General features: G+C 41.8%; 3 protein-coding genes across 24 annotated transcripts; all 3 read right to left on the bottom strand.

Annotated features, from left to right (window-relative positions):
- Positions 1-1,986: 1,986 nt before the first annotated feature.
- VPS33A (VPS33A core subunit of CORVET and HOPS complexes) lies at positions 1,987-33,072 on the bottom strand. Its single transcript, XM_055550875.1, has 13 exons — positions 32,898-33,072; positions 29,339-29,404; positions 28,601-28,728; positions 26,970-27,156; positions 21,136-21,252; positions 19,905-20,079; positions 16,225-16,418; positions 14,545-14,671; positions 13,270-13,337; positions 12,244-12,381; positions 9,263-9,400; positions 5,153-5,321; positions 1,987-4,637 (listed from the first exon to the last, which is right to left on the bottom strand). The coding sequence occupies exons 1-13, from the start codon at positions 32,997-32,999 to the stop codon at positions 4,456-4,458; spliced, it is 1,791 nt and encodes a 596-aa protein (XP_055406850.1). The 5' UTR covers positions 33,000-33,072; the 3' UTR covers positions 1,987-4,455.
- A 4,838-nt stretch (positions 33,073-37,910) lies between these two features.
- CLIP1 (CAP-Gly domain containing linker protein 1) lies at positions 37,911-154,438 on the bottom strand. Of its 15 annotated transcripts, none has more exons than XM_055549507.1 (29): positions 154,298-154,429; positions 149,954-150,010; positions 121,897-122,091; positions 117,082-117,653; positions 105,799-105,923; positions 104,361-104,580; positions 100,453-100,650; positions 99,499-99,602; positions 97,504-97,564; positions 96,064-96,096; positions 92,389-92,493; positions 87,712-88,656; positions 85,601-85,717; positions 83,373-83,430; positions 82,081-82,164; positions 80,998-81,154; positions 78,946-79,111; positions 78,623-78,838; positions 73,864-76,131; positions 72,667-72,783; positions 70,476-70,582; positions 68,630-68,725; positions 65,167-65,287; positions 50,098-50,150; positions 43,612-43,729; positions 43,382-43,532; positions 42,825-42,874; positions 40,394-40,518; positions 37,911-39,584 (listed from the first exon to the last, which is right to left on the bottom strand). In XM_055549507.1, the coding sequence occupies exons 3-29, from the start codon at positions 121,979-121,981 to the stop codon at positions 39,359-39,361; spliced, it is 6,678 nt and encodes a 2,225-aa protein (XP_055405482.1). In that variant the 5' UTR covers positions 121,982-122,091; positions 149,954-150,010; positions 154,298-154,429; the 3' UTR covers positions 37,911-39,358. The 15 variants fall into 15 exon arrangements, with proteins under 15 accessions (XP_055405482.1, XP_055405479.1, XP_055405483.1 ...); XM_055549504.1 differs by having other exon boundaries at positions 149,958-150,010; XM_055549508.1 differs by lacking the exon at positions 149,954-150,010 and adding an exon at positions 153,215-153,234 and having other exon boundaries at positions 154,298-154,313.
- A 30,727-nt stretch (positions 154,439-185,165) lies between these two features.
- Positions 185,166-207,411, bottom strand: ZCCHC8 (zinc finger CCHC-type containing 8). Of its 8 annotated transcripts, XM_055549519.1 has the most exons (14): positions 206,983-207,411; positions 205,713-205,755; positions 202,049-202,123; positions 199,998-200,103; positions 198,779-198,853; positions 196,476-196,579; positions 196,294-196,359; positions 195,666-195,726; positions 195,056-195,198; positions 194,007-194,149; positions 191,185-191,306; positions 189,399-189,485; positions 189,030-189,147; positions 185,166-187,222 (listed from the first exon to the last, which is right to left on the bottom strand). In XM_055549519.1, exons 1-14 carry the CDS (start codon positions 207,179-207,181, stop codon positions 186,441-186,443), a joined length of 2,124 nt encoding a protein of 707 aa, XP_055405494.1. In that variant the 5' UTR covers positions 207,182-207,411; the 3' UTR covers positions 185,166-186,440. The 8 variants fall into 8 exon arrangements, with proteins under 8 accessions (XP_055405494.1, XP_055405495.1, XP_055405496.1 ...); XM_055549520.1 differs by lacking the exons at positions 205,713-205,755; positions 206,983-207,411 and adding an exon at positions 206,771-206,938; XM_055549521.1 differs by lacking the exons at positions 205,713-205,755; positions 206,983-207,411 and adding an exon at positions 205,903-206,718.
- Positions 207,412-213,900: the final 6,489 nt, after the last annotated feature.

The raw sequence follows: 213,900 nt of genomic DNA, 5'->3' as shown, positions 1-213,900 counted from the left end.
CAACACCCCTCAGTGCCAGCCACTGACTTCCCTGTCTCCCCATTTCACTCACTCAGCAAAGTTTCCACAAATCCTCCACTGTGGCAGCTCCGCGGTCCCTCTCCAGTCTGCTGTCCAAAGGTAGGCTTGTGTGCACTCCAGCGATGTCGGCAAGGCTGAGGGACTTTCAGGCAGCAGCTGCACTCACCAACTAGGTGTGGTCTAGAGACCAATCACAATCTCCACGTGGTCCCTGAGCTCTCACGGAGCTGCGCACAGACAAGTCCAGACCAGGCGGGGCGCTGGCAGGCTTGCCCACCCTCTGCCTGTCACCATCACAGCCCACACGGCTCTGAGGTTGCCTGCAAAAGCTCCTGTCTTAGAGGCGCTGAGCAAGTGGTACACAGGGGGGATTTCATGGCCCTTCTGCCTGGCTTTTCTAAACACTGTGGATGGGATACAGTCCAGATTCTTTTCTAACAAACTTCCACAAAGAGCAGTCCCATCCTTGAGTCTCAGACAAGAAGAACCACTGTATATACAACATTCACTTATGATTGCCCAACTAAAGCAAAAACTTTAGCTTTTTTATTTTTGTCTTAAAACATGCAATTGCAAGCATTTGTGTGAGAACTAGCTCAGAAAACCAAGAGCTCTCAAGTGCTCGATTCTAATTCAGAGTTGCAGTTTAGAGACTCATTATATAGACACCTTCACAATGTGCCCACTTCCAGTTTCAACTCCGCCAAATGTTAAGGTTAAAAGAACCAGTCAGGATTTTAGTCAATAAAAAATAGACCCTTTCTCAGATATAACAATGAAGGGAAAAGAAAGCACAAACTTTATGCTGCTCCCCATTCCTGTTTTTTGTAGTAGTTTGTAGTTAAGACTGTTTTGACCTTAACAGGCAGTGTGGACATCAACCCTTTTATCAACATCATCATCCAGAAGCCAAATGGCTCTCTAATTTGATCAGGATCTCTTATTATCAAATCATTGCCCCGCTGCAGCCGGGTTGAAAACAGGAGCGGAACATTATCAAGCTGCGTGCAGGAAGCCAGTGAGTAATTACCCCCCACAGAGACCTGGTCATCTGGAGGGCTGTGTCCTGCCGAGCCACAGGCAAGTATGGCTGAGATTTATATTCTAACCCCACACCAAAGTAACATGCAAAAGGCTACTAAAATAGACCTGATTCTGTTACCCTTTAATTCTCACATCCTTCATATGGATATCTTAAGGCAGTTTTGTGTTTCAGCCTTTGTAGACTCTAATCACCACCCAATTTGGGGTATTTTATACCAACGGAGTGGCCTTCTCAGGTGGCTCAGCGGTACAGAATCCACTTGCCACTGCAGAAGTTGTGGGTTTGATCTCTGGGTTGGGAAGAACCCCTGGAGAAGGAAATGACCACCCACTTCAGTATTCTTGCCTGGGAAAAGCCCATGGATAGAAGAGCTTAGTGGGCTACAGTCCATGGGGTCATAAAGAGTCAGACCTGACTTAGCAACTAAATAATGTCACAGTGGAGTAACTGAAGCTGAGACACATTATGTAGCTTGAAGTTCACATGCATCCATTTAGAAATAAAAGAGTCTGAGAAACTTGACAGTACTTTCTTTGATTGCTGGATGACAAAAAACATCCTCTATTTTCTACAGTATGTCATTGTTAAACCATAGGACTGAAATATATACAAGGTTCTCAAGTATAATTCATTCTGTTTATCATTCATAGTCTATGCGGTGTTTGTATTTCTCCGCCTTGCCATCTTTAGCACAGCCCCTCTTACTGGCTGCTTTAGGCACTCAGTTTGTTCTGGTATTTTTTTTTTTAAAGAAGTATTTCTTTTTTTTGAGTTCAGCTCTGCTGAATATAAACAGTACAACTGAAAAGAAGAGACAGACTACATGTCAGATTAATTATAATCCACTTGTCGTGAGGACAGAGCTACAGTGGCTGAACACATGGAAATCTCCCTTCCCAGTTCTCTTCAAGAATTAAATGTGCTGTTACCTGGATTTGGGGAGAATGGATACATGTATGGCTGAGTCCCTTTGCTGTCCACCTGAAGCTATCACAACGTTGTTAATCAGCTGTACTCCAATATACAAGAAAAACTTTACAGTGCGCTGTTTTAAACCTCCTTTAACCATTAGTCTCTTGTTCCACAGTTAAACTACAGTTCAAATACTTATTTCTCAATTGGCTACAATTCAAAAGTATACAGAAGGACACAAAATAGCGCCTATGTAGGCTTCTTTATCTACGGAGACTTCTTTTTGTAGGACTGCTGGTGTTGCAGAACCGTCTACCCAACTAGACAAAAAGTCCAGACATGATGTAAACAATCCACCCTTTCCAAGAATAAATGTACCATTCACGTACCCGTTTTCTCAGTAAGGGCACACTTCTTTGGGACAAAGACTGCTTCAAGTATTAAGTGAACTTACACAAAGGCGTATAATATATAATTATCCCCCACTTTCTATTTGCATACAAATGAAGCAATTGAGGTTTTGAAGTCTTATGCTGAATGCATTTTTAGGAGCTGACCTAACTATGCTCAGAGCAAGAGAGTGGAGAGTCATGAGTGAATGCAGACACATGAGACACAACTGAGCATCTGTTCACAGGACAAAACCCCAGCCAAGGGGACTTGACTGGACTTGAATTGAATCCCAGGAGCCAAAGCAGTGATGGACAAGGTGCATTTTATTCTCTACAGCAGCTGAGACTGAGAGCCACTGGGGCTGGAAAGTATAAACTAATCCCCCTGGGCTAACAAGGAGTTGAGAAAGGATTCCTAAAACAGGAATTGCTTTCTTTAAGACCTTTCCAAATACTGAATGTTAAAGCCAAGTTAAATTCACAAGAAGCTTATCTTTTAAATATTCCCTCTTCTACCCCTCATTTTTACATTAAAGAGATTTTTTTTTTAATGCAGGATTTCTCCTTCACTCATAACATGGCATGTGCTAACAGACTTTCACTAGAGACGAAAACATGTACAGGTACTAATTAACAACAGAAATGACACCTCGGGGGACTTCCCTGGTGATCCGCTGGCTAAGACTCTGTGCTCTCAATGCAGGGGGCCTGGATTTGATCCCTTGTCAGGGAACTAGATCCCACATGCTGCAGCAAAGAAGATCCCAAGTGCTGCAACTGAGACCCAGTGGAGCCAAATAAATAATTTTTTTAAAAAAAGAAAAGAAATGACACCTGGGGAGGGACACTGACTTTGGACCCCAGCAAAGAAGGGGGAGGGGTCAACTAATTTTGCTGGAGACTTGGGCAAGGGCTGTAAAACCATTAATTTAGTCCCCTTCTTGGCCTTAACTCTTTCAGATGCTGGGACAGTGCAGGAGGGAGATTTCCAACTTCTCTGCCAGCACTTTCCCTCTTCCTTTCCACAGCCTAGCAGTCTCCCCCAGGAAAGGTAGCAGCTGGATGCCTGGATCACCAACAAGCTGTACCAGAGGGGGATGACATCACCAGACCAGGGAGCTGGGTGTTTCCTAGCATAACAAACACCAGAGGCCGTGTAAGGAGTGGCTGCAGACTGCTGGGGCAGCAGGTGTGGCACTTACCTGGGAGGGGGAGCTGCCACATGCCGAAGCAAAGCTGTCACTGCTCACGGGGGGGAACCAGCTGGATGGTGGGCTCACGATGAGCAGGGAAGAAAACTGAAGGCATCTACCACTGAAATTTCTTAATAAAATGCACTAAGAACGCATCTTCAAATACATTCTCAGAAAGCTGAGTCTTCCTCAATGTAAAAAGCTCTTGATAAGTTGGGGACCCACACCAATTCAGCTGATCACAGAGAGCATAAAATCTGTTCTGGGGCAAGAAGCTCTTCCAAACCTTTTGCTCTTTTAGAAGCAGTGGAATCAAAAACAGAAGGGGCCAAAACTTGCCCTGACGACCGGGTAACATAGAGACTGGTGACACTGGATGTATGGTGCCATGTTCGACAGGAAAAAACAATCTCAAACTCAGGTATTTGAGATACCAGCCCCAGGCCCCTAACACTTGGCCACTGCCCTAGGCATGATGCACCTCCAAGAAATTCAGCACTGTTTATTAGGGGTTGGACTTCCACTTTTATTTTCACTTTTACCTGGTTGGTCCCTGCGTTCTTAAGAACTGGCCCCATTTATGGCTGAATAGATTATCCATCCCCACCATGCTTCATATATTTCCAGAGGTCTCTAATGGAGATCCTGGGCTCAGAACATGAAAAACTGGGATTTCTTTTACACAGGCTGAGTCTCTTCCATTCTTCTTTAAAAAATTTAAGAACACAAAAGAGAAACTGAATGGAGAAAACAGCCTAATTTAAGAAGCTGACCCCAAAGTAAATTCTGCGTTCCTGTTGTTATTTCTCCATGGAACTGCACTGCCGTTCCCGTAACTTCTTCAAAGGAGCAGTTTTTTCTGTAGTTCATTGGTAAGTCTACTTGGAACGCCCTAGAAAGGTTTTTCCATTAGTGACTCTAACCAGCTGGCCCCGTTGATTAGTTTAGTGGTGGCGATGACATATTCTGTACCTCCATCTTCCAGCTGGGAGAGAAATCGCAGGGCAGCAATTTCAGCAAAGGTTACACCCCCAAGGAAAAAGATCAGAGTGACTCGGTTTTCTCCTGGTTGACCTAAAATTTGAACATTTCAGAATGAAGAATCATTACCATTATTTTTGAAAATTATGTATTTATTTTTGGCTGTGCAGCATGTGGGATCAGTTTCCTGACCAGGGATCAAACCCTCACCCCCAGCATTGGAATGCACAGTCTTAACCCCTAGACTGCCAGGGAAGAACTATTTATTATTGATGCTTCTTTTCCCACCTCTTAAAAAAACTGCATCATTCCTAAGAAAAGTCGTATATGTCTTGGTACAGACAGTTCACTTGAAACTCAGGAACCATGATTTTGATCTCAATGTTTTTTCTAACTTAGGAGATCCTCAACTCAGAGGTTGAAATCTGCTACTCCTAAGGGAGTAATGAGTTCCAGTGCTTACAATGTAATTCACAGCTAACAGCAGCAGTATGTTGGACTCTGACTCCTAAGTCCTTTACAAATGTATTTTACAAAGCAAGTGCATTAATATGTGAAAACCACAGAAACAGTGCATGAGTATCTGTAGATACGGGCCCTGGACTTACGTTTCTTTTGCAGTCCTGTGGGCAACGGCTGCCGTTCCTCAAAGTGGGGCCCTGGGAGGATGCGCAGAACTTCCTCAATACTCCGCCAGCCAGGCCGGGAAAGCAGCTGGGCCAGTCGCACACTGAGCGGAGCGTAACCACTGTATACGTACGATATGTCTGTGGGATTCTGTTAAATAATTGAAGAGAAAAAAGCTTGTACAGCAAGAGACAGAGAAGTGGAGCCACCTAACTGCGGCTTTTGGGGTAATGCAAAATTACTTGATTTGGCTTTGAAGGTAGAAACACAAAGCCCCAAAATAGCTTGCTCCAATGCTGAAATATCTGGCAGCAATATTGAAATATCTTTCTCTAATATCAAAATATTCTCCAGTCTACTCATGCTTGGCTCTGTTCTTAGCAGCCAAGGGGTCACCTTCTTCTTTTTTGTAATTTACTTTTAATTGGAGGATAATTACTTTACAATATTGTGTTTCTGCCATACATCAACACGAATCAGCCATGTGTGCATGTGTGCAGTCGAGTCTGACTCTCTGCGACCCCATGGACTGGAGCCCACCAGGCTCCTCTGTCCATGGAATTTTCCAGACAAAAATACTGGAGTCCGTTACCATTTCCTCCTCCAGGGGATCTTCCCAACCTAGGGATCAAACACAAGTCTCCTGCATCTGCAGGCGGGTTCTTTACCACTAGCACCACCTGGAGAGGTATACATACATCCCCTCCCTCTTGAGCCTCCCTCCTACCCCATCCCACCCCTCTAGTTTGTCACAGAGCATTGGATTTGAGCTCCGTGCGTCACACAGCAAATTCCCACTGCCTATGTATTTAACATATGGTAATGTACATGTTTCCATACTATTCCATCCAAAGGTTCACTTTCAACTCAAACCTTCAAAAGCCACTCAAAGCATCTCTAGGAAATGAAGATGGAAAGTTGTTACTTGGTTTGGCAAGAAACTTCTTGGCAAGTAAAGTGGAACTCTCTAGCCGAGAAACAGAACCCTTGGACCCGTCAATTCAATTTTCAGGCATTTATCCCACAAAGGGGCTTGTGCTCCAGAGGAGAAAAGATCAAAGCACAAACATATTAATGCAACACTGAATGAACTAGTGAAAGACTGCAAATGACTTGAATTTCTAATAAGTCATAAAACAAGATATAACTGAAAACCACTATGGAGCAATTAAAAAGAAATTAAAAGAATGAAGGAGGGGGGACTTCTCTGGTGGTCCAGTGGTTAGGAATCCACCTCCAAATGCAGTGGATGCAGGTTCGATTTCCTAGCTGGGGAACTAAGATCTCACACGCTGCAGGGCAACTAAACCCACACATCATAGTAAAAGATCCCACACGCAGCAACTAAGACCCAATGCAGTCAAATACGTATATAAACGAATGAAGGAGGGGACCTCCCTGGTGATCCATTGATTAAGACTCTGTACTTGCACTGCAGGAAGCACAGGTTCCATCCCTTCTCGGGGAAGTAAGAACCTGAGTGCTGAGAGGGTAAGAGGTGGGTGGGTGAGGTAGGTACAGGCTGGTCAGGGCAGTGAAGAGCCAAACTAATACATCATTTACACTGTACAACACAGGAATTACGGCTGTCATTCCAATCCCAAAGAAAGGTAATGCCAAAGAATGTTCAAACTACTGCACAATTGCACTCATCTCACACGCTAGTAAAGCTCACAATTCTCCAAGCCAGGCTTCAGCAATATGTGAACCGTGAACTTCCAGATGTTCAAGCTGGTTTTAGGAAAGGCAGAGGAACCAGAGATCAAATTGCCAACATCTGCTGGATCATGGAAAAAGCAAGAGAGTTCCAGAAAAACATCTATTTCTGCTTTTTTGACTATGCCAAAGCCTTTGACTGTGTGGATCACAATAAATTGTGGAAAATTCTGAAAGAGATGGGAATACCAGACCACCTGACCTGCCTCTTGAGAAACCTATATACAGGTCCAGAAGCAACAGTTAGAACTGGCCATGGAACAACAGACTGGTTCCAAATAGGGAAAGGAGTACGTCAAGGCTGTGTATTGTCACCCTGCTTATTTAACTTATATGCAGAGTACATCATGAGAAACGCTGGGCTGGAGGAAGCACAAGCTAGAATCAAGATTGCTGGGAGAAATATCAATAACTTCAGATATGCAAATGACACCACCCTTATGGCAGAAAGTGAAGAAGAACTAAAGAGCCTCTTGATGAAAGTGAAAGAGAAGAGTGAAAAAGTTGGCTTAAAGCTCAACATTCAGAAAGCTAAGATCATGGCATCTGGTCCCATCACTTCATGGGAAATAGATGGGGAAACAGTGTCAGACTTTATTTTTCTGGGCTCCAAAATCACTACAGATGGTGACTGCAGCCATGAAATTAAAAGACGCTTACTCCTTGGAAGGAAAGTTATGACCAACCTAGATAGCATATTCAAAAGCAGAGACGTTACTTTGCCAACAAAGGTTCGTCTAGTCAAGGCTATGGTTTTTCCTGTGGTCATGTATGGATGTGAGAGTTGGACTGTGAAGAAGGCTGAGCGCTGAAGAATTGATGCTTTGGAACTGTGGTGTTGGAGAAGACTCTTGAGAGTCCCTTGGACTGCAAGGAGATCCAACCAGTCCATCCTAAAGGAGATAGGTCCTGGGTTCATTGGAGGGACTGATATTGAAGCTGAAACTCCAATACTTTGGCCACCTGATGCGGAGAGCTGACTCATTTGAAAAGACCCTGATGCTGGCAAAGATTGAGGGCAGGAGGAGAAGGGGACGACAGAGGATGAGATGGTTGGATGGCATCACCGACACAATGGACATGGGTTTGGGTGGACTCTGGGAGTTAGTTATGGACAGGGAGGCCTGGCATGCTGCAGTTCATGGGGTCGCAACGAGTTGGACACGACTGAGCGACTGAACTGAACTGAACTGATAATCCCACCGGGGAGAAACAATCCAATTTTAGTACTGAGAGAAGAGATTGTTTAATTGTTAGCTTTTGTGCCAAGAGGCAGCCTAATAAAGCCCCTTATGAAAAACCAAAAAAAGAATATAAGAAAAATGAAATTTAGAAAGATGGGAATAAATAACAAATATAAAGCAAAGTGCACCCTACTTTGAAGATCCAAGGTATAGAATATGCACCATTTATGTAAAAATGTTTGTCTAGGATTGCCTGGTGGTCCAGTGGGTAATACTCTGTACTCCCAATGCAGAGGGCCCGGGTTCAATCTCTGTTCAGGGAACTAGATCCCACATGCCACAATTAAGACCCCAGAGTGGCCAAATCAATAAATAAATATTTTAAAAAATGTTTGTCTATATACAGAATCTTTCTGGGAAGATGCATAACAAACTGGTTATAGTGATCAATTCTGAGTGTCTGTGGGAGGAACCTTGCTTCTCACCATCTGCTTTCCTTTTGTACTGGATCCTTGGCTGACCCTCCCCACCTTCTACCTGGTGCTGTATGCCCAGGAGGCAGCCCCGTGGGCTCCACACCAGCTGGAAAATGGAGAGGACAGGACTGTGCGGTCACGTTTTGTTGCCCGAATCCCTCTCTGTAATGCTGCCAGAAGCTGGTTGAGTCCCTTGGCTTGTCACCACACAGCTCTGCTCTCCTGGTTCTGGAACCCCTGCCCTCAGACCTCAGATGGGAGGGGGTAAGTGGTTCTCTACTGCGCTGCCTGTCCCACCCCATCTTTATAAAACTCCATCAAACTACTCAGTACAAGAGCACTGCTTTCTGCCAGGATCCACACATTTAAAAAAAAAAAAATTAGAAAACTGTCTTTAGAAAGCAAAGCAGGTGAATAGATCAAGTAGCATATGTCATGGCAATACACCAGCAATGGGACCTCAAATGAGCTGAAGTATGCACAGGGGTGTCTGACTCTGCGACCCCGTGGACTGTAGCCCACCAGGCTCCTTTGGCCATAGGATTTTTCAGGCAAGAATACTGGAGTGAGTTGCCATTTCCTCCTCCGGGGGATCCTCCCAACCCAGGGATAGAACCCGAGTCTCCTATTATTATTATCTTCTGCATTGCCAGGCGGTCTCTTTACCACTGAGCCACCTGGGAAGCTCTCAGTGAGTTGAAGAGGAGCATCTTACTTGCTCATTTACATCATCCATCCAAAGGCGTAACGTTTTCCGGATAGTGGGGTAATTGTTTCTGCCCCCCGTCTGCGGCTTCAGCAGACCAGCCTTCTCGAGGTTGTGCAAGGTCAGGATGTGCTCATAGCCGTAGGTCTGCAAGAGAAATCAAATCAGGAAAACGGTTTCTGTGACTTTCAAAAAGGAGCACTTCCAACAAATTCACTGGTGAACATTCTGGGGCACGTTACCAAAATCCAGGCGATGACTGTCCAAGGGCGCAGGCAGGGCAGGACGGAAGCCTGTCCTAAAGCTGCTTGCCCATGACAACAAATCCAGCTCACTGGATTACTCAAAGGATTTAAACTTTTCACTTTAAAGTTCTGAGAATTTATGGGCCCAACTTAAGTGAGCATCAAATAAATTATAGTATTCTGGACTTCCCTGGCAGTCCAGTGGTTAAGATCCCATGTTTCCACTGCAGGAGGTGGGGATCTTATCCCTGGTCAGGCAACTGAGATTCCCCACAGCATGGCCAAAAAAAAATTATAGTATATTTTCATATGGAATATAACTAGCTGTTAAAAGCAGAATGAGGCAGACCTATACATCCTGATTAAGAACAAGTTTCTGGATTTATTCTTAAGGACAAAAAAATAGAATATAGTAAGTCCTCTAGATACGAAAAAGTTCTGTTCTGAGAGTGTGTTTTTAAGTCCAGCAAAGTTAGCCTGAGTACCCAACTAACACAATTGGAGGGCAAGCTGCAGTTTCTCTTAAGTCTCACATTGATGGAATGCACATTCACATCTTTGAAAGTTTGTAACTTTTGAAGGTTTGTGTGTAGGGGACTTACTGTACTTCACATAATAGGATTTTATTTCTATTAAAAGAGATCTAATGAGTAATAAAAGCTGATGCTTATATGATACTTTTCATGTTTTAAGTGCTTTATATATGTTAACTTAATCATTCTTACTATAACCCCATGAGGTAGATACTATTATCTTCATTTTACAGAGAACTTTAAATAACTTGCCCAAGGTCACACAGCTAATGAGTAACAGAGCTGGGACTCAGATTCAGTTGGTCTCGCCCCATGGTCTGTGTATGTAAACATTCTTTGTACACACATGCAAAGAAAGGGATCTGGAAGCACTCAAACCAAACTGCTCATGTAAGTCCCCTCCGGGGAGGGGAATGGTGGGGAGGGGAGGCGAGGCGGGGCGTTACAGTTTGTACCGTGTGTGTGTGTGTGTGTGTGTGTGTGTGTGTGTGTGTGTGTTAGATGCTCAGTTGTGTCCGACTCTTTGCAACTCCATTGATTGTAGCCTGCCAGGCTCCTCTGTCCATGAAATTCTCCAGGCAATAATAATACTGGAATGGGTTGCCATTCCCTTCTCCAGGGGATTTCCCAGACCTAGGGACTGAACTCGGGTCTCCTGCATTGCAGGCAGATTCTTTACCTTCTGAGCTACCTGGGAAGCCCTTGCACCACATACTTCTGCTCCATTTGAATGTTATATGATGAGAATGCACATGTAATTTTTTAAAGGCGAAGCACACAAAAAACCCAAACTGAGTATTTAGTTTTGACAATAATGTACTTAACTGTAAATAGTAACAGCAAGTACATACAGCTGAAACATTTTTAAACAGAGAGGAGAATTTTAAAAACAATGGTGGGCTTTTCCTTACTATAAAGTAACAGACTTGATTTAAGTAAGTCGGCTAAGGAATCGTCATCAGAAAGTTCCCTTCCTCTGTGGAATTGTCTGGTTAAAGAGCAGGAGCACTAGTCCCTGGCTGTCTGGGGTTAGTCCTGGCTCCGGTATATACTATCCATGGGATTCTCTGGGAAAGAACACAACAACCGCAGATATGCAGATGATACCACTCTTATAGCAGAAAGTGAAGACGAACTGAAGACTCTCTTGATGAGGGTGAAAGAGGAGAGTGGAAGAACTGACTTAAAACTAAGTATTAAGAAAACTAAGTTCATGGCATCTGGCCCCATTACTTCATGGCAGATAGGAGCAAGTGGAAGCAGTGACAGACGTTGCTTTCTTGGGCTCCAGAATCACTGTGGACAGTGAGTGCAGCTGTGACACCAAAAGACGCTTGTTCCTTGAAGAAAAGCCACGCCAAACGTAGACATCGTATTAACCTGCAGAGACATCACTTTACCAACAAGGTCCACGCAGTCAGAGCTATGGTTTTTCCAGTATCACGTGCGGATGTGAGAGTTGGATCATAAAGGCGGAGCACCAAAGAATTGATGCTTTTGAACTGTGGTGCTGGGAAGACTCTTGAGAGTCCCTTAGACTGCAAGGAGATCAAGCCACTCAATTTTAAATGAAATCAACCTGAATATTCATTGGAAGGACTGATGGTGAAGCCAAAGCTTCAATACCCTGGCCAGCTGATGCGAACAGCCAACTCATTAGAAAAGATCCTCATGCTGGGAAAGATTGAAGGCAAAACGATAAGGGGATGACAGAGGATGAGATAGTTAGATGGCATCACAAACTCAACGGACATGAATTTAAGCAAACTCCAGGAGATAGTGGAGGACAGAGGAGCCTGGAGCGCTGCAGTCCATGGCATCTCAAAGAGACACAACTTAGGGAATGTAAAACAACAACCGGCACACACTAGCTGCTGACCCTGGGCAAGTTACAGCACTCCTCTGTGCCTTGGTTTTCTCATCCATAAAATGGGGATAAGACTATCTCGCTCATCACCTTTGTAAGGATTAAACAAATGAATACACATAACACTCTTCTAACTAAGCCTGGCATGTAGTAAAAGCTCAATAAACATTAACTATTGTTATTATTATGCAAACACAGCAGATAAATACCAAGGACAATCCCTCCAGGTATTAAAACATTTAAAAGATAATGGAAACCCTACACCCAAATAGCAGCTTTGGGAAGTATTTTTTTTAGAAAGACGCTTTCACCCCTGGCAAATCAGTCATTTAAAAATATACTGACCTGTAGAATTTCTCTTTTGTAATAATCCAGAACTTTCTGTTTGAGTCCACTATTGCACACAGACTGGAGGCAAACTAGTCTTAACACCTTGATCAAGGGATGTTTTTGGGCAATACAATCCTCAATGTAGCTGTTGACCTGAAAACAAAGTGTAGATGGGCACTAGCATCTGGTCTGGGGACTGACAGAACTGGATATTTACTATTATTTTTCAAAGTCAAATAAAGGAGATGAGTGGGAGAAGGGCTCATTCTTTTTGCACTTTCCCTCAGCTCCCTCCAGAGTAGCTCCTTTGGCCCTTGCTACACAACCCCCCCCACCCCCCCCACCACGCAGACACGCCAGCGATCAGGAGCACAGGCTGGCGAGGGCAGACTCGAGGGACCCAGCAGCCTGTCTGGACTCATCTGTCTCCATGGATGGACAACCTCCAGAGGCTGCTGCATGTCCCGGGTGTGTGATCCTGGCTATCCCAGCAGCAATTTATCAGCATAAAGTAACAAGAATCTTTCTAGAAGATGGGAATTTTCACAAATTCGATCATTTCAAATTCAGTAATAGAGGTGGATATGTAAAGGAACTATCAGACCAATTTGCTGGGACCTCCCTGGTGGTCTAGTGGCTAAGACTCAGCAATCCCAATGCAGGGGGCCTGGGATCGATCCCTAGTCAGGGAACTGGATCCCACATGCCACAGCGAAAAGATCCCACATGCCTCAACTAAGACCCGGTACAGCCAAATTAATTAATTAATTAAAAAAAAAAATCAATTCACTTAGGAAGTAAATCTATTCATTTAGAGATCTTTGATTTTAGGAGTGGGGCCTCACCTCTCTGTGCACTGAAGAAAGTGCCTTCAATACAATAATCTTAAATACTTGATTAAGATCTCTGTTTTCACATTTTGCACCTGCTCTTCAAAATATTTAGATAAGGCATGGGAATCAAAGCAATTGCTTTTCTAGCTGTAATCTTAGTTTTTATAAGGTATCAATTATTTGTTAGAACAGTTTCATTTTCACATACTTTATCAGTGTCTATTCCAGACATAAACTCCTGCTCCACTGTCAATTTATCAAAGAAGTCTTCAGAAGCTAAAATGGAAACAGCAAATTTGTAAGTAAGAAATTCAATAAATGTTAATGCTTTTATACACAGAGCATGATTAGGAAATATGACATGCAAAAAAGAAAGCAAACAAAAATTCAAACTGCCACCTGAAGAGAATCGAAGAAACATGGAAAACTATAACTCTGACCTCCTAAGTTACATCCAGGAATAGTCAACCACTGTACCCTTTCGCTATTCTTAGGACTCTCATGAAATCTCAAGATCCTTAGGATTCTAATAAGATCTTAGGAATTTTTCTTCAGTATCTGCTGCTACTGCTAAGTCACTTCAGTTGTGTCCGACTCTGTGCGACCCCATAGATGGCAGCCCATCAGGCTCTGCCGTCCCTGGGATTCTCCAGGCAAGAACACTGGAGTAGGCTGCCATTTCCTTCTCCAGTGCATGAAAGCGAAAAGTAAAAGTGAAGTCGCTCAATCATGTCTGACTCCTCGCGACCCCATGGACTGAAGCCTACCAGGCTCCTCCGTCCATGGGATTTTCCAGGCAAGAGTACTGGAATGGGTTGCCATTGCCTTCTCCTTTTCTTCAGTATCAATGAAAGCTAATTTGCCAAGAGCCTTTTACTTGCATCATCAGATCTAACCCAGTTTCACCTGATCTCCACTTCCATCAATCTGAAAACAAAGGACTGATTTTCTAACACTTTTATGTAAGATTCAAAGCATACTTTATAAAACAGGGCATTGAACAATCTCTAACTCAGCTTTTATAGCCTGTGTTTTAACAAGTAAATTCATCTTTGGTGTAACAGACATTTCCCAAGCTCTTTCAAAATACTGAACATATACTCTCTACCTAGGGAGTCTTCAAGGGAAAAACAAAAACAGAAACTGGATTCTGCTCTAAGTAATCGTTAATGACAGGATAAAAACCAGATTGAAACAATTAACTGCCTCATGTTAGGGGAAGAATTTTTTTCTCTTTTTGACATTCCAAATATTGTATCACATGATTACATTATCTTATTAATGAAAGAAAACTGAGTTAACCACAAAGGGAACATTTTTGACTATAAACATGGGAACATTTAATTAACACTGAGGATAACATACGGTATTAAAACAGAGCTAACCCTCCAAGGGAGCATGGCGGTGCCAATGGCCATGGTGTCAGTCATGGTGTGTGCTAGTCAGCCCCAGGCGAGCTCCATCACTTCCCAAGGATACTCACTAGTTACATCTTTGATCAGCTCTGCAATCGAGGTGTGATTTGCGAGGGAGCCTCGCGCTGCCTGCATGTGGGGCAGCTGTGAAACGAACTGCTTGATCTCCCCAACCGTCTTGGCGTTGTGCCTTTCCTGAAATGCATAAAACAGCAGGAGCGGGAAGTGGGGAAGATATTTTAAGCGCTCTGTTCTTTGTATTGCTTAGCGGACATTCAATTTATACTAATGCAAAAGAAAGAAGGGAATACAAATAAATCAGGCCAGACCCATCTTCAACATGACACAGAAAAACAGAAAAGATAGGCTCGCTGCTCCTGTTCACTACATTAGTACTTTTTTAGGGAGCAAATGCCTAAGGTTTTTCCCTTCCCAGGGACCAGATAATATTGTGACTAGTATTTGTGGGGGACGATATTAGGTTATCCACAAACATTTCTGAGTAAAAAATTAAAATCAAGACATTATATTAAGAGGGGAACATAAATAGCAAAAAGTTTCCTCTGTAACAGAAAAAAAATCCATTCTTACTGCTGAACCTCAATCTCGAATACTGTCCATGGATAAAAAGAACCTTACTTCGTGATGAGAAATTTTTCTTTTTTTTTGCAAAGTTTAGTAATTGTAAAGCAAGTAACTCAGAAAATTGAAGAAAATCAATTAACGAATCCTAACAAAGATGAACCTAGGGACCTCCCAGGTATGTCCAGTGTTTTAAGACTTCACCTTCCCATGCAAGGGGTGTGGGTTTGATCCCTGGTCGAATCACACATGCCTCATGGCCAAAAAACCAGAACATAAACAACAGAAGCAAAAATTGTAATAAGTTCAATAAAGATTTTTAAAATGGTCCACATTAAAAAAAAAAACACTAAAAAAAATAAAGATGAAACCTGGAAATACACACTCAGTGAAAAAAATCAGTCTTCAAAGTTCTCCTAATACATGTTTCCAAAGACTAAACATGCAGAGTTCAGCATCTTACTGAATTCCCGTTTCAAAAATGAGCTTAACCAAGAATAAACCAGTGGCTGGGCAAGAGGAGGCAGGAAGGTGATAATGAAGCCGTCCATTTAAAAGCTCTGGGCTCCTGGGATTTCGCTCTTATTATCACCTCCTGCATCTGCAGAGTTCCCTTGCCATTGGCATGTTGGCTAAACTGGGAGCTTTTGGCCCAAATTGCAAGTTCTATTATAGAGGATCTTTTATTTAGAGTACAGCTGGCTTCCTCTTAAGAGAGATGGGAAATAATTAAAAAGAAGGTAAAACAAATATTTATGGTGAACGCTTGTAAACTCAAAATACTACCCCTTTCTCTCCCTAAAAGAGAAAAACACCTTTTCTCATAGGTCTGGGGAGAAGTTTAAAAAGAAAACCTTGGGGGGGATTTCCCTGGTGGTCCAGAGGTTAGAACTCCTTGCTTCCAATGCAGGGGCAGGGGCTCCAGCCCTGATTGGGGAACTAAGATCCTGCATGCTACGAAGTGCAGAATGAATGAATGAAGGTGCATATATTTAAAAAAAAAAAAAGAAAGAAAATCTTGGGTTCTCCAGTAGCTGAGCCCACAGTTGCTCAGGAGAACTGCAGCCCTGCTCAGTGGCTGCACTTTGGCAGTCCTTGCTCGCTAGGAGGGGTGGGCACTCTAGCCTGTGACCTACAGAAGCTGGGTAACAACCAAACCATCTCACCTCAAATGCTGCGGAGATCACCTTTGCTTTCTTGCTAAGCACAGAGCCCACAGCATTGAAGTTTTTATCTCTGATCTCAGCGTACAGCTCCTCTGCAGAATTCAGCTGAAGCTTCTTTGCTTCCGTGGGAAGGTCCTTACCACCATCACCCTGTTTTTTAGGTGCAAATTTCTCCGGAGGTAATTTCACATAACCTGAACAACAGCAGAAGGGAACAAGGCCCTGCGTGCGTTTAATGGAAGAACCAGTTTAGCTCAGGCACTAAACAGAATTTTCCAACTCAGAAGAGGGTGGAAGCCGGCTTTAGAAAAAATGGTGCATGGCACTGAGGCTCTGATTTTTCCACAATCACAGTACAGAATGCAGTCACTCTTCAATATTAATATCATGGTTCCACTTTTCTTTGGAGTCACCTATCTAAATCACTGCAGCAATGTTTAGTTACTTCCTAAACTTATTCAGGGATGGGTTACGTTTTCACTTAAAAAAATTTTACAAGGATCTCTCCCATTATCTTATGGTGTTTTTCAAACTGTAGGTCATGTCCCATTAGTGGATCATGAAATAAGTTGGTGGGTTGCAATGAGCATTATAAACAAACATACAAAACATTAAATACATGAAGTATTCATCACATGAAGTAGGGGAATGGTTTTTTTTTAATAAAATTTTGCTTCAGTTTCATATACACATATGTGTGTATATAATAGGTCATAATATAATACATATTTTGTTGTTGTCCAAAATAGTTTGAAAGCTATCACCCGAAAGTCAATTTCAGCTCACTTCCTGTTTTTATAAAGTTTTATTGGCACAAAGCCATGCCCATTTGTTTTCTCTTATCTGGGGCTGCTTTCACATTACAATGAAGAACTGAGACTCCACAGAGGCACTGTATAACCTAAAATATCTGCTGTCTGGCTTTTACAGAAGCTATCCACTCCAATCCAGGAGAAGCTCCCAAATTACTCGGTACAGCATCCAGTTCCTCCACTATGTAGCCTTAACCCACTTCTCCCACCTGTGTTCCCTCCAAACCAACTTAGTCGCCATTTCCGGAAATACCCTACATGCTCTTACAAGTTGCCTTAGCACATAAACTGGTTTAACTCTAAGAAGCTTGGCAGTATGAATCAAGGACCTTATAATATTAATACTTCTGACCCCTAAATCCCGCATCAGAGAATGCAGAGGAAGAAATATAGTATATGAAAAAAAATTATGTACACAGATGCCTTTATAACCATTAAAAAAAAAGAAACCCAAACATAAATTGCCCAACATTAGGGGAACGGTTGTACAAACCATGGTATAATATATATTATGGATCTTAATTAAGCTATTAAAATTATACATATGCTGAGAAAATGCTCATCTTATACCAAGTCAAAAACAAGGTTCAGGGAATCCCCGTACCTAGTCCAGTGGTTAGGACTCAGCGCTTTCTCTGTGAAGACCTGGGCTCAATCCAGGTTCAATCAAAATCTGGTCAAGGAACTAAGATACCCCACAAGCTGCGTGGGCTCCCACAACCCCCCTCCCCAAATTTTTCAGAATAATTTGTACAAGCTGATTCTACTTTTTGTTAACTGAAAACAAACTCTTAATAGAAAAAATGACTATGAGGAAATACATATTGGTTGTCCCAAAGTTTGGCAGCAGGATTTCAGGGATCATGGAAGATGTATGTTTTCCTTCTTTATTTTTTCAATTTTCCCTTAATCAATGCTTGACTTATATTATGGAAAAAGAAAAAAAAAAACCTTGCTGCCAAGATACTGAATTTACACATAGTCCTTCTCTTCTTGGAGAATCCCTTCCTACCTCTCACCTATCTTACATGGCCTCCCCTCACTCCCCAGGCCACCTCCCTGCCCTAAACCCTAGCTCCTTCTAAAGGTCTCTTAGGTGTTTGCTCTCTGCAACCATGAGAGGAGGAGCTCCCTCATTTCTTTGATTTCTACCTACTATCTAGCATAGAACTCCTCTGTCCATGAAATGGAGTTTTTAGAAGTATTCAAGATGACATCTTTTGGTGACTTCCCCGGGTGGTCCAGTGGTTAGGAATCTGCCTTCCAATGCAGGGATCTTGGGTTTGATTCCTGGTCAGGGAACTGGGATCCCACATGCTGCAGGGCAACTAACCCCATGTACTGCAACTACTGAGCCCCTGCACCACAAAAAAGACTCAACACAGCCAAAAAAAAAAAAAAGCCAAATTTTGGAACAAATAATTTAAAAATAAGACTTTTTACAGCCTTATCATTAAAGACTCTGCTTTGTGGAAATTCCTCTTCATGGCTGTGTCTTCATCTACTCCCTTGGCCATCCATCTATCCATCTGCTCTCCATGCATTCTTATGGTAGAATTCACCTAACATAAAACCATTTTAACCATTTTACAAAAGCATTTATTATATACACAACTGTCTACAACCACAGCTGGTCTCTAGTTCCAGAACTTTTTTTATCCCAAAAGAAAACCCTGGGACTTCCCTGGCAGTCCAATGGTTAAGACTCCATGCTTCCACTTCAGGGGGTGCAGGTTCAATTCCTACTTGCTGAACTAAGATACCGCATGCCTTGTGGTGCAACCAAAAAATTAAAGAACAAAAAACCCAAAGGAAATCCCGTACCCAACAGGAGTTGACTCCCCACCCTTTTCCTGAGCTCTGGCCACCACCAGCTGGCTTTCTGCCTCCATGCTTTCCTCCAAGGCTCTTCCTTGGCTCCCTGTGATATAACTCAGGATGCCAAAAGAGACTGGGGCTCATGTAAATGAGGGAAGGAGGCCTGGATGGGACAGGAGTGGTGGAGTCTGCGGTATTCTACAGAGAAGGGCCTGTCTAAAGAAGGGATCTTCACTGGGCACCAGCTGCCACATACGAATGTGGTCATGGGGTTGCCAGAGCCTCATAGGTTTTTAAAGACATGGAATACATCAAGATCATTATTAGAGTCTTCTCCAATTTTAAACAGTGACAGAAACAGGCACAAATCATGCGGTCAAAACCAAATAAAACATATTTGTGATCTCTGACCCCAACTGTCTGTTAAACCTAACTCTAGTAGGCCTTCAAGTCTATCATCAAGTGTCTCCAACCTCCTGTTATCACTTTTCTTCCAGAATGTATCCCGCTGTGCCCCCTGCCTCAGCAAGCTACTTGCCCCATGGTTCCCCACAGGTGTTATGCTGACTGCCCCTCACCAGCAACGCCCCCCTAAATTCTACCCATCTTTCCAAACCCAATACAAAAGCTACCTCGTCCACAAGCTTTCCTGAATGACTGCCTACCTTGGAATCTATGTTCTCCAACTGCAGGGCCACCTGCATTCAGCCCTGGGCCTCTGCTCACAGGGGGCACACACAGTCCTGTGCAGTAAACACTCACCAGCCTATGTGTGACCAACAAGGACAGTTTGCTCAGATGTCACTGAATCCTAGTGTCTAAAATCAGCATTTTAATTTTTCCAAATACTGAGTTATTTAGAAAAGAAGCGTCTTCTGAAAAAAAAAAAATGGTCTTTTGAATTACTATTTCAGCATATTTTTTCTTCTCTGTCCACTATAATAAATACTGCTTAGAATATGGGTTTTTCTTTGAAAAAATTTTTTAACTGGTCTTTTGGATATTCCTATCAGATTACCTATTGGTAAAAGGCAGGGTTACTTTACTCACTGTTCTGAATGCCATAAATTTCATCAATGAGTCCTTCGTACGTAAGCTGAGTGGCGAGAGGCGATAACAAATCCACGTTCCGATCAAGCAACAAGAGATTATCAAACACGGGGAATATTGAATTCTGGCTTCCTGTAAACTCTCTCTTCATCCTGATCATCATATTGGCCACTTGCTGGAAACAAAACATGGGATCAGGTGGGACTCTCATGACTATAAGCAGATTTAAAAATCTTGCTAGGACTAAAAAAAAAAATTGGCTAGAACTTCTCTAGTGATCCAGTAGTTAAGATTCTGCGCTTCCACTGCAAGGGGCCCAGGTTTGATCCCCGGTCAGAGAACTAATATCCCATGTGCCACACGGCACAGCCAAAAAAAGAAAAAAATCAGCTAAAAATGGAAAGTATCAAAAAAGTAAAAAATGGACAAAAATGGTGGAAGAGTGAGATGGACAAGAAATAAACGGCGACAGAAAACCACTCCATGTTGGATGCCCATTCCAACACTTACACTTTTGCCAGCTATTTCTCAACGAGGCATAAAATCAGAGTCTATTATTCACGGAAGTTCTATTCTAGAAAGTCACCGTGAATGCTGAATCAGTGAATACTGAACCACTGCTCTGCAGGGCCATTAGGGTGAGGGCTTCTTGAGTCTCTGGTTACAACAGTTTCATCATCTGATCAATATATAACCTTGTTTTATGTGTGTCCTATTTAAAGACATTAAATATATGCTGTTGATTCGCCAACACTATCATTTATACTAAATGAAGCTCATCTAATATGAGTTTTCTCCCTAAAGGACCATCATAGCCTTCCTACATTCTGAAAACTGGATAGCACTTCCGCACCACCCCTGGGGGCCATTTTAACAGTGAAATCACCAACCGAAAAAAAAAAAAGCACAAAAATGCACACACACACAAAAAAGTGGCAATGAGTACTGCATGGCACTATAGTGGCAAAAATCACACTTGTTCATGGTATGAGTTGAAGGCAGAGGGTTGCTTGCTGTGATCTCAGCTGAGAACATGCACAACTTCAATTACTGGATGATACAAATTACTGCCTCCCTGAGCATATCTGCAAAACACTGTGCCAATTTGGGAGCTATAAAGAAATTTTTAGCAAGTATGCGAATTTTCAAATCAAAACAGATTCTCACTCCTCCCCCTCCCAGGGACCAGGGGGCCCTTGCTCCACCATCAGAAGCATCTCCCGTTTCTTACCCGGGCGCACTCTCCTTTCCCAAAGATCTGGGGGATGGTCCCGTACAGAGCTTGCAGGGTCATCAGCCCCTTGGCTGCATGGTACAGGCTGGTCTGGTCACTTTCCAGATAGCACTCCTGTGGAGAGGAAGGGCTAGTTACAGTCACGGTTACCTGGGTGCCTTGTGGTGCCTGCCTCTGTCTGGTGTTGGGACCTGGCAGCCACTGGGTAAGATGGTTTCCACTTCCCCACTTTGCCAGGAAGCTGCAAACTGGGGTCCAGTTTACAAAGCTGCTGTTTGGCAGCCCAGGCCAGGAGCCCAAGAGCTCTGCCATCAGGGGACAGTGTGGAAGCCATTCTCCCAGGGCAGAGCTTTCTGGAAGGCACTCCTCCCAGTTTACCAGCTCTTGAATAAGCTACTGATTAGAAAAGATTTTACGGGCTTTCCATATGGCTCAGTGGTAAAGAATCTGCCTGGCCAGCAGGATCGGGAAGATCCCCTGGAGGAGGAAATGGCAACCCACTCCAGTGTTCTTGCCTGGAGAATCCCATGGACGAGGAGCCTGGCGGGCTACAGTCCAAGGGGTAACAAAGAGTTGGACATGACTTATTGACTAGACCACTACTACCAAGAAAGACTGAGAAGGGAACCAGGCTCCCTCACTCACAGTGGCGAGTGCAGAGGCTAGGAGGGCACTGCGGGAGCCACATGGCGATGCCCACAAGTGCACGTATTCCCTGAGCCCCAGAATCCCAGGTGACCTCACAACGGGCTACGCGGCAGTCTTTACAAACATGACACAGATTTTCACACACTGACGCCGAATGAAGGCCATAACATCTTGAGAAATGCAAAAGGGGCAGCTGAGCATCTTTAGAGTGATCCCATTTTCAGAAAATATATTTTGCCTTATGAAGTATACAGGGTAAATTTTGTAACGTAGGCAAAATTATGCTTCTTTGGCATAGAAAAAGGGACACAAAAATACACACCAAACCAGCTGGGGGAGGTGGGAGGGAGGTTCCAGAGGGAGGGGACATACGTATCCTTATGGCTGATTCACGTTGCTGTATGGCAGAAACCAACACAACATTGTAAAGCAATTATTCTCTAATTGAAAATAAAACTAGAAATAAAAATAAACATAATATATAAAAGTGGCACAAAAGTGACAACTCGAGAAGAAAATCTAACAAGTCAATAAATTATGAAAATTATAATAAAAATGAAAAAACACATTGTTAATTGGCTATATTCCAATATAAAATAAAAAGTTAAAAATAAAAAAAACAGCTAGGAAGTGACAGGAGAGACTCCAGAAGTTTTGACACTGGTAGGAGCACAGGTTCCTGACTCTGGTTGTCTTGTTCCGAACCTCAGCTGTGTCACTTCCCAGCTGGTGCCCTGGGGCAATTAGATAATTTCTCTATGCCTTATTGTCTGCAGAAGGAGTATATTCAACATAGTATATGGATTAAATGAGGAAAACACACGTAAAACATTTCATCCCAGGACCTGAAACATACAAGTGCTTATGTTAGCTTTTGTCATTATTTACAATATTAATATTTAACATTATTAATATTAAAATATAAACAAAATTATTAGCTTTTCTAGTTATATTCATATATAGCTCTTATTAATAATAATTTTATTATTTTATTATATAACAATTATAAATCATTTGGATTTTTCCTTTTCATAATCCTCATCCACTCATAAGTCAGAATGGAACACTGGACCAGACACCCCTCACTGACCCTCCTGACATGTCTGTAGCCTCCAAAGCCAGGAGGGAGGGGACGCTGGAGGGATTCAGGATGAGAGGGTAGAATTCATCTGTTCTGCCCCAGGGAGGAAGGGGGGCTGTGCCGGAAGGAGCCTGTGAGGATGCTTGGTCTTCACTGAAAGTAATGCCTGGTGGCTCTTCCAAGCCTGGCAATGCTAACATTTCACTGCGTACGACACAGCCAAATCAAGAATGTCCAGAGACATACTTTATGGAAAATTACTTAAAACTCCCTATCGGAGCAGAGCCAAGACAAAAATTAAAAAAAAAAAAAATTAGAGAACATCTCTCAAAATAGTATTAATTGTTTAAGTTTAGAAAGCTGCATTACTATAAAGATATTCCTTTTATAATTCTATCTCTTAAAAAAGATTTAAAAGTTGAGGATACATATTTATCTTGAATTTTTTGCTGTCATATGACTGGTGGTGGGTGATTATTTGTCCTAATATCCCTCTATTCTGTGCTTGTGGAATTTCACCTGGTATTTCAGCCATGAGGACATTTTTGGAGGGGACAAATGCTAATACCCATTAACATTTAAATATACATGTTTTTTTGACCCCAAAGTCCCACATGCCTATACAGTAGAGTATCTTGCAATGTTTAAAAAGGAGGTAGGCAGATTTTCTATGTATTCATTCCTACATGTACAAGTGAAGGCCAAAACAGTTTAAGCCCTGTGACTAAGCATTCAACTGAACTGAACTCTAATTCCCACATTCTGTACAGTACAACGTTCAAGACAATCAAAATCATATCCCCAAAGCACAGAAAGGTCCACGTATGTCTCCTGATGCCAAAAAAAAAAAAAGAAACCAAAAACCTAATTATGCTCATTGTTTAAAATCCAATAAATAAGTATAATTACTTCACCTCTATTAGAAATCGGACTTGAATTTAACATTCAAGTAGAATTCTTAGCTTTATTATCCAGGCAAAATCCTTGATTTCTAAAATAGAATCTTCAGTGAACATATAATATACAGCCAAGGGCTTGAAATTCTTGGCAGAAAAGAATTCTGTCCTTTCTTGCAAACCAGCGGTTAAATAAACAGGAAATCTCTCCTCTGGGCAGGTTTTGTCATGCTGGGGCAAGTTTTCCTCAGCTGCTACCGAGTCACATTAATTACACAGATGTGAATTGATTATACCAGGGTACATCATTAAGGTACATGATTTAAAGTTAATACAGCAAAATGTTAATTCCAGAATCTAGGTGATGAGTATACAGGTGTTCACTGTACCATTCCTTCAAGCTTCAACTTTTCTGTATGTTTCATATAAAACATTAGGTTGGGGGCGGGGCAGGGGGCAGGTGGAGAAATCTGTACTACCATTGGAAGAGGTCTGTTGTAAGCAAAACAATGGGGAACATGACTTTAAAAAAAAGAGCCAAGAAACTCTCTTGGTTATAAAATTCATCAGGGGTGCCACTGAGTTCTTCCTCAGGTTAACTCTTTGAAGATGGTGATCACAGTAACAACATAATACAGAAGAAAAAGTTTCAAATAATTTTGGGCACAACACCAGTGCTTCTCAAAAGTTCTAGTCTCCAGACTAGCAGGATCACTGTCACATACGCAAAATTCAAAGAAGGAAACACAGATAAACATGATTACATTAAGAAGACACAATAGGGTGGGGAGTCACTAGAAGTGGCAAAAGGAGGCATTCTGGAATACTGGTAGCATTTTTGTTGTTTTTTTTTTAAGCAGAGTCCCAGGTGTTTTCACTTTGTGAAAATCCATCAAACTTTATACTTATGATTTGTGCACTCATCTGAGTACAGAATATACTTAAAAAGAAAGACATACACATAGCAAAAACTATCACAAACTAAGTCAAGAGACAACTAGAGAGTAGCCCCTGCTTGCGGCAACTAGCCCCCTAGCGCAGCAACAAAGACCCACTGCAGCCAAAAATATAAATCAACCAAGAAAATTTGTTTAAAAAGTGCCATGTTTACTTAAATATAAGACGTGATACCATAAAACTCCTAGAAGAGAATATAGGCAAAACATTCTGACATAAATCATACCAATGTTTTCTTAGGTCAGTCTCCCAAAGCAATAGAAATAAAAGCAAAGATAAACAAATTGGACCTAATCAAATTTATAAGCTTTTGCAAAGCAAGGGAAACTATAAACAAAATGAAGACAACATACGAACTGGGAGAAATTATTTTCAAACAAGGCGATGGACAAGGGCTTAATTTCCAAAATATACAAACAGCTCATACAACTTAACGAAAAAATAAACACTCCAATAAAAAAAATAAGCATACGGTATAAACGGACACTTCTACAAAAAAGATATACTGATGGCCAGTGTTCTTGCCTGGAGAATCCCAGGGATGGGGAAGCCTGGTGGGCTGCCGTCTATGGGGTTGCACAGAGTCGGACATGACTAAAGCGACTTAGCAGCAGCAGCAGCAGCAGCAGTAGGTACATGAAAAGATGCTCAATGTCACTAATTATTAGAAAAATGCAAATCAAAACTATACTGAGGTACCACCTTACACCAGTGAAAATGGCCATCATTAAAAAGTCTACAAATAATAAATGGCTGGAGGGAGTATGGAGCCAAGGGAAAAGGGAACCCTCCCACGCTCCTGGTGGGAATATAAATTGGTGCAGCCACTATGGAAAGCAGCATGAAGGTTCCTTAAAAAACTAGAATTGCCATGTGAAATAGCAATACTACTCCCGGATATATATCTGGAAAAAATAAAAACACTAATTGAAAAGATACTGTATGTACCCCAACTCATGAGAGTTCTAATTACAACAGACATGGAAGCGACCCAAGTGCTCATTAACAGATGAATGGATGATGAACATATGGGGTGTGTGTGGGTGTATATATAAAAAAATGTATGTGTCTGTATACACACACACACACACACACAATGGAATATTGGGCTTTCCAGGTGGTACTAGTGGTAAAGAGCCCACCAGCCAATGCAGGAGACATGGGTTCAATCCCTGGGTTGGGAAGATGCCTTGGAGGAGGACATGGCAACCCACTCTAATATTCTCATCTGGAGAATCCCATGGACAGAGGAGCCTGGAGAGCTACAGTCCAAAGGGTCACGCAGAGTTGGATATAACTGAAGCAACTTAGCAAGTGTACAATGGAATATTACTCATGCATTAAAAAAGAATGAAACAGTGCCATTTGTAGCAACATGGATGGACCTAGAGAATATTATGCTTAGCGAAATAAGACAAAAAGACAAACACTATGTGATACCACTCATCTATGAAATCTAAAAAGATAATACCATGAATGTATATACAAAACAGAAACAGACTTACAGACATAGAAAACCAACTAGAGGTGGCAGAGCCCCCTCACCTGCCGGCCTGCACCTCTTACTAGTGTCCTATGTTAATAACTCTGCTTCTCGCCTATCCCTTTGCCTCTCACTGAATCCCTTCTGTGCTGAGACACAAAGAACCTGAGCCTTAGTAAGCCCAGACACCAGCTACTGACACCCCCACCAGGTGGCAGAAGTTAACTGTATGCTGCTCATTAAGCATGCAGACTCCAGACCCACTGGAATCAGAAGGTTGATGATGCTGACCTCCACTCACCTCACCACTGACCAATCAGAAGCGTGTCCACAAGCTGATCACGCCCTCTTTGGACCATTGCTATAGAACTCCTCACTACTCCCTCCAGGAGGGGACACACAGTTTTGAGGGCATTAGCCCACTGTGGCCCCCTTTGCCTGGCAAACCAATAAAGCTATTCTTTTCTACTTCATCGCCCCCCCATCCAAAAAAAGACAAGACAAGGAACCAGTGGGGCACGGAAGAGGGGAGGGACAAATTAGGGGTTATGGGAGTAACAGATACCAACCAGTACAAAAAAAAATAAGCTACAAGAATATACTGTACAGCACATGAAACTATACCTAATATAATAACCCAAAATAGAATATAATCTGCAAAAATACTGAAGCATTCTGCTGTACATCTGAGATGAAAATGACCATCAAGCTCATAAATTGGGCAAAAATCACAGCCTGACATTAAAACAGAAAATGCCAAACTTACTTTGAATGCACCCTCCGATTCCATGGATAGGAGATCCCCATCAAAAGGAATAAGATCTAGGCTATACTCCTCCCTATGAATAAAGGATCCCAAAACACCCAGATCCTTCAACCTCTGTTCGCACAATAAGCTACGTCGTGGCACGAACAAAATGTGGAAATCTCTTGCTGGGCCACGTCTGTCTTCACTGCAAAAGAAGGAACATTTGTTAGCTTATGAGTTCCCTAGAGTCTTCGACTATTTCACTTACTCTATCCCCACTGCCACGCACACAGAAAGCACTAAATAAATGCTGGTGAGATAAACATACGACATTGACTTTCAGACCCAAACAGTTACAGTCACTTTCTTGCTCTCTTTTTTTTCCCCCGACAGGAAACCAGCATTGATGCATAGCCAATATGTGCATTTTCTAGCTTTCTCTTTAACTATTTTCAGGGACATTAAAGCTCTGAGGTTTACTGAAATGGTGTATCTGTGTCTTATTGAAAACAAATGGTTCTCTAACCAAACCAATGCAGCCACAGAGACTCCTTTTCAAATGAAAGCTCAGTATTGACTCTTCTTTCTCCTCTCCTTGGCAGCGAACGTCTCAAAATAGCCCATATGGCTTTTAAGATTTTAGGGGCCACATCAATCGATTGTATCACAGAGTGCAAATGGAGCTGGGAGAATTTCCTCTCTAGACTGGATGCTATATTAAATTTTAATCAGCTCTTACTTTGCTTATGAAATTCAAGCACTTTGTAATCAGTATAACCATTAGAGGTAGGCTTTTTTATTGTTGTTGTTCATTTTTAAAACCAGGGTCCTTTCTACTGATACATATCCAAACTTTTAGCTGTCCTAAAAGAATGCAGTTTTATAATAACTGCCCTCTCAGACTGTTTGAACAATGCCACAAGTTTCCTATTTCCATTCTTGTATTTTTCCATGTTTGTCCTAGTTTTTCTAAAAGACCACTTTCTGGGATGTCTTTGGTGATCCAGGGTCAAGACTCTGTTCTCCCAATGCAGGGGGCTCGGGTTCGATCCCTGGTCAGGAATCTAGATCCCAACAAAGGGTTTGCATGGGTTTCCCTGATGGTCCAGTGGTTAAGGAACTGCCTGGCAATGCAGGTAACACTGGCTCAATTCCTGGTCTGGGAATATCCCACGTGCCATGGAGCAACTAAGCCCGTGCACCACAGCTACAGAGCCTGCGCTCTGGAGCCCATGAGCGGCAGCACCTGAGGCCCACATGCCCTTGAGTCCATGCTCCACAAGAGCAGCCACTGCAAAGAGAAGCCCACACATCACAACTAGAGAGTAGAACTCACTCTCTGAAACTAGAAAAAGCCCATGTGCAGCAACAGAGACCCAGCACAGCCAATAAATAAATATTAAAAAAAAAAAAAAAAAGCTTGCATGCTGCAACTGAAGACCCCACATGCCACAACGAAGATCGAAGGTCCCGAGTGCTGCAACTAAGACATAGCACGGCCAGATAAATAAATAAGAACAAACAAACAAGAAGCAAAAGACCACTATCTGAGGCACTGGCAAGAGAAGGGGTTTACAATGAAAAGCTCAGGACATTAAAAACATTAGAAGGATTAACTCCTACTGGCACAAACATAAGTTCTGAGATACCTGAGCACATTTTCAGCAATGATATCCATCAATTCTAGCCTAGGTCTGACAAAAAAAATTATATTCTTGACATCGGCTGCTGGCAAACGACTTCCTTTAAGCGTAAACATTTTTTCCACTTCATGTTCCTAAGAAAACACATACACAAAAGGTTAACAAAATCACTCAACTTTAAGTATCATAGTCAGACTCGGACATCAGAAACACTTGCAGTCAATGCACATCAATGCTTTGTTCTCAAAATTTAGATTTCCCAAAGCCAGCTGTATTAACAATAAGGTATCAGGATGAAGTCACTGTGACAGTCTTTGAGTGTAAATGACTCTAACTATCAAAGATACCAGGTCACAGTCATATATTTCGTGGTGGCTCAGCAGTAAAGAGTATGCCTCCCGATGCAGGAGATGCAGGTTTGATCCCTGGATCAGGAAGATCCCCTGAAGAAGGACATGGCAACCCATTCCAGTATTCTGGCCAGGGAAATCTCATGGACAGAGGAGCCTGGTAGGCTACAGTCTAAAGGGTCACAGAAAAGTCAGACATGACTTAGCGACTAAATGACAACAATGAGAGCAATTAGGATCAATATTGAATCATTAACCAAAGGATCACTGTATACAAAATGTTAGCCATACATTAGCAGCTGTTTTATAAAGACCAAACAGCCCTGCAAGCCATTTACTATTGCTGAAGTACAGAGTTATTAATTCCTGAACAAAACCTGAACAATTCACTTACCTTCAACAGTGAATACTGTGCAATCAGGCCAAAGGGTCCAGTGAGATACTCATCCCAAACTATTGCCTACAAGAGGGGAGAAATGAACATTACAGTTAAAATCAAGAATTTCAACAATATCAACAGAAAATGGCAGTCATACATAGTAGAACTACTGCACTCAAAGTCTGAATAAACAGACTGTAACTGGCTCTGGTCACATTTATATCGTGTGGATCTTAAAAAACAAACAAACAAACAAACAAAAAACCCAGCATCAAGGCAAATAATGTTACTGGCAGTCCTAGGAAACTTAAGATTTAATCACTGTCCTTCAAAGCCAAGTGGGCATTAGGAAGCATCACTAGGAACAAAGCTAGTGGACGTGATGGAATTCCAGCTAAGCTATTTCAAATCCTAAAAGAGGATGCTGTTAAAGTGCTGCACTCAATATGCCAGCAAATATGGGAAACTCAGCAGTGGCCACAGGACTGGGAAAGGTCAGTTTTCATTTCAATCCCAAAGAAAGGCAATGCCAAAGAATGCTCAAACTACTGCACAATTGCACTCATTTGACATGCTAGCAAAGTAATGCTCAAAATTCTCCAAGGGAGGCTTCAACAATATGTGAACCAAGAACTTCCAGACATTCAAGCTGGATTTAGAAAAGGCAGAGGAACCAGAGATCACATTGCCAACTTCTGCTGGATCATAAAAAAAGTGAGAATTCCAGAAAAACATCTACTTCTCCTTTATTGACCATGCTAAAGCCTTTGTGTGGATCATAACAAACTGGAAAATTCTTCAAGAGATGGGAATGCCAGACCACCTGACTTGCCTACTGAGAAAGCTGTGTACAGGTCAAGAAGCAACAGTTAGAACCAGACATGGAACAACAGACTGGTTCAAAATTGGGAAAGGAGTATGTCAAGGTTGTATATTGTCACCCTGCTTATTTAACTTATATGCAGAGTACATCATGTGAAATGCCAGACTAGATGTAGCACAAGCTGGAATCAAGATTGCTGGGAGAAATATCAATAACCTCAAATATGCAGATGACACCACCCTTATGGCAGAAAGTAAAGAGGAACTAAAGAGCCTTTTGATGAAGGTGAAAGAGAGTGAAAAAGCTGGCTTAAAACTCAACATTCAAAAGACAAAGATCATGGCATCTAGTTCCATCACTTCATGGATAATACATGGGGAAACAATGAAAACAGTGACAGACTTTATTTTCTTGGGCTCCAATATCACTGCAGGCAAGAAATTAAAGGACACTTGCTCCTTGGAAGAAAAGCTATGACCTAACTAGATAGCGTATTAAAAAGGCAGAGACACTACTTTGTCAACAAAGGTCAGTCTAGTCAAAGCTATGGTTTTTCCCATAGTCATGTATAGATGCAAGAATTGGACTATAAAGAAGGCTGAACACTGAAGAACTGAGGCTTTTGAACTGTGGTGCTGAAGAAGACTCTTGAGTCCCTTGGATTGCAAGGAGATCAAACCAGTCAGTCCTAAAGGAAATAAACCCTGAATATTCATTGGAAGGACTGATGCTGAAGCTGAAGCTCCAAGACTTTGGCCATCTGATGTGAAGAGCTGAAAAGACCCTGATGCTGGGAAAGATTGAAGGCAGGAGGAAAAGGGGACGACAGAGGACGAGATGGTTGAATGGCAACATTGACTCAATGGACATGAGTTTGAGCAAGCCCCAGAAGATGGTGAAGGACAGGGAAGCCTGGAGTGCTAAAGTCCATGGGGTTGCAAAGAGTTGGACACGACTGAGCGACTGAACAATTAGAGGAAACAAGGAACTGTAGTTTGCTGTGTATCTGTGTCACGGTATTATTATTAGACTGAACCACATGGAAACTGTCAAATGCAACAGTTCAACCTACTATTTTATAAGTAGCATACAATTCAATTATAAAAACTAAAACCTCTGATATAGGTATTACAAAGTTTATTTTGAGAAAAATTTTAAAGGCTCAGAAAGTTTAAGTAACATGTCCAGGACTCCCTGGTGGCACAGTGGATGGAAGTCCACTTGCCATGCACAGGACATGGGTTTGATCTCTGGTCTGGGAAGATTCTATATGCTTCAGAACAGCTAAGCCCATGCACCACAACCACTGAGCTCAAGTACTGCAACTACTGAAGTCTGCATGCTCAAGGGCCCTTGAACCACAACTAATGAGCCCCCGTGCTGCTACTGAAGCTCACGTGCCTTAGAGCCAGCAAGCCACAACTACCGAGCCTGCATGCTGCAACTAAAGAGCCTGTGCACCGAGGGCCCGTGCTCCACAAGGAGAAGCCACGGCAAGAAGCCCGGACACCAAAACTAGAGAGTAGCCCCAAACTCTGCAACTAGAGAAAGCTCACAGGCACAACAAAGACCCAACGCAAGCAAAAATAAAAATAAATAGACTAATTAATTCTTAAAAAACGTCCAAGGCCATATTAGGACCTTGAATATAAACAGCATAAAGAAGTCAAGTCTCCAGCCTGGGACTGAACGACCTCACAGAGCACTGCTCTGGGATCCTCTGAGCATTTCTACTGCTAAACTCCAATGTCGGTTCCTTTTCTTTCTTTTTTAAATTGAATTTTTATTGAGACATCTGTAGAATTATAAATATTCAGTTGAAGAAACAATACAGGGAGCCTCCCCAATATGCTTTGTCCAGTTTCCCCCAATGCAAACATTTCACAAAACTATAGACAATTACAATACAATAGACTTTACAACCAGGGTATTGACACTGATACAATCCATGATCTCATTCAGATTTCAGAGTTATTTAATGAGCTGGAACTGGGCGCCTAGGACTTAGCCTGCTTTTGTTTTCTATCCATAGCTGCTAGCAGTCACCCCACCTCTTGGGGTCCTATTTTTTCTAATACTGACTGCTGAATTTCCCCAATTTTCCTCTTCTCTTCAGAGTTATATTGCCAGTTACTTAGAAGACTGATAAATCCTAAAGGGAGAGGAGGGAGGTAATACCACTTAAAAGAAGTCCTATGAAGTTCCTGATCTACGGTTTCTGATTCCATTGTGAATTGGGTGCTAATAAACATCTAACAAGAAAAACAATACTATTTAAGTAAGCTGACATTAAAAATCTCAGATAGTTACGACTTCTCACGATTCAAGTGAGCAGCAGATTGCAAGGTGTTGGTAGTTCATGTTAATTCTTTTGAGAATATGATCTATAACGACACGTATGATCTTTGTAATGAATGGACACTGGTACAGCTACGTTCCTGGGCGTGGCCGCCTCCCCAGTTCCAATATCTCGGGTGGGAACTGGGCAGGGAGCACCGGATCCGCCTCTCTGGGCCGGAGGGGCACCTGACACAAGCTGGTTCACGAAGGACTGAGACAATACGGTGGCTTATTCTGCAGCCACGAAACAACAGCGATGCCACGCGTACTTGGCGATGGAAGCCCCACCAAAAGGCCCCTCTCCCCGACTTATGGTTCCCGCCGGCTCTCCTCCCTGGAAGGAGAGCCCAGGCAGTTAGGGACCGGATGAGGCCAGGCCGGACGGCGGTGTCGCCGCGCACTGTCCCTCACCTTGCTTCCCGCGCACTTGTCCAGGAACTCGCGCAGCTCGCGACGCACTGCCTCGCGCAGTACATTGAGGTTCACTCGCCCGTAGGACAAGTGTGCCGCCATCTTGCCCCACCGCCCCCTTAACCCCCTACTCGAACCAGATCCGCATTCCCCTACGTGTGGCCCACCGACGCTATCACGTGACGACAGGTTCACGTGACCAGGGCCGCTGACAGCACGCCAAACCCGGAAAACCGGAATGGGAGGGCATCTGCCACTCTCCCTCCGGGTCCTAGTGCCCGCCTCTTTCCTCGACCGCGTGGGTTCCGAGGCATCCCAAGACCCCATCCAGACTACTCCACAGTCCAGGGCACCTGAGCTGGGTGCTGATTGAGTTTAAGAACAGAGACTAGATCCTGCACGTCCGGTTTAAAAATTGAGGGTTTCTTAGCAGCAAGTATACTCTCTGTAAAATGATAATGAATGGAAATCTTTTCAGTGAGTCAGTTCAGTCGCTCAGTCGTGTCCAACTCTGCAAACCCATGGACTGCAGCACGCCAGGCCTCCCTGTCCATCACCAACTCCCAGAGTTTACTCAAACTCATGTCCATTGAGTCGTTGAAGACATCCAACCATCTCATCCTGTGTCGTCCCCTTCTCCAGCCTTCATTCTTTCCCAGCATCAGGCGCTTTTTAAATGGGTCAATTCTTCGCATCAAGTGGCCAGAGTACTGGAGTTTCAGCTTCAGCATCGGTCCTTCCAGTGAATATTCAGGACTGATATCCTTTAGGATGGACTAGTTGGATCTCCTTGCTGTCCAAGGGACTCTCAAGAGTCTTCTCCGACACCACAGTTCAAAAGCATCAATTCTTAGGCGCTCGGGCTTGCTTTATAGTCCAACTCTCACATCCATGTATGACTACTGGAAAAACCATAGCTTTGACTAGACGAACCTTTGTTGGCAAAGTAATGTCTCTGCTTTTTAATATGCTGTCTAGGTTGTTCATAACTTTTCTTCCAATTTTTAAGTTATAGCAATGTCTTAAATCTTTTAATAAATCTTTTAAACTATAGCAATCTAAAGGTCCTGTGCTTTGCTCTTTTGAGTTTGTAGGCTAAATTTCCAAAAATGGCTAAGGGCTGAGGGAACCTTGAGTGACTTTTCTGTTTAGCTCTTCCAGTAGACATTTATACCACATGGTATTTCACATAACTAGTATCCGAAGTAAAATCCAGGTAAAATTCGCATGTTACCTGGTGAGTTGCAAAGATGAAACAGGATGTAATCTACATCGTGTAATCTATGTAAAAGGCTTAGCAGGGTGCCCATAATTTAATAATTACTCAATAAATAGCTTAGTAGAAAGATATATGCTTTTCAATACTTTGAGTGTTAACTGGCTATTTGGGATCTGGTGAAAGAGGCTTATTGCCAAATTCAGACAAATTGAAGAAAGTAGGGGAAACCACTAGACCATTCAGGTATGACCAAAATCAAATCCCTTACGATTATACAGTGGAAGTGAGAAATAGATTCAAGGGATTAGATTTGATAGAGTGCCTGAAGAACTGTTGGTGGAGGCTCATGACCTTGTACAGGAGGCAGGGATCAAGACCATCCCCAAGAAAAGGAAATGCAAAAAGGCAAAATGGTTGTCTGAGGAGGCCTTACAAATAGCTGTGAAAAGAAGAGAAGTGAAAGGCAAAGGAGAAAAGGAAAGATATACCCATCTGAATGCAGAGTTTCAAAGAATAGCAAGGAGAGATAAGAAAGCCTTCCTCAGTGATCAGTGCAAAGAAACAGAGGAAAACAATAGAATGGGAAAGACCAGAGATCTCTTCAAGAAAATTAGATATACCAAGGGAACATTTCAAACAAAGATGGGACATACAATACATACAATAAAGGACAGAAATGGTATGGATCTAACAAAAGTAGAATATATTAAGAAGAGGTGGCAAGAATACACAGAACTATACAAAAAAGATCTTCATGACCCAGATGATCATGATGGTATGATCACTCACCTAGAGCCAGACATTCTGGAGTGAGAAGTCAAGTGGGCCTTAGGAACATTACTACGAACAAAGCTAGTGGAGGTGATGGAATTCCAGTTGAGCTATTTCAAATCTTAAAATATGATGCTGTGAAAGTGCTGCACTCAATATGCCAGCAAATTTGGAAAACTCATCAGTGGCCACAGGACTGGAAAAGGTCAGTTTTCATTCCAATCCCAAAGAAAAGCAATGCCAAAGAATGTTCAAACTACTGCACAATTGCACTCATCTCATATGCTACTAATGTTCAAAACTCTCCAAGCCAGGCTTCAACAGTATGTGAACCAGGAACTTCCAGATGTTCAAGAATTTAGAAAAGGCAGAGGAATCAGAGATCAAATTGCCAACATCCACTGGATCATCGAAACAGCAAGAGAGTTCCAGAAAACATCTGCTTTATTGACTACACCAAATCCTTTGACTGTGTGGATCACAACAAACTGGAAAATTCTCCAAGAGATGGGAATATCCAGACCACCTGACCTGCCTCTTGAGAAACCTGTATGCAGGTCAGGAAGCAACAGTTAGAACTGGACATGGAACAACAGACTGGTTTCAAATTGGGAAAGGAGTATATCAAGGTTGTATATTGTCACCCTGCTTATTTAACTTATATGCAGAGTACATCATGAGAAATGCTGGGCTGGATGAAGCACAAGCTGGAATCAAGATTGCCAGGAGAAATACCAATAACCTCAGATATGCAGATGACACCACCCTTATGGCGGAAACCGAAGAAGAACTAGAGCCTCTTGATGAAAGTGAAAGAGGAGAATGAAAAAGTTGGCTTAAAATTCAACATTCAGAAAACTAAGATCATGGCATCTGGTCCCATCACTTCGTGGCAAATAGATGGGAAAACAGTGGAAACAGGGACGGACTTTATTTTGGGGGGCTCTAAAACCCATCACTTCATGGGAAACAGTGGAAACAGTGTCAGACTTTATTTTTCTGGGCTCCAAAATCACTACAGATGGTGACTGCAGCCATGAAATTAAAAGACGCTTACTCCTTGGAAGTAAAGTTATGGCCAACCTAGATAGCATATTCAAAAGCAGAGACATTACTTTGCCAACAAAGGTTCGTCTAGTCAAGGCTATGGTTTTTCCTGTGGTCATGTATGGATGTGAGAGTTGGACTGTGAAGAAGGCTGAGCGCCGAAAAATTGATGCTTTTGAACTGTGGTGTTGGAGAAGACTCTTGAGAGTCCCTTGGACTGCAAGGAAATCCAGCCAATCCATTCTAAAGGAAATCAGTCCTGAATATATTCATTGGAAGGACTGGTGCTGAAGCTGAAACTCCAATATTTTGGCCACCTGATGTGAAGAATTGACTCATTTGAAAAGACCCTGATGCTGGGAAAGATTGAAGGCTGGAGGAGAAGGGGACAACAGAGGATGAGATGGTTGGATGTCATCAGTGACTCAATAGACATGAGTTTGAGTAAACTCTGGGAGTTGGTTATGGACAGGGAGGCTTGGTGTGCTGTAGTCCATGGGGTCGCAGAGTCGGACACAAGTGAGCGACTAAACTGAATGAGGCTTGAAGTTTTGGTCTTGCCTGGTTCCCTTCAATCCTCTATACACTGTTATGAAGAAAGGATGCACTAAGCAATTACCTTGGTGGTGCTAATGCTCAAGCATCCACTTGCTAATGCAGGAGACTTAAGAGAGGAGGTTTCAATCCCTGGGTGGGGAAGATCCCCTGGAGAAGGGAATAGCAGCTATATACCCAGTCCATCCTAAAGGAAGTCAGTCCTGAATATTCACTGGAAGGACTGGAAGGATGCTGAAACTTAAACTCCAAATACTTTGGCCACCTGATGCAAAGAACTGACTCATTTGAAAAGACCTGATGCTGGGAATGATTGAAGGTGGGAGGAAAAGGGGACGACAGAGGATGAGATGGTTGGATGGCATCACCAACTCAATGGACATGAGTTTGAGTAAGCTTCGGGAGTTGGTGATGGACAGGGAAGCCTGGTGTACTGCTGTCCATGGGGTCACAAAGAGTTGGACACGACTGAGCGACTGATCTGCAATATGCTTGCCTAGAGAATCCCATGGACAGAGGCACCTGGTGGGCTACATTCCAGGGGTCACAAAGCGTCAACCACCACTGAGCGACTAACACTTTCACTTTCTTTTTTCACATATGAATAAGCAGAGTGGAATTTGGAGGTAATAATCAGTTCCACATATTTATATACTTCCACTCTCAACTTGACTCTATCAAAAATTTTCAGACTCAAAATGCATCATCAGGATCCAACCAGGGATGGAATCTGTGCCACCTGAATTGAAAGCACTGGGCCTTAACCACTGGGCAACCAGTGAAGTCCCAAACATATTTAATTTTAAAATAATTTGTTCAGTGTTAGAAACTTTTCTTTTTAAAATGTATTTTTATTGAGATATAATTGACATTTAACATTCATTTTAGGTGTACAACATGATTTGTTGTGTGTGTGTAATATATGTATATATAGAGAGAGAGAAATGATCTCAATAAGTGTAGATTAATAATTTGAGTCTTTTCATTAGTTCTGTCAATGCTAAGTCAAGGACTACTGTCAGGATACTTTTTTGGTCGTGTTCAACTGGTACCTCTGCTTTGGAAATATCTACCTGTGGGGGGATCAGAGCTCATAAAAGCAGACTGCTTGGTTCAGTCATCATTTTGGTAAATATCACAGCAGCTTTCACAGAGTTTCTTTCCAAACCTCATTCTTTAGTAGGTAGTTGGTACTGCACAGTGCCACTTACATTTCTGTGAGTAATATAGTGAGACAATGCAATGGATAACCACCTTGGGTATTTATTTTATGCTGAGTGGGTCACAGAATGCTTTGAGATCATTTCTTAAAAGCAGTTTCTCAACAGACTGCAGTAGAAATTGCTATTTGGACCTCTGGTGCTTACTCATTTAAAGAAAAACCATTAGGACAAATAAACCTGAGAATAATACCAGTCTACTACACTGGCAAAAAAGAATAACCATTTATTAAAGTAGTTACAGAACACTTGTTTGCTTGGATTTTAATACTGCTTTACATTTTGTGTTTGTGAAACAGTTCCTATTATGATGTTTGTTTATAATCCCAAATTTCAACTGATTACATATTTATTTTTCACTTGTCAAACACATAGTTGATAATCTGGAGGGGAAAATACATCAAAGGCATATGTACAATTATAGAAGTTTTTATTATACATGTCTCCTGGAAGATACATTTATTTATTATTTTTTACATATTCTAAAAGACATTCAAATAAAGATAAATAGATTCAAACTGGTTACTAAACTTGTGGTTGAGGTCCTTCATTTTATTTTTTGTGATAAGAAAATCCAAAACTATTAATGTTGAATTTCTCATAGTATATTCATCTAAAAACACAGTAAAAAAAAAAAGTTGTAAAGATTGTAGACTGGTTCATTTAGGTGTTTTAGAGTGGCTTATTATCTAATTAACCGACTGCTGGGGATATTTGTTGGAGAAGAAAAACAAAACCTGGAGAAAATTCTCCCATTTATTCCTGATAAAGAAAGAAAATGAAAACAGAGAACACACAGCTGCGAAGCCACGTGATGCTGATCCTGGCCTAGTGCATCACGTCCTGATGAACATTTTAAGTGTTTCCTTTTTCATAAAGATAAAAATCTGAAAAGAAAGACATACTGTATAGGTTTTTTCCCCAAAATATAGATTTTACAAAAATATATACATATAATATATAGAAGCTGAAATTATGCAAAATGGATAAACAAAACACCACAGTAGAGTAAAGTGGGTGCAGCATCGAGATTATAATAAAACGTCCCCACAGCAGTTTGGGGGCTTCCCCCTCCCTTTACCTGTTTCATGATTTTATAATCACACCTAAAAGTATCATCAAGCCTGAAATAAAGGCACTACTGACATTGGGTAGTGCAAAGAACTCAGCTATTTCTTTGACTAAAAATAAACGAGTAGATGAAAATGCAAAGTGGCATACATTTTTTTCAACTCATTCCAGTGTCAAAGCTTAACCCAAACATCTAAATATACAAATGCAGCCTGGAAATATTTTAGTGCAAATATGAAGAGGAACGGCATAATTTAAAGTTAACTTAAATAAGGTACTGAAAGGCTAGGAGTCGTTCTGTGAGGTCTCCCTCATAGGGACGGTTAGTGTAATGGCATCTGGTGCAATGGAATACTTTTTAAAAATCAAGAAGACAAAAATCAGAGGTGAAAACCCCCCTTTATTTATTATTCTAACTAAAAGGGCGATTTTGTGGAAGATCGAAATATTTTCTTAGATTTGTTGATGGGGGTCAAAAATAACGTGAGTTCTCCTGAAGTCTGCACGCATAATGCTGGTGGTCAGTTGCCTACACGCCAGTGCATCTGAGAGAGCCCAGTTCTGGGTGGAAGGCTTCATCAGAAGGTCTCATCGTCATTGCAGTTGGTAGCCCAGTGCCCAAACATCTCACAGATGTCACAGTAGGGGCGTTCCTCGCTCCGACTGCCGTGGTGTGTGGAGTGGGGTGGGTCCTCGGACATCTGGGCCTGGGTGGGACAATCCTCTGTGTCGTGGAGATCAAAGCAGTCACATATGTCACAGAAGAGGCGGGGTTTCTTCTTGGACTGTTTCTCCTGGTCATCGCTGCAAATGTTAACAATGTGTATGATCAGAAACTCATCTCCCTCAGAAGAAATTCAAGAGACAGTACCATTTGTAAGGAATAAAACACAAGCAAGAATTCTGGCGCAGTCTGCGAAGCCTCAAGTACAAGTACTAGGGTACGCATTTAAAATCTTCAGATCAAACCATTTCTACTCTTGCCAGATTTGTGGAAGTCAGTTTATGGCCAAATAATCACAAAGCAATTGTTTCTCCAATCCACTGGAGAATCTAACTTTTAAAAAAAATATTGAAGTACAGTTGATTTATAATGTTTCATTAATTTTCTACTGCATAGCAAAGTGACTCAGTTATATGTATATTTTCCTTTTTTTAGTTTTGATTGGATTATATTTGATTTACAGTGTTGTGAAACCTTCTGCTGTACAGCAAAGTGAACCAGCCATACACATACATATAGCCCCCTTTTTATAGATTCTTTTCCCATATAGTTCACCACAGAGTACTGAGTAGAGTTCCCTGTGCTATAACAGTAGATCATTATTAGTTATCTATTTTATATATAGTAGTGTGTATATGGCAATCCCAGTCTCCCAATTTATCCCTCCTCCCCTTACTCCTTGGTGACCTTAAGTCAAGACTGTTTTCTACATCTGTGACTCTATTTCTGTTTTGCAAGTAAGTTCATTTGTATCACTTTTTTTTTTTTTTTTTTAGATTCCACATAGAAGCCATATTTGTCCTTTTCTGTCTGGAGAACCTAACTTTAAAAACACACACGTATTTAGATGGAACTAAGGTTCCACTCAGCATCGCTGAACTTGAAATACCTGTCGTAGTTGTTCAGGTCGTCCCCATTCCCATTCAGGGCTGCTTCTGACATCATCTCCACCTTCATCTTGAGGTCCTGATTCTTCCTCTGAAGGTCCACTATTACTGAATTGAGGAAGTCAATCTAATTTGTTTGGGGGAAAAAATGTGTAAAATGCCTGAAATATGTACCCTGGAGCATCAAGAAGTCAGCAATTATACTCAGGCTGTGGATGCAGTGTGCTGAAGTCACAGGGGCCAGCAATGGCCGTGACTCAACCCTTTTTAAACATGTTTATACACACACACACACACAATTGTACAAAAAGCACAACTAGTTACTTGTTCAGCTAAACTGTAGGACCAATCCAGGACTTTCACATTCTGTAGATTTGAATAAGCTTATGTAAATTCTCCTCAGACCACAATTTAACATTCACTTATTATGGTGGGATGGTAAGTGGGTCTTCAGAGAAAAAGGAAGGAGCTTTTTTGGAGTTTTTCTGTTTGGGGCCACACCCCATGGCATGTGGGATCTTAGTTCCCTGACCAGGGATTGAACTCATGCCTCCTGCAATGGAAGAGAGGAGTCTTAACCACTGGACTGCCAGGGAAGTCCCAAAAGAAGGATTTTTAAGAGAAGACCTAAGTGCCCTTTCAACTGATGCAGGCACACACTGAGAGGGCAGCGTTCAGGGGACTGGGGCCCAGACTCGGAGCAGCGGGGTAAGGAGGTGACTGACCACCAGGAGGAAACACTCCTGTCCGACGTTTCAAAGCAAGGGCACTTTAATTTAAAAACGGTTTCTCCTCTCTTCTACAAATAATGAAAAGGTCTCATTTCTCTAAATGTCCATCAGGAAAAAAAATCCTACTTTACAATTTAAAAAAATATTGTGTGTGTGTGTGTGTGTGTGTGTGTGTGTACACTCATATATACATATTGGGTTGGCCAAAAAGTTCATTTGGGGCTTTGTTCAGATGAAAAATCTGAACAAACTTTTTGGCCCATCCAGTATTTATTTTTCAAAGAAATATTTGGCCTTTTTCTCCCACTGGGGCAGTTACAAAACAAAGCTAGAAATCACTGGCTTTGTTATTCTCTGCAGAATATCCCTTCTGACATTGAAGGCAGACCCACTGACTCTTATCTCACTTCTCAAACTGTATTTTATAAGACTATATCCTGTGGGGAGCTACGTATCATATCAGGAAGGGGGAAAAAAGCCATAAAATGGGAAGTACAGTGGGAAGCCACACATATACACACACTCACATACATGCTCACAAATTAGGAAACATAAAACAAACCATTTGCTGATGGGAAGAAAAGTGTTGGCAGTGGCAGATGAAACAAACGGAAGCAGAAAGGAAGAGGGGGGAGAGAAAACATTGTTAATTTTGTGCTCATTAGACATATAAACTAAGCAGAGACAATGCTAGCCAGGGTTAAAGTTAGGCTGTTGGTTGAATTCTTACATGCCTTTCAAAGGAGATGTCATAACAAACAAATCACCAACTCACTGAGTTTCTCTTTTATTTAAAAGTGAAATATTGCTTTTCTACCTTTGAATTTTGAATGGGATAAATATGTTCAAAATATTAATTAAAACTGAAAATACATGTTTATTACTTCTGGGCTCTCAGTTCAGATCAGTCGCTCAGTAGTGTCCAACTCTTTGCGACCCATGGACTGCAGTACGCCAGGCCTCCCTGTCCATCACCAACTCCCGGAGTTTACTCAAACTCATGTCCATTGAGTCGGTGATGCCGCCCATTTCCAAAAATAGAATAGTTTACCTCCATGTAATCCCACTTTTACAACTAAAGCTATTTTGATAATTTTGGCTTTAGGAGACAGTTTTCAAGAACTGTCTTTTTAAGGTAAAGATGAGGAAAGAACCTTTAACAGAGTAATTCTACTTCTAGGAATTAATCCTAAAGAAATATTAGTATAGCTGTAATATGATAGATGTGCAAGACAGTACACTATAGCATTGTTTATAATGCACCTAAAAGATCAGAAATGTCCCACAAGTCATGTCAACCAATAAGGACTGATTAAATTATGGTGTGTGTATATATATATCTCTCTCCATATAATGGAATACTATACATGTGTAAAAAATAAGAGATCAGTTTCTATGCCATTTGTGTAACAAAAGAGGGGAAAGACTGTGTTAGTCTTGGTTTGTATATACATTTTTTAAAAATCTCCGAAAAAATTTAAAAAGACAGTAATAACCCTGATTATCTGTTTAGGGGGTTGGAAACTGAGCAGGAGAGGGATGGTGTTAGGAGGGAGAGTTTTTTTTTAAACAGTGTATATATTTTTAATACTGTTCAATGTTCAGACCATATGAATATATTATCTAGTCAAAACATTAAATGATTAAAAAAAAAAAAAAAAGAAAGAAAACAAGTAAGCAAAGCAAAAGGAAGGCATATTACCTGACTCTCCTGGGCTCTTTCATCCTCTTCTACCTGAGTATCAGTATTACCTTATGTTTAAAAAAAAAAAAGTGGAGGGGGGATATTTTAAAAAATTGCCATCCCATCCTGTTTCCTTGTTCTTAACAACGAAAGGGCCAGTGGGAGAAACTCATTCTGGTGTGGAATCCCCACAGGCGCCTCTGAGCACACGTCTGGAGTTCCGGTCCCGTATCTGGCCCCCTAAGGCACGGCGGCGCTCCCTTGGGCTGGCCCACTGCTGGTGGGTGGCCTATCATGTTCTCCTCCCGGCAGTGCACTTTCAGAACCCACGGTCGCCCCCTACATGGCAGCGGTCACCTGCTGCCTTATATAAATTTCTGCAGCTCAGGACCGCGGGAAGGTCCGGAAGTGCGGAGAGGCAGCCACGCCCCCTTTGAGTGGGGTCTCCCTAGATGAAAGCGCGGAAGAGCGCAGGCCAGGGGGGCGGCCCTCGGAGGGCGGCGCAGGTGCCTCCTTCCAAGGGCAGCTCTACCCCGGGAAGAGCTCCTCTCCGGAGGCGGCGGTGGTCACGTTACCTGAGGAGCTGCTGAGCTGCCTCTTGTTTTCTTTGAGTTGAAGCTCCAAGTTCTTTACCTTGAGCTCAAGCTTCACCTTATCAGACTCTAGAGACTGAACAACTGAATGCAAGGACTTGGCGGACGCGTTCTCTCCCCTGAGCGCCGTGACCTGAAATACATGGGCTGGCTTAGGCTCGGGTTCCGGGCACAGACAGGCGCGGGAAGGCTCCCTGAGGAGGGGACCCTACCTCATTTCTCAGTTTTTCCAGCTCGGCATCCTTTTCTGTGAGTAAGGCACTAGTGATACTGATGGATTTCTGCAAGGAAGCTTTTTCTTCATCTGCGTCTTTTATTAACTTGGATTCTCTAAAAGACCAAAGAGTTCAAAAAAAATTCCAGAATCAACTGAGAGGGTGGTCAGTGTACAAGGATGGGAGAAAAACACTCAATTAACTTTAGCTTAATGTAAGGGGAGAAAGTATCACAGGGAAGTTTTACAGGGGGTTTAAGGCTATTATGCTGGCGAAATTTTACTTGAAGTTTTACTTACTGTGAGGGGAGAAAAAGTTTACCTATGCAGAGATATACCAGAATCTGCATATCATTGTATCCGTTTGAATTTAAAGAAACAAGTTAATAACTTCGGAAGACGAATTAAAAAAACAAGACTGTTGCACCCCGCAAAGAATTATTAAAAACAAAAAAAATCTAACCCCCCTCCCAGATGAATTGTTATTTCTTGATTACCAGGCAATAACAACAATTAAAATACACACATGCAAAGCGATTATACAGACATCATGCAGAGCAGTTTTATGCTGGAAGTATCGATTGGTTCTCACTAATTTCAGTAACTTTGAGCAAGTTCCCAGAGTGTGTTTTGGAGATCTTATGGGCCAAAACAGTAGTAGAGATTATGACCACTATTCAAACTGAAGGATCATTACTTTTCATCCATAAAGACTCTGAAGACGACTTTTGCTTGCTCATAGAAATGAAAGGTAAATTACAAAAAAAGGCTAGGACAGAAACGTGAAGATGGATTTTCAGCCGTAGAATGGAAGCTGGGAGGACACCTGGAGGGAGCAGGTCAGTGCTCTGGGAGTCTGTTCTCAGGCCGACCCAGCATCTGGTTATCAGCACAGGGAGGGGCACCAGGCTTTCCAGGAGAGGAAGATGTTTCTTGGAGTCAGGGGAGTGGGAAAAGAAAGGGAGAGATGAAAGGAAGACAGGGAAGGAGGGACACAAAAGAGACGACCCCAAAGGGCAGGAAGCTACTGTGTGTTTATAAACGTGTGCGCTTTTATTTACATTTTTGTGGTGAAAATTCAAAAGTGCCAGTGTCACGAAAGCCAAGGAAAGACTGAGGGGGTGTCACAGGTTGGAGGAGACTAAGGAGATGTGACAACTAAAGGTGATGGGGTCTCCTAGATGGGTCCTGGGAGAGGAAAAAGGATGTGGTGTGGAAAAACTGGGGAAATCTTAACAACGTCTAGAGTTTGGCTAAGAGGTCTGGACCAATGTTACTCTCTCGGTTTGGATCCAAGGACCAGGGGTGCTAAGATGGGCATGTGAGGGGAAGATGAGTTGCGGCTCCTGGAAAACTCAAATTTTGAAATAAGTTTTTTTTTTTTTTTTTTTAATTACATGCGGTGTGAAACAGAGGAAAAAAGACCTCGTATCACAAAAATATTGGAGGAAAAACATTACTGGGGGAAAATTTCCTAGCTAGCCCTCGGGTCTTACAACCTAAGGCACTGCCTTCACGTGGATAATCATCATTGAGAGTTCACGGGGCAAAGAGAAAAATCGCTCCCGGTTCTGTTGGGAGGAGCTGGGTGAACATGGAGCACGTAGTGGTTTGGTCTGTCTTAGAACTGACAGGAGGGATCAGAAACTGAGGCCCAGGTTAGAAATGGCAGAATGTATGTCTGGTTAGTGAGACCCAAGATATCCGGCACACGAATTACAGAATTCTCATGGTTTATGGTAAATTGAAGTTCTACACAAAGATGGAAAATATAAGTGTTGTATTTATCTCAGTGTGTGGCTTACACTTATACCCCAGAATAAGTAGTAAGAAAAGAATCTGAGACTTACAGAAAATGTCTTGAATTCAACACCCAAGTGTTATACGAACACTTGGTGATGTTAAATTACTAACTGCATGACACCTCACTAGGAAAGAGGATCGTGCTTGCGTGAAACAAAAAACAAAAGAACCCCAAAGATTTAAATGAAAGAAATCTATAGGCATCTTTTTCTATCTGGAAAGTAAGTATCTATTTTTATCTGAAGATTCAATAAATCTTCTGCTCCTTATGTTTCTATTAAAGGATATTTGGTAGTTCATGTTCATTCTATTGCAAAATCTATTTCAATTTCTTGCTATATACAGCACATTAGGTAAAGTTAATAAGGCTATTAAAAGTAAGAGCTTGTATTTCCATGATTTGGCCATTTTTACTTTCTGCTTGTTTGTAAAATAATAAAGGAATTATTTCAAAGCAAACAATTTCAAGAGATTCACTTGTAAATTCAACTCAAATTTGAACAATGTGATTTTAAATATTTTTACTGAGAAATACCAGGGTTGGGTTATTAGCAGATTTAGATTCTTCTAAATCTTTGTGTTAGGGAGGATAAGGACGCCATCAGCTGGCAGAAGAAAAAGGCACAGGTGTCTTTGCTTATCCCCACATACATATGGCCTCTAAGTGAGGCTGCCTTCTAAGAAGATAGCAAACCGTTATTTCTTGGACAAAACTCATCAAAAGGTGGGTGGTTAAGAAAGGGATCTGACTTGTGATTTGTATACCAAATTCTGAAGGGACAAATAGACCTTGGCAGCTCCTCTTGGTGACAGGTCTTCAATGTCAGCATCTTAGGCAATTCCTGAGCCCAAACCCCACTATGCAAACCAAGATGGTCTAAACTAAACTAGTTCTGCCAATATTACTGACACCTGAGTCACACATCACATTGACAAGAGGGCCTGTGTTACTTTAAGGCCACTCTGGCTTGAGTGACTTGGCCTTACTAAAAATATCAAGGAGGGAAGATAAACAACATGAAAGAAGGGCTTCAGGGGCCAGAAATCTTTCCCCCAAGAGAACGTATAACCCAGATTCTTTCCTTACTACTTACATAAGAAATAAATTCCGGTAATGAAGGAAATACCTTAAAGTGTTACGGGGCAAGCTTTAAAAACGCAAGATAACAAGAACCAAATATTAGGAACAAGAAGAGAACTGCAAATACAGCAAGGAGAACTAAATTTGCACTGAAGTTCTGTGCTGTATATAGAGAGATAAAAAAGATATGTGCGTGTGTGTGTATGTGTGTGTGTTTACTGCTGAGGATATTTTTTCAAAACAAAAGCAAGACACAGAGGGACAAAGGCAGCCAAAAAATATATACGACAACTTGGTTTACTAAAAAATATATGAAATTTATTTATTATAACGTGGATAGACTTTCTTTAGTCTTACCATTAAAGACACACAGATAGAGCAAAGGAAGCAAGTGTAGGAAAGGGAAAAGAGAGGGGGTGAGATGAGCATTGGTAAGTAGCGCAAGCTCGAGACAGTCAGACACTTAGCAACCCACAGTGAGCTGAGCGAGCTGGAGGGGCAGTGACCTCTACAGAACTGGCAGGCGGGCCGCCCACCAGTCTTCCTTCCTGACGGGAATCTTGCAGGGGTCGCCCGCAGAATTAATCCCGACTCTACAGTCCGCATCTAAGATTTTGGCTCTGGGCTCCCTTCTCTGACATCAAAAAGCCTACAGAAGGGAGGGAAGCCAAACTGGTTCCCGAATCTGCCACAGGCTTTCTGGCCAGAGGAACATGTTTCTCTCCTTCTGTTAGGTAGAGCAAGTCAAGGTTAGCTCTGCTTCATCTACTGGAGGCCTTGGAAACTGCTTTGAAAGAGGTCTGCCTAACTCGGAGTCTGGTTTTCCAAAGAAATGATTACATTTTCAGGCTAAGAGAAAAAATTTCACTGCATGTTGCCTGCGATTCAGCGTTAGAGAGCAAAAAACCCATAGTTTTTTGGGTTAATAAGTCTTAACTTATTAAGTATGTCTTAATAAGTATTTTGTTTCACCCCATGTCAGGAGTAAGTACTGCACTTCAAAATAATGAACAATATAGTCTGAATGAAGCAATTATATTCTTTCTTGGCTATGTATGTTGACTAAGATCTCAGTTCTTGCTTGAACAACCACATTTCAAATATCTTTTGTGATTTTTAGGTACTTCCCAGATTTTTTTTTTCAGTTTTTTTTTTTTTTTGATGTGGACCATATTTAAAGTCTTTATTGAGCTTTCTACAATATTGCTTTTTTTTTTTTTTTTAATGTTTTGGTTTTTTGACCACAAGGCCTATGAGTGGGATTTTAGCTCTCCAACAAGGGACAGAACCCCCACCCACTACACTGGAAGATGAAGATCTAACCACAGGACTGCCAAAGAAGTCACTCCAGACTTTTAAATTAAGGAAGTATCCAAATTTTTTTTAGTACTCTATGCTACATGTACTTAACTGTTACACACCTAGATCTACATACAAATCCTTTACAAAACTGACTTTCAGAATGCATTCATGGTCCCCCCAAATTAGCGAAAATATATTTGCATCCAGACTTCTCAAATAGACCTAATTTTCCATAAGGGTTAATTAACAATTTGAACCCCTCCCCCACCAAAGCTCTAAATATAAGAAACCATGTTTAAAATTATTTCACTCCCAGAAAAAATTATCTTTATCTGCATTTTTCAATTAAAAGAATAATTTTCAAGAGAGATTCTCTTAAACATACCCAGGACCTAACACGGGAGCAGAATGAAATAAGGAGAGAGGGACAGACAAGTATCCAAATTTGTTCTATCTTCTAAAGCCGGGAAAAAAAGTCCCATGTCTAATCACACTTGGAGAGGCATGTGATTTAGTCAAAGTCACAAGGAAAGGAGTAACAAAGCCTCTCATCTTTCTTTTTAAAAAATATTAAAAAGTAAAAATAAACAAACATTAAATGTACAGCAAGAAAAGACCCCGTGTAAAAAGATCTGAAGCCCTGGGTCTTGTGCCTGCATCTGAGTTCTTAGCCAAGTTGCCCAAGTTTGGGGGTTTGGATTTCATCATTTTTAAGTGCAAGCCCCAATATACATTTCAATGGTTTGTTTAGATATGAGAAATCTGTGAATTACAAGTGCTACATAAATGCAAAGGGATTAATTACATCAGTACTCCCATCTGCTGATTTTTATACATTCCCTTACCAGAATGCCTCAGGAGTAAGTGCCATTATGTTTTCACATACCCTTGATAACTGCATATACAGGGTTCTTTTTAAAGAAACAAAGCCTTTTTCATGTAAAATTAAATATCCCAAGGCCCCCATGGGCAGAGCCGTGCTTGTACCCAGGCCCCAGGGTAAGTCATAGCAGGCCAGTCACCACAGCTCACGAGGGGCATTGGTGGACACCTGGCTGGACCGGGGTGTGGCGGTCGTGGAACACATATGCAGTCTGATGTGAAACTTTCAAGAAGAAAGAGTTTAAGGATGTCTTAAAAAAAAAGAGGAAGGCACCCCTGGACTGAGGCCTAATTTCCTTTGGAATGTAGCTTATGGAGCCCAAGTGTCTCTGTGGGCTACGTAAGGGCCTAGGTCCTGCAGCAACTGCCAGGCTGGCACCGTCAGTGCAAACGCCTGTGTCAGCCGTCGGTAAGGGAAGCTTCCTCTGCCCTGACAATCGAGAATAAGGTGCTCTGCAAGACTGGGAAGGAATTTTTCTTCCCTATTTTATTTTCTTATGTTTTTTAAGTTGAGGTATACAGGAATTCTTTTCAAAAAACTTATTTATTTATTTTTGGCCGTGCTGCACAAGCGCCACGTGGAATTCGAACTCATGCCCTCTGCAGTGGAAGCGAGGAGTCGTAATCACTGGACTGTCAGGGAAGCCCCAGGAATTCTTGATTGTACTATTTCTAAAGGTTTATTTTTCTTTTCACATTTAATAAGACAGAAAAGCACATCACTCTGTGATGTACTCTACAGCAAACCGCTATACAGGCTGTGGGTCTTAGCAACAATGCACGCTAAACCTGCTTGGCATGCAGAGTAAAGCAGAGAGTTTCTCTAAACACAAACTGCACATTTTAAAAGAGCAGACAGAGACCATCAGAAAGCATAAGCATCAGGCTGATTATTCCTGGGGGCCCATTTATCCTTACTCAAAAGTCCTGGAAACTTCCATTTGAATAGCATTTGATTATCATCAAAGAATAACAAATAACAAAGCTCTTGTTCAGAAAATAAATAGAAATGTTTAAAATGGTGCTTCCCATTATTGTGAAAAAATTAAACTTTTTATATAGCTGAAATCAGTACTTATATGCAGATCAATTACTCTAGGTAAAATGGCAGTATTTTTAGTTACTGAAACTAGGAGGTACAGCAGTATGTAATATGAGACAATCTGACTTTAGGATACTTCTGAATAAATGCAACTGAACATGACTTAAAATCAAAAATCTTCTGTTAGTAATTCATACTGAAACTTTCCAAATTTTTCAATTATAAGTACCAAACTAACACGATGCAGTTTTCTGAGTATAAGAAGGTCATACGTTTTCTACAAGTCACTTCACACAGCATGTTCCAACATTTTCCTTATTAAACACGCGCGCACACACACACACAAAATAATATACACAAAAAGAAAAGCCTACCTCTTTTTCATTTCTAACAACTGATTATTGAGCACTGATCTCTCTTCTTCCAGCTGGAAAAAAACACACACAGAAAAAAAAGTTCAGTTCATAACAAGCCCTCAGAGAGGCTGATTTCTCATCCTGCAGGTCACATTCCCACGCTCCAGTGAAGCTAAAGCAACTGGCTTTCCTGAGAGGCAGTGAGAAAAGACCAAGTGTACATCACCATATGGATTGAACCCGTCCCCCTTGCATTCGAAGGGTGGAGTCTCAACCACTGGACCACCAGGGAAGTCCCAGAGTTACTAATTTACAAATCACTTATGACCCGAATGACTCCTCTTCCTCAGGCACCTGAGAGTTGAAGTATTAAACAACACTGTGTACATGCCATATCTTAAACATTCAATAAATGTTTCCTTCACTTGTTAGATGCATGAGGGGAAGCTTCACTATTAGCATTCTGGTTCCTTTCCTGAAATAATAGAAGGCAAATGTCACCAACTTGGGTAGGGCTAAGAACCGGTAATTTATTCTACAAGGGCCTCATCTTAGGCCTATTATATTCCACTCATTTCTTTCTCACCTATAAAATAAAGTTACAAAAGAATTTCCAGTGGCCCATTAGTTCTAATGTTTTGTTCTTCTATGAAGGTTGAAAAAACAAAAGATTCAGCTAGTCAATCTTGTGAGGGAAGACACACCTCTACTCCCAAACTATACCACAGAGTTTAGCCAAATACAGTCACACTGTTAATAACACAAAAAGGTGAACAAACTCTTACAGTTAAAAAAATTATTTCTTTTTGGCTGTACTGGGTCTTGTGGCCATGGGCTTACTTGCCCCGCAGCATGTGGAATCTTCCCAGATCAGGGATTAAACCCAGGTCCCCTGCATTGCAGGGCAGATTCTTTACCACTGGGTCACCAGGGAAGTCCTTTTTTGTTTGTTTGTTTTTTAATCAAAGGATAACGGCAAAGACTCTGTAATGGTTTTCATTTATTTAAGAATTTATGGATTCTAGAATTTAAGATTCTAGGTTCCTAGAATTTAAGCTGCTACTCACAGTAAGTAGTTGTGGTCTTATTTCTGATTACGTGTCAGTTATGTATGTGCTTTGCTATAAAGGTTTTTATACTTTAAAAATTCTTCAATAGAAACATGTATGTTTTGAACATGAGTCTATCAAGAAATCTACAGAGGTTAACATACAGGTTTTTTTTCCCACTATAGACATTCCTTTCCTAGTCCATTAAGATAAATCCTTCTGCTGCATGAGTAATTCACTTCACGGAAATATTTAGAAATTTTTAAAGAGTAAAAGGAAGAAAAAGAGTGGGAGGCAAACTTTAAAAAATGAAATGAGAGAGGGAGAAGAACATCTGGAGAGTGGGATATGGAGATAAGAGGGGCTCTCATTCTCTCTGCATCCTTGTATGTGGTTTGTATTTATTTTTAAAACAAGGAAGACTGTTTTATAGTTATAAAAACTGAAACACAAGAAAAAAATTAACAAATTAACAAAGCTGCACCAATCAGCTTGCAGGATTTTAGTTCCCCAGCCAGGGACTGAACAAAAAAAATTAGCAAATACATAAGTGACATGGCAGGTAATTCACAGCAGAGAAAATACAAGCAATCAATAAACACTTGGAAAATCATTCAATACTGCAAAGAACAGCATGCAGAGATTCTCCCTGTTTCTTGGAGGATGAAGTTCTTGTGCCTGAATTTCCATGGAACAGAAATTTAGGGTACTTATTGTACTGACTCTTATTTATTTTTTGGCTGCGCTGGGTCATCGTTGCCGTGTGGGCTTTCTCTAGTTGTGGCAGGTTGGCTGGCATTACTAACTCAATGGCCATGAATTTGAGCAAACTCCAGGAGATAGTGAAGGGCAGTGCTGGAGAAGACTCTTGAGAGTCCCTTGGACAGCAAGGAGATTAAACCAGTCAATCCTAAAGAAAATCGCAACGATTCCTATCGCAATTCTTTGTCGCGGTATGTGGGTTTCTCACTTCAGTGGCTTCTCTAGGTTCAGAAGACGGGCTCTAGGGCTCGTGGGCTCAGTAGTTGTGGTGTACAGGCTTAGTTGCTCCTCGGCATGTGAGATCGTCCCAGACCAGGGATCAAACCCCTGTTCCCTGCATTGGAGGGGGGGATTCTTAACCACTGGACCATCAGGGAAGTTCTGTACCAATTCTTCATCGGAAATAGTGGGTTTTTTTTTTTTCCTTCTTCTGGTCCCGGATCGAATCCAGGATAACAAGTTTCATTTAGTAATCATATTCCTTTAGTCCAGCTGGTTCCTCATTCTTTCCTTGTCTTTTGTGACCCTGACTTTTGTTTTTTGGCTGCATCAATCAGCTTGCAGGATTTTAGTTCCCCAACCAGGGACTGAACCGGGTTGACAACACAAATGAACTTCTTGGCCAACCCAAAAGAGAGGCAAAACTATAGCACCATAGAAGAGAGAAATGGTGTTTAGGAATTGGGAAGTGACTGACTATAAAAAGAGTATGAGAGAACTTCTTGGGGAGAAGAAAATCTTGATTGTAAGGGTATATTATATGACTGTATATATATGTCAAAACTCACCGAACCATATATCTATGAAAGGTGAATTTTATGTATATTTTACCTTAATAAATATAACTTTGGGTGGGGGGAGGCAAACCTAGACAGTACATTAAAAATCAGAGACATCACTTTGCCAACAAAGGTCCATATAGTCAAAGCTATGGTTTTTTCAGCAGTCATGTATGGATGTGAGAGTTGGACCATAAAGAAGGCTGAGCCTGAAGAATTGATGCTTTCGAACTGTGGTGCTGGAGAAGACTCTTGAGAGTCCCTTGGACTGCAAGATCAAACCAGTCAATCCTAAAGGAAATCAACCCTGAATATTCATCAGTGGGAATGATGCTGAAGCTCCAATACTTTGGCCACCTGATGCAAAAGAGCCGACTCACTGGAAAAGACCCTGATGCTGGGAAAGATTGAGGGCAGGAGGAGAAGTGGGCAACAGAGGATGAGATGATTGGATGGCATCACTGACTCAATGGCCATGAATTTGGGCAAACTCCAGGAGATAAAGGACAGGGAAGCCTGGTGTGCCATGGGGTCACAAAGAGGACACAACTTAGTGACTGAACAACAGGCAAATTTGAGTAATATACACAATATAGGTTTTGTAAAAAACAAAAACTATTATTATATATAGAGAGACTGTTACACAAATGAAGAGCACTATGGAAAGAAACACTCAACCATTTATAATGTTGCCTCAATGAAACAACAATAGGAGGAATGGTAACTTTGAAATGGTATGTATTTGTATTGTTTCATGTTACAAACAGTTCAGTTCAGTAGCTCAGTCCTGTCTGACTCTTTTCGACCCCATGGACTGTAGCACGCCAGGTCTCCCTGTCCATCACCAACTCCTGGAGCTTGCTCAAACTCATGTCCAATTATTTCTAATTGTAAAATAACATTACAATTTAAAAGAAATGAATAATTTTATTTTTTAGAGGTATTAAGTTGTTCACAGATAAAATGATAGTATGTCTAGGATTTACTTCAAATTAATCCATGAAAGAGTAGAAGGTCAATGAGAGTAAAATTGAAACAAGAGTGACCAACAGGGACTTTCCTGGTGGTTCATTGGTTAAGACTTCACCTTCCAATGTAGGGGGCATCGGTTCTATCCCTGGTCAGGGAATTAAGATCCCACATGCCTCAAGACCAAAAAACCAAAACATAAAACAGATGCCAATATTGTAACGAAGATTCAATAAAGATTTTTAAAATTTCTTTAAATTTAAAAATCATAAAAAAAACTTTACCAAAAAAAGAATGACCAAGAGCTGATTGCCTTTGGAGTTGGATATCCGGGAGTATCGCTGAACTTGTTTGTAATAAAAGGTTAAATAAAAGGAAGGGTTATTTTACAGAAAACTATTAAGAATACAATGTTGCAGGGAAAATAGTATACAAATGATCATGATTGAAGGGAACACTGGACCAGAAAACCTCAAAGAGTTCATCTGTCCACAAAACTGTTCTATAATGTGATAAACATGGTGAGTAATTTGTTTTAAATGTTATCATTTAAGAAAATACTAGCTTGTGTGACGTGAAGGATGTGCTGAAGTTCAGAATCAAGACACACACTTCTGCTTCTGCAGGTCCAGTCGAACTACTTTGTAATTTGCCTTATATGTAATTATTCTTTTCTTTTGAATTTCATTTCAAAATGTGTATTTTCTGATTAGTATCACGAGCTCTAAAACAAAGGATTAATATCTGAAATTCTCCCAAATAATAAATTTTCAGGATTCAACAAACAAACAAACAAAAAAACCCAAAAAGCTACTTGAATAAAAATTTTCCTGGAGGGACTTCCCTGGTAGTCCAGTAGCTAAAACTCCGGGATCCCAATACAGGGGTCAGGGTTCAATTCATGGTCAGGGAACTAGATCTCACATGCTGCAACTAAGAGTTTGCATTCCTTAACTAAAGATTCTGCGTGCTGCAACTAAGACCCAGTGTAGCCAAATAAATAAACAAATGTTTTTTAAAAACCTTCACATCAGATCAGATCAGATCAGTCACTCAGTTGTGTCCAACTGACTTTATGCGACCCCATGAATCGCAGCACGCCAGGCCTCCCTGTCCATCACCAACTCCCGGAGTTCACTCAGACTCACGTCCATCGAATCAGTGATGCCATCCAGCCATCTCATCCTCTGTCGTCCCCTTCTCATCTTTCCCCCAATCCCTCCCAGCATCAGAGTCTTTTCCAATGAGTCAACTCTTCGCATGAGGTGGCCAAAGTACTGGAGTTTCAGCTTTAACATCATTCCTTCCAAAGAAATCCCAGGGCTGATCTCCTTCAGAATGGACTGGTTGGATCTCCTTGCAGTCCAAGGGGCTCTCAAGAGTCTTCTCCAACACCACAGTTCAAAAGCATCAATTCTTCGGCGCTCAGCCTTCTTCACAGTCCAACTCTCACATCCATACGTGACCACAGGAAAAACCATAGCCTCAAGGAGGAGAAGCAATGTTCTGTTTTGTTACTGGCAGGCATACAGTAGGCATTCAATAACTTCCCAGGTGGCGCAGTTGCTAAAGAATCCATCTCCCAGTCCAGGAGAGGTGGGTTAGATCCCTGGATTGGGAAGATTCCTCAGAGAAGCCAAGGGCAACCCACACCAGTACTCCTGCCTGAAGAAGTCCATGGACAGAGGAGCCTGGCGGGCTGCAGTCCATGGGGTGACAAAAGTCGGACACGACCGAGCACACACGCACGGGCACACGGCAGGCACTTGATAACTATGTGGCACGTGAACAACTGTGTCAGATAGTCAGTGAGCTGGCGCTGTGCTCGGGTGTGAGTGGCAGTGGCACTGGGGAGCCCGGGTCCCCCCAGAGGAACTCTGTGCTCAGCTAGTCCAAGGGAGCCAGGGCTCAGTAGCTGTGATTATCACTGACTTCCCCAGGGAAGTGGTTCACGCGTGGGCGACTTCAGCCTCTTCTCTAAGCTAGTGTTCTGAGGTCTAAAATAGTGGCTCTACCTTGACAGCACAAGTCAGGGCCCCAGCCCCAGCATCTGACGAGTTCTAGTCTGGCCTCCCACACAGACAGACTCCTGCTCTCAGAAGTGGAGGAGGTAAGGTGGGGGGGAGGGGGGGGGTGTAGCGCGGAAAGGAAGAGGAGGATTTGGCAATTTCTGGGAACAGCCCTTTCAGAGAAGAAACGATTAATATTAGCTGTCTTGCCACACACACACATTTCTCTTTGTATACAGAACAAGAAGGACAGAAAGGAGAGAAAAAAGCAAATTTAACTTTATATGAATTTAACAGAAGAAATAAAAAAGCAAGTAAATATAAAAAATGACTGAGGGCAGAAAAAATGTCCTTTTTAAAAAAAAAAAAATGTTTTGGCTGCGACACATGGCATGTGGGGATCCTAGTTCCCAGACCAGGGATTGAACCCCATCCTCTGCACTGGGAGCTTGGAGTCTTTTAACCGCTGGACCACCGTGGAAGTTCTAGAAAAATGTTCTTTACCACAAAGACATATTCTTTTCTAAGAACTCCTACTAGGTTTATACTATACATTTATTTTGTAAAATTTTAAAGTAGAATATATATATTTTTTAAAAACCTAAGATGTTAATATCATTTTCTTACATATAAGCAAATTTTAATTTAAAATAATATCAAACATCATCCTGATGTAAAAGATGAGGAAGTTTGCATACTTCCACTTGCTTTCAAGTCTATCACCTCAAATTTGGTTAGTCATATTCTCTGTATGTTTTTCTTATTTCTCCTTTGTCTTTGATCTTTTTTTCTTTTTGTCTTGCAAATATTTTGACGTTACCTCCACTAAATGATCAAAACTGACATCACCAATAATGGGATAAAGCAATAATGGGTATCACTTATGCTATTTTTCTGCTAAAAATGAGTGATCCAAATATCATCATGAGGAAACACTTGAGAAAACCAAAATGAAAAATTTTATATGTACAGGCCTGTTTTTATTTAGTCATAAAAGACAAAGGCAGAGAATCATTCCAGATAAAGATGACTGAAGAGACCTGAGTCAACTGGATCCTGAATCAGGTAAAGAAAAAACCCACAAAAACTATAAAGGACACCACCACCAACTGCCAAAGCAGGAGTAGGGCCTGTACCTTAGATAATAGTGTTCCATTTCCTGAATTTGACAATCGCACTGTGGTTAGGTATTCTGTGTTTTATTTTCACAACTTTCCACAAAGCATGAAATGATTTCCAAATAAAAAGTTGGAATCACAACTCTATTCCCTCATCTGTAGTCCCCTAAACTGTCAGCTTAGCTGTCTATTTACCTGGATTTAGTACTCACGTCCAGTCCCTTTGCCCAGCTTCCCTCGATCTAGTAAGTCTTTGGTTGTTTTTTTTTTCCCCTTTAATGTTTTGGCTGCATGACATGTGGGATCTTAGGTCCCAAACCAGGGATCGAATCCGCATCCCCTGCATTGGAAAGTAGGTTAACCAGTGGACCACCTGGGAAGTCCCAAGTCCTGTATTTTGAATCATGTCTTGCTTGGCTAAATTTTATCAGCAAGTAGCTACTTTGCAGGACTCACAGATGCTGCGGCTTCCAAGTTCTTTCATGTTCAGAAACATCTGTCTTCCTACCTGAATAATAACTGCCTGGATATGAGGCTCGTGATCATATTTTCTGTCCATTAGAACTTGGGAAACAATGTACTACGTTGTTTTTCCTTTTTTCTGGCATTGAATGCAGCTGCAGTCGGCTGTTTTTTCTTTTTCAAGGAATCTGCTTTTTCTGTCTGGGGACCTGAAGAATTCTCTGTATATTTTCAGAAACATCTGTTAGGTCCCTGTCTATTTCTACATATTTAGCAGTTCTGATACTGTATGGCTTTGGTCCTCAGTTTGTTTCCTTAATTCTTCCTTATCTCCACTCAGCTTGTATTATTTCATCTTTGTCTCTTTAAACAGTTGTTTTATTTACATCACTAAAGTTTTTTTTAATATGTATTTATTTGGCTGCACCAGATCTTAGTTGAAGCATGCAGGGTCTTTAGTGGTGGCATGCGAACACTTAGTTGTTGCATGTGGGAATCTAGTTCCCTGACCAGGGATCAAACCCTGGCCCCCTGCATGGGGAGTGCCCAGTCTTAGCCACTGGACCATCAGGGAAGTCCCTACATCATTTAAATTTTTATATAACACACAGCAATATTTTACTCTGGGTAATGCTTTCTCATGGCCTGAATTCCTCATCACTCTTTGGATTCCTAGGTTACTTTCTTTACTTTTTTCCTCTTTTGGTACAGCATGTTTTCAGTTGCTCAAACTACCATGGGCAGCTCTGCTTAGACCTTCTATTTGCTCACATGTAATGTCAATGAATTGTCCTTTATGTCCTTCCTACTTTATCTGAACCCCTTCATCTTCATGTTCAAGGTACAACTGAAAATTGGGTGCTGTGGGCTATACTTTCTGTAGTCAGAGTGCCCGGGGCAAGGATGGGGAGACTGCAATTCAGGTGATGAATAGAGTCTGCTATAGGTCTCTCTCTGAGCTTTCTCCTCTAGATCCTGCATCTCACCCAGTGTGTCGGGACAGAGGTAACTCTATTACCTGGCAGGTATTACAAGTTGGAAGGACTGATGCTGAAGCTGAAGCTCCAATACTTTGGCCACCTGATGTGAAGAGCCGCCTCACTGGAAAAGACCCTGATGCTGGGAAAGACTGAGGGCAGGAGGAAAAGGGGGCAATAGAGGATGAGATGGTTGGGTGGCATCACTGACTCAATGGACATGAGTTTGAGCAAGCTCTGGGAGAGGACAGGGAAGCCTGGTGGGCTACAGTCCAAGGGGTTGCAGAGTCAGGCACAACTGAGCAACTGAGCAGCATCATAAGTTGGCTCTTTCAACATCTACTCTCATTTCCTCTGTGTTTCCTTCCCTTTCTGCAGGAATCCAGACTCATCTCTGCAACTGGTGACACTATTACAGAGATCTGGAGGGTCCTCTCCAAATGAAGAGATAAATGCCGTGAAGAGGAGCCCTCTGCTTGGCCTTCCCCCTGCTTCCTTCCAGAAAGTTCTGCAAGGTCTGCATGTTTAAGTCATTGAAAAAAAAAAAAAAAGACTCATTGAGATTGAGAGGTTGAAACCTACATGCTTAAGGACAGCAGCAGAGCCAAGAGAGAGGGTAGGCTTCCCTGAGGAAGTTCTGGAGTGGCTGGACCCACTGGGACTACCTACCTGTGCATTTATCATCATTTAAAGTGGGGGTGGGGGGGAAACCCACCCATTCCCACCCAACCCTCATTTACTTAAGCCATTCTGTTGGCTGGACTAGCTGTGGAAAATGACAGCTAGCACTTTCTTCCAGGTCTGGTAGAATCCTGAGTGGTAGCAGAGGGCTCCTTAGCCTCAAAGCTCTTTCCTTGGCTGCCTACTCACTCCCTTTAGTCTAGTTTTCTCCAAACTGGGGGTGAGGGGAGTTAGAGTGAAATTCTGGGAATTTTGCTATCTGTTTCCTTTCCCTTACCACTATGAACACAGAGTCAGGCCACAGTCAATTTCAGTGTTTACAGCAGGAAACTGGTTGGCTTTGCTGGATTTTCCTGGAGCTCTTGTTATTTATTTATTCTTTATCATTTAAAAAAATTATTTAATTTGTTTGTTTACTTATGGCTGAGCTGGGTCTTTGCTGCTGCGAGTGGGCTTTCTCTGGTTGTGGAGCATGGGCTCTAGGCACTCGCGGGCTTAGTCAGCCTGTCGCATGAGGGATCTTCCCAGACCAGGGATCAAACCCGTGTCCCTTGTATTGGCAAGTGGCTTCTTAACCAGGGAAGCCCCTGGAGCCCCTTTTAATAGCTGAAAAAGTATGTGTCTTTCATTAGGTATTGAGGGAGAGAGATTCTGTGATCAATCTTCACTCACCCCTACTTGCCCATGAGCACCCCCACTTCAGCCCAGATTAAAATTTGATGGCTGATGATCACTACTTTTCCAAAATGAAACATGACAAGCTAAAAATAGTGCTTCCTTTCTAAACATTCAGGTCTGGGAATGCAGGCTTATGTAAAAGGCAGGTGATTATTCATGGATCAATTGAGATGATAACCCCTAGTCTTTTGTTTACTGCATCTGTCATATCCTCTGGGAGGAGGAACTGTTGATGAAACACCGTGACTGAGTCATCTAATATCTGTCTCGTTTCCATAAGCCAACTGTGACCTCATTTTGCAAATAACCAGGGGGAAAAAATCAGCACTGTTCCCATAGTGACAGTTCAGTGTCTCTGCAGCCCTCCCAGGGAAGAAAACACGTGCAGTTTGGGAATGATAAATCAGACATTCCGAAAGTGACTCCCTAAGGTGACTGCCTCTATAGAAGAACTCACATCACTCGGATTATTTTTAGTGTTTTCTCTATGAAAAGAATAATGCGCTGCATGGATTCCTTAATCCTGAAACCACGTGACCCTGCCTGAATCCACTGTACGAATCTACCATCCACACGGGGCGCATGGCCTGCTTATGTTGAGGTTGGATTTTGGCAATCACGACCTCTCTGCAACAAAGTCAGGAGACTGGAAGTGAGTGGACTCATGTGAGAGAAGTGGAAGGGGCAAGTCTCACCGTCTCTGCATCATATTCTGCAAAATAGGACTGAAGGGCCCTGGCTGAAAATGAGGAACTTATTTCATCACCCGTTCACTCCTTCATTCATTCAACCTGCATGTCTTGCTCTAGGAGTCCTACTGTCTCAGCGCCAGGTGGGGAGACAGCCTGAGTTCCGAGTGTCACACACAGAGAGCCAAGAAGGAGATTGTGACCCAAACCAGGGAAGGCAGCGGCCACCTGGAGAGGAAAGATGACGACCAGCAGAGAGGCCAAGTGCACCGAGTGGGGGACGAGGAAGAAGACCTGGAAAAGCAGACACACAAATAGCAAGTGATGCGGTGTGGTGGGAGAGGCAAGAGAAACATGAGCAAACGGTGTGGAGGAAGCTGAAGGAGGAGACTCAGAACATCCACAGAGGGCGGAAGGAGCCATCCGAGTGTGCAGACACCACAGGGAAGCCATCCTTCATGCCAGAGTGCACTGGGAACGGCAGGAAGCAGACTGGAGAGGGCAGGGAAGCAGAGGGGGAGGTGAGAAACAGGGCACAAAGCAGGGCACTTCCAAGTTTGGAAGTAAAGATGAGGAGAAGATAGGGCTGCGAGTGTCAACAGTGTGGCTAGGCTGAGCACTGCTTTTAGGAAAACGAGGAGGCTTTCCCAACCCGCAGAAGACCCGAAGGGGCGATGAGAGGTAGCAGCTCCTGTCATGGATGGAGGCTTCAGGAGAGATGCGAGGCAGTCTGAACAGAGGAGGAGCCTAAGACACCTGAAGCAGACAAACAAAATGCGGTCTATCCCTTCGGTAAAATACAACTCGGCCACGGAAAGAAATGAAGTCCTGACACAGGCTAGCATGGATGCGCCTCAATATGCTATGAAAAGCCAGATGCAAATGGACACGTACTGTCTATTGCCACTTATGTGAAATGTCCAGAATAAGCAAATATGCAGGGATTAAAAATGGATTAGTGGTTGGCAGGGCTGGGAGGATGGAGGAATGGGGAGTGGCTGCTTACTGGAGTTTTCTTTGTGGGGCGGCTGGTGATGATGTCCTAGATAGAGGTGATGGTCACACAGTGCTGTAAATGACCTAAGTGCAACTGAGTTGCACGCTGTAAATTGGTTAAAACAGTACATTTATGCAGTGTGTATTTGAACACGTGCACACACCCAAAACCTGAAGCAGCACGAAACCAGTTGGCCATCAGGCGGGAAACAATGTGAGCGCAAACCATCCACAGGAATTATAATGACAATCCTCAAAACCGTCCGTCGTGAGAAAGGGTAAATTACGTTATCTAGTTGGTTGAGTCATATGAAATTGCAAAACAATAGCAATTCCATATGTCCAATCTAACACAGCCTCTTTGAAAAGAGGAGGCACTCTGTAACATTTTGTAAGGATTTCTGTTACAGGTGATGCCAGCTAACACCAACACTTCCGCCTCTCACAACCCTAACTGATCTTGGTTATCACTCCCCTCCCCTCTTAAAATGAAAATCCTGCTTGAGAAAGTGGGCTTAAAAGACCCATTTTTCACTGGAAGGGACAATATCTGATGGAGCAGACCACAAAGAATGCGCACGTGTGGGTTCTGCTTCTGGCTTGGTCAGCTGGGTTCTCGAGGGCTACGAGCCAGAGCAGGTGAGCCTGCCAACTGTTCCAACACTTCTTCCGGGGGGAACATGGCACCCACGTGTCAATCAAGGCAGATGTGGGTTCTAATGAAGCACAGAGTGGATCATCTCTCTACCTTCCATCAGCCAGTCCTGCTCTCTGTTAGCCCTCGTTATTTCAGAGCTTCCTACATCAGCTTTTAAGATAAAAAGAGAGGACATTCTACAAAACCAGTCACAGGGACACAGGGATTCCTTTATTGCAACAAATCATCTCACTTCCAAATAATACACAGGAAATGAAATAGTTCTCTTCACAAAAGGCTTCTTGAGGAAATCAAAACCCTTGGCCAATATTCCCAGCGAGAGCCTTAAGATGCAGAACGGATTCTGGGATCCCTTGGGTTTTCTAAGCAAAAGAAGTATTTGAGGCAGAAAAAAAAAGTAATGGTAGGATTGAAAGTGCATTTTTATAGTACTATTTGACCCCACATACTCCATTCCTGGTTCAGAGGGTTTTTCTTTTTTTCTTTTAATCTTATCACTTAATGATGAAGTACAAAGAAATAAGTTTTATTCTCAGCAAAAGATAGTAGCAGGCCAACAGACTTACGAGTCAGACATGAGATCTGATCTTGGCTCCTCCACTGCCTGGCTGTGTGTCCTTGGTGAATTGCTTCATGTTTGAGCCTCAGCTTCCTTCCTATAATGTACCTCACTATTGCAGGTATGATGATTCTATGAAACAACAGCAGAACAATCTGCTCAGCGATTGAAACACGGTGAGCGAATTGTGGCGCCACTGAGCAAAGGGAACAGGAAGGAACTCAGGTCCAGGTCAGTGTTTATCTGTCCCACATTCAGTCTTTACTGTCTTCATTTTAGCATGAAACACTGGATATTTCTACAGCACTACAATTAAAATTCTTTTTTTTTTTTTTAATTAATTTGGCCGCGCTAGGTCTCAGTTGCCGCATGCAGGATCTAGTTCCCTGACCAGGGATTGAACCCAGGCCCCCTGCATTGGGAGCATGGAATCTTAACCACTGACCACCAGAGAAGTCCCTCCTCCGTTTCAGCTCTTTTTCTGAAATAGGGTTTCTGCCCAACCCTGTAGTATATTTCTGAACAAAGCTGATGGATAGTTTGGCTCAACCATAGCAAGCAACAAAGTGGAAATTCGTGATTTTACACAAGTAAGCGGCTTATGTAGACTGCTTAGAGTCTAGATCTCTGGACTCTTGGAAATTATGTAGTACGAGTAATAAGAGCCGATGAATGAATCAATCTTCTTTAGCCTAAGGTTGCTTCTAAGTTACTTTCAATGGGGAGACTCTCTCCACTCTTTTGAGACGTACGCATGTCAAGTGAAGCGTTATCTGCAGTCTTCCTCAGTGCTCACCATGGACATTCTCTCGAGTCACAGCCTATCGTGGTTTGGTTCCCAGCCACCTACTTCTCTCTCCAGAGTAAAACTCAAAGGACAAAACCACCCCCTGTTTAAACGGAAGTCACTGCCCCAGCTGCTGCTTGCAGGTGCTATTTCCTAACACTCTTCAAAGTCCCCGCGTTTCAAATTTCTAGTCACAAAACCTTTTCAAAAGGAAGGTAAATGTGAATCCCAAGGCAAAAGAGGAAGAGCTGGCAGATGGAGAGGAGCCCTGAAAACCCCTGCCTGAGGAACCGTGAGGCGTCACTCCTAAGTCTTGCCGGTTCTGAGTGACAGACAAGAGAAATGTAATCAACGGTCCAGTCAAGGTCACAACATAAGACGAGAAGCTGACCTCTGTGTGTTCCTCCCGCTGGTGGGATCCACGCTGTCCGCCAAAGATGTTCCGTGAGATGAGATAAAAGGAGACAGACAGACTCAGCACTTGGCTGAGATCCTTCCCTTGCGAGTCCTTACAGACACGCTGATGTCAGAGGTGCCCAGTGTTTCACACACTGGTTTGAGCCAGGAAGAAAAGAACCTTGTCTGGTCCAAGGGCTTCTGTTTTTCATGAACCCCACTCTCTCACATACTGACCAAAGCAGAGTGCAGTGACCCCGTTTAAGTCAACCCACTCTGATTCTTTCCCTGACCCCAATCAGAATCTGACACGCGTCTCCCACACTACCAGCTGAATGAGGCTGAGCACGTGACTACCTTCTGGTGCTTCCGCTTCCTCTGTAACACATGGAGTGATGACAGGGCCGGCTCATGGGAAGACGGCTGTCAGGTATTTGTGCCTGTCTCACAGTAAGGTAAGAGCCACTGAGCGTGAGTTATAGTCACCAAGAGCGTCGCTTGTCATCCTGGGGTCTGGGGAGATGGGCCATTTCTCCCACGAAGGAGGGTCATTGTGGAGAGCTCTAATGAAGACTTACAAGTCTGAAATCAATTCTCCAAAGAGTGCTTTTACCACAAACGACGCCACATCAATGGACAGCCAGTACAAATTACTCCAGAATACTCCATCCAAATGAGAATTAATGTTTGTAAAATATGCTTGGGGAAAAAAAATTTCCCCGTGACATGCAAAGCAAAGAATAATGACCACGTGGTAAAATTCTCTTTAAAGTGTCTTTTTTTTTGAGTTTCTGCTCTGAGGCCAGATGTGGCTAACAGTCTAGCATTTTGATTCAAGAATTAAAAAAAAAAAGAATAGGGCATTCTTTAAAATCAGTTTTCCTTCACTGTTTAATGAACTTATCAGAAACCTTTATAATTTAAATAGGGAAACAAGTGGGTTGTGGTTAGCTTCTAGTTCATTGCAGGTATAACACACATTTCATAAACCAATGCATCAGTGCACAGGTATACACAGTTCCCTTAGGAGCTGTTTAAACATTGTTTTTTACTTAAAAGAAAAGCAGAGTTCTATTTATAAACAGCTTCCAACCTTCACACCAAATCTGTATTCTTGGAACCTTCTTCTTAAAATCAATTTTGATGAAAGAAAAAAAAACATCTTAGAGAAAAAAACAAAACTGAAACCAAGGCAGGAGGCAAAACATACTGTGCCTTTCCATTTATGCACTGCCATAAGATCATCTGATAAAAAATCTTATTTTCTCCTTGCTTGCAAGTTCCCGGTGGTTTTTTTTTTTTTTTTTAAAGGACCTGTCAGCTCACTCCTACCCAAGTGCTATAGCAGCATGCTTGAAAATGAGGGGACATAAAACACAGGTGACTTGAGATCCCACTGGAATGACCCAACCACATCAAGCACAGTCTCCGAGGAGCCTCCGCGAGCCCTGCCCAAGGCAGCAGCAGATGCTGGCCTGGCAGGGCCAGGGGTGCCCACCCCGACAGACGCCCACTGACCTTTTGGTGACTGGTGACTTCGTCCCTGCTCCTCCCCAGCTCCTCGTTAAGTTTCACGATCTCTTCTTGCAGTGCTGAGAGCTGCTGGGACTTCTGAGCTGCTGCCTGCTTTAGGGTTTCTCTGCAAGGACAGCGAGTGTGGGGTTACCATAGAAACAAGACAGGCAAGGAAACTGTGGGAGACGACCAACTCCACTGCACTGGGGAAAATATATCTGGGTCACGTGCCTGATAGGATCTGTAATAACAGGAGGCAGTATTGTCTACCTGCAGGAGGGGCCAAACGGCTTTAACCTCTCAGGGGGAGGACTGCTGCCTGCAATTATTACTTTTTTTTTTTTTCCCCAAACCTAATCAACACTACATCTACTCTCTCACCACCCACACTTACCCCACTTCTAAATACTCCCCACACAAAAAAGCAATGTTACTCTCTAAAATAAATGACAAATGAAATGGCCGGTATTCCCTTTGTTTCCATTAGAAAATTAAATACACTACGTTGATAGTGATTTCCATCGTTGCCACAGTATTCTGCTCTAACTGTACAAATCTGTAATCTTTTTTTTCTTAGGAAGAAAGGTAAAGCTGATAGTTCCATTTGCTAGCATTTGTCAGAATCAAGTGTTGCCGTGAATCTGGGTATATTTTCAGGACAACTAAAGGTGAAATGCCCAAAGGAAATGCAGTTTTCTAATTACAGAACAAGTGTTTAATTTTGATTGTATTCTTTCCATACTGTTGACTTGTAATTAAAAGAAGCAAATAAAAATACAGCTTGCTGACCATACATATCATGAATATCAGCATATAAAATGTGAGCAGGGTAAACACATGTATTAAACATCTTCCTGTTATTAAGCTTGACTAAAAATATACATCCCAAATTATCCTTTACATGTGGATATTCAAAATAGTTTATTGGATTGGTGGATTCTAGTTTTAAACCATAGAAGGTGGTCTTGATGCAATTATGAATTTTAAGTCTGGGCTGGCCACGCTCCATTCAGCGAGCTGTCATACGTGGCTGAATTCTGAATCAAGTCATCCGGGTATGATTCCATCTGCTGATGCGTGAACACGTCTATTTTTAACCTCAGTTGTCTAATGGGTGGCAGTATTTGGTACCTGCAGTTTTCTTGATTTTTAACTCTCCATGTACCTATGACATACCTATAGGGCTGACCTTGTGAAGATATAGGGGAATATGTCAACACGAAAATTCTGTTAGCATATTAAATTTGGCATTTGATAGAGATGTTTATTTAGCAAGCGAAGAAAAACTAAGAAGGAATTTTAGACTCAAAAGCTGGGAGGCTTGATTTCAATTATGGATCAACACACACACACATACACATATACACACTACAAGTAAAATTTATCTTCTGGCTAAAGTCTATCAATTCTTGATAAATTAGAGGATTTTACTTATGATGAAATCATCATAAGCCAAACCTTTTATTCCCAAGTGGTCACAACCTTCATTAGGAGCTATTTGGACTCAGCATTTGTGTGGCCTGTCAGTGGTACGTTCTTGATCCTGTTCTTTCTCTCTTACACATTTTCATCCTTAAAAAAATTTTAAAACCTTGGTTTCCATTAAGAGCCCCCAGTAAGGAAAATTAAAACAAGGAGTCAGGAAATATCAAGATGCCCTAAGATTTATACAAATGATATATGCTCAGTGTTTTAAAATCTACAGTATGATTTCATGTATATTTTCTCATTTAATCCCCAAAGCCCAAGGAGGCTCATGTTATTATTTATATTTTAAAGATGACAAAATTCAAGCTCAGGGAAGTGAAAAGATCTGCCCCAAGTAAGTTGTAGAATCAAGAGAGCTAGAGGTAGAACTGGCAGACAGACCTCAGTTGTGATCTGAACATAGAAACACCTTTCAACTTTTCTTTAGACCAGAGGAGAGATATGTACATTTCATAGAGGACGCTCCAACAGCCCAACTCCTGGACGTACTCTAAGGAATAATTCTGAAAATACCTACAAATATATTTCTCACAATTTTATAAGTTGCTTTTTCTTCCCTATATATATAACGACATCTTGCAAAACAAAAGAAGACTCATGATTTTAAAACTGAGATGCAAAATAAACACTGCTGATATTGACTTGCAAACATTCTACTGAGGAATCTACCATAAATTTAATAATTACCATGCTAAACATATTCTACTTTTAAAAAATATTTATTTATTTGGTTATACCAGGTCTTAGTTGTGGCATGTGGGATTTAGTTCCTTGACTAGGAATTGAACCTGGACCCCATGCATTGAGGGCCTAGTCTTAGCCACTGGACCACCAGGGAAGTCCTAGTATATTCTAGTTTTATGACTGAGCCAGGTGAGTAATTAAAGGCAAAAATTAGATTGCTTATATCATTTTCCTTCAGAGTCAAAAATTACACACCAGAGATACACAATTTTGTTCTCTTTCCAACTAAAAATAGGACCTGGCTAGCCAAAATCAAGAGTTTTCCTAAAACCAGTTTAGGAAATGGCATAGAGGAAAAGAAACGTTTAGTTGCCAGGGCTGGTTGAGTTTCCAGGGCCAAGGGCAAGATTCCTAAGGCTGGTTCCCATTAGAACTCCTGAGTTTGCAGAGGTGTCCCTTTTCCTCCAGGAACGCCAGTCCTGGCAGGCAATGAGAAACACCTGAAAAGCTCCAGCGCCCATGAAGATCCCAGGTATGTGGTAAACCACAAAACTCAAAGAGCTGCTCCTCCTCTAGCTCAGAGCACAGTAAAATGACTGCGGGTCTCTTTTTGAGCAGCACTGTTCTCATGACACAGTACATTTATATCAGCTGGTCCCTGAAATGTGGCCAAGGCTCAGGCAGGGAACAATGAGTCACTGGGGGTGTATTTGGGGGGGGCGCTTTCAACCCACTCCTCACACCTCCCTCCCGCGGCTTCTCACGAACGTCACCGCTGTGTCTCCCGCTGCCCTTGTGTCCTGCTCTGAGTCCCGGCCATGATGTGCCAAGCTACTGACACGGGGCAAGGTTCTCGTAGCCCTGGGGAGCCAGGAAAAATGGCAGACTAGCAGTAGCAGCTCCTCCTTGCATGAACTACTCCCTTCGGGGAAGGGAGATGGGGGAACCCAGCCCTGCGAGGAAGGCAGGCCCAGGTGAGGTGGGAGGCAGTACGGCTTGTGGGTTTTTGCTCCTGTGGGCCTACAGGCGCGGGCTCAGCTTTTGCTATTCAACGGGGTCTTTCAAACAAGGGCACACAGAGTGAGCTTCTCTCTTGACAGAAGTGAGACCACCCCATGCTGACTAGGGGTGGAGACAGAACAGAAAGACTTGAGTGAGGACGGGGACACATAAATCTAGACCAGTGTGACGACCCTTACAGGAGGCTCCTGCAGGGTGCTACAGGACAGGGGATTTTATCTGACTCCCCGGGGCTCTCTGTGATACGTCCGCTCTGGCCCTGCCCCTCCATTACCTAGTACGGCCCAGGGAGCTCAGAGGTGGGATTATGGCACAGGGAGGTTGGTGAGGGAATCTTCTCTTGATGCTCAGATCCTCCCTCACCAGATGCCTGTGTGACACAAATGAACTGAAGTCAATGTAGTGCTCCAGACCCTCAGGCCAGCAGAGCTACTGTGTCACGAGGTGGGGGGAGATCCTTAACTGTAGCTGAACCTCCCCTCTCTGAACAGCTTTGAATTTTTTTCCCCATCATAGAAAAAGCAATGGCTGTTTCTATTTATGCTGTTTAGCCTTGGCAGACCAGGAGAGTCAAGCCTCTCCCGGTGGCCACCACCACAACTCTACACATATACACAGGTGTAAATGGAACTGTTGGGAGCTGTTTAAATACCGTCTAGAGCAATATCACTAAAACGAAGACTGACGAAAGGATCCATCGTCAGCATTGTGAGCTGTCCATCCCAGGTAAGTAGTCCAGAGAAGACCTCTTCTAGGAGGATTTTAGGAACTCACAGAAGAACTAGAGATAATATACTAATTTAACCCAAGCTTGATCAACAAGCAGTATTGAGGATGGCAACTTGGGAAGAGGAGTTTGGAACTGATGCTTTTGTTTCTGTTTGAATCTCATCTATTTGTTTGAGCAGAACTGGAAATAAATACAAACCCCTGAAGGGCAGAGTCCACATACAATTCATTTTTGGATCCTTCCTAGCTCAACTGTACCTAGCCGAAGGGACTTCCTCAAACGTTCACCAGATTAACTGGCTTTAAATGTTCGGTTCACACAGTTGATACCGAGTAGTTCTCAGAACAGATAAGCAAAATGAAATCTACTCTGTAACTACCACTTACAGCGCCAGATAAATAACCATCTGCAGCGGTTATAAGAACCAAACTCGAAAGGCGGTATTGACAAAGGAAACACGGGCAGCCTGTTTGCCTAAAATATAGGCAGCAGACTGATGAGTAAACTCGGATTAGAAAGAGGCTTTCAAAGTTCTGCTCATTTAATGTCCACACCAGAAGATTAGATTAATCTTAAAATCAAGACTATTTGATACTCTTCAAAGTGCATGCTTTCCCCCACCCCCTATTGAAAGTATTTTAAGGGATTAATTAATAGTAGGTCTGATGTTTCCTAATGTTGAGATTAGCTACCACATAAGCATACTATTTTTTTTAAGGTTATTATTGGGGTATAGTTGCTTTATAATGTTCTATTAGTTTCTGCTGTACAACAACGTGAATCATATATATGATTTATACATATATTCCTTCCTTTTGAACTTCCCTCCCGCCCCACCCCCATCCCACTCCTCTAGGCCATCACAGAGCACCAAGCTGAGCTCCCTGTGCTACACAGCAGCTTCCCACCAGCTATCTGTTTTACACATGGTAGTGTATAAATAAGTCAGTCCCAATCTCCCAATTTGTCCCACCTTCCCCTTCCTTCTGTGTCCATGTGTCCGTTCTGTCTCTATTCCTGCCCTTGCAAGTAGGTTCATCTACCATTTTTCTAGATTCCACATATATATAAACATACTACCTGAAAAAGTTCTAATTCTCCTTGTATTTGCAAAAGGTTTTATCAAGTCACATTTGAATTCCAAGTGTTATAACTCACCAGCTAGCACATATTTCATTTTGACCCTGTAACTGAGCTATAGTTCCAACTTCACAGTGGTTATAGGGGTGAATTCTCAAGGTTTGCAATGGCATTTAGCAGGGGCAGGACAGAGACTATTACTTTGACTTTATATACACTTGTCAAGTACTTGAAAAAAGTAACTAGCACTGTTTCTACTTTTGCAATTTTAAATAAGTTCCATAATTTCTTTCATAACAGGTAAACTTACATTTCTTTCTTGAATTCTTCTATTTTTTGGTTCTCTACTGTCAGAAGCTCTTTTGATTTGTTCAGCTCTTCCACGTTTTTCAAGTTGTTTTCTTTAAGTGTATCCAACTTAAAGACCAAGAGAAAAAAACTTAATGAAATTATTTCATTTTCCAGTCACATGAGTGGATAGACAAATCATTCATGAAAATGTGCATTAGACAGGTGAAATTAAAATCCTTTGCAAAAAAAAAAAATTAAAAGATCATCTGGGTGAAGAGATTACAAATGATCAAGTCTGTTATAAACTGCAGCCTCCCCCATAGGTTAAGTCAGATATTCCCTATACACCTGGTCAAAAGGTCAAACTAAATTGCAACATAAAGCAAAAGGTCTCTTTCACTTTTATACAATTCCTAAAATTTATCACTGAGCTTGCTATTCATGTACAATGCATCTTAAAACATGCCTTAGAAAATAAAAACATTAGAAATAAATTGCAAAGGCATGACATCAAGGACTAATTTTTTGTAATGAAAACACATTCCTTTCTTCCCGCAAGACTAGTAATTTAGGATATGATATTTTTCAATGTCAGTGCCAAATTTCAATTTATATAATCCTCATTATAAAAATTCCTGGAGTATTTGTAGATGGGAAAGATTTAATTATTCACCTGAACTTCAGTCTGAAAAGGGAAAGACCACATAGCGAGACTGAAAAGCACTCACTCACATTCAGTCCCATCACCTGCCCACGTGGGATGTGGCCAGCCTACAGCCTGGCCTCTGGTGGGAAAAGCAGACACATTACTGGAATCAGCAGGGACATGACCAACCTCAGGCTCTGGCAGGTGGCTGGAGTTCTAGGTACGCAGCCCTGAAGGACGGGGAGCTTGTCATGGGTGACCCATCATACAGTGTGCGCTCCTGGTGCCATGCTGGCTTTCTAGGACTTGTATCGTTATGTCCTTCAGCCGGAGGTCGTTCTGTCCTACCACATGCTACCAGTCAGGAGCCCTGGAAGTCAGGAGCCCTGGAAAGTGTTCTGCAAATTTTAACACCACCATCTTCCTTTTAATGCTCCCTAACATTCCAGATTCACGGAATGTTCAGTGGGACCAGAAAATGATTCATCCAGTCTGAATTCTGGCTGTGGCGAGACACCAAGGGGTAAGTTATGGAAACACGGGATTCTCCCTGAATCTACCTTCAAAGGTTAGGGACATTCCTTAAAATCTTATTTACTTTAGTTTCCAATCGATTACCATCTAAAATTTTTAATGCTTTTATGTTTTCAGCTTAAGTCTTGTTCTCTTAGGACCGTCAATTCAATCACAAATGTACTCTTTTCTACGTCAAGCTTTATTTCCCGTCTAATTATTTCAAAATGTTTATGCCGTTATGGATTTCATTCCTTGCTCTGCTTCCCATGAGGAGGCCTGATCTTTACGACAGCTATTCAGTGTGCCTGTCTGGATCTTCCCTGGCTTTAACTTCTTAACATCTCACCTGACTGTCACTTTAAAAAGCATCTGAAGTTCTATAGAACTTCACATAACTATTTCGGCGAAGCAATCTGCTTTCGATTTACGTAACAGCTTTCCAAAGAAAGAAAGGGCTGGTATGGGGTGTGGGGAGGAGGGCGGGCAGGAATCAAAAGAGAGGTGCAAGGATGAGAGATGCTACTTTTGGACAGAATCAAAATTACCCTGACGCCACAAATCTGTCTGAGACCCAGAAGTGACTGATTCAAAATGAGATATAAGGGGAGGCAGTACTGAAACAGGCCAAGAAAAAGGCCTATGTCAAACTCAGGGCTGAGGGATGGAATCCGGTGGCTCAAAGTTGGGAGGCAGTTGGGAGAAAAAAAAATGCATGTGATTTAAGATAAAAAACACAAAAGCTAGAGAATGCCATTGGTACCTCCTCTCAGTAGTTGTATCAGTAAACAACTATCGCAGAAACCCACACTACCAGGGTTTTCCCCTCCTTTTTTAAAGGTTGATCTTACTAAATAGGTAATGAAGTAATACACTTTATTTCATAGGATCATCATCCTGGTGTACACGTGACTCCACTAACATAGATCAAGCCTGTGTAAGGCCACACTTCAAAAAAAATTAGTAAATAAACCATCCTGAGTTAGTCGTCAAGAATTCCATGAAGTCGATAGGCTGTCCTTTGTACAAAAAGCCATTTAAATCTGATTACTTCATTCTGCAGTTTTTCATTTGTTTGCTTGGAATCTTCCAAGGAGGCCAGTGTTTCGGTCTTCTCTTTGGTCATCTGTTCCATTATCTGCATGGCATCTTCAGCGGTTTGAGCGGCCTAAGTGTGAGAAAGCAGTGTGAGAAATGAGGGCACCCCTTATCAACCTGGGAGGGGGTGACTAACGCTCAGGCCACGAGGCTCAGGATCTGTGTGGTGAAGGGAATCACACAGAGATGGTGAGCCGGTAACCAACCCCATGCCAAGACAGACAGACCAAGACGAACAAGCAGAACAAAGTTATAGACACTTTCTGTGCCATTTTTCAACAAGCCAAACTGAAATATGCAATTTATGTATTTTCAGATCCCTATAAACCTACGCCTTCTAAGTTCTGAATTCCACTGACAATGGGGCTCATCACTCTGACTTATGTTTGAGAGAAATGTTCACTGATAAGAAAGCCTTACATCCTTCTGTGGCCAAATTTTTTCTCTTAATCATATTTGAGAGATTGAAATATGGAATCTCAGTTGGGAACTTTTCAAACAAAAATGGAAATTATTTGGGCGGTTACAGTGTTTAAGGCTCAAGTGTTTAATGAGAAGCACTGAATGACCACGTCTATGAGAAGCTGTAGGCAATGAATACAAGCATGGCTGTGAATAAAAAAGATAATATACACATGGAAACAAATCCTTAGTTGATACAGTATTGAAAATAAAATCACAGAAGTGAATTAAAATCTTTTAAGGCATTAGATCACAATTTCATGTGATCTTAATCCAGCTTCTGAGAATTCTGCCTCTACACCTTCCCAGTAGCTGGAGGGAAGATTTATGAAACAATTAAAGCCACATAGAAGATGCTAAGTTTTAACATGTGACCATTTTATCATTGTTCTTTTAAGCCTTTAAGAACTATGGTTGCCTTTCTCAGAAAAAATCTCCCTAAATTAAAAAACATTTATCCTTTTTATTCACAGTTTGCAATCTTTTCTAATAGAGAGAGATGACAGCAATTAGACATTTGGTAAACACTTGCCCTTTCAGGTGGTAACAAACAGCTTGAGATACCTGACCAAGTGATTAAATGGGGTGCATTTCCTTCTTTGGAAATGAAGGCACGTTCCCTCAGCCACTACAGGGTTAGTGAACAGGATTAAGGCCAGGGGCCCAATCCCTGAACCTCCCACTTTACCGTAAAGGAGTGCAGGGTCTCGAGCTCTCTGATTTTTAGAGCGAGCTTGCTCTTGTCTTTCCTCAAAATACGGTTTTCGTTTTGAGACTCCAGGAGGTTGGCTGAGATGTGGCTGTTGGTTTTGGCCAGCTGGCTGATCTCTTTCTGGAGGAGGAAGTAGCTTTCGGCCAGCTTCTCCTTCTCCTTCAGGAGCTCGTCGTTTTTCAGCATCATCTCTCTTTTCTCGGCCAGGAGTTTCCTGTTGTCCTGCGTCACCTTGGCCTGCTTGGCCAGGGTCACCTCGTGCTTCAGCTGCAGGTCGTCCAGCATCTTGGTGAGGTAGCCATGCAGTTCCTGCAGTTCCAACTTGGACTTGGACAAGGCAGCAAAGTCACTCTTCAGAGTCTCTATGTAGGTGGCCAAACGCACCGTCTCTGCTCTCAGGAGTTCCTTCTCCTTGATGATGTCAGCCACTTTCTGCTCCGAGTTGGTCTTACCTTGGACAAGCGTGTAGTTTTCAGACTGGAGCTCCTGGGTGCAGGTTCTCAGCTTCTCCACCTCCTGTTCCAGGAGCGCCACCTTCCCATGGAGTTTGTTGCTCTCGTACAAGGACGACTCTTTGTCCTGCGTCCTGGCTTCTTTCTCCAGCACAAGGGACTGTTGCATTGTGTGAATCTTCTCGTTTAACTTCTGACACTCTTCTTGCAGATTCAACCCGTCCCTTAACAAGATGTTCTTTTCAGAACAGCAGGCCTTGAGTTCAGCATTTAAACTCTCCTTGGCTTGCAATACGTCAGTGTGTTCTTTTTCTAGCATCTTTTTGGCGTTTTGGGCCTCTTTTAGCATCAGAGAGAGATCACACTTGGTGGCTGTGAGCTCTTGGTTTTCCTTTTCTCTCTCTTGAAGCTCTTTCTTCAGAGCATCGAGATTGCTGAGCAGTTTCATCTTCTCGTGCACAACGATTCTTCTGTTGGCTGACTCTTGATCATATTTCTTTTTAAGGTCTTCCATGGCCTTCATGGAGTTCTCTCTTTCTACCAGTAAATCCCCATTCCGCATCTCCAGTACCGATTTTTCTTTCAAGAGGTTATCCTGCTGCTTTTTGAGCTTAGTGATTTTCTGACAAACCAGCTCCTTCTCAGAAGTGAGGTACGTGATCTTCTCATTCAGGTTCATCTCGATGCGGGCGGACTCTTCTGAGGATTTGCTGAGTTTTTCGGTGATGAGCCTATTTTCATTTAGCAGTTCTTCTTTCTCAGCCAAGAGCCTTCTCTCGGAAGAGGTTAAGGTCTCTTTTTCGTGCAGAAGCTGGATGCACTCAGAGTCTGTGATCTCCCGGCTGGTCTTAATTTCTTCCAGCAGGTTTGTGAGGCTTGTGTTCGTGGCCTGCAGTTGCAGAATCTCCAGCTCAGCTTTCCTCAGTGCCTTGCCAGCCTCCTCCAGCTGTGCGCGGAGCTCGCCGGCTTCTGTGCTGAGCAGATTTTTGACCTGGAGGGCAGTCTCCAGACTGGTGTTCAGCTTTTCCTGATCTTGAAGCAGCATGTCCTTCTTGAACTGCAGGTCTTTGCTGCTCTGAAGAAGACGATCTCTTTCGACCTTTAGGGCTATACACATGTTGTCAAGACCTGATTGTTTCTCCAAAGTTGACTTTTTCTCTATTGTAAGATCCTCGATCTCCTGCACCAAGCTCTTCTGATCTTTGACCAGCTCCTCATAGGAGCTCTGAAGCTTCTGAATAATTTCATCTTTATCTTTAGCCAATGCAAGGTTTTCAGTGACCAGCTTCTTGATACGATTCTCCAGGTGATCTTTTTCTTCCCGATACTTCTGAGACTCGGCCATTAGAATATCTTTGCTGAACTGCAGTTCCTCTGCGAGTGCCTGCAAGCTTGCTTCGGAAGCCTGCAAAGACTCGTTTTCCGTATTTATCTTCAACAGTTCCTCCTGTGCGATATTGATCTCTTTCAGTAATTTCTCTCTCTCCACAGCCAAAGCTGCTCTATCGAGTTGTTCCTGCTGATAAAGCTTTTCAGCGTCTTGCTTTTCTTCCCAGATTTTCTCCTTTTCTAAATTAAGAGTTTCATTTACTGACCAGAGCTTCTGTTGGTCCTCCTGAAGTAAAGTTATTTTGGCCTCCAACTCTACAAGTTTGGACAGAAGTGAACCTTTTTCTAACTTTAAAGCATTCCCCTCCTGGGCAAGAAGCTGCTTCTCTGATTTCAGACCCCTCAGCTCTTCTGACATTAGTTCAATTTCTCTTTTGGCTGATGTTAATAAGTAAGTTAGCGACTACAGAGACAAAAGATGGAAAGAATGGAAACAAAATGAAATCAAGCAGACAAATGCAAGCCCGAGTAACTTAACATAACCTAAGTCATAGAAGTTAAAAAAAAAAGTTTACGATAAATGTCATAGAAACTATCTGGATAACAGGGGAAAGAAACTAGATGAACAGAGCCCATAAAAGGATAATGCAAAGCAACTGTAGCTTTGCAAAACCCTGATAACTCCATTGGTTCATCTTTGAAACAACCTCTGAAGTACTCCTGACAGTTAACTAGAAGATACAAACAGTAGTTTGACATCAGGGCATGGGATTCTTTTGCCGTTCCCAATTATCCAGTAATTTCTATCATAGGAGGGATTCATAGAAGAATTTTTAAAAACACAATCCAAAGAACTACAAAAAGTAAGTATCTTTTAACCAAAAAAAGGAAGAGGGAGGAGGTGTTATAAACTGTTGCCTTTCAAACTAACAGACCCTTACTTACTAAAGAACCTGGCCTGAGACCGATTTAGTCCCAATGATACATGTAACTTACAAAAAATGCAGACTAATTTGCTAGGCTTTGATGACCAAAATAAATGGGCTTTTAAAAAAATGTACTAGTTTATAAAATAAATTGACCACAGTGTCTCTACCAGCACTGTCCAGAACTTTCTGCCATGATGTAAAAGGATTTGATCTGCACTGTCCATTGTGGTAGCCACTAGCCACACGAGTGGCACGTGCGACTGAGAAGGGGAATTTATAACTTGAACTAGTTAAAATTTAAATGGCCACATGCATCCAGTGCCTACTGTACTGGATGGCATGGCATAGTTTGGCTATTAAATTAGGGAACACAGGAGCATCGTGGGCTCCATGAACTTCCTGAGATTTCACCCAAAACGGGTTGAGTGTGTATATCAATTTTCCTGGGGAAAACATCTGAAGGTTTCATCAGCTATCAATCGCTGAGCCCTTGCTGCTGACAAACACTGAGGTTCACAGAAATCGGATATTCAGACTACTTTGGAAGGGAAACAATTCTGGCATTTTAACCAAATGATCCTGACAAAAACAACAACAAACAAAATTAATGGGGCTTTACACAAACCTCTAGAATGCTGTGGTTTGGTCAGGCTACAGCATTTTAAGGGAAACATTAGAAAACTGGTGTCTACCAAGATAAAGGGAGCCTCAAAGTCCAAAATTCTGGAAATTATATACAGTGTTAAATGTTTCATAAAACTGGAGATATTTCACAGGGAAAAGAGAAAGCCTTGATGGGTAGCATGTAGCTTCCCTGGTAGCTCAGCCGGTAAAGAATCTGCCTGCAATGCAGGAGACCTGGGTTCAATCTCCGGGTTAGGAAGATCCCCTGGAGAAGGGAAAGGCTACCCACTCTAGTATTCTGGCCTGGAGAATTCCATGGACTGTATAGTCCATGGGGTTGGAAAGAATCGGACATGAATGAGCATCTTTCACTTTCACACATGACGTATATTATGATGTGTTCCATTTAATTTAAAAGGGATCTGTTTTGCTGTTGTTCAGTCGCTGAGTCATGTCTGACTCTTGGAGACCCCATGAACTGTAGCACGCCAGGCTTCCCTGTCCTTCACTATCTCCTGGAGCTTGCTCAAACTCATGCCCATTGAGTTGGTGATGCCATCCAATCATCTCATCCTCTGTCACCCCCTTCTCCTTCTGCCCCCAGTCATTCCTAGTATCAGGGATCTGTTTTAAGTCCTACATATATTCTTCTGTATTTTATTCTACTCAACTCCTACATGTATATAAACATTTCTCTGATACATTAAAGACAATAATTTACTTTTCTTTGAGCAATTTAAATAGCAGTAAGAGGGTCAGAAAACATATTGGGACACTGACACGATCCTGACACCATAGAATAACATTCAATGTATCAAGTTCTACTCTACTCAGTAGTAGGATATTTTCTCACAGCCCTTCAGTCCAACCTCCTTGTTAATAAGCTTTCAGTGCTTTCCTGGGGACCTACGAAAGCCGTCTCCAGAGGTCTCCCTTCTGATTTTTTCCTCTGTTCTTCCGACCGGGCTCCATTCCCTGCCCACCTGCCTCATGCATGGCCTCTGTCTCTTGCTTTTCTGCACGATGTCTCTCCTAACCCTGGTGCAAGGTGGCAGCAAGACAGCTAAGACTAGAGGGACATGCTTTTCTGCGACAGAGAGTCTATTACAAGCAGACGGACAGAGCTCAGGCAACAGAAGGCTCTTTGTGAAGCAGCGTAGGGGTGATGGCTACACAGTGCATTCAGGGTGGAAAGCCCTGTGGCCACCACCAACCCTGAGAAGGAAGAGCGCCTGGTACAAAACACTTGAAGCCACAGGAGACGTCATTCACCCTCCCGCCATGCGCTCTGAAGGCCACTGAACCCATTCCATGCACTGCTGCTTTCTAAGCACCCTTACAACCTTGACGCGGGATGCAGAGCTCACTATACTGGGGCACACAGTCCTCCCCACCACATACTCTGGCTCTGTCGGCTTGCTTCCCCAGCTCCTCCAGCTTCTGCAGCAGCTCGTGGTTCTCCTCCTGTGCGGCCTTCAGCCGCTCCTCTGTGTCCCGTAGCAGCTTGTGGAAGTTCTGCAGGACTTCTTCGTGCTTGGCTTTGCTCTCGGAACTGGCTTCCTCGTACCTGGCTTTCAGATCTTGACATTCGTTCCGGCTCATTTCCATCTTCTTTTCCTGCAGACACCCCACGTCAGGAGGAAGTCACCTGGCCACAGCTGTCCTGCTAGCCACCCCCTCTGCCCCTGCTGGCCACCAGTCCCACTGACTCTCTCTCTCCTTACCAGGTCTGACAGTTTTCTCAGCAGTTCTTTCTTTTCTTCCTCATGCTTTTTAGCTGCTTCTTTCTGACTCTGTTCAGCTTTGAGAGTTACTTCCCCAATACTTTTCTGCAGAAGGCTTGCATTTTCATTAGCCTTGGTTAGTTTCAGCTGTAATTCTTCTACATTTCTAGAAGGAATTTCAAAACGAAGCGTCAGATTTTTCCAAAGAGTACTTTAAATCCTGAGTTATACTTTAAAAGATAATATTGATAATAATTGGCTTAATGATGATAAATGTTATGAGCAATAACATCTAGAATTAGGAAAAAAAAAAAAACCCTTGACTTGTCCTGAAGCATACTTTTTAACGACTGTGATGGTTATAAATACCTTAGAGTAACAACTACTCTTAGTGTGAACGTTTATTATTTTATGTCCGGCTCAGACGGTAACGGATCTGCCTCTAATGGAGGAGACCTGGGTTTGATCCCTGGGTCGAGAAGATCCTCTGGAGGAGGGCATGGCAACCCACTCCAGTATTCTTGTCTAGAGAAGCCCATGGACAGAGGCGCCTGGCGGGCTACAGTCCATAGGGTCGCAAAGAGTCAAACACGACTGAGCACAGCACAGCACACAGATCAATGCAGAGAGAGGAGCGAAAAGGAAACGTATTAAGTACTTAGAGGTTTCCAAATTTTAGCAGACTAGAATATTCAAGACTCATTTGGGTGCCGCTTCAGAATGCAGATATGAAAATAACAATAAATAATTTGAAGTTCTAGCTTAAAGATAACCTTGTGGTCCAATGAAGATGTATGAGGGCCATCAGCCTAGAGAGCAGGCTGTCTCATACATCAGAGGAGGGAAACTTGGATGGAAAGCCTGGATAAAACACCGACAGAAACGGAACTTCTCCAAGGCTCTCGCCACCACCACCTGGCAGCTGTGACCGCCTCACGGCAAGTCTGACCAGAGCCAGGCGACCAAGGTCCAGAGCCCATCACCCACCACCGCTGAACCGGGTGGGAGCGCTTGGCCGAATGCTTTTGTTGTTATTTTTTGGCCACACCTCACGCCATGTGGGATCTTAGGTCCCGGACCAGAGATCAAGCCTGTGCCCCCTGCGATGGAAGCGCATTAACGGAACAGTCTTAACCACTGGACCACCAGGGAAGCCCCCGCATGGCTGGATGTAAATGTAACTGCCAGGTGTTACCACTTTCAGAATCAGAAGTCTAATGGTGCTAACATGTCTTCTAAAAAATGTGCCTTGTAAAATAAACATTTGATTTTTATACAGCAGCCATTAACACAAATCAAAGCAACAAGAGCCTCAGAATAAAGACAAGAACAGAGAGTTAGATGAAAGAAGCTTTAGCCCTGAAGAAGTACGGTGTAGTGATCAAGGGCAGCAAGGACGCTGGGACCAGAACTTGCCTAGACTTGAAACCTCAGGGAAGTTGCCTAACCTCATTATGCCTCGATTTCTTTTTCTTTAATATGGGAACAATAATACACTCAGCTCGTGGGATTATCAGAAAAATATACTCTATACAAAGCGGTCAGCATACCATGTGGCATACGGTCAGCCCTTCACAATCGTTATCTATTGTTACACTGCAATAAGTTGAAAATATTTTAAACTGCCTGTAAAAGATGTTACTGCCTGGGACTTCCCTGGTGGTCCAGTTAAGGACCACTTCCCTGGTGGTCCTGGTGTGAGCTAAGACTCCATGCTCACAATGCAGGGGGTCTGGGTTCGATCCCTGGTCAGGGAACTAGATCCCACAAGCTACAACTAAGAGTCCACATGTCGCAATTAAGACCCAGCACAGCCAAATTAATAAATTAAAAAAAAAAATTTTTTTTTAAAGACGTTACTGCCATTGGTAAACTACTACCTTCTCCTTAGAAGGTTAAATAATTGATTCAAGGATACACTGAGACAATAAAGGATGAGAGACAGGCAACTTTTAAAACATAACTATCCTGAAGAGTTTGGCTCTCCTCCCATCTAGACCTTCCTTGAGAGCCTAACCTAAAGCAGGCGCTCTTATTAATACTCATACATACCTTTCTTTCAGACGTAGTTCGTCATTCATTTTTGTCAGCTGAGAAGAATTGTCTCCAGACATTTTCATTATTGCTGCAATGTCATTTTCCAGTTTTTCTTTCGCCTTTATCAGCTGCTCTTCCCTTTCATCTCTCTCTCTAAATTTTGCCTCCATGTCTGAATATATATATATAGAAAAAAAAAATAGAGCTGTTGTGTTATAATCAACAACAATGTATTAACTACATTCTGTATGCCAAAACTTGCTCTGGGAATATCTGTACATAGCAATCCCTGCCCTCATGAAAATTATATTCTAGCAAAGAAGAGAGACAATGAACAAGAAAGAGAACAAATCATATATTAGAGAGTGGTAAGTGCTAAGAGGGGGAAAAGAATACAAGCAGAGACAGGAGCCAGGAAGGAAGCTGGGGAGTGTGAAATCTTAGAAAGAGCCTCTCTGAGATAGTGACATTTAAGTAAAACCCTAGGGGAAATGAGGGAAGAGGAATGCAGGCAGAAGAAAAGCAGGTGCAAAGGCCCTGAGGCAGGAACATGCTTCACAATCGAGTATCACCAAGGAGGCAGATACGGCTGCAGTGGAAGGAACCTGGGAAAGAACAGCATGGGAGGAAATCAGAAAGGCAACAGGACCTGATGGGAGCTGAGGACCACAGCCTTTACTCTGAGCGAGATGGGTGCCACTGGGCCACCTTGAGCAGAGATGTGACATGAGCTGACTTAAAGTTGAAAGCATCTCTTTGGCTGCTATGCTAAGAGAAGACTGAAGGGGGCAAGAGCAGAAGTGGGCAGCCCAGGTGGCCAGCTGTTACTACAGCTCGGATTAAAGATGCTGGCTAGCTGGGATGAAGGGCAGCACTGGGAGTGGTGAGGTGTGGTGGATTCTGACTTGTTTGAAAGCAAGGCAGAGAGGATTTGCTGCGGTTTACAGACCTCCAACAAGATTTCATCACAAGAGAACACAATGAGCAAAGACTTTATGCTTGAACAGTAGATACATTGTAACCACACACTAAAACAATCTCAAATCCTAGGAAGCCTACTATATTTAACGTTTATAATAACCAGAGACGTGTTCTTACCTGTTAAATTTTCTCTCAACTTCTCCAGTTCGGAAGACAGTGCGTTAAACTGTTCCTCTTTTTGATGTAATTTATTTACAGTTTCTATTTGGGATTAAGTTAAAAGTTTAATACATCTCAGAGTTAATAGGCCACCTAAAGCTTGACTGTCTTATAATCAAATCAAATCAAAAGTTTGAGATTTGGGGTCATGGGAATACTTAAGAATCCCATTAGAAACCAAACCACTATATAATGAACCTAAAGAAGCAAGCAAGCAAGCAATTTTCTGTCTCCCCAGATCTGAAGATTAGGTAGGCACTGAACATCCATTTTCCAGGGATCTCTTGCCTCCTTCCACTTAAAACTCAATAGAGCTGCCAATGACTGAAGCTTAAGTAAGATGATACTTTACCCAAGTACATCTACATTTTTTAACATGCCTCAAGCTTTAGGTCAAAAAGAAGAAAGAATTAATGGGAGTCAACCTGACCACCCAGAGTTCATTACTAGAAATATCGTGGACATGATCCATTCAAACATCTGTGTTGGGGGTTAGTGCTGAATACATGTGCATATAGTTCTGTATAAGCTTCCCTGGTGGTGCTAGTCATAAAGAATCTACCTGCCAAGGGGATGTATTTAATGAAAGTTCAACCCCTGAGTCAGGAAGATGCCCTGGAGTAGGAAATGGCACCCATAGGTTTGTATAAATGGAACCATGGAGTATATACTATTTTGTAACCTCCTGTTCTTATTCAATGTGTCTTGGGTATATTTGACAGGGGTGAGTTTTTTAATACAACTGGACTGTATATTTCTAGAAGGCAGGATAGATTCCGGGTGAAATGATTAGGCTGCAGAGGTGACAGCAGTTTGGGAAGATAAGCTGTGTCTGGATGGTGATGTTGGCTCTCTCCAGTACTAAGAACATGTTGGGACTTCAGGATGGTGAGGAAAGGAGGCTGAAGGCATGGACTGAAGGCTGACACAGCTCGGTTGACTTGGTGATAGTATAAGAGAAGTGATGATGCCTTTCAATTTTTTTTTTTTATGTGGAAATATTTTAATGTGTTAGACATATTGGCATCTAATAGTAGGTATAATGTAGAAGGGGATAAACTGAAAATAAACCCGTATACATTTCATACTGCTCACAAAAAAATAAAACGAATTAATTGGAATTTGAGGCTTTAAGAAGCCAAGGGAATGTAGTGTTACTATGCACTGCAGGAACTTTATTTGAGCTGAAGACTGGCTCCCGCTTGAGGACATGACCTTCTCTAAAGTGCTCTTATGTTAGTGAGACGTACCTTGCATACTTCTCTGAAAAGAGACTGCCTCCTCTGAAGCATCAGCAAACTTTTCTTTCTAAAGAAAAACAATCGGACATTCAGAATAGACAGATCTCAAATTATAAAAAGTTTCAATAACTGTAACATTATTTTTTGTTGCTAGTTTTGTTTCATTAAAGCTAACTTATGCTTAAAACATGTAGGTGTCAATTACTACCATATGCGTACCATGCATGTGTGCACACAAGTGAACGAGGTTTGTGTCTGTGTGCCTGCCTGGGCATGCACATATGTCTGTATATGTGTATGGATATGCACACTTAATGTCAGTACATGCACGTGTGGGTATATACATGTGGTGCCACGTGTATACTTTTTCTGCATGTTGCTACCCTCAAGTAGCAGAACTTCTCCAGAAATCTGCCTGAGACAGCAAACAGGGTTCAGAACTGTTTTTTAATTTTTTTTTTTTTTGGAAGTTTAGTTGATTTATAATGCTATGTTAGTTTCAGGTGTACAGCAAAGTTATTTTGTTATACACACACAACTATCTATTCTTTTTCAAACTCTTTTATAGGTTATTACAAAACATTGAGTATAGCTCCCTGTGCCATACTAGGTCCTTGTTGGTTATCTATTTTTTATATAGTCATGTGTATACGACAATGATAAGCTCCTAACTTATCCCTTTCTCCCACCTTTCCACTTTGGTAACCATAAGTCTGTTTTCTACGTCTGGGGATCTGAGTTCTGGCATGTTTTACATCTAAGAATAATTAGAACCTAGTATCTGGAAACTAGATCTGTGTCAACTACTTTACATTAAAAAGTCCATCGCTCAATCACTATCTTTTCTAAACATGACAGGAGGGCAGGATAAAACCCCTCTCCTGATTTTCCTGAGATGAATTCTGAGCTAGAGACACCAAGTGAATTTTTAAATGAATATGTGATTTAAAAAATGGGCTCACAAACCACAAGCCCATCAAAGCCCACAGGTTGTCCACCTGCGTTATTCCCAAGGCCAGACTTCAGGAGGCATGTTTTCTCTTCAGAGGACACAGAGAAATACTCTAACTTGAAAAACAAACAGTAAGGCATCCTGAAAGTTTGGGGAGGAGGGCAGAGAAATGGCACGACACCCCAAATGCATTTTCTTAAAGGACACTATATTAAAAAATGGTAATCTCCAGGCCAACTTTTCTCAAAATGTACCTGAAATACTATGCATCAAAACTGGGGGTTCGTCAGAACTCTCTACAATGATAGTGTTGGTCAGTTGGCAGCCACTGGCCACGTGTAGTTATCAAGCCCTTAAAATGTGACTAGCGCAATGGAGGAACTGAATTTTCTGTATTTTTAAAAATATTTATTTATTTGGCTGCACCAGGTCTTAGTCGCAGCATGCAAACTCTTAGTTCGAACACATGGGATCTAGTTCCCTGATGAGGGATCAAACCTGGGCCCTCTGCATTAGGAATGTGGAGTCTTAGCCACTGGACCATGAGGAAAGTCTCGAATTTTATATTTTATTAAATTTTAATTAATTCAAATTTATAGAGCCAAGTGGATGGTAGCTATCATAATGAATAGTGCAGTTAACTACGTATTAACATTTTAAAAAAAGTAGAAATATGTAATATTGGCATTTAAATCAAAAAAATATCAAAACACCTTTATCCCACCACTGGTACTGGCACAGAGGTATAAAAAGTGGAGAGCAAGAAGGCACATGGAAGACCTCCCATTCCAGCATTCTTGCCTGGAGCATGCCATGGACAGAGGAGCCTGGTGGGCTACGGTCCATGGGGTCACAGAGTCGGACACGACCGAGCACAGACAAACATCACCGCCTTGCTAATGGAGGGTGCCTGTGGCCCAGGGAGCTTGCCGGCTTTGCTGTCTCAGGGCAGGGAGGACAAGGCACAGGGCAAGAGCTACACATGAAACCTGACATAACTTGGAAGGCCCCCATGTTCAGTGAAACTAAGTGGTCAGCAACATGTCAAAACGTCAATGCGTTACCAGAGGCAAAGGACAGATTTTAAAAAAAGCAATACTTACCTTTATTGCTAGTTTGGGTTTGATCCAATTCCCCTGATTATCAGCCAATCAATACTTTGCAAGAGAAAGGAAATAGATGCCATACTTCTTTCTTTATAGAAATTTTCGTGTTTTTTTTTTAAAACAGGAATGATTCAAATTGGCCAGAAACCCTGAGATTCAGATTCCTGACAGGTACTTACCAAAGTCTGCAGTTCTTTTTCCAAAGCCTCTTTCACTCGACTGACTTCACTCAAGTTTTCCTGAAGGTTATTAAGCATTAGCTCTTTTCCCTGCAGCTCTTTGGTGATGCTACTAGCCTACCAGACAGAGTTACATGGTACAGAAGCCAATGGACCAAAGGAAACAAAAAGGAATGACAAAGAAAACATAAGACAAATATGAAAACAATGTATGAGAAACAAACACAACCAAACAAAACTGAAAGGAATAAAGGCATGGGTAAAAGGTCATTTTAGTGTTGTTGCTTTTAGTTCTAAGAAGCCAGTGACTCGTCACACAATCAGTTCTAGATAAGACTGTCCATGGCTATTTTTAAATAATCAAAATACAGTATTTCTCTATACCTAAATTTGGACTATCAGCACGATCTAAAACAGAAAATATAGATGTTTACTGTATTTTTTTTTTTTCTTTTTTGTGGCACACAGGCCTAGCTGCCCCGGAACATTTCAGATTCGAGTACCCAGATCAGGGATCAAACCCGTGTCCCCTGCATTGGGAGATAGATTCTTAACCACTGGACCACCCGGGAAGTCCCATCAGCTTACTTTCTAAATGAGACGGTTGAGCAGTTTTACTTTCTGGATTTTTAAAGACCGTAAGATAGGAATGGTAGTAGACTCATGTGACTGTATTTCATTTTCTGTATTTTGTACATGCTTGAAGTTTTTCAACATGTAAAATAAAACTTTAAACATGTACTAGACAACAGCCATCAGAAAAATTGGCTTTCACTGAATCTTCACGTAAAAAAGTAGACCAGCCATTAGCTACATATTCTTTATTAATTTAATTTCTGTGTTTGGATTGGTAGTTTGAAACCAAAAGAGGAGACTGGAGAAAAATTTTCTGGGCTTGTCATCCTCGGCTAAGATTACTTAGCAATCTTTGCCATTCGTCTGTCCTCACCTCTCCCCATTTAACCATCACAACCTTTCCTTCCTTGCCAATAGAGCAGCTTCTCCCACAGAAAGCTCAGAACATTCAGCATCAGTGCCAGCACCTGAGCTAGTGGCAGGAGGACTGGGAAAGAGGATTCCTTCCTTGAACAACAGTTAAAAATGATTATGACATTTAACAAGGCTAGTTAGTAAGAAATGTAGCTGGCAAAGGTTTCTTATCATTTCCTATGCCTTGGTCAAAAGCACACTTGTCCAATGTATCCTCCCAAGAGCAAGGAATAGACCATGCTCTCACTGTGACGTAGGAAAAAACCCCAATGAGAATAAGTAGCAATGTGGAGGGATCTGGGCTCTTAACCTTCATTTTGCTGTGACTCTTATTGATCATAGCATGTTAATTTATAAGAGTCAAGTGCACTCAGAGTTCACATTCTGTTTTACCTGTGACTCTTGTTATTTAGTCACTAAGTCATGTCTGACTCTTTTGCGACCCCATGGACTATAGCCCACCAGGCTCCTCTTTCCATGGGATTTTCCAGGCAAGAATAAGGGAGTGGGTTGCCATTTCCTTCCACAGGGGATCTTCCTGACCCAAGGATCGAACCCATGTCTCCTGTGTTGGGAGACGCATTCTTTACCACTGAGCCACCTGGGAAGCCTACATATGACTCAACAGACAGGCAATGGGAAAGGATGAGATTATCTTTTAAGCTTCTTATACATTCAATTTATTTACCTCAACACCATCATTTTGGGGAGTTCTCTATTTTCAAAAGAGTTTACAGACTGGAATCAAGCTGAAACAAGAGATCACAGCAAGTCCAGAGATAAAGTATCAGGTTGGTCAAAAAGTTAGTTCAAGTTTTTCCGTAAGATGTTAATGGAAAGACAAGAATGAACTGTTTGGCCAACCCAATAATAAAGTATTCTGATACGAGGAAACCAGAATCTATCCACACCCCTGAGTCATTATTTTCTCTAATCTCCTCAGATGAAACCACACTCAAGATGCTCAGAAGATACTCCACTCATATGGGAAATTAGGTCAGCACCAGTTTTAAATAAGTCAGGAGTTTGAAGGATGAATGACCTCAACTGAAAAATAAGGTACAACGCAAGATAAGAAATGGAGGGGAAAAAAAAAAAAGACAGAGGATGTTGCTACAAACCTTGCTGCTTTCAGCATCCTTTTCAATCTCTAAGTTTTTAATCTGTTTCTCAGCTGCCTCAAGCTGCTGTCTGAGGTTCTCGATTTCCAATTTACCTTCGGAGCTGGCTTTCTGAAGCGCGTCAAGGTCTGAGAGCTTTTCTTCGGCAGCCTTGAGCTGTGATGTAAAATGATCAATAACCTTGGTTTGCTCATTGCATTTGGTTTGTAGCACCTCTAGCTCCTTTACCTTTAGCTCGGCTTCCTGCAGTTTGTTTAAGGTGTCCTCCATTTCCACTAGGTGCTGCTCTTCCGCTTTGTCCAACTTCGACTGGATGGCTTCCAGACTGTTCTCTTTCTCTTTAATGACTTGCATCAGCTTAGCCCTTAGGGCTTCAAGCTCTTTCGTGTGAGCAGATCTTTCTGAGTCTTGCTTGTTCTGCAGATTTTCTATTTCCTGCTGGTAGTCCAGTCTCATTTTCTCTATCTGCGTTTTTAACTCGGCGAATTCGGCTGTCTCGGTGCCGACCCCCTTGCTGAAGGACACCTTCAGCTCCTCCATGGCCTGCTGGTGGGACGCGATGGCTGTCTCCAGCTTAGACTTCCACAGGGCGATCACGTCTGAATTCTCCTTGTTGGCATGGTCGAGCTTGCTTTTCAGGGACTCATTCTCTTTGGAAAGCTTCTCTGTGGCAGCCTGCAGAGCCTTTAACTCCTTCTGGTGCGTTTCTTCCCGGGCTCCAAAATGCTCCTTCAGAGAAGCGACTTCTTTCTGGTGGTCACTATGGGTGGCTTCTAACTTCTCCTGCAAAGCGCTGATCTCTTGCAAGAGGGACAGTGACATGTCCACATCCCCAGCTGGCTTATTGGACTCCAGCCGCCTCCGCAGCTCAGCTACCTCCTGCACTCGCAATGCGAGGTCTTTCTCGAGTTCCATGATGCGGGACTTTTCTGACACTGTGGCCACCTAGTTAGCAGCAGTCAAGGAGAAAGAAGAGACCATTTAAAGGATGAATCACTGATGATTTTCTCTAACCTTGGAGATCTTTAGGGACTACCCCATCTCAGGCACCAGTCAAGCCACCAAGAATGTCTATGTGTCAATCCAGGCCTGACTGTGGCTTAAGCCTGGTTCTGGACACTCCAATTCAAAATATAGTCCAATTACAGCCTTTGGCAAACTTTTCACCATTTTGAGATGCTAAAGGAAAATAAAACTGAATTTTATTGAGCTTAACTCACTCCTCAAATAACTCTTTTCCCTCTAAAGAACCTTAAATCAAGAAGAGTACCCATTAACTTTTTGATCTGTGGACATTTGATCTGTGGAATTTGGGACTCATTGATGTCTTGAAATCATTCAAGATCCCCTTCTGTTTCCCAGGTTAGCCCAATAATTAATTTTTATGCCCGAAGCTACCATTTCCCAAAGTTCTTATATATTTGCCTTCTGGAAGAAGAATCTTTGTTTTGCCTACTCTACCCAAGGGGTATACACGCTTATCTATCTGTTGGCAGTGACTTTACGGAAGTGTGCTGTCCGGTTAGCAGCCATGAGCCACATACAGCTACTCAGCACTTGAAACGAGGCTGTGAAAGTCACATATACATCAAATAACGACGACTTGGGGAAAAACAGAACATATCTTGTTAACAATTTCTTACGCTGATTATATGATGAAATGATAATAGTTTGGATATATTGGTTTAAATAAAATGTTATTAATTTCACTTGTTCCTTTTAACCTACGCATGTTAATGTGGGTACCAGAAATTTTTAAATTATAAAACATCTGTGGCTCATGTCATAATTCTATTGGGTAGCACTGGCATAAAAATACCTAGGAAATGTTTCAGTGAATACCACGACAACTGGAGGAAAAAAGCCTCAAGTGGATAAAGAAGAACAAATTGACTTTTTTTTAAGAAAGGACAAGGAAAAAATGGTTACTTACCTGCAATGACACGTAAGAGTCTTACACAGAATCCCTCCCCCTTTTAGAGTTTGTAATCGTTCACCGTCTTGCGTACATGTGTCGCTGCCCTAACCCAGTGGTTCTCCGACCTTAGTGTGCGTGTGAGTCACCAGGGATGTGCGTTCGCAGGCCCACACACGCTGATTCTACCTGAGCTTGGGGACAGAACCTGGGAATCTACTGTTATTTAAACTCATACCCCAGGATGAGGAAAACCATTTTCCTAACCTGCGTCCTTTTATTCTTAGGAAGCTATTTCCCTCTGTTGTCTGATAGGCAATCAGTTCGGTGCACAAAAAATGTGGGAAATGGTAGCTTCGGGCATAAAAATTAATTATTGGGCTAACCTGGGAAACAGAAGGGGATCTTGAATGATTTCAAGACATCAATGAGTCCCAAATTCCACAGATCAAATGTCCTGCAGGGTGAAGGCTTGTTCCCTCACTGCCTTTAACAGGACAGGAGGCAATGGATGTAAGCTTCCTTCAGCCCCTTGGCCCAAACACAGGCTGTGAGGTGGATAAAGACTCAAGGGTTGACCATGAACAAGAAAATAAAGCACTTGGGACTCCCAAGACTGCATGATCAAGTCACTGGACATTTCAGAGCTGGCTGTAATTGTGTTTCAGGACTGTAGGTATTTGAAAGATGGTAATTCATTGACTTAGCTTTTTCTGGGGTGGAGGTGGGAAGGTGAGGACTTGGAGAGCTTGTTACCACAAAATAAGGTACATTATTAAACTCCATTGCTACCACATCTATACTACAAATAAATTGAACCCAACAGGGCACTAATTCTTAATCAGTCACAACAAAACAGTCAAACTAAGGAAATGCCAAGTAAAAAATGAGGGAAAATAATAGTTTGATTATGGAGCATTTTCACAGCACTTCTATTTTTTATTTCCCCAAATCTGCCCTGGGGCGAAACTATCTGTGTCTGCCTTTCCCAACATAAAAGTCAGGTTACTGTTTCTTATTCTGGCTAATGTCTCTACAGCACCAAGCACACTGTTTATAAACTGGGCTTACTGGCTTAGAGGAATTTTACAGCACTTCCCAAAAAGGAACGTGGGTGATGGGAAATTTATATGGGTCAGTAGTTAGTTCCATACTTGGCAGACCGAGAGTGAGGATCAACAGGACTGTTACAGAAAGGCAACAGTTTGAATCTGAAATACTTGAATAAACTGTGCTGTGAATGGATGCTTTCTTATCCACAGAAAATTAAAAAAAAAAAAATTTGTTTGCTGACAAAGCTGTACAGGAAAGCGCTTCAGAAGTTAAAAAAAAAAAAAAAAAAACCCTTGCTTCAGTAGCCAGCCACACCACAGGGGCTCAGTCTCCCTATCAGTCCCTTGTATTTCCCAGATCAAGTCTGACTCTCAGGTAACAAATGCCTGGCACCAAATTACCAGGATTTTTTTCCTTACCAAATACACAGAAGACATCTTTAGTTTTGAGGCCAACTGAGAACATTTTCTTTCTTCTTAAAAAATAAAATACTTACGACTTAGAGAAGAAAAATGACTTGATTTTCTAGATTTTTTTAGATTAATGATTTCTTGAGAAAAGAATTTTTTACAAACACTAATAATTCAAAAGAAAAAAAATCAGGATACCAAATTTGATTAGAGACAGAATAATTTTTGAAATTTTAAAATTAAGGATCTTGGTGATTTAGCTACTGACAGTCAAATCCAGGATTTAAAAGGTATACATACATACATGTTTTCTTATATGTGAGTCAGATTAGTTCTTAAATCTTTTAGCACAAAATGACTTCTGTAATAGACAGACTCCATCCTGTAGTGGTTAAGAGCACAGACTTTGGGGTCAAATGGCCCAAATGCAAATCCTGGCCCCACTATCTCTATTAGCTGTGTGAGCTGGGACATATTAGTTAACCTCTTAGTGCCTCAGTGTCACTCATCTGTAAAATGGGGACAATGCTACTACCTCCCTCGTGGGACTGTGGTGAGACTAAGTTAACATTTGTAAAGTGCCGGGAATAGTGTATATATAAATAAATTTCACTTTTTTCATTTTTCAAGTGAACACATGACTAATGCACTGCCTCCTAGGGTGAAACACTGTGAGCTGGGGGTTGGCAGAAGTCATTCTGTTCCCAACACACTTTTCCCTCCTGACCGCTGAGAATTTAACCTACTGGGTAACAGAAATACAAAGAGATCAGGTGCCAAGGGAAAAAAAAAAAAATGGGGTGAAAATCTTTAACTCTCTTTAAAAGGAGCCAGTGTTTTCCATTCTCTTCACCCAAGAGGTCAGGGAAGAAGGCAGAAAAAGAGAGCTAAAGTAAAACAATAACAAAAAAATTACTTAGGAAACCCCTAGGAATATGAGAACAAGAGGACAATTGACTGCTGGTGGCAAACAGGAGAAAGGTTATTTCCTGGTATTCATACAAAGACCCACAAATGCAGCTGCGGCTGTCCATGCAGTCTGTATAGCTGCAGACTTTACGTGATGATTTTGGCCAAATTAACCAAAGGAATGAATCTTCACCTTGGACAAAAGGTTCAACGTAAAGCACCTGGGCCCACCCATCAGCCTACACCCATGAGGACCTGGGCGGTACCAGGACCAGCAGACTCAAGTCGAACCACTGGGTCAGGGCTGTAGGCCAACTGCAGGGCCCGTCACCCGCGGGGTCCATCGTTCACAAACATGGATCGGCTTCGTTAAATAGTGAAAACCATTACCCTAGTGTCTTCTAACTCCCTCTGGAGTTTGTCAGCTTTGGTCTTTTCAAAGAGCAGGCTCTGTTCAAGCTCCTTAATGCGGGCATGCTCCAGTTTGGTCTGCGTCTGTTAGTAAAAAGGAAGAGGAAGAAACACAACGGTGCCACCGTGACATGCCAGCACAAGAGGAGAAGGGCGCGGCATGCAGGCTGAGCCACCAGTACCTTCCGCCAAAGGGTGAACAGAAAGGGTGATGGAGAAGGGTGAGGGTGGACTGAGATGAAGAGGTGGGGGGTGACGATGAACACTATGGACGAGAGGATGAGGTGGGCAGGGGACATGAGCTAGTCTACTGAGAAAGAAAAAATGGAAAACACGTGAGGCAAGATGAAAAGTGTCAGATGCATGCAGCCAAATATAAGTTATATTGATAAGTGAAGTTTATCAGCACAAATTAGAATAGTTAATATTCCTCTAATCTATCATTTCCCCTCCTCCCCGCAACAGCTACTTGACATTAATGTGTATGTAACTGACTCAGTGACTTTAAAAAGTAGATTGGCCCTCAAACTGGACATCCATCACCCAAATATGGACAAGATTAATGTCATGACTCTACATCTGGTTGGTAAGTTCCTAGCACAGATCTCTGTACTTCTGCATACAATTTGATGTGAGCAAGGGTCAAGTATTAAACCTAACGAAGGAAGTCTAGGAGCTGGAGCTAAGGAAACCACGCCAGTGGTGCTGGCTGAGATGAATGAGAAGGATCTGGGATTCTTAGCAACATTCCCATACATGACAGGTGAGGAGCCATTAAAATGGGCTTTCCAAAGAGTGTCACCAGGAAAAAAAGAGGAAGGGGATTAGATTTAAAAGAGAAAATTCAGTGACAGTTATACTTGAGAGCCTCCATCCCTGGAGCTCAAAGCAGGAGAAAAGTTTAGCTGGAACTGGGAAGGGGCTCATACTCTTAATCCTAAAACAATCATTTTGCCTCAGCTCAGACGTAAGAAACATGGTGACTCAATAGAAAGGCAAGAGTTTCAACTCCATGCAAAAAGAGCCAGTAAGATCCTCACATGTTTTAAAACCTCAGATTTTGATGGAACCTGATGCAGAACCCAGAGGGCCATCTCTTTCTAACAGTCTTAAGTGTGGCAGAATCTTAATCAACTTGAAATCATCTAGATCAGTCTGAATGGACCTCTTTCCCCACTCACCTCTCCAACCGAAGAGGTTAGCAACGTAATCAACTGATAAAACCTGTCGACAGACCTTCCCCCGGCAGTTTCTGGTTATTCTGTGGTTTTAACTAGTTGGATAGCTCTGTCAGGACAATATAAGGGAAAAGACAACAAACCCTAAAGTGACAGAAAGCAGGGCAAAGCTTAAGCAGAAAGTAGAATCTTTTATGCTATAAATATCTTTACTCACTCCAGGGGTACTCTAGGGATTTCAATGCATTCAAGGGGTCAGTTTGCTTATGAACCAGGTATAAAAAACCATCATAGAATATTTTAAAAGTAAACAAAAAAATTTCTGTAAAAATTCTTCACTTCTTTCAGTCTATACACTCAACAAAATAATGAAATAAAAATAAGAAACTTAATTGTTTGGAGAGTCCCCTTCATCTATATGTGCCTTGTGTGTGTATGCTCAGTTGCTGAGTCATGTTCCAATGTTTGTGACCCTATGGATGTGTAGCCCACCAGGCTCCTCTGTCCATGGGATTTCCCAGGCAAGAATACTGGAGTGGGTTGCCACTGCCTCCTCCAGAGGATCTCCCCGACCCAGGGATCGAACCCACATCTCGTGCATTGGCAGGTGGATTCTTTACCACTGTGCCACCTGCGAAGCCCTAGATGTGCCTTAGACAGAGGTTGTTCAATTTACCTGCTTTCACAAAAAAAGAATCTCATCCAGATCTACATTTTAATAATTGGGGTCAGAGTCGCAAGAACAGAAGTGCAAAATTAACAGGAAGAAGCAAAGGCAACAGTACCTTTCTTCTCTTGACGCAGAGTTCAGTGTCCTCTGGGTAAAAGGTCACTTCCCACCAGGGAAGCCCCAAGAACACTAGAGTGGGTACACGTTCCCTTCTCCAGGGGATCGTCCCGACTCAGGGATCGAACCCAGGTCTCCCACATTGCAGGCAGGTTCTTTACTGTCTGAGCCACCAGGGAAGCCCAAAAAGTTGCTACTACTTCCAGATAAAAAGCAAATACCCACTGAACGTGATCTTCTCCCCATTCCGAGATCCTCTGGGTGTCTCCCGACTGGTGAGAGAGTGCCCACGGACGATCTGGGCTCTGCACTGCACTTGGCCAGCCATCAGCAAAAGGAACTAGCAAGCTGCCTCCCTGTCCTTCCCTGTATGTCATAGAAATGCTTGGCTGGATAGGACCACCCTGCTTTTAGGATTATTACTTTCTCAGACCAGGATAGAGTATCCCAAGAGGAGCGTCCTGGGGCCATGTAGGGTGGGGGAGTTGAGAGGGAAAGCCAAGGCTCTGCGAGAAGCGCACAGGAGAGGCAGGAGGGCGGCCTCATGCAGACTGACTCTGGATGCAGCAGAAGGAGCCTGCTTTGGGAGCAGAGAAGAGACCCAGATCACTGAAGTAGCTGCACAAAAAGGAACCCTTTGGAACGGAGGCTTTAAAAAAAAATTCAGTCTTGAGTTGTCTATTTCAGCTGCTGGGAAGAAAAATCCTTTGTTTTAATCTCTTTCTCTTGTGGTGGTCAATCAGAAGAGGAAGAAGCTTTCAGGTTTTTTTCAATTGGCATCTTGGCCGGCAGGGTGCGCCATGAAGCCATGCTTTTAAGTACTCTGGTAAGATCGCTTCTGAGCCACTCTGGTAAGACCTGAATTGGGTGTTTGATACTAAACAGAGGGAGGAAGAAAAAACAAAACAAAACAAAACATCTCCATACCTTGTGGCACTGCTACTAGAAAAAAATCTCACTTCAAGAATAAACTTAGAGGGATGGGATATATGTACACTTACAGCTGATTCACCTTGTTGTACAGCAGAAACCAGCACAACATTGTGAAGCAATTATCCTCCAATTACACATTTAAGAATAATAAATTTAAAACACAGTGTCTTCACTGAAGAGTGCTTGCCTCCAGCTTCACCAACTAGGGGAAACACTGACCCAACAAACTGGAAGTCTGAATTTCTTGTCGGCTGCACTGGCAGCCACTGGCCAGCAGCAGGCGCTCACACAAAAGGCAATCAGTCTGGGACTCCGTGTTCCTTTATTCTAATGGGAATAAATGAAACTTGGGGAAATTTTACCCCAGAATTTCTGTAACAACTTCATCTAATATGTTTTATGTTTTGGTCAGCTATCATATATTTTGGAAGAATTCTATTAAAACTAGAAGGCCTTATGAATTAAATGAAGTAGGTTGGGCCCCCAGACATAATTCTTGTCTTTTTGCCAAAATTCTTTATAGAACAAACATGTGCCTGTGTGTTAGACAAATGGGTTTACAGAACTTAGTCATTACATACAATTTCTTCAGGATTCAAATGTAACAGCTTTGAAAGCCACATGCACAGAAATATTAAGAACAATGTCTCAAGGTCAGATTATGCAGTTAGTATTTGAGTGTATCAATAAGCATTTTAATCTGTAATCAATCTGTGTTAACAAGGAAAGTATCCATACAGTTAAGTGCCCTCTTACATTCTCAGGATCTTCAGAAATCTGGCTCTTTTGCTATCAGTAAAAAAATAAAAAAATTAACAACAAAAGAGACATTCAACTAGAGTTTCAATATGTGTTAGGGTTTCAGCATAACTTTGATTAATTACATGTTTACCGGACATACTAGCCTATCTAGTGCTGATGTCAATATTTTAACTTGCTCCTCCTCAAAACATTGTAGGCTGTATTTGACATGAATTAGATGATGATATGAAACTTCTAATGAGATTTTGGGGTGTTTTTAAAATGGATGAGAACAACACAGAAGTCAACTAAAGGAGTGTGACTCTATATGAAATGAGTGAGGAAGATAGCTGTCAAAATTACTCATAATCCATTACATTCTGGGCCTTATAACAGCGGACCTCAGAAAATGTTTCCCTTACTCTTTGTTGATTGTAAAGATACATATATTTCAAAAGAAATCAGCCTTCTTATTTGGAAGGGCTTTGAAATTCAAGCATGGGGTGGGCATTCAGTAGACTCTAAAATCGCAATGATAGCAAAAATGTGTATTCTGAGAACTGCACAGACAAGAAACGTCTATTAAGATATTACAGATTAAAGTACCAAAAATCTGCTAAATTTGAAATTTTTTAAATTTGCATTTGTCATACATCTAGCAGTGGTTTGAAAAGCATCAAAGCCATTTAATTCTGGGGTCTTATTAAAAAACTCATATGAATCACTGTCATTGTTTAGTCACTAAGTCATGTTTGACCCTTCGAGACCCCACGGACTGCAGCCCACCAGGCTCCTCTGTCCACGGGATTTCCCAGGCAAGGACACTGGAGTGGGTTCCCATGTCCTTCTCCAGGGGATCTTCCCGACTCAGGGATCGAACCCAGGTCTCCTGCACTGGCAGGTGTGTTCCTTACTACTGGGCCTCCTGGGAAGACCTGAATAAGGAAAATCTCTGAATTTAAAGTATGCCATGAGATAAAAATTGCTTTTTCTTTTCTGGTAATTACTAATACTTTAAAAAATCAGTTACCATAACATATATTTATTTTCTATAGGGTTATAAAGGATTTATCCTGCTCAATAGAAAAGGAAAGCTGAGAGTGTTCTGAACCATCATGATAAAATAAAAAATGCTCTTTAAAATGCCATTCTGATCAAGGGAAAAATAAGTAGAGTCTCACTTAGGACACACTGCCAGATTTATGACTTGATTGACTCCAATGCAAGGTTTTAAATTTGGAAGCATGAGAAAAGGGTAGTGAAAATTTTACCCAGCTACCAGAGTTGAGATGCATAGTGACAGGCTGGAGGGCAGGCAGCCCCTCAGCCATAGCCCACAGCCCAGAGGTGGGGATTCCTGCCACCCCCTCTGCTGCCTGTTCTGGCCACAGTGGTTTTATCCAAATTTCTGAATACCGCACCCGCAGAAGCTTTAGATGGCCGGTGGGGTTTTACCTCAAGATCGCCCTTAGTAATCGATTCTTCTTCAACCCGGAACTGAAGGTCCTCAACCTTCCTGTGGAATAAAATCAAAACGAAATACTTAAGAAAGTAACTAAGGAACACCTCTGCCTTATTCCCCAAATTATATATATAAAATCAATGTCCTGATGAATTTAGCAGATGACGATGGAAAGAAATGCCTTAGAGATGTAGAAAATGAAGAAATGCATTTTAAAGCCTCTGGTTTACAAATCCACAAAGTGGAGGAGAACTCTTCTCCATTTAGGAAATGCCAAAGTTTTAACCAGGTATGGATCCCAGAAAGGGAAGAGTTGAGAAAATCAACTGGTTCGCCAGGTCACAACCACCAGAAATGGATCTAATCAAGACAAGATTAACCTGGAAGGAAGAGGTCTGATCACCATAGAGACACGTATGAGAAGGGAAGTCTATAATTTCTGCTTTCCAGTAACAGAACGTAGGGGGGAAAGTAGCACAAAAAACAAGTCTGTCTTTATACCACCCACATCAGATATTCCAGGGTGAGGTCAGCAGGCTCCCCATGCAGAGATTCCCAGGACAACATGAATACCTGTTCCAAGGCTGGGAGAAAAAGGCTGGGAATAATTTGGGAGAGAGGCGATCAAGGATTCTATTTCTTGCTTCTAAAAATGCAAGCTTTTTCCCCCCAACCATATCATAAAAATCTCTGATGAGGGCTGTGGGTTTTGATTAATGCCATCACAAAGTCAATGAAATATGATATTAGGAAGATTTACAAGACCTGGGTAACACCCACACTATGAATCTTTACAAAATTGGGTATACGAGAAGGAAGAAAAGGAGGACAAAGTCCATCATCACGCTAAGTCGCTTCAGTCATGTCCAACTCTTTGCAACCCTATGGATTGTGAAAAGAAGGACAAAGTCCATAAGCTACGTGCAAAAAATAAATAAAATTCACTAGCATTTCTAACAAAGTATAGAATAAAAAAATTCTACTCAGTAGAATTTTGAGGTTGATGCCCTCAAGTTTACTGAAGAGCTGGGGGAACATTTCTACTGTCCAGAAGTCAGCTCAGCAAGAGCTGGTTTAAAAACCCAAGCAAGTGGTACAGGGGCCTTGGCCTTCAGAGGGGCCTGGAAGGGTCTGTCAGTGTCCTGTTCACTTGTAGCCGTTTTTATGAATGAGATTCAAGGAGAACTTCCTCCCCAGTGGCTAGTCATCTCCTCAGTGAAGCACTGAATGTATGACCCCCCCCATCTCGTACCTCCCACCACAGCCAGTGCTTGTGATCTTCCTGAGCACCTGGTCATCCTAGAGACCGCTAAGTTACATCACTGTGATCAGAAATGACAGCATATGGCATTAAGTGCAACTGAGGACAAATGTCTCATAACCCAGAGACAGTCAACCGATTTCATGCAGACACCTTTTCCGGAGAGCTTGTTTGCTCACGGCCTCAAAAGTCCTATGAAAAGCAAGCTTGCTTTCTCTGTCTCACACAGTTTAGCACTGGATTTCATCCTGCCCTGGATAGTTCTCTAACTGAGAATTCTGTTTTCCTCTAAAGGCAGTGAGTTTCTCGAGGTCAAGACCCCTCTGTCACTACCCCACTCCCCAACACACATAATTTCATCAGATACGTGGACAATGTTTCATAAATACCAGGTAACTGGGTCCAGAAAAAAAAAAAATCCCCTCTCGAGGAATGGCTGAGGTGGGCCCCGGGCTTGAATGGACTGGCTCGGGCCATCCCCTAGAGGACGTCTGGTGCACAGCTGGTGCTCAATACAGCTGCTCAGTTCATCAGAGCACATCTATCTGGTTCCAAACTTCTCAAGAAAGCCAAGTCAAAGCAAACCCTCCTCACACAGCATGGGGAATCCCATCTCCACTGAACACACAGTCAGTCCTCTGGTTCCAAGGGTTTGACCCCAACAAGGCTGTGGATGGGAAAGCACTCCCTAAGGTGGTTTAAAAAGGAGAGCAGGTTTTGGGATCACCTTTTCTCCTCTTCAAGTTGGTTGAGAAGTTCCACCTTCTCCCTGTCGGCAGCTTCCACCATCGTTCGCAGCTGGTCCATCTTGGCCTCCAATTCCAGGACGTGCTGGGAAAGGCAAGGGTGTCAGTGAGTGGCCTCCTCCTGACCCAGATGCTGGCCCAGACATGCCTCCAAAGAGCTACAGCTAAGTGGTACAACTGTGGGTTGGCATTAGTCAAAAACCTTGTCACATTAAAGTGCTTTCTACGATCTCTTATAACAGGTTATTCTTGGCAGCACTTCTGGGAGCCGGATGATGAAAAACCACACCATTAAAGCAAAAGGGGGCAATGCTAAAACAACTCTCATCTCTTTTTAAAAGATTTTTTAAGGTGGACCATTTTTAAAGTCTTTATTGAATTTGTTAAAATACTGGTGTTATTGGTTTCATGCTTTGGTGTTTTTTGGTTGTGTTTTTTTTTTTTTTTTGGTCACAAGTAGGATCTTAGCTCCCTAACAAAAGATTGAACCTGTACCCCCAGCATTGGAAGGCAAGGTCTTAACCACTGGGCCACCAGGGAAGTCTCCACTCTCATCTTTTTTGAAGCTGAAACTCATACAAAGCATAATCTACAAAACAGGAGTTGTAACCACTACTAAGGTCCTGGTGTATAAGCTCATCTGACAACAGACAGGCCAAGAGACCTGGATGTAAAGACCAAAGAGCGCAGCAGACTCAAGAAGAACAGAACTTCATCTTTATGATGATGGAAACTGGGACCCAGGGCACAGCTTTCAAACAAGCCCAGCAAAGACGTCTGCTCATTTCAGCACACTCGAGATCAGCTCCCCGGCTCCGAGCACCAGGTATGCTGCCCAGCCTCCTCCCTCAATTTAGAAACCGTCACCGACTCTGCGACAAGATCAGCCTAGAACCCGTCACCATCTCTGCCACAAGGTCAGGGCCAGACTTCACCTGGTCGTGTCCGTCCCGGGCCAGGGCGAGCTCCTGCTCTATCTCCCCCACGTGGCTCGTGGCCTTGGCCACCTCCGCCCTCTCTAGATCCCGTTCGGCCAGCAGCTGCTCAATGTGCTGCTGCTTCTCCTTCAGGGCCTCCTGGAGGGCGGTGGTGCCGGAGATCTTCCTGGCGTAACGGGAGGAGGTTTCGGTCAACTGCAAAGGAAAGTTAAAGACGTGAAGGGCAACGATGCTGTGAGGGATGCAGGGAGGGGGCGGTGCATGCAGGGTGGGCGTCTCCTCGGCAGAGTAAAAGCGCTGCCCCTGGCTCGCAGGCTTGCCCGGGCTTAGGAAAGGTTTTCCATCGTGGAAACAAGACGGCGCATGCCTCGGGTCTGTCAATGTCACAAAGAACCCACCGATGTAAAGAGGCCACAGAAAAACCAGGAAGATGTTCGTGGCTCAAAATCAAAGGTGCCCTGAGCTGGGCTGAGGGGGCCGGATGGAAAAATCCCGCAGGACCCAGGTCACAAGCTTCTCAAGACTCCATTTCCACCTGGACTTCACGAATAGTTATCTTCTCATGAAGACAGTGTGGCCAATCTTCTGTTCCGTAGACTTCAGGATGAGACTTTTTTCAACTTCTTGAGCTTCTACACACCATTAAGTGACCATGATGTCACCCACGGAATCACAAACCTTCCTTCAACTGATTACATAGTTTACACACTTGGAACTTTGTCAGATTTTCTTCACCTTTCTTCTAGAATGAAAGGCAGAGGTGATTTCACCCAGGGATCCAGCTGTGAGGACCTGATTTCCAGTCCCCAGAAAGATTTGCAAGGATAAGATGAAAAGGAAACTCATGTTGTGCTTTCAAAGCATGTGTGAATGGGTGAGTGTGCAAGTACACACATAAGAGAAAGGAAGAAAAAGGGCATGGGGGTGGGGGGAGAAGAGAGGGAAAGGAGAAGTTCGTGGAGAAAGAGAAGTAGGGGGAGGAAGGAGAGAGAAAAAGAGTGGATGAGAGGGGGAACAGGGAGGAGAGCAGGAGTTGAGGGAGAGACAGCGGTGGGGGGAGGCGTGGAGAAAACCTGTTTCTGCTCTCATCTCTGCTGTTTCACACAGCAGACACCTCAAGGTGCCTGTCATGTGAAAACACAGAGAACAGAACCTTCTGTTAAAGAGTTCAGAGGTCATTTGGACAAGCTGAATAACAATCTTGCAGGCTGGACCCTGGGGGCTGGGAGGGGCTCCAGAAGAAGCTGCAAACCTTTGGCCAGCATGATCACTGGCATGAGGAGAATGCCACTGTTTCTACTGAGAGAAATTTCTTAAATTACTTAAACATATGAGGGGGAGGGGGATTTCCTGTTCTCTCTTTTAACCACCTGACCTTGACTTTCCAGTTTCACTATGTGGTTATACTTTCTCGTACTAATATTTCCTCCCTTTAAAAAAAAAGATTTATTTATTTGGCCGTGTCAGGTCTACATTGCGGCATGCAGGATCTTCATTTGTTTCAGCACGTGGAATCTTTAGCGTGGCATTTCAACCCTTAGTTGTGGCATATGGGATCTAGTTCCCCAACCAGGGATAGAACCCCGGGCCCCTTGCATTGGGAGCATGGAGTCTTAGCCAACATTTCTTCCTGAATACGCAAAATCTGAGCTTCTCAAACCCTGCAGGATGACACACACACACCTGGGGTGTGTGTCTAACCTGTGCTGCAGCTAACTCGCAGGGAAAGAGTGACACCTGTTGGACATTATGCAAACTACTAGCTTGGAGGCAATTCAGCTTCAACCTTGGATTGTATTTACATTGACACTACATTCCTTTCAGTCACATCTCTCCAAAGCTGGGTTTTGGCCACTGCCAGGACAAAAAGCCCAAATCAATGCAGCACAGAAAATGAGGGTGGCAGTGTTCACTACGAGTCCAGGGCCTGATAGGATGTGCAATGCCCATGAGGAGCAACCTAACAGTAACTCACTGTGGTTATTTAAGAATGAATTACAAATGCTATTTTTGCTTTCAGCTAATGAGTGTCATTTTTTTTTTTGAACAGTTACTAAACCGTGAGGACATAAATATTAAGTTGTTTGGACTGAAATACTTAATAAACAGAAGTGTTAGCTATTTTTTTTGGCCTACGGGCACTGGGAAAAAATAACAGAGACTCTAACGGTTCTGTGGAACCGTGATAAATACTGTCAGAAGATCATTTTGCATTCAAGAATCTTTCAGCTTTTTTTACATATGTACAAATGGATCATATTGCTGAGCTATATTTTTAGGAAATCATGCATTTGATTATTCTATGTTTTCCACATATTCATTTATGGTGATTTCTGGTTTAGAAACTATAACCACTCAATATAAAGAGATATAAAAATAAGCTGCTTTAAAAGGCAATGAGACTCATTTCTCTTTTGCTAGTTTTCTTCAAAGAGGAATCAGAACTGGTCTAAAAAGTAAGAGGAGAGGTTGGGGGGACAGAAAGTGCTTGGGGAATCTCCAAAGAAATGGACACAATTGTAACATAATAAAAATGTCTCATAAAAAAAAAAAAAAAACCACTCAAGAAAGAATTTTGAATCCAGAGTAGACATGTCCACAGAATTGCTCCTGGATTAGTCCTGAAAATGTAAACTCATGTCCTGAAACATAAACTCGATGTCCACATTAGAGCTGGCTGGCTGACTCTCAACAAGGCTTCATCCAAATAGAGGGTTTTCTTCACCTTCATTTCTCTCAGACATTCTAAGAGTTCTTGTCAAGCTTTTCTTATCAAGTTCACTTGTAATTTTCACGTTCAAGATGCAGGCTTTTATATGCAAAATGACATAGTCCAAGCAGGTACCTGTATCACCTGACCGTAAGGGGAAGAAGTCCAATGGCCGAAGAGGAGGGTAGCCCCTGCTATAAAGAAAGATGCCCCCGAAGGTCCCGTCCCTGCTCAGTGTCAACAGAAAGAAAGCCAAGCGAGATTAGGGGCCAGCAGCCTTACTCCCCAGTCGCGCCACTTCACATTCTAATTCCTGTCTGCAGTTCATTGTCATGAACCAGAGATCCAGAATCCAGTCTGGAGTGTAATCTCACACAGTCATGTCAAATTTGAACAGTATCTACCTCACTTCAAGCGAATAAACTAAAGGACAGGGGGTGGGGGTGGGGAAGCCAAGCCAAAAAGTCATTGCTTTGGCCCTAAGAAAGCATGACATTAACAAACAGAACAAGATGCTGCCTATTTTGATTCTGATGATTTTATCTTACTGATCAAAGCAGGAAAAGGGGAGAAAAGGAGAGAGAGTGGGAAGGGGAGATGGAGAGAGGAGGCAACACAAAACAGGGCCTTTCAGGCATCTTTTCCAGTTGTCTAAGTTCTTCTCTGCATCCTTGGGCCTGAGGCAGGAACACTCCACACCCATTCAACTGCTTTCAGTGGGTGAGATTGCATGAACACAACATGAAAATTCTAAGAACATGCCTTTTCTCAAAATACTTTTAGTTCCTAGTCTGACAACAAAGAGAAAGAGACCCAGGTCCTTGGGGAAAGGGATCCCTCCAATTTTCCTGTCTTCCTGATGCAAAAATAATATCAGAATGATCAACCATCCCATATGTTAGACTAGGGAGTCGTTACTATGGATTCACCAAGCACTGTGGTATCTCCCAGTCTTAGAAGTCTGAAAGGAGGTGTTAAAAATTCTTTATTTCAAACTTGTACTGGTGCTAGAGGTTTGGGTTCTCTTTTGTCACGAAATGTGTAAGGACGTTCACAAGCCACAGTGAAGGAACAATTCATACAAGGGCGAGGGGAGGTGTAACCTTTCCTAAAGCAAAGCAGGCGTGCTGATGGGGGTGGGGAGCATCTGATGTGCCTGGAATGCAGAGACACACAGATGGGAAGGGAGGCTCACCAGTCCTGTCCGGCTGGGCTTGCTGCTCACGGAGGCCACGGAGCTCATGGAGCTGAGAGAGGAGGCGGACGGGCTGCGCTTCATGCTGGCGGGCGTGGTCGCCATCACTCGCCTCACCGCGGCGGCCTTGGCTTTGGCTGGCGTGGTGGAGGGGAAGCCAATCTTGGTGACTTTGTGGACCGGAGCAAACAGGCCATATTTGGGTTGACACTGAAAATACCTTGAGGGGACAACAATTAAGGACAGTAACAAAAAGCGGCTTAATGAAAAGAAAGAAAAACTTACAACCAAAAGGCTCTCCTGACTCTTGTGACTGGCTTGCTGTGAATTCTACCAACTGGCTGGGGTGGTACACCCAGCCTGCAGCATTCACTGGCTGTGCAGGCTGATAAATAACTTCAGTAATGTTCAAAGACACACGAGGAAACAACAGTGTGATACGCAGAGACGGTATCACTTGTCTGTTGCTAAGATTCTATGTAAAGAGGAAGTCATTTCTACTATCTGATAAACACACAGCAGAAGAGTTCAGCAACCCAGTGATCCCACCTAATAAAACCTTGCTAAACAAATGGAAAAAGAAATCAAACAAGCACCTAGTTGGCAAAGTCACTCAAGTAAAGGTGGAGAAGTATCAGGTGGTTAGTCAGTTATCAGACTGACACTTGGAGATGTTATGACTCTAGCAAATTTTAACATCTTAATATCAAGAATATGAATGCTATAACTTCATAATCATCGCAGCACTAAGAGATTTTTGAAAATCTCAAGGCATTATTACTGTATTTGGCGCATAGCACCTATATACTTATAATCATCAGCTGTAATAAATACATCCCTCCAGATACTGACAATGGGGGGAGGCCTGTGCACGAGGTGGGGCAGGAGGTCGAGAAGGGCTATCTGCATCTTCCTCTCAATTCTTCTGTGAACTGAAAACTGCTCTAAAACAAAAATAAAATCTTAAAAATAAATAGATACATAAACCCAATGCTTGCTCGGAATCGACTCAGATGCACTGCACATATCACTAAACGAGAGTCAGGGGACTTCCCCAGTGGTCCAACGGTTAAGACTCTGCCTTCCAATAGAGGGAGTGTGGATTTGATCCCTGGTCGAGGAATTAAGATCCCACATGCTACAGATCCCATGTGCTGCAGGGTGCGGCCAAAAATTTAAGAAATAAGTAGTTTTCTTAAAAACCTAACACACACACACAAAATTTTTAAAAATAGAACAAGGGGGAAAAAAAAGACAGAGAGACCATCTAAGAGAGAACAACTAATCCTAGTGAAAGGGAAAATCAGTAGATGAGTCTTAGGAAATACAAGTGCAGCTCTTCAAAATGCTCATGTGCATTTTATTACACACACTGGGTGGGGCTGGCTTGAGCATCTTTACATGTAGGAGGGAGACGAAATTCCAACAGCAGACGCACCTTGTTCCAGCAACAGCCCCATCGTTCTTCCCAAGAGGCTCATCCAACTCCACGCCACACCACTCCCCCTTGGCGAAGTCTGTCTCCCCAAGAAACCGGACTACACCGGCCTTCGTGCCACCAACCTGGAAGCAGAGAATAGTAAAAGGAAGACGTGAACAAAATTCCACAGCTTAATCGTTTGCAGTTAGAGCCAATCATTAATACTTTGTTCCATCATTTCTGTAGGCAGCTCTTCTCTTAACCCCCTCTCCAACTGTTTAAAGAGTTCTCTTCAAAGGTCAGCAAAGGTCACCTGGGTTCTGTTGCTAGAGTGATCTGATACCTGCTGCTGCTGCTAAGTGTCCAACTCTGTGTAACCCCATAGATGGCTGATACCTGGTATAGTCCAATAATGAATTCTTTAGAAAAAGGGAATAATTACTATTATTACTATTACTTCATGCCAATAGTAATAATTACTGTTACTCCAGAGGGAGTTTCCTGCTTCAAAATAAATATCAGCTAAAAAAAATACAACCCCTACATTACTAAAAGAAAAACAAAATTTGTGTATAATCCACTGTAACAATGGCTGTATTCATTTTCTCAAACTTCCTTTACATCATTACCCATGTAAAGCAATAACATATACATATTAAGGACAAATATTCATACATCCACATATATGAAATATTAATTCTTCAAAATATTTAAAATATTGATATTTTCTACTGTGAGGCTCTTCATTGCTTCACAACTATTAAAATGACAGTTTTTCACATTTTATTTCACATGAACTGGTCAAAGCTTTGAATCTTTTTAAATGTCTCTTTGTCCCAGCTGCTGGCGATGTAACATGCAAACAAAAGTATACCATCACCATTTACTAATCCTTCCTTTGCCACTATTTTTGTTTCAGATACTCATTTTTATCATATTCTCTCTCATGTGCACAGAAAGAGAACAGATCTGAGTCTTTTTACAGTTTCAGAAATTCAGTATCTGTGCTACTGCCATTACATTTTAATTACTGCTACTTTGCAACCTGTATCATATTTGCTAAGTGCTGGTTTTCCTTTCTACTCTTCTTCAGAATACTGATCTTTCTTACTTTTAATTAAGCTTCTTTTCTTCTTTCTAAATTTTTTGGCTGAGCCTCGTGGCTTGCAGGATCTTAATTCCCCAACTGGGGATGGAACCTGGGCACCTTTTTCTCAATTAAAAAAAAAATTCCCCAATTATAAAGGTGGTAAGTCACTGTAGGCCACTGAGAACATCACAAACAAAAAATACATGTTATTTGTGTATTCTCAACAGCCAGGGACAGTTGCTGTTGACATTTTGACATTTCACTTTCCCTGCTATATTATGGTAGCTGTTTAGTATCCATAATACAGATGTATCACAATATGGACTTCACTCAGTTTTTGTTTGGGATGTTCCCTTTTTTCTTATTGATTAAAAAAGTAACTCTTTATAATAAATTAATTCTTGAATAGACGATGCATTCTCATGGTTCAAAAGCTTTCAAATGTTAGGTATACATCAGGACTTCCCTGGAGCTCCAGTGGTTAAGACTGCCTTCCAATGCAGGGGGTGCAGGTTCAATCCCTGGTCAGGGAAATACGGTCCCACATGTTGGGGGTGCAACCAAAAATAATTTTTTAAAAAGCATGTATCTAGAGAAGAGCCTCTCTTCCTAGACTTCTGTCCCTACCTGCCCCCTCTCCCCACCACAGATAACCTCTGCTATTGATGTACAATATTTCTTCATGCCAGCATTTCTGCAAGCATTTCTTCATGATCTAAAGGCAAAAGTTAATTCGCATTTTTACTCCTCCCTTTCATTCTCACACTAAGGCCAGTGCACTACACGTGCTGTCCCGCACCTGCTTTATTCCACATCAAGACACAGAACGTCCTGCTTGTGTTTACATTCGCGTGTTGTTCCACTGCATGGATTCACTCCAGTTTATTAAATCAGCCCTTACTGGGAGACATTTAGGTTATGTAGGTTTATTTATTCAATAAATTTAAGTCATTTTAGTTAATTAAAAAAGAGTCCAGTGGGACTGTGTTAAATGTAGATTACCTTGGGAAGATAACTTCTTTAATCAACCTTCACAAGGAACTGGCTTTTCAGTTTTTCCTTTTTGTTTTTAATGTTCTCTATTTTATTTAATTCATTCTTTATCTCACTACTTCCTTTTTCTTACTTCCTTGGGGTTTATTACTCTCCCCTTCCTAATGTCTTAAGATCAATAGTAATTTGCTTTTTTTTAAAAAAATAAATTTTCTTTGGCTGTACTCCATGACTTGTGGGATCTCAGTTCCCCGACCAGGAGGATCAAACCCTTGGCAGTGAAAGTACAGTGTCCTAACCACTGGACCACCAGAGAATTCCCTAATTTGCTTTTTAATACCAAAGTTATTTGTTTCCAGTTTTTCTCCAAACACAGCTTCCTGAGAGTTTGGGATGACATGCGTTTTTTTTCCAGCTCTATTTAACCTTTGTTGAGGACAGAAAATATTAAAGCCTCAAAGCTACTGTGTATACTTTTTCTCTGAAAAAGAAATTCTTTGTGAGTCTGATTTGAGGACCCAAAGCAGTTATGGTTGAAGATACGCAGGCAGGCAGGGAGTGTGAGGGTGACAGCGTGCAGACGGCCGCTCAGAAACGCCCTGGGGTCGTGACAGGCGCCCCGAGGAAAGACGGAATTGGAGGCTGGAGAAGACTCCCCGCAGGAGCCGCTGTGTCCAGCGCTGCCACCCACGGCACGCAGCAGAGCGGAGGAGCACTTGGCAAACGCCTGCTGAGGAGATGAAAGCAGACTTCTCCGTAGGGAACTTCACAGCAAAGGCCACTTCCCCGCGTAAACCCACGAAAGGAAAAAGGTATGCAGTGGCTTGACACTGAATTTGATGGCTCAGAAGCGAGCAGAGGATGAGCTATGCTAACACAGGTTAAGTAAGCATGGGCTCCGAGTTGGACAGATTCACATGCCGGCTCTGTAGGGCTTCCCTGGTGGCTCAGAGATTAAAGCATCTGCCTGCAATGCGGGAGACCTGCATTCAATCCCTGGGTCGGAAGATCCCCTGCAGAAGGAAATGGCAACCCACTCCAGTATTCTTGCCTGGAGAATCCCATGGACGGAGGAGCTTGATGGGCTACGGCCCACAGGGTAGCGAAGAGTCAGACATGACTGAGCGACTTCACTTTCACTTTCTGTCTATGGATGAGACAAGTCGCTTAATTTCTAAATCTTAAATTTCCTCATACGTAAAATGGGAATAATTACAGGGCTGTTGTGAGGATTAAATAAAATAACCCACATAAAATTGCTTCGTGCAATGTCTGACATATATTAGCAGCAAGCACGTCCATGCCTAAGAGAGTACTAGTTCCAGATCTGGCAAACCGGACTTTTTAACACACTTCTTGGTAACCATGGAACGTATGAATAGCAACCTGCATAGAACTGGCCTCTGTTTCATCCGTCCTCTGATTCCACACCTTCCTAAGCAGCAGACTAACCAACATCACATGAGCAGAACATAGCACATTAGTCAAAGATGAGGCAATCTCTCCAGATAATCTGCTGGATTCTTTGGGGGTGAGTCTAAGTTACTGTCATGACCACTGTTTTTCCGAGAGGCGTCGGATAGGCTGTGGGCTTGTTAAACAAACCAGCAAACTCTCCAGACAAACCATGGCTTCACTCAGTTCAGAAGCTTTATAGCAAATTACCACAAACAATAGATCAGCAATGTTTCCTCTAAATGCAGGTAACAGACTATATGTCTACCCTGAATGCCACAAAGTTTGTTTCAAATGGATGATTACTGGTTCCTGCTGCTGCTAAGTTGCTTCAGTCGTGTCTGACTCTGTGCGACCCCATAGAATGCAGCCCACTAGGCTCCTCCGTCCCTGGGATTCTCCAGGCAAGAATACTGGAGTGGGTTGCCATTTCCTTCTCCAATGCAGGAAAGTGAAAAGTGAAAGTCAAGTCGCTCAGTGTCCGACTCTTAGCGACCCCATGGACTGCAGCCTACCAGGCTCCTACGTCCATGGGATTTGCCAGGCAAGAGTACTGGAGTGGGGTGCCATTGCCTTCTCCTAGAATGAACAGTTTTCATATCCTTTTCCCTCTCCCCTAACCTGGAATTCTTGACTCATAACAGATGAAATGCTTTCCTTTCCCCTATAAAAGATCCTCCGTGATTATTCAAAATATCCTCAACAGAGACAGATAGTCACATGAAGTCCTAAATCACTTACTCTTCTACTTAATCATTTTACAATGTCTTTTCTAAGCATCTAAATATGATTTTATAAAGCTAAGTTTTATTTCTCATGTATTGAAGAGAACTCAGAGCATTACAGTATGTGCATTTACATTAAGTATAAGCCACAATTTTCAAATCTATGTTTCAGGGGTAGATAACAAGATTATTAAAAAAAATTTTTTTTAGAACATTGAAACGAAAAAATAGGCAAACACAAATAACTACCATTCATTCTCTTTACTTTTGGAATATATATATATGTGTGTGTGTCAGGAGTCATATATATATATATATATATACACACACACACACAGACACATGTTAAGAGTCATATATATTGCATGTACACACATATATGACTCCTAACACTGTGGTCAACCTAAATCAAAATTGGAGGTCACCACTGGAGACCTCTAATTAGTTCAAACCATACCTCTTAACTCAAACTAGAAACTTGGCTAAAGGAAAAGCTACCTGTGCTCATGCTTTAGCAAATGTCAGATTTTTAAATTCTCATTCATTCATTCAACATGTATTCCTTGCATGCCTGGGCCCTTGGATACAAAATAAACCAAAAGAAGTGTTGACCCTAACAGAAAGAAATCCAAACAAACAATTCCAGCAAAAAGCGATAAGCACTTGAAGTTTCTAAAAAATGCTGTGGGACCAGAGACAGACAACCTCTTTGTAAACTCTTAGGAAAAATAAGAACTCTGATAAATTCTGCAGGGCTAATGAATGGGTCCAATAACAGGAAATGGGAAACCTTTAATCCTCTCTCAACCCTCCCATCTACTCATCATCAAGTCCCAAACAAGCCATTTAACCTCACTGTGCCTCAGTTTATAAAGCTATAAAATGTCCAATGAGTGGCCACGAAGGACTGTTCCACAGGGCTCTCTGAGCAACAGAATTCTGTGAGGTGGCTGCTTAGCTGCCATGTGGTTAAGTTAAGCGGCTTAATTTAAAAAGGTAAACATGGCTAACTGGTATTTACCAATACAAATTTAGCCCTGACTTAACACTTAATCACCTGTGAGACGGCCTGTCAGTAGTTTATGCCACCTCAACTAGAGAACAATCCAGCTCTGGGCAGCTCTACTGTGACAAACTCCTGCCAGAAAGGTAAGGTCCGCCTGGCCCAGTGTTCATCCTCGGGTCCTAACTGCATCTCCCATGATACTTACAGTGTTACTCCTGCCCTTTAAGGGTGTCATGTGACAACAGTATTTAAAACACTCTTTTTTTCTTTTCTATTTTTTGGCCACATATGGGATCTTAGTTCCCCGGATCTAAGGATCAAACCCAGGGATCAAACCCATACCCCTAGCAGTGGGAGTATGGAGTCCTAAGCACTGGACTGCCAGGGAAGTCCCAACCCTCTGATTCTTTTGACAACATTTTATGAGTACCTACTGCGTGCGAGGCATTGTTCTAAGTGCTGAGCAAAAAGCAGTGAATGAGACAGAGAGTTTCCAGACTTTCACGAAGCCTAAATCCTGGTCTGGGGAACTAGACAATGAACAAATAAATTAAATGAGGTCATTTTCAGTACATAGAGGGCTGTGAAAAGCACACAGCCAGGTGAGGTGATAGTGCTCTGAAGGGTCTTTAGTTGGGGTGACAGGGAAAGGCTCCTTAAGGAGGTGACATCTGAGTCAAGGCTCAAGGACTTTGAGACACCGATCATGCAAAGACCTGGGGGCAGAACATCCCAAGCAGAAGAAAGGGCAAATCCTAAGGAGAGAATGAATCTGGGTGCTGAAGTGACTGCAAGGAGGCCAGTGTAGCTGGAGTGCAGTGAAAAAGGAGCCGAGCAGAGACAGCTGAGCTTGGAAGTGTGGGCAGGGTCCACAGCATCAGACTCTGCGGGTCCCTGGAAGGAACGGAGATGTTTATTTTAATGCAGTGGGACATCCATTAGGGAACACTGGGCTGGTTTTGGTCACTGCCAAGTCTCCAGCACATAGAACACTGCCTGGCACACACACAGCAGACACTCGGTGTGATCACTGGATGAACTGCAGGGTGGTAAACACACTGTTGAGCCACCTTTTCTCTAGACCAAATAAACAGACCCTTTCTTTCACTATTCCCTTTTCATCATTTTGAGTCTCCCTATCTACAAAATTTGACGGTAAGTAAGTTCTCTTAAAAAACTAAAAGAGCAGATGACGGACATTCTCTTATACTTTAATTCTCCCTAGAACAAACAGGTAAACAAAATGACATAATGAGGAAGACGCCACTTAGAAGTTAAGTGACTTCACTTCTATCTCTAGAAACTAATCTTTCCTTCTGAAAAACATATTAACTCCTTCGGGATTCAGGACCCCAAAAATATCAAGAAACAGGAAAAAAAAAAAGTTCAGGGGAAGAAGATTAACTTGTTACCATGGAGAGTGAGCATAAAACTGCTTTACAATATAAGATTATAAGCACCAAAAACGTGACATTTTAAACCATAAGCAAGAATGCGTTTAAGGGTATAGACAGATCTATTTGCGGGGCAGAAATAGATTCACAAACACAGAAAAAAGACTTGTGGACACAAAGGGGTTAGGGGAGGCAAGGGTGAACTGGGAGATTAGGACTGACACATACACACTAACATGCGTAAAAGAGACAGCTCAGGAAATGGCAACCCAGTGTTCTTGCCTGGAGAATCCCAGGGATGGGGGAGCCTGGTGGGCTGCCGCCTACAGGGTTGCACAGAGTCGGACACGACTGAAGTGACTTAGCAGCAGCAGTGGGAAGCTGCTGTATAGCACAGGGAGCTCAGCTGGGTGATGTGATGACCTAGAGGGGAGGGACAGGGGATGGGAGGGAGACTCAAGAGGGAGGGGATGTATGTATACACATGGCTGAGTCACGCTGTTGTACAGCAGGAACTAACATTACACTGGAAAGCAATTATACTCCAATAAAATTTTTTAATTAATTAAAACTAAATAACTAGGTGAGGAGATAAATAAGACGTGGCATAACCCTAAAATGGAGTATCATCAGTCATAAAAAGCAATGAACTACATGATGAACCGCAAACACTCTGCTGAGTAAAAGGAACCAGACATTACAAAACTACGGAAGATTTGGGGGCGTTTATAGGAAATATAGGCTTCTCTGGTAGCTCAGCTGGTAAAGAATCCACCTATAATCCAAGAGACCCTGGTTGGATGGGAAGATCCATTGGAGAAGGGATAGGTTACCCACTCCAGTATTCTTGGGCTTTTCTGGTGGCTTAGCTGGTAAAGAATCTGCCTGCAATGTGGGAGACCTGGGTTCAAACCCTGGGTTCGGAAGATCCCATGGAGAAGGGAATAGCTACCCACTTCAGTATTTTTGGCCTGGAGAATTCCATGGACTGTATAGTGCCAAAGAATTGATGCTTCTGAACTGTGGTGTTGAAGAAGACACTTGAGAGTCCCTTGGACTGCAAGATCAAACCAGTCAATCCTGAAAGAAATCAATCCTGAATATTCATTAGAAGGACTGATGCTGAAGCTCCAATACTTTGGTCACCTGATGCCAAGAGCCAACTCATTAGAAAAGACCCTAATGCTGGGAAAGATAGAAGGCAGAAGGAAAAGGGGATGACAGGGGATGAGATGGTTGGATGGCATCACCGACTCAATGGACACTGAGTTTGAGCAAGCTCCAGGAGATGGTGAAGGACAGGGAAGCCTGGCATGCTGCAGTCTGTGGGGGTTGCAAAGAGTCGGACACAACTGACGGACTGAACACCAAAAATAGGAAATATCCGTGAAAGGCCAATGTGCAGAGACAGAAAATGGATCATTGATTGTGCCTGGGGCTGGAGGTGCTGGTGGAGAATGACTTGCAGACTGGCAGGAGGAACTTTCCAGGGGATGCAAATATTCTAAAACTGGATTATAGTGACTGCGTAACTGTGTACATTTATTAAAAATCATTGAATGTTTGGATGCATAAATTACACCTTCATACAGCTGCTTAAGGAACAAAACAGATACAAGTTAAATAAAAGGGAGGATTAGCTTAAAATTAAGATGGAGGTGATGGATACATGTTAGAGCAGCGAGAATGGGAGGGACTTCCTGAGGGGCTGACAAGGCAGAAAACTGAAACACGATCTGGGTGTCCCATAGCATTTACTTATTTACTTTTTAAAACAAAAGACAGGGACTTCCCTGATGGTCCAGTGACTAGGACTCCACATTCCCAATCCAGGGGGCCCAGGTTTGGTCCCTGGCCAGGGAACTAGATGCCACGTGCCACAATTAAGACTTGGTGCGTTGGTGCAGCTAAATGAATAAATGCTTTTTTAAACAAAAATAAAATCTATTTGTAACTGTCTAAACATTTAATAGGAACTGGAAAAAAAAAGAAGAAGAAGAACCTGAGACTGATAAAAGTACAGAATATTTAATTGTAAGAGTCACACTCTTATAGAGCACTAAGATCAAAAAAGTTTAGCAAAGACTCTGGTCTTGGGAGCAGACTCATCTTACTCATGACCATTTCTGAGACAGACTCCTTGACCAACTGCCCCAACTCTCATTTGCCCATGGGCTCAGCACATAACTGAAATTAAAAACATACAGATCATGGCGCTCCACTCTTTTGAGCAGGGGAATTTGGGAAACTCGGAGCCAAATCCTCTTTTGCTAACAGCAGAGGGAGAACCCAGGGCTCCCCTGGTGGCTCAGATGGTAAAGAGTTCGCCTGCAATGCAGAAGACCTGGGTTTGATCCCTGAGTTGGGAAGATCCCCGGGAGAAGGAAACCACAACCCACTCCAATATTCTTGCCTGGAAAAGTTTCATGGACAGAGGAGCCTGGTGAGCTACAGTTCATGGGGTCGCAGAGAGTTGGATACACTGATCAACTAAACACAAAAGCATCAAAAAACCTCCAGTGCAACAAAACTGCAGCTGGGACAGATTCAAAGCTGGTACAGAAGTGAACTGTGATTGTACTAGTCACTCAGTTGTGTCTCATTGTTTGTGGCCCCATCCAGGCTCCTCTGTCCACAGGATTCTCCAGGCAAGAATACTGGAGTGGGTTATCATGCCCTCCTCCAGGGGATCTTACAGACCCAGGGATGGAATCTGGGCCTCCTGCATTGCAGGCAGATTCTTTACCATCTGAGCCATCAGGGAGGCCCCCAAGAAGTGAGTACATGCCAAACAAACAAGTTACAGATTGAGCCTTGGTAAGCACTGATGTGCTGAAACGATGCTCTAAATTCTGAAACATCAACTGCTAAAACTCATGACTTTTATAACTGGAAGAAGGAACCACTAACCTTGAAACTAACAGATCCAGAAGGAACTCCTTGAAGGTAACAGGTATAAAGGGCCGCCACAAGTATGAGGGGACGCGTGAATTCACAGGCTGCTACTCGTGGATGCTACAGGACCGGGAAGCAGAGTCCTGAATTCTAAATCTAAAACCTGCCTTCAACACACTGTATGTCCTTGTCTGTAGGACAATATAATCACAAAAACTGCCTATTTCAAAATTACGCTACTGGTCATCAACTCTACATAACAGGTTCTAGGGTAAAAACACCTAAACTTGAATTGCAGAAACATCACTCTTAAGGTTGTACAAACTTGGGCAAATGACTATACTTCTTAAAGCCTATTTTCTCGTCAGTTCTGTGGTGCTACTCCATTCACTGCTGATACAGAGTTCCCTGGTGGTCCAGTGGTTACAACTCCTCACCTGCTGAGGGTCCAGGTTCGATCCCTGGTCAGGGAACTAAGATCCCACAGGTTGTGCAGCCCAGCCAAAAATGAAAATTTTTAATTAAAAATAAATAAATAAAGGATCCACTGCTAAAACATTAAATGAAATGCATAGGATACTCCAAAGACTAACAGCCATATTTCTTTTCCTTTTTTTTTTTTTTTTTAAAGCAGTTGTACAGATATAAAGGATATTGAAAGAGCCCAGGGTCAAAGACTTCAGACAAACGTTATGCCTTGAACTTAACAAAAGTGTTGAAAAAGTAAAAGAGTAAAGCTTTAAATTTTCAGTGAGAAAAAGAGCTACCATTTATTGAGTGTTGACTGCTAAGAATTATATATGCATCATCCAATGATGAGATGTTTGGACAGCATCTCTGACTCAATGGACATGAACTTGGGCAAACACTGGGAGATAATCCGGGACTGGGAGGCCTGGCGTGCTGCAGTCCATGGGGTCACAAAGAATCAGACATGATTTAGCAACTGAACAACACCAACAACATCTAATTTAACCCTCAAAACAATGCTAGAGGTTAGCATTATTACTCAACCTTGTTTTCACAGACAAGAAAACTAAGAAGTTAAATAACTTGCTCAGGCCATAACGGCAGAGTTAGACTCACCTTATGTTTTTAGCACTGCTATACTGCCTCTTATGTAAAACAAACAAAAAAAGAATAAACCAATCATCATGTCAAATTCGGGGATTCGTGAATGTACAACATATAGACCTTAAACACTGTGTTTCCTGCCTTTTTAGCACAACAGAACCTAGTGTACATTTCCTTCCTTTTCCTAGACCTAAAGCTGATAGTTTAAAAGGCACAGAAGTTCTGAAATAACATCCTGTGATGTCTGAGTTTTCCAAGACACTCAAGGAGACAGGATCTCATATTTATCCACATACTATCCGAAAGCAAAAATTAAAAACCAGAGAGGGAAAAAAAAAACCCTTTGTTAAAAACCATCTCAGTCTATCTCTCAGCTTGTTTTGTCAAATAAAGCTATCTTAATATTTACAAGCTAAAAATTCAATATTCTTTTAGCTAAACTGGAAGACAAAACTAGGTTGATCACTGCAAACCTATGCTTAAACTATGTACAAACTACATAGCCAGTTTCTAATCTGTTGGATATTCACACAAACCAGAAAACCTGATTAATTTCTCTAGAAATGAGTGAACAGAACAGATTCTGAGCCCACACGTGTGTATTTCATCCCCTCGCCAGTGATTATCTCTCAAATCAACACGACGACCTCAGAAGGTTTCTGCACTCACCAGTACTCGGTCTCCGATTTTGAGTTCTCTCTCTCCTTTCTTGATTGAGCCGGCCTCTGAAAGGTTGGAGATAGATTCGCTGGCGGTTTTCGTAAGGTTGCTGATCTGAGACGTAGCTGAAGGTTCCTTTGCGGTTGGTTGGGATGATTTGTGGGGAATATTTGAGGGGGTGGCTGGGGACGAGGACGCCATGCTGATTCCTGAAGTGGACAGAGACGAAGTCGCCCGGGAAGCGTGAGGTGTCTGCGGGCCATCAGCTTCATCCTCTGCCTGCACCTTCCTCGTCAACTTTGAAGGTCGGGTAAATATCCCCTTTAGAGGCTCACACTGGAAGTACCGAACTCCTGCTACTGAGCCATCGTTCTTGCCTATGGGCTCATCCAAAACGATCCCGGCCCACTGGCCTGGTGCAAACTGGGTTTCTCCCAGGAACTGGATAAATCCAGGCTTATTACCATTCACCCAAACTCGCTCCCCAACTCGAAAGTCATCCACAAACTCCTCTTGTGTCTCAGAGGACAGAGTGCTTGATGCTCTTTCACTGGATATTGTTTTTTCTATTGGAGCAGCAACTGCAAACAGAAGAAAGGATCAGAAAAGATTCAGTTTCATATTTAAGCAGACAACTCCTAAGTTAAGGAAAATAAACCAGAGAAGAAGAGTCAAAAGCAACAGAAGTAGCCACAATACTTCAAGAGATACTCTGTTTATCTTTCTTCTTTTTTTTTAAGCAAGGAGGTAAAAAGACTCTTGAGAGTCCCTTGGATTGCAAGGAGATCCAACCAGTCCATTCTAAAGGAGATCAGCCCTGGGTGTTCTTTGGAAGAAATGATGCTAAAGCTGAAACGCCAGTACTTTGGCCACCTCATGCAAAGAGTTGACTCATTGGAAAAGACTCTGATGCTGGGAGGGACTGGGGGCAGGAGGAGAAGGGGATGACAGAGGATGAGATGGCTGGATGGCATCACCAACTCGATGGACGTGAGTCTGAGTGAACTCCGGGAGTTGGTGATGGACAGGGAGGCCTGGCGTGCTGCCATTCATGGGGTCGCAAAGAGTCGGACATGACTGAGCAACTGAACTGAACTGAACTGAAAAAGTATTAATACTTGATCCATTACTACTGTTTTCAATGCTATCAAAACTCAGTGAGCTGATAAGACTTAATCTTTATTTGAAATTTAGATTGCTGCTAAGTCACTTCAGTCGTGTCCGACTCTGTGCGACCCCATAGACGGCAGCCCACCAGGCTCCCCCGTCCCTGGGATTCTCCAGGCAAGAACACTGGAGTGGGTTGCCATTTCCTTCTCCAATGCATGAAAGTGAAAAGTGAAAGTGAAGTTGCTCAGTTGTATCCGACTCTTAGCGACCCCATGGACTGCAGCCTACCAGGCTCCTCCATCCATGGGATTTTCCAGACAAGAGTACTGGAGAGGGGTGCCATTGCCTTCTCCTGAAATTTAGATTGGAAGAAGTCAAAAACAAGGGGGAAAAATGTAGTCCTTTTCCCAGAATTTATAACATAGGTCTGATTTCATTGTTTTCCCGTATCCTGCACAACATGAGTGAACTCAGACCCATTGAAATGGACTCTATTCCCCCATTTGAGAGGTCACCTAAAATTGACAGGACTAAGCCAATAGTCACAACAGAGATTCTCAATTAACTTGACACAGGAGGAGATTTAGTGCTGGAGTCCCCACCGTCACTGTTTCAAGACCATTCTTTTGCTAGCAGAGGTGGAAGTCCCAGGAAGGAAGAAAAGAGAGCCAGACTCCCTGTGAAAGCAAGATGAGTTTGCAAACTCTGCTGCTGCTAAGTCGCTTCAGTCATGTCCGACTCTGTGCAACCCCACAGATGGCAGCCCACCAGGCTCCCCTGTCCCTGGGATTCTCCAGGCAAGAACACTGGAGTGGGTTGCCATTTCCTTGCAAACTCTGCCCAGTGGTAAAGACAGAGTTAAAATTTTGCCAGAAATGTGGTATTTCCACTAGGAATACATTCATGCATCCACCCAGCAACCACTGATTAAATATTTAGCGTGAACTGGCAAGCAGAGCCTGAATTCTTAATGTCTGCCATTTACCGGGCATATCCTGATCTTAGGACGTTAGATGACCCGAGTTTTTTTTAATCTGTAAAGGGGGAAAGTAGTGATATCTATCTTGATGGTTTTTTTTTTTTTAACCCAAAATGAGAATTAAATGAAATAATGTATTTATCCATGTTATACATCTTTTTTTAGTTCCAACCACTCTAGAACTAGTCCCAGGCACTGTTCTTCACTGGGAGACAAAGCAAGACAGTATAGTCCGTGCTTTCGTAGAGCTCAGAGTCTAGAGGTAGAGAAGCAGACAGTTACGAGACACACCAAGCCATTTCAGGTGGTCTAAGTGCTGTGGAGGAAATAACGCCTTTGGGTAGAACAGTCAGGGAAGGCCTCCTGGAGGAGGTGACATCTAGTCTGAGGTCTGATCAGCTGGAGTGAATCACACAAAGCCTGGGGAGCAGAGTGGCCTGGCTGGCTGAGAGTGGGTACTGAGCATCTGAGCATCTCTTTACCTTACATAGAAAGGGAGACTGGAGTTTCCGTTTGTGGAGGGTTTTTATTGTTGTTTTTTTTAGAAGACAGTGGGTGCTCTCAGATAGAACAGATAATAATCTGCCAAAGACAGGGGCTAGTTTATTTTTTTTTTTTAAGAGTTAGTGCTAGCTTTGTACATCAATGTGTCCATGGAGCCTGGTATGCTAGAGTCCATGGGGTCGCAAAGTGTCGGACACAACTGAGCGACTTCACTTCGACTTCCACTTTGTACATCAACAATCATTCTTCAGAGTGTGGCAAGCATGAATTTCTGAAAAACCATCTTCATAAACGTGTCTTGAATTCCTTGGCAATGACTTCCTTTCAAGCATATAAGTTTTAGTCTTAATAAGCTACTTTAATCTCATGTGTGCCAAGGAAGGCTGGGGAAACCAAGTTGAATTACATATGATCTGTGGACTCAAGGACTCTATATGCTAAAAGGTGTGCACAAAAAATATTAAAAGTGAAAAAGACAATTCTAACAGGGGTTAAGTATAACAGTGGATGGCTTCATAGAAGGTTTGGCATTTGAAGGGGTCTTAAAAGAGGAAAGATTTTGGGGAGAAGAAGGGGATGCCAAAATTAGAACTGATTTCCACAAGGCTAAATAGCCCTGAAATAAGTCCATTTCTTCATAATCCTTTGCCTTATTAGTAAAGCTTTCTTTTTATGGCCTCTCTGAAAAGAACCAGGTTTTATCCTGATACATACAATGTAAAGAACTCACCATCTCTAATCAGTCAATACTTACTGAGCTCCTGTTACATGCCAGGAAATCTTCTAGGTGTGTAAATGGAATATAGCAGTGGGGGGAAAAAAAAAAAAAAACACAAAGATTCCTTTCCTCAAGGAAGCACAATGAATGTCTTTATGAAAGAATTTGAAAAAACAATGTTGGACTTAATAGATTATGGTGGGCACCTGTCTAGAATGGCTGAAAACCTAAGATTTAGATTTAATAGTACATAAATCACATAAAAAGATGACAAAAGCAAGCATCAGATGTCCTCTCCTCCTGCCTCTCTGATCGTTATGGGATGTAAGTGGAAACGGTAGAGGAGAAGATGGAGAACAGATGAGAAACAGGTTTCTGCTGCTGCTGTGTCACTTCAGTCGTGTCCGACCCTGTGCGACCCCATAGACGGCAGCCCACCAGGCTCCCTCGTCCCTGGGATTCTCCAGGCAAGAACACTGGAGTAGGTTGCCATTTCCTTCTCCAATGCATGGAGTGAAAAGTGAAAGTGAAGTCGCTCAGTCGTGTCTGACTCCTAGCGACCCCATGGACTGCAGCCTACCAGGCTCCTCCGTCCATGGGATTTGCCAGGCAAGAGTACTGGAGTGGGGTGCCATTGCCTTCCCAGGTTGCTAAAGATAATCAAAGGCGCAGGTTCATCTATAAACTGGCACAGGCCTCGCTCGTGAGCCAGACCTGAGCCACTGTAGTACCTGCTCCCTGATGACAATGGCCAATTTCGGGTCAATGACTGTCATCGTATCTTTTAAGTCTGACTAGTCTTTGCTTTCTCTACATATCCCTAAACCCCAAGGAGAAAGGTCCTGATGGGCTCAGGAAGATACATGGGGAAGAAAACTGAAGAAATACTTTAACACTGTCAGGATCAAATACTGAAGTTAGCTTGACAATTATTTCAGCACCGGTGTACCAGGGGTCCCTAACCTCTGGGCCACAAACGAGTGCCTCCTGTCAGATCAGCAGCAGCGTTAGATTAGGAATAAAGTGCACAATAAACATAATGCACTTGAATCATCCCCAAACCCACCCCCTCCACAAGTGTGTGAAAAAACTGTCTTCCTTGAAATCAGTCCCTGGTGCCAAAAAGGTTGGGACCACTGCCTTACACTGAAGAAATGAAATTAAGATAGACTCTTCATTGAATAAGACTTCTAGAGAGAAGACTTGGAACTTCCCTGGTGGTCCAGTGGTTAAGACTCCATGCTCCCAATGCAGAGGGCCAGGATTCAATTCCTGGTCAGGGAACTAGATTCCACATGCCACAACTAAAACCCAGTACAACTAAACAATATTTTTTTTAAAAGACTAGATATAAAATTCTATGTCTTTTAATTGAAACTTTTTCAAGTATTTTCAAGAATATGAAGTTCTATAAGGACTGTCTTCTTACAATTTTAAAATCAAGACTTTCAAATAGAAGTCTTCATATCGGATTAAAATGTACTTGCTGTTAAAGAGAAACATAAAGCATTACCAGCAGCAGGCGTCTTCAAGGCTGTGCTTCCAGGCTTCAGAATCTTGGTGGGGGCCTTAAGCCCGCTTGGTTTTAGCATACTCATTGTCTTCTGTGTGTCAGAGCTGTTTCTCCTCTGCCTGTTGCCACTATCTTTCCCCAGTCATGGATGCATCTGTGGGTGATTCTATAGTGAAGTCAGTCTCTGGGTTAAATCTGCAAAGGGATAAACAGAAAGAGAGTTTAGAATCTAGAGAAAGAAAATAGAAACAATTATGGAACGCAGCTTTCACAACCTAAACTCTCCCTTATGTCTCCACAATGAACGTAAGAACCGAGAAAACTCCAGATATCAAAAAGATTGAAGATTCCTGGTGGTCCAGTGGCTGAGACTCCATGCCCTCAATGCAGGGGTTGGCGTGGGTTCAATCCTTGGTCAGGGAACTAGATCCCACATGTTGAAACTAGGAGTTCACAATCTACAACTAAAGATCCCTAAGCAAACAAAAATAAATATTTTTTAAAAGTCTTTTAGAAAAATGAAGATGCTGTTGAAATAGGTTTAAAAGCAATTTACTATCCTAAAGACAGGAAGCTAAGGCTAGCAATATGCTCACTTTTCTTTATAGCATCTAATAATACCAGTTCAGTACACTGCCCAAAAACCACATAACCCATAAAGAGGTTCAGAAAAATGCCCACCAGACTCAACAGAGTTAGCTTTCAGTTTTCACTTCATTCATTTCTATGTAGCTTAAGATTCATGAGCACAAGCCTATATTAACTATATATATAGATTAATCCACAGAAATATATAATAACTCAATATAAAACCACATATATGTTAAATGAGAGAGAGGGTTCAACGGCAAACTCTGTAAGAAGAAAGCCGTATCTAGAAAGTACTAAAGGAAAATTATCTTTATTCTGTTTATAGAAACACAATCATCTGATTTAGTCAAGACCAAGTACGAATCTACAACTTTTGGGCTCATGCAAAACTGTAATTTGCTCTTTAAGAATGAAGGAAGACCTTTGGATTTTGGAATAGGGAAAAATATTTCTAGACATAATACCTAAGAAAACAGAATTCAAAGAGAAAAATGCTATTTACTAACACTCTCTCAAATGTTTGCATTCTGTGCTTTTTTATTTTTTTTCCTGCTAGTCGAGTTTGGGTGACGAAGCACAGACCTCACTCTCTCTTTTAAAAGCAATTCGGAGCATCAGTAAACAACATGGCCAGGGCTGACGGAGGTGCTGCTGTGGCCCCTTCGTCCCTGTGGTGGGTTGAATGGCAGCCTCCCCAAAAGATATATCCATCTGGGAATTCCCTGGTGGTTCAGTGGGACCAGCCTATATTAACTATAGGCTAACATTAACTATATTAGCCTATATTAATGGTGGGACTCCATGCTCTCACTGCCGAGGGCCCGGGTTTGATCCCTGGTTGGGGAACTAAGATCCCACAAGCCATGAGGCTAAAAAAAAGGAAAGGAAAATCTGTTGCTCAAAAGAGATATCCATCTGGAATCTGTGAAGGGACCTTGAGGTGAGCGCCTCCTGGATGACCTGCATGTCCTAAACCTGATGTGTCCTAATAATGAAGAGAAGAGCACAGAGGAGACAGCCAGGTGAAGATGGAGGCAGGGATTACAGCCGAGTGTCTACAAGCCAAGGGTGGCCAGCAGCCACAGAAAGCTAAGAGAAAAGCCTGAGATGGATTCCCTGAGATGGATTCTCCCTCAGAGCTCCAGAAGGAATCTACCCTGGCGACACCATGGTTTCATACATTTGGCTCCAGAGCTGTGACAGAAGAGATTTAAGCCACCAGGTTGGCAGTTGCTTGCTATGGCAGACGGAAACTAATACAGCCATGTATGTTTTTCTGTTCAAAGCTAATCAGACTGAATGGAAATCAAGCCAAGACAGCAGCTTCATCAGGTTCACTCTGCAGATTCCCCATGGTTCTCAAGAGGGTTCAAAATGTCACAAAAGTGGCTTTTTTTTTTTTAAGTCAAAGGTAAATTGTGTGGTTTGGGAGAAGATTGTGATTAACAGATACAGAACTGCTGTGAATCTGAAGACAGTGATTGCCTATTCTGACTATTAATACAAAATTCCCAGGTTCCTTACTATCACCACCACCACCAGCGCTGCCAGGACCGTGGCAGTGGGCTGGGAGTCTCTGCACCAGGTCGGGTGGTTCTGACTCAGATTTGAAACCATGTGCTTTACTGCTAGATCCTCACCACCCACAGTCGGTCAGATGCAAGCAGAGGTACCTGCTCTTGCTACTGCCTTAGACAGATGGAAGGGTTTGGCTGAGTCTCCTCTAGACCAGAGGTCTCCAACCCACCAGGACACAGACTGGTTCCTTTAGGAACCAGGCTGCACAGGAGGTGAGCAGCGGGTGAGCAAGTGAAGCTTCATCTGTATTAACAGCCGCTCCCCGTTGCTCATATTACCTCCTGAGCTTAGGAAAACAAGCTCAGGGTTCCCAATGATTCTGCATTATGGTGAGCTAATTATTCAATTATATATCACAATGTCATAATAATAAAGTGCACAATAAATGGAATGCACTCGAATCATCCTGAAACTATCTCTCACCCCAACCTGCTCCCTGGAAAAATTCTTCCATGAAACTGGTCCCTGGTGCCAAAAAGCTTGTTTGCGTGTGCAAAAATGTTTGAGGAGGATGGGGATAAGCTAAGTGCAGAGAGTACCAAGGGGTCTGTGTCTTGCCAACTCTTCACCCTGGTCCAACATCATAAAGTGATGACGATCAGGTAGGGAAGGACAGAACAGATGGAGGAGGCACAAATGTCCTGGAAAAGCTATTATAGTGTTAAGAAGAGAGGATGAAGTACTCCTTAAAATATTTCACTCAGGCGCAACAGTGAATTCTTGAGCTCACATCAAGCGCTCCTCCCTAAAGAGAAATTCTGAAAACCGCCACAGTAAGTGACTAGGTCAGCCTCAGCCAGTTTCAAACCTTGCAGCTCAACACTCTAAGCTCACAAAACGCTGCCCCCTAAAAGCCTTGGCCCAAGAAACAGAGGCGTGTTTTTATCAGGAACCTAAGAATGGTCATAAACTCGGGGTCTTTAAGTCTTCTGTTGTCTGATCTTTGTGCCTCTGGCTCTCAGTCCATCTGAGCCACTTGAATCCCAAAGCAGGGGAACTGTGACCAAGATTTAATGAAGGAGAAAAATCTATGTCTCAATAAGAGAATTAGGAGGAACATCACCAATGTTGGCTTTTAAATCTTCCAATTTAAGTTTCTTTTTCATGCATTATTAATGAATGCCATGTCAGGCTTGCTTTTGGGGAAAAAAAAATCAATTCACTGAGAAAGAAAAGATCAAAGTTCTTGATCATGGTACCCACAAAATATAATGACCCAGAAACAATTGCTCTGCACAATGTTTCAAGGTCAGCCAATGTCATATTGAAATGAATCAATTCCAAAACACATGCAACAAGAAGAGAGATGTACTTGCCTCACTAATACATTGAGAATATTTGAAATTCTGATGCTTATGGTCACTTAATCAAGAAATTTGGATCTAAGGTAAGACCCCTTCCACCCTCCCAACATGTGAAGACCACAACACCAGAATATTATCATTTAGAAATAAATGTTATCCTTATTATCGCAGTTGAGCCTTATAATACTATGACGTGTGTGTATGCGTGCTCAGCCATGTTCCACTCTTTTGAGACCCCATGGACGGCAGGTCCACGAGGCTTCTCTGTACATGGGATTTTCCAGGCATGAGTACTGGAGCAGGTTGCCATTTCCTACTCCAGGGGATCTTCCCGAACCAACGATGAAACCCTTGTCTCCTATATTGCCTGCATTGGCAGGAGGATCCCTTATTGCTGAGGCACCTGGGAAGCCCAGTTATTTTCTTTTTTTTAAATTTATTTATTTTGGCTGTGCTGGGTCTTAGTTGCAGCTCGAGGGATCTTTGTTGCAGCACATGGGATCTAGTTCCCCAACTGGGAACTATGGTTACTCAGACTTTGTATCCTGCAGCTATTTCCTTAAAAATGAATCATGTGAGCCTGTCACTTCAAGGAAAACAACTGTTTGTTGACAAATAAAATTCAAGTTATTCACACATCCTCTGTGAACCTGAGAGTGTCTCAATACTACAGGTTTTTCTCATGAGATAGACAATACTAACAAATATAATTATATTGTATAAATGAAATGTGCCAATATTTGCAAGATCTCGTAACTCCACAGTGAGTCAATTTTTTTCCAAGCAACAATGTATAATATTACAAAATCACATTCATTCAAAGCACAAATTAGACCAGTGGATTTTTATGTAATGATAGAAGTTCATTCATACAGTTTGAGATTTCACCTTTAAGAAACTACAACCTATCAAGTTTTTGGAGAGTATTAAAAGAAAAAAATCCATATGTATCTGAAAATGCTTTGCCTTTCCTATAAATCTGGGTAAGGCCAATTTTCTTCATAGACTTCAACCAAAATAACGTATCACTACAGTTCAAATGCAGGAGTTGTCTTTTACTAAGCTTGTCTTCTGTTAAAGCCAGTCATTTAGAGATTGGCAAGAACGTGAAATAATGCCATCTTGTCATTCATTCTTTTTTTACTTTAGAAAATAGTTATTTTTCATTAAAGACATATAACATGTTAGTGGGCTTATTATTATTATTTCTGCTGCTGCTGCTAAGTCGCTTCAGTCGTGTCCAACTCTGTGCGACCCCATTGACGGAAGCCCACCAGGCTCCCCCGTCCCTGGGATTCTCCAGGCAAGAACACCGGAGTGGGTTGCCATTTCCTTCTCCAATTATTATTTCTAATGATTAATAAATATTTAAAATATTTTCAGTTTTAATTTCTAATATGGTAAATATCAAAAGATAAAACCAATATAAATGAAAATTCTTTGGAGACCTCAATTATTTTTAAGGATGTACAGGGGTCCTGAGGAAAAAAACATTTGAGAACTGCTACTGTAAGCATTTTTGCTTTACATTTTGAGCCACAGAGGGCTTCCCAGTTCCAAAGGGCTTCCAGAAGCATGTGCTTCTCCTTCAGATCATTTTTAGACCTGGAAGTCAAGTTAGCAAGTACAGGGTTTACTACTGTATTACCTGCATTGTTACAGCCCTGTGCTAGGGGCTGAGTGATGGAAGAAGCCTGAACCTACAATCGATACAAGACCAGATGTAGGTACGGAAAGGAACGTGAACACAATGACACGTTGACATTGGGGTATCTGTATACATAAGACGGACATTTCTCTAAGGCAGACATCAGATGGAACGGAGCTATCAGCACTTTTCAAAATGTGCAGCGGCAGCAGCATCTCCTGGGAACTTGCTAGAAATGCAAATTATTTGGGATCTTCCCCAAACCTACTGAAACGAACTCTAGGGGTGGCGCCGGCTATCTGCATTCCAAGCCCTTCAGATAGTTCTGAGGCTAACGTTTGAGAAACACTGCTGAACAACTGATAAGATCAGAGGTTCATTTTCTCAATTACACACACATGAATCACCCACGTGACGGATTTGGCAACTATCCCTACAGAAGTCTTGGTGCTTTCACTCTATGCTTTTGTTTCAGCTTTTTCACTCAGTCTTGAAAGCACTTTCCAAGCCTGGTGGTTTGTGGTTCAGTTGCTAAGTGGTGTCCAACTCTGCAACAACCCCTTGGACTGTAGCCCACTAGGCTGCTCTGTCCATGGGATTTCCCAGGCAAGAACACTGGAGAGGGCTGCTACTTCTTTCTCCATTTCCAAGCCTACTTATTTTCATCTGCTGAAACCCTACGCAAGGGCCAGTTAGGGATGCAGCTGCCCCACAAAACCTTTCACCAATGAAAATGTGTTCATCCTTCAATCTCTCATAGAACTAAGTCTGTATCTCTTTCCTATTACCTGGCACACCGAGCTGGGTCTATATGGCCATAGAGTCTGTGTGTGTATGTGTTCAGATATTAGACTCTCTGAGACCCCATAGACTACAGCCCGCCAGACTCTGTCCATAGAATTTTCGAGGCAAGAATACTGGAGCAGGTTGCCATTTCCTACTCCAGGGGATCTTTCCGATCAGGCAACGAACTTGTATCCCCAGCGTTTCCTTCATTGGCAGGTGGATGCTTTACCACTGAGCCACCTATGAAGCCCCCTAGAGATTCTACCAGATTAAACACACCCTGGGGGGGATGAAACCGTATTTTAGTCATCTTTATATCCCTAGTTGTACTTTATAAACAAAGCTGACTATATAAAAATGAGAAAAATACTCTGAATTGTTTAAATAAATTAACAAACCAGTTGGGACGTACCCAATATTTTAAAAAGTTATTTTTGGTGCTTGCTACAGGTGACAGAACAACATATAACACAGGCCTAAGCTCAAGAATTTATGATGCAGTTGGAAAGAAAAGACCCACAAATATACAATAATTAAAAATAAAATGCCACTCATGAGAAATACCAAACTATGGGATGTGATGGTCCTGAAAGTGTCTTAGAAGATGCAAAGGTGGAGTGGACTGAGGCAGAAAGAAAAGACTTCAGGGACAAGGCAGAATTTGAGGGGGTGGTGGTCAGCAACAGTGTTGGACAGATGTTGGGAGTCAGAATTTTTTTTTTTTTTTTTTTTTTAAGGCAGAGAGAAAAAATTTCAGAAAAGAAACGAGGGAGGAAGAAAGGTATGGAGCATGTGAATAAGATGCTCAGTATGGCAAACATTAGAAGATTCTTGTAAGAAATCAATTTAGAGAGTTAAATAGGAAAGAGACTTGAGTTTTAGAGGGAATTCCTTGGTGATCCAGTGGTTAGGACTCAGAGATTTCACTGCTGTGGCCTGGGTTCAGTCCCTGGTTGGGGAACTAAGACCCCCACAAGCCACGCGGTGTGGCAGGGTAGGGCAGGGGGATTCTCTTTTTTTAATCTACTGGTCCAAAGATTAAAGATCTTTGGGAAAGACTAGAGATCTCTTCAAGAAAATTAGAGATACCAAGGGAACATTTCATGCAAAGATGGGCTCCATAAAGGACAGAAATGGTATGGACCTAACAGAAGCAGAAGATATTAAGAAGAGGTGGCAAGAATACACAGAAGAATTGTACAAAAAAGAGCTTCACGACCCAGGTAATCGCGATGGTGTGATCACTGACCTAGAGCCAGACATCCTGGAATGTGAAGTCAAGTGGGCCTTAGAAAGCATCACTACGAACAAAGCTAGTGGAGGTGATGGAATTCCAGTGGAGCTATTTCAAATCCTGAAAGATGATGCTGTGAAAGTGCTGCACTCAATATGCCAGCAAATTTGGAAAACTCAGCAGTGGCCACAGGACTGGAAAAGGTCAGTTTTCATTTCAATCCCAAAGAAAGGCAATGCCAAAGAATGCTCAAACTACCGCACAATTGCACTCATATCACACACTAGTAAAGTATGCTCAAAATTCTCCAAGCCAGGCTTCAGCAATACGTGAATCGTGAACTTCCAGATGTTCAAGCTGGTTTTAGAAAAGGCAGAGGAACCAGAGATCAAATTGCCAACATCCGCTGGATCATCGAAAAAGAAAGAGAGTTCCAGAAAAACATCTATTTCTGCTTTATTGACTATGCCAAAGCCTTTGACTGTGTGGATCACAATAAACTGTGGGAAATTCTGAAAGAGATGGGAATACCAGACCACCTGACCTGCCTCTTGAGAAATCTGTATGCAGGTCAGGAAGCAACAGTTAGAACTGGACATGAAACAGACTGGTTCCAAATAGGAAAAGGAGTACGTCAAGGCTGTATATTGTCACCCTGCTTATTTAACTTAAATGCAGAGTACATCATGAGAAACGTTGGGCTGGAGGAAGCACAAGCTGGAATCAAGATTGCCGGGAGAAATATCAATAACCTCAGATATGCAGATGACACCACCCTTATGGCAGAAAGTGAAGAGGAACTAAAAAGCCTCTTCATGAAAGTGAAAGAGAGTGAAAAAGTTGGCTTAAAGCTCAACATTCAGAAAACTAAGATCATGGCATCTGGTCCCATCATTCATGGGAAATAGATGGGGAAACAGTGGAAACAGTGTCAGACTTTATTTTGGGGGGCTCCAAAATCATTACAGATGGTGATTGCAGCCATGAAATTAAAAGACGCTTACTCCTTGGAAGGAAAGTTATGACCAACCAAGACAGCATATTGAAAAGCAGAGACATTACTTTGCCAACAAAGGTCCATCTAGTCAAGGCTATGGTTTTTCCAGTGGTCATGTATGGATGTGAGAGTTGGACTGTGAATAAAGCTGAGTGCCGAAGAATTGATGCTTTTGAACTGTGGTGTTGGAGAAGACTCTTGAGAGTCCCTTGGACTGCAAGGAGATCCAACCAGTCCATCCTAAAGGAGATCAGTCCTGGGTGTTCATTGGAAGGACTGATGCTGAAGCTGAAACTGTAATACTTTGGCCACCTGATGCAAAGAGTTGACTCATTGGAAAAGACCCTGATGCTGGGAGGGATCGGGGGCAGGAGGAGAAGGGGATAACAGAGGATGAGATGGCTGGATGCCATCACTGACTCGATGGACATGAGTTTGAGTGAACTCTGGGAGTTGGTGATGGACAGGGAGGCCTGGCGTGCTGTGATTCATGGGGTCGCAAAGAGTCAGACACTACTGAGCGACTGAACTGAACTGAACTGACTGGACTGGTCCAAAACGAAAAGATGTCTACAGTTTCCCTTCAGGCCTTACATTTATTTCATTTGTTCCTTTCATTATCTTAACCTAACCACCATTACCAAGCAAAGATTTTAACTGACAGTTGGCAACCTCTTTTCCAGGGACAAGTCGAATTTTCATTCATTCCAGCCATGGGTGCTGGTAACAGATCGGGGCTGGCTGCTGAGACAGGTCTTAACCAGCAGGGAAGAACCATGAGCATCAAAAGACAATGATTAAACTGCAAACACAAAGAAAGCTTCTCTTCTAAAACCCTTCGGATAATACCTTAGCCAGGATAAACTTGGGAGAGGCTATAAAGATTAGTATCACTGAATACAAATGACAAATTCCAGACTTTACTACTCTACACACTGCAAGAGGGGAGGGGGATCAGATATTTCACAAGCTACTGTGGCTTGATAACTTTTGGTTTCTTACCATAAGCTGCTCACCCTAGTTTATAAGTCTAGCAGGAAGCTAAATATTCTAGGTCTGTACTATCCAATACAGTAGCCACTAGCCACCTGCACTGTTTAAATTCTTTTAAAATGAAATCAAGTTAAAAATTCAGTTCCTCTGTCACACTAGCCACATTTCAAGTACTCAACAGCCTCAATGCAACATACAGAATAATTTCCAGCACCATGTAAGTTCTATTGGCACTGTTGTAGAACCACCTCCATCCAAGGACCATCTATGTGACAAATAGTGTCCTTCAAAGTAACCACCTGAGGAAACACTAAGTTTATTTGAATAATACTGCTTTGGTCAAAAATATTTTTAACTCTTCATTTAGAAATAACTTCAGAGACAGTTTTTAAGTTGCACCTTAATAGTGACCCAAGGCAATAGCGACTAACCATCTCAATGGCTCAATACTCTTCATTGGACTTGGCTCTTAAAATTACTACTAGCTGTTTCCAAAACTTGAACCCAAAAACCTCAAAAATATAATGATGTGCAATTACTGAACAGAGCAAAAATGTATCCAAGGCACATAGGCCAATTCCAAGAGTTCCAAAAAGGGTTTATGAACGGCTTATCACTATAATTAGTGAACAACGCCTCCCTAGATGAAACAACTGAAGTTCTGGTGTATTTTTTTTCATTTATTTTTAAGTCTGTCACATTATTTTATTATCCCATTTTCCAAACTATAATATTGCAACACATACCACACACCAACCCCCAGAACCTTTTATTTATACCACTGAATGATGCCACAGTTCTAATATATTTTCAAGCCAAAAACCATTTGTAAAATGTTTGTCTCTAGAACTTAACAGCTCACTTCTGAACAGTTAACAATAGCTACTATTTTGCTTGTATGCTTCTCAAACGCCAGACAGAGAAGAGAGAACCAACTATGCGGCAAGGGCCCCAGGACACAGGCAGCTCAGCTGCAGAGTCCCTTGCTCCTCCCTCCTCACCGAAAGGTTTACATTTCCACCTAAAAACAGGAATCATTGTTGTCAAACATCAACACCAGAAGAACAGTTTTGTTTTGTTTCTGTGTAACCTACAGGTTTATTTTAAGAAGACAAAAAAGCCAGGCCTGAAATAAGCAAAAATTTTTGAACTAGGTTAATAACCTGTGTTTGTGATTAACTCCAAGATCTGATCTAGATACCAAATACAAAAGGACAAGATATTTATTTCAGGGAAGCAAATAACCTTACAAGACCTAGCCTCTTTGGAATTTCTACAAAAGAAGTGTAGTATTGTATTTCTTGAGAATGTCAGCTTTACCTAAAGGTGGGATTTCAGAAAGAAGGGCTATTCTTCCACCCAATAAAAAAGAAATGTCTTCTACCCTCTATGAAGTCAAGGATTCCTATCCATTTGTCTAGTGTGTTAGATACTGGAAAATATCAGCAACTGGGGAAGTTTCACGAGATGAAAACAAAGCCAGGACATAGAAAGCATCTCAAATACCAGCTATTACTATTTCTAAGAATCCAAGCACCCCACTTTCCTCTCAAATAGAATCTCTCTCACTGCACATTACTGGACAGGAAATTACATACAAATCAGTCTCCCATTCTAAACAAGCAAGTTTGCAAGTTTTCAGAGATTAAAGATACAGTTCTAGCTATAGCCTTCTCCAAACACAGAAAGAATTGCTGTAGTTCTTCCTTTTAGTAAGCAATAAGCAATCACCTATCACCTGCCTCGTAAACGTAAGAATATTGAAAACATCCAGATAAAATTTTTTTTTTACTATAGTAAGGACAGTGGGTTAGTTATCAGGACTTTGAAAGGGAAAGAAAAAAAAAAAAGACCCAGTAATGAAGCCTAAGTTTAAAGGTGACTCTACTGCCATCTAATACTTAATACAAGACACACAGAGCTGGTACTGCTCCAACCGCCCCAGCAAACTGCCACAGTGCCATTTCAAGATGCCTCTGGGGGCTTCCCTGGTGGCTCAGTGGTACAGAATCCACCTGTCAAGGCAGGGGACATGGGTTCGATCCCTGGTTTGGGAAGACCCCACATGTAGTGGGACGGCTGGGTCCATGCACCACGACTGCTGAGTCCACACGCCCCAGCTACCAAAGCCCATGTGCCTAGAGTGCATGCTCTGCAGCACGAGAAGCCACGGCAATGCGAAGCCCGCACACCAACGAGAGTAGCTCCTGCTTTCTGCAACTGGAGGAGGCCTGCACACAGAAATGAAGACCCAGCACAGCCATAAGTAAGTAAAAATAAATAAATAAATCTTTTTAAAAAAGACCCTCTGGGATCACCCCCCTGTACCCATCTGCAAACACCCACTACCATTCAGACTCCATCCCAGTTAACCCTTCCATGAAAGAGGTCTTGCAAAGCAAACAAAAATTCAAAAGTTAAAGATTCAGTTCTCCCTACGTTAGAATACATGCTGAAAGCACAGAAATGTTTACAACCGTGAACACTGACCTAGAGCAGTTAAACAGGGGTTCCATATTGTACCCATAGATAAAACTGACTTCAAACTGGTGATTTTGGGGGTCTACAACCTACATGTACAGGACGACTCATTTCAAAAAGTTGTCTTGGGACTTCCCTAGTGGTCCAGTGGTTGAGACTCTGTGTTTCCAATGCAGAAGGGTGGGGCTCGATCCCTGATTAGGGAACTAGATCCCACGTGCCACAACTAAGATTCAGCAGTCAAATAATTAAAAAATAAAAAGTTGTGTTAAAGACATCCCAGTCCAAGAGGCTCATCCAGCACATTTGGAAGGGAACACACCAAGTGAAGCTAAGAAAGGGCTCCTAGTCTCAAAGAGTAAGTGTTTTGAGACTCTAGGTCGTATGTGTTTAGGAAAATAGGGCCATGTGACCGTTACAGAGGGGAAAAAGTAGAGAACACAGACAACAATGCTTTAAAAAGAGGTCTAATCCAGAAACTGGAATGTTGAGTCTCTCAGATACGGACATGCTTTGCAGGGAGAAAAATGACAACAGCAACAGAATTTTGGCCACGTGATCTTTCAATTCAAACTCATGGAACCAAACTTAGAGAAAGGGTCCAATATCTACTTAAATAAAAAATAGCTGTGGGAGGGGCTTCCTTGGAGGTCCAGTGGTTAAGACTCTGAGCTCCCACTGTAGGGGGCACAGGTTCGATTCCTGGGGTGCAACAACAACAAAAAAAGACAATTTAAAAAAAATAGGAGGGGTTAATTTATCAAGTGCTTAACACCCAACACACAGGAACACAGTTTCCTAAAGTTTTTGTCTGTTTAAAGAAAGACATTCTTTAGAAAATTCTATTATGTATTAACCCTCAGAGACTAGATTTCTGGGTATCTATGTGGACCAACACCTTTTCTTCCAACTCCAACTAAAACATGTTCAAAGAGCAAAGCGATACATTCAAAACCAAATGATGAAAACTTCTTGATTGTGATATATCAGAATTCAGGCCTCCAGGTCATAAATAATTTATACCACTAACAAACAAGTCTAATCATTTCAAACTATTACTTGGCTGGTGCTATAGATATATTTCCACAGAACAAAAATTGTTATGTTTATTTGCAGGGAATGGGAAAACAGACAGCAAATTTCATAGCAAACAGAGCCACTGGTGAACCACATACCCATCCACACAGTTAAAATATTTCTGCTCTTCTATTGCGTTTTGTTTTCAAATGTCCTGCCAGAAGTGCTTTTAAAACGGTGATCTTCTTAAACATTATACACTCTTTTTCAATAAAATAGGGCCCAATGTCAACGTCTTTACTTTTTAATCTACTCAAGTTGTAGAAAAGTCAACACAAATCCAGCAAAAAGAGACAAACCGATACCTCAAGATGTCTGCAGAATCGGGCCATGCCTCCACTCATATCCCAGCAGGAGCTGGGCAAATATTTTGAGCAATCCTGACTGTGAGGTCATGATGCTGACATCACAAACAGGAACTCTGACGCTGGTCAGCCTCTAGGATGCCACCTCACCACGTTAAAGGAAAACCAGAAGGTTCTGTAGCCCTGAATCTGGAGCTGATAATTCAAAAAAACGTAAACTTCTCCCAAGAAATTATCATCCTGTGAAAATTAAGCAACTCGTTCTCCACTACAGACCAGCACAGGCAATGCAGGTGAGCAGAGAACAGCACATCCCCTAAGTTAAGGATTTAGCTCACTACCAGGCACATATTTTTATATACTTCAAGTTTGCAAGTTGTTATTTTGGTTCAGTTTCAAACACTTCCTCTTATTATTCTCTCCTGGGAAATTAAGCTATGTTTAAGAATTCTGAAAACCGAGGAAGAAGTAAATCATGAACTTAAAATGTCATCTTGGTCTCGCCACTCCACTACATCACTAACTTCACCAAGTCCAATATTTATTTATATTGATGGAGGGTTCTGATGTGTAAGCTGGAGGTTGATTTCACCAGGGCTTCCCTGGTGGTGCAGTGAGTAAGAATCCGCTTGTCAGTGCAGGGTGCATGGGTCTGATCCCTGGTCCAGGAAGATTCCACATGTCAAGATTCCACATGTCCTTCCACATGTCAACTAAGCCCACATGCCACAACAACCAAGCCAGTGCACTGGAGCCTGTGCCCCGCAACAAGAGAAGCCACACAGTAAGAAGCCCGTGCACCGCAAGGAAGGGTGGATCACGCCTGCCGCAACTAGAGAAAGCTTGTGGGCAGCAATGAAGACCCAGCTCAGCCAAAAATTTCTAAACAAATAAAATTATTTTAAAAAATAATTTCCCTAGGGTATTTTCCTGACCCAGGAATCGAACCCGGGTCTCCCACATCGCAGGCAGATTCTTTACCATCTGAGCCACCAGAGAAGCCCTTAATATAAACAAGATTTAAAAAAAAAAAGAAAAGAAAATGCCAGAAATACAAAGCCTCACCACAAAGTTCTGCACAGTGTTTCTTTGCTAAAAAAGCCAAAATTGCCAGATTGTTGTCATTGTTGTGGTTCCCCACCACCCCAGGAGTTCTGGAATTTGCAACCCAGAACAAAGAAAGAGCTAGTGACATTTTATTGTTATTTCTAAGTGGTTAAAGATTCTTAAATTGGAGGGAAATGTAACAAAGGATTAATAATCATTATCTCCGGGTGATGGGATTACTGGTAGTTTTAATACCTTTTTTGTATTTTCTTGGGTTTCTCAAATTTTATTTAATGAACAAATATAATTTTTTATACCTCCTTTGGATTTTCTTGGATTTCTCAAATTTTATTTAATGAACAGATATAATTACTTAAGCAGAAAAAACAATATTTTTTTGTTTTTTTGGCCAAGACACACAGCAAGTGGGATCTTAGTTCCTCAAACAGAGATTGAACCCACACCCTCTGCACTGGAAGTGCGGAGTCTTAACCACTGGACCACCAGGGAAGTTCCAGGAAAAAGATTTTTAATGACTTTTTTTGAGTCACAGTAAAATGGGCTGCTTCCTAAGGCCCATTTCCTAAGGCCCGCCTTGAAAGAAAAGTTATATCCAACCTAGACAGCATATTAAAAAGCACACACTACTTTGCCAACAAAGGTCCGTCTAGTCAAAGCTGTGGTTTTTCCAGTGGTCATGTATGGATGTGACAGCTGGACTATAAAGAAAGCTGAGCGCCAAAGAACTGATGCTTTTGAACTATGCTGTTGGAGAAGACTCTTGACAGTCCCTTGAACAGCAAGGAGATCCAACCAGTCCATCCTAAAGGAAATCAGTCCTGAATATTCATTGGAAGGACTGATGCTGAAGCTGAAACTCCAGTACTTTGGCCACCTGATTCGAAGAGCTGATTCATTGGGAAAGATCCTGATGCTGGGAAAGATTGAAGGCGGGAGGAGAAGGGGATGACAGAGGATGAAATGGTTGGATGGCATCACCGCCTCAATGGACATGAGGTTGAATAAACTCTGGGAGTTGGTGATAGACAGGGAAGCCTGGCGTGCTACAGTCCAATGGGTCGCAAAGAGTCGGACACGATTGAGCAACTCAACTGAACTGAAAATGGGTTGCAGCCAGGGAGTGAGGAAGCAGACTCTAGTGTGCTGTGTGCGCAGGAAAAAGAAATCAGCACAGCAGGCCAGTGTAAGCAATACGAAGTGGGTAGCCAGGCAGAGAGGCTAGGTGTTTACCAAGCCTACTTCCTTCTCTTCCTGGAGTCACAGACCACATTTCCCAGCTCCCTCTGCAGCTCAGTGTGACCGCGGGACTGAGTCCCAGCCAATGGAAGGAGAGCAGGGCCTGCTACGAGTATACTTTTAGGCCTTCCCCATAAAATCTTTCCACTCTTGGCCCTTCCAGTGGCTTGATGCAGATGAGCAGGGCGACTTCAAAAGCATCAGTGGAGGACACCAAAGGAGCCTGAATCCCTGCATCACTTTTCTTCATTCCCCCACCATGAAATACCTACCCCACTCTTCTATAACTGAAAATAAACTTCCATCCATTTAAGTCATTAAAATTAGTGGAGTATGTTACAGCAGCTAGCTTTTCTTACCAAGTGACAAAGAGATCAAAACTCTGCTGAGACCTTGAAAAACATCTCAGCTAAGTAAACTCAAAATAAATTTGAGGATAAGCTCCTGAGACAGAAATGCTTCACACTATAAAAAGCATGATCACATGAAAGACAAGTTAAAGTACTGTGTTTTTTAAAAGCAAAAAGACATTTTACTGGCAAGAGCAGAAATATGTTTAAAGAACACAAGTGTGATTGTATGTAAGATAAGACTGATGGTGAGTTGATAAATGTTCAAGAGTTAGGTGGTGATGGGACTACTTGTTTACATATGTGAATGAAACTGTCCACAATAAAAAGTTTTTATTATAGAAGATATTTTAGTAAAATCCAAACTCCACATTCTTCTTCACCCCTTCATAACCTAAAGAAAAAAGCTTAAGCACTTTACAGAAATGAGAAGTTCCTTAAAACAAGCAGTCTCCCACAACAAGTGTATAAGTCCAAGTGAAAAGGAATAATCATCTTCATAATTCTTATCTGATTTCCTAAGGTCTTGTTTCCTCTTTTGCTGTTGCTTTGCAGGTTTTGTTTTTGTTTACTGTTATTCTTTTTTCAATGTGAAAAGAAAAATGTGGCTCTAAAAAAAGAAAAGTATGAGAAGAAGGTTAGATTGGGAAATGAGACAGCTGGATTCTGTCCCAGCTGGATGACCTTCAGCTAGCACTTAACCCCTTCCTGGAACTCCGCATCCTGAAGATAACTCATTACATAAGATCAGTTTCTAAGTCTGTCCTTTTGTAGTTCTACTGTTTTGGATTCAAATACAAACTCCCTAAGTGAAAGGGCAAGGATTCAAAAGTGAAAGGAAAGCTACCGTGACTTCAATTTTGCCAGAGTTCAGAGTACCCTGCAGTCGGGGAAGAAAGAACCACACCTGATAAGATCAGCCTCCGAAAAGCACTGCCTCTCCTCTCGCTCTCCAGCATCCTCCGAGGCAAATCAGATCTCCTGCACTTCCCTTTAGCCCCTTCACAGCCCATCAGAAAAACAAAAATACTATATTTACGAAATTTGGAAATTCTACTGGGAGGCCAAGGAAGAGTTGAAGAATTTGCAATGAATTTAACCTGCCAGGAGAGGGAGTTTCAAGGGAGGTTTTGAGCCTCCAAAAACAAAGCGCCCACAACAGCAGAGTGGGCACCTGGACACTTGGATTTCTGCTCAGTCCTGCTGGGTGCCGGGAAAGAGATGGAGCATCAGGCAGGTTAAGTATCATAGGTGCAGGCGGCCGCACACTGAGACTTCTGAGCACCCGTCTAATTCTAAAATGCTAAAAGTCTATACACTTAGAAGTGAAGGGGAAAAGAAGTTCTGAGAATAAGGCAAAGTCTAGTCAAGAGAAAAGATGTTCCTGAAGCTGATTTTCAAGTCAAGCTAGAGACAAAAACTCACAGGGCTGCGTTCTAATATCCTGTTCCGGAGACTGGGAGCTTCATTCACAGCCTAATCCCATCCTCTGAAGTCACGATTATGTAAGTGTCTGCTGCCTGCTGTGTCACTTGCTGCCCCCCACCCCCACCATGGGAGACGCTGTGTAACCTGAGCTCCCCTGCTTCACCCACTGAAAACACTTACACAACACTCTGGTCATTTTCCAAACTGACTCGTATTTATACCAGGGAAAGGCAAGTTACTCAATTTTTTCCATCTTTCAGTTTCATTCACACTGATATGTCTGCACATACATAAAACACAATTAGAGCTGAAGTTCATTTATACATGTTCTTCAATTTCTGAGTAAAACAAGGAAAGTCAAGTGTTTTCAACTTCACAGAAGGATATCAAAACCCAATCAGTAAGCTGATGGGCTTGCCTTGGCCGAGTGAAACAGTTCTCATCTCTCAGCTGAAATGAGGTAAAAGTCCTCATATGGCAAATGCAGAGTCATGCCTGTTTATGCACCCAAGGCCCATATTCCACTGCACCGCACGGCACATCCCCTCATGCCAGGACTTCCGGGGGACACAGGAAATGACTCTAGAAGAATAAAAGTAGATGCATCATCTCCTCTCAAGGTCTCTTCTGACTGTGAGGCCTGCACTCTCTCCTTCTCTGGACTGCCCAAGCCACCGTGCAGTCTTCTATAACTGAATGATGAATCAGTTTGGTTTGTACACTGTGCGATGACTAAGTTTCTCCTGGTCAGGGATGAAACTGGTCTCTGCATCCAAAGAGCCTAAAAAAGTCCTTGATACACAGTAAGAGTTTTTAAAAGTCCTGAACTGACTCAATGAAAGAAGAACCCCTAAAATGATGCAATACTGAGATTTTCAACCTGAAGCAACCTGTATCTCACCTTCTAAGCATTTGATGAAGACAACATTAGAGGGTTTCCCAACCCTGGGATCTCCTTCAAAAAGTAGGCCAGTGAGGCTTTGGGCAAACGATTCAATTACCACCCCCAGTGAATGCTGTATAAGAGCTAGAAGTCTTGAATTAGATTTCCTTTGTGGACACAGAGATACTCGCTCTTTGCAACGGAAATAAAATGTGAGGCAAATGTGTAACTTTGAACTTTCTAATCATTGTATTTAAAAATTTTAAATACAAGGTGAAATTAATAACCTATTTTTGTTAACCAAATATATGCAAAATATGACTTCAAATGTAATCAATATAAAACTGTTAATCAGTTATTTTACATTCTTTTTATATTAGGCCAAAATCCAATTGTGCTTTTTTTAAGTTTTATTATTGGAGGACAATTGCTTTACACTGGGAATCAGCTATATGCACACATATGTCCCCTCCCTGTCGAGCCTCCCTCCCACTCCCACCCCACCCCTCTAGGTCATCACAGGCCCCCGAGCTGAGCTCCCTGTGCTGGACAGCAGCCTCCCACTAGCTGCCTACTTTACACGCCGTAGTGTATATGTGTCAATGCCACTTTCCAATTTGTCCCACCCTCCCCTTCCCCTCTGTGTCCACAAGTTCATTCTTATGTCTCTGTCTCTATTCCTGCCCTGCAAACAGGTTCATTTGTACCAATTTTCTAGATTCCATATATACGTGATAATATATAGTATTTGTTTTTTTCTTTCTGACTTATTATGAAGACTCTCGGTCCATCCACATCTCTACAAATGACAATTTTTTTTCCTTTTTACAGCTGAGTAATATTCCATGGTCGAATTATGTATTTTTCTACTCAGATCTCAACTTGGACTTGCAACAGCCATACATGGCTTATGGCTACTGTACTGGGCAGTGAGGCTCTAGAACTATGTGTAAGGCAGACTATAAGGACACTCTCCCCTTGACATAGATAATGAATTTGCCAATCAGACATCTGAGTGCCCCTGGGTATGCAACATTCATCTTTCCTACCACATTACAGGCTTCCCTGGTAGATCACATAGTAAAGAGCCTGCCTGCAATATAGGAGACCTGGCTTCGATCCCTGGGTCCAGAAGATCCCCTGGAGAAGGGACTGGCAACTCACTGCAGTATTCTTGCCTGGAGAATCCCATGGATATAGGAGCCTGGCTACAGTCCATGGAGTTGCAGAGTCAGACACCACTAAGCAACTAGCACAAAACAGCAACAACAATCACATTACGACACACTGTGAAAGGAAAAATGGATAAGCTCTTGAATGTACAGCTGTGAATAATTTAGTTGTTCTTAAGATAAAGATGAAAAAAAAAATAACATTTCCAGTAAGAGCACCTTTAAAATATCTATTTGACAGGGATACATGATGCATGAAGAAGCCCTGCTTACAGCACGAGGCACTGCCCAGTAAAATTGATGGCTCAACACAGTTTGAAAACACACCCACGCAATACTCAAAGCAAAGAACAGAGACTGAGTTACAGATGAAAATTTAATAAGTGTGTCTCAGGATACAAGAAGGGAACCTGAGAGGTAGCGCCTGGCAGATTTAAGGGCGACGGAGCAGGAGGCAGCGTTTCAAGTACAAAGAGGCAAGTGAACGCATCTTTCTACTGAGGCGGCTCCACGCTCAGCTGCTTCTGGCATTCTGACTGCAGGAAGCCGACACAGACTCGGGGAAGTGTGGAGTGAGAACATGCGGAAAGCAGGACCAGAGACCGGAGGGGAAAACTAATAGGAGAGAAAGAGGGACAAAGGATGAGACCTCACTGTCATCTCCTACTCATCTGTTATTTCTTCCCCGGTGAACTTTAGTAAAGTTGGCTTTGATTTAGAGATAGTCCAGTGGCTAAAACGTAAGACTCAGAGAGGAAAAAGCACTGTCCCAAGTATCAACACTGGGGAAATGTGTCAGTCTACTGAATGAAGACACAGAACATGTCTTGTGGGATGAAGAGAGGCGCGTCTCCTCCAGGACAGAGTATCTGGCAAGTGTTCAATGTGCTGGAACAGTGATGAGTGACATGGAGCCACCTGCGGTCATCCTAAGGTTCAGGCCTCCTGGAAGCTTGCCCCGTGAACACAGAGAAAATGTGTGTGATGTCACCAGACACAGTTTAGGGCACAAGCCACCAAAGAGCCACTGCTTCACATCACTGCAATACCAAGTGAGATAAACTAGAATAAAGAGTGAGCAGGGAACTGGAGGCATCTGGTTTTAGCAGCAGCTAAGTGGTTGGCTTAGAGGGTAAAGCAAGAGGTAAGTCTGCTAAGGCTGGGTGATGAGAGAGGCGGAGATCCAGATGGCCCCTCTGTTTCTTATTCCACCACCTCCACCAGAGCATTCCAACCCTAGGGACTAGTGGGGAAGATCAGCCAGGGGAAAAGTCACACAACCCTCCCCAAAATAAACATACACATGACGTGAAAGATTGCCACTTTCCCTTGTAGAATGAGAGAAAACGAGAGAATCCATCTTCCAGAGAGCTGACTGTCCTGCCGTGGAATATGGATAAAGGTGGGGGCTGGGGGGCAGGGAGGCAGCATCTGGTATTTGCTCAGGAGGCCAGAGCATCTGGAAACACCTTAGAGAATTCCATGAAGGGACTTCCATGGTGGTCCAGTGGTTAAGACTCTGTGCTCCCAATGCAGGGGGCCCAGGTTTGAGTTCTGGTCAAGGAACTAGATCCCACATGCCGCAACTAAGAGTTTGCAAGCCACAGCTAAAGATCCCGCCTGCCACAACAAAGATCAAAGATCCCAAATGCTGTAACTAAGACCCAGCATGGCCAGATAAATAATAAACAAAATAAATATTAAAAGAAAGAGAATACCATGAAATACTGAGACACGGAACAGAGTCTGAAACATCTTAAGACATCCATAGCAGCAAGAGACTAAGACTTAAACTAAGAAGCCCTATACAAGGTAAAAATTGAAATTGAGAAAACTACTATTCAGTATTTAATTTCTCATATAAATTAGAAAAAGCAGCATCTCAGTCTAGCCTGAAGATTACGAGCATTCTCCAAAGATCACCTGGCTAAAGACACAGAACCTTCTAAGGACTGAAAGTTGCCTGATGCCTTTCTCACAGTTTATCCAAGTTACTTTGGTACTGCTTTTGATAAGTTTATGGTTAATCCACAAGCTGAAGATGGAGCTGGTAATAATTTATACTCATGGAATGCTAAATTTATACTTTTCAGAAATCATTATAAAGCATGACACAAAACAATAATGCAAGTTAAAAGCAGAGAAAAGGAGACATGGGAGACAGGAGTGAAGTTAAAATGTAAAAAATACCAACTTAACTGTAATGCCGCTTTTCAGTACTTCCACTCAGTCCCACATCTCCCAACTTAACCACCTTGTTTTTATAGGGTTGACTTATACCAACTCCCAGGAGACATGTATCTGAGTAAATGCACTAGCAGCTATTCCTCAAAAAATGGTCCTCACAGGACTTCCCTGGCAACCCGCATTCCCACTGCAGGGGGCATGGGTTCGATCCCTGGTCAGAGGACTAAGATCCCACATGGGGTGGGGAAGGGGTTTGTCAAAAAGAAAAAAAACAAAAAACCATGATCCTCACTGTCTTCACTTGCTGACTTCAGATCAATGTGCCTCTCACACGGTAGATTATTTAACAAATATTTATCCGGTATTAAAGACATGTCTTTTTTTTTAATTCCATTGTCAAAAGAATTATTCTCCTCAAAGATTTCCAACCCCTGAGTAACCCTTGCCACCCAGAGTGACGACGGCTACAGAGCCACCCAGATGCCACAGAACTCTCGATGGGTTACTCTGGGCTGGAAATCCTTGAGGAAATACTGGTGTTTATGAAGAGCCCAGGAGGCATAATTCTGGGTCTTCTTTAGCCTTTTACCACCTTATTGTACTGGACGACCACAAAGATTCATTTTCACTGAAACTTATCTAGGTAAGTATTTATATATATATATATATATATTTCACACACAATATATAACTTTTTAAACAGGCCAGACTCCAACAGCCTTAAAATTAACACAAAGGTTAAAAACACAAACTACACATCTCTAGCCAAGGATAAAGTACAGATGAAAATAGTGTAGTCACTGTTTGCCTAAAAGGATCAATGTGAAAAACCCATTTAGACATGCAAGGGCAGACACAAGCAGGGAAGGATCAGAAAATTAATTGGCCTCTTAATTCAAATAGTGCTACACGGAAGTTGTAATTTCAATTTCTAACTGGCAGAGCCCTTATCAAGCAATTTATAAAGTCAGTCTACCAATCTTAAGTGTTGGTTTGAGAATATCACACAGTAGGATGCTGAAGATAAACAGAAAGTTTTACATATTTCCATCAAAGTCAGAAGTAGAATGTTAAATGATTCAACACTCAGTTAAGGATGCTTGCCAAAAAAAGTCAGAAAAGGATGTCAATAGAGAGACATAACCCCTTGAAAAATTATTCTGTGCTCGAAAATTACATGTGTTTAAATTTTGAAGCATATATGACATAGTACCAAATACAAGTTGTACCCAGAGTTTCAAAGTCTACAGCTGTTTTTGAAAGGAGGGGGAGGGTGCCAAAACCCAAGCAAAGCAAAGAGAGCTGGAACATTCGATGACTTTTCTAAGACGGAACGCTGAGCCATGACGTGTCGGCCTGCAATTATGAGTGTCTCTGCACGGTTCAGTTTGAACAAAGATTTATTTTCTGTTCCTGTTACTTAGATAAGCAGAAAATAAGCAGTCTCCCAAAGTTCCTCCATCTGCAAAGGACATTTTTTTTTTCAAAGAGCTGAATAATTTGAGCTATTCTGCTCATTTATACAAGTTTTCACAAAATTCCTACAATTCTGCAACTCTAATACTGCCAGCTTAGAGACAGATCTTAAATAAGGAACTGAAATGACTAGGCCTGGTTAGTATCTCCCAGAAGAACTTACTTAATAGGTCGGCAGCAGTCAATTATACTAATGTGTAAAAAGGAGCAAATGTGCTTAATATAGCATCATAAAATTTTAGAATTAGAAGAGACCTGCAATCTAGTTCAACTTCCTCATTTTACCACGGAGGAAACTAATTCTAAAAAATGAAACCACTTGTCAAGGTCACAGTTACTTAACGGTCCAGGACTTAAACCCCAGTCTCCAGTTTAAAGACTCCTGACCTTCATCTATGCAGATGAATAAAAGTTTTCTGGTCTGTTATAAACAGCAATGAGAAGAGTAAGTCAATCTCAAGGCAGGTTAAAACTCATTTCCTTTTCCAGCCTTCACAAAGGAATCAAAATTGGCACACTTTTCACTTGCCCTTCAACAGTCACACGTGGCCCAATCCAAACGCAAACGCTCACCAACTGCTTGTTCTGAACAGGAAAAGGGCACACAGACAACAGAAGAACCAATGACTTCCTCTCTGGGTTGTTTTTCCCCCCTCTTTATAAAAACCTTCTTGCTTTTACTTTGCAAATGAGCAACTTTAACAGTTGCAGGCTGGGAATTCCCAGGCGGTTCAGTGGTTACGACGCAACGCTTTCACTGATGGGGGCCCGGCTTCAATTCCTGGCCAGGGAACTAAGATCCTGCGAGCCAAAGGAAAAAAAAAAAATAGTTGTAGGTCTTTAGAGGGAATGGAGAAAATAACCAAATTTCAGTTTGCACAATCCTGAAGGATACTCGGCTATTTCAAATTTATTCAGATGTCCCTAAGACGGTTTTCCCGTACAACCACCGCTGATACTGTCAATGGAAACTAGGAATTGGTTTCATTTGGATCTTAATAACCCAACTTCATTGTTGGTTATTTTTTACCTTTGTAGGTAATCTTTCACACAGACACATGCAAGTTCTATCAGATCTCACAAAGAAACTCCTTTGAGTTAAACAGTGGGAAATCAAACTGACAAACATACAAAAGGGCCTGAGGTTTGGCAAGGCACAAGTTCTGACACGAGAAGCACGAGTTCCTACCCCATGCAAAATACTTAGCTCCTCATATATTAAAGTTCATCAGTGCAAGCTGTTGTCTAAAAGTGTGCCCTTAGACAGTGGCAAGGCACTCCGACTCAAAGTAATTTTCTATACATGGCAGGAAATAAGGTTTTCATTTCCCAGACTAGTAGAAGTGGGTTTTCCCCCATTCAAGTTACATGAGAGAAGAAAACTGAGGTGCTGAACCCCGACTTCCTTTAGGAATGGGCATGCAGGAAGACACAAGGGATCAAAGGGGAGAGAAGAGTTCGGATACTGTTTTACAGATATTAATTCATTTAATCGTCATGACGACTATTTGAAATTCCTTTGATCCCCAGTTGACAGATGAGAAAACTAAGTTCTAGAGGTTATCAGTTTGAACCAGATCTTCCAGAAAGCATTAACATAAAGTGAATAAAGTAGCAAAGTAATAACAGAGCTGGGATTGGCTGCTGGAGAAGACCAGTCAATCCTAAGGGAAATAAACCCTGAATATTCATTGGGAGGACTGCCGCTAAAGCCAAAACTCCAATACTTTGGCCACCTGATGCGAAGAATTGACATTGGAAAAGACCCTGATGCTGGGAAAGACTGAAGGCAGGAGAAGGGGATGACAGAGGATGAGATGGTTGGATGGCATCACAACTCAATGGACATGAGTTTGAGCAAGCTCCAGGAGTTGGTAAAGGACAGGGAAGCCTGGAGTGCTGCAGTTCATGGAGTCACAAAGAGTCAGACATGACTGAGTGACTGAACAACAACAAATAACCAGAAGTTTGCCTATTTACCACCTATAACCAGATAAGTTTTGAGCAATCATCATAAGAAAGACTTGCAAAAAAAAAAAAAAAAAAAAAACTGAAATGATTACAAAAATGCTGCTATGTTGTGCTCAGTCGTGTCTGCCTCATTTAGACCCCATGGACCTACAGACCAATAAAAGGGACTCCTGCTCAGAGCAGGGAAGCCTCTCCTTGATGCAGACCCAAATGTCTTAGTTTTATTTCCTATTACCTGCCCTCAAAGTACAGAGCAGTAGATCTGATATGATCTCAGCAGGCTACCCTTTATGCCTTTGTTCAATCCAATCCAGCCTAGAAAGTCTTCTCTAACCCATCCCTGCCTAGAGACCCTCCATCTCCATCAACGCCAAACGCAAGAGCTACTTCCCACTTTGTTGTTACTGTTCAGTCGTTCAGTCGTGTCTGACTCTTTGCAACCCCACGGACTGCAGCACGCCAGGCTTCCCTGTCCTTCACTATCTCCCAGAGTTTGCTCAAACTCATGTCCATTGAGTCAAAGAAGCCATCTCAACCTGTTGCCCCCTTCTCCTCCTACCCTCAATATTTCCCAGCATCAGGGTCTCTTCCAATGAGTCAGTTCTTCACAGCAGGTGGTCAAAGTATTGGAGCTTCAGCATCAGTCCTTCCAATGAATATTCAGGGTTGATTTCCTTAAGGACTGACTGGTTGGAAGCTTCCTTAATCCTCTCTCTCACACACACAGAAAAATCCCAAGGACAGAGGAGCCTGGCAGGCTACATACAGTCCATGGAGTCACAAAAGAGTTGGACATGATTTAGGGACCAAACAACAACAAGCTGTGTGAAATGGACTGTCTTCCAGGGCCCCAGCACGCCTCCACTTTAGCCTCTAACTGGCCCACTGTTAGCTGCCTCACCTGGTGAGACAGCTGCTTATACCCAGCACAGAGTCCTCACAGCTCTCAAGAGATTTTGATAAATCAGTATTTCTGGGGTTTTCTCCTACCCCACAGGACACTTTTGATTGGTCACATTCATCTGAAAAGCTTTACTATAATAAATCTGCTGCTGCTGCTGCTAAGTCACTTCAGTTGTGTCCGACTCTGTGCGACCCCAGAAATGGCAGCCCACCAGGCTCCCCTGTCCCTGGGATTCTCCAGGCAATAACACTGGAGTGGGTTGCCATTTCCTTCTCCAGCCATTTGCAAAATATGCCAGGTGACTCACAGTCAATCAGTGATGCAGGACTGGTCTTTCCTGTGTCTTCCTGGGCCTCTTTGGTATTTGAAAGGGCCAGTAACTCCCTTAGCACTATTATCATCACCAAATCCCCACATTAAGACAGCAACCCCATCAGGTGAACAGGGCAGGTGTTACCCCCACTTTACAGAATGAGAGACTAGAAGTCAAGCAACCGTCCAACTTCACAAGATTCACGGAGCTGGGGCTGAAGCAAATTCAGGACCGCAAACTTTTTTTTTTTTTTCCCCTTAAATCTTTATTCCCAAGGTTCAAACTTCACTGGAGAAAGCAAGTGCTTTACACCAATATAAAAGCATGCATATAGCTAAGTAATTTAGCACTATGAGGCTTGTGGGATTTTAGTTCCCCAACCAGGGCCAGAACCCTCATCCCCTGCATTGGAAGGTGGATTCTTAACCACTGGACCACCAGGGACGTTCCTCAAACTTAAAAGTAGTCCTGATTCCCCCCGTGTTGGTGCACTGAGAATATTTCCTGTGAAAATATTAAGCTTTTAATTACGTCAAAACAGAAATACAGGGCTTCCCTGGTGGTTCAGTGGTAAAGAATGTGCCTGTTAATGCAGGAGACACGAGTTCAATCCCTGATCCAGGAAGATCCCACATGCTCAGGAGCAAGTAAGCTCCTGTGTCACAACGAATGAGCCTGTGCTCTAGAGCCCAGGGAGCTGCAACCACTGAGCCCACGCACCCTAGAGCCTGTGCTCCACAACAAGACAAGCCACCAAAATGAGACGCCTGTGCACAACTACAGAATAGCCCGCACAGCAACAAAGACCCAGCACAGCCAAAACTAAATATATAAAAATATTAAAATCTGTCTATATATAAATACAGATCCAGCCATAAAGACATTTTTTAAGTATAAAGAAAAAGATTAGAAGGATATACTCCAAAACACTGAAATAATTTTCTCTGGGCAGTAGGATTATGGATAATTTGCTTTTTTCTCTGTCTTTTAATATGTGTGTTTATATCTTATACACTGAAATCACATATTATAGGATGGCTAGTATATGTTATTAAAATGCAAAGGTCCTTTTAAAACTGGTATGCAAGGCGAAAATAAACCCGAGAACCTCAAAAAAGTAATCACTTCACTAGAAAACACTTTTTAAAAAATCTAAATTTGCTGATTCTAGAATCTCAATGTCGAAACTCAAGCAAGCCACATATGCCTTACAACAGAAATTAGCAATACACTTTTTTCCAGTCACCCATGTGTGAAAAAACACTTAGTGATAAAAAGTTTTCTTTCACTTAAGCTGTAAAAAAAATTAAAATAAAATTACCCTGCCTATAAAGTTTATTTTTCTATAGTCTGGAAAAGTAGAGTCTATGCATCTTCCTTCCTGCCTTAAGTTACTAGAATGTAATGTCTCCAGTAAGAAATCATTCTATGGAGGAAACCAGATAAACAAAGAAGGCAGGAGATCAAAAGATTTGATTGAAATATTTTAAAGAAAATTTCCCTAATATCTCATCTTTCCTGAGAAGACAGGGTAAAAAAGTATGCCAAATATTTTAGTGTTCTACTTGACTAGGGATCTGTAGAACCAGGGAGGGGGGAAAAAATCTATTAAAGTTGCCTTCCGTTTCACATCAAACCCAAATTTTGGATGATCTGCACGTCCTGAACATCTGGATCTTCAGGCCTTTAACTTCAGAAAAGATACAGTAAAACAAGCACTTGGCAATTTTAAGTGTAAAAAATGGGCAGAGTTAAAACTGGGATCTAATCCAAGCTATACTTAGACATAAGTAAGCAAAAGAGAATACAAATACCAAACCACTTAATTCAAGTCAGAAGTATATTAGACCTTATGCTTATATAAAACATTAGGGCAGCGAAATGCCTGTCTGTAGTCTCATTAGGATTCCTAAGAAGCAGCAGATGAGAGTATACTTCCCCAGGGAAAGAGATATAGGAAAGGGTTCCCAATAGGGATTCTGTAATAGGACTACTATTTTTCTCAGATTTTGCAAAGACTACTTTTAAGATTAAGTTGCTGAACCACCATAAGACAGACAATCAAAAAAACAGACCCACCCATTGAGTTAGTGCTCGTGGAATCTGTCTTTCTGTAAGTGCCAGATGGAGATCTGAAAAAAAAAAAAAAGCTCTTTACTAAATGTGGCCAAGATTCCTTGGTACTTGGTGCCAGGGCCAGGATATTAACCCAGATGTCCTAGCCAAATTCAAGGATGGTTAATTACAATCTGCCAACCCACCGGAAAAAAAAAAAAAAAAGGCTCTTCTGTTCCCGATTTGAAATCTGAAGAGGTCACTCTTGAAATTCTTATACAGTACCATCAGTCAATATGTTTTCCCTTAAAAGTGCATTGTAACTCAAGTGCTGATTTAAAGCATATGGATTCCTTGAGTTCCATTTACATGGGAAACATACATTATGTATATTAAAATACATATATAAGATGCTATATGAGTTTAGAACCTCCCTTAACAGTCATCTAAAAAATTCATATTGAGACTAATACTGTCACTGCCTTCCCATTAAGATTGAAGACACTTAAAGGCTTATATCAAACACAGATTTTGAATCATGAATCTTTTAAGACTAAAAAGGAAGGCTTTGCTGCCAGGAGCATAATTCCAGGAAAATGCAATATATGCAAATGTCAGTTACAAGGTCTCCCAGGGCTGAGCAAAAATCCTGCATACAAACAGGAAAGTATATTCTTAACAGCAAGTCTGAACATCAAGTACTGGTCTGGCCTTTCTGCCAGCCACTTACTTAAGGTTTCATTGCCAATATAGTCTGTGCATTGCTTAAAATAATAGAAACTAAGGTTCAATTTCTAGCTCTCTATTCACTGGCTGTGTGGCCTTTAAGGCAAGTTAGTGAAATTCTTTAAGCTTTACTTCCCCCACATCTTCAACTTTTTCTTCAACAAAATCGCTAGTACCATGGCACAAAATTCTTTATCTTTCACTATTTTAAAATATTTTAGGGACTTCCTGAGTGGTCCAATGGCTAAGACTCCAAAGCTTCCAATGGAGAGCAGGGGCCTGGTTCTATCCCTGGTCAGCGAACTAGATCCCACATTCCGTAACAAAGACCTAGCACAGACAAATATGTACGTAAACAAAGATAAATATTAAAAATAAATTAATATTTTAATACATATGTATTTAATACATATTTAAGGACTACAACCTTAAATTATCTGGCCCCTCCCAAGCTCCTGCCTCGGGACCCTTGCAACTGATTCCTCTGGAATGATCTTCCCTCGGGGATCAACATTCCCTCACTTCATCTAGATCTCTATTTAAAAGCCATTTTCTCAGCAAGGTCTCCTCTCATCACCCTATCTAGAATTTCTGTTACCCAACCTCTTGTCTCCAAAACTTGTAGTATTTAGTCTTAATATGTATCACTTTCCAACATACAATAAATTGTATTAGCATGGTTACTGTCTGCCTCCCCTACCTGAAGGGAGTTCCAACAACAGGGCTTTCCCTTTTATTTACTGCTGTATCACCAGCACCCAGAACAGCAACCGGCACACAGTAGGTGCTCAATAAACACCTGCTGAGTGAATTCCAAATGAGACCTCAGTACAGCCCACATACAGGTGCACCACAGCCCCACAAACTCCTTCTGGGGAGACTACCACACACTACAAAAAAATACTGAAAAAGAGAACTTACTGATTTGCAGTGATTACAACAGTGTCCATTCTTTATATTAGAGAAAACAATCGACTTCCCACGTCATTTGTACAAGGAAGAGGAGAAAGAAGCTGATAATTCAGATAAAGTGGAAAAATAAACGAGGTGAAAGGCTCGTGTTAGTTAACATTGCATAAAGTTTTCTTTTAATGTTAACAAGTAGTAAGCCATCTTCCTATGACTTTACTACACTACCTTCAGTTTTGTTTTGTTTTGCCTTTTTCTATAAAACCAGTCCTGGGACTTCCCTGGTGGTCCAGTGGCTAAAATTCTGTGCTCCCTATGGAGGGGACCCAGGTTCGACCCCTGGTCAGGGAACCAGATCCCACATGCTGCAACTAAGACCTGGTATAGCCAAATAAATAAATATTAAAAAATAAAAACCATCCTGAAATTTATGCACCTCATATTTTCAATTAACTGAATAATAAATATTGACTGAACACACGGCACTCTGCAGAATTCTGTAGAGGGTACTATAAAGCAAAAGTCAAGGTCCTTGAAATATACATATAGATATGTATCATATACATATGTATATATACACACATACACACAAATAGCTTGAGATAGATACACACAGACTCTGGGAAGAACAGAAATACATCTGTAATAAATAATGAAGAACAGGCAGCCAATATATGACCAATTCAAAAGTGCCTACCTTTTGTGGAGCACAGGAGGACCAAGCCCCCTCTTACACACCATGATTTGGGTTTGGAATGCCAACAGAGACAGAACTTAAAAGCAAGAGTCAAACATTACTTGCTTAAGTTCATATGCATTTACGGATCACAAGGGATGGGACAGACTCAATGTTTGACAATAGGTTAAAAACATTTTTTTAAGGTAAATGAGAAAAGCACCAAATTCCAAACTTATAAAGAACAGAAACCAGATCTGCTGATGTCTCTCTCACTGAAGCACAAGTAAGTGCTTAAGCAATTGTTAGGGGAAAAAAAAGAGGGATGGGCGATCTTTATCTTTAGACAGAATACTTCACAGGGTCCACCCAGTTTGTTGTTCATCCTTTTGAACTAGGCCTAGTGAGAAGCCTAAGCTGTACCTTACCACTTTCTCTGAACCTCAGAAACTCAGGACCAGCCCTTGGCCAAGTAATCACCCACTGTCTTTGCTTTAAGGAAGGCAGACTTGCTCCTTGCAGGAGAGTCACTATACCAATTACCAAGCACCAGGACTCAGAATACCAGAGCTTAAATCCTGACACTACCACTTATCAGCTATGTGACCCTGAGCACGGTTCCTGACCTTTCTATGCCTCTTCTGTAAAATGGGATAATAGCACTGAATAGCACCATCACTGGGCTAGGTTAATTGAGACAAAACACATAAAAGACCTGCCCAGAGCTTGACCACAGGAAGCCCTCAATAAATGTTAATATTTCCAGAGAAAAATGCCCCAAAACCGAGGAGCAACATATACCTGAGGATTCTTGCAAAAGGTTATTATTATACCCCAAATCCTAACAGACCTGGTCTCTGGACTTGTACATATTATAGGTAACAGTAGTAATCAATGGGAAAAGAAAAAAACACCAGCCAGAACCACAACCATAAAAGCAGCAGCAGTAGCACTAGTCCTGAGCTCTTACCGGCCAGGAACTGTCCTAACCTGAAACAGGAAGAAGGCAAGACTGCTGAATCCAACAACAACCAAAAAAGGCAGCATATATTTTCCTCCACCCTCCTTTTTAAACACGTTAATTGGCGCCCAGGTTTTGCTAAAAACAGGTAACTAAAGATTACAGACTTAACGTGTAATTTCTTCATACCAAAGAGGTGGGGCTGGGAAGGGAGGAAGGGGGTGGTGCTCGGTCCCTGCCAGATGGAAAAGCCACATGAAGTGGAGCAACAGCGGAGTTGAGGGTTTCTCCGCGGATCAAAAACCACAATTTCTGAAGCACAGGACCTCCAAAGGAGGGGAATCAGGAGGCTCTGCTTTGAAAATAACCTCTGAACAAGTGTCATCTGTCTCCGGAGCCAATCCCCTGACGAGGCAGAAGGTTCGGGTTACGGGGCAGCGGTGTTATTTCGGAAATCCCTGTCAATCTTGTCATCCACCTTCTCCAAGAATCACGGTCCCATTCGTGGGGGTGGGGTGGGGGACAAAAGCCATGGCCGGCCGAGCCCCGGGCCAGCGAGGCCAGCCCGCCGGCCGGCGCCCGCCTCGGAGGCCACGGCCAGGGTGCCCTCCATGCCGGCTCGCGGGCACCGCTGCCACGGGCCCGAGGAAGGCTAAGGCGACCGCCGGGGCAACAGGTCCCGCTGGGCCTCGGCCCCCCGGGGGTCCGGCCCGCCGCCCCAGGACTGAGGGGAGCGAAGAGGGGCGCCGGGGAGGGAGCGGCGCCTGGGGCGGCGCAGGGGCAAGGAGTCCAAGCTCCATCTTGAGGCGGGCGGAGGAAGGGAAGGCCGGGCTCGGCGCTCACAGGGCCGGCCACTTTCTGGCTCCGGGGAGAGCACCCCCAGGGACCCCTGGCCTCCAGGGCCATCTCTCCGGGGCCGCCCGCGGCCCCACGGGGATGGCCCGGTGCGCGGGACTCGGTCCTCCCTCTTGGATGCCGGGCCCGGTCCCGCCCGCCCCGATTCGGGCGGGCAGGAGCCGGTCGGGCAGGGAGGAAGGGAAAGGTGAGGAGGGGATGGGGAAGGGGAGAGGGCCCGCGCCGCGCCCCACTCACCGCCGCCTCGGTCGCCGCCAGTCGCCACCACCTGCCCCACTGCAACAGCAGCAGCCGCGCGGCCGCCGCCTCCCGCCTCCCGGCTCGTCGGCTCCGGGCGGGGGAGAGCGTGACGCGCCGCCGCGGGGCCGGGAGGGCGCGCGCCGCCTGCAGAAGACGCCGCGGCGGCTCCTCCCAGCGCGCTCCGCCGCCGCGCCCACCGCGGCCAGCCCCGCGCCCCGAACCCCGCGGCCGGCACCCCGCAACCCGCGTCGGGCCCAAACTCCCCCCCCCCCACACACACACCACCTCCTCTTTGTCTGCACCCGCCGCGGCTGGAGGCGAACCCCCAAACTCCTGGCGCGCCCGCCGTCCCGCCCTCAGATCCCAAAGAGGACCGGGTCAGGGAGGAAGGTACCGGGGAAACCCATGAGGCCTGTACCAAGGGGCTTCTCATCATCTCGCTTCGCTCCCCATTTTCTGAAAGTGTGCCCAGAATTTGCAAGCCACACCCGATAGATCCATTCAGCCTGATCACACAGCCGTTTGGTTTAGAGCTGATTTTTTTTCCCCTCCTAGACCCCCAGGGTGAGAAACCCTTTGAAACAAGCTAGGAGGAGCTGCCAACAGCTGGCTAAGTTTCAGAAGCACCCTCTTCTGCCCTCCTTGCCCTCCAGGGAAGACTCGGGATGAGGAATCCCTGGGGAAAACGCTGAAAGGCGCTGCCTACAGCAGGTGAAGCTTGGGAAGGACCGTCTCTACTCTCCCTTTCCCTCCAGGGAAAGACAGAAGCACGACACTTGCTCTATTACTTTGAGAAAAGCCTTTTATTCGTCCTAGCCGCTTGCACTGAAGCCCTGGTTAAGGTCCTGGTCCCCCTACCGTCCCCCTGCCCCTCACGAGGATCTCCTTTAAAAGCTTTTGAAAGGAACTGGAGGAAAGCATCAGCAGCCTGCTCCGGGCTGGTGCAGCGGAGGGCGGCCAGCATTTCGCTCCCATGGACCATGGCAACCCCAGAAGCTTGGCAGCTCCTGGGAGAGGAATTTGCAGCTGTCAGTGGAAGCCCAGGATTTTGCAGCGACTCAGTGGTGGACAGGGGGCCGGGGGCTTCCTCCTCCTCTCTGCTAGAAGGGAATAATCAGGAGGGTGACCCCTTTGCTGACCCTTATTCAAAGCACCGGTGCTCCCTGGACCAACAGGCGTGCACAGAGCAGGGGAAGGAAACGACATTGAAAATGCATGGAGTTCTGAACAAATAAGAAAATTCATATGCTGGCCCCTCCCCTCCAGTCACCTTTAAAGACACAAAAATTCTGTCTCTTAATTCAACATCGCATTAGTTTGCAAGTCTTGAAGCCAAACTGTGGTAGCACCTCGATAGTATGCAGTGGCTTCCGTGGTGGCTCAGATGGTAAAGAATCTGCCTGCAATGCAGGAGACCTGGGTTTGATCCCTGGGTTGGGAAGATCCCCCGGAGAAGATAATGGCAACCCACTCCAGTGTTGTTGCCTGGAAAATTCCATGGACAAAGGAGCCTGGTGGGCTACAGTCCATGCGGTCACAAAGAATCACAACTGAATGACTAACACACACACACACACACATTCCTAATCTGGAAGGCACACCTTCCTCTCTCATCTGAACATTTTTCAGCTCTAATACACAACCTATGTAATCATAGATGCTATAGAAAGAGGAACAGACCACCATTAATTGTGGGGTACAAATATAAACATTTTGGGGGACTTCCCTGGCCATCCAGTGGTTAAGACTGCACTCCCTTTTCAGGGGGTGCAGGTTCAAACCCTGGTCAGGAAACTAGATCCCACATGCCGCATGGCACAGTGAAAGCAAAAAACAAAACATGTTTTTCTCTTTTTTCCTCTACTCATTCTCCTAAGCCTATCTTTATTTCTAAATGCCTTTATTTTCTTCATTCTGGACTGTTTTTTTATTTTTTTGCATTAATTTTTGTTTTTAAAGTATTATATCAAAATAGTAACTGTCTTGACTACTGAGTTTTTGGTGCCCCCTTAAATTTTGTGACCAAGGCCTAGTCCCAGCCCTGCAACCTAGACATTGACTGTGTTCAATCCCATGATTTGGCTGGTGTTAGGATAAAAGAAGTTTCTCAATTCTGTTTCATAAAAAGCATTCACATTCCACTTTCAGAGATTTCAGAGCTTAGCCACTGAGTTTTCTTTAATATATGTCTGCTGTAAAATTATTACAACTCAATTGACTCTTGTCAATTGTTTGGAAGATGGAGGGAAATGGCAGAAGTTGAAAGCCAGTAGGAGCTCCCAGATCTTCATTTTACCAAGTGGGGAAATCATTAAATACTTTTTGGGGATTAAAATAAATAAATAAATAAAGGTTAACTCATAACATTAGGGCTTCCCTGGTGGCTCAGACAGTAAAGAATCCACCTCCTATGCCAGAGACCTGGGTTCGATTCCTGGGTTGGGAAGATCCCCTGAAGGAGGGCATGGCAACCCACTCCAGTATTCCTGCCTGGAGACTCCCCATGGACAGAGGAGCCTGGCGGGCTACCATCCATGGCGTCAAGAAGAGTAGGACACGACTGAGTGACTAAGCACGTATCATTAAATTATCCCATAAGAATAACCACAAATAGTGATAGACCTGTGTAGAGGGAAAGAGGTAGTAGCACTTTAGTCATATCACAAAGTCAATAGATAATGTCTATAGATGCTAAATAGATAGCAATATAAGTATACTTTTACATACATGGAAGTTACTGCCTGAAGAACTGAAGACAAAAAATTAATGGTGTCTGTGGAACAGGGTTGGAGGGGATTCACAGAACAATGTTACCTTTCATTAAAAACTCTGATGTCCTTTATTTTTTAAAATGTGCATGCTGTACTTTCAGTTCAGTTCAGTTCAGTCGCTCTGTCATGTCTGACTCTGCGACCTCATAAACCGCAGCATGCCAGGCCTCCCTGTCCATCACCATCTCCTGGAGTCCACCCAAACCCATGTCCATTGAGTTGGTGATACCATCCAACCATCTCATCCTCTGCCGTCCCCTTCTCCTCCTGCCCTCAATCTTTCCCAGCATCAGGGTCTTTTCAAATGAGTCAGCTCTTTGCATCAGGTGGCCAAAGTATTGGAGTTTCAGCTTCAACATCAGACCTACCAATGACTACCCAGGACTGATCTCCTTTAGGATGGACTGGTTGGATCTCCTTGCAGTCCAAAGGACTCTCAAGAGTCTTCTCCAACACCACAGTTCAAAAGCATCAATTAATTCTTCAGCACTCAGCTTTCTTTATAGTCCAACTCTCACATCCATACATGACCACTGGAAAAACCATAGCCTTGACTAGATGGACCTTTGTGACAAAGTAATGTCTCTGCTTTTTAATATGCAGTCTAGGTTGGTCATAACTTTCCTTCCAAGGAGTAAGCATCTTTTAATTTCATGGCTGTAATCACCATCTGCAGTGATTTTGGAGCCCAGAAAAATAAAGTCAGCCACTGTTTCCACTATTTCCCCATCTATTTCCCATGAAGTGATGGGACCAGATGCCATGATCTTCATTTTATGAATGTTGAGCTTTAAGCCAACTTTTTCACTCTCCTCTTTCATTTTCATCAAGAGGCTCTTTAGTTCTTCTTCACTTTCTGCCATAAGAGTGGTGTCATCTGTATATCTGAGGTTATTGATATTTCTCCCGGCAATCTTGATTCCAGCTCAAAAATGACAGAATGATCTCTGTTCGTTTCCAAGGCAAACCATTCAATATCACAGTAATCCAGGTCTATGCCCCAACCAGTAACACTGAGGAAGCTGAAGTTGAACAGTTCTATGAAGACCTACAAGACCTAGAACTAACACCCAAAAAAGATGTCCTTTTCATTATAGGGGACTGGAATGCAAAAGTAGGAAGTCAAGAAACACCTGGAGTAACAGGCAAATTTGGCCTTGGAGTACAGAATGAAGCAGGGCAAAGGCTAATAGAGTTCTGCCAAGAGAATGCACTGGTCATAGCAAACACTCTCTTCCAACAACACAAGAGAAGACTCTACACATGGACATCACCAGATGGTCGACACTGAAATTAGATTGATTATATTCTCTACAGCCAAAGGTGGAGAAGCTCTATACAGTCAGCAAAAACAAGACTGGGAGCTGACTGTGGCTCAGATCATGAACTCCTTATTGCCAAATTCAAACTGAAACTGAAGAAAGTAGGGAAAACCACTAGACGATTCAGGTATGACCTAAATCAAATCCCTTATGACTCTACAGTGGAAGTGAGAAATAGATTTAAGGGATTAGATCTGATAGACAGAGTGCTTGATGAACTATGAACGGAGGTTCGTGACATTGTACAGGAGACAGGGATCAAGACCATCCCCAAGAAAAAGAAATGCAAAAAAGCAAAAATGGCTGTCTGAGGAGGCTTTACAAATAGCTATGAAAAGAAGGGAAGCAAAAAGCAAAGGAGAAAAGGAAAGGTATACCCATTTGATGCAGAGTTCCAAATAATAGCAAGGAGAGATAAGAAAGCCTTCCTCAGCGATCAATGCAAATAAATAGAGGAAAACAATAGAATGGGGAAGACTCTTCAAAAAAGATCTCTTTTTTTGAAGATCTCTTCAAAAAAATTAGAGATACCAAGGGAACATTTCATGCAAAGATGGGCTCAATAAAGGACAGAAATGGTAGGGACCTAACAGAAGCAGAAGATATTAAGAAGAGGTGGCAAGGATACACAGAAGAACTGTACAAAAAGATCTTCATCAGATAATCACGATGGTGTGATCACTCACACTCACCTAGAGCTGGACATCCTGGAATGTGAAGTCAGGTGGGCCTTAGGAAGCATCACTATGAACAAAGCTAGTGGAGGTGATGGAATTCCAGTTGAGCTATTTCAAACCCTAAAAGATGATGCTGTGAAAGTGCTGCACTCGATATGTCAGTACATTTGGAAAACTCCGCAGTGGCCACAGGACTGGAAAAGGTCAGTTTTCATTCCAATCTCAAAGAAAGATAATGCCAAAGAATGCTCAAACTACCACACAATTGCACTCATCTCACACACTAGTTAAGTAATACTCAAAATTCTCCAAGCCAGGCTTCAGCAATATGTGAACCGTGAACTTCCAGATGTTCAAGCTGGTTTTAAAAAAGGCAGAGGAACCAGAGATCAAATTGCCAACATCTGCTGGATCATCGAAAAAGCAAGAGAGTTCCAGAAAAACATCTATTTCTGCTTTATTGACTATGCCAAAGCCTTTGACTGTGTGGATCACAAGAAACTGTGGAAAATCCTTGAAGAGATGGGAATACCAGACCACCTGACCTGCCTCTTGAGAAACCTGTATGCAGGTCAGGAAGCAACAGTTAGAACTGGACATGGAACAACAGACTGGTTCCAAATAGGAAAAGAAGTATTCAAGGCTGTATATTGTCACCCTGCTTATTTAACTTATATGCATAGTACATCATGAGAAACGCTGGGCTCAATGAAGCACAAGCTGGAATCAAGATTGCCGGGAGAAATATCAATAACCTCAGATATGCATTACTTTCATTTCTTTTCTTTTTTTTTTAAGTATTTAAGGTCCTCAAACAAATGAATTTAAGAGTGTAAGGTCTTCAAACAAATGAATAGAGAATATTCTCTGCAAAGTGATGTGTGTCAATAGTTTCTTTCTATACAGCTCTTTAGATTCACTCTTTCTCTGACAGCTTTCTGCTGTAAAGCAGGTTTATTTATTACCTGTTCTACTCCACCCCTCCTAGCATGTAACTTTCAAGAGAGCAAGGATGATTGGTTCATTGCTCTTAGCTGCATCCCCAGAATATACTTGGTTCACAGTAGTTTGGTTTCATAATGGATTTAGTGTAAGACTTCAAGTGCTACGTAACTAGGGACATTTTTCCAGTATTTTGTCTTTATTTTTTAAAGAACAATAGGTGTTCATTATTTAAATTAAAACAAGCAAAATGAAGAAAACAAAACAGTTATAATCCCATATATCCAGAGAAAATTACTATAAACAATGGTTCTAAATTCATTCATTACTGTTTATTTTAAATATTTCACTAAAGCACAAATAGTCCTTATCACCATTCAGAAACAATACTCAATATAAAATAGTGGTTGAAGAGTAGTTTGTAAATTTCTGAAAGATGTGAGGATTTATATAGCTTTTAAAATGGAAAATGAAACAAAAGCTGTCAAAACAAGAATACTCCTTGGATTAAAAGTAAGTTTTTTTCTTTCTTTTTTTTCTTTTTTTAAGTTCCTGAACTGTAACACATATCAATTAAAAATGTAAATTCTTCAGTTACAAAATAAATTAGTCATGAGGATATAACATACAATATGGTGACTACAGTTAGTAATACTGTACTGCATATTTAGAAGTTGCTGAGAGAGTAAATCTTGAAAGTCTTCATCACAAGGAAAAAAAGTGTTTTTTGCAGCTGTGTCTGATGACAGATGTTAACTAGCCTTCTTATGGTGATCATTTCATAATATATACAAATATTGAATCATTTTTATACTTGAAATTAATATTATATGTCACTTATACCTCAATAAAAATTTATAAGTGTAATTCCTAAGAGATAGTCCATAATTAAAACAATATTTATAAAGAAGACACAGGAATTCATTTTCACTACGCTATTTTTTAAATCACATCTATTTTTATTAGTATTGTTTCAAAAACCAGAGTCAAATTAATTTCATTCACTCATCCATCAAATATTTACTGACCTCCTACTGTGTCCAGGCACTGTTCCAGATATTAGGGGAGCACAACAGTGAAGATTAAGTCCCTACCCTTCAACCTTGACTTTTACTGCTCTGTGGTTTGCTAAATCAAGGTGGGATAATCACTGTTGCATGAATTTCACTGGTTTTATGTTCAGAGTGGATATAATGCACCAGACCATACTCCCTGTCACTTTCATTCAATTGCTAAAAATGGAAAGATTTACAAGGGCGTATACAAAAAAAATGTTTAACCTTGGTGTTTAAAGAAATATTAATATTTCCTTGCAAAAGTATTACGTGCTAAGTAGCTTCAGTCGTGTTCAATTCTTTGCGACCCTATGGACTGTAGCCCTCCAGGCTCCTCTGTCCATGGGATTGTCCAGGCAAAAATACTGGAGTGGGTTGCCATTCCCTCCTCCAGGGAATCTTCCTGACCCAAGGATCAAACCTGCGGATCTTACCTCTCCTGCATTGGCAGGTGGGCTCTTTATCACTAGTATCACCTGGGAAGCCCCAAGGTGAAAGTCACTCAGTTATGTCCTACTCTTTGCGACCCCATTGACTGGCCCACCAGGCTCCTCTGTCCATGGAGTTCTCCAGACAAGAATATTGAAGTGGGTAGCCATTCTCTTCTCCAGGGGATCTTCCTGATGTAAGGATTGATCCCGGGTCTCCTGAATTGCAGACGGATTCTTTACCATCTGAACCACCACGATTGCAGGCGGATTCTTTACCATCTGAGCCACCATGGAAGCCCAAGGTGCTGGTTCATTTAATCAAAAAATAACTAATCCAGCATCTTCCTTGACTGTCCAGTGGTCAAGACGTCCCCTTTCAAGGTAGCCAAGTTCAATCCTTGGTTGGGGAGCTAAGATCCCACATGCCTTGTAGTCAGAAAACCAAAACATAAAACAGAAGTAATATTGTAACAAATTCAATAAAAACTTTGAAAATAGTTCATGTCAAAAAAAGAGAAAAAAGTCTTAAAAAAATAAAAAACAACTAATCCAGAGCAAGACAGTGTCAACTTCAACCTCAAAGAAAAGAAACCAAAAAATAAAACTCACAACACAACGAAGCATTTGGACTATTTTGTACTGAAAATTAATTTTATCACTGAAACCAATTAAGACTGTCTGCCATATCTACTTTATACAAACAATGCTGATGATGGTGGTTTTTTGGAATATTTTGTAAAGAAAAACAACGAAAGAATGACAAACCGCTAAATTTAAATTCAGAGATCACTTCTCAAGGAGAACCATCTGTGACTACAAAAGCCGTATTGTACCCATTCAGTTAACAACGAACAATATCAGTAGGGCCCCACGCATCATGATGTAAAGTGTATTTAGGGCTTTCTAAATAGACTACTGCTTTGAGAGCGTGTACTTTCATGATGAGGGGGTTGAAAAGATGACTTATAAAGTTCCTATCACAGACATTTTAAAAATTCTGTGACTTCTATCCAGTGAAGCAAAACATTTGTGAAACCAGTGGTTGATGCAGCAGTTTTAATCTAATGCAACAAATATTTGTTGAGTACATGAAAAGTTGATTCTGTCTGCAGCCAAAAAAAAAAAAAAAAATCAAGTAGACTCAGACAAATGCAACACACAGGTTCACAGAAACACTATTAACAATAGCCAAAAGGTGGAAGCAAGTCAAATGTCCATCAGTAGATGAAAGGATAAACAAATTGTGATATATATGTACAATGCAGTATTACTCAGTCAAAAAAAAAAATGAAGTACTGATGCATGCTACATGAAAGATGGAAGGCAAAAGGAGACCAGGGCAGCTGAGGATGAGATGGTTGGACAGCATCACCAACTCAATGGACATGATCTCGGACAAACTCTGGGAGATAGTGAGAGATAGGGAAGCCGGATGTGTGCAAAGCGTTGGACATGGCTTAGCAACTGAACAACATGCTACAAGCTGGGTGAACATCGAAAACATTATGCATAAAATAAAATTAAAAAAAAAAACTCAAAAAAAAAAAAAAAAAAAAGAAAACATTATGCTGGGAGAAAGAAGCCAGACACAAGACGTCACATATTGTCTGACTCCATTTATATGATATATGCAGAAAGAATATTTATATGAGATAGCCAGAAATATCTAAGGCCATAGAGACAGAAAATAGATTAGTGGGGATTAGTGGGGGAGAGGCAAGTTGGAATCAACTGTTTAATGGGTTTATGTCTCTTTTTGGAGTGAAAAAAAATGTCTGGAACTAGATATAAGCAGTTGTGGCATACTAAATGCTACTGAATTTTATACTTTAAAATGATTAATTTGGGGGACTTTCCTGGTGGTCCAGGGGCTGAGACTCTGAGCTCCTAATGCAGGGGTTCTGGGTTCAATCCCTAGTCAGGGAACTAGATCTCACATGCTGAAACTAAGACCCAGTGCAGCCAAATACAGAAATATTTTTAATGATTAATTTTATCTTATGTGACTAGTATCTCAATAAAAATATACACATAAATAAATGAAAGTAATAAAGATTAAAAAAAAAGACAAATGGAGAATATATGAAAACCAGGTAGGTGAGAGATTTTAGAAAAGAGATTTTTTAATTGGAAGGATTAAAGTCCTTCCCCAGAGAAGGCAATGGCAACCCACTCCAGTACTCTTGCCTGAAAAATCCCATGGACGGAGGAGCCTGGAAGGCTGCAGTCCATGGGGTCGCTGAGGGTCAGACACAACTGAGCGACTTCACTTTCACTTTTCACTTTCATGCATTGGAGAAGGAAATGGCAACCCACTCCAGTGTTCTTGCCTGGAGAATCCCAGGGAAGGGGGAGCCTGGTGGGCTGCTGTCTATGGGGTCGCACAGAGTCGGACATGACTGAAGTGACTTAGCAGCAAAGTCCTTCCCAACTCTAATACTATATTATTTTAAAAATTGAGCCTCTTTCTTAGAGTTCAATCACATCTGTGTTAGATCGAAAAAGTCCAACTGTACAAAAGAGACCAAAATTAAATTTGAACTATAAATTAAGGAAATGAGTACCAGGAATTGTCAGCCACTGCCAGGGCTTGTCGGAGAAGGCAATGGTACCCCTCTCCAGTACTCTTGCCTGGAAAATCTCATGGACGGAGGAGCCTGGTGGGCTGCAGTCCATGGGATCGCTAAGAGTTGGACACAACTGAGGGACTTCACTTTCACTTTTCACTTTCATGCACTGGAGAAGGAAATGGCAACCCACTCCATTACTCTTGCCTGGAGAATCCCAGGGACGGGGGAGCCTGGTGGGCTGCCGTCTATGGGGTCGCACAGAGTATGACATGACTGAAGTGACTTAGCAGCAGCAGCAGCAGCCGGGGCTTGTATTCCAATAAAATGACTAAATCTCGTTTAGATACCTTGTAGAAGGAAAGACTCAAACCAAACAGCCAGATTTGGGCTTCCCTGGTGGTCCAGTGGTTGGGAATCTGCCTACCAATGCAGGGGACATGGGTTTGATCCCTGGTCCAGGAAGATTCCACATCCCTCGGAGCAACCAAGCCTGTGTGCCAGAACTAGTGAGCCTGTGTTCTAGAGTCCATGCTGCCCAACAAGAGAAGCCACTCTAACTACAGAAAGCCCTCTCATAGCAACGAAGACCCAGCACAGCTAAAATTAAATAAATAAATAAATAGGCAGATTTAGTATGCTCCTCATTCTTACATCCCAGAAATACTAGTTTTTAATTGATTTCAAACAAAAAATACTAGATTAACTAGTTTATTTAACTCATGAATACTAAACTAACTGATTTCTTGCCTCACCATCTGTGTGGGTATGTGTGTCTTTCTGAGTATTATTTTTATTACATGCGAAGAGATCAGGAAGAAAGAGAATATGGTATCAAAGAAATAGAGAATGCTGTACTTCCATGCTTGGGAGTTGATGGGGGAAAAGATCAGGAGAACAGGTGAGGAGGCAGATCCACAGGCTGAGACCTGGGGGAGGGAGGTGGGGAGCAGCCTCCAGAACAAGGCTGTTTGTCTCTACTCCACATTTGAGAGTCTGGAAGAAAACCCTTAGGCAAGGTGGCAGCTCTATGCCAACGTTGTTAAGAAGATGGGCAGCAAGGTCAGGTATAGCCAAGATCCAGTTTGCACTGCTGGGCCTCCCTTAGGCATGGATGGCTGGTTGGGAGCTTTCTGTGCCTGTTCTAGGACCCACTGTGGCAGAGACTCAGAGGTGCCAGTTGTGCCAGTAACAGGAGGGGGCTGCTGAGTCAGCAGGAGAAGGTGCCGAGTCCTGACCGAGCCAAGAAAGAGCATATGTTAGGAACAGACTCCAAGCAAACACTCGGACACAGAACTAGGACTGCCTCCCTCAAAGAGCTCAGCTGTGGCTGACGTCATTGATTGCCCGCCGGAGATCCTCTCCCCTCCTGTGACTTGACAAACCCCAGTCATATCTGACATGGCAACGTGCCCAACAATTCATGTTCAGTTACACTTTTCCTAGCAAATTAGGCTAGAGGTGCTTCTGGGAAAGCTTTTGCTTCTCCAATAGATGGAGACAGACACAGATGTGCTATCTGGAGCCAAAGCAGCTATGTTGCCATCCTGAGGTAGTGAACACGGACAAAAGCCATCAGGCCAAAGTGTCGGAGCAGAAAGATTAAAAGGACAGAATTCCTCTCCTAGAAAGAGCACTGTTTGTCTGGGGCAAATATTTGAGAAGAACAAAAATAGAGCTGCTTAGAACGAGAAAATAAATATTTGAGGGCTAACGGACTTGTTCAAAAAGGAACTTTGTGAAGAAAACACAGGTGGCTGGTGGGGATTTTTATTGTTACTATATGTTGTGTGTAACTGTGTTTTACTCCAATTTTTTAAGAAAATGTATATTTTTATGAATTTGAATTGGCTTTAAAGGGAAAGCCCTGTAGTCCTGAATCTGGCTGCAGTGTAGACATGGGCTGAGGGGAAACCAAAAGTTGGTTATAGGAGTTTTTCCTTAGTGAAGAGTCCTCAGATGACACTTGCATGCTCTGTAATGTATAGGCCACATATACATAATGTATGTAATTCACATGAGTAATGTGTGTAATCCACATGAGTCATGTATGAATCCATGCGAGTAACGTACGTAATCCATATAAGTAATGTATGTCCCATATAGGAATACAAGCACAAGTAGAATTTTCACATACAAGTCATCTCATTGTTCTGGACTTTGCCAGAGAAGGTAGTTTATCCTATTTTTATTTAACTTTCTGCATACCTACATCGATCTCAGGTTGAACACTAATGCCAAGCATATAAATTATTCATTTTTTAAAAATTTATTTATTTTTTAATTGAAGGATAATTGCTTTATAGAGTTTTGTTGTTTTCTATCAAACCTCAACATGAATCAGCCAAAAATTATTCATTTTTAAAATAATTTTTTCTTTGTATACAATTTTAAAGGTTGCTTTCTATTTAAAGTTATTACAAAATGTTGACTATATTCCCTGTAAGCCTGTTACATTCAATAGTTTGTACCTCCCACTCCCCCACCCCTAGATTGCCCTATGTCCCCCAAAGTATCCACTTCATAATCACTCAGAATCTACCCCCCGTTTCCCCAAATTGGAATGTCATTTGGATCCTAGGCAGCAAGAAGTAATAAACGTCCACTTCCCCTTCTAGGACTCAAGTGTTCCAGTTCAAAGCTATCGTAAGAGCAACTGTTGTATTTGAATAATCATCTCACCAGTCAAAATGGTTAGAGTATTTCATCAACCTTCCCAAAATGTTAAGGATGATAATTGCCTGGCGGTGATTCTCATGTTGTTATCCTCCAGAAAAGATTCCATAATTCAACAAGCTTATTAAAAACCTCTTTTCATTTCTTAAATTATTATTGCGTGCTAAATTGCTTCAGTCATGTCCAACTCTTTGCGACCCCGTAGACTGTATAATGTGCTAGGCTCCTCTGTCCATGGGATTTCCCAGGCAAGAATATTGGAGTGGGTTGCCATTTCCTTCTCCAGGGGATCTTCCCAACCCAGGAACCAAACCTGTGTCTCTTATGTCTTCTGTAATGACAGATGGGTTCTTTACCATGAGCACCATCTGGGAAGCTTGGGCTAAATTATCATTACTCTCTCAAAAACCATAAGCTGATGTTACAGCTTATCACCTCACATCCATTTCCCCCGTATGTCCACCAAGCCCTAAGCCTTATAGAATCTTTTTGGCCTCTGAAGTTAGTTTCCTATGCGTTGTACCACAGTGCGTTTTCACTTTGTAACTATGTGAAAACCATAAAAGCAAAAATTGGCGTCTTTGGTGAGAAAGTTAATTTTAGTTTAGAATGTTCCTTTTGTCATTATGGAGCAAGGCTTCAAGCTGCTAATGTTAATTCTCCTCCCTGTGTTTATTTCAAGGAACTTAAGTGGGAAAGAAAATTAGTTTGTTTTTTTTCCCATTATATAATCTGTATACAGTACTTCTGGTCTGGCAGTAAAATTACAAACATTAGCAGCAGTAACAACAACAAAACATACACAAGCATGCACACACACACGCACACACACACACACATACAGGCTTTAAACCTAAATGCACAGAGTCATAAGGCCAATTTTATCTAAGTGAATTTATTCACATATGATATCTCCTTCAGAAAACAGAGCCAAAAAAAAAAAAAGAAAGAAAGAAAACAGAGCAAATGAAGATGTTCAAGTAGTATTGCTCAAGAGGAAAAGGTACAATCTCTTCCCAATAGACACCTTTTACTTTCCAGCTACTCATGCCTGTAAAAAGCTGCATTAGAGGGATTCCCTGGCAGTCCTGTGGTTAAGACATTACCTACCAAAGCAGGGGGCGTGGGCTGGGTCCCTAGATGGGGAACTAAGATTCCACATTCTTCCAGACCAAAAAATCCAAAACATAAACCAGAAATGATATTGTAACCAATTCAATAAAGACTTTAAAAATGGTCCACATAAAAAAAAAAAATCTTAAAAAAAAAGCTGCATTAGAAAACTACCTCCCAAGAAAACCAGCCAGTTATATTTTCCATGTCTTCCAGCTATAAATACAACCAGCATAAGAACAAACAATAATGCCCTACTTTAGATCTCTGCTTCTAAATAGCACAGGCTAATTACTTGCTATAATACTGTGTCCTTGTGAGAACAGGAGGTAGAGTATTATTATCCCCATTTCACAGATTAAAGAACTGAGACCATGTAAGTTAAAAGCTCAAGGCTACTGGAGTAACTGAAAGCTGAAATTCAAAGAGTTCATAGGCCTTCCTCTAAAATTGATGACTGCGCTTTTCAGCAGACTCTCGGCAACTGTCAGGTTGAACCAGGTGAAACTGCTGGCAATCTTTTCCTATGTGTTAGTAGCTTAGTCGTATCCGACTCTTTGCAACCCCATGACCTGCCAGACTCTGTCCATGGAATTCTCCAGGCAAGAATACTGGAATGGATCGCCATTCCTTCTCCAAATCTTTTCCTGTAGTCATTCAAAGTATCTTCCTGTGTGGATTACTGCTTTATGTCTGTTACCATTATTCCATTGGATTGTCTTTAATTTTTTAATTTGAATACAGAGGTTCTTTATATATTCTGGATATATATGTTTGTATATATGTATATATATACTCTTTTCCCAATCTGTGGTCTATTTTTTTCACTTTTTGAAAATGCTGCTTTTCTTTTTTTTTTTTAATATTTATTTATTTATATTAGTTACAGCATGAGGGTTCTTATTAAGTTGATAAAAAAGTAATTGCAGTTTCAGACCATAATTTTTAAATCATTATAACTAGGCTCAAACACATTTTTATTAATCAAAATAGGAACCATTACAATCAACATATTTTTGCCAACAAGAAATAAGTTTGTTTATTTCTGTGGCATAAAAATCCATGCTTCAGGATTCGACGAACTCTTGGAAAGTTGCTTTCCAAGACCAAATTTCTGCATCCTGCTGGTTGTGGAAGTTATTTCCCCTGCTAAAAGTTGTCAAGATGCTTGAAGAAGTGGTAGTGTGTTGGCGAGAGGTCCGCTGAGTATGGCAAATGAGGCAGAAGTTGTAGCACAGTTTGTTCAACTTTTGAAGTGTTGGTTGCAGTTCAATGTTGTGGAGAAAAATTGGCCTTATTCTGTTGCCCAGTGCTGGCTGCAGGCATTGCAGTTGTTGGTGAGCTCACTGATTTGCTGAGCACACTTCTCAGATGTAATGGTTTTGCCGGGATTCAGAATGCTGCAGTGGATCAAACAGGCAGGAGACCACCAAGCAGGGATTGTGACCTTTTTTTGGTGCAAGTTTGGCTTTGGGAAGTGCTTTGGAGCTTCTTCTCCGTCCAGCCACTGAGCTGGTCATTGCTGGCTTTCATATAAAATCCACTTTTCATCACACATCACAATTCAATCAAGAAGTGGTTCATTGTTTCATAGAACAAGAGAAGATGACGCTTCAAAGTGATGATTTTTTTGATTTGCAGTCAGCTCATGAGGCACCCACTTAACAAGACTTTTCACCTTCCCAATTTGCTTCAAATGCCACGTGACCCTACAGAGAATGGTCAGTGTTGAGTTATTTTTTTCTCATGTAGTTGTAAGAGGATCAGCTTTGAAGATTGCTCTCAAATGGTTGTTGTCAACTTCCAGTGGCTGGCCACTACCCTCCTCATCTTCAAGGCTCTCGTCTCCTTTACAAAACTTCTTGAACCACCACTGCACTGTTCATTCATTAGCAGTTCCTGGGCCAAATGCGTTGTTGATGTTGCAAGTTGTCTCCACTGCTTTATGACCCATTTTGAACTCAAAAAAATTGCTCAAATTTGCTTTTTGTCTAACATCATTTATATAGTCTAAAATAAATATAAAATAAACAGTAAGTAATAAGTCATTAGCAAAAAAATAAAGTGAGAAATGCACATTAAAATGATATATAACATAACCACATTTATTTAAGAATATATTCCAATATCAAAGTTCAACAGTGCAAAACCGCAATTACTTTTGCACCAACCTAACCGTTGGAGCATGTGCAATCTTGTTTCCTGATCAGGGATAGAACCCGGGACCCCTGCTTTGGGAGCATGGAGTCTTAGCCACGGGACCACCAGGGAAGTCCCTGAAAATGCTGCTTTTCAACGAACAAATGTTTTTAAGATTCTCGTTCACAAAGTATTCTGCCATGCTCATGCTTAGTCACTCAGTCGTGTCCTACTCTTTGTGACCCCATGGACTGTAGCCTGTCATCTCCAGGGAATCTTCCCGACCCAGGGATCGAACCTGGGTATCCTGCATTGCAGGCGGATTCTCTATTGTCTGAGCCAGAAAGCTATATTTTCTTATAAAAAAAAAAAAAAAATGTAAGGGCTTCCCTGATGGTTCAGTGGTAAAGAATCTGCTTGCCAGTGCAGGAGACATGGGTTTGATCCCTGACCCAGGAGAATCCCCCGTACCTTGGAGCAACTAAGCCTGTGTGCCACAGCCAGGGAGCCCGTGCTCTAGAGCCTGGGAGCCACAAACAACAAGGCCATGTGCCCCAACTACTGAGCCCCCTAGGGGCTGTGCTCTGCAACAAGAGGCCACTGCGGTGAGAAGCCCTTGCCCCAGAACTAGAGAGTTAGCCCCCACGCGCCGCAACTAGAGAAAAAAATTTGCACAGCAACTAAGACCCCGTACAGCCAAAAAAAAAAAAAATAAATTTAAGTTTTTCTTTTCACACTAAGACTTTATTCCCCTGGGATAGATTTTTAGGTATGATGTGAGGCAGGAAATCAAAATTGTTTAATCTTATTAACAATATAAAAGTATATACATATAACTTAGTTAATGTTTATGGGTACTATATAAAAGTTAACATATATTACATAATACATGTTATATATATTAACTTACATATAAATATATATTAACATGCATATAGATTCACACATACTATTTAGCTACACATATATTTGGGAGATAACTCTCTTTCCATGTCAGAAGATGCAGAATTCCTTATTGTTTTCAATTATTACAGGATCATGAGTGCACTATGATTTAATGAGGCTCCTATCAATAGATGTTTAGGTTATTTTTAGTATTAGCTACTATATTCACTGCTTCATTAAACAATCTTGTACATTGTATATTTTGTATTATGGACATATATTTGCAGGATTAATTCTTAGATTATAACTATTTAATCTAAAGTATGTACATTTAAATTTCATTTTTAGGTTGCCCTCCAAAAAAGGATGAATCAATTTACAGCTCCACCAGCAACGTCTGAGAATGTCTGTGCCCCCAGACTTGAACCTTTTCTGAATGCAAAATCAATATTACTCCATCAAAGACAGGCCATCAAAACTACCTGGAAATCACTGTGCATAGCTTCCTGTCAGATAAAGCTATTTGAGTCCCTGGTGAAATTCCCAAAGCTAAAAGAAGATAAGAGCACTTAAATCTGCAGTGGCCAGTCAGATGCAGAGGTTCCTATTCTGTTCAAAACTCTTACATTGTAACAGCGTTGATTTCAGCACCTGGTCTAACTCAACCTAGCTCAAACAATAATGAAATCCTTTTGCAAAACAGAAATTGTGGAGCAAGGTTGAATTTCAGGTCTGGTTGATTCCGCAACTCAACTTTTTCAAGAACCCACAAATTTTCTTTTTCCCTGCCCTTGGCAGAAAGAGTGTCTTCCTAAGGCTGGTGGTAAGATGGTTACCAGAGCAATGGATAATACACATTTCCTTATTCATGTTTTCATGTGGCTTTCTAAGAACACACACACACACATATCCTCTGACTTGCATCTCCTTGCCTCTAATTTGGCCCAGACTAACATACATCTGTCCATTCTGAACATGCCATAATCAGGGTAAATTGAGTATTGCATTCATCACAGGTACTGCTTTGGTTTTCAAAGGCTATGCTGGAGACTATTAGATGCCTGCCCCTGCCAACTGGAAAAAAAAAAAAACTTTTCTGCACCTGAATTTTCCAGCACATGGACATACAGAATGAAGGCTGTTTCTAAATGTGGCCCTGAGAGTAAGTCTGGCCAAGCTGAAGTAACATGTGCAACATCTGGGAAGTGTCCTTAAAGGTAGAAGGCAAACCCCTCCCTTTCTTTTTTCCTTCCTGCTGACTGGAATACAGATGTGATGGCTGGAGCTGGCATTGTTATGTTGACACCAAGGGGGAAAACCACTTGTTGTAACTGACTCGGCACCAGGAAAAGAGTGTCCTGTGTCCCTGATAATGGAGGTACAGAAGCATGCTAATTAGCTAACTGGGCATTATGAATCTCATGAATTGAGATTATGAATCTTAAGAAAGTACTAGGAACTGAATGGCTTAAACAACTGTCATTGTCTCACATTTCTGGAGGAGGAAGTCAGTGAGGTTACTTCCTTCTGGGCACTCCAAGGGAAAACCTGTCCCATGCCTCTCTCCTGCTTCTGGTATTTGCTGGCATTACTTGGCTTGTAGATGCATCATTCCAGTGTCTACCTCCAATCTTCACCTAGAAGATGTGTCTCTTTGTGTCCAAATTTTCCTCTTTAAGGACATCAGTCATATTGTATGAAAGGCTCACCCTCCTCCAGAATGACCTCATCTTAACTAAATATAACTGCAACAACCCTATTTCCAGATAAGGTCACCTTCTGAGCTCCTGGATCACATTCAACTAGGTAATGCCAGTGGTAACATCTTCAAATATAAGCTAAACTGACTCTAATTCTGGTACTAGCTGTGTGTCTTCCCCAGGAACATAGCCCAGTACCTCTAAGCTGTTATCTAAGAACCAAGTCTAATCATTAAAGTCATTAATTTCAATAAGCATCCCTTTCACTGTATTATAGCTTCAAGAAATATAATCTTTTCTTGAAGTTACTCTTGGATTTCTCATCTCTATTTGACTAAAGCCTAATGCATTCTGATTAAATGGCATCCTTCTCGGCCACTCTGAACTTTCAGTCATACTTCATGTCATCATCTGATGTTTATCGTATTCTGCTGCATCGAGTAGTTAATCATGTGCTTTCTCTTTTCTCCCAGGACTAGAGGCCTTATTCCTCTCTGCATAAAGATGTCTCAGAAGGGACTACCCTGGTGGTCCAGAGGTTAAGACTTTGCCTTCCAACGCAGGGGATGTGGGTCTGACCTCTGGTCAGGGAGCTTACATCCCACATGCCTCCAGCCAAAACATAAAACAGAAGCAATATTGTAACAAATTCAATAAAGATTTTTAAAATGTTTCACATCAACAGAATATTTTTAAAAAGGGAAAAAGAAGTCTCAGAAAAGTAGAATGCATAGGGTAGGTGCCACACAAATATTTATACCATATACTATCTTTTTCATTTGAATAGGATTCAATTTGTGTCAACTTGAAATTTTATCAAACTAATGTCTCATATCAATTATGTGACACAAAATATATGAGTTTAAACTTGGATGTGGTATTTTGGGCCAATCATAAGACAAACAATTCCTTGAGTAATCTATTTTTGCTAGCCAAATGGATAAGGGTAGAGTGTTTTCAAAATTTAGTGTACTAAAATTAGGGTGGCTTGTTAGTATTACCATTTGACATTGTTATCCCCGTGGTTTCTGATTTTAAACACTATCTTATTCCACTTAATTTTTTCCCTATTCTGGAAGTTACTTGTTTTTAATCTCAGTTTCCAAAATAGATGAGTTTCAAAACCATTTTAAAGCATATTATCATTCATACTTTCTAGACTGAACAGATTGCACTGTGTTAACGTGATATATGAGAATCCTCAGTTAAAGAACTGAAGTGACTTACAATACTTTGCTTGAAATATATATGGTAGTAGATTTTTAAAAATAGCCACAAAGTTTTATGGATCATCTCCTCAAGAAGTGGATTTTTTTTACCTTTTAAAAATATTTTGGCCACATAGCATGTGGAATCTTAGTTCCTAGATCAGAGATTGAACTCACAACCCACTACAGTGGATGTGCAGAGTCTTAACCACTGGACTGCCATGGAAGTCCTGAGAGGTGGGGTCTTTTTTCCCATCCTTGAATCTGAGCTGGTCTTTTCAACTTGCAATAGAATTTGGTAAAAGTGACATTGTGTGACATCACAGTGTGGGCTCAAGAGACCTTGCCGCATCTGCCTCTGCCTTCCTGAAATGCTTCTGCTGTAAGTAAATGAACTCATTCCAGACAACTGAATGGGAAGAGGGGTCTAGCTGACAACAAATACCAAGTGCCCAGCAATGGGAGTGAAGTATCTCAGGCCCTCTGTCTCCAGTCAAGCCACCAACTGAATGCAATACCTGAATGAACTTCATTGAAATGAGCCAAACCACCCACTCAACCTACAGAATCAGGAGGAATAATGAAATGCTGATGTTTTAAGTCACTCAGTTTTGAGATCATATTACACAGCAATAGGTCACTTCAGTTGTGTCCAACTCTGTGCAACCCCATAGACGGCAGCCCACCAGGCTTCCCCGTCCCTGCAATTCTCCAGGCAAGAACACTGGAGTGGGTTGCCATTTCCTTCTCCAAGGTAACTGATACACAATCTTTAATATAACATTACTAAATTATTAGCCAAGTCTCAGTTTTACATATCAACAAAAGTCAGAGTTAGATGTAAAATGCCCAGAAAGCAGATGCTGGAGATAAAATCAGCAAAAGTTAAACAATGTGTTGTTTGTTTATTATTAATTAATTTATTTATTTATTTTTGGCTGCACTGCACAGCTGTGGGATCTTAGTTCCCTAATCAGGGATTGAACCTGGGCCACCACAGTGAAATCACTAAGTCCTAACCATTGGACTGCCAGAGAACTCCTGAAAGTTAAGAATTTAAATTCAACTAAATTGGATAATAATTACATAACATTTATAAATAAATTTTATTTTGGGGGGCTTCAAAATCACTCCAGATGGTGACTGCAGCCATGAAATTAAAAGATGCTTGCTCCTTGGAAGAAAAGTTATGAACAATGTAGAGAACATATTAAAAACCAGAGACATTACTTTGCCAACAAAAGTCTATATAGTCAAAGCTATGGTTTTTCCAGTAGCTATGTATGGATGTGAGAGTTGGACTATAAAGAAAGCTGAGCACCGAAGAACTGATGCTTTTGAACTGTGGTGTTGGAGAAGACTCTTGAGAGTCCCTTGGACAGCAAGGAGATCCAACCAGTCCATCCTAAAGGAAGTCAGTCCTGAATATTCATTGGAAGGACTGATGCTGAAGCTGAAAAACCAATACTTTGGCCACCAGATGCAAAGAGCTGACTCATTGGAAAAGACCCTGATGCTGGGAAAGATTGAAGGCTGGAGAAGGGGATGACAGAGGATGAGATGGTTGGATGACATCACCGACTCAATGGACATGAGCTTGAGTAAACTCCGGGAGTTGGTGATGGACAGGCGTCCTGCAGTCCATGGGGTTGCAAAGAGTTGGACATGACTGAGCGACTGAACTGAACTGACTGAGGTGCCCTTTGGCACATGTATATGAGATCATAGAATGGAATATATCATTGCCCTTAAGGTTTATAATGAGACAACTTTCTCAATAACTGTTCAATAATAATAATGAATAACTTCCTTAATAGCTCAGAAGAATGAAAGATGAAAGATTTTTTTTAAATAATTGTTCAAGGACGCAAGTTCTTAGACAATTGGATTACTATCCACAGACTCATTTATCTTCATTGTATTTTAAAAATCAATACAACAAAAAGAGAAAGTTACACACCAATATTTTTAATAAATATAGATGTAAAATTCTCAACAAAACACTAGCAAATTGAATCCACCAATATATAAAAAGGATTATACATTATGTTCAAGTGGAATTTATCCCAACAATGTAAAGTTGGCTTAACATCTGAAAATCAGTTAATGGGATACACTGTATCAATAGTGAAAGCCACTCAGTCATGTATGACTCTTTGTGGCCCCATGAATTATATAGTCCATGGAATTCTCTAGGCCAGAACACTGGAGTGGGTAGACTTTCCCTTCTCCAGGGGATCTTCCCAACCCAGGGAGTGAACCCAGGTCTCCCACACTGCAGGCAGATTCTTTACCAGCTGAGCCACAAGGGAAGCACTGTATCAATAGAATGAAGAACAAAAACCACAGGGGCTTGCATGATGCTCAGTGGTGAAAAATTCTCCTGCCAACGCAGGAGACACAGATTCGATCCTTGGTCTGGGAAGATCCCACATGCCTCAGAGCAAATGAGCCCACGCACCACGACTACTGAGCCTGTGCTCCAGAGCCCAGGAGCTGCAACTACTGAAGTCCACATGCCCGAGAGCCTGTGCTCCACAAGAGAAACCACCACAACGACAAGCTGGGGCACCACAACTAGAGAATAGCCCCCACTCGCAGCAACTAGAGAAAAGGCTGCACAGCAACAAAGACCTATGAAAGGTTGTTGTTGAATCACACGAAGACACAGGGATTCTTGGCCCCAAGTGGAGAAGAATTCAATCCGGGGCCAGAGACGAGGCTTGATTGCTCAGAGCTTTTGTGTAATAAAGTTTTATTAAAGTATAAAGGAGATAGAGAAAGCGTCTGACATAGGCATCAGAAGGGGGCAGAAAGAGTACCCACTTGCTAGTGTTAGCATTGAAGTTATATACTCTCCAATGAATCCACAGAATGTCTGGAGGTTGTAAAGACCTCACCAGACCTACTCCCATAATTTACATTTTAAGATAACAGAATTAGCCAGAAATTTTAATCCAGAGACTGTCCTCAGGCAGGATACATCCTTGTAAAGACCAGGTCTACTCCCATAATTTACATTTTAAGATAACAGAAGGTTTAATCTACAGACTGTCCTTAATCCAGAGACTGTCCTCAGGCAGGATACATTATTGTTATATAATCCTAAGGAATGTAGAGAAGGAAAAAAAAGGTTTGTCCTTTCTTCCTCCTTGAGAATTCCAGATCCCTCTCTCCTTGGGGACCCCTAGACTCCTTATCAACCTGCCTAGGAAATGACTCTCTCACCTAGCACAGCCAAAAAATTAAATAATAAATACAATTTAAAAAAATAAAGGTTTTTTAAAAAAAAACACATGACAATCTCCATGCAGATAAGGTATTTGACAAACTTCAATACTGCTTCATGAGAAAAGGCTAAATGAACTGGGAAATCAACATGACCTGTCCCATTGTAACTGAGGACTGTTCAATAGATCATGTTCTGTGCCTCCAGTTTTTCTCTTTTGTGAAATACACTTGGCTACAACTTCTCCTTGAGAGCACAATATGATCTGTCTTTGCCTACACACCCTACATACACCCAAGAGTGAATCATTCACACAAAGCATATTAAACATGAGGGCAATTTTGCTCAGAATAAAGAATGAGCTTAGGAAATTGCTTTGGTTCCTCAAAAATGAAATCCGGTTCATGGTGAAGGAAGCCTAAGTGAGGACAAAACCCAGAAATACATTAAATTGGGAGGGATCTTAGAGATCACAGAGTTTACACTCTTACCTTGTGCATGAATACACTTCTCTGCCAACATGCCAGCTCGTCTTTAAAAGGTAATAAACAAGTAGGATATTCCAACTTCCAATCTAGTCACTTAACCAACAAGGATTTATTGAGCATTTACTAATGCGCCAGGCACTGTTCTAGGTGCTTGGGATATATCACTGGACAAAAAAATTTCTGAGTCTGTGGAACTCAAATTCTGGTAGGCGACAAAAGTCAATAAACAATAACCCAACTAATTTGATAATATGTTAGAGAGTAAAAAATGCTTACAGAGAAGAGTATATCAATATTGGAAGTAATTGGGTGTGTGGAGGTTTATTTTTTTTTAAATATTTATTTGGCTGTGCTGGGTCTTAGCTGTGGCACGTGGGAATCTTCATTGCAGCATGCAGAATCTTTCAGTTGTGGCATATGAACTCTTAGTTGCAGTACGTGGGAAATAGTTCCCTGACCAGGGATCACACCTGAGCCCCTTGCATTGAGATTGCAGTGTCTTAGCCACTGGACTGCCAGGGAAGTTCCAAGTGTGTGGACTTTTAAATTGGTGGTAGGGCTGGTCTCAGTGAGATGAAATTTAAGCAGAGTTGAAGGAGCTGAGGGACTTAGCCAAATGGATTTCAGGGGAAAAGCAGTCATGGAAGAGGAGACAGTCAGAACAAAAGCCCTAAGGCAGGCCCTAGACAGCCCCTCCTCTCTGATCGCTCTAATGGGAGGTTCTTAACCGTGAATCACCACAACTGCACGACAGAATTCAGGGGAAACTGTGTCTTTCAATTATGAAGGTTGGCAACCCTTTCTGCTCCTACCAATGCCTGCTGACTGTCCTAATCTTTGATTCTCTAAATTATGAAACCACATTATGTCATGAAAATACATTGTTTCAACCACTCTAACACAGTAGAGCCTCAGGATTCCTCTGTATATTCTCATATAAAAGCATTAAAGCAGGATAAATAACAAAGTCCTACTGTATAGCACAGGTTTCCCAAGTGGCTCAGCTGTTAAGAATCCGCCTGCCAATGCAGGAGACTTGGGTTCGATTCCTGGGTCGGGAAGATCCCCTGGAGAAGGAAATGACAACCCACTCCAGTATTCTTGCCTCAGGAATCCCACAAAGGAACCTGCTGGGCTACAAGTCCAAGGGGTCACAAAGAGTCAGACACAACTTAGCAACTAAACAACAACAATACTGTATAGCACAGGGGAACTATATGCCATATCCTGTGATAAACCATAATGGAAAAGAATGTGAAAAAGAATTATGTATGTACAACTGAGTCACCTTGTTGTATAACAGCAATTAAACACAACACTGTCAATCAACTATGCTTCATTAATATTTTTTAAAAAAATCAACAAAAACACCCACATGGAGATGTTGCTCATTAAATAATTGAAAAAAATATTCTAGAATTCAAGAGGATTTTAGCACCTAGTCATGAAGATTTGAAAATCATTTATACTTAGTTGGTATTGAAAGCCATGGGGTTGAATGAGATCACAGAGGTTTGCAACAAGCAACTGAGCCAACCCTTTCTTTTGTTCATTGGATGTTATTGCCTGTCATTAATTAAATTCAATCCAATGTTAAAAAACATCAACAGAAAATTCAAAAGTCCATAACCAAAGCGGAAAACAAAACCAAAAAAACCCCCCAAATCTCCACCACCACCGATACCAAACATTAAAGTAAACTGGACCAATACAAGAAGCAGAACTGTAACTGGTCTAGAGTCAAAGATCAGGACAGGCATGGAAAGCACGAGGTAGGAACAGAAGGACACTTGTTGGAAGGCCGTGAGAAATCTGCCCCAGGTCTAATCCCACAACCTGTCCTAATCCTGTTTCATTTGTCATTCTTGCTGATGACTCATGAACTAGCTTCTGGCATGATGTCACCCCTCTGAAGGAGCAATCTCAGCTGTCTACTGTGACAGAAAGCTGAGTCAGGGTTAGACCCTTGCTTTTTCAGTAATTCTTCATATTACAAAAATCCCAAATGTGGCCAGATTGTTGAATTTAATTTCATTTTAAAAAGTGCATTTCCAGGAAATTCCCTGGTGGTCCAGTGGTTAAGAGCTCACCTTGAAATGCAGGGGACACGGGTTTGACCCTGGTTGGGGACATAAGATCCCATTTGCTTCAGGGCAGCAAAGCCCGTGCACCATACTAGAGAGAAGCCTGAGCACTGCAACTAAGACCCAATGCTGGAATAAATAAATAAAAATATTTTTTAAATAATGCACTCCTGATAAACAGAATCTCCCCTTTACCATAGATATAATAAAAGAATTAGATTCATAACATTTTTTTCTTTCCCCCAGCCTGATCTGTTTCTCTTGTTGGTTGGGTTATAAGATATTTTGAGTAGTTTTTTTTTTTTTTTAATCCTATGTAAAAATAATCCAATAAAATGAAAGACAATGTCATTGTCTTTCCAGCTTATTCCAAAAGAAAATCCAAAAGAGAGTGATATATTAGGGTAGAGACAGAGGAGCCTGGTAGGCTGCAGTCCATGGGGTCGCTGAGAGTCGGGCACGACTGAGCGACTTCACTTTCACTTTTCACTTTCATGCATTGGAGAAGGAAATGGCAACCCACTCCAGTGTTCTTGCCTGGAGAATCCCAGGGACAGGGAAGCCTGGTGGGCGGCCATCTATGGGGTCACACAGAGTCGGACACGACTGAAGCAACTTAGCAGCAGCAACAGCAGCAGCAGACCAAATCTAGACAGCAATTAGTCAAATCTATATGAAAATAAAACTGCAGAATTGCATAGTGGGATAGTCTTACTAATCACACAATTTAAATAGTAGGGATGGACTTCCCTAGTGGTCCAGTGGTTAAGAATCCACCCGCTGATTCGGGGGAGGAGGGTTCCCACATGCCTCGGGCAACTAAGCCTGTGCCCTGCAACCACTGAAGCCCGTGCAGCCTAGAGCGCATGCTCCTCAACAAGAAAAGCCATCACTAGAAGTCCACACACCACAGCTGGACATGCAGCCCCCGCTTGCCACGGCTAGAGAAGGTCTGTGCTTCTCTTGAAGCTTCTCAATGAAGACCCAGCACAGCCAAAAATAAATAGGTATTTAACAAATAAATACACAAATACTAGAGGGGAAGTAATTTTTCAATAGCAGCTTCAGTCAATAGCTACATTATTGGAATATCAGCTGGTGAATATCCTATAAGAATGTGAAACTTCTGTACTTCAAAGGATATAATAAACAAGTTAAAATATACATGACAAATTAAGAACATAATTTTGCAGTACACCTGAAAACAGATAAGTTTTTTAATGAAAGGATTATGTATCATTGAGTAAACTAGTATAAGAATGAGCAAAGGATATAAAGACATTGCATAGAAGAATAAAAATAGCCCATAAACCTAAGATATTGAATTAGACTTATAATCTAGAAATGATACATTGCATGCACATATTTCCACAAATAGATTTCCTTGTATTATTATAAACAATATTTAATAAAATATGGTACACTACTGTGCAGCCATTAATAATTAACATTCAGATTTCAAATACCGACAAGGAAAGTACAGTATAACCTCGCTTTTGTTAAAAACCACTTATACATACAACACATTAACAAAAAAATTCTTAGTTACATGTATTTGTTCAGGAAGACAATACACCAAACTATGAACAAAATTTTCTCTGAAAGTTGTGGTTATAAAGGATGTTTATAGTATTCTATATCTCAATTTATAAAGCAAATGTGTATTACATTTATAAGCTACAACAAAATCAAGAATTTCCATTTGGGGAAAAAAAAAAAGTTTAGGGTTTAGAAAATTATTTGGTGAGAAAATACATTTCTATACCTTATGAAGAAAAAAGGATGTGGGCTTTCTCTATGGGTTATTTTCCTTCAAATTTATGGCTTTGTTATTCTTTCTGCTTATAATTTTAAAAGTAAACATTTTAAACCAAGAGAAATCAAGCCTCATATTTATTCTTTAAATGGTTATGAAAGGGTGTAACTTAATTGCAAATAAAAATGTCTTAGAAGTTGGATCCAACTCATAGACACTGAACATCAGCTAACAAAAGGGTATGGGAGGTGAATTTTAGAGATTTTGTGGATGACAGAGACAGGCTTAGCCATAGAGTGATGAAATACAATTTATATTTAAAGGTATAACAAAAAGTAGTTAACATAAAATTTTCTCTGCTGGTTTGGTCTCCTCTCTCCTCTCTAATGTGTACTGTGCATCCACATTGTGTTAACCAGATGTTCACAGCAAAAATAACTGCTTAACCGTAAAGGTCAGTTTTCCCTTCTGACACCAAACCTAACTCCTTAGAAGACAATTTACTTACTGATGACCTGATTAATGTCACAAGCTATATTATTCATATTCTGCCTATTTTACAATTTGCATTCTGCCTATTTTTTTCTTACATTACCAGATGTGTGACTGAGCCTCTGATAAAAATAACTAGGTGACTTAATCAAAGTATAGTTCCATAAGATCCATGATTGTAATAGTATAGCTCTAGATATGGGAAGAAGCATAAGAAGGAACAATTTCCTGGACAATAACAGACCAGTAAGAGAGATTAACAGGGGCCTAATTCAGCAATGGCACATTGAGACGCCTATCAACAAAATCCCCATCTGACCTCGGAATGAGCATCCTAGTGTTGTGAGACAAATTGAACACAAAATGCCTCCCAAAACCTTAGTCAAAATTAAGATCAAAAGGGAGGGGATTGTAAAATAAAGAATGTTGCCCACCATCCAGTTCTACAGGAATCAAGTCACGAGCCGCTGTAGTCGTCCTACAACACACCCTGAAAGGAACTCAGGGCAAAGAGCAGGATGAGGCATTTTGTGCTCTGGGAAAACTGGTAGAACTGGCTCTTGGATAGATATTTTCAGGAGAAAATTTTATGAACCCAGTTTCTTGCAGTTTCCCATACTTAGAAAAGCACTCAAACCATTAACTGAGTGAGGCGTCTATTCCTTTCGAATAGCAGTCAGTTTCGAAGGTATGTGCACATACCCCTTCGCCAAAATCACATCTTCCCTGACCTCTGCCCTTACCTCTTTGGAATAGTCCCGAGATTTCTGCAAGACTGTCTCACAGGCTATAATCCTCTGGTTGGCTTGGATAAAATATTCAGTTTCTTTCTTAGATTGACTATGGATTACCTTTTTCATCAATACGAGGGAGGTATTTTAGCTTAATCTTATTTCATAGCCTCACTCCATTTCTCCCGTCTCCCTCCCACAAGAGTTATTTTTTTAGGAGACAAATAAAAAAAGATATTTTTCTTTAAGACAGCTGTCACTTTTCCCCCCTCTACTCCAATGTTTCAATATACACATTCTAGCTAGAATGCTGGTGATTTTCAAAACATGCTTATTCAGAGATCTCCATGTTATTAATAGAAAGAGCTCTGTAATTAGGAACTCTTTAGAAATGCTTTAACAAAATAATTTAACCCTAAACCTTTAAAAGTGAATTTGTACCAGTAAGTCCAATGAATACATTGAAAAAAATTTTTTTTCCTAGAGGCTAAAGAAAAACACAAGTTCTTAGGAACTGAGGCCTATCTTATAAATTCACAATTGTTACAACACCCTTGTTGGTTTTATGGATTATCATTATGCTAATGATAATCTACCAAGTATGAGGCAGAAGGGCAAAATGATTCCAACAGAGAAGCTGAAGAACAGAACCAACTAGGAGGAAGCTTCTTGTTGGCACAAACTAGACTATACTTTTGCCCACGTAAGGACATGCAACCTTCTGAAAAAGAATTCAGTCCTTTAGTATTTTAGAAAGGAAAGTGCCTTCTTACCTGCTCAAGGAGATGACAAACAGCTGGCCTTGATTTAGCAGCTGTGTGACAATTCACATTCCTTTTCACTGAAAGGCAAAGATTAGATACGGGTCCCCACCCTGGCTCCAAGTCCATCCTGAAGTACAAGTGTTTGGTTATGACCTCACCTCCCCACACCTGGAGACTTGTCACAACATGGCTAAGTCCAAACAATAACTCGCTCCTCCACCCAACACTCTTCCTAATACTCCAATACATGGGACAGAATACATTTGAAAAATGGGGCACCTTCTTAAGGCAACTACTTCCTGCTTTTCTGAGTTCCCGTCCATAAAATGTCTCCTCTCAAATTATTCTGAATTCTGCTTTAGGATTCTCTTCCTCAAAAACCATTTGGATGAGGTCAAGTCACACTGCAAGATCTTCAGTAGATCCTTCGTCTTAATAAAATTCCAACCCCATAGTAAAGCAACCAAGAGTCCTTAGCATCAATGACATCTTTTAAGTCTTTTTTCCCACCCCTACCATCCTACATTTCCTGAGTGTTCCTGCTTGGTTTCCCTCATGCCATTTCTTGTATATTCCAATGCTCATTCTGTCTTTGGAAATCTGTAGTTCTACCTACCTTTTCTAAGGATTAGCTCAAAGGTTCTTTTTTCCAGCAGTTTTCAAATGCCCTCCAAATGAAGACTGAAACACCTGGCTCTGTGAATTTAAAGGCAGTCTTCCCTAGCTGCCTTTCCCACCACCCCAAAATAGCTGAGGCACCTTGCCCACTTCATATGGCCATGTGATGAATCTCCTAAGAGGAAACCATCCATTTTCTCCCACTAATATCCAAGCTCTTCTTAAAACAGATTCTATTTTCCAGTTTTCCTCTTTTAATGCCCCAAAGCAGAGAGAACAACTCAACACACGTGTGCCTTTAATACGTAACTGAATAAATGGAGAAATAGGAATCAACTGAGAAACTAGTGCTTTTCTAGAGCTTTTGACAGAGAGGTAGTACAATGGATATGGATATTGATTGGGGGTCTGAGTGATCAAGATTTAGGTTCACCACATTACTCACCTGCTGTGTCTCAAGCATTTCCTCTAAAAGTGAAGTTAACAATCCCTACTTAATATGGTGATTGTGACAGTGGGATCAGTTTAGTTCAGTTCAGTCGCTCAGTTGTGTCCGACTCTTTTCGACCCCATGAATTGCAGCACTCCATGCCTCCCTGTCCATCACCATCTCCCGGAGTACACTCAAACTCACTTCCATCGAGTCGGTGATGCCATCCAGCCATCTCATCCTCTGTCGTCCCCTTCTCCTCCTGCCCCCAATCCCTCCCAGCATCAGAGTCTTTTCCAATGAATCAACTCTTCACATGAGGTGGCCAAAGTACTGGAGTTTACAACGGGATAGTAATGCACAAAGAACCTCAACACGAATTGTCTGTGGGACATGCTAGAGAAATAACTGCTAGCTATCTCTGGTCATAGGAGACTGCAATGCAATGTTTAAGAGGGTAGTTAAACAACTGTGTGTATGATTTAGGGAATGGTCAAGTCTTTAGTTGGACTGGCCTCTCAACAACCATTTTTTTTTTTGGCTGTGCCTTGTGGCACGTGAGATCTTAGTTCCCCAACCAGGGTTCAAACTTGTGTTCCCTGAAGTGGAAGCTAACCCGTGGACCGCCAGGGAAGTCCCGACAACCACTTCTTGAATGCTGACAAGTCCCCTTGACTTCTCCATGCTGCTGAAGTTTCCTCAGGTTAAATACATAATGTGAAGAAGATGTTTACCTAACACAAATGTTGAGTACGATAATGTATGTAAAAACACCATGTAAACTATGGTAAAAGATAAGTTTTATTATGGACTTTGACTCAGAGAAAAAAGCCAAAAGGATTAAACATTTTATTCAATTTTTAGCATGTTCTATGAGGGCCTTGAAAATAATTTTTCCCTTTTCATATAATTTCCCTTCTCTTTACTATTTATAGAACACTAAATTTGGATACTCAAGTTACCAAAATAAAAACTAAACCTGGAACGGTTGTATTTTGCACCCTCTGCTGGCCTCTGAGGAGAATAACATTACCTAAGACTAATTCAAGATCATCTATATGTTTATTTTCATGGACTTGATTGTAAAGATGTCATGGCATTCCACATAAAGACAAAAACATAGTTTCAGCTCTATATTATGTATCAGACAATTAAGCACAATATGTGTATGCCTACTTTTTGTTTGTAACAATTATCATTCAAATCTAGAAAATTATTTTTGTACAAAGGCTAGCTGCCCACCATTTATTTTTTCAAAATAATTACTTTAAAAGATTCTGCTGTTTCTATTAATATATTTAAGGCTGAAATCCACTGAAAATACCCAAACTTGTAACGTCTTAATTTCCTTTGCTACCACTAAGATTTGCAACCACATAATTTACTACCAAACTTACAAGGTTGTATATACTAATTTAACTGTGAGTCATTTTTTTATATTCAAAGTCTTAGATTATGTATATGAAAACTAATTTATTAAACCTTTGTACACAAAGATGAACATACCTGTATAGCAAGCTTATATGAAGAATGAAGTTACAAAAAAGTAAAAGTGTTATTAAAACGGATGCATGTAAATCATTTACAAAAATACCCCAAATGGTATAAAGCTGCTCGTCCCTGATTTTTCTCATTTGGTTGTTAAGAGTTGAAATATGAATTTTAAATGGTTAGAATTTTTTCTTTTTAAAAAGTGATATATTAAACTTACGTACAGGATAATTAGCAAATTGTAGAAAGGGAAAACGATGTACAAAAGACAGATTAAAAACCATCACTCCTGACAGACATTCACAATCCAAAAATAGTATAAACCTTAACAAACTATCTCTAAACCAGCTCCTACTTACCTCCCCCCAAGTTTTTATCAATGAGAATAAAATATAGTAAACCAGCAAGCTCAGTCTTTCCGTTCTTTAAAAGAGGCCTGACCTTAGACCACAATTAAGCCTTGGGTAAATTTTTTTTTCTTTCACATGGGAGGGACCAATAGGAAAACCATTTAGTCCTAATTACCAGAACACAGTTATAATTAAGTAGCACTGGGTGCTATGCCAAGCAGTCATTCAGAAGTCTTCTTGTTTTTTTGCTGGTTTCGGGGTGAATTCTTTAACAAGTTTCTTATCCTGAGGTACATTCCAGTAGATTCCGCCATATTCTCGAATTCAAACGGCGTTATTCCGGTTGCAAACTTGCTCATGTCGGGGATAGCACTGTGGGCCTTCGTGGCTGCTGCAGGACTGCAGTCCGCATGAAGGAGCTGCTGGCTGCTCCCTCCATTCCTGACCTCACTGTTTGACTCGACCCTGCCGTGGTCAAGAGCACCTTTAGGGTCTACCTGAGTGGACTCTTCCTTTTCCTTCTGGCCAAGCAAAGCAGTCTCAGAATCTGGGCTCGAGGCTTGTTCCTCTTCCGATTTCTTTGCAGCAGTGTCTGGTATCTCGGCCTCCCCTGGCACCTGCTTTTCGGATGTTCTTCCCTCTGGGACAGGGAGGTCAGGTTCATTTGGACAAGGTGAAGAGGCCACCGAATTCCCGGTTAAAGGTGTGTCCACAGGAATATCCGAATCACTGTTGACACTCTCGGCCTGCTCCAGGGCCGCCCATATCTGCCTCTGCTGTTCTTCTAGTTCCTCCAGAGTCAGCGCGTCCTCGTCCATGGTCATGGATGCCGTTCTCGTCCGGGGTGAGTCACTGGGAGTCAGCGGCGGGGTGCCCTTGGGGAGCGGAGGAGTGAAGATGGGTGGAGGGGTGCCCCGGGGGAGCGGAGGAGGCGTGCCAGGGGGCAACGGGGGCTGAAACTGAAAAGCTTCGCTGCTTGGGGACCCATGTGGGACCTCGGCATCTGAAATGAGGATGTTGAGATACTGAGTTGTCACACAGCACTTGATTTTACTAGCATTTATTATTTGAACTCAGGTGAACCCAGATGTTTGATGGCAAAATAAAAGGCTCAAGAGGGGAAAACTGGATCCTCAGATACCACATATGTAAGGTGTGCTCAACGGTGTCCGACTCTTTGCAACCCCATGGACTGTAACCCTCCAGGCTCTTCTGTCCATGGAATTCTCCAGGCAGGAACACTGGAGTGGGTTGCCATTTCCTTCTCCAGGGGATATTCCCGATCCAGGAATCAAACCTGCATCTCCTGCACTGGCAGGTGGATTCTTTACCACTGAGACCCCTGGGAAGCATACGATCATCATTGCTTAATGGCCTCAATCCACCTGAAAAGAACATCTGCAGGGAGAGAGGTCAGGATCTCTGGTGCCAGGAACTCTAACCGAGAGTAATCTTTAACACAGTAGGAAATCTGGCTGGAAATGAGACTGCCTAGACTCTCGAGTGGGCAGATGTGGAAGAAGCAGCGGAGGAGGTAACTGGAAACTCCCTGGCTTATTTCCCAGTTCTGTACCCCAGTCTAGATTGCTCGACCGAACTGTGGGTTCATGTGGTCAACTGGTCACCAGTCATCACTATCTGGGTGTCTCACAGACACAATGGATCTGACCTGTACAAAACAAGGAATCTTTTCCTAGAACTCAGACTCTTCCCCTGTTTGTTAATTCGTTCACTGGCACCACCAGTAGTATCTGGTTTAAGTCTCCAAAACCAAAACCTAGTCACCAGAGTCCTCCTCCTTTCCTTCGGCCCACACCCGGTCCTTAGCTCTCTGGGGTCCACCCTTTCCCACAGCCTGTCACAGCTGCTACATTATTTTGGGACCATTACTGTTGGTCAGGAGTATCAGTCATTCCTGCCTCTCGACTCGTCTTCCTTATACTCATCCAAACAATTAGTCTTTCTAAAACACAAATCTGGTCCTACTAACCTTTCCATCTCATTAGAAACCCTTTAGTGCCTTGCCATGATCTAGAGGAAGAAGTTCAATCTCCTCTGTACCATGTGAGGCTCTCACAACCAAAAACTTGCCTATTTTGACTACGTCATTTCTTACAGCCTGCTCTGAACTCCAGCTATCACACTGTTGGTGGACAAACATGCTGTGATGCTTCATGTTTCTGTATTTGCATTTCTCACTGTCTCGAATGCCCTAACCCTGCTCATCTCACCCTGGTCACATCCCTCAGGACCATCACAACCCTGCTTGACCACAGGTTCCATGGTAAACCCAGAGGATTCAGAGAGCAAAAGACTAGGGCAGTACAGAGGGCAAGGTCTTTGTTCCCTTCCCTTGGCTTTCTGAAAGGATGGACTTTCCTCACGGTCTCTCTTTCCTGGGGGGAGACGGGATTTCGTGAATTTATACACTTGGGAAGAAGAGAAGGCCTGACTCAGTTCTGCCCTTCCTCCTCTTGGGAATGAGCTGCCAAAGGGGAGTATTTTCCATTGTGTGTCTCAAAGCATTGCCCATCAGGGGGCCAGTCCAGATCCAGGGCCGCTGGGACTGGGTGGAAAGGTCTGTCTAAGGAGCCCGGTTGGCGGGCCCATCCGGCTCTCACGCCAAGCTATAAGCCTTCCAAACTCAGCTCTGACCGGCAATAGTGGAGGTGCTCTGATACCCAAGGATAAAAGGGAAGATTTACTCTCAAGTTACTGCTCACAAGAGCTTCCTCTTTCTTAGGGAACTCAGCAGCATACAAACTCGTCCTACTTTCTCAATGAAAGCAAAACCATGGGGTGGAACCTACCCGAGTCCAGTTCCATGTCGGCGGGGGAGGCTGCTGCACTGTTTTCCTTCTTCTGCTTCTTTGGACTACTGGGGCTGGACCGAGACGAAGACCTTTTGCTGCTAGACTTCATGCTTGGCTAATGGAGAACCAAACACAAGTGAGGTGGGGGAGACAAAGAATTACACTCCATCCCTCCATTTAAACATGATACAGAGAACCAATCCAGGTAACTGGTGAATGTAGTTACCTTTTGCCTTTGGATTCATCAGAAAACATAGAGCACTTTATATACAAAACAAGAAAAGGCAACAAGATGCCTATGAGTTACAAAACCCCATGGATGAAAGCAATACATTTTTCTAAACCACACTCTGAAAATCTATTTACCGCTTGGAAGTTAGAAGTTAGGTAATTGGCAAACACGTCCTTCTGCTGACACGCCTGCATTGGTATTGACCCAAATATCCTCCATTCCTATCAATGAAAAGAGAAGGGAAAAAGAAGTGTGTATTTGGAAAATGTCATGCTCTGAAGTCTGCTTACAGTAGGTGAAGTGGAGATATCAAATTACATTCCTGTTTCATATGTGACTTTTCCTTTTTGCGGGGGGTAGGGGGTAAAAATAATAGTGCACTGAAAGGGAAAAAAAAAAACCAACTCTGCCTGTCCAACAGTCAGGACAGAATACTAAAAGACTCCTTGACAAAACCACTTGGGCCAAAAAGGCTCTGCCTACTATCAAGAAGTTACAGGCAGTGACGACAGCCTCTCAGCAGCGTGGCTGGTTTCCACTCGCCTCCTGACACGAACCAGTACTGCCCATACACTGTTCTTGTCCCTTTCTCCTAACTTGCTCACTCATGCTGTTTTCCACCTTCTGTCTTTTCAAACTGAGTAGTAATCCCTCCTTTCTCTCTTATTGCCAGTAACACATTCAACAGCGGCTCTCAACAGGAATCACTTTGAGCTCCTGTGAAACCAAAAGACTCTTGGGACTAAGTTAAGTCTAAGGAGAGGGGGTGCTCAGGAATGTGCACTTCTAATGCGTACCCCAAGGGGATTCTGATGTAGGCTGGGACTTGGACCCAACTTCCAGAGGCACCGATGGTTTGTACATGCAATTTAGCCAGCCCTTAACTAATTACACACATCTTCGGATCTGTTCACCAGACTCTTTAAGTTCAGACCTTTGGCTGCTTCTCTACTGCCCAGTCCCTAAGAATAGCTAGAATGAATTTTTTTTTAAAGTCATTTACTTATTTGGCTGCACTGGGTCTTAGCTGCAGCATGTGGGACCTAGTTCCCTGAGCAGGGACTGAACCCAGGCCTCCTGTGTTGGGAGCTCAGAGTCTTTGCCACTGGACCATGAGGGAAGTCCCTAGAATACATTTTTATTAAAATACCACCACCACCATCACCACTAATACAGTTAGTTGTTGAATCCTGAAACATAAGATAGAAGTTGGAAAAGATTAAGTATAGCAAACCTTTCTTGTATCGGAGAAATTTTACTTTGTCGGGGGAAAAGAAGGAAAAGTAGGAAAAAGTTATAGTACACGTAGATTGATTAAAGGTAGAAAAATACTTTCCAAGCAATTCTGTAAAATTTATACTGTTTCAAACCACCCCATGTTGTTAAAAAAGAAATGATAATCTTTTAATTTTAGAACAGTTCCAGATTTACAGAATCTAATCATTCTATTTTAGTTCCTTAGGGCATAAAATCAGAAAAAACTGGGTTTTCTTTTTGACGAATTCAAGATTTCACTTAACATTCTAGTCAACACAAAAGAAATTAAAAAGTTAAACTCATAAGTAACACATTTTGTTGTCGCTGTTCAGTTGGTAAATCATGTCCGACTCTTTGTGACCCCATGGACTGTAGCACACCAGGCTCCTCTGTCTCCACTATCTCCCAGAGTTTGTTCAAATTCATGTCACATTTACTATTTTTTTCTGTTCACACCGCATGGCTTATGGGAGCTTAGTTTCCCAACCCAGGATTGAGCTCCCAACCTCAGCACTGAAAGTGTAGAGTCCTAACCACTGGACAGCGAGGGAATTCTCAACCATAACTTCTTTATGAGACAGTAATTGCTATGTAAGGTAACATTTTGAACAATCTACACAAATAATTTTATATCCCAGAAGAATATAAAACCAATATACTTACATCTGGAATTCCTCTGGGAGTAGATATATTAAAACCTGGATAGTTTACCAATTTTGAGAGATCATAAGTGACACTTTTATTTTGCTGTACTTCTCCAGCTTCCGTCTCTCCATCAGCACCATCTATTGTGGATCATCAAAAAGGTTAATATTGCTAAGTGCCCATATAAATCCCTTTCTGGACCAAAAGCAGACCTGGAAAGTGCTTATATTTATGGCCACAAAATTATTCTGAGAATGGCTTTCATTATAATTTGTCTGAACAAAGATTAGAATTTTTAAACAACAGGGACATATCATTTTGACAAAAATATAAATATTGAAAAACTTGGAAAGTTTAGTTCTTCCATGAATTGCTTAAAAGTCTATTTTGCACTGATTTTATGATTTGCCTAATGCTCTATTCCAGTTCTTTTATTTAAGAGACATTTATATAATGGTTACTATATATGAAAAATGTTTCCTTCTCAGATAGTGCTTTAAACAGTTTATAAGTATTCACTCACTTATTCTTCACAACCCTAAGAGGTACTTACTACTAATACCACTTTACAGATGAGAGCAATCCTTGAAGGATGATTGAGAACTACTTCATTCTTTTCGAACATTTATGTTGCTAATCCCATGTCTATATACCTAAGGTAACCAAATGGTTGATGAGAAGTTTCTCTTTATAGAAGTTTTCAGGATAATAAGCCAAGAAGTAATGAAAGAATGAGAATACAACCACTGTGCCATCCCCAATAAATAGATATTGGCAACGTTCACTGATGACTGATTTCACCAACAATTCACAGCAAACAGGGACAGAGAAACATACTGAAAGAAACCATGGGGATGATCAGCAAAACCTCAAAAATCCCAGGACAAAACTCAGAGCTTTGTTAAAAACAAGAAAGCAACTTACAGGTTAAAAGACATTTAAGAGACTCTCAATTATCTACAATTATGTGTCCAAAGAATCCCTAGGTGAACAAATAAATTTAAGAGACCGGTGGGGGAACTTCTCTGGTAGTCCAGTGGCTAAGACGCTGCATTTTCAATGCAGGGGACCCAGGTTCCATTCTTGGTCAGGGAACTAGATCCCACATGCCACAAGAAGATCAAAGACCCTGTGTGCTGCAGCTAAGACTAGGTGCAGCCAGATAAATTCTGTCTTTTTTTAAAGAGAGAACAGCGGACTTGCAAGCACCTACAGAAAGTGGCATGAGTAATGATAATTTGAATGTCAGCATGACTTGGGGACATAAAATATTAAAAGGACTGTGCTAAATATACTCTTTTTGGTACTACGTGAGAAGGGGGGCTTGGTAAATGTTTTGTTTTTATTTTAATGACCTAAGTAATATCTAGAAACACTTTCTTTTCTTTTTTAATTTAGAGCATTAGAGATAATACTAAAATCTTAAGAGCAATCCTGTTTTCCTTCTCAGGGATAACCACTGTTGAGTTTGCTGTATATTGGTTACGACTTTTAAAAACTTAGTTACCATCTACCAGATGTCAGGCACTGTGCTACACGACAGACAGACATATATGAACTGTGACAGGGCATGAAGGAAACAAACAGGGTGCAGTGAAAGAGACTGGCAGGACACGCAGGTGAACGCAGGAGACAGACGTTTAAATAAGCTGGTCAGGGGAGGCCTCTGCGAGTCTAAACCCTAAAATCTAGACAGTTCTTTTCAAAATATCTTTTACAAACATAACTCCTCATAGAAAATATACAGCATGGCTTCATCCATGTGGGATTTTTGTTTTTTAAGATCGACAGTAGTGGTAGCGGTAGCAGGAGTAGCAGTGTTAGCGCTCAGTGGTGTCTGACTCTTTGCGACCCCACGGACTGTAGCCTGCCACGCTGCTCTGTCCCTGGGATTCTCCAGGCAAGAACAGTAGAGTGGGTTGCCATTCCTTTCTCTAGGGGATCTTTCCAAGACAGGGATCAAAGCCAGGTCTCTCTCATTGAAGGCAGATTTTTTACCATCTGAGCCACCAGGAAGATCAACAGTATCATAATAAACTACCCAGAAATTTATCTTTTAAACTCAGTATTGCATAAGAATCTTGCCATGGGAGCTCCATGGATTTACTCCATTTATTACATTCTACAAGGATTCTACCCCCTAGATCTACCACGGTTTACTTAGCCATTCTCCCTTACGGCCTTAATGTTGTCTTAAAAAATATATATATATTCTTAAAATTAATTTATTTTGGCTGCGCTGGGTCTTAGTTGTGGCATGTGGGATCTAGCTCCCCAACCAGGGCTTGAACTGGAGTCCCCTGCATTGGGAGCACAGAGTCTTAGCCACTGGACCACCAGGGAAGATCCCTTAATGTTGTTTTTTATTTTTCACTATCATATTCAATGCTAAAAAGTATCTTCATATACATACATTTCCTTGGGCACATGTGTGAATATTTTTCTTTTTTTGTGAATATTTTTCTAGATACCTAAGAGAAGTTTTAGATTATATTAATAAGACGGTTTATTTATTGTAACTTTTATAGATCTCCTGGCAGAGATGGGTCATATTTCTGTTACTATTACTGACAAAGGCAAGAGTTTATGAGGTCTAGCTGGAGAGCTAATACCTTGCTTGCTAGGTAGTCACTGAGCAAGTCCAGATAATTATTTGGTAACTCTCAATAAAGTTTTAGTTCCTTCCTTGTAAAACAAAGGAAAATCATGGTATTTTTTAGTTAACTCAGTACACATTAAACAAGACAACCATTCCCATTCTATTTTATTGTTATTCTTTAAAAAAAAAACCAAAAGAGACAGAACCCTTAAGTTGACTTATCTAACTGAACATACTATACCTTTCCCATCATAGAGCGCAAGCCCTGAGTTCTCCAGTTCGGCCTCTTTGAGCCACCCTGGTGGGTATCCTAGCTGGCGCATTCGATATATAAAAGGTGGAAGACTCTTGTCCGTCACACCCAGTGCGTCCTGGAGTTCCTCACTGAGTAAAAATAAGAGGAGGAAAAAAATACTGTATTCTCGCTTGGATGAAGATACATACTGTTCTAGTATTTCAAACACGTCCATGTCCTTAGAGCACAGACTTGTGGACACGGCAGGAGTGGGGAAGAGGAGGACGGGGCAAACGGAGAAGGCAGCATGGAAACATACACATCACGATATGCAAAACACACAGACAACGGGAATTTGCTGCATGACGTGGGGAACTCAAACCGGGGCTCTGTAACAACCTACAGGGTGGAATGGGGCGGGAGGTGGGAGGGAGGTTCAGGAGAGAGGGGACACATGTACACTTAGGGCTGGTTCATGTTGATGTATGGCAGAAAACAACACAATATTGTAAAGCAATTATCCTTCAATTAAAAATAAATTAAAAAAAAAACACCAAACCACTTCCATGTCTCATACTACACAGCATGTGGTACAGAAGTGCCTCTCAATCACAGTACAGTCAAGTCCCCTACACACGAACCTTCGAGTTGCCTCTGTATGCTAGCTGTTGTAGTGTTAACTACTGTCCTTTTCAAGGTACTGTGCTATAAGATTAAAATTGTTTATGTTTTGTGTTAGTTTTTTAATGTATTATTTGTGTGAAAAATATTAGAAACCTATTAAGCTATATACACCCAATTGTGTTAGTTGGGATACCTAGGCTAACTTTGTTGGACTAATGAACAAACTGGACTTACGAACGTGCTTCTGGAAAAGAACTCCTTTATATGTAGGGGACTTACTGTAGATATTTTTTGGATTAATCGATGTACCTTTTATATACAGACTTGTGGGAGAACACTTATTTCCTGATTATTACCCTGAAGATACACAGAACTTGTTCCAAATAGTGGGGACATAGAAATGACATTCTAAGGTAAAATGACATAGGTACCTAATAACTCCTGGCTTAAATCTTCCAAATCTCTCTTCTACTTCTTCTGCATGGTATCGCTGCTGAAAATTCTGATTGTTTGTCTCACCACAGGCATCCATATACTCTTTTCTCTTTTCGCTTATTCGAGCAGCATTTCGAGGCTAAATCATAATGTGTTTGGAAAGAATGGTATCAAGCAGTGTAGAAATAGTTCAGAAATTAAATAAACATAAGCACTTTTCCTAGGTCAAGCACACAGATTATTTCAGTTTTAATGCATAAGGAGCAAGTATAAAAGAGACTGGATAGTTTAGAAAAATAAGCAAGGAAGAGAGGCAGTCCTTCAGTTTCTTATTACCTTGGTACTATCACAAAGTTTTTAAAATAAATTGTCTAAACATGAATTCTCATCATGTTTTATTCATCTCAAATAGAGACCACTGTAATAAATTATTATTTTTTAAAATAATGTCTTAAAACTTATGGACAAATTTGGAAAGATTTAAAAATTAAGGACTACAGGAAAGTAAGACAGGAAGTTTCTTTATATTGCACAATGCTATAGATGCATTGAAAATATTAGAAAGCTCTGGTTCAAAGATTTTTTTTTTATATGAGAAAAATTTACCATTGGGCAATCTTTCATTTGATGCTCTTCAGAACCACAATTGAAACAGTGAGGCTTTGGCCTATTTGGTCAAAAAACAAAGATTTTCACAATGTAAATAGAAATATCAAAGCAAATCAATAAAATTCTGTGTGACAGCAACGTGTATCAGAACAAGAAAGTACGCAGATCACCAATTACTAATATCTGCAGAAATGACCTCACTTTTACCACCTGTCCTAATGAGTTACACAAATATTACTTTTGATCAAGTCTTTTAACCAAGAGCCCTTATGTTCCCAACTGATCTGTTACCTCTGAATTTTGTCAGTGGCTGATAACAGAAGGATCTGAGGCAAACAGATTATCATATTTTCTTTTAGGAAACTTGGAAAGGGGTAGATGGTTATAAGACAGCAATCAAAGATAGCAGTAATTATTCCTTTCCACCCACCCAGGCACATCAGGCCTGAACCAATGAGTTGCAATATGACTGACTTAGAGATTTACTCTATGTCTATGTACTGAAATTCTGGTTTAATCTGTTTATTTATAGTAAGCCGGTAATATTAACTTTTCAAGCTATAAGAGTTTATGGTTTTGGTTAATAAAGAAGAAGAAGAAAACAAAAGCAACTCCCCACACAAACCTTTTTGCCTTTACTTGTATTTCTTGCCCTTCTAGAGAAACAATGTGGCTGAAGACTTGCTGGTACCTTTAGTGAGTTTTATTAAGGAATAGTTATCATAGTCTGCACAATTTGGTTTTTTTTTTTTAAAGGTGAACTTAATGGCAAGATGCATAAAGATCTTCATTCACTATGTAGGATACTTGGGTATTTCCCATCCTTCCGTAAGCTGAGGGTTTTCATTTAGTAGCGGTTGCCCCAATTTATCAAGGCAAAAATTAGTAAAATACAGGACACTTCCTACAACCTGCAGAAAACAAGTCAAAAAATATTGCTATTTAAGCAGAAAAAAAAAAAAAAGATGACATTAGATACTGTAAGACTATGATTAATTGTTTTACCAACTTATTTCTGGATGATAAAATTACTAGAAATAATAATCAACTCCCTAGTGAAGGAGTCATATCCTGATGTGTCAGTAAAATCTCCATCACTGAATTCCCTCACGGTGCCTAGACCATGGAGTTTTTCCTGTTGGATCGCTACTGTCAGGGGCACTCCCTCCAGACTTAAAGAGCAAAAATTTGTCAACAATTCTTCTATTTCCCATTTCTTTGCTTCCTTTTGTAGCAAGATCCTCAGAACGCTGTCTTTATTTCTATATTCATTGTTTCCATTTCCTTGTCTCCCAATAGGAGAAAAATTCCATACAAATTTGCAAAAATTTCATACAGAAAAGTTGGAACACCATGAGCCCTCATCTAGATTCAACGATGGTTAACTGACATTTCTGTGTGCACATCGCTCTCTCCACACAAAAACATACTTTTTACTGAGCCATTTTTAAAAAGTAAGTGCCACCACTCTCACCTTAGTCTAAGCTATTATTTGCTCCTGCTGGAGACGAACAACTTCCTACCCAAGTTCCAGCTTCCACATATAACCAGCTATAACACTGCCATTCACAACATGGCACCCCTAACTACTTCAGTATGAGCCTCCTAAGAATAAGAACATTCTCCTACGAATCGTGATACAACCATCACACTTGAGAAAACTAATAACACTTTATATCATCTATATCCTGTCTGTGCTGGGAGGATGAAGAGCCCACAGATCTTACTGAGAAGATTTACAAGACATGGACACAACTCTGCATATGTGATAAAGGCTAATATCTGCAAAGGTATCATGTGAGATCACCCTATAGAGTGCCAAGTGGCAAGACTAGGACCAGTTAGTACAAGAAGCACATTTCAGCTCAACTTTTAGAGAGTGCAAATTTCTATCAGAGATGTGAAAAATGAAGAAGTATGTCTCTCTCTTTTTTTTTAATCTCTTTTTTTTTTTAAGTGAATTCCACATTACTGAGTCAAAAAAAAAAAAAAAAAAAAGACCAGGATGCTAGCTATCAGGGCGCTTTAAAGAAAGATCCCTGACCTTGAACTAGATAACTTCATCTCCCTTCTAAACAATAAGGTTCTTGGATTTAAGGTGGCACCTGCCTAGGATGTTGCACACTTATTAGTCTAAATTGTGGTATGTCAATGGCACACAATACTCCATGAACATGAAAACTGGTCTTCCTTTAATGGAATCCAGGATTACATCATCTTCTTTAAAAACTTTTAAGTTGCAAAATCACACATGACACTGCACTGACCCTTCTGAATTTTGCACAGGTATCAAAAGGCCTGCATATAGGCTCATCTCTGTTAAAAATCTTCTGTTTTTCACTCACTATATGAGTCTTTCAAATATTTAACATTTCCAAGTTGCCACTTGTTATACTAGTTATTTATCCCTCTCGGATTCACCCATCTATAAGTTCCACAAGCATGCTTTCTATATTTTCATCCAAGTTCTTGAAAATGATGAGTGGGGCGAGGATGATGAACAGGTGGAGTAAAGAGAATTTTTAGGGCAGTGAAATGACTCTATGTGAAGGTCTAATGGTAGATGCGTATCACTGTACAAATCCACAGACCACAGAGCACCAAGGTGACCCTTAACTTAAACCATGGACTCTGGGTGGTAACGATGTGCCACTGCAGATTTATCAATTGTAACAAAGGTGCCATCTGCTGGGAGGTGTTGATAGAGGGGGAGGTTATAAATGTGTGGGGGCAGGGGATGCATGGCCAATCTCAGTATGTTTCACTCAATTTCTCTGTGAACTTGAGAAAAATATAAAATCTATTAGAAACTGCTCTAAAAAATATAAAATCTATTTAAAAAAAAAAGAAAGGAGAATGAACAGAGAGGATAGTCAGGAGAAAAAGTCCTCTGAGGTGTATCCATTGTACCCCTAGGTCACAATGAAATAGTTCTTAAAAAGCAAACTATAATATTAGAAGGCTGAAGCCTACACTGTTGTTTACAACAAATTTAATGAAAGAATGTGTGATCATTAGATGACATATCAGTTTACCATTTAAATGCTACCCAATGGACAGAGGATAGGAAATATATCTGCAGAATTCAAAACTAAAGCGTCCAAACTTACACTAAAAGCTTCCTTATTATTAACGGCACTGGATTCTTCTACTTTATGGTCCTCTTCTAGCATAACACTGGATGGCTAACACAAAGAAAAACACAAGTTACAAAAGCTAAACAATTCTTAACAACTTTAAATTTCATAATTGAATCTGAACACATTCACTTTATTTTCTAACACATACCATTAAGGTATATAAAAGTTTGAATTCATTGCTGTGATAATTAGGGTGAGTGAGAAGTTAAGCTAGGTAGGAAAGTTTATGAAAGCTACTTCCCAAGTGGGAAAGTTAAAAAAGATATAAAAGATAGTATCCTCTGAAGCATTAGCTTACACTATGACTTTTATGTTAATAAATATTAATTATGGAACTTTCAACATTTAAACTGACAAGACAGGCTTTATCTTCAAATCAGATAATCAAAAATTTAAAAATATAAACTTGACATTGCTGGTCAATACTGATACTCAAGGCACAAAATTCTGAAGTGTTTCTTGAATCAAAAATCAAATAACATTCACTACGGTTTTTATTGTTAAATGTATTCTGTTCCTTGAATCTTTAAAAAAAAATTATATATAATAGATGAAAACTAAAGGTGACAAAAATTTAGTAAATTAGAATACTCCATTCTCCAACCTCTGAGGATAAACAGCTAAAGATCCTTATTTGAGAGCCTCTACTTACCTTAACTTATAAGTAAAAAAAAAAAAAAGCCCAGAAATCATAATCCTGATTCTCTTGAGATAAATTTATGCCCTAATAGTCACACAGTGGAATCTCTCAGATTTCTTTGGGCATGCTACTGACTTTTAAAACAAATAGAGGGGGGAAGAGGATGATATATGAACTTTTTCATTTTCGGAAAAAAAACAAACAAGAAAACCCATTTTTTATAGTCCCCACAAAAAGAGATGTTTTTCCCTGACCTAAAATTAATTTTCTGCCCCAAACCATGTGTCCAAGTTAGGGAATGATGCATGGGGAAAGGCTTTGAGTGTAGCCAGGTGTGAATATTATTCCCTAAGAAAAGCAATCACAATCCCAAAGAAAGCACCATGGCTGCATTGGTCAGACTGTGGAAAAGGAAGCCAGGTTGCAGGATGGAAGGTGAACAGACAATCTCAACAACCATTTTGGTTTTGATTCAAGAGGATCCCCAGAGCCGCCTAATAATTGGCAGTAAAACGCAAAACCTACTAAAGTCTCTTAAGTTTGAAATACCTGGGGCAAAAGATTAAAGGAAGTCTTTTCCACATCATTTTTCTGCTGTTCCTCAAATCTTTTTACTAAATTTGATACAAATTCCTCTATTTCTTGATGATATTGCCTGCATAAGAGGACAAAATGGTCAGAACCCAGACAGAGTAAAACACTGACTTGACTGAAGTCATGCATTTTTAGAAGATGGCATGTGTAAATATTGTTATTTTGTTTTTCAGAGTTTATATCAAATCACTGACTCTATGTAACAGTCTAATCTATTCTTTAGAGAAAAAACAAAACAAAACCCATTTTTGTCAAGTTAACAAAATGATGATGATAATCTAACATAGTGCCTAGCATGTAACAGCTGGCAGATAGTTACACAAAGACTACATGGATTTATAAATTTTACAAACTTAATTTGTAAATATATAACACATGGAAATGGTTCAAAATTCAAAAGAAGTAAGAGAGTCAGTTACATAACAAAAAGCCCCCTTCCTACCCTGTCTCACAGCCACTTATTTCTGCAACACACACACACAATCAATGCATTCAGCTCTTCCACAGCCTCTTCCTACAGACTCTGCACACACAAGGCAACACCTATGTAAATATGACACTGGAGGAAAAAAAAAAGACCAAAATGCAATGCAAGAAAAATGACCACGGTGTATGCTCTCCAGCTCTCCAGGTCAAGAACCATGTTCATCAAATACTCTACAGTACTCAGTTCGGAAGGGGCCAAAAGAGCCCAATTCCTCTTCGTGGACTTGATGATTTGTCAGGTCTCTTTAGCTCTGACATTCTAAGATTTCTGCAGGTACAACCCCAGGTGAGCGGTACAGACATTAAGACTGTCAGGAGGGACTTCCCTGGGGGTCCAGTGGTTGAGACTCAGCGCTCCCAATGCAGGGGATGCACGTTTGATCCCTGTTCAGGGAACTGAGATCCTACATGCCGTGCAGCATGGCCAAAAAAAAATTTTTTTTTTTAATTAAAAAAAGAAAAAAAAAAAAAAGGTGTGCCAGGAGCTTGAGTTAGAGGCTGACTCTGATGGTGACAGTAGCCCTAGAGTCCCACGGGCCCAGCACTGTGCCACCGGCTGTACCACCCCACTCAGCCTCAGGTTCCACTTCTGTGAGATAAAGTAGCCAATGGATATGCCATGCAGGTAACACCTAAGTATGCTCCCTTTACCTTGCACAGCGTCTAAGATAACAACATGTGATGTGGGAGGGGGCAAGCAACCATCTGAAATGTCTATGACCATGCTTCAAGCAAGGCATGGGTCAAGGCCTCAAACCATTTCAGAACATTCTAGCAAACATTGTAGGAAAGCACTGAGTCATCCTAGACCCAAGAATACTGAAAACTAGCAAAGGTCTAGTTTTGCTAGTCAAAAAAAAAAAAAAAAAAAAAAAATCACGTGGTAAGTTTTGACCATAGTCCACAGGGAAAACTCAGCTCCCTGATTTTGGTAGCAAAATGGTGGTAGCAGTGACTTTTATTAGCGGTTGTCTATTGGGGCTTCCCTGGTGACTCAGTGGTCAAGAATCCACCTGCTAATGCAGGAGCTGCAGGAGAGGCAGGTTCAATCCCTGGGTAGGGAAGATCCCCTGGAGAAGGAAATGGCCACCCACTCCAGTATTCTTGCCTGGGAAATCCCCTGGACTGAGGAACGTAGTGGGCTACAGCCGATGGGGTTACAGAGTCAGACGCCATTTAGTAACTAAACAACAACAGCACTGGGCTGCTACAGGTGCTCATTCAGTTACCTAAAAGGTGGTTACTATTAGTGTCCTGTTTTCCAGTAAGGAAACTGATATGCAGAGAGGGTCAGTGACCTCTCCAGGTTCACATATGTAGAAAGCAGAGGTAGCCAGATTCAAATTCAGGTTTATACGACTGCAAAAATAAGAGCCAAAATCTGGCTCTTATCATGATTCCATAAATTTTAAGTAAAAGAATACAGATGGTGTAAATACAGATGAAAACAGCATATTTATACAAATACTGTATCATAAACACATTAGCTCATAATATTTAGGAAAGAAAAAATTACTTACTTTGAAATAACATTGTTCATAAATAGAATCTGTAATAAAGGTCCATCTAACTTAGTATCGTTCACCAATATTCCACTAAAACAAAAGTTAAAACATATTCTTAGAAGACATTAAAGTAAAACTTGCATATGTATATATAAACACTGAACCTTTAGCATTTCTAAGTACCAAAGATCATATAATATTTTACGAATAAGATCAAGAACCACCAGGAACTCCGGTTTTCACCAATTTTACATACTTGAACAATTTTATAAAGATTATCTTTTACTTTACATGTGTATTTTAAATATTTCATAAAAAATTAAAAGCTGCAGTTCAGTTTTCAACCAAAAAGTTTCTTTACCTAATGGCTGTTTGTTTATAAATTGAGGAGAGGGAGGAACTGGGTAAACCAGCAGGTTACAAAGAATATAATTCTGAAAGAATCAGAATGAATTTGGCTTGGAAATATATAGGAAATGGAAACACTTTATAAATAAATGGGTAGACTCTTTTTGGAGGGCAGAGCACACTGCACTAAACATCTCAGATCCAAATTTTAAAGTAAAGATGTAAAATTACACTATTCCTGGATGTGACTTTCAAAAACTGGAAAAAATAGAACTAGACTGCAGCCTTGAAATCTGCTATATATTCCTTTGGTAACCTGGGAGCAGCTGTATCTGATTTCTCCACACCTTCTTCAAATCCTTGTACCTGTACAGCATGTGAAATCAATCAATCTGTATGTGGAACTGCTCACATCAAGTAGAGAAATAAAATTAAAATATGAAGACATCAGACACTTGTTTCAATTTGTACAAACTTCAGTTTTAAAAAAAAATACATTGTGGGCTTCCCTGGTGGCTCAGTGGTAAAGAATCCGCCTGTTAATGCAGGAGGCACGGGTTCGATCCCTGGTCCAGGAAGATCCTACATGCCATACAGCAACTCATCCCATGCACCACAACTGTTGAGCCTGTGCTCTACCAGCCAGGAACCGCAACTACTGAGCCCCTGTCCACAACTACTGAAGGCCAAGTGCTCTAGAACCCATGCTCCACAAGAGAAGCCGCCGCAATGAGAAGCTCGCACAGCACAACTAGAGTAGCCCACACAGCAACAAAGACCCAGCACAGCCAAAAATAAATAAACAAATAATAAAACTATCCAACAGAACAAAACACCATGTTTTTAAAAACCACATGCAATTGTGACTCTTGATTGGAGCTCAGTTTGAGCAATCAGTGATAAAGACATTCAGTTGGGGAAATCTGAATATGGTTGAGAATGTTATTAAGGAAATCATGCCAGTTATTAAGTGTGATAATAGTGTTGTGGTAGTATATGAAAGTTTTTAGAAAAAAGAATACCTGCTGAAATATTTGGGGTAAAATATGTATATGGAATTAGAAGAAGGTGATATGTCAAAATATTGTTAAATCTAAGTGATAAAAACATGAGTATTAATTATACTATTCTTTCCACTTTCTGTACATTTAAAATTTTCATCATATAAAGAAGAAACAACAACAAAAACCAACTCACAATGTTTACTGGCTAAAAGAAAGAGGCACTTTGATATGCAAGTTCCAAAAATAAGGGTTAAATCAAGACAAATGGGGTACAAATTTTATCTAAATTTTTTTCTTCCTTGGTTTTCTGTAGAAAGTTCTGTCAGTCTCACAATGTGGAGAACCCTAATTCTAAATAAATAAATAAATATATAGATTACTCCTTTTTCAGGATACTAATGCTTCCTTCTTATAAATTGGCAAAGCCTATAATGCTCTAATCGTTTGAACTCAAGTGATTGTAACCCACTTATAAATATTTAATGTTCAAATGATCGACTCTATTACAAAGCATGCACCTGTCTAAATAATATATCTCTACATATATAAAAATTATGATTTTTTTTAGGAATCCTATTCACATTCAATACATTTACTACCTAACTAAAAATAACTGTAGATCCACAGAGTGTGCTCACATAGATAGGAAGGAAGGTAGGGCATAGAGAAATTATTCTTTAGACATATTCTGAAATATGTTTAAATTCTAAAATTTTAGTCACCAATGTAGCAGGTTACTTCAGCTGGTACCAGGGACAAAAAATTCCATGTTAAACTGCATCATGGCACCCCAAAGTCTGAAAGCCTTAATATACCATTCTGTGTAATAAATCTGTTTTAATAAATATTTTAGATTTAGTGACTACTAAATAAATGCACACTAAGAAATATCGGAGCCTTCCTGGTGGCTCCATGGTAAAGAATCCACCTACCAATGCAGGAGACATGGTTCGCTCCCTCGTTCGGGAAGATCCCACTTGCTGTGGAGCAACTAAGCCTGTGCGATACAACTATTGAGCCTGTACCCTAGAGTCCGGGAACTGTAACTACTGAGCCCAACTGCCACAGCTACTGCAGCCTGAGCCCTAGAGGCTATGCTCTGCAAGAGAAGCCACGGCAACGAGAAGCCTGTGCGCTGCAACTAGAGAGTAGTCCCTCCTTGCTGCAACTAGGGAGAAGGCAATGGCACCCCACTCCAGTGCTCTTGCCTGGAAAATCCCATGGGCGGAGGAGCCTGGTGGGCTGCAGTCCATGGGGTCACTAAGAGTTGGACTACTGAGTGACTTCACTTTCGCTTTTCACTTTCATGCATTGCAGAAGGAAATGGCAACCCACTCCAGTGTTCTTGCCTGGAGAAACCCAGGGACCGGGGAGCCTGGTGGGCTGCCGTCTATGGGGTTGCACAGAGTGGGACACGACTGAAGTGACTTAGCGGCAGCAGCAGCTGCTGCAACTACAGCAAAGCTTGTGCAGCAATGAAGATCCAGCATAGCCAACAAACAAATACAATTACATAAAAAAGGAAACATCAACATGTAATTATCTATTAAAATTAGACGCCTGAAAGCAAATTTACTCACTGTACTTTTTTCAAAAGCAACTCCTTTCTCTTCTTCTAAAATTTATCTTGCATTGTTTCTATTCACAGACACATTTTAATTGTGTAAATAAATCTTCAGCTATATCAACACTGTAATTTGAATTCTGCTGCTGCTGCTGCTGCTAAGTCGCTTCAGTCGTGTCCGACTCTCTGCGACCCCATAGATGGCCTCCCAACCAGGCTCCCCCGTCCCTGGGATTCTCCAGGCAAGAGCACTGGAGTGGGTTGCCATTTCCTTCTCCAATGCATGAAAGTGAACAATGAAAGTGAAGTCGCTCAGTCGTGTCCGACTCTTAGCGACCCCATGGACTGCAGCCTCCTCCGCCATGGGATTTTCCAGGCAAGAGTACTGGAGTGGGGTGCCACTCCCTTCTCCAAATTTGAATTCTAACTCCCCAGAAATGTTCATTGAATAGAAACAACGTGAACAGATTGATAACTTGCCTGAAGATAACTTGTTCTAAAGATTAAGTAAAAAATTTCTGGTTTGTGTTTCACACGTATTTTCACCCAGTCAGTTTCAAAGTTTAACGCAGTCATAAGAATTCAAACTTTACCCTCACAAATTAAAGGATCATTACTCTGATTTCTTCAGAGTATATGGAACAAATAGAAGCGATACAGAAATCCCAAATACTTTTTAAAACAAAAACAAAAACCTGTGATTAAATATTAATATCAGGACAAAATAAAAAGTACATTACAGTGCAATTTCAAGATCTCATACCTTGGTCGAGTCAAAATATTCAATTTTCTTTTAAGTTCTTGATGTTATTACTTGTTAAGGACTATAGCCCTCATTAAACAGAAATAAGATCATAAAATTCAACTACTAACCTCATTTTTGATGTCAATGTTATAAACGTATGTTACAGAAGTTAAAAGACAAATGTTTTGAGGACGACACACTTACTGACCTTTTCTGTTGCAGGACTAGTATCTGGATCTAAAAAACTAAAATACATACCCTTCCAACATGGTATTTCTAAGACGGGGGTCATGTAATTCAAAAGAGACTAACAGACTGAAACCAAAAATGCTATTCGGTCAACGGTGCACCGTCAGAAGTTAAAGAGCCACTTAAGAAAACGTTCCAGGTCAAAAGCATCATGATAACTCAACAAGGTAAATGCAGCATAACAAACTGTTAAGAACGGAAAAATTTAGGATGGAATCTACGAATGTTCACTGCCAAATCCTTTCAACTTTTCTGTCTTTAGAAGTTTTCCACAATAAAATGTCCAGGAAAAAGGCATTATGAAAAAAAATGGCTTCGAAAACCTTACACTAGAAAAAAGTTCCTGAACCAAAATTGTAAGCTAAGTAAAAATAAACAAAAAATTTTAAAATAAACCCCACCCGCAAACACCTTCTAAGAATGTATTAACATATTAACACATTTTGCTAGAAAGGCTGTGGACATGTAACTAAAGTCAAACGGAAACTTAAATGCACATTCCACACGGAAGCTGTTTCAAAGTGGAAGAACTTTGAAATGAATCCCCAATGGTCATCAGCAATGAACCATTTCTCTGTGCATGCCTCGACTCCTTAGGAACCCCAACTCCACAAAATAGGACCACTAACTTTGGCCCCGCCTTAAAAACACATGCACCCAGGTCAAAGTAGCCGGTATCTCCTAATACACCACATAGCGTGACTGCATCAACTTTACATTGGTTCCAAAAAAGGAGACCGGATAATGACTCAAAAGACGGGAACAGACGTGGTAAACAGTCTGCAACTGAACAGTTGAAAGAGTCCGTAATAACGCTAAAATCCCACCCCAGACTCGCGGACGGGAGAAACGAATGAGGTCCAGGAGACGAATCCCACAAGGGGAGAGGTCTGCGCCGAGGCCTCGAGGACAGCTTACGCAACCCGAACCCTAGATTCTCAGGCTGAATTCTGGGCCTTGTGGAATTTCCGCCCGCGCCCTCCCGGCACGGGCCCCACCACACGCCCTGATGACAGGGCCCAGCGAGCGGGAAGGATATTCTCGGCGCGGAGCTGCTCGATGGTTTCCTCGCACTGCCGAAGCCGTTCCCGCAGCTCCGCGTCGCCAATCCCATTCTCGTCCTCCTCGTCGCCGTCGTCGTCCTTGAAGCGGGAATGAACGGGCTTCGGAGTCGACTCCTCTGGGTGGTCAAACGCCTCGAACAGCTCTAAGTCGCCAAAATCCACCTCCGCCGCCATTTTGGGCTGTGGGAAAGATACGAGAAGAGGCGGAGCTGGCCACCAGGCCGGAGGCGAAGGTTTTGTTGGGCGGAACCGCTCTCTATGGCCACCACCGCGCTAAGCCACTCGAGCGGCGTTTCCTCCAAACGTAGGCCGCCAAAGTTGCACAAGGGGCGGACCAGTCCTGTGAGACTACAACTCCCAGAATGCAGTGGCGTCTCCTCTACCCACTTCCGAGATTGCTTGAGACCATGGCATTCTGGGATATGTGGTTTCTAGGCGACTGTTAACTCATTGTTTGCATTGCATACTGGGATTGGTTGGCTTTGACGTGAAGAAAGCGGAACCAGTTCAGAAAGTGTTACAATGCGAGTTGTTCCCGTTTTGCCTCAAAAGCAGGGGGGGGAAAAAAAAAATCAGAGCACGATGCATGGCTTGACACAGATTCTGGTGTTCGTGCCAAACAGCAATAAAGACCTCCAGTTTTGCCACAGACTACCTTTTTTGTTCTTGGAGAAGGTACTTCAGTTGATTGGACTTGTTTCACTTTTTCATAAAAAGCTAGCTTGATTTTAGATTATTTTAGATTTGTCCCTAGAAGCTTTTGGTGGTATCTCTCCTTCAATCAACCCACTCCAGTACTCTTGCCTGGAAAATCCCATGGGCGGAGGAGCCTGGTAGACTGCAGTCCATGGGGTCGCTAAGAGTCGGACACAACTGAGCGGCTTCACTTTCGCTTTTCACTTTCATGCATTGGAGAAGGAAATGGCAACCCACTCCAGTGTTCTTGCCTGGAGAGTCCCAGGGACCGGGGAGCCTGGTGGGCTGCCGTCTATGGGGTCGCACAGAGTTGGACACGACAGAAGCGACTTAGCAGCAGTAGCAGCACTCATTCATTCAACATTTATTTACCGAGTTCTGTGTGCCAGGCGCTGTTCTAGGAGCTGAGGATGCAAGAGTGAGCGAAATAGAGACGGCCCTGCTTTCATAGAGGGTGCAGTCTAGCAAAAGAAACAAAACTGAAAGTCGCCAAGTAGTGTCCAACTTTGGGACCCCATGGACTGTAGCCTGCCAGGCTCCTCGGTCCATGGAATTCTCCCGGCCAGAATACTGAAGTGGATAGCATTCCCTTCTGCAGGAGATCTCCCAACCCAGGGATTGAACCCAGGTCTCTCACATTGCGAACCAAGTCTTTACCAACTGAGTCACTAGGGAATCCCAAGAATACTGGAGTGGGTAGCCTATCCCTTCTCCAGGGGATTTTCTGGACCCAGGAATCGAACTGGTGTCTCCTGCATTGCAGGCAGATTCTTTACCAGCTGAGCTACCAGGGAAGCACAAGTTCAGTTCAGTTGCTCAGCCGTGTCTGACTCTTTGCAACCCCATGGACTGCAGCACACCAGGCCTCCCTGTCCATCACCAACTTCTGGAGTTTACTCAAACTCATGTCCGTCGAGTTGGTGATGCCATCCAACCATCTCATCCTCTGTCATCCCCTTCTCCTCCCGCCTTCAATCCTTCCCAGCGTCAGGGTCTTTTTCCAATGAGTCAGCTCTTAGCATCAGGTGGCCAGAGTATTGGAGTTTCAGCTTCAACATCAGTCCTTCCAATGATTATTCAGGACTGATTTCCTTTAGGATGGATTTGTTGGACTCCTTGTTGTCCAAGGGACTCTCAAGAGTCTTCTCCAACACCACAGTTGAAAAGCATCAATTCTTCATGGCTCAGCTTTCTTTATGGTCCAACTCTCACATCCATACAGAACTACTGAAAAAACCATAGCCTTGACTAGACGGACATTTGTTGACAAAGTAATGTCTCTGCTTTTTAATATGCTGTCTAGGTTGGTCATAACTTTTCTTCCAATAGGCGTCTTTTAATTTCATGGCTGCAGTCACCATCTACAGTGATTTTGGAGCCCCCAAAATAAAGTCTGTCACTGTTTCCATATCTATTTGCCATGAAGTGAAGGGACCAGATGCCATGATCTTCGTTTTCTGAATGTTGAGCTTTAAGCCAACTTTTTCACTCTCCTCTTTCAATCTCAAGAGGCTCTTTAGTTCTTAACTTTCTGCCATAAAGGTGATGTCATCTGCATATCTGAGGTTATTGATATTTCTCCCAGCAATCTTGATTCCAGTTTGTGCTTCATCCAGCCCTGCATTTTGCATGATGTACTCTGTCAGATCAGATCAGTCGCTCAGTCGTGTCCGACTCTTTGCGACCCCATGAATCGCAGCATGCCAGGCCTCCCTGTCCATCACCAACTCCCGGAGTTCACTCAGACTCACGTCCATCGAGTCAGTGATGCCATCCAGCCATCTCATCCTCTGTCATCCCCTTCTCCTCCTGCCCCCAATCCCTCCCAGCATCAGAGTCTTTTCCAATGAGTCAACTCTTCACATGAGGTCGCCAAAGTACTGGGGTTTCAGCTTTAACATCATTCCTTCCAAAGAAATCCCAGGGCTGATCTCCTTCAGAATGGACTGGTTGGATCTCCTTGCAGTCCAAGGGACTCTCAAGAGTCTTCTCCAACACCACAGTTCAAAAGCATCAATTCTTTGGCGCTCAGCCTTCTTCACAGTCCAACTCTCACATCCATACATGACCACAGGAAAAACCATAGCCTTGACTAGATGAACCTTTGTTGGCAAAGTAATGTCTCTGCTTTTGAATATGCTATCTAGGTTGGTCATAACTTTCCTTCCAAGGAGTAAGCGTCTTTTAATTTCATGGCTGCAGTCACCATCTGTAGTGATTTTGGAGCCCCCCAAAATAAAGTCTGACACTGTTTCCACTGTTTCCCCATCTATTTCCCATTAAGTGGTGGGACCGGATGCCATGATCTTTATTTTCTGAATGTTGAACTTTAAGCCAACTTTTTCACTCTCCTCTTTCACTTTCATCAAGAGGCTTTTTAGTTCCTCTTCACTTTCTGCCATGAGGGTGGTGTCATCTGCATATCTGAGGTTATTGATATTTCTCCTGGCAATCTTGATTCCAGCTTGTTTCTTCCAGTCCAGCGTTTCTCATGATGTACTCTGCATATGTTAAATAAACAGGGTGACTATATACAGCCTTGATGAACTCCTTTTCCTATTTGAAACCAGTCTGTTGTTCCATGTCCAGATGTACTCTGTATATAAGTTAAATAAGCAGGGTGACAATATTCAGCCTTAACGTACTCCTTTTCCCATTTGGAACAAGTCTGTTCCATGTCCAGTTCTAACTGTTGCTTCCTGACCTGCATACAGATTTCTCAAGAGGCAGGTCAGGTGGTCTGGTATTCCCATCTCTTCAAGGATTTTCCACAGTTTGTAGTGATGCACAGAGTCAAAGCCTTTGGCATAGTCAATAAAGCAGAAATAGATGTTTTTCTGGAACTCTCTTGGTTTTTCGATGATCCAGCAGTTGTTGGCAATTTGATCTCTGGTTCCTTTTGGGAAGCCCAAAAGAAACAAAAAGTAAACGTAAATGTTCCTGATCTTGGGTCAAAATGGATGTTGATGGGAATTCATTGTATTAAGAAATAAATATGCATAATAAAAACATAGGAAATTATTGATATGTAACAAATTTAAGATTTCTGTAGGAGTCTAAATTGAGGAATTGAGGTTTGAACTGAATTATGAAATGTTAAGAGGGCAAAGTTGGTGGTGAGCATGGGCGATGGTATTAAGAGTCTTAGGCTGGGACTTCCCTGGTGGTACAGTGGAAAAGAATCTGCCTGCCAGTGTAGGGGACACAGGTTTGATCCCTGGTCTATAAAGATTTCATATGCCTCAGAGCAACTGAGCCCGTGTGCCACAACTACTGAGTTGGCTCTGGAGCCCTTAAGCCACAACTACTGAAGCCTGCTCACCCTAGAGCTTGTCTCCACAATGAGAAGCCACCACATGAGAAACCAGTGCACCACAATGAAAAGTAGCCCCAACTCTCTGCAACTAGAGAAGGCTTGCACAGCAATGAAGGCAGAGTACAACCAAAAATAGGTAAATGAGTATTAGGCTGAAGAAGTGGAGTCTTAGGCAGAGTGGAGCAAAATGTGGCTGGAACATTAGGCAAATACTCACAGACCACACTAGGGATATTCTTTCCACTCCTAGAATTGGGAAGTCATTTCAACATTTTAAACAAGCGGTGTATCCATGACCCACAAATTTTCATTGTGATAAGATGATCCTGATTCCATGATTGGAAGAAGATTGGCATGGAGCAGTAACAACATTCTGATTGTAGTAGACAGATTGCTATTTTGTAATAAAATCAACAAATGTTAGCTTGGATTAGGGTAGTGTCAACAGTAACATAAAGTTGATATTCAAATAGAGGATATTTAAGCGGCTTCCCTGGTGGCTCAGTGGTAAAGAATCTGCCTGCAATGTAGGAGACTGGGTTCGATCCCTGGGTCAGGAAGATCCCCTGGAAGAGTACTCTTGCCTAGAGAACCCCATGGACAGAGGAGCCTGGCAGGCTGCAGTCCTTAGGGTCACACAGACTGGAATGACTAAGCAGCAGCAGAGGTTATTTATAAGATAAAGTAACAGAGGTAACTGAAGGGTTGTATAAGGAGAATGAGAGAAGAATTAATTGCCCAGATTCTGACTTAAGAAACTGGCTGAATGATTGCTTGAAATAGAGAAAAATTGATGTTGACTGTTTGGGAGTAAAGAGCGAGTTCCATTTTCGCAATGTGGTACCTTGAGGCAATTTTATCCTTAGAGATAAGAAACTATCAATAAACTAGTGGAAGAAATTCTTGAAGCACTGGTGTATTAGAATATTGAAGGTAGAATTTTAGGCCCCAGTGGAGGCATGTATTAATCAGGTATTTGGGACTAAACTCCAGAAAGAGGTCTGAACTAAAGATTCGCATTTGGTTCAAATTTTTATGGAAAGTCAATACAAGGATGATAGGAGAATGAGACTGCATAATGTAGAATGGGAACTCCGGGACTGAGTCCTGGAGGGCTGGGATTGAGAAGGATGAGACAACTGCAGAAATTGATGAATGGCCAATGGGAGAACTTGGAGAGGGCTCCAGGGAAATTACGTACTTATTCTTAAAATCATCTTTTGGCCTATGAAATGTAACTTGGAATGATAACACTATTTGTTTCTACCTCCTTCTACCAACCTACTACTTAAAATGGAATTTACATTAAAAAAAAAAAGAAACTGGGAGTATTTACATTATTTCTAATTTAAATCACAATCATAACCCAAATTGGAATCCTCATCTTTAAATTTACTTACCCTCCAAGCCAACTGCATTTACATAGTTTATCAGACATTGCTTCCAACAGTGTGGTGTTATCTTCCTGCCTGCCTAGTTACCATGTCTTTACAGAACCTACTGGACAACTTATGTTCCTGTTGCATACAAAAGTAAAGCCAACATCCATCAGAAAGTACCAGGCTTTGAAAAAGAAAGCAGAGTAGTAGCCAGGAAAAAGGGGAAACAAAGTTTAAGCACATAAAAACTATGGAGTGTATCTTCCTATGAAGTCATTTCCAACTGAGCCAAGCAGTTAACTGTCCCTTGCCTCCAGGACTCCAGTAATTGTTTCCTAAAGTTTAATCATGCAAATTACAATAACCTATATGCCTCCCTCTAAATTTATTGTCCAGGACAGTTGCCCCTGGCTGTATGTGGCTATTATAGTCCAAGTCACTCAGTCATGTCCTACTCTTTGTGACCCAGTGGACTATAGCCCACCAGGCTCCTCTGTCTATGGGATTTTCCGGGCAAGAATACTGGAGTGGGTTGCCATTTCCTCCTCCAAGGGATCTTCAGATCAAACCCAGGCCTCCCACATTGTGGGCAGGCTCTTTACCATTTGAGCTACAAGGGAAGCCCAAAACGGGTTTTTCACCACTGGACCACCAGGGAAGCCCCTACTGTTTAAATGTAGCTAGTCCCAACTGGGTTAAAATACAAAATAGCCACTGGATTTCAAAAATAAACATGAAAATAACAAATGAAACCTCAATTAAAAGTACGTATTACCTATTCAATTATTTAGACATTATACTAAATGAATCAAAATCAGCTCCCTGTTTAAAACTGGCTACAAAAACTCTTAGAATGGACTGTTATTCATAATGTATGGCCAGCACCTAAAACACCACAGAAAAATACAGGAAGTTTAATGTGTGCTCTTCATAACCGCACTGCATTACAAGCCCACAGACTTTAACAAAACTGATTTCAGAAGGTACAGCTCAACAGCAAATGTGAATCTGGGATGACTTCCAAAATGAAAAACCACAGTGTTTCTTTCCCCAGAAACTTAACTTTGTCACTTAAGATGCATCTCTCCCTAGAATTACTGTGCTCTGGGAAAACTAAACATTTATCAGAATGCATTAAGTAGTCTTCCCTTGTTCTACTGTGCTGCTACATTGTGGAGATGTTTTTCAAAGGACATTTCCAGGGAAAGCTAAAAATTATGAATTTGTCTTAATAGAAGTAAATGAAGTACAAGTTCTGTAGTCCCCTCCTTCTGCGAATCTATGCCCTAAATTTATTCAATTTAGTGACAAAGTGGTTGTCTCTTTTAGCACTTTAGTCCATGATAGAAGAATTCTAAATGGATAATGAGGAAAGGGCATACAAAGAACTTGTTATAAGGCACTTTATTAAAATAAAAGTGCTTACATCCCTTTAATGTATTAATCTATTTCCTGAATAACATATGGAATATTAACAAATACTGTACACCAATTCTGTCCCT

Source organism: Bubalus kerabau, chromosome 16 (genome assembly GCF_029407905.1).
Source record: "Bubalus kerabau isolate K-KA32 ecotype Philippines breed swamp buffalo chromosome 16, PCC_UOA_SB_1v2, whole genome shotgun sequence".
NCBI classification, from domain to species: domain Eukaryota; kingdom Metazoa; phylum Chordata; class Mammalia; order Artiodactyla; family Bovidae; genus Bubalus; species Bubalus kerabau.
This window is presented reverse-complemented; position numbering and strand designations above follow the sequence as displayed.

Excerpts from the sequence above, each read along its gene's own strand:
- VPS33A (XM_055550875.1), bottom strand. The coding sequence starts at position 32,999 with ATGGCGGCACACTTGTCCTACGGGCGAGTGAACCTCAATGTACTGCGC. Across the intron at positions 12,382-13,269 it reads CTGGAATAGACACTGATAAA|GTCAACAGCTACATTGAGGA; the intron begins GTATGTGAAAAT and ends CTTTGTTTTCAG. Across the intron at positions 9,401-12,243 it reads ACAAAAGAGAAATTCTACAG|ACCTACGGCTATGAGCACAT; the intron begins GTCAGTATATTT and ends TTTCTCTTGCAG.
- ZCCHC8 (XM_055549519.1), bottom strand. The coding sequence starts at position 207,181 with ATGGCGGCGGAGGTGGATTTTGGCGACTTAGAGCTGTTCGAGGCGTTT. Across the intron at positions 202,124-205,712 it reads AATATTTTGACTCGACCAAG|TGGAATATTGGTGAACGATA; the intron begins GTATGAGATCTT and ends CTTTTGTTTTAG. Across the intron at positions 194,150-195,055 it reads TTTAAGCCAGGAGTTATTAG|TGAGGAACTCCAGGACGCAC; the intron begins GTACCTATGTCA and ends ATTTTTACTCAG.
- CLIP1 (XM_055549503.1), bottom strand. The coding sequence starts at position 121,981 with ATGAGTATGCTAAAACCAAGCGGGCTTAAGGCCCCCACCAAGATTCTG. Across the intron at positions 104,581-105,798 it reads GGGGCTGTTGCTGGAACAAG|GTATTTTCAGTGTCAACCCA; the intron begins GTGCGTCTGCTG and ends TGTCCCCTCAAG. Across the intron at positions 85,718-87,711 it reads AGGATGCTGAAAGCAGCAAG|GCTAGTAGCATCACCAAAGA; the intron begins GTTTGTAGCAAC and ends TCTGTCTGGTAG.